Raw genomic sequence first — 288,358 nt, forward strand, 5'->3', positions numbered from 1 at the left:
ATAATAACACCTAATGTCCCGGGTTTCCGGGTTTTTTTGTTTAAAAATTTGAAGGCCCGGGACCGGCCCGGACATAACAAAGCCCGGCCCGTTTATCACATGACAACATATGAGCCCGGCAAAAAACCCGGCCCGCCCGGACGGGCCCGGCGGTCCGGTCCGGGTTTTTTTTCTTTTTCGGGCTTTTTGCCCAGCCCTACTTGTTTTGGTAAACAGAGTAGTTGTCATTCTCAAAAACAAAATAAAAATAAATAAATAAATAAATAAAAAGTTGTTTCAAGTTTCAACTATAAAAAAGGGACCTATATAATTCAAAGAGGAAAGCCTCTGCAAATTTTCATATGCTTTCCCTTCTTCCCTCTCGTCTACCCAAACCGGCCAAAACCCTCCTCCTCCACTTGCCGCATTTCCCAATGGCCCAGCTCATCCGCAACGACACCACCCACTCCTCCGCCTCCGCCCACCACCACCAAAACGTCGTCGTCATGCGCCACGGCGACCGAATCGACAACTTCGAGCCCCGCTGGATCAAGAACGCCGCCCGCCCCTGGGACCCGCCTCTCGTCGAGGAGGGCAAGGTCCGCGCCTTCTGCACCGGCGCCAAGCTCCGCTCCGATCTCGGCTTCCCCGTCCACCGAGTCTTCGTCTCCCCCTTCGTTCGCTGCGTCGAGACCGCCGTCCAGGTCGTCACTGCTCTCTCCGCCCTCGAAACGCCGTCGTTGGTCAAATACGACAGCAGTCAGCCCCTCCCCGTTGATCCCTCCAAGCTCAAGGTGGGCCCCCACATATATTTCAAACTTGCATTTTGGTTCTGTTTTGTTATTTTTTTTTGTGTTGAAAAGACATTTTAGTTCTGTTTTGATTTTTGAAGTTTGTTTTGGCTTTTGTTGTTGTGAGATTGGTTCATGTTTTTGTCTGCTTAAACCCATTTTTGTCGTTTCCTTAAGTATTTGCTCAAGAATGAAAATTTGATGAAAAGAGTTGTACTTTGGACTCGTTTGTCTAAATTCCAACCTGATTTTGAGGTGCCCCAAACATGTTGCTTGTTCTGAGTAAAGATGTTACTTTTTAGAGATTGATCGGATAGTGGAGCACAATTTTGTACGATGTTTAGCTGAACCTAAAATTTGGAAAGTAATATAGGGGAGAAAGGGAGATGCTTTGTTGAGACTTGAGAAGTTATGACATGAGATGTTATGAATTGTATGTTTAAAACATTGGTGTGAATATATTTGTGAAGTGATATATGTAGGATTCAGTTTTGTCTTGCCATTTTGCAGGTCTCAATTGAATATGGCTTGTGTGAGATGTTGAATAGAGAGGCCATTCGCGGTGATATAGCTCCGAAAGATGGGAATTGGGGTTTCAACATTCCAGAACTTGAAGCCAAGTTCCCAGAAGGTACTGTGGATCGCACCGTGGAGAGAGTTTACAAACAGGTTATTGAGAAACATCTTGGTCTATATGTACAGAGTTTGATGTAATTAGTTATTAGTGTTGGCTGATGGGGTGTGTTTCTGTGATTAAATCCAGTTGCCCCAGTGGGGAGAGAGTGTGATGGATGCGAGGTCAAGGTATGCTAATGTTGTTGAGGCCCTTGCCGATAAATACCCTACAGAAAATTTGCTCCTTGTCACTCACGGTAGGTTTGATACTTGTATTGAAATTTTTCTCTGTTTTATAGTTATGTGATCATGTTGGTTTTTTGATTAAAAAGAAATCATATTGGTTCCAAGTTCAGCTGATGTTTTCCTCCTCCAATTTCAACTCCCAAAAAAAAAACAAATTGCAAGTTGAAGAACATCAGCTTTTTATTGATAGTGTTAATTCCTGTGCAGGTGAAGGAGTTGGTTCCTCAATTACTGCGTTCCTGGAGGGCGCCACAGTATACGAAGCAGAGTACTGTGCATATTCAAAACTACGAAGGCCCATCTTCTGCAATGATCAATCAACGACTGCTGGAAAGTTTGAGGTATTAACAAATATTGGTCAGACTGGTGTCAGTTATTCTCTTTCATTATAAAAGCAGTGTACAGTTGCTTTCTCTATTGGAGTGTTTACTGCAAATTAGCTATCTATATTGATGGCCGGATTTATCAATGTATCAAACAGTAGCTTTGTTGTCCTTTTTAATTGTAATTTTATGTATTGCTCTAGACTCTACAGGGTCAAATTACAAGAAAATGGAACAAAAGCTTTGTTTCTATGTTGGAGCCGTTTATATTTCCTTTTCATTTATCAAATGATCATGTTCTGCTATAGCGTAAGAATTGAAAAGAATAAAACACTCTCCGATAGATGTCCTTGACTCCTTGCATTCATGTGAAGTATCGATATATCCACATAATTGGACAATAAACATGTGATTTTACTATTCAGTGTGTTAAACCCTAGTGCCCTTGTTGAAATATAACAGAAAATTAGAGAGGAAGGCATTTATATATGTTGGGCTGTGCAAACTAGAAGTTGGTTTCTTATTTTGGAGCATAAGTGACTTAATTGCTTACAACTGTTCCTATCTAGTCTTCTTTAAATTTGCTTTTGAAGTATTCTTATTTCTAGAAAAGATGTGACAGATGATTTAAACACGATGGAAGCTTAATCTTTGTTACTAAATCATAAACTGAAGTTAAGGTATTTCAAGCAAAATTCTGCCGGGCAGACTTCTTTAGCTTAGAACAAACTTTGATCTCTTCTAGTGCTGTTATCATATTCAAATGTTCTCTCATGAAGACGTATTGGATATTAGTGCATCGAACCAGAGGCAGCTATGTTAATTACCAGAGAAAGTTCAGCTGTTTATTACAGGATTACAGAAACTAGGAGTAACAAGAAATTACACTGCCAATAGAAGCTTGTAGATATACCAAGCTGAAGAAACCAGTACTATCAGTGCAACAAACCAGAGGCAGCTAGGTTAGCAATAATTGATACGAGATAGTCAGTTGTCTATTACAGAAAATGGCAGAAGCAAAAAGTACAACGCTAGTAGAAGCATGTAAATAGATCAAGGTAAAGAAACCAGTACTAAGTATCCGATTTCCACATGCACAGTAGATGTTAGACTTATTGTGAATCAACTTTGAGATGAATTCGGGCCATTTGGCAGTGGCTCGATTTGATCAAACATGTCAACTGGAAAGTCATCGAAGACACAATCGGGGGTTATTGGGTTGTCAATCTTTTCCCCTTCAACATTTCCGCAGCCTCCAACTGGCTCAAGAAATGGAGGCACGATGTCAAGTTGTTTGCCAAGTTCAGCATCTAAAGTTGTGAACATGTCGAAGTCAAGTTTCAGGAGTTCATGGGTGTCTGATGAGTATTCAAGCTCTGTTTGGAGTTGTGGGTTCCCTAGGAAAGGAATTAGAGGTTGGGACTCGATCCATAGATTCTTCTCAGGTATAGCGAGCTCCTGCTGAACAGGGTTTGCATCAAAACCAAGCAACTTTGAGTCAAGATGTTCTGGGATTGGCACTCCAAATGAGATCCCAATGCAAGGTGATGAGCATGATGCAGCCTGTGATGATGATTCACCATCTGATGAACAACTGAACTTGGGAATCTAAAAACGGAAGAATAGAGATCATCACTAGAACATAACAAAAGGTTGCATTAAAGTATCTAAATCGGTTACAGTGACTACATTCAATTCCTGATGACCTAGTATTGAGGTTACAAACTGACCTCTTTAAAAAAAAAGTGCTTCGGACTCTCCATGTTCTGACTCCTACATGTCAAGAAAAAAAAAACATCAAATAAAAATCTGATTCAAATCAGGCAGGAAAGACCAATAAAAGTACAGAATTGCCAAACACAGAGAGGTTAAGATGATATAAGATACACTTATCAAATTCGTAAACAATGAACGGCCCCTGCCCTGAAACTATATAGTATCTGTTGTAGTAGCCTAGTACTACCTATACATATGGTAGCAAGAAATAGAAGCAATTAAATTAATTTAATTAACCTCCACGGTGGGAACCTCGTCATGGTAAACTGGAATTTCCCTTCTGTTCTTGTGTGATTTGGAGGGTGTAACTGCTACTGTTGATGTGTGCAGAATTCTAGCCAGCCTTTTCTGCCTGCTACTCCAGAAGTTCTTGACATCATTATCGGTTCTCCCAGGCAAATGGGTTGCTATTTTTGCCCATTTGTTCCCGAATTGTGCTTGCAACTCTATCACCACCCTCTCCTCCTCTAGTGAAAATTTGCACCCACTAGTCGAAAATAAAGAGAAGCAGAGATCAATTCCAACTACAATTATCAACAAACCCCGAAAAACCTAATTATTAATCTCAATAAATTTTCACATGACAGATGCATTATTTATATCAAAACAAATTGAAGGAGCAACCGAAAAAAGAGTAACAAATAATAAAACATGGGGCTGCTCTTCAATTAGAGCATTAGCTTCTTGAAGAGAGAACAATAATTACAACTGAAAGTTAGCATTAGCAAGAAGAACCAGAAACAAATAGATTACAACTAAAATTAGCAACAAAACCGAAAAACCCGACAGATAATCCTTATCAAAACTCATATAGTGGAACATTCATAAGCATCTTGACCCTAATGCAAAAACAGCAACATATCACTGCAGCAGATACGATACGAATTGTCGAAAACTACAAGCACAAGAACAGAGTGAAATTATAGAAATTAGGGGGTTAACGTACTTCTTCAAGTTGGGACGAAGCTTATTAACCCAACGGAGACGGCACGACTTTCCGGTACGCTGCAAGAGGCCTTTGGATCGAATGGAGCTCCAGTCTCTAGGGCCACATTTCTTGACATGGTTGATAAGCACTTCGTCTTCCTCTGCTTTCCATGGTCCTTTTCTGATTCCTTCTTCTCTTTTGCCTTCCATTTCAAGCTTTCTCTGTTCTCTGTCTCTTAGTCATGACACCACATTTGATATCAATCTTGTCCGAGTTTGTGTGACTGTGTCTGGCTTAGTGCAAGTGTCTGCATTTCAAGTAACCGCCTTAACCGTCACCTTTGCGCTCTCCTCTCCCACGATATAGCCCACATTCTCCTTCTTTTTCTCTGCTTGAAAATTTCTATTACCATATCGCCCATGATTTCGACAAAATTTAAACTGGATTCGGGAGATTATGAGGGAAGCATCGTAAAATACAATGATAGTACATGAGGAAAATATAAATCTGGAAAATAATTGGACGTGGGACGGAAAATAAAAAAGACTTCAGGGAAAGAACCATTGCCAGCTCTGAAAATGAAACAAATGTACGTGAAATGTAGCACTGATGGGTTTTAAGACCATAGAAATGAACAGATAGCTAGTCCATGCGGGCTGCAGCAGGAGACTGCATTCATGAGGAAAACTTCCATGTGCTAGCAAAATGGCCGAGTGGTGTGTGGAAGTGTAACAAGTATGAAGTACCAAAAACTTGAGAAAAAATTAATAGATAGAGAAACAAAAATTTATGTAGTTCACCCCAAAATCAAAGGGTTACATTCACGGGCAGAAATAATGAGGAGATTTCACTAATGACAAAAAGAGATTACAAGGTATTTATCACTCAAACCTAATATCCCAAGAGCACCCAAATACACTCACCAAAGAGAAAACACTAAATAGAAGAACAACTTCTATAGAACCTTAAACTGCGGTTACTTCTCTATAACCCCAAAGATGCGGCTCTATTTATTTTCTCTCTACAATACTGCTAGTAAAACATGTATTTATATTATTAGACAACAATCTAAACCTATTTATGTATTCATAATATAGGCTTAATACAAAAGATAATTGATGAGCTTATTAATTTAAACCACAAACCAACACCGAGATCAGACTCGGTCTACCGACGACCCATTCGACATTATGGATTGAAATGAGAGACCCAGGAAGGCTTAATCTCTCTGGATTTAACGAATTAACGTGATTGAAAGCATGAACAAGAGAGACTCTATTTATGTTAGTTAGATGAGAGGGTGAAACTAGCTAATACATTAAATTTTTTTTTAGCGTCACTACTCTGCGCACCAAAAGTGCTATTATTTGCTCTTTTTAATTTCTTTTTCATGAAAGTTTTTAACTCACTTCACTGAGTTCATTCTTACATGTGTTAGTCTGTTAATTTAATTAACCAAGTGAGACCGTAGCTAGATACGAGACATGATGCTTAAAAATTTATGTAAGATTTCAAGGAATCTTCTTTATGATTTTTATGATGATGTTGCTAAAAAGTATTATTCTCATGAAAGAGACCAATCCCTATTAGTATGAGTTAGTCCTATCAAGTTTCGGGGCTCTCTAAGAATATAAGTTGAAACTACAGTTCATTGACCCTGTGTGTGGGAATATAGTTCTTCAATAGAAAATAAAGAAGAGTTCGTCAGTAAATGATATCGATTCGAGAAGAAGATAAGTAAGTTATCATCATTTTGAGTGGAAATCTCGTTATGGCAAATTACCTCGCGGTACAATTGGGGCGAGAGAATGTCCTCACAGATGAATTGGGCTACGAAATTTACCTCATGTGTGGGGAATATTTTTTGGATAGGAATAAGAGAAGACTTTTAACAAAGGATGTCACATCGGGGATGAGATAACTTGACTAGTGACACCAACACATCGCGGTATGCCATGTTTTCTGATCAGGTTACAAATCGGGCAACAGTTAAATCACCTCATGGCACAATGGGCCACAATGAATCACATCGCAGTCCAGCTGAAATATAATAAATCTCTTCACGATCAAACTGGGCCTCGAGCAAATCTAGTGACGGTGACTCTGGGTTACGACTGAATTATACCACGAAGGAATTGGTCTGTAAATGGATTGTGTTTTGGTCAAGTAAGATTACGAGACTCAAATGTTCAGGGACAACAAGAATGAGAAGCACTAGCCACATGAATTTACTCTCAAACACGGTGAAACACCACATACAAAAGTCCCCAATCCCTAAGCGTTCAGTTTGGTCTCCGAAGAAAGAAACCATTGTTTGATCCCCGACCTAAATCTTTCATTCCTGTTCCAAGGAAAAAACTTGCGTACATACTAGTATGTACGCGTGCGTCCAAACTCTCGTTTATTTGCACACTTTGGGAATATAAATATATGATTTTAACCGTTCAAAAGTTTAGTTTATTACTAAAGATCATTTATGTAAAAGATCAACATAAACAAAAATCATCTTCATAGTCGATTGCATCAAACAAATTAACGGTTATGGTGAAAGTTAGTAGTCTCATGATCAACCGTCAATTTGTTTGATGCAATCGACTATGAAGACGATTTTTGTTTATGTTGATCTTTTACATAAATGATCTTTAGTAATAAACTAAACTTTTGAACGGTTAAAATCATGTATTTATATTCCCAAAGTGTCCAAATAAACGAGAGTTTGGACGCACGTGTACATACTAGTTTGTACGCAAGTTTTTCTCCTGTTCCAATTACCAGAGGTTGGTGGTGAGGAAATATCTCTACGATTTTTTTCGCACCAACGCTGCAGCCAAACAGGAAACATAAATGGAGACACACAACCCTGCTCAGCCCTTTTCTTCAATATATATATACCAAGTATCATAGAAAGTTAAACAAATGAAACCGGAGTCAGAGCCCGAGAACGGGAAAACTTTCATACAAAGTCCAAATATATCACACGGCCACTACTTCAATCCCTGTGAACACTAAACTAAGTTCATTCTCATTTTTTATATAAAATTATTTCTATGGACATGCCATGTCCTACAAATCATTGCACAGACCATATCACCTGTCTTTGAAATAAATTGCAAAGTATAAACACTCAAACAGTCAAAACCTGAGTGCTAAGATGATGAAATGTTTTGATGGGGTAAGAGTGAAGGGAGGAAGAATAAAACCAAGAAAAAAGAACCAAACCGGAAGTCCAGCCAGTTCGTCTGATAAAATAGAATCCGAATCCTAAAGATTTTACACCCAAATATAAAGTAATCAATGCTTTGCCCTCCGTTGTACCCCCAGGCCGGTTCTTATGTTTGCACGCAACTGAATTAAGTCATCCACCTGTTAAGAAGAATGGACAGCCGGTAAGTGGTGATGAGGTAATTTTTTTGTAGTCCTACTCAAATAGTCGATAAAATAAGATGAACTCATCAACGAACTGAATGTGGAACAATATCTCAGTCCGAGTTTTTAATTTTAGCCCAATTACAAAACGAAGCTGTTTCTTACGTAGTCTATTGATGTAATAACCCGAATTTTCAATATCAATTTCTTTTAATTTCTCATAAATTAAGAGAATAGTAATTTGATTAAATTCATATTTTACGCCTTTTATTTTGTCATTGTTCGAAGTATAAATTGGTGTCAAGAGCCAAATGTGTGTTATTTGATTAAGTTCATTTGACCAAAGAGTTGACTTTTAATCCGTCACTTTTTTCAGAAAACTTCCTTCACGAAAGTCGTAGAATTCGTCAATACGAGTTCGTAGACGCACAACACGCTTTAATCGGATGTCGTATGTAGAAGATATTAGCAACAGAAGTTTGGTTTCCGATTTTAGAAAGTGTATAAAAGGAAGAAGAGGAGATTAGAAATTAAGAAAATCAATTTTTTCTCAAACCCAGCTCGGGTACTATTCAACCGAGCTTAAGTACTGTTCACGCGATTTTTTCCCTTTTAGTTGTCGGATCTTTCTAAGGCCATATCTCGGTCGTCCGGCGATGGAATTAAGTGAGTGCGGTGGCATTGGAACCGTCTCTTTGTCCCCTACTGATCTGGGTTAGTGTTTGTGAGAGATTCGAACTGTTTGAAGCCCAAAAATGGAAACAATGTTGTTGTCTCGTTTTGAAGAACTGAGGAGAACTCCCTCTCCGGCAACCAATCAAGGTGATTTTTCTTGTGTTTTAAAGCTTGTAAGATGTTTATCAATCATCTAAAACAATTTTATCTATTTCGAAACACACAAGGAGAATCGACGGTTTTTTTTAGGGACTGTGAATAGTAGCGATTTTATGTTCTTCTTAATCGATTAGACTATTTAGGCTTGGATTTAAACTTTGTTGTCAACTAGAAAGTTGTTGAAAATGTTATCTAGATTGTGGTAGTGAATTTTGGTGATCATTGGTGGTCACCATAACAATGGCAGTGCCGCCACTGTCAGCGGCATGTGGCAGCGTGTAGGGTAATGTTTCAGAGTAATGGTTTACTTAATTGTGATGTGCTCGTCGATACGAGCGTTTACATAGGTTATTTGCACGTGTTAAGTTAAGTCTTGAGTAAGTTAGTTGTTGTTAAAGGTTTGGTAATTCTACGTTAAAATTGTTGTTGTTGTTTTCGGGAGTTTCACTATTTTCGGTTTGGTTGTTTACTAAGTGAGACTTGTGTCACTTAGGTACTTGAAGTTCGTTGAATCAAGTGAGTGAATCTCACTTGAGGTTGCAAGTTGCTAGTGGGTGCGAAAAGGTGAGTAAACCTCACGTTTAAACTAGTTACCCTTGGCGGTAACTAGACGTATTTCATTTTAAATGTTTGTCGTTGTTTAGTTGAAATTGTGATTATAATTTGGTGATATATATATATATATATATATCTCTAATTGGTAAAAGGATATGTATATATATTATCATTGATGATATTTATGGTTACATTATACTTATTTATCGTTTTGAGATATTGTGCATTTTGTTGGATTATATTGTGTGGCATACGGGACCGAGAGGGAATAAAATGTACCTCTCGGTAAAATGGAGGTTTGTGGAGAACTGTATAGTCGAAGTGTTTGTTTGTGTTTGTTTGACCGAGGCGTTTGTTTGCTTTTAATTATTAAACTTTACTCTGTGCTTCTTTTTATGTGGAATTCCCTTAACTAAAATTCATGCAGGGATTATACATTATATATATGTGTATTTAAGTGATTTCTGAACTACGCTTTTATGCGGGAATCACTAATATTTCTTCTGTGATTTCCTTCTTTATGTGTGAATTCTTGAACTATGTTTTCATGCAGGATCCACTATCTGTTTCCTTCCTTGAATTTCTGGTGTGAGTGAGCGTTATGGGTTGTGAGTTGTGTGTTGTGTGATGAGTTGTGGAGAGTGATGAGTTGTTGAGTATTTTTAGTTAGAGTTCACTCATACCAGCTGTGAAGCTGACCGGGTTTGTGTTTGCAATCCGGTGTACCAACCAATGGTGCAGGGGGTAGTGTTGCAGGTAGTACGTAGTTACAGTTTCAGAGTCGAGCAGCTGTTAGCAGTTTGCTGTTTTGATTTCAGTTCTTCTAGTCTTGGTGAGGCTCGAGTGAAATCTTACGAATGTATTTATTTACTTAAATGTAAACAGTGAGTTTGGATTCAAGTTGTAACTGAGTTGTTTGTTTAAACTCAAATCGATATTCAACAGTTATATTGTAATTTCAATTACATTGAGATTATTGTAGAGTGTTCGCATTCTAAATTTTGAAATTTTATTGTTCAGAATTTAGACTCACTACAATTGATGCTTCACTCAATATATGACCAGACCTCATTTTTAATATATATATATATATATGTGGAATTTATGTTAAATGTAATCTGATTAAAAATTGAGAGGATAGATTAAAACTACAGGCATTTGTACAGAAAAAATCTATGTAAAGGGTTATGAATCACAGCCGAAAAGGGTCCCAACTGCATAAACAGAAGGATCCCAACAACACATTCAATATTTAAATTGACAAATTCGACATGCACTCTAATTTCCTTTCTTCCTTCTCTTATGAATATCAACCACAAGATCAAAAATTCTATTGTCTAGCTAGTCGGTAAGCATTTGGCCAAGCAAAAAGTAAAGGAAAGACAGTAAGCATGGACTTATTATTAAGATTCTGGAAATGTCTTATCTAATTTTTCCTTGCCAACACTATTAGACTATCATACAAAAATGATTAATTAATTGTTCAATAGTTTGCAAATTTAAAGAAGGATTACAACAAGACGTAGGTAGAAATCAAGAATTAAATAGTCAAAGTGTCAAACCTGACAAGTAATCCCACTCCGAGTAGCCAAAAACAAGTATCCTAAAATTCGACAGTCTAGGTATGAGTCAGAAGAGTTACGATATCAAGGACTACTAGTTTTAACTTCTACGGTCTAAAGTTAGTCGATGAGCTGAATGAAGAACAGATTGAAGAAAACTCCATATATTCTACCAACAAAAGCTACAGCATAACAAATTCAGCCGACTGTAGGAATTTATAATAGAGGTCGATGGCTCAGTTGATACACTGTAGCAATCCTTGTCTTCTCTTAAGAACTTAATTCATGATAAGAGGTCCATGATCTCATACAGCAGTGGAGAGCATGAGGAAAATTAAAAAGATCCAGAATCCTAGAAGTATAAGCCAACTCAGGGAGGAAATATACGAAATTGAACCTCTCCCTGACCTCCCTACTAACATTGAAAGAGAAAAGATAACAAGTAAGCTGTGTAAAAACCATGGAAATCAATCCAAACTAAAGAGCATCTATAAATCAAGCACATTATATAGACAATACAGTAACCCACAACACCTGTATACATTAAAAGTTTGAAGTAGTTGTTTGGTGAACGGCAAGAATAGACGAAACAGACAATGGACACATTACAAAGAAAACACAAGCTGTAACACCTGCTAGTTTTTTATCTGTTTCTTTCAAACAAAGCAACAAAATTTCACCTTGTGGATACCAGAAGCACGGATGCCAGCGAAGGCGGCGGTGGCGCCGGCGCCGACGATGAGGGAAGCGATAGCGCAAGCCCTGAAAGGCATGGAAGTGGAGCGGGGACCGGATCCTTTCCGGTAGAGGACTACGGCGGAGGCGAACTGGGCCGCGCCGGCTCCGGCCCATAAGAAGTGGGTGTCGGGCATGAGGGTCCGGCAGTGGTTGCCGCCATTTCCCTTGTGCTGCTCCGCCTCCTGCATCTCTGCCTGACTGACCATGTAGAGGTTTAAGGTTTCGTTTGATTTTGTTTAATCAGAGTCGGGTTGACCCGTTTTGAAGAGGGCTTTTCAAACTGATTTTTAAGGCACCTGTCGCTTCTTTACTTCTAGGGCTGGTGGCCATTAGCCCAAAATCTAGGACTTTTGTGCCTAATAGCAAAACAACGGTTAAGAAATTCTCAATTAAATAAACATACATTAAACATATATTAAGAAAAGACTTGACATTGACTCCGGCACCGGTGACCGTATTACGGTGATACTTGGCCGGATTCCGGCGACGTTGATTATTGACTCTTGTCCACTTGACGTTGACTTTTCACCATTTTATGTTGACCTAGTAACACCCTTTATCACCCCACAAATGGATTGTCCCTTAATAGATCGGCTTCTACTGCCCCTAAGAGCATCTGCACCGGCGAGCAGATCAGTTTGTGGTGCTCGAGCAGGAGGTAGGACCGCTAGGTTTGCTTGAGCAGGAGGTAGGACTGCTAGGTTTGCTCGAGCAAACCCAGATTCAAACTTGCACCAGCGACAATGGTGCTCGCCCAGTCAACCCAGGTGGATTGCTCACGCAACCGATCGAGCAAATTTTACTCCGGCATTTGCTCGACCGCCTGGCGGTGCCCACGGAACGTGGGTGACGTCAAGCACGTTCCTTTTTTTTCTGTTAAGCGCGTACAATGCACACATGAATAAAAACGTTTTTAAAAAGAAAAATGACCAATGAATGGGTGACACGTGGCTTAACGGTTGGGCAATCAAACTCCAACGGTTTAATAGATTTGGGTCTTCCATTTGAATTAGACATTTCGATCGAACGGTGATAGGAGCACAAAGTGTGACGTTCTTAATGTATATATGTCATATTCTTATGCTTTGTTATTTCTTATTTAGTTGTTTTCGGTTCGTATTTGTTATTTGTATGTTTAAGTAGAGCTATGCCGCATTTTTTTATTTTGATGATGAAATTGTGCTAAGTGTTAGAAATCCTTATTGAGCTAGGATTTCTTACTCGACTAGGACTCTACTTTCATATTTCATTCTTTCTTATTCCTTAATCGTCGAATTCTTTTCAGGAAAGACAAATCATATTTGGACAAGGAGTAGTGATGCCGTGATGCATTCCTAGTGAGACAAGAAAGTCATGTCGGAGTTGGAGGAAGGAGAGAAGAGGCTGGCCTAGCTATTTCCTAGTTGAAGAAGGAGAGATGTCGTGCAACCTATGTGTTTCCCAATTGGATTTGGTTTCCTATATCAAGTTGGATTTGGAGTACACGAATCAAAGTCCATATCAAAGAAGATTTCAGCCTCCCAATCTGATTCTATCTCATATTTGGGACGGCCAGGCTATGTTTTGATTCCTATATATAGAGGCACGACCTCATTGTTTGAGCATCATCAACCTTGTGCAATTACTAGCTAAAGCTCTACCCGAATTCTATACTCACCATCTAAGAAATCCTAAATCTGATTTCATCCTTCACCATCCCTAGCTTCGAAGCACGCTTGTGAATAAGTCCATCCTCTTAGAAAGCCACGGCTACACCTTGTAAAATCGCTTGATTGATAAAGTGTAACCATGATTCTCTCTATGTTTATTTCGGTTTTTCTTGTTCTTGGTTGTGTATGTGTTTTGGTCATTGTAAACTTGTTTCGATTTTGTCTATGAAATAGTTACTTGTTTCAAATTTTATAAAGTTGCGAATATTAGGTTTTGGTTCTATGATTTTAGTTATGTTGTGATCTATTCTTGTGTGATTTCAAAAGTATCTATGCGTCATGTATGCGCTTCTAGCATGATATTTAGGTTGTTGGATTAAAGACTTGTGCTATGAACATGTTTATCTTTTCTATGTAAGTTTCGAATTGCATGATTGTTGGTTAAGTAGGTGACATACTTAATGAATTCGATATGCGTGGTTTTAGAGTTGCATGGTAGGATGAGTATGTTAGATTTCAATGAAGGCTGCTTGGCAAGAGTTGAATGTGTTAAGTGTCTATGTGTTTAGATTATTACTTAAGACCCTAATTGCATGATCCAACCTTAGTTATTCATGATAGTATCTCAGCATGACTCTTAAAGGAGGACTAGAATATGATTTTCGTTGCCTTATATGATTTTGTTTTGGTGATGGTTTGTATGTTGGTTAGTTGATCACATGTATATATTAGCTTATGTTTATTTTCTGTTTAGTAACCGAACCGAACTTATCTATCAAAACCTTTAAAATCTTTATGAATTCGTTGTTAAATGTTTGTGATTCTTTGCCCTGGTTGGATCTCCGGTTTGTGAACGATACCCTCTTGCTTTATACTACTAACGATGCTACATGGTTAATATTGATGTCGAGTAATCGAACTGATCAAACGGTCAGAATTCATAGACAACGGCTACTATTTGATCAGAACGGAAACAAACCCAAAAAATAGTTAAAAAATCCCAATAAATTTCAACACTCTCCCAAAAATTTACGTATAAATACTACTTCAATTTTAGATTAACTAACACCAATTTTTGCACAGCAAATTTCACATCTTCCTCCATCTCCTCTCTCATTTTGTTAAGCATTTTATTTCCAAAACAATGGGCTCTTATTGGCTTCCTTCCGAAGATTTACAAATGTGCATCTCTTTTGTTCGTCATAGCATTGATGAATACGACGGTAACAAACAAAAGAGAGACAAATTGTGGCATACAATTCATGCCGATTATATGCAAAATTGGGTGCTATCACCGGGTGAGAAACCTCTGAAGGAGCCAAGGACCCAAATCGCATTTGCTTCTCACTACAACAAGTTCAAGCTACTCTTGCAAAAATGAGGCGAATGTTTGGCAGCGGCATGACAACGTGTAGCTCGCGGCACTTCGTTAGTAGATGAAGTAAGTTTACATTTTTTTATCATATATTATAATTTTTATTCAATTATATATCTACTTAAATTATCTAATTTATATATCTAATTTATTTAAATATGTAGTATTGTTTACATTATTTATTTTAATATATCTAATTTGCTTACATTATTTGTTTTATTTAATTTGTTTAAATTATGTAATAAAAGATGTATCTAATATAAGTTTTTCATTAGGAAAGACAAGATCAATCATGTTACTATAATGCCAAGAAGAAAAAGTTTACACACTTTGAATGTTGGAAAGTGGTTAAGGATCATCCATCTTTTGTTGCGGTGCTACCTACTCCTCCATCTCCATATGCAAATAGTTACGATGCTACTCCTTCCACAACTGAATGATCTTCAACCATCATTTTGGATGACGACCAAGTGAATGAGACACCTCAAATCAACACGGCAGCTTCCTCGAGTCCGCTTAGACCAATGGGAACCAATGCGGCAAAGGAAGCTAGGTGCCAAAAGAAACAGGGTAAGACTCTTATTGAGCAACGAGTTGAGGTTTTGCATACCATTGCAAGTGACCAAGCATCATGGCACGCCAAGAGGCTAGGGCATAAACAAAGTGAGTTTAATTACTACACATAGTACATAGACATTCAAAAACATAAGGAAGCAAGGGCGGAAGAAGAGTTACAATTGAAGAAACAAGAGAATGACACAAGGATCATGACAATGGATTTGGAGGCTATGACTCCAATCTCGAAAATGTATTTTACCAAGAGGAAACTAGAAATCCTTAATGAAAGAGGAGTTAGTTAAGATCAACCTAGCGATGAAACATATTCGGATTGTTATCACCCAAGCCGCGTCCTATTTCCATGATAGTTATAATATTGTACTAAATTTAAATTACATAAATGTAATTTATATTTTATGCAATTTAAATTTTATGTAATTTTAATTTTTCGGGAAATAAAAATGCAATTTATTTATTAAGATGAAATTGAAATACACATTAAATTTAAACACACACTTAAATTTAAACACATACTTAAATTAAATACATACGAGCTTAATAATTAAATACAAATAGAATGAAAACACATAATAAAACATATTTAGAGTATTTATCCATTTTCCACCTTCCAAATGTGTTTGACCAAGTCTCTCTGGAGATCTCTATGTATGTAAACGGATTCGAGATCGGCAACACGGTCGTGATACCGTTTTATATTGGCTCCATCTCTACTGATTGGCTCAAAACGAATTTGATTCCCTCGTACATCCACCGGCCCATCATAAACCCAGAAAGTCCTCAATGGGTTTTGCAAGTCTTCTTCTTCCTCATATTCTTCCTCCTCATCATCCACGTACTCTTCCTCAACGATCATATTATGCAATATAATGCAAGCTAACATGATGGCAGTCATTACTGATTTGTGGTGCATTGTACAACTATGACGTATAATTGCCCATCAAGATTGCAAGATGACAACGGTCCTCTCCACATCTTTTCGGTATGCCTCATATTTCTTTACAAAGAGCTTATCTTGTGGCGTCTGGGGATTGAGAATTTTTTTGACAAATGTAGAGTACCTTGGATATATTCCGTCAGCCATAATAAGCTGTCGAGTACCTCTGTCCGTGGACTTTGTAAATGGCAGTTGGGCCTCTTCCGGCATGGATCTCTGAGAACACATTCGATAGGTGAAGCCCGTTAATGTCATTTTTATCTCCAGGACACTTAAAGAAACAGTGCCATATCCACGTATCATAGGAGGCCACGACCTTCAGGATAACCGTTGGGCGACCCTTTCAACCCGAGTATGCCCCTTAATAGGCGGTTTGGCAGTTTTTCCACTCCCAGTGCATGCAGTCGATGCTTCCAATCATACCTAGAAAGCCTAGGTGTTCGCCTTTAGCCAGTAGTCGTGTGAGGTCTGCCGGTGTTGGACTACAGAGGTATCTTGGACCATAGAGGTGAACCACTTGCCTGAAAAACTCCTTCATACAATGGAGGGTAGTCGATTCCCCCATCCTTGTAATTTCAGTACATTGATATGCAGATGACCCGTATGCCAGCATTCGTAGAGCCCCGGTTATCTTTTGTTGGGGAAGTAGCCCTAGCAAACCAATGGCGTCTTCTCTTTGGTGCCAAGATTGGTCGTGGTTGCAGAGGTCCGTCATGATAATGTTGAATCGGTCTCTACTCATCCTGTACCTCTGACGAAAGTCTTGTGAGTCGAAGATTGGACGTTCGATGAAGTAATATTCCATGAGATTGTGTCCCCTAGATAGCCTCTGACGTGGCTATCTTCATACAATGGAGGGTAGTCGATTCCCCCATCCTTGTAATTTCAGTACATTGATATGCAGATGACCCGTATGCCAGCATTCGTAGAGCCCCGGTTATCTTTTGTTGGGGAAGTAGCCCTAGCAAACCAATGGCGTCTTCTCTTTGGTGCCAAGATTGGTCGTGGTTGCAGAGGTCCGTCATGATAATGTTGAATCGGTCTCTACTCATCCTGTACCTCTGACGAAAGTCTTGTGAGTCGAAGATTGGACGTTCGATGAAGTAATATTCCATGAGATTGTGTCCCCTAGATAGCCTCTGACGTGGCTTATTCGGTTTTTTTACCGCGACGTGAACCGCTTGGTCGTGCTGGTTTATCGTCGTGTTGTGCTTCCGCCATGACCACCTGATTGACGAATGATTGCTCCATATGGTCATTATCTTCTTGTTGATATTGTCTCCGCCTGAAAAAAATGTGGAAACTAAAAGGATTCATTGGTGCATGAACAAGGAAATATTGCTAAGTGTTTAGATATAATGATCATAAATTTGCTCTGACTCTTCAAAATCGTGTGAGTATAGAATGAGTGATATTAGACAATTTATATCCAATTAGTCAAAAATCTCACCGGGAATCTGGTCTAATTATATTGCCGACAATGACACGTGGCAGTGACAGGTGTCAATTATCTATTAGTCGGAAATCTATAGGAAATCTTATATAATATCGAGTCGATAACGACACGTGGCACATTATTATTAGTTGTAAATATATCCGGTAATTTTTTTAATCATTTCACAATAAGAAAAAATTGAATTGCTCAAGTAAATTATGAATGAGTGTATGGAAAAATCGATTTGTTTGAGCAAATTTTGAAATCGATTTGCTTGAAGCAAAATTTGCTTCCGGACCCACTATTTACTTGAGTAAACCCATTTTATAGGTGCAGATGCTCTAATAGACTTGTACTGTCCCACAACAGACCTTGATTGCCCTCCATAAATTGACTTCTACTACCCCCAATACACCCCTATTGCGCCCCAATAGGCCTACATTGTCCCCCAAATATATGACCCAAATTCAAAGTTACCCTCGGTCCACCTCAACCTTCTCATCAAAGGACACAACCTCAGCCTTGTTTTCATCAAAGGACACAACCTTCCTTCTCTTTTCTAAATACACATCATACATTTTTCATTCTAAAATACACAACTGACGTCCATTTCAAAAAAAAATTTGAAAAACCTCGTTAAGTACAAGTTGTTGCTTCGTCGATATTGAAGATTAACAATACATCTCCTACAACATATATAAACATCGATATGCATCTTTGTATTGATAACAACCTGCATAATTCAGGATCAGAATATTCTAATTAGACCATCTTTGTTTTTCTTTGTTAAAATTAAGCTTCCCCATTTCTAGATTGTCTCGATCTAGACTAATGAGTTCATTATGAATTGTTACAAAAGAAAAGGAGAACCAGTTGATTTTGAGACCGTGTCTTGTATTTTTAATTACAACATGTGGAATTTGTGTATGACTGGTTTTATGATTACATAAATCAACTTTTACATAATTTTAAGAAATGACAATTTTAACAACCCTAGTGTCGTATACATTGGATTCGACCCTTATCATTTCAAGTTTCTGCAAGGATTCGGGTTTGGCTTCTCAACCCAGATGCGGGGTTCCTTGGCTTCAGGTTTGTGGAGGTGGATTGTTGGGTTTACAACAATATGGTTTTGGGATGTCAGAGGCAGAGAAGGATCCATATGAAGGGCCAATTGGGTTGCAGCGCATACAATCTTTTGACAAATATATATATACACACAACAGCCTGCAACCATAAAAAAAAAAGACTAAGCAGTCTAAGTTCTCAGTCTCTTACGACAAGAGCTCTCTGCTGCAAGCCTCCAGGCTCCAACCTAATTTCCTTCCCTAGATCCGCGTCATCCGCCTCTGTAGACTACCAGGCATTTCACTCTCTCTAACCTTAATTGATTGTAAGTTTGTAACTCTCTCTCTCTCTCTCTCTCTCTCTCTCTCTCTCTCTCTCACCTTAATTGTGTATAACAACAAGTTGGGAACAACAAGAGTAAAACCCAGATTGATGGTAGATGATCCATAGATTGGTAGTGTTAGTGAGCAAAACCCAAAACCAAATTATCAACAAGAGTAGTTGTTGCTGCTCAGGAAGTCAGGAACAACATCGTTGAGGGTTCGAAGTCGTCATCGGCGTTTGTGTAGAACGTTATCACTCTAATAAGATTGCTATGTTATCTTCTCCAAATCTCATATATTGCCTGTACGTAAGGTACATTCACGGTTCATCTCTCTCGCATCTTCAATTTTAGGTTGTGAACTTGTGATGAAATTAGTCTATGTAGGGTTTTCAATTGAAATGAGATATGGAATTTAAGAATTATGAGTTGATTAATTTCGATTGTTGCCTAATCTAATGTTTTAGTAGAGAAATCAGATATATGTGGAGTTTTGAATAAGAAAACCATTATACCCAATTTTGATATAGTTGCCTTGACTACCTATACATAATCATGCTAATCTTAATATCTTATAGTGGACGTACTTAGTTTATTAATTTAGGAAAGAGCATAATTTAAGTCTTGTAGATTGAGTTGTCTGTTTTTTTTTTCTTACATTTGATGCATGATATAATGAAGATTACTGATTTTTTTTTTGCCAAGCACTTCAAAAAAAGGCCATAGACATACTGAATGCTCTTCGTTTTCTTTCACTCACAAAATCAGAACTTCAAGATATGAGAGAAAATGGTTGGGATGCTTTGATTACAAAGGTTATATCATTTTGTTGCAAGTATGATATAGTTGTGCCAGATATGTCTGCTCCTTACAAAAAAGGGATAAGGTCTTGTGAACAAAATATCACAAATGAGCATTACTACCAAGTCAATATACTTAATGTTGTGATAGATTTTCAGTTGGCAGAGTTGGATTGTAGATTTCCAGATGATTCCTTGGAACTTCTTATTGTTAGTGCTACATTGGATCCACGTGTTAACTTTTCTTCATTTAAATGTGAAGATGTTTGCAATCTTGCTTCAAGGTTTTATCCTGAGGATTTTACATCATATGAGTTGCAAGCTCTAGATATGGAGTGTGAGTATTGTATAGCAGATATTCGGATGGATCCAAGATTTGCCAATCTAACATCAGTGCATGATTTATGTTGGCAATTAGTTGAATCAAGAAAAGCAGCATTCTTTCCTATGATCTATAGATTGATTTGTCTTCTGCTTACTTTGTCAATCTCTACAACAACAACAACAACAACAGAGAGAACATTTTCATTTATGAACTTCATAAAAAACAGACTTCGAAATAAGATGGAAGATGAGTTTCTTGATGATCTAATGGTTATGAACATTGAAAAGGATCTTGCCGATAACATTGACAATGATTATGTAATTGCAGAGTTCGAATTGAGTGGGACTCATAAGGTATAATTTAGATAGTTTAGTGTGGCTTACATCATATCTATGCTTGTTGTTTTCAAATCACGGAGTTCGGATTTATGTCCCTCATGTTGTATGTTTTCATTGAAAATAAAAAAGATGTGAGGATGAGCCTCCCACTGAGTTCCAAATCTAAAAAAAAAAAATTTTATTGCATCCTTAGCAACTAGCCTAGACAACTTTCGGATCCTAGATCCGCCTCTGGTTAGAAGCAAGGGTTGGGGTTCGGATCTGGGATCCGGGTCTTTCCTATATTAACCTCTCTAGTTTTCCTATATTGCCCATATTCTAATTTGGTATAGGAAAAAACTTGCGTACAAACTAGTATGTACGCGTGCGTCCAAACTCCTATTTATTTGCACATTTTGGGAAAATAAATACATGATTTTAACCGTTCAAAAGTTTAGATTATTACTAAAGATTATTTATGTAAAAGATCAACATAAACAAAAATCGTCTTCATAGTCGATTGCATCAAACAAATTGACGGTTGATCATGAGACTACTAACTTTCACCATAACCGTTCATTTGTTTGATGCAATCGATTATGAAGACGATTTTTGTTTATGTTGATCTTTTACATAAATGATCTTTAGTAATAAACTAAACTTTTGAACGGTTAAAATCATGTATTTATATTCCGAAAGTGTGAAAATAAATGAGAGTTTGGACGCACACGTACATACTAGTTTGTACGCAAGTTTTTTCCTTTGGTATATTCAATTAAACTATTATTTATTAATGTTTTTCCTACAATTTGTTTTTTCAAATTCATTTATTATACAATACAAAAAATCCTTGGTACGTAATTACACTTATTATCTCCCCAAATTAATTTTATCTTTCATTAATTCCGTTAATTCATAATAATAATTGAATTTCTTTGGATTCATTGATATGCAACACTAGAATCAACATGAAAGTTTCTACCATTTCATGAACAAGTTTTGTATGTTTTCTCACAGTCAAATTGAAATTCATGAAAAATTATACATAGATTTTAATTGATACATTAGGTATGACATATTTTTTTAAAAAAGAAAGAATTTATTAAAATCATCGTATTCAATTTACTATTCCAAATTGTGATTTTCCTGGAATGAATATTAAAAAGAATAATCTACATTCATACTTTAAAATAGGTAAGTTGAGAATTATTATTCCTTTTTTTATGGTTTACTCTTATACATTTTTTGGTAATTCAGTATGCTTTGATAAAGCTTGAAGAAAGGAAGATGTCTAAGTGTCGTTTTAAGAGGTATGAATAGAAGCTCCGTTAATATATGACCTTGCATCAATTTAAAAAAAAACAATTTTAGATTAATTTGATGGTTTGACCTCTTCATTTTTTCCTTTTCTTTTGTGAAATGGGGGGCAGGTCTGGCTTCTTTGCCCAGTTGACCAGTTGTAGTTGTATACTGCCTAATTAAACACAAGCAAGGTCGGACCTAAGATTTGAAAACGTAAGGTGGATTTAAAAAATGGCGCCCTCTAGTGTTTTAGTACTATACAAAAACTCGAAAAACAAACATCATACAAAATATCGATATATATCCTTCTCAAACTAAGAAATTCTATAGATGGTTCATGTATTTTGATACAAAGTTTATTAAAAAAAGGTAACACAGTCGATCTAGTGTGGCCTATAGAATTACTGGAATCGTGATTATTATCGATCTTTTCCAAAGTCTCAACCACACAAGTGATGAAGAAATCTTAGGGGTGGGCACGGGACGGGATGGAACGGGATGGGACGGGACGGGGCTCATCCCACGTCTCATCCCACTCTTTTGAATCGGGATGCGATCGGGACGGGACGAGGGTTTTTAAGAATGCATTCTACTCGAGATTAATCCCGGTTGAGACGGGACGGGACAAATCCCACATTCATATAAAGTTAAATAAAAACCTATATTTTTACTTTTTCATTAACAAAGTACTATTCAATAATGAATTTTTTAAAAAAAAATGCATATTATGTTCAAAATATTATAATTTACGATTACTATTTAAATTGATATAATTTTAGAGTTATTAAGAACATAAATTAGTTTCATTTTGATACAAATATATAAGAATTTTTAAGTTTTCATTAAAGGTGGGACGGGACGGGACGAAGTGAGATAAAAATTATTCGTCCCACGTCCCGTCCCACTATTATGAAACGGGACGGGATCAGGACGGGACGAACGTTTTTAGACCTCCGTCCCGTCCTTATGAATTTCGGAACGAGATCAGGACGGGATCGAGATTTCCGTTTTTTGTGCACACCCCTAAGAAATCTTAATGACAGCCATATTAAATTAAGGATTTGATGTTGGGATGTAGAATACGGCTACTGTGCATTTTAAATTGGGGTCTAATCATTATTTTTTCGTTTTACAAAATATGTATTAAAAAATTCTTATGCCTTTTTGGGGTTTGGTGCCGACAACCTGTTTGGCCTACCCGGCTACCCGTTAGGTCCCAGCCTGAACACAAGTTAACCACTAACGACACTTATTGCCTAAATTTTTTTATGTTTTAACAAAAATATAATAAATCATGAGTGTTTTTCCCCAGCTATTAGTCACATAAATCAAAAGAGAAAGTGGAAGTTTCGTTCATTGGTCACGGGACACCGAATGTTAGCCACTAGCGTCTAATCGCCTGTCTCCGATCACCATAACACGACTGCGCGAGTTTATAATTGCATTCAGAATCTTACTTAATTTTTCTAGACACCATCATCTCACATTCTCACTTACCATTGTCGGAACTATATCTTAAACCCTTGCCGGAGATTTTATTAGGGACGATAACTCTATATATGATCCAGACGCAATCGCTAGCGTCATCTAAGTACTGCGTTTTGGGTCTTAAAACCGTACCGTATTATGGCATACATTGTATCATGATGCACTTGCCCATACCCTCCCCGCCTGCTAGTTACATGAATCACATCATTTACATGTAAGGCATACACATCTTTTAAGAGATTCAACTGACCTCTAAATTCAACAAAAGAAATAATACGAACCAAGTAGCTTTTTTTTTTGTCAACCAAACCAAGTACAAATGGTTTTTGGTCAACTAAACCAAGTAGCTTTATTCTGCACATGCAAGTAGCAATTATATATTTAATTATTTATTATCCAACTAGTTGTAACCTCAACTATTTCTATTTCTATTTCTATTTCTTTTTCTATTTCGTATCTATCTACCTACTATTGTGCCTCCTTGCTTCTAGATTGTCTACGAGACAAATGTTTGTTGTACCAACTTAAGTTAATTATGAGTGATTAGTTGTTACACTCAAAAAAGAAAAAAAAGTTAATTTTGAGACTGAGTCTTGGATAGTATATATAGAACCTTAAAGGGGGAAATAGTAGAACCTTACAACATTGGAGAAGTGCGGGGTCAAGAATCATACACTACTAATACGGTAATGGCCTGCTGGTGTTTCAGTTCCAGTAAGTGGATCTTATAAGTTTTTCATTTCCCAAGTTACCCAGTTTGTATGTTATACCCTGATTGATCATTTTGCTATATTTCACTTGTTTCTATTAATTACATTTTTTCCTTTTTATTTTTTTCACTTAGTTCGGTTCTATTCAATCGCCCTTTAAATTTATTCATAGTAGTCTTCGGGTTGCGAGTGTGCGTTATCATTATAGAATCCTAAGGATGTACATTGAATCATACATTTGTCACACTTAAATTACATTTTCTTCTTTTGAAATCACAGTGATATTGTCATTTATAAAACTCAAGAAAGAGATAAGGATACAAACAACCTAGTTCACCGCCTAGAGGCTACGATCATAATGGAACTAAACAAAGAACCCAAGTTACCCATGAACTGATGATAAATTAGTCCCTGGAGAGGAACAAACTTTTTTCCAAAACCCTAGAGATAATGATTTTGACGGAGCTTATGAGTCTTATCCACAAAGTAAAATTAAACAAAAATAGCTTGGTTTCTTTGTCAGTTTTCCTCATCCTAGCTACAGGTAGTGTATAGCAATATATATCAATTCTTCTAAGCTTTCTTATAATACTAATATTTTATTAATTAATTACATTTTCTTCCACTTAATTAATACAAGCAAAATAGATAGGTAGCGGCGTAGCGCGCAGTTAAGTTTCCATCTTGATTTAAACCCAAGTAGTGCCCAACCTCTATGTTTTTTTTTGGCAATAGCTTCCAAAAACCAAAACTTAGGCTTGGCTTGATTTTGAGCTTGAGGTATTGGACCCCAAAAAAGTCGGGCTAAACCGAAAATTAGATGCATTGAAGGAATAAATGACAGGTTTATTATTTAAAACTGGCAAAAAAAATAGAGAGATGAACTCGTGGTCTCATTGCGAGGATAGTTCGCATTGCTGGGAAAGAAAGGGAAAAGTGGCTCTTCTCCTTTCACTGGATTTGTGTGTGTATATTCTTTTCTTTATGCATGTTCGTACTTCGTACAAGCAGCAGTGATTCACATTATTGACATATGTGGAGCCAGGAGATCGATGGTACCTAGCAGTAAACTTTTTCTTTTTAGGGATAGAAGCTGTAAGTTAATTGATAATTACTTCTACTAATTAATTATCTGTAAAGTAATATGTGACCTCATTAATTTCAGAGATGACTTCACCGTCTTCACAAATGAATGGAGCAAGTGTTCGGGTTGAGTGCACTGAACCAGAACCTGTCTTGGACGAGTGGTGCATCTACAGGGTTCCTAGCAAACTCCGGAATGTAAATAAAGCCTCATACACTCCTCAATTACTTTCGATCGGCCCTTTCCACTATGGCAGTCCAAATCTGAAGGATATGCAAAGCCATAAACAGAAATATTATGAGAAATTTCTCCTACGCTGTTCAAAGAATGAGGCTGAGCTGAAAGCGTTGGTCAACCAGCATCAGGACAGAATTCTTAGCTTTTATGCAGGTTACATCGAGTGTAGAGGCAACTTTATGGACATGATTCTAGTTGATGCTTGCTTCATCATTGAACTGTTTATTACAGACTCTGAAACAGAAAATCATCACATACTGAGGTCACCTTGGATGAGGAAAGCTGTAGTGACGGACTTGATACTGTTTGAAAATCAGATTCCTTATTATTTTCTTGAAAAGCTTTATGACTTTGCTGAGCCTCAGATTCACGTCCAGCTTGAACCTGCTCAGCTGCCTCAGCACCAGCCTGAACCTGCTCAGCATCAATTTCTTAAATATTCCTGCAACTTCTTTAAAGAATACTACAAGAAGGATAAAGCCCCTGGAGTAAACCCGAAACATTTCACTGATTTGGTAAGAGATTTTGTGTGTACAAAAGAGGTGAAAGTTAACTGTTTTAGTGATAATCAAAAAAGATGTAAATATGATGTGAGAAAGCTCAAGGCGGCAGGGGTAAAGTTTACACATCTTGCAGAACCCTTTGTCATAAAGGAATTGTCATCAACAAGGGTTAAGTTACCATCTCTTACAACCAAGGAGTTAAAGCTTACACGATTCTGGGCAACGTATGATGCAGAAAGCGTCATAAGAAACATTATGGCCTTAGAACAACTCATCTACCCAGAACAGGCTTACGTCTGCAGCTATTTTTTGTTACTTAGTCAACTTGTCAACACTGTGCAAGACATAGATTTGCTGATCAAAGATGGAGTGGTCGAGAACTTGCTAGGCAGCAACAAATCGGTGGAAAAGCTTATTAACTCACTCTGTGTGCATATTGTCGAGCACATTTCCTGCTATTTTAAAATATGTGACGATCTTAATGAGCACTATGAGACCAGTGTGTGCAATCGCCGAATGGCAAAGCTGAAACAAGTTTACTTCAAGGATCTTTGGACAGGCAGTGCAACTATACTTGGATTCGTTGTCCTAATTTTCTCAATTGTTGGTACCATCAATTCACTCACCTCTCATAGATCACCAAAAAGGTAAGTATAACTCAAGTGAGTGACGAACTGTAGACTCGAAAATGTAGCTCTAATTGTTGATTATTACGAACACCCGGTGGTTGGTAGTAATTTGAACTTGGTCTTCCTCCCCACAAGTTGAAACCAATTACCACTAGGCTATTATTGCAATTACAACAACTCATGCAAAAAATAATATATATATATGTTGGACGAGGAACGAAACAAGAATAATAACAACATAATGAAACAGAACGTAATCCTTTATTAATTGATAATAAGGACTATATATAGGCATTACATACGGAGTATCCCGATGAATCAGGAATATATATTACATAAAACATAATATACTTTAATAAGTAAACCTAAATAGGCTAATACACACAAAATAGTATAATAGTAATTCTCCCAAAACACTCCCCATTGTGTTGCATGGTGCACATAACGTTGTCTCGGTAAAAACCTTGTCAAACAAAATCAAAACCTCTTGGGTGAAAAAAAAGCTTGAACGAAGGGAAAAAAGAGCACAACACACCGTTTACATTTGATAACATCATATGAGGTAGACTCCCCATGATTAGTGCCATAATCATGGAGTACAAAGAACAACGTATACAACGTTCATTACATGCTTCTCAAAAGTAGTCTTGGGCTAATAATTAATCATTAATCATTAATCTCACCACATATCCTTAGATCATATATGTTATACATAGACAAATTTTGATCTTAGGAAACAAGATTGCATAACAACTCAGAACAAGAGTTTGCAATGAAAATCAGATTCTCGGGTAGAATGACCTTCACTCACTTAAACGCCATAACTTCATCGTCATAATAGGTATCAGTGAATTGTAAAATGTTCTGGAAAGTAGACACCCGTGGCTTTGTAATGACATAACGCTCACAACCTAATTCGACCGGAGCAGTTCACAGTGCTCTGTCGAAGTTGACTGACTTGAAAATTTCTGGACATAACTGTTATACTTTGCTAAAACGGCCATAACTCACTCAATACGATATCTATGAATAAATGGTTGGTGTCTCTAGAAAGTAGACACATAGACTTTTCCAACGGTACCAATTTCACCATATTTCATTGAGTGAGCTATCATGTATGTCTCGTTGAAGTTGACCTATGAAACTGGACAGATTCTGGTTTGTCACATTCAATGTGTCTTTCACAAATGAATGTGGGAATTGACCAATGAATGACTGATTTTGGTCCGAGACAGAACCGTACGCATCCTCTACACTGCCAGTGTCGACTGCTACACCAAGGCTTACGTTGATGTTGCTGGAGCTGCTGGCGGCGTTGGTGTGGATATGATTTGTGTTGGTTCACTAAGTGTAGAACTAAACCCATGTCAAATGAGCAATGCAAATCCAATGATGAAGCATAGGCGCATAGTTAATCACATCATAATAAAAGCAAAAGTGTCCCAACAATAATTACATATATGTATCTATAGCTCATAAAAACTCTTCAGCATCTTAACTTAGACGGAATAGAGAGTCTATAATTGGTTTCATATGAACACATATGGATATAAATTCTTGCAACTGATTGTACTATGTTCTTTCGAACGTCTCAATCTGACTGCATAAGCTCTACGTGGTCTGGTGGCATTTAATCAAGCAATTAAGATCATTCAGGCACTCTCATATCTATGTTAAGATTCCTTTACAGATATGCTATAACCACTATCATATGCTGTAAATCAGTTTTCATGGATACTACTATTGATCAAGTAGCGGAAAACAATTATGTCTATTACGAGAAAATATAACTCATCGTAGCCAATACTAGGATAATGAGACAATCTTTGCGCCATACGTCCTGCAAATATCGCATGACTTTATCTTTCTCATTACACTTATGAACAATGACTAACATAACATGTCTAGTTCATCTTGTATTGATTCTTTCCACTTCGGTGAAGTTGCTCAACGTTGATACTTTACAACGAAATAAGAGCATAAGCGAATACATCATCAATCATGGGAGATCAATCCATTAAACACGCGCGCACGCTTATACGATCAATTTGAGATATTTCTTTTGTTCTCGAACATCAACAAAAGGAGTCTGTAGCATCCCACAAAAACTTAGTTGATACACATATTTAGAGAATATCTCTTGATGATGGGCGGAATACTTGTGCCTACGCACCTCGTTTCTTTCTGGTTTGAATCTAGAGAATTTGATGGTCTCCCCCTCATCTAGGTAGGAGCCAAGACCGAAGCTATGACCCTTACTAGTTCATCTTTGTGTTTTCCGCCCTTGTTTTTTGATGCAATACCACGGGCGCCTACAACACCACAACGTATGATGGTGCCATCGCCGGCTTCCTTCCGATTGTTAAGGATGGTGCCAACGGTGCTAGGACCAAGTCATGTGAAATTCTCCCATATTCTAAGAGTTTCAACCTTACCGGCACATCACAACATTTATGTGCGATCTCGTCACTTTCGCAATATCGGTAAAGTCATTGAGCATCGAATCTTTGACTTTCTGGAGGTCAATAATATGTTACACTTTTGCTCACTTTGAGTAGTGCAGGATCTTAATGAGACATAGTGTCATACCATGTCAATTCCTAGCATGAAAACCGGAATGGAACATTCCATATCTCCCCCTAATGACGAGAAGTATGTCTCATCAAAGTGACCGTCTGCTAATATCGCAGGACAGAGATCCACAGTTGTAGATTGGAAATAGCGGACAAGTGTTGGTGATTCATAAATCATAACCAACCAAAATACTTAAGCATTTCATGTAGACCCATTGATATTACTACAAAATAGGCACATAAACAACTTAACCAAATAGACGTTAGTGAAAAGAATATTGGGATCGTATCCAGTAACCATCTGATACGCACTAAACGCTTGATAAGTTGTGGTAATGAAATAAATAAGTGTCGCTGCATGCAACATCATTACATATCCCCATGAAAAGATTGGCAGGTTAGTGCCCATAACCAAGGTTGAGCCTCTGCTGGATCGTACTGTGAATGAACATAACGAATTATATGTTCAACCACGATCCCAGTATACATACAAAGTGAGATCATCAAAGGTCTTGGAGGTGAACTCTCTAATGGTATCCAATCGCAAAAAATTAAAGAGGATGGAAGGGTGATGAACCCTTAGTATGATGATCATAGCTAAAAACTTAGCAAATGCAACATTCGATGTGGATAGTAAAGCGATGTGTGACAAACGCGTCGATGCTCTTAACCTATACCATAAAAATACTAAAAAATGTCTACATTTGGTTGGATAGGGTCTACTAATGTTACCTTAAATACTTTGTAAGAATGAAATATGCTCAATTAGAATCTTCACGTGAGAAGATTGACAATAAGGAGTCATTAATTAAGCAGGTTTGTCAAGAGGTAGTGCATGGGGGCCTACGGGGCAGATGTAGGGGATGCAGGGGATGCATGGCAGCCGCAGGGTTGCAGAGCCGTGCAAGGTAGATGCATGGTAGTTGTAGGGGCTGTTGCGGGCCAGGCAGCAGGATTGCATACAACCAATTTTTAGAATTTATGACAAAGATATTTCTTTCCATTCTCATCATAAGTGTTCAAATGAAAATTATTGGCATGTATGACCTTTAAAATTTAACAAAGCACGAAGATATAAACACAATCTCCGCACGAGATCCGTAAAACAACTACATGTGTCTAACTCAAAACAGAATGAAACTTTGGCGGGAAAATGCTTCAACAAAGAATGTTGGAAATATGCCGGAAAAACAACGAGAAAACTGTGTAACATCACCGGAAAACTCAGTAGAAAACCGGTGCCGCCGGAGACCGAAAATCAGCCGCTGCCGGCCAGAATCTGGCCGGTTAGGAGGACGGACTTCATATATGACAGGAATTGCCGGCAGGAACTGGGCAGTGCTGCAAGAAACGACAAAAATAGGCCAAAAGGCGGCCAAAACGGCCAGAAACGTCGAAAAAAAGTTTCGGAAACGTGCCGAAACGCATAGATCATAACAATGTCAAATTTTGACATTCTGAGGTTCGTTTTCCAAATGTTAAGTGTCAAATTCACAATGTAGTACTATTAGAGTCCTATGTAATCCAAAAACGGTCAATTTTTTTAAGAATCATAACGAGTTGTAAAGGTTGACCATTCATGCTAAGTGTAAGGTAAATAAAATTCTCAAAAAGATCGACTAGTAAACAAGAAATTGAGAAATTTTATTGAATGTCAATCTTTAATACGACATAAACAAGCTTCCAATAAGCTAAAGTCGAGTAAGAAACATGGCAATGCCAATGTTATACTTGAAAAATATTAAGTAGAAAACATAATCAAAATGGAGTGACTAATCAAAAATTCATAACAAGCAAATCTTGCGTATGAGATGGGGCGGAGCCTTAGCCTGTGGCTCAAAATTTGCTAACTTGAGAATGGAAGAATGTTACGTTTCCATCTCAAATGTTCCCTAAATAGATAGAGATACAGGTGCCAAAAAAAGGCATGTGTTTCTTAGATGTGAAGCATGCATCAAGGTCAACGTTGGTAAAACAACATCATAGACGTTTATTTAATCATGTTAAGTGTGTCCCAAAGAATTTTGGGATCTTTTGTCAGTAAATAGTGTTGCTTCAGAGTAGTGAATTTCAACTCAGATAAATGAGTACGTAGATATTTAGATAATCGTGTATAGACATGAGTTTAAGAGAACTCAAACATTCAAATAACAATCACGATGGCGGCGCATCCACAAGAAATGAAGGTTGTATAGGTTTCGAATAATTCCAACTATTCAAGTTTGTAATCGAAATTAGAAGGGTTGTGATGTATATGGTTACAAAATAATTGATGCATATCGGCTATTCTCATGATCGCACCCAAAACAGCGGTGCACTCAGGCGACCACAAAAAATCAATTTCTTCCTTTTTAATAATAACGTAACTCCTCCAAGACCGTCACACGAAAAACGTCAACCAAGACGGAAATCATATCCCTCTTTGGTCTCATCAGCGTTATAAGAAAGTCCAGAATAGAGACATGAAGAAGGCTAATAACGCCGATAATTTATATATATATATATATATATATTATCCCTCTTTTGAGGATACGATCGAAATCGCATGTAGATGACAAAAGTATTGTCCATCTCGACTTGAATGTCATCACCATAGTACGCCGAGGGATCACTTTTCCTATGCAAGCACGTGAAATGATGAATCGTTTTTAAGGCCATCAATAAAACCTTGTATAAGATAGTATAGTGGTTACTGGTTAGTAAAGGTTATCGTTATAGGCCAGGGATTGAGGGTACTCTGCAAAATTGAGCGTTAGTGAAAACGATTATCTACAATATTCACATATATGCAAGAGGGTGTTCGGAGTTGATTTGATTGGTGAACAAAAATAAATAAAACTTAAGTACTGCTGAAAACAGAATATAAAAAAGTGAACATGGATGTAAATATGAGAGAAACAATATATATGAATTTCTCTCCACCACTAGATACGCTTCAATCACCCCAAAACAATGTCAATAATTATAGATGAATGCACTCACAGTTAAACCAAGGGTCGTTAGGTCATTAATGTTGGATCATAATATCCTAAAACATGAAATTTAGTTGTTCTATGTGCTTAATTTAATTTAGACTAATTCATTTCCATATTTTGTAGAAAATCTTGACAAGAAGAGAAAAATGTGAAATTCCGGCAATTTTCCGAGCACCTCCATTAGGGCTTGATTAACCTTAATTATTTGAAGCATGATAGCATATCATATGTGTATGTTAGAGTTGTGAACTATAATCACTTAGAGATAACCATAGTTGGTTTGCATGATTTCTTTTATCTCCAAACTTTATGCACTTAGGGTAATGCATTTGATACTTAACCAGATTCACATGCATGACTTGAGTAGTTAAGTACCACACCCGAGAGGGGTTGCTTGTTACTAATAAAGGAGATTGTCTCTTGTCATGCCCAAGATGGATACAAAGAGAGAAATCGGCTAGTTAGAGTAGCATCATTCAATTTAGTAGCATCATTGTTCACAAGAGAAACTAGAGGTGGAAACCTTAAGTCCTAACTCTCATCAATTTCATTGCATCTAGTTTAGCATAGTATAATTTACATTTTAAGTAGTCAATTTAGTTTTTAGAAGTAACTTCACATCCGAAACAAATTTGAATCACTACACCATCTTGCATATATCCACTATGAATTTGGGTTCACTTGTGAGGCTTGATTTGTGACTTGTACATTTGCATATTCTTCTAGCATCCCTTAGGTTCTCTTAGCTAGAGAGGGTTTTCCAATCCCTTGGGTATGATATCCCCTACTCATAATCCCACTACACTATAACTTCACCCTTATACTTGAGGATGACCTTTGGTTCAACAAGTTTTTGGCGCCGTTACCGGGTTTTGGAGTAAAATCCAATTCCTAAATCGGTTTGCCTTCGGGGAAGCTAGAATTTTACTTGTCTTTATACATTTTTCTATTTTTCAAGTCTTTTCCTTGAAACGATCGATCGCTTGTGTTTGACGATTGATCTTCCCTACGTACAGAAATAAGTCCAAGTTAACGATTGATCGTTTATGTTTGACGATCGATCGTTTGCCCAGTTTCAATTTTATTTTCTAATTTTATGTTTCAACTTGTGTTCTTACCTTTACTTTGAATAGTTATAGGTGTTTATGGATCTCATTAGTCAATCAAGTAAATGACATCTATCTCCTCCAAGCACCCCAAGTGACGATCAAAATCTTATCGTTCCGGATAGTGAAGAGGAATATGCTAATCCCGATAAGACCATTACTCTTATTTATAGAAGGAGACCAAGGGTTGAGGTTTTTTTAGAAAATATGGTTGATGCACCAAGGCCATTGAAGGACTATACAGTTCCCACTTTCACAAATCATCCAAGTTGCATTGTCTTACCACCATGTGCTCATGTCTTCCATATCATGCCAATCACTTTGCAACTTATACCGACTTTTAATGGTGGTTTTGCCGGTGATCCATTCAAGTACATTAAGCTATTCAATGAAGTTTTCTCTACAGTCCAACTCAATGGTATGATGAAAACAATCTTAGGCTAAGACTTTTTCCTTTCTCATTAAAGGATAAGGCTAAGGATTGGTTGTACAAGATTCGGGTGGCGAGTATCACCTCATGGGATGAGATGAATGCCGCATTTCTCAAGAAGTACATTCCACCATCCAAGAGAAATGCATTAAGGAACTCCTTCATGATTTTCCAAGAGTTTCCATCGGAATTGTTTCATGAGTCTTGGGAGAGATTCAATTACATGGAACAAAATTGTCTTAATCATGATGTGAAGAAGTGGCTTTTGTTGAGCACCTTCTATAATGGATCAAGCCATAAGACTAAAAGAAGAATTGACAATGCTTATCAAAGGAGCTTCATGGAGAAGATTGATATTGAAGCGGAAATGATTCTTGACTCACTAGCCGAGACATCAAAACTCTATGATAATCAAAGTGATATGAGGCCGGTGAAGGAAGCCATTGTGATTTTGAATGATCAATAAAGAAGAGCTTATGAGATAGAGCAACCCAACACTCAAATGCAAATTGAGTTGAAGAGGATTGAAACCAACATGAACAAGAAGCTAGATTTGATTCTCAATGCTCAATGAAATAAAGAGCATCTTCAACCTATGGCAAGCAAGATGGTTGAGCAAGTTTGCTTAATTTGTGAAAGCGACCAACATGAGACAATGCTTTGTCCAAATGGAGGTGCATATCAAGTTAACATGGAGCAATGCAACCAAGTTGGTTTCCAACCCAAACCAAGAAATGATCCTTATAGCAACACTTACAATCCCGAATGGAGAAACCACCCTAATTTTGAGTGGAGAGGCAATCAAAACCGAGACTAAGGGTTTGTGAATCGTGAGCAAGGCCAAAGTTTCCAAAGGCCTAGTGGTGGCTATCACGGTGCAAGCTCCTCCAACTAGAACAACCAGTACCAAAGGGCTCCTTATCAACCTGAACCTCAAGCACAACCTATAGTTCCGCCTCAAGAGCCATTGTAATAATAATAAATTAATATTAATTTTAAGCTAAAATTATCTATCACTAGCAATGTGCCCCGCGCGATACAGCGGATTTCCTTCTCCCTGCGAATTTACACGCTAAATCAGGATCCCACGTTTTTAATTAAAGTGATATTATATCTCTAATATATTACCATATTACCCCTTCACATATTTTCTTTGCATCAAGGCAATATAAGAAGTTTAAATTTTTAGTGAAGTTGTTGATGCCAAAGTTTCACTTTCAGTTATAATAGTAGAAGGTTAAAAATTAATATGATATAATGGTTCTTTTATTTAACTATTACATGACATGATTTTAAGTGATTGAGATGTCTAGATAGCTTGACATGACAACTAAGATTAAGGTCACTAGGCCTAAGATTTTCTCAAACTGTTAAGTCCAACAATCATTGTCCAATAAGAAAACTTATGGAGATTAGTGTCAAGAAGTGCTAAATGATTTCCAAATATCATTTTATTATTATGTTTATTATATAATTTGCTCATCCAACTTCATCCAACATGTAACTGAATCCTGATAACAATCCCTATCTACATCTGCAGCTACTCAGAATAGCTAAAGATGATACAACCTCCCACAATTTGTTGAGATCTTTATTAAACGCCAAAGATATATGAAAGGTTCAGTGTTTCCCTTGAATCTGCCCAGATCCAAAACGTACACTGTTATACCTTCTTCTGTGTTCTTTATTGCAGTGAAGTCTTCAACGTCACCGCTAGATTGATATTCAATTTAATCCTGCATGCAACATAATCAAATTCTTAATCAGCTCCAAATCCCAGTTAAACAGCAAGCAGCTCATCGACAATTCAACACTTATATATGTGTCATGTGTGTGTCCTTAATTAATTGATATACAGATCCAAATGCAAGCAAACCTAACAATTATACAAGAAGATGTTGAAAATGTTCATATGATTGAACCTTTAATCGGCCTTGTAGGTTTCTGCTGATAGTCCATCTAGCGACGTCCCAGGAGTTGCAATCTGCAAAACAATCAAGACCACATCAAATACGAAAAATAAAATTATTAAAAAAAACCCTAATTATGACCCAAGGTACCGTATAGTACTCTCTTTTTTTCAAAGGTACGTACCTACGTACATACTTTACCAAAAAAATAAAAAAATAAAAATGAACAACGAAATGACAATTACATCCAGCTGCTTCTGCAGACTCCTTGGCCTCCTCTTGGGGCGGCGCAGCGGCTTTCTCCCGGTCATGATAAGAAGGTCCTTCTCAATCTCCTCTTTCGTCAATGTAAGCGATATTCCCATCATCGGCTGCTTTGGTGTTTTATTCTGACAACCTCTAGCCAATTTGACCCGACTCCGCTCCGGAAGTTTGTTTGGCTGCACCACTGGTGCACTGATCCTTTGAGCACCTGCATCCCCATTGGGATCACGTACTGCTTTGCGGGCCCTAAAGTTATAACTCTTGACATCCCCCTCTGCTTGTTTAGCCGCTAAAGCAGCAGCAACAACCGCATCAGAAGCATGAGAGTTAGGGTTTCCAGTCCCAACTTTGTCTACCACCATAGGAGGATCGTTTCTCTTCAAGTTGGGGAGCCGGAAGTAAACCTTTAAATCTTTCATCTTGACGGGCGGGTGTTCAATCAAGACATCATTCGGGTTGGTGAGCTTTTCCTCCATGGAGGTTTTCTCGGCAGGAAGCTTAGCTGCTGAGTCATGGTTGGGAAGTTGACTTTCGTTGCCTGACTGGTGAGAGTAACGTGAGCATTTTGCTTTCCATTTCACGTCCAATATGTCAGGGTTGCGGATTTGAGAATTCCATTTTTTGGGTGACACAACCGAGGAGGAGGCCATGGAAATGGAATTGTATCTGGAATTTAAGTTTAGGACAAGGGATGGATTAAAGGACCAGATACATCAGACAATTTGTTGTTGGTGGTTTTGGACTCTCTCTCTCTCTCTCTCTCTCTCTCTCTCTCTCTCTCTCTCTCTCTCTCTCAAACACACACAGAGAAAGAGAGTGATAAGCAGTGAATGCTATACTAGTGGATGACTCTGACATAAGCTACCGGAATTTTTTATAGTGTGAGAAAGGAGGATATGGGGACAGCATGGTGACAAAGAAGAAGAGGGGAGTTATGGTTCTTCTTTATCTGGAAAATGCAAAACCGCCATAGTTTCTGGTTTGAATTTTTTTTCGTTATGCCCAAATGCCCTTCCTATAGTTCCTACTGTTTGCCATGTTTGCCTGATTTTTTTAAATAAGAATATGCAAAGGTTTATCCAGTTTTTATCCCCCTCTCATTTTTTTACCTAGCGTTGGGTTTTATTATTGAATTTGCTTGGATATTTGTACTACCAACAAGTTAAAGAAATACTGAGATGACATTCGAAGCTAGCTAGCAAAAATACTTCAAATCACAATTGGTTTATAAGTAAAAATTTGCATCCTCTAGTGTTGTTTAAACCCTAAAATATACTACATATATGCGTGCACGTGTTTATTCGTTTATTTTTACGTACAGACATAACTTAATGTAGTGAACCGTTATTTTGAAAACAAATTCAGTGATAATTTATTAGCATGCATGCATGTCCACTTGTAGTTGTAATGTTCGTTAATATGTTCGTTATTAAGTCGTTGAGATCTAATTAGCTATACATTCGGTAATTTGATGATTAAGATTAATGTACTGATATACTGGACTAATTATGTGATGATTAAGATTAACATCAGTAAAGATAAATCCAGATTGATATTTTATACACCCAATTTAAACCCTAAAACAGCTTCATAATTTTTTTTAGTTGCAAGAGATCTCTCTTTTTTACTGACCTAGAGTAAAATTGCAATAGTATTTTTTTTTTCATTTTCAAATACATTTATTATAATTGAAAAATAATATTTTGATGAATTCAATCAAAAGTACAGTTGCCTTTGGATTCACTATACAGTGAATTTCACATCTTTCAAGATTAGGCATGTCAGTTAATTCATAATCTAGATAGTTTTGCATCAAAATATGCATGCAAAGCGAATTTGAAAATTCCATCTCCCAGCGATATTTGGGGTAGTTTTTTTAATGCATATTTCGTCATTTAATTTAATTTATTGCATAATACCAATTTCTTTTCTGTACATAAATTATAAATCAAACAAACAAAGGAAATGGATCTTCGTTTTCGTGTAATTTGGAAAGCTGTATTAAAGATGAAAACTTAGGGATACGAATGTTCGCTTCACTTCGAGAATTTATGTACTTTCCTTATATGGTGTATAGAAGTAGAAAACTCATGATGTGGTTGTTGGCCGGCTTGTTGCTTACTATTGTACCTTGTCAAATTATGTTGCTTTCCTTTTCATGGCTTTCCTAATCTGCCTCATGCATATATTGCATCAAATATCTAAAATGCCAATTTGAAAAAGGAAAATTAATATATTTAAATTTAGGACTATAATGTAAATAAAAAAAGAGTTAGGATTGGTAAGTTCAGTTCACCACAGGAATGTGAATCTTAAATATTTTGTAACACAACCAGTGATGAGTAATATTTCAAATGACAGTATATTCTCTCATTTCTAATACTGATGAAATTCATCCTAACCAAATTTGTGACTTGTGAGGGAGATGTTCCACCCGGGCCTCCCTATCAAATTTTATTTGCATTTCATATTCTATATCCTTGGTTTGATTGAAGCACACAGAGCCAACAATGCACATACTGGATCATTAATCGAATTGCAAACATAGAGACGAATTGCATTCAAATGCACTATTTATGTGAAAGATCAGTGTCATTTTTATTTTTGGACGACCTGGCAACGGGTTCATCCGTAATTTGTAGGGAGCATCTTGGGTGACTTTCTCAACTTGGCATGGACCATTCAATCTCTTGTTACAGATACAAGAATCCTACTAAAACTTGGCCAAATCGAAAAGCAGTCAATCATTTAACTAACACAGTGGTCGTTTAATTTCTATCAAACATACGACTACACTTGTTAAATGCATACTTCCGACTTCCGATGGTCAAATGCTTATCGATTTACATACTTACGGCTACCAATGGCTTATCGATTTTGGTGATTTTATGTCTCCTATTCTTGCATGAGAATTCAAAGAATCAGTAATCATATTTATAAATACATTAATGAAGCAAAAATTCAGAAGTTAAAAGGATCTGAATTTACTTTGTTGCCGAATGCCGAATGCCAAAATGGTGGTACAACATCTGAATATTCCGCTTAACCTTTCCTGTTACCTGGTGTTAGAGCATCTAATTAGCGTTGAACTGGGATGAATATATTGCACAAAAAATAATAATATTTAGGAGAAAGGAGATCCCATGCTAAATACACTTTTCATGATCATACGGCATAAACTTGCTTGCTTGATCACTTAAGTAAATCCAATCATTATTAATGAATAGCCAATCAAAAGGTCAAAAGATTTACTTGGTGAGATGGGTGTAACACCTATCCTGGGAAAATCCTTTCCAATTTTGTATCATCCAGTTATATTTTTAATAGCATCTGTGATACACTCAAAGCTTCTACCAGTTTGTACTTTGTACTTAAATGGTCCCACTCATGTTTATTCTATAAGTAAACATGTTGAAAGATTTTGCTTTGAAAATCAACTTGTGAGGATAAAAAAATGAGCCTACTCTTCCTAAATCATATTACTTGTTGCTAGTCCAAAAGCATCAATGAAGGAAAATTACGCTGTCTGTTGATCACCAGTTTGCTGTATCAGCTGAGAGTAAATGTATTCATCAACCCGCCGCTTGGCCAATGCCACCTGGTAAGCAACAAAATCTCATGAGAACCTTAATGTGCAGAAGATTCATATATTATAAAAAGAAGGCAAGCACAATATGCTTGTTTTGAGAAATGCGATTTGAAATTTTGAAGATGCTAATTTATGTCAACTTCAGAAATAGCTGTGCTTCGTAATGTAGTTCTAATAATTTTCAAATGATATGTTCAAAGTTCTATTAATATGTTCAAAGTTAAAGGATTAAATAACATACATTAGTACATAACCATCTATTCTGAATATATATTCCAGAACACCAATCAACTACAAAACCAAACTACAATGCAAGGACTCTAATCTGAACAACTTAGAGTAGCTCCAACAAACTACCTATTCATGTTCCTGAACAATTTATGGAAGATTTCGAGAAAACAGTGCTTCATTGAACTTACACATGACTACTTCAAGACTAAACTTTGTCCCCTATATTTTATGGGAAGAGTGGCTCCTTATTTTATTATATAAATTTAAAGTTCTGTTTGGAGTTTTCTATAATTGTTTTAGAGTATATGCGATCTATTCAACAATTCCCTACTTGCTAGTATTGAGAGCAATGGTCTAAATCACGGTTATCGGCATCGTATCGGTTTTGTAAAATAAGGATATAACGGAAATATATCGAGATATATCGGATTATATCAGATTTATCGTTTTTGTTAATTTTTAATTAAATTTAATATATTTATAAACATATACATCAAAATATACCAAATAAACTTGAGAAATTAAAACTTATAGAAGTAAATGTACTAAATAAACTTCATAAAATAAATATTTGATTGTTTTGACAATTAAAATATATAAATAGTATTAATTAAAAAAAATAGAGTTGATCATTCATCATAAACTCTCTCGTCATCGAATGTTATCAACGAAATTTTCATTTTCTTTAAATTATATTTTCAAACAGACGTGGTTTTAAAAAAAATAAAATAAAAAAACACCGATATATCGGGTCAAACTCGGTTTGATTCGATATATAGTCATTTGACTTGATTTTTCGGGTTAACCGATATAATAGACCGATAAGCAACTTATCGTATCGTTTTCTTAATATCGGGGATATATCGAGGATATATCGGGATATTTAGAACATTGATTGAGAGTATTACTTGTGTGGTCACTTAATAACTGGGCCAGCTACAGTAGTTTTTAGTCAAGTTCCACAAACATCTTTTGGTGCATCAATTGAGATGTCCATGGAACAGTTGCACTTAAAAAGTAACTATGTTCATCATCTTAAATCTAGCCTTAAATGTTTATACTACCAATTGTGCGTGCAGGCGTGCTATTTTTTTTTTTGCTGCAATTGACAGTCAGATCACTTGAATGAACAAAGATAATTATAGATATATTTTTCTCAAAAAAAAAAAGAATAAGATAAAGATAGATATACCTGCTGGGCATTACCACAAAATTGAATTTGCCTATGCTTTTGTTCACCTTTCCCACCATAAACCTACAAAATATGTACACCCACCCTATTTGAAATAAACAGTGATACATTCACAGGGAAACCGGAGGAGCGAGAGGTACAGTGCGAATTATGTCATATACTTGTTGCAAGATGTGATTACCTTAAACCATATTATAATTAGTGGATTTTAAAGGATAAGGTACCTTGATCATTGCGCCAGACTCACTTCTAATCCTTGAAATGTTGGAGCCACTTCTACCGATCAACCCACCAACCATTGTTTCCGATATTGTCATCTCAAAAGTAATATATTCAGCTGCAAGATTGGTTGTCCTAAATATAAGAAACAAATTAAAACTTGATAGAGCTGCATAATGTGGCCTTTGTAATGTTAAGTTTTTCTTATATGGATAAGACTGAATAACCTGAAGCTGGGTCCATGTATGCTTGAACTTGAGGTAGCCGGATAGCTATATAGTTATAGCCCGGGCTGATAGAAATCACTTGCTGACGCGGGTTTTCTCTAAGGAGAGAAGATATTAAGTATGTTGCCAAAATGACTTGAGATGTAAACATCAACAATAGCATGGACACTATGTAAAGCCAAAAGAGTGTAACCTTAGCTGACAACCAATCTCTTCCAAACCTTTCTGAACAGCAGGTATGTCACCTGATATCTGAATTTCACAAGAACGCCCATCATCAGCAATTTTGATAGCTAACATTATATTAGAAACAGAGCCAACTACAGGTTGAGCTAGAAATAATATGGCAGTCAATAATGGTACTAGGAAAGAGGAGACGGAGCTATCGTCCTTGTAGTTTCAAAAAACAAACTGACCTGTACCACTCGATCAGACTCACAGGCAGACGCACACAAAGGCAACTGACTCGGAGCAAGGATTGCGATTGCGGCCCCAGAGGAGTTCCTCAATTTCTCAATATTCTGACCAGACATCCCAATCAAAGAACCTGCTTGAGAACCAGCAATCAAAAGTCTTATCGTATTTGCCACCACATGTCCTGCACCAATTATCCCCGCCTCACTGCCATTCCCATCATCCTATCAACAACATACATTCAAGAATCAATCATCTCATCAGTATATTACCATATAACACAAACTCAAAGAAGCACTAGATTCATTTAGACAACTCCCTAAACAAAATGCACCATAGTTCTAGCATTTAGAACTTGTCACGAAACACGACAACCTCTAACTAACTAACCTTCCTTATTTCTTATTCCAATAAGTTGTTTGCAGCTTCTCTACCGCATAATCATTCATCTTTCAATACAAAAACTGCGAAAACCGTATTGGAGTTCAAAAATACTAACAGGCAACACTAAAATCGAAGCAGAAGATAGCTCATCACCTTCAGAATCAAGTTAGTTATTAGTTTTAGCGCATTCTCGGCATCAGTAGTTTCGTCATCACTATCCTTTGAGCTTATTATAATCACTCTCTCCTCATTTCTCTACAACAACAACAACAGAAAATCACCATTTTTTCTGCATTGAAATAAGAAAGGTGTGAATATAACAGAGGGCGATACTCACGGCGATGGCGTCGGCGATCTTGATGGTGGCTTTGGAGTCTTCACGAATCTTCTGAATGCGGCAGCCTTCCTTGCCGATGACCTTGCCGATCCGTCTGGACGGGACGACGACTCGGAAGGTGACGTCTTGGGCATTGGCCCGGCGCTTTGGGGCGGAGTCCGGGGGTTCCGGCTCGTCGCGGCGGCGCTTCATGGCGGGGAGGTGGGCGGGTAGTTCTGGCATTTGGATTTGTTGAGTATATGGGAATTTGGTTGTTAAATTGCGCCATTTAGCTTCGATAAGTCGTAAAAAGGAAATAAGGTAAGAATTGATTTCCATTGATTTCTACTTTCTAGAGGTAAAAACTCTTTAGAAACTCTTTGGGGTGTTAGAAGCTGAATTATTTATATAATTATATTTATGAGCTTGTTATGAGGATAAAATTTATAGAAGTCATCAAGAGTTTCATGCTTGTATATTTTTATTGAATTACAGTGAGAAAGTTCCATTTTGAGTTTTGAAATTTCAAAAAGTTGAAATCAAATTGAGTCTATTGATCCGATAAACACATGGTAAAATGATTATTCAGTCGTTGAAATATTATAGTAGTCATAGTAGTGATAGTACTAATGATTACAAATTTTACAATAATGTGAATGTTATGAATAACAAATTTACCATCTTCAATCTTTCTTAGTTGAGGTTGGATAACAAACACCAAAACCAGGTGGACGCCTCTAATCCACTACTGCCATACCAAATTTTGAAACTTTTCTAAATTGTTGGCCAGACTTAACCAAAAAACTTAAGAGAAAATGACATTTTGTGGCGAGTTAAAAAGAAAATTGAATTTTTTTTTATCAATCCAAGTCTGACCTGAATTAGATAAAGTTATGTTTGATTAAATTTTACACCAAGTAAATGATTGAACATCAAATATCCAGCTCACGTTCGCTCAACTTAGTGTCCAGTTAGGTTTCCGCTTAATCAAATTACCGGAGTGGTATGACACATTTGACGTATTTTATTGTCTTTTCATATTTGTTGAGTTTCATTTTCGGGTTTATCTACTAAATTGACTGTGTTTGATTTTGATACTTTCTACGTGTATATATTTTGTAGTAATTTGTTTTTTTCTCACTGAGTTTCTTTTTCAATTTTACCTTATGTTTGACCATTTATGCGCACTATGTTTACTGAATTACTGCCGTGAAAACCCAATCTTTAGGGGGAACCATGACCCTCCCAAAACCACCCTCCTCTCCCACCACTTCTCCACTGCCGCCAAAACCACCGCAACCACCGCCCTCCCAAGACTCCCCAACGTCCCCTCCAAGTACAAATCTGAAGCCCTCAGCCAAGCCCAGCTAGTCCTCACCGACTACCTCCACACCACTCGGTCCCTCCCCTACACTTTGGCCAAGCACATCAGCAAACACTCCCTCTTCACCCTCCCCAATCTCGTCAAGCACATCCCTTACTCCCGCCCCAACTTCTCCCGAAGCTTCCAGCACTTCCTCAGGTACCACCCCATCAACGAATTCGAGTTTTTCTTTGAAAGCATAGGGATACACCACACTCTACTTCCACATTTCTTGCCCACCAATAAGTTCTTCCTTTCGGAAGACGAGGCTGTTATGAATGCTGCTTGTGTGCTTACTGGCTTCGGGTTTCCGTGGAATTTGTTGGGGAAGTTGTACAGGGAGGAGCATTGTGTTTTTGAGCAGAGTTGTGGGGAGTTGAAATGTAGGCTTAGTGAGTTTAAGGAGTTTGGTTGGGGGAATCTTTCGGTTGTGGGGATTTCTTGGCTTTTTCGATGCTGTTGCGTGTCGACGGGGAGTTGAGTGGTGAGGTTGTGGCGTTGTTGGGTGATTTGAAGAGGGTTTTTGTGGAGTTTGATATTGCGAGTTGTGTGGAGGGAAATGTGGATACTTGGTATGAGGTTTGTAGGATGGTGAGGGTGTTTTATGATTTGGGTGTCGAAAATTGGAAGTTGGGAGAGATGTTGTGTAGGAAGAAAGATGCATTTCTTTGTTACTCGGAAGAGGTGTTAGTTGAGAAAGTTGTTTACTTCTGTAGATTAGGTGTTAGGAAGGAGGATGTTGGTTGATTTCTTCTTGAAAGAATAGAAGTTTTGAGTCTTGATTTGGAAATCCCGGTGGTATCGACTTTGGGACGGTTGAGACGTTTAGGATTGGATGAGAATGAGTTGAAGGAAGTGAGTGGGAAGTATCCAAATGTGATGGGGAGAAATAGAATGGTTAATGCTACCTCATTTGATGAGGGCTATGGATCTTCATGAGTGGTTCTTTACTAGGATTAAGAATGAATATGAATTGGTAGTTATGTACTCAATGATACTGATGAAGATCACATGAAGAAAGAATTTAGTTGCGGATTGGAGCAGTTCCTATCTTGTAAAGCTCATGTTCATGAAATGAAGAAATTGAATTTTATGCATAGCATTGGGTTTGGGGAGAATCCTTTGACTCTGAAGGTCTTGTCATGCATACGTGGCAGGAGTGATGAGTTACAAAAGCGATTCGGTATCCTTCTTATTACGGGGCTTAAATTCTCACAGGTTTGTTTGATTATAACCAAAGGGCCACATATCCTGAATCAGAACCCAGAGTATCTTGAGGAGAAAGTAAAATTTCTTTGTGGTGAGATGAATTCGTCGAAGGAGTACCTTAATATTTTTCCAGCATTTTTGTGTTTTGATTTGGATAATCTGATTAAGCCTAGATACAGATTTTAGCCATGAAAATCCATAGTAAACAAACCCAAGGAGTGCGTCGAAGGAGTACACTTATTCAAAGTAAGTTCTGATTTGAGCTTTGTATACAAGTTATAATAGCAAAATGATTCTTCATACTGGCCTTTTCTATCTAGAAATGCTCTCTCTTTTGTGTACGTGTGTATTGCATGGTTTGTTTATCAAAAACAATGTTCTGCATGCTCAATTTAATTCTTGCTTCATGTTAATGAGAGGTAGGTTCATTTGGTGTGACATTTAAAACTTTAAAAGTGATGTTGTATATTATCGTAGTGAAATATCATTTGTTGATTTTGTTCGACAGGCAGAGTTCTTTATGCAGTGCAAATATTACAAAAGGGTTTTCTTATTATGTTTACATTACTTCTTTGTTTTGATACTCATGTTTTCAATCTGGCAATGTATTCTCTGTACCAGCCAATAGTTGAAGAGTGATCGGCTGGAGCTTTTCTTGAACATTTTTCTGTCACTATCAGTGGAACAGAGTTACTTTGCCTGAGATCAGCCTCAATGTTAGTGTTTCAAGCTAGCGCCAGATGTACCGAGAAGCACGCTCTTGTAGCTGTGTAACCTTATGGCTGTCACGACCAAGGTCCTTGCTCAACTTTTTCTTTATATTAGACTGCTCTTCTTGTTCATTACTTATGCTTGCACAGCTTGGTTATTTGGAAGTGTAGTTCCTTGTTATTTTTTCTGGCACATAACTGAGTATATTAAACCAAAGAGGGGAGGGCAATGACCAGTACAACCAAGGCCAGTCTTTGGTCACTATCAGTCATGCAGTATTGGAAATTTGGAGTGCCTTACTTTTGGGAATTACTAGACATTCTGCTTGAACACAAGGAACAAGAACTAGAACTAGAACTGTTGTTATTTCTTTGTGGGGTTTTTTTGAAAGAAATCAAAATTGATAATATATAGTGTGGAACATCAATAAATTATACTCTCAGCAGTGACAAATAATTGTACTCAATGGAATTGAACCAGGCGGAAATTCAGCCTACTTTGCTCCCCAGAAGATTCTGTCTCAGAGAACACTGAGCCCTTTCATGACCGGCACGTCTCTGGAGAAATTCATGAGTGTCCTATTGTATCGTGAATTCATGATAGGTCTGCTGTAAACAAGTTGCAGATGGCTAACATCACTGAAGAAGGTATAACAGTCTCGAAGCCCTACTCCTACTGGAGGTGCTCAAGGATCATGCATGGTAACTGGATAACTTCCTTTTCTTTAACATCAGAACAAGAACCAGATAATCGTGTTATGAACCCTAATTTGAATATGTTTTATATTCCTGCCCCAACTCCTGCAAGTTGCAACTCAGAAATATTTACTTTTGATTTTCTGAGATCAAATCACTGTGTGCTAATAAATAATAATATATATCTTGAAAACAATTTGAACAGTCATGCATGCCTTGTTACCTCTCTTGCAGTTGATTTCTGTGCTTTGAGGCATCGGTCGTGAAACATTTCGTGAAGGTACAACAATGAAAATGGTAGTTTGCGGTTCAAAACATTCAAACATGGAATGAAGAAGCAAAATGGAACTGGATCTAAAGCTTTTGCATGGTGATGCCACTTGGAGTAGGTAATGCGTGTAGATAAGATGAGTCTTTTTTATCGTCAAGCTCTAATGAAAGACGAGAAACTATTTATTTTTGTTACACTATCCAATCTAAACCCGTCATGGTCATGTCCTGAATCATGATTTAAACCGATTTAGAAAACCCTATTAGTGTACGTTTTTGAGTTATATAGTTCATGAAGTTCAACCAACATCAAACTGGAACTGATCTGATTACAAGATTAACAACAAAAATAAACTGATCTGATTACAAGAGTAACAACAAAAATACTCAATTGAAATCCAATCATAGAAGACAAGCCAATACTGTCTCATATTCGAGGAAACTCAATTACAAAAACCCTCATTCTTCTTTGCTCATAGTCCTAGAGATTGTTTCACATCCCTAAACGCAGTGCTAGCCCTTTCTGGGCTAAAAGAGTTCACTTGTCTCCAATCTAGCGAATTCGATACACATTTTTTTTCTTTATTAGTTGTGCTATGTGGAATAAGAGACGAAGTTTTTTGGCGCTAAGAAGCGGGAAATACCTAAGTAACATTAATATAGGCAAAAAAGCCGATTTGCACCTCAAATTTGGTCATAATTGTCAATTTGCATACTGAACTTGTATTTGAATCAATTTATCTCCTAAACTTGGTAAAAATTGCCGATTTGCACCATATCCGTTGAATTTAATGTTCTCCATCCAATTTTAAATCACATGTTATGCATTTGAGGGGCAATTTTACCATTAATATATTATGCGAAAGACACTAAAACGACGTCGTTGTGTTAAATTTAGGTCACAAATAGAATTGGAGACGAGTTGGGCCCCCAGAGTCGTCTCTTGCTCCCCAAAGCACACAAATCTTGTTTTCTCTCCGTTGCTTTCTTTCTCCCGGAGAAGCCATCTCCGATCTCTCTCCGATTCAATTTCCGTCGCCTATATTTCGTCTCCTATTCCCTGCAACACCTCTGACCTCATCCCACCAGCCTCAGTCATCGTGCTTCTCTTTCTCAGTAGGTAAAGCTTTAAAGTTTCAATCTTTCTTTGTTTCCTCTGAGAAATTTTTGAACTTTATTGTTAATTTTAGTTGGGTTTTCAGTTTTTGTGTTTTCTAACTGTTTAATTTTTACTTGGGTTTGCTGCCATGTCAATTCTTCTGGTCCTGTTCTGAATGTAACTCTTTGTGTTTTACTTCTGGTGATAATGCTTCCTTTTCTTAGAGCAGATTGCTTATGTTTCATAAAATGAAGAATTGTTAGTAATTTCTCAAAGATTAACCAAGTCTGATTCATTTTGAAGATTTTGGTCAGTGAAGCATTTGGCATTTCTGATTTGTTATATTTAGTGTGACACAAATATAAAAAATATGAGTTGGTTTGATTCTTTGAGTGAAGTTTGTGTGATATCAACCTGGGTGTAGTGGTAATCGAGATAGGGAGAAAAAGAGTTCAGTCAATGTCACTGTATCCATAGTGTTATTATATATAGCTTTGATTTTCCAGTTCTGAATAACTCCTTGTATACATTTCTGTCATAATATAGTTTTTTTTTTCGATGCAACTGTCATAACATAGTTGCACTTCACAGTTTACTTGGTTTATATCCCTTTATCATCCTATGTAAGTTATGAGCACCCCTGAACCTATTGTGAATGAGCACCCCTGAACCTATTTGTGAAGTGCTAAAGCTCATGATGTTGCAATCAACAACAGTGGGCAAAAGAAAGTCAATAGAGGCAAGCCAGCCTCGCCCACAAACACGGCAACAATCACAAGCACAGTCGGAACATGCATTTGCCACCCCAACTAGGATGCAAATAGAAGTTTTTGGTATGTTGCTTATTTTTGTTCATTTTATATCTTGGAATATAGTTTTTAAATCTTAATGCTCATAATTGTCTCTTCAACTTTAGTAGTTACAGTGTCAATTGTTTTTGACTACTAATTTTTGTTCTCTTGGCAAAGAAGAAGAAAAAAAAATGGTCTTCTCTCTGGTTACATAGCTTGTTGCCTTTCCTCTATATACATGATAAATTTTAGACACTCAACTGCTTCATGAACCCTTGCTATGAATAAAATTGTTTATTTAGTGGCCTGGTGGTTGCAATTCATTGTATGAAGTTCCTTATTTCTAGTAGTTATAATAGACTAATTTTTTAGTGGTTAATTCAATTTGTTAATATGAGACCTACAAACTAGCCCCCCCACAACACAAAAAAATGTCTTATCTTCATAATTCCGCTATAGGGACGTTTAATGGCTCTTAGATATATAAACTGGCTTCCTTTACTTTGTTTCTTGTAGGTGAAGCAGCTCAAAATGTTTCTTACGAACAGGCAAGGAAAACCCGTGGCATTACACAGGGGTTGGGAACTCAAGCTCTGATAAATGCTTGCAAGCAGAAGATTCCAATCCGGCCGAATAGTGAGCACAAGCTCCCTCAGACTGTTCGAGCCAATGTTAAGTTTCGATCAGAGATTGGGATACAAACGCGCCAGAATGCTCCACTTATGGTCAAGCGCTGGAAAGAAGCCACTGCTGTGGATAAGGAAAAAATCACCAAGGCGTTGGCGGTGAGTTAAATAAATCACTGCTACATTATTTTATTTGTCTAATAATCTGAGTCACTACTTCTTTTGATGCTAGATCAAGTTTGATTTTGATTATACGGACCCGGTTGTAAAGAAATTTGTTGACGCTCATATGTCCAAGTCCTACACACAATGGAGGAGCAGGCTGAACACCCATTACAAGAAACATGCTTATGACCCTGAATATGCACGGGCTCACCCTCCCATAAAGCTGTTTCATAATAGACAAATGGCTGAATGGGAATGGCTGTGTGATGAATTATTTACTGATGAGGACTATCAGGTATATTAGTTAAATACATTACTCCTCTGAACAGTTTCTCATTGATTATTAATGCAATCTAATTACACATGTGGTGTTTTTTTTTTTCCAAACAGAAACGTTGCAAAATAAACTCTGCTAACCGGAATAAGCAAGAATATGATCATCTTGGGAGTTCACCATTGTACCCGAAACATAAAGCGGCGGCTAAAGAGGTGATATAAGTAATCTTGTTTGTTGTCGGTGTGTTGTGCAGTATTTCTTTCCCTATTTGGTCAACAGTTTGAGAACTTAGTAGCTTCACTTAAACATCTACCTTGTTTTCTCATGTGGGATGCAATTGTGAATGATATTGTCATTATGTTCTGACTAAGATAGCATAATATTATGGCATAGGTAATATAAGAGAACGCAATAAGTTAGTGTATGGTTTAAAGTTCTCTCTCATGTTTTAGAAAAAACTGGTAGCAGAGCAATGATGTTTCTACTCTCTACATTATGGATTTATGGACGAATGCATTTGTACTTAGTCAACAGGTGCTGGTGGTCAAGTAGCTTGGATGCATTCTGATTTCTGCATATGATGTCATGATCAGTTGCTGCACAAGTAAAACATACAAATAATATGAGGCTAAAATATCATTTTGAAAGCTATCTGCATCATTGTAGATTGTTTGTTAATAGGTGAATTCATTTGCACCGATGTGATGGTAATCAATTTATTTTCCGTTATCAGTTGATATGATTTGCACATTGCAAAGCCATGTAGATGCTGCATTGTTTTTCAGTTGACCATTCACAACCAAAAAAAATGGAAACCTAAAAGATGTAGGATTCTGCTGATTGAAATGTATTTCGTGTATGTGGGGATGAAGGCATTAAAACAGATTATGGGACTCTGTACGTATATAAATATACATAAATGCGATCACCCACACTAATATTAAAGCTTCCATTGATCAAAACTACTCATATGTTAGGCATAAGGACAGACACCTATATAGCACAAAGCTTAGAAATTTAGTGGTCCATATTCTGTAAACAGTGGTTCCGTTATTCACTTATTCATGGTATGATTATTCACGATTTTAAGATTTTTCTTGTGTTGATGTGTAGACGCCAGCAGAATCAGCAAAAAGGGATTTTGAGTATGTTGATGCTGAGGATGATATTGATGAAAATGAAATTGATGATGATGGTGATGATGAGAATGATGTGGATTATAATGTTGATGATGATTATGTTGATTATAATGATCATGTTGATGTTAATGATGAGGATGATCTTGATAATATTGTTGGAAAAATCCTAGAAGTTGAGGTTGATAATGTTGCAGAGCATGGAAATCAAAGTGCATCCACCAATACTGAGAAAAGTAGTGGAAAGAGGAAAGTCTCCTCATCCTTTACCCGTGTCCATGGGGACAGTTCAAAGAAGAGACATAAAACAGCACATGAGCAAAGATTTGCTGATTCTGTACCTCTGCGTGCGAATGATGAGGTTCAGTCGGTTTCAAAGGAGGTTAGCGATGAAGAATACTTGATGCAGTGTTTTGGAATTTTGAACAAGATGGACGAAATTGATGATGACAGTTACTCAAAAGCCTTGAAGCTCTTCCGAGGTGATCCTACTTGGAGAAAGCTGTTTGTGGGAATGCCCGAGAAGAGAAGAAAAAACTTCATCCTCAATCTGTACTGTACATGATCCCAATTCCCAAGTTTAATTGTTGCATTGAAAAAGGTCTAACTATGGTTCATATCATGTAACTATAGTCTTAGAATTAATATGGGAGTATCTTCTTTGCAAAAAATATGGGAGTATCTTAGTTCCATCACTTCCATGCATCAAAACTCTAAATCGTCTATTTGTTTCTTGGAAGTATATTGAGTAATTACTGAAGTGGGAATGATAACCCTAATTCAGTAATTCTTAACCTCAAGTCATCTTCTCCATTTGAAGAATTTGACATGAGTCTATATCAGTTTTTGTTGACCCGAATTCTCAAGAACAAAAAGGCATCCCTAAGTGAGTGGTTGGGCTTAGAGATATCAACGATGCTGCCATTTATAGTATTTATATTTTATAGGCATCTCCCTTGTGGGAAAGGCATTGCCAAAATTTGCGGCCAGCTTGGCAGCTTCTACTATTTCGTACTTATTCCAATTCCATGTCAACGACAACCAACGGCAATTACGGCATTACTCATGCAAGCTAATCAAAAGGGACACTGCAAGTGCCCAACAACTAGTGTTCTGTCTTTTTTCTGAAGTGTCAAAATTCAAAACTACTTTGCTAACTTGTCTTGTATGGATTTGTCTATTGTGCAGCGCTGCATACCATACATACCGAATCGGACGGTAAATAGAGGATGTCTTAAAATACACGTGGAGTCCGTGAGGTGTATGAATGGTGGATTAAAAGTATGTATGGTATGCAGCGCTGCACCATAGAATTTCTCGTCGTCTTGTATGGTTATAGTGATCACTTATAGGATTCATGTGGTAGCTAAAAGAACTATTATTTTCACATTAGAAATTTAGTTTCATGTCTCAGTCCTTATGATTGTGTAACCATCCATCCTTAGTTGTTTTGTCTTCCGTCTTTAATAGAGAGTGATATGAATTATGTCTGAATGCGTTGAAGAAATTGGTGTCGTAGTCTTTATTTGGAGAAAAAGGGTGTGTTAGGTAGACTGCTGGAAAATGGAGTCCATTTGAAGGGGAAATTGGTAAGGACAATACAACTGAAGTCTCATTAATTATTTACAGTATAAATTCATAACCAAACCTCTCTTTAGTATAATCTGGTGATGTAGTGAAATGTAGTGTTATATGTTGCATTTCAACTGAACTTAATAGGTTTTGATTTAGTGAAGTGAACTGTGGTATCTCATTGTATGTGCAAGTATGGATAGCCGCTTGGGAGAAACAACGTAATTTGTGTTGTAACTTTGTAGGAAAGTTTAGAATGAAGAGAAATGTGGCTTTCAATTTCATGCTAATGTTGTATTTGGAACAGGTTGTTATGGCAGCGAGGACCAGAGGTGGGGATGCAGCTGTTGTTCAGTCCTTGCAACGTGCTCGTGAGCTATACAGATGTAGGTTGCAAGAAACCACTGATGTCGATCAGTTATCCTCTTTGTTTGCCGAGTGTGCAATCGCTGAAGGTCATATTATATTATGTGAGGGAAATGAAATATATATTTTGTTATTTGGTTTTGTAATTTAGTTGAATGTGTTAAGTGATGCAGGATGAAATAATTGTGTATTATTGAATGATATGGTGGCCTATATATAGGCATTTACAAAACCACAATCCCGTAGGATTCGGAGTCCTAATCTATTACGGAGATGCTAATCTATCTCCTAACAGGAAACCTATTAGGCTAAGACACACATAAGGGTAGAATAGTAATTCTCCCGGAACACTCCCCCTTGTGTCGCATGCCTAGGTTGCATGGTGCACATATCGTTGCCTCGGTAAAAACCTTGTCAAGCAAAACAAAAACCTCTTGGGTAAAACAAAAGCTTGATCGAAGGGAAAAAGAGCACAACGCACCAACTACTTAAGGATCTTAACATGTGATGTAGACTCCCCCTGAAGTCTACCAAACTCTAGTGTTCCGATAAACGACGCATGCCAATGCTCTTCACATGTTTCACAAAAGTAGATTTAGGCAAAGACTTGTTGAACAAATCCGCAACATTGGATTCTGAACTCACTTGATTGATCTGAACATTCAAAAACTTATGTTGTTGAACGTTGAAGAAGAACTTAGGCGAAATATGCTTGGTGTTGTCTTCCTTGATGAAACCTAACTTTGTCTGCTCTATGCAAGCAGCATTATCTTCATAAATGCACGTAGGTTGATCAGTTGTAGAGACTAATCCACAAGAATCACGAATATGGCGAACAAGTGATCGTAGCCAAACACATTCTTTAACTGCTTCATGGAGAGCGATGATCTCCGCGTGATTCGAAGAAGTATCAACAAGAGTTTGCTTTGTGGATCTCCAAGATATCGCCGTATTCCCAATGGTAAACACATAACCAGTTTGAGAACGAGCCTTGTGAGGGTCAGAGAGGTACCCTGCGTCGGCATAACCAACTAACAAGTTGTTTGGAGTCTTTGCATCGGGGGAAAGAGCTGCACGGGACCGGTTGCTGCTCTCGGCACCGCGCATGGTCTCCACGCCATGGCGGCCGGAGGCGTCGCTGCGGCGTACAGCGGCAAGGCCGGGGTCGGCGACGGCGGTGGTGTGGGGAGATACCGTGGCGGTGTTCTCTCTGCAATAGGGGTAGAACAATCCCATGTCAAGGGAACATTTCAAGTATCGAAACAAATGCTTGATTCCATTCCAATGACGTAGCGTAGGCGCGGAGCTAAATCTAGCTAATAAGTTCACTGCGAAAGATATGTCCGGTCTAGTGCATTGAGCAAGACACAATAGTGCCCCAATCGCACTAAGGTATGGAACTTCAAGACCAAGAACTTCTTCATCATCCTCTTTAGGACGGAAGGGATCCTTCTTGATATCTAGACTTCGGACGACCATGGGAGTAGACAATGGACTGCATAGATCCATATTGAAACGTCGAAGCATCTTCTGCGTGTAATTTGACTGATGCACTAAGATGCCGTCGGCCCTATGCACAAGCTCAAGGCCGAGACATAATTTCGTCCTCCCTAGGTCTTTCATCTCAAATTCCGACTTCAAATAAGACACGGTCTCTTCAATCTCATCAAGAGTACCGATTATGTTCATGTCATCAACGTAGACCGCAACGATGACGAATCCGGAATTTGTCTTTCGTATGAACACACATGGGCATAGTTCATCATTCTTGTAACCCCTCCTCACCAAGTATTGATGCAACCGATTGTACCACATTCTTCTGGATTGCTTTAACCCGTACAATGAACGACGTAATCTGACTGCATGAGCACTCCGTGGTCTGGAGGCACTTGATGGAGGTAAAGGTAGTCCCTCTGGAGCTTTCATGTATATCTCTGCGTCAAGATCCCCATAGAGATAAGCTGTGACCACATCCATAAGCTGCATGTTTAGTCTTTCGGACACTACCAGACTAATAAGGTAGCGGAAGGTAATGATGTCCATAACAGGAGAATAAGTCTCTTCATAGTCAATACCAGGTCGTTGTGAGAATCCTTGCGCCACGAGTCTTGCCTTATATCGCACGATCTCGTTCATCTCATTACGCTTACGAACGAAGACCCATTTATGTCCAACAGGTTTGACATCTCTTGGAGTCAATTCAACCTTTCCGAAGACTTCTCGCTTCGCTAATGAGTCAAGTTCTGCCTGGATTGCTTCCTTCCACTTCGGCCAATCTGCTCTGCGTTCACATTCAGCTACAGAGCGAGGTTCAACGTCGTCTTCAGATATGATCTCATGTGCGACGGAATAAGCGAAAACGTCATCAATGCATGTAGTGGCTCGGTTTCGGACCGACTGCTCACTTGTGTAGTTCACTGAGATTTCGTTGTTCTCTGGCATCAAACAAGGTTCCATAGCGTCCCACGGTAACACTTGAGTTGATTCATGGACATAGCTGTAATCAGAGACAACTTCATACGATGGTGATTCATCGTTGATGACGCGCTGTGCCTTAGGCATTCGCTTCTTTCTAGGTTTTGAATCCCTAGAGTTTATCGGTCTCCCCCTTTTTCTTTGAGGAGCCGAGGCCGAAGCTGCTCCATGCCGGGCCATCTCGGCATCGTCGCCACAAGGGGCGCCGGCAACACCACGGCGTACGGTGGTGCCGCCGCCGGCCTCCGTCCCACTGTCAGGGGCGGTGCCAACGTTGCTAGGTCCAGGAGCTTGTCTTCCACGCCCGTATTTCGGGACATCCAACCGTGCCGGTACGTTCGTAGCGGGTATGTTTGATCTCGTCACTTTAGCAATATCTACAAAGCCGTCGGGCATCGAATCCGCGACTTTCTGGAGGTCGATAATGCGTTGCACTTCTAACTCGCTTTGAGCAGTGTGGGGATCATAATGAGACATAGTGGGGACACACCACGTCAATTCCTGACGTTCATTTGGAATGATAACATTCCCATCTCCCCCTAACGACGGGAAGCATGTCTCATCAAAGTGACAATCTGCAAATCTTGCAGTAAAGAGATCTCCGGTGGTTGGTTCTAAGTAGCGGACAATCGTTGGGGAATTATAGCCAACATAGATACCTAATCGTCTCTGAGGACCCATCTTAGTACGCAGCGGAGGCGTAATAGGCACATAAACGGCGCAACCAAAGATGCGTAAGTGTGAAATATTGGGTTCGTAACCAGTTACCATCTGGTACGCACTAAACGCTTGGTTAGCCGCGGGTCGGAAACGAATAAGTGTCGCTGCATGCAACACTGCATATCCCCACGCAGAGACCGGCAGGTTAGTACCCATAACCATTGCCCGAGCAACAAGCTGAATACGCTTGATGGTAGCCTCTGCTAGACCGTTCTGTGAATGAACATGAGGAACGGGATGTTCAACTTCGATCCCAATAGACATGCAGTAATCATCAAAAGTTTTGGAGGTGAATTCTCCAGCATTATCCAAACGAATGGATTTGATAGGATAATCGGGGTGGTGAGCCCGAAGTTTGATGATCTCAGCTAATAACTTAGCAAATGCAGCATTCCTTGTGGATAGCAAAGCGACGTGTGACCAACGCGTCGATGCATCAACCAATACCATAAAATATCGAAAAGGTCCGCATTCTGGTTGAATAGGTCCACAAATGTCACCTTGGATACGTTGTAAGAATGAAATGTTCTCGGTTGAAGCCTTAGCAAAAGAAGGACTTCCTTGAAATTTAGCAAGAGAACAAGCTTTGCAAAACGAGCGATGGGCATCAGAAATTGCCATGGAGGCATTTGAAAGCACGGGAGGCATCACAAGCTCCTGTGAAGGAGGGGATGCCGCCACCGACGGCATGAAAGCCGTGGAGCTGCCGAGTGGGGCATGCTCGGCCACACCATGCGGTGCATGGGTAGGCACGGCCTCACCGTGCGGAGCACGGGTGAGGTGATCCTCCAATCGCTTCCGGGACTTGAAAAATGGATGACCATGTGAATTCTTAAGAATTCTAATCATCATATCACGTCCAGGGTGCCCGAGACGGGCATGCCAAAGCATATAAGAGTCCGAATCACAAAAGTTGCGTTCAACCGCATATGATTCAAAGATCCGAATGGAAGTAAGATACAAACCATTTCCAAGACTCTTCATCTTCTCTAAGATGCGGCGATGGCCTGCTTTCTCAGAGGTAACACAAAGATATTCCTCTCCATTCTCAACATAAGTATCGAGGTGAAAACCATTGTCACGTATGTCCTTAAAACTTAGCAAGGTGCGGGGAGACTTCGGCGCATAAAGAGCGTCTACGACGTTAAGAGTCGTACCATTAGGCAACATGAAAGAAGCAGTGCCTCTTCCTTGAATGATGGATTTCGAGCCAATCATTGTAGTCATCGAAGAAGTCGAAAACACTAGATCCGTGAACAACTGCCTGTGCCGTAGGACAGTGTGGGTGGTTCCGCAATCAGCTAGACATTCGATTTCACCGCGGGACATCTACAAAATGACAATTAAGAGAGTCAGCGACACGGGAACAATTCTATACAATACGCCGTAGGATATTGTAAGAATGGGAATCGAAACAAAGGTCGATCCCATCGAATGTATCACATGGCAATAGTACTACATTCTTCAACTAAAGTGTTGGAAATCATGGTATTGAAGCAGTGAAATACCAAACAGTAAACTAGGGTGGTATAAACCATCCAAAAATGGTGTGGAAAACGCACACAAAGAGTACCAGTGAGTGCATATAACGAACTTGGAGAAAACCGGAAAACAAACCGGAAAACCATGTCAAAAGAACTCAAAACCGGGTGAATTTTGGACGGGGGAAACGTGGCAGCAGGGACTACTGCAATATGCCGGAAAAATGACGAGAAAAGACGGAACAAATCGTCGAAAAACTCGTTGGAAAACCGGCGACACCGATTGCCGGAAAACCGGCCGGCGGCGGTCGGAACTGGCCGGTATGGAGGCCGAAACTTCAGGTCCGACAGGGGACGCCGGCAGGAACCGGGTGGCGGTGCCGGAAACGCCGGGAAATAGCCGCAAGACGGCGAATACGCCGGCAAAACGTGCCGGAAACGCCTGAATAGTAACCGGGTCCGGCCAAGGCAAAACGACGTCGTTTTCGACGTTCCGAGGTTCGTTTTCCGAATTTTAAGTTCCAAATTCACAATGTAGTGCTATTGGGGTCCCATGTGACCCAAAAAGCATCCAATTTAAAAACCACGTGAGTTGCACACGTTGATCATCATGCTAAGTGTCGGATAAATAAAATTCTCAAAGAGATCGTCTTGTAAGCAAAAAATGAGAAATTTTATTGAATGCCAATCTTTAATACATCACACATAAACTTCTAATTCCAAAATCAAAAGACTATTACAAAGTCAATGAAAATAACAATGGTGGTCGGCCATAACAATACTTGAATTATAAAGCTAAAGAAGCTAAAACGACTAATCAAAGTCGGGAGTATCCATGGTAGCAACCGGAGGCCTAGTCTTAGAAGCAAGGGGCTCGGGTTTCATGGAGATATGGTGAGTCTCGATCTCATGGTCCTCATCCACATGATTCGATTCGGGTTGTAGAAACTTCTTGTAGGCGGAGTAAGCCTTGATCATCTCTTTGCTAGCGCGACAATCGCGATTAAAGTGCTTGAATGAGCCACATTTGAAGCATGGAGACTTGCCATTACCGGAAGTGGAGGCATTAGGAGGCGCACGGCCTCCTTGGAGTTTGGGACGGGGACGGCCTCCCCCAGAGGGTGCGGCGCCGCCACCATCACGGGTCCAAGTATTGGACCGAGGCCGAGATCGGCCTTGTTGCCTCCCACCACGAGAGTTGTTATTTTGGTGCTGATATGGAGCGTTCCTTGATTGATTCTTTTGCTTAGGAGCTTTCCCATAGTTAGACTGTGGCGTAGAAATTCTTTTAGTGCCAACAGGTCTATTGTTGTTGTTGAGGAGAATCTCAGAATGTCTCTCCTTCTTAGCCAAGAGTGCCATTAAGTCGGCAAAAGACCGGATCTTCCATTCCTCTACATGAGTGCGGTACGTATGAGCTTGAACCTCATAGTTGATTGGAAACGTGTCCAATGTCTTATTGAGAAGATCTAGGTCGGTCTTGATGACACCAACGGTGCCAAGATCGGATTGCAAGCATAACATATCCTGATTGAAATCATCCACTCTCTTATAGTCCAATAGACGGATGTTATCCCATCTAACGGTCAATTCAGGAAGAAGCTTATCATGAACGTTGTTGTACCGCAAGCGTAGTTTGTCCCATAATTATTTAGGATCTTTTACGTTCAAGTATTGCCTCTTGAGAGTTGCATGGATGTGACGTCTCATGAAGATGAGAGTCTGAGTCTTAGCCATGGGTGGGAAATCAGCAGGAGGGTCGGCAAACATGCCTTCAATCCCTCGGCTCTCGAAAGCGAGTTCCATGTCGGAAACCCAGCGGTGGTATTCCTTTCCTTCTAGATCAAGAAGGCCAAATTCCGGTCGAGATGGCGATGACATCTACAAAACGAATACAGAATCGATTAGATTCAAGTATAATAGGAATTAGAATGGGTGACGTATATTGTCACAAGAAAAATCGATGCAAGCGGCAATACTCATGATCGCACCCAAAACAGCGGTGCACTCAGGCGACCACATGAAAATCGATTAACTTCCCTTTCAAAAAAATCGTGACTCCCCCAGGACCGTCACACAGAAAACATCGACCAAGAGGGGAAACCCATCCCTCTATAGTCTCATCGGCGTTATAAGAAAGGCCGGAATTAAGACAAGAAGAAGGCTAATAGCGCCCGATATAATATATCTATACGTTCAAAAGCGGGAACGTTTATGAAAAATTTACCTTTGAAGGTTTGTAGTATACGGGAGTAGCTTCTCTTGAGCGAAGTCCTTGCTTGTGAATTTCACGTCTCTTGCGTGAATATGCGGGAGGAGCAATTTTGAATGCTTTGATGCGGGGACTTGCGGGGCAAAAAGATGTTTTTGCGGAGCGAATGCGGAGGAGACCCTGCGGTGCTGCGGGGCTGCGTGCAGGGGCTGCGGGGCTGCGTGCAGGGGCTGCGGGGCTGCGTGCAGGGGCTGCGGGGCTGCGTGCAGGACCTGCGGGGCTGCGTGCAGGACCTGCGGGGCTGCGTGCAGGACCTGCGGGGCTGCGTGCAGGGGCTGAAGGGGGGGCTGCGGCGATACGGCGGCAGCGATGCGGCGGCGAGCAGGAGGTGCGCCGGCGAGGAGATGCCGGAACTTGGAATCGACGGTGGCCGGCGGAGAAAAAAATTTAGGGCTCTAAAAGTTCAGGGTTTTAGGGCAAAGTGCGTGATAACGTGATGCATGATGAAATAATTGTGTATTATTGAATGATATGGTGGCCTATATATAGGCATTTACAAAACCACAATCCCGTAGGATTCGGAGTCCTAATCTATTACGGAGATGCTAATCTATCTCATAACAGGAAACCTATTAGGCTAAGACACACATAAGGGTAGAATAGTAATTCTCCCGGAACATTAAGATATTTTTAATATTATTTGTGTCAATGACAAATGTGTTTTGTTATTAAGTATAAGAAAACAATAATAATTTTACTTGAAGTCAATGAGAAAGTAAAAATTAAAATACTAATGAAAAAGGGTAGTGATAGATAAAAAAAAAATCAAAAAATCATATTGTATTTGCAAAGAATCAAGAAAGAAAATATACTCTTGGAAAATAAAAAAATATTTAAATTATTTGGTGTCCAAAATTGTCATTATACAAACACAAAGTATAAGTCAGTTTAAGTTTACCAAACACTCTGCACAACTTATGCCACTAAAAGTCACTTAAAAAAGCCAGTTTACCAAACAGTCATCTACTTAACTTATCAGAAACTTATTCTCAGAAATAAGTATAAGTCAACTTATCTTATAAGTCATAGCTGCGCCAAACACACCTTTAGGATTTTGATTAGGTAAGAAGATGTTTAATAAAAATACTGAGCAGTTCAGGGAATTGCAAGCAGTGAACTGTATTTGCTTAATTAACTATGCTTGATGCGTTTGATTAATAATAATTCTTGGGCATCGTCGTAAGACCCCAGACCACATGCCCCTTTTTGTGCCATCACTCAATCTCTTCAGAACGTTTACAAAGAGAACCCGCTATGCACGTAGCTATCCAAAAATTCCACATAACGTACTATTTGTATATTTTCTTAGTTTCTTAGAAAAATGATGTCACAAAGTCGACTCAAAAGTCCAAAATTTTCACCGGCCGACATGGCCACTATATATCCATTTCCTAGTCTAGCTATGTATCAAAACTTTCATTTGGTCATTGATCGTTCCTGAATTCATCGAACCATGGCTGAAGAAAGCTCCTCTTCCAATAGTGGTGCTTCTCATTGCAGGTATCATGTGTTCTTGAGTTTCAGGGGTGAAGACACCCGCAAGACTTTCACCGACCACCTCTACACGGCCTTCAAGGATCAAGGCTTTCGCACATTCCGGGATGACGATGAACTTGAGAGAGGAGAAGATATCAATCCGGGTATTAAGAGAGCCATTCAGCAGTCGAGAAGTTCTGTTATTGTGTTCTCAAGTGATTACGCTTCTTCGAGCTGGTGCCTTAACGAGCTGCTGATGATACTGAAACGCAAGAAGACCTCAGATCATGTAGTTTTGCCTGTCTTCTACGACGTTGATCCATCCCAAGTGAGGAAGCAGACGGGTAGTTTTGGGGAGGCATTTTCCAGACACCAAGAGACTCACCCGTCGGAGAAGATTAAAAAATGGAAGCACGCACTTAAGAAAGTTGCAAATCTTGGAGGGATGGTCTTAAGAAACCAAGATGACGGGTACGTAACTAATCATCATTTTTCATTTTCAGATATCACCCTCCTTTGAATTCATCTTGTTAAAATCGTTTGTTTTTAGATCTGTCTAGCTATATTTTATTGTCTACTTAATCTATGTATTTATCTATGCTATGCTATAATAGTATAGTTTAATTACTATTAGTGCAACATGTGGATTTGATCTTTGAAGCTAAAAATTCATAAGAGATACCCATTGTTCGAACTAATTAGCTAAATTGAGTAGTTTGACTAATTTAGTTTCATTTGTAATGTATAACCTTTCTAGGTACGAGTCAAAATTTATTAAAACAATCGTTAAAGAGATAGGTGACAAGCTTAGTCGTACAGTACCACTGAGCGTTGGCTCTAATCTGATTGGAATCCATGCTCGAGCCAACAAAATTAATCGGTGGATACAAGATGAACCAGATGGTGTCGGCATTCATGTAATTTTTGGGATGTCTGGAATAGGGAAAACGACAGTTGCAAAACATGTGTATAATTCAAACTTCAATAGTTTCGAAGGAAGCAGCTTCATTGAAAATATAAGAAACCTCAGAACAAATTAATGGCATAGTTAAATTACAAAAACAGCTCCTTCATGATATCTTGAATGGAAGAGAAGTAAAGATACGAAATGCTAGCGAAGGAAAAAGTGCCATAGAAGATGCCATTAGCTGCAAAAGAATTCTTCTTGTTCTCGATGATGTGGATCATATGGATCAATTCGAACCATTACTTACGATGAAAGATCGATTTTATAAAGGAAGTAAGATCATAATAACAACAAGGCGTGCATGGGTATTAAAGGCTGAAGGAATTACTAAGGTGCATTATGTTCGAGCTTTGAAAGATAATGAATCATTGACGCTCTTCAGTTTGCATGCTTTTCGACAAGAACATCCTATCGAAGGCTACATGGAACAGACTGAAAAGTTTGTACGCCACTGTGCGGGGCTTCCATTAGCTCTTCGAGTTTTGGGTTCTTCCCTATTCGGGGAAAATGTTGTTGTATGGGAGAGTGCATTAAGAAAACTAGAATCTATTCCGAATGGTGAAATCGTGCATAAACTCAGAATGAGCTATGATGCACTGGATAAGCACGACCAGGAAGTGTTTCTCCACATTGCTTGTTTCTTCATTGGAAATGAGAAAGATTACACAGTTGATGTACTAGATGGATGTGAGTTCTACACAACTATTGGCATCATAAATCTCATTGATAGATGCTTGGTAGCAATTGGAGCCAATAACAAGCTGGTGATGCATGACATGGTTCGTGATATGGGAAGAGGAATTGTTCGCCTAGCAGCAGAGGAGCCTCGGAAGCGTAGTAGATTATGGCATCACAAGGAATCTTTCAAAGTACTGAAAGAAAAGAATGTAAGCAACATTGATCCCCTCTTTCAAAGGAATCTTTCATTATTATTGTGTAAAGTAAAAGATAATCTCGCTTTCTAATTAGGGTACAAAAAAGATTGAAGGCCTTGAATTGGACATGAAAGGGCACCTTGGAGTAACTACTCCTTCAAAAAATGAGCTCATTTTGCAATGCATTTACAAGGATGAACAAACTAAGACTACTCCGGCTTAGTCATGTCCAACTCACTGGATGCTACGATGATATCCCCACAGGATTGAGAATGTTGTGTTGGACTGCATTTCCTTTGGATTCTATACCAAATGATTTTCATTTGGAGAACCTAGTTGGAAATGCATTACAGCAGCTTGAGACAAATCTTGAACGGAACAAAGGTATGTTGTTCTACTATCTAGAAATATTCTCCTTATAGTTTAGGTTTGTATATAGTATGTGAACTAATTAGGGTGGCTAATAGCTAGCTTTAACAATTAATTAACCTTACTCGTTTACTTTATTATTCCTGTCTCCATTGCAGTGTTTCCCATCCTTGAAGATCCTTGATCTCTGTCATTCACATGGCCTCAGCGGTTGACTTCTCTCGTTGCCCCAATTTAGAGAAACTGACTCTCCTGGATTGTGAGAGCTTAATTGATCTTCATGAATCCATTGGAAACCTAGACAGACTAGTTTACTTGAATATGAAAGATTGCAAAAGTCTTAGGAGGCTCCCAAGGACCATTGGTATGCTAAAGCTACTTGACACGCTTATCGTATCTGGTTGCTCGAATCTTAACAACTCTTCAATAGAGATAGTTAGGAGCATGGAGTCTCTGAAAGTGCTTGAATTGGATAGAATTCCAATGAATCAATTATTCACTCTCTGTGGGGAGGTCAAATCAGGGACTTATTTACCATGCTCTTTACTATCTTTAAGTCTTAGTGGGTGCAATCTCACTGATGAAGCTTTTCCTGTGGATTTTGCTGAGCAGTTTAAATCTAAGTGGGAATCCAATTTCTTGCCTTCCAAATTGCGTCAAGGGTCTCACAACATTACAATTACTCTCTCTAGAGAACTGTTTGAGCGTCAAATCTCTTCTAGAGCTACCAGAAGTAGGTTTCTACTTAACTGTGTCAGGTTGCGAATCCTTGGAAAGAATAACGTATCAATCAAGTAGGCCCGCGCCTAACATGAGTGGTAGAAACTACAGCCTAGTTGACTGGGAATACAAATACAAGTTAGCACCCATTCGAAGTGTTGATGGAGAGATTCTCAAATTTTTAGGCTTGAGCAACCTGGACTTCGACTTGATGCCAAACGTTCGGATGTGCAAACCATATCAAGGTTACGACATAATTCATCAGGGTGGAATCCAGGTGCCTCTCGCTCTTTTGCCTTCTCATTTCTCATGATAATATTAGAGTCTACTAATGTTATATATGATCAATTTACATGCCATGTATATATGTGCAGGGACTGCATGATTATGAAGGTACGAGATCGCGATCCTTTAGAGGAAATGCAAGAAAGATAAGTATGTTCAGCACATTTCTTCCTTGGAATGAAGTGCCAGGCCAATTTAGTCATAGAACTAAAGGTTCCTCCCCAATATCATTTACCGTGCCTTTGCCTTCACTTCATGATCTCAGAATCCGAGGGTTTAACATCTTCATTGTCTATGCAATTTCTAACAATGAAGATAAAAGATATTCTTCTAGTAGTGACCAAGGTTCAATAACTATTGTAACGACCCCAAAATTTCAAGATTTAAAAACTCAAAATTTCAAAGTCGTTAAACACTAAACAATCTCGATGAAATCGAAATCATTTAAAATGCCACAGCGGATCATCTCTGAGTTCAAAATACAACTCAGTCAAACCGATTATTACAAACCAAATTATAATTCAACATTATAACAAATGGAAATGTATAATCCTCACAACAACCTCACAAGATAGTCACACAAAATCCTCACACAAGCTGGAGATAAATAACTTCAAGTCCTCTGAGCGGTCCGTCAATTTCCGCTAATCCACACCTGCGGAGTTATCCACTACACCATCGAATTGGTGCACCGGGATTGTAAACACAACCCCGGTAAGCTTTACAGCTCGTATGAGTAAAATGAAAATATAACTCGCATATTAATATATATACGAAAATCCACAAATCAAACAAATATAAATGCACTCATGAATCAATGGACGGCCCATCTGGTTATCCCAAAGAAATATGAAAAGAAGATCTCATGAGAAATTAAGTAACCCTTCTGGTTACCCAAATGCATTTATAATACGGGTACCAAGAACGCTGGTACATATCTGTTACCCCTCTCGTAATACACCGTCGATATTGGATAGCCACCCGCTACCCAACATCCAAAACAATCTGAGTACCCATGAGCAGATAACCACCAGTTACCTCACATGCAGTACTAAGGCAGACAGACTAGAGCTCTAACTGTATCGTAACTTTCGCCCGGCCAAAGGCTAGGTTCCGACTTGCCAAACACGTACAATAATCTCACATCATATTGTACCAAATCACGTCCGAAGACAAATCAACATTTTAACAATCTCAATGTTAAAGTCACGTACAATAATCTCACATCATATTGTACCAAAAATCATGTCCGAGGACAAATCAACATTTTAACAATCTCAATGTTAAAATCACGTACAATAATCTCACATCATATTGTACAAAAAATCATGTCCGAAGACGAATCAACATTTTAACAATCTCAATGTTAAAATCACGTACAATAATCTCACATCATATTGTACAAATCAAAATCACATGCTCGATATTTAAATCTCGTCATCGAAATGACATAAATCACGATAAAATCATAACAGTATATTATATAGAAAACTATATATATTTGTACATATTTACCATTTATACAATATATATATAATCTATTATATCATATACATGTCATATTTCATAAACACGTCCGAAGACAAAAACTCGTCCGAAGACAAAACTCATCCGAAGACAAAACATTTTAACAAACTCATGTTAAAACCACGTACAATAATCACACCTCATATTGTACAAAAATCAAATCACATGCTCAATATTTAATTCTCGTCATTCGAAATGACCAATTCCAATGAATTCATAACAGTATATAATATAGCAAACTATATATATATGTGTACTTATTACCATTTATACGATATATATGTAATCCACTATATTGTATACGTGTCGTAATTCAATCTTAAAAACTCTTGCAAAATCTTGAATCACCGCAAGGGTAGATTCGTAAATAAGTGAGATTTTACTCACCTTATCGACTCGAGCATGGTTTCCACAATTTCTGAAGATAATTCATTTCCTTGATTTATCGATCACCTTGAAAAGATAAGAAAAGAATTTAGAAACATTTCGTAAACCTTTAAATGCCGAATAAGTAATAAACTGTTACTGTTCAGCAATGTTTGGTTCTTACGAAGTTACTGTTCACGGGGTACTATTCACGGGTACTGTTCATGTATTAATGTACATATACACAAAATATACGTATTTCTGTACGTATACATACTGTTTACGTATTTCTGTACGTATACATACTGTTTACGTATTTCTGTACGTATACATACTGTTTACGTATTTCTGTACGTATACATACTATTCAAAATCTAAATACAAACTTAGTAAATAAAATTTATTAAATTACCTTTTACAAATTACTTTTTACAATTACTGAAAGTAATTTATATTTACATTTACCGTACGTAATATTTAATTTACATTTACCGTACGTAAATAAAATTTACATTTACATTTACCGTACGTAAATAAATTACCAAAATACCCTTCTGGAATATTGTTCACGCCGCCGCACGTGGCGGCGCGTGCGGTACACGCGCCACCTCCGGCAGGCCGCGCGTGGGGCCCACGCGCCGACACCCCCAACGGCGCGTATCAGGCCACCGCCGCCCCATTTCTCTTCCTTTCTCCCCCCTCTCCTCCTCCACGGCCTCACACCGCCTCCTACTCCCTCCTAGCAACCACACGCGCCGCCTAAAGCGGCGGCATCCCAAAACTCATCCTCCTCAGATTCTCTCTCAAAACAACTCCGATTCAACCATCAAACACACCAATCGATATATCTAACAAACCCTTACCTCGTGCTGGTGCAGCGATGCCGTGAAGACCACCGGAGAGACTCGCGAATACAGCGGAGTTGGATCGAGTTGAGGCGAGCAACAAACGTCTGTCTGAGCTTCGATCGCTCTGCAAGGGGGGTGCTAGGGTGGCGCACGATGATGACAAACAGGTCACTGAACCCTAGCCATGCCGGCGATGTCGCGTGGAACGACGGAGCTCCCCTCCAAGCCTCGGGTTGTCTCGAGGAAGCTATCGGCGGCGAGGCGCGATGCGGCGAGCTCGAGGGTAGCTGGGAACGTCCACGCGAAGCTCCTTGGACCGGCGGTGAGAGACACGAAGGCCAGAGTTCGTCGGATCGAATCGGAGAAATTTCTGAAGGGAGGGGAGAAGTTTCGGGGAGAGAGAGAGAGAGAGAACGGCGGGGTGAAGGGTTTCCGAAAATGGAAACCCTAATCCCTCAATTTTTCCTTTTATACTATTTTCCAAATCGGAAACTAACTTCCGTCGTTAATAACTTTTACCTCCGACGTCCGATTCGAACGTGTCACATACTCACGAACTCGTATCGACGAGCTCTACAACTGTCGTGAAGAAAGTTTTTGCAACCGAGCGACGGAATAAAAGTCGATATATACGTCACGGAAACATAACGTTTTTCTAATTAAACGTTCCGAGAACGTTTCCGCGTTTCGTTTCGTAACATCGCAACAATCACATTCGTTTTAATTTGAACTTCACAACTTAATAGGATTCAAATTAAACAAAATATTGTTTTGAAAATTAGGGTTATTACAACTATCGACCTCATAAACAAGAGCAATGATGACAACTGGCAGTATGAACCTGTATTTCATGGTGTTCCGGGTAAGGGAGAAGACATGATATGGCTAACCCATTGGGATATGGAGAACCAAGTAAAAGGAGGGCATCAAGTTGCTGTTTCTCTCTCGGTAAAACATGCCAGGTTTCGGTATCATGTAAAGTAGTGGGGGATCGAGGTTGTTCAGAAGAAGCATGAATGTACGGAGCACAACACCACTGGTGGAGATTCGTTAACATCAGATGAGCCATTGAGGGAACCACACTTGCTCTCTTATGAACCTGACTCAACGGAAGATAAAGGTTTGTTGTTTACTAACATGCACATTTGACCTACTCCAAATACTTTTAAGACAACAAATTTAACTGTCAGTAACTTGCATCACAAGTTTAGTTTTTTTCTGTTCATAATTTGATGAAAGCTGTTTCATATGTATAAATACATCTACATGGATTATGGATTCAGTTCCACAAATCCATAATAATATGCTACCTCTAAATTAACGGTTAATTGGGTGTCATTAATTCTCTCTTGTTTTTGTGTTCTTTAACTAGGTGATGCTGTTCCTGCAGCAGCAATGAGGGCTAGCACCAGCAGCAACAACGATCAGGGTCTCAGAAAGTAGAAGGTGCTCATCGTTGCCGCTATTGTCCTCACTGCTGCGATCAGTGTTGCTAATCGTTTTGAGGACTCTAATTTCGACACAAATGTAGCCAAGACTGTTACCAATGCAGGTGTGTTTGACAACTATTTAATTACTCCAACTAATGCTTGACGTCATTAATTTAGTCCAACTACCCTTGTTTCATATAGAAAATAAAACGGCACAAGAATTCCAACAGATTAGATCATGAGTCGAACTCTAGAATACAAAGTCACTCATTCACGTACTCATGCCACTAGCTAGACCAAATGGCACCAGTAGGCACAAGTTATTTGTTCATCTAAACAAATGTATTATTGCTCTATATATGCCATGAACATATGCATCCATGTGATTCAATTCCACTCATTTGTACGTTTTCCAGACAATGTAGAAGAACACGGGAATGAAGATGACAAGTTTGCAGTTGCTACTGATGGCGGTAACAATCATGCGCGGGGTCCTAGAAAGTGGAAGGTGCCCATCATCGCTGCTATCCTGTTAATTATGTACCTATCTGTTCGCTGGGTCTTCTTTTTCTCCACGAGAGAGACATACATGGAGTCCATCTTGGTTCCTACATAAAAATTCACTATTGTATTCTTGTTTCCTTCTGTCTAACCTGAAATATGTACATTAAATAGCCCGACTAAACTTCTCGTTGTAGAATAAACTCTTTTCTTTGTTTTTTGAAACTTACCCAAGAACAAACTTTGCATACTAGTGAGCATCTCTTTAGCTACTTCATGCTGGAAAAAGAGGTATCATTTGCCTCATAGTATACATCTCACTGTCTCAGTCCAAACTTAGATAATTCCTACACATGGTCAATAAATCACAGTAAAGTACATCATCTTCAATTTTCAATTGATAGGCTAGGTTTCGGCACAAATAGCAAACTTTAGGCCATGCATTATACATGAGAGTGCCTTGACAGCGCTAGTGGTAGCAATCTGTTGGGATCAGCCCACTTACTTAAGGCCCAGATCTTATCTAGCCCAGTAATCACCTTCACATGTGACCTGCACCAGTACAATCTTCTAAGGGCACCTCTCCAACTGCTTTTGTTCTCATTCCAAGCTGTTGCACTTTGTCTTATTTACTAGTTACTGTTGTACTGTCTTCTTAATTCTTATGAGGGCGGTCCCAACTCCCAAGTATGAGTTAGCTATGTTGTGGCAGCAGCCATATATATTGTAACCACCTCCCTCAGTTAGCAATGTCTTCAATTTCTCTAGTTTAGTTTTCCATTAATAGTTGTTCCTACTACAATCGTTCTATATTTTGAATCACCACTTGTGGCTGATAAGCCAACATTTTGGTTCCTGTATCTGATCCATTGGCCGATGTGAGTGAGGAGGGCCTCGATCATGGAAAACACGTAAGGTAGCGCTGGGAAAATGGTCAGCATTGCGCGCAGGTGCGTTAAACAACATAACCTTAACTATTTTAATTTCATATAGAAAATTAAAAAACAACAACAATTCCAGTAGTGTTTGGTACGTCTATCACGAGTCGAACTCGATCAATTATACGATTTGTACAAGTCATTTAATTTGGTTTCTCTGGGGATTATTAGACTAATTTTCTGATGTTCACTGCGACCATGCCACTAGACCAGTACAACAAATGGATCGGAGTTATTTCTGAGGCGAAAACATAAACTGATTCTTGTAGAATTAATGGCAGATGAAATAACACATTGAAATTTATAACTCATCTACTTAGTATTATTTGCAAAACAAACACAGAATTTATTAACTCTGTTTGTTACTTATACACTTCACTCTGATCGACAAACCTGACTCTACAAATTATGGTGCAGCAGCATACTATTGGCCGGGGCTTGTTAATTAATTCAATGGCTAATTAGAAGCTTCATGCGTTTTGTTATTCAAACGAAACTTAAAGGTGTTGATCGATGAACTTAAAAAACAATATGGCATATATATAGGGCACACTATCCAGATATTGAACGTATTTAGTTACTGAAGTTCTCTGTCATGAGTAAACCTTGGTCACAGAGATCATGAGGTTTTCAACTTCAACAATTAATGTATCATCCTTAATGAATCCGTTGGACTCTTGATGGAGTTTGTCCAACGTCAGAAAGTTTGGATAGCCCCAAGTCGCTGATGAGGATGAGAAGTTATGAGTACCTACAAGAGAACATTAAAATTCAGGAGAAGAAAATTATGACATAAAAAAATCACGTACTTTTTGGGTGATTTTAGTTATATTAGAACTAAAGACTCTACCTATGACATTTTTATCTGTTTTATGAACAACTCATTGTCGATATGCGTGGTAGCTTGATTTTCACAAGTTTTATGAACAAGAGATAGCAAAGTTGATGCATAACGTACATGCATTAAATCATACTTAAAATTTATCTATATTGTATAAATATGTACTACTAAGTTGTCAATGTGAATCAGTTATTTGTAAAAATGAGTGATATACATTCAAACACTATAGACAACCCCTGAAATTTAATTAGAGAACCACATTAAAGATGACCGTAAATTCTTATAGAAATTTGATATCTAATTAGAATATGAACCTCTTAAACTTTATATTTCTATTATTTCCAAGTGATCGAAGCTAGCAGTTTGACAAGTAATAAAGAATATGCAGAAAATGAGGTGAAGTACTTGATGACATTTCTTCATGTTTACTGCCAACTTGATCCAATATCCGGAACCTGTATTTTGCATATATTTTTCTCTTAGGTGGAAGGCTCATCCTGGGGAACGTCTGCAGCACTAGGAGTGTTAATCGGTTTGAATGGTTCGGTTTATAGGTGATACCGAACACCAAACCGTTCTATTTATTCGGTTTGGTTCGGTTTGGTTTTTCACTTTTTTTTTCAAAAACCAATTGTGTTCGGTTTGGTTCGGTTTGGTTTTTTTCTGGTTTATATCGGTTTTTCTTTCGGTTATTTTGTAAAGAAAATCGGAGTTTCTTTACTTGTCTATCTACTTGATTCTTAACGAAATAAAAAGAACATGCGGACAGATTTGCAAAATTCTATTTACAAGATATAGTTGCTTCACAAATGCATACAATTGCAAAAAGCCACTAAACAAGTTATACCACATTAGTAGCCATGTTGTCGTTCCAATATCTAAAATTCAAAATATTAAATTTTGACCGTCAGATGTGATCAGCATATTTAAATAAGGATATGGTAAAAAATTCATCTAATGTTGATAATATTTGGGTCTCGATCGATGTGGTCAACATTAACTTAATTTCATCTAATTAAGTGAATTTGTTCTTACCCCCTCCTTCTTAACTAGTTTTGGTGGATTTTTTCATGCACACACTCTCACATATATGTGATGTAGCAGCTCGTGTAAAATTTTCAAAAATTTTACGTTCCAGGGATAAGGCTACCCATAGGTGATAATAAGCGTAAAAAGGGTTGACCGCCTCGATCGGGACACAAACGTTATCGAAAATATGTGATTTTTTTACCATAACCATATTTCACTATACGTAACGCATCATGCGGACAAATTTGCAAAATTCTATTTATAAGATATAGTTGTTTCACAACTGCATACATTTGCAATAAGACCACTAAACAAGTTATACCACATTAGTAGACTTGTTGTGGTTCCAATATCTAAAATTCAAATTATGAAATTTCGACCGTCGGATGTGATCAGCATATATAAATACATATATGGTAAAAAATTCACCGAATTTTGATAAAGTTTGGGTCTCGATCGATGTGGTCAACATTAACTTAATTTCATCTAATTAAGTGAATTTGTTCTTACCCCCTCCTTCTTGACTAGTTTTGGTGGATTTTTTCATGCACACACTATCACATATATGTGATGTAGCAGCTCGTGTAAAATTTTCAAAAATTTTACGTTCCAGGGATAAGGCTACCCATAGGGGATAATAAGCGTAAAAAGGGTTGACCGCCTCGATCGGGACACAAACGTTATCGAAAATATGTGATTTTTTTACTATAACCATATTTCACTATACGTAACACATCATGCGGACAAATTTGCAAAATTCTATTTATAAGATATAGTTGCTTCACAACTGCATACATTTGCAAAAAGACCACTAAACAAGTTATATCACATTAGTAGACATGTTGTGGTTCCAATATCTAAAATTCAAATTATGAAATTTCGACCGTCGGATGTGATCAGCATATATAAATACAGATATGGTAAAAAATTCACCGAATTTTGATAAAGTTTGGGTCTCGATCGATAACATATTTAATTATGTATATTAAAAATATCTATAAATAATATAATTTCTTTATAATATATATATATATTCGGTTTTTCGGTTCGGTTTCGGTTTTCAAACGTCCCAAACCAAAACCACACCAAATTTTTCGGTTTGGTGCGGTTTTTTTTGCGGTTTGGTGCGGTTTTTTTTTTCTTCGGTTTTTTTCGGTTATGGTTCAGTTATGGTTCGGTTTTTTTTCGGTTTTCGGTTTTCAATTAACACCCCTATGCAGCACACAGGTTTAAGGCTGCACCAGCTTTTTCTCAAAAAGATGACGTCATTTTACGTATAGATGACATCATGTATCTGTTAAGTCAACCGTTTGAGAAGAGAAAAAAATGAAACCGGTCTTACGCGTGAAACGGTCAAATGTTAGCTGAAAAGTTTAACCCACTCACCAACGCCCTCGAGATTCATGGCAAATCAATACGCATAACCCATTTAGACTTCGAGCGAATCTTTGGAGTGGAGGATGGAGGTAAGGAACTTGCTTTTGATGGATCTGTAGATGAACCGGGTCTTATCGATTTGGTCAAGTACTTTACTGGAAACGATGGGAATAAAAGTCTTGATCGATTGGAGTCAATAATCAGGGATTGAGACCAGGATGATGATATTTTCCAGATTGCGTTCTCGTTCTACACTTCTATGTTCTAGTAGTACTCTTTTGCCCAGGTACTTCAGACATAGTTGATAAAAGATTGTTGCTTCCATTAAGGACTGTGCGCTCACTCCCTCTCAACAATTGGGCTTCGTTTAGCTTCAACTTCTTGCTGGATTGTTTGAGGTCATTTAAGAACAATGTTTCAGAATACTTAAGTGGTTGCATTCTATTTCTGCAACTTCGAATCTTACGGGATTGTGCTTTTGTAATGCCTATATATAGGCCCTTATATCATTCAATAATACACAATTATTTCATCCTGAAACACGTTATCACGCACTTTGCCCTAAAACCCTGAACATTTAGAGCCCTAGAATTTTTTTATTTTCTGTACCGCCGGCCGCCGTCGTCTCCGGCCTCCGGCATCTCCTCGTCGGCGCTCCTCATCGGTGCAGCCCCTGCTTGCCGTTGTTGCAGTTCCCCCGTTGCTACCCTCGCAGCCACGCATCGCAGCCCCTGCAGCCTTGCACGCTACCCCTGCAACACCCCTGCACGCAGCCTTGCACGCTGCCCCTGCAACAGCCCTGCACGCTGCCTGCAACACCCCTGCACGCTGCCCCTGCAACAGCCCTGCACGCTGCCCCAGCATCACCCATGCACGCATCCCTGCAGCCCCGCACGCAGATTCTGCCATGCAGCCCCTGCGACCCCCTGCTGCCCCTGCATGAAGCCCCTGCACGCAGCCTCCGCAGCCCCGCAGTGTCTCTTCCGGATTCGCTCCGCAAAAACATCTTTTTGCCCCGCAAGACCCCGCATCAGAGGATTCAAAATTGCTCCTCCCGCATATATACGCAAGAAACGCGAACTGCACAAGCAAACTCTTCGCTCAAGAGAAGCTACTCCCGTCTTCTCTACCATTTTAGACCTATGGCCTACCGAGCACAATAGCCCTTTGGGTTTCATACTATATTTTCTTTTCCTTTTCCTTTTTCCTATTTCATTATTTAAATGTTCATTGGCACGTTTTTATTTCTAACGATATTTCACATGCTCATATAGGTAAAATCATTGCTTGTCGTACTATGGTGATGACATTCATTCCGGGATGGACGATACTTTTGTCATCTACATACGATTTTGATCGTATCCTCCCAAGATTTTTATGTCATCGGACGAAGATCGAAAATGACTTCATCAAGCAACTCCATGCATGACGATCGATTTGCAGAGCAATTTACTTATATGCGGTCTATTTGGCAGACCAATAAGTATGTTTTTCTTAAAGTTGCTGCTTTTGAACATATATATATAAATTATCGGGCGCTATTAGCCTTTTTCATGTCTTCGTTTTCGGCCTTCTTATTACGCCGATGAGACCAAAGAGGGATATGATTCCCCTCTTGGTCGACGTTTTTCGTGTGACGGTCCTGGGGGAGTCACATTATTATTTAAAGGGAAGAAATCGATTTCGTGTGGTTGTCTGAGTACACCGTTGTTTTGGGTGCGATCATGAGAATCGCCGATATGCATCGATTATTTTGTGACCATATACATCACAACCCTCCTAATTCCGGTTACATACTTGAATATTTCGATTATTCGAAACCTATACAACCCTCGTTTCTTATGGATGCGTCGCCATCGTGACTGTTATTTGAATGTTTGAGTTTTCTTAAACTCATGTCTATAAACGATAATTTAAGGTCTACGTACTCATTTATTTGAGTTGAAATTCATTACTCTGAAGCAGCACTATTTGCTGACAAAAGATCTCAAAAATAACACATTCTATGGGACACACTTAAAGTGATTCAATAAACGTCTATGACGTTGTATTACCAGAGTTGACCTTGAAACATGCTCCACATCCTAGAAACACATGTCATTTTTGGCACCTGTATCTATTTCTTGAGGGCATTTTGGAGATGGAAACGTAACATTCTTCCATTCTCAAGTAAGCACATTTTTTAGCCTCAGGCTAAGGCTCCGCCCAATCCGATATGCAAGATTTTGTTGCTACAGACTTTTGATTAGTAACTCTATTTTGACTATGTCTTCTGCTTACTATTTTTCAAGTATGACGTTGGCATTGCCATGATTATTGCTCGACTTTAGCTTAAGTCGTCTATTGGAATTGGAAGCTTGCTTGTGTTGTATTAAATATTGGCATATTCAATAAAATTTCTCGTATTTCTTGTTTACAAGATGGACTCGTGAGAATTTTATTTGCCTTGGCTTAGCATGCATGGTCAACGTTTGCAACTCACGTAGTTTTTAAATTGACCGCTTTTGGGTTACATGGGACCCCAATAACACTACATTGTGATTTTGAACCTTCAAATTTGGAAAACGGACCCCGGAACGTCAAAATTGACATCGTTTTTCCCGGTTACTGTTTCGGCGTTTCCGGAACGTTTTCAGGCGTTTTACCGGCGTATTCGCCGCCTTCTAGCCATATTCCGGCGTTTCCGGCACCGTCACTCGGTTCCTATTAGCGTTCCCTGTCGGACCTGAAGTTCCGGCCTCCATACCAGCCAGTTCCGGCCGCCGCCGGTTTCCGGCGAGTTTTTCGTCGTTTCTCGTCATTTTTCCGACATATTTCAGCCGTTCTTGCTATCACGTTTTCTTAGTCCAAATTTCACCCGGTTTTGAGTTTTTTTGACATGGTTTTCCGGTTAATTTTCCAGTTTTCTCCAAGTCGTTTCATAGCTCAAACGATTTAATTATTAATGATGACCACCCGCACCAAATGGATGGTTTTCCACCCACATTGTTTGGTATTCAACTACTCCAATACCATATTTTTCCAACTCTTAAGTTGAAGAATGTAGTTCTATTGCCATGTGATACATTCAATGGGATTGCATATTTGTTTCAATTCCCCCTCTTACAATATCCTACGGCGTATTGTCTAGAGAAGTTCACCGTGTTGTTGACTCTCTTAATTTTATTTTGAGAATGTCCCACCGTGAAATCGAGTGTGTTGCTAATTGCGTAACCACCCACACTGTCCTACGGCGCAGGTAGTTGTTTTACGGATCTCGTGCGGAGATTGTATTTTATATCTTCGTGCCTTGCTAAGTTTTCAAAGGCCCTATATGCCAATGATGAATTTTCATCTTGATATTTGTGTTAAGAATGGAGAAGAATAAATTTGTCAGATTCCATTGACAGTAGCTTTTTCAAGCTTAGACAGTAGCTTTAATAGCCTGCAGACATAGCTTTGCTTGCCTGCAGCAGTAGCTTTATGTAACTCAAGATTCTTTGAATCATGGGTTCGATTTGACTGTCTTCTCGGTTTTAACATGATCATTTTTTGGTCATTTTGAACAAGATATGATGATTCAAGTTCTTTGAAATTCACATGATCATCTATTTTTCATGTTCACGAAGCGATTGGAGAACCACCTCACCCGTACTCCACACGGTGAGGTCGTGCCTATCCGTGCCATGCACAATGAGGCCGAGCTTGGCCCTCTCGGCTGCTCCATGGCATTTAGGTCATCGGTGGTGGCATCCCCTCCTTAACCGGAGCTTGAGATGCCTCTCGTCTTTTCTAATGCCTTCATGGTAATCTCTGATGCCCATCGCTCATTTTGCAAACCTTGTTCTTTTGCTAGATTTCAAGGAAGTCCTTATTTGCTAAGGCTCCAACCGAGAACATTCCATTCTTACGAATGCAGACATTTTTCAGTATTTTTATGGTATAGGTTAAGAGCATCGACGTGTTGGTCACACGTCGCTTTGCTTTCCACAAGAAACGCTGCATTCGTTAAAGTTTTTAGCTATGATCATCATCCTAAGGGCTCACCACCCTTCCTATCCTCTCAAATCTATTTGATTGGATACCGTTGGAGAGTTCACCTCTACGACTTTGATGATTTCGTTTTGCATGTCTACTGGGATCATCGTTGAACATATTATTCCTCATGTTCATTCACTGTACGATCTAGCAGAGCTCGGACTTGGTTATGGGTACTAACCTGTTGATTTTTGCATGGGGATATGTAATGATGTTGCATGCAGCGACACTTATTCGTTTCAGACCCACAACTTGCCAAGCGTTTAATGCGTACCAAATGGTTGCTGGATACGATCCCAATATTCTTTTCATTAAACGCTTATTTGGTTAAAGTTGTTTATGTGCCTCTATTGTAGTTATCTCAATGGGTCTACTTGAAACGATTAAGTATTCTGGTTGGTTATGATTTATGAATCACCAACACTTGTGCGCTATTTTCAATCTACAACCGTTGATCTCTATCCTGCGATATTAGCAGACGGTCACTTTGAGGAGACATACTTCCCGTCGTTAGGGGGAGATATGGAATGCTCCCATTATGGTTTTAAGGCCAGGAATTGACGTGGTGTGGCACTATGTCTCATTAAGATCCCGCACTACTCAAACTGAGCAAATGTGCAACGCATTATCTACCTCCAGAAAGTCAAAGATTCGATGCTCAATGAGTTTACCGATATTGCGAAAGTGACGAGATCACACATAAATGCTGTGATGTGCCGGTAAGGTTGGAACTCTGAGAATATGGGAGAATTTCATATGACCTGGTCCTAGCACCGTAGGCACCATCCCTGACAGTGGGAAGGAAGCCGGCGATGCACCATCGTATGCTGTGGTGTTGTCGGCGCCCTTTGTATTGCACCACAAAACAAGAGCGGCAAACGTAAAGATGGAATAGTAAGGGTCATAGCTTCGGTCTTGGCTCCTACCTAGATGAGGGGGAGACCATTATTCTCTTGAATCAAAACCAGAAAGAAGCGAAGTGCGTAGGCACAAGTATTTCGCCCATCATCAAGAGATATTCTCTAAACATGTGTATCAACTAAGTTCTGTAGGACGCTACAGACTCATTTTGTTGATGTTAGAGAAGAATATAAATCTCACGAATTGATCGTATACAACACGCGCATGTGTTTAATGGATTGATCTCCCATACTTGATGATGTATTCGCTTATGCTCTTATTTCGTTGTAAAACACCAACGATGAGCAACTTGACCGAAGTGGAAAGAATCAATACAAGCTGAACTAGACTTGTTATGTTGATCGTTGTTCGTAAGTGTAATGAGAAAGATGAAGTCATGCGATATATGCAGGACTTATGGCGCAAACATTGTCTCATTATCCTAGTATTGACTACGATGAGTTATATTCTCTCGTTATGGACATAATTGCTTTCCGCTACTTGATCAGTAGTAGTGTCCATGAAAACTGATTTGCAGCATATGATAATGGTCATAGAATATCTGTAAGGGATCTTGACGCACATATAAGAGTGCCTGAGGGACTTTAAATGCCTCCAAACCACGGAGAGCTTATGTAATCAGATTGTGACGTTCAAGAGAACGTAGTACAATCGATTGCAAGAACTCATACCTATATGTGTTCATATGAAAGCTAATTCTTGATTCTCTATTCCGTCTAAGTATAGATGATGAAGAGATCCAATGAGCTATACATTCATATATGTAAGTGTTGTTGGGACACTATTGCTTTCATTATGACGTGATTAACTTTGCGCCTATGCATTGTCGTTGGACTTGCATTGCTCCTTTCACATGGGTTTAGTTCTACACTTGGTGAACCAACACAAATCCTATCCACACCAACGCCGCTAGCAGCTCCAGCAACATCAATGTACGCCTTGGTGTAGCATTCGACACTGGTAGCGTAGAGGATGCGTGCGGTCCGCTTCGGACCAAAATCAGTCCTTCATTGGTCCATTCCCCCATTCTTTTTGTGAAAGACACATTGAATGTGACAAATCACAATCTGTCCAGTTTCGTAGGTCAACTTCAACGAGACCTACAAGACAGCTCGCTCGATGAAATATGGTGCAATTGGTACCGTTGGAAAGGTCTATGTGTCTATTTTCAAGGGACACCAACCATTCATTCATAGCTATCATATGGATTTATTTATGGCCGTTTAATCAAAATAGGACAGTTCTATCTGAAAATTTGCAAGTCAGTCAACTTCGACAGAGCATTGTGAACTGCTCCGATAGGATTAGGTTGTGAGCCTTATGTCACTGGAAATCCACGAGTGTCTACTTTCCAGAAAATTTTACGGTTCGCTGATACCTATTTTGACGAAGAAGTTATGGCCGTTTAAGTGAGTGAATGGCATTGTACCCGAGAATCTGATTTTCATTGTAAACCCATGTTTTAAGTTGTTATGCAATCTTGTTCCTAAGATCTCAGTTTGGCTAAGTATTGCATGAATGATCTAAGGATGTGTGGCTAGATTAATGATTAATCATTAGCCCAAGACTACATTTGAGAAGCATGTAATGAACGTTGTGTACGTTGTTCTTTGTACTCCATGATTACGGCACTAATCAGGGGGAGATGTTTCGTAGACTTCAGGGGAGTCTACCTCACATGATGCTATCAAATATAGACGGTGCATTGTGCTCTTTTTCCCTTCGATCAAGCTTTTGTTTTTAGCCAAGAGGTTTTTATTTTTCTTGACAAGGTTTTTACCGAGGCAACGATGTGTGCACCATGCAAGGGGGAGTGTTCCGGGAGAATTATTATTCTACCCTTGTGTGTGTCTTAGCCTAATAGGTTTCCTGTTAGGAGATAGATTAGTGTCTCCGTAATAGATTAAAACTCCGAATCTTACGGGATTGTGGTTTTGTAATGCCTATATATAGGCCCTCATATCATTCAATAATACACAATTATTTCATCCTGAAACAGGTGTTTAGTTTTTTTACCGACTTAAATGGTTTATAGAATGCCATTGGCAAGGGCAGGAGATATTACTGTATCTCATGCGTATCTTTCATGCTTCGGGCCCGGTCGACTTATTGAGGATAATGTAATTTTTTTTTCTTCTCTTGATTGACATTGCTCTATTCATAGTTAATCTCTAGTTCTCTATTAAGCATGTGTCGATTGTATGAACCGTCTGAATTGGACTGATTAGTTTGTTGAATCGTAGGTGATAAATAATTGGCCGAGTACTTGAGTGCAATGGGTGATGGAAGCTGGTATCTCCGAACATACTTTGGGGTATGCATTTTCATTTTTAAATTTGTCTAGTTTATCAACAAGTTCACTATATTGAGCACATATACTAATATAAATATATAATTGCAACTACTAACTCTTGAAATAATATGTAAGAAATTTTTCGGAGTGATTAAGAGCGGCATATAGTTAAATTGTTATTCTAAATATTAGCTAAGCTCGCAAAAACAGGAGATCTTAGGGTTTTCTTTTGAGATTTCATGCTCGTCCGGCGGCGTGTCCCTTGATGTCGTCGTCGGGACGGGGGTTGTAGCGGGTCCATGAGGGCCTAGCATAGGGTCTGGTGGTGGTGTTGAGGGTGGCAGTTCTGGTGTAGCTAGAGATCTACTCTATTTTCAGTTGCAGTGGTGAATCTTGATGGTGACGCTGGTGAGGCGATGAGCAGGGGTTTTGTCGGAAGGTGGTGTGGGGTTTGGGTGGAGATCTGAGAAGGAATAGCGACGACGGTGGTGAGGTCTTGGCTGATTTGATCGGGGGTGGATCTTGGTGCTTGCCATTGTGTTGGATCCAGACGAGTAGGGTGCCACTACAGTACCGCAAACATGGTCAGACCTTTTCTGGTGGTGGCCGGCAAACATGTATCGTAACATTTCGTAGTATTTTGTGATATTTCGTAGTGTTTCGTACAGGTTCGTACCATTGTGTAGTGTTTCGCAAGGTTACACAAAAATTGTTGTATTTTGTTAACTAAGACGAACTTTGGACTTTTATACAATTTCACACATATATTAGTTTTTTTGTGGGTAATATCACATTATCTTGTAGAAATTTGTAATATTTTGATAAATGTTTTTGATATTTCTTAGTGTATAGTAAAATTTCGTAGTATTTTGTAAAATTTTGAAAAATTATGTAGCGTTCGTAAGGTTACACAAAAATAATTGAATTTTGTTATCTTAGACTAACTTTGGACTTTTATATTATTTCTCACTGAGATTAGTTTTTGTGGGTGCTATCACAATATTTTGTACAAATTCGTAATATTTTGTCGAATTTTGTGATGTTACTAGTGTATCGTAACATTTCGTAACATTTCGTAGGGTTTCGTGCTATTTCGTAAGATTTTGTAAGGTTGCGAAAAAATGGTTGTATTTTCTTAAAACTAATGGATGTTTTAGCTATCATGTAGAGTTGACGATAATTATTTAATCATAATGACAATAATGATAATTAAGGAGGGAGTCCAACAACAATCACTAATGTTCTAGTGTACGTATTAGAGTGATGGACTTGTAAGTTGTCTCACACACACACACTCAATTTAATAGAGATGAGACTAATATTGTATAACGAGAATTCTGTTGTCTCGAGAATGTTAATTGTGGATGAGAAGTTCAGATAAAAGACGAACAATACCAGCTTATATTATCTATTAAGGTATAAATTTCACCTTAAACTTTTTATCTTGCAGTAAAGTTACTAAGACAACATACTTGTCAAGAAATTTAATTGCACTTCTATACCATGGAGGGGTGCCAAAGAAGTACTTCATCGAGTTACTTATTAAAGTTTTAAAAGAGACTAATGATGTATTTAGAACTACACGTCCAACATTAAGAGGTAAAAAAAACTTCTCTAATTTATTTTTTATTTGCTTGGGGTTAGAATGTCAGATTGACTTCCAATATTATTCTGTTTCTTTTAATTGGTTTAGTATCTATTATCAGCACATCTAGTTATTTGATTGGTTCCATCATTGTTTGTATGTCCAGTTGCCATTCGATATGGTGAGATGGATAACAATAGTACTGTTGCAAAAATGATCTCCTCTGGTATTCCTCTTGAAGAACCATATGTGCAGTATTGTCTCTCAGTCCTAGTGAGAGAGGAAAAGACAAATCTTAATTATATGGTACTATTGTATTATTATGTTGAAATTTGTAGTGTTTCGTAATATTATGTAGCATTTCGTGGAATTTCGTAATATTTTAGTGTTTCGTAACATTTCGTAGCATTTTGTAGGGTTTTGTAAGGCTACTAAAAAATTTAGGTATTTTGTAAAGTAAGACTAATTTTAGACTTTGATACATTTTCTCACTTAGAATTGGTTCTTTAAGGGTACTTTCGTATTATTTTGTAAAATTTTGTTTATTTTTTATTTTTAGAATTTTTTTGAAACTCAGTCTACAATGACCGAGTCTCTAGCCCATTGTGATTATTATCATCTAAGTGAAACCTTGAGGGGGACATAAGACTTACACCTTGGCGATTACAATCATCCCTATACAAAACATCAAAAATAAAATACAGCATAGTATTTCATAACGTTACCCCCTCCCCAATAGTATATCTATATAAGATATGATAGTGCATCTCATACTACTATATAAGATGATCTTTCTTACGACACTTATCTATCGTCTGATCTACATTCAAACGACTTTTTATCTGTCGTCTAATGTATAGTCAGACGACTCTTATGTGTCGTGTGATGTGTAATCAAACGACATGTATACATTTATACACTTTATCACGTATATTAGATTCAATATGGGTACTATTATATTATTTTGTAGAAATTCGTAATATTTTGTAGTGTTTCGTAATATTTCGTAGCATTTTGTAGAATTTTGAATGTTTCGTAGTGTTTCGTAACATTTCTTAGTAGTTTGTAGTGTTTCGTAAGGTTACGTAAAAATTGTTGTATTTTGTAAACTAAGACTAACTTTAGACTTTTATCCACTTTCTCACTTAGATTAGGTTCTTTATAGGTATCATAATATTATTTTGTAGAAATTCGTAATATTTCTCACTATTTCTTAACATTTTGTAGAATTTCGTAATATTCGTATTGTTTTATAAAATTTCATAGCATTTTGTAGTGTTTCCTAAAGTTATTAACAAATTGAGGTATTTTGTAAAGTAAGACTAACTTTAGACTTGTATACACTTTCTCACTTAAATTAGATTATTTATGGGTATTATCGTATTATTTTATAGAATTTCATAATACTTTGTAGTGTTTTGTAGCATTTCGTAGTGTTTCGTAACGTTAAATGTGTCTATCTATTAGAAAATTGCATTGACCGGTGCAATCCTAAATAAGGCTTCGAGATCAGAATGCACAAGGTAATTCTCCATAATTATGTGGTATGGGAGATGTAAATGAGGTTCAACTTTTGTGTCCCGAAGATAGGTCTAACCATGGAGCGTATAGTGGTATTTTCGGTTCTAATGATGATTGAATGGACAAACGAGGTCCAAATTGAATGAAATTTTACATGATGTCTAAATATATGTACATAAATAATCCTACGGTCCGATTGATATTAAGAAGTTATCTTCATATAGCAAGTTCATAATGTGACACCTTGATATACAACATGATATAAATGTAATGACACATTAGTGGAAAATTTGGTGATGGACAACCTAAATTCATGGTATTATCAATCGAACAGTTAGATGTGATCAGTACATATTTTTAGGCACCTTATAAGAATTTTGTTAAATTTGGATAGTTTTTGACAATCCAATCTTCTAATCAACCTAAATAAATGTGTTTATCTATTAGAAAACTACATTAACCGGTGCAGTCCTAAATAGGGCTCTGAGATCAAACCACACAAGGTGATTCTCCATAATTACGTGATCTACTAGATGTAAACGAGGTTCAGCCTTCGCATCCTGGAGATGGGTCCACTCATAGGGCGTATAAGTGGTATTTTCAGTTCTTACATTGATCGGATGGTCAAACGAAGTCCAAATTGAACAATGTTTTTACAAGATGTCTAAATATATGTACGCAAAACATTGTACGGTCCGATTGATGTTCAGAAGTTGCCTTCATACAGCTGGTTCATACAGTAAGACTAATTTTGGACTCTTATACACTTTCTCACTTAGATTAGGTTCTTTGTGCGTATCATCATATTATTTTGTAGAAATTCGTAATACTTCTTACTGTTTCGTAACATTTCATAGAATTTTGTAATATTCGTAGTGTTTCGTAAAATTTCATAGCATTTTGTAGTGTTTCGTAAAGTTACTAACAAATTGAGGAATTTTGTAAAGTAAGACTAACTTTGGACTTTTATACACTTTCTCACATAGATTAGGTTCTTTATGGGTATCATCATATTATTTTATGAAAATTCGTAGTATTTCTTACTTATTCGTAACATTTCGTAATATTCGTAGTGTTTCGTAACATTTCATAACATTTCGTAGTATTTTGTGATATTTCGTAGTGTTTCGTAATCTTTCATAGCATTTGTAGTGTTTAATAAGGTTACGTAAAAATGGTTATATTTTGTTAACTAAGACTAACTTTAGACTTTTATATAATTTCTCACTTAGATTAGTTTTTGTGGGTACTATCACATTATTCAGTAGAAATTCAAAATATTTCGTAAATGTTTTTGATATTTCGTAGTGTATCGTAGTGTTTCGTAATACTTTGTAACGTTTTGTAATATTTCGTAAGATTACGCAACAATGGTTGTATTTTGTTAAATAAAACTAACTTTGGACTTTTATACAATTTCTCACTTAGAATACTTTTTATGGGTCCTATTACAATATTTTGTATACATTCGTAATATTTCGTCGAACTTTGTGATGTTCGTAGTGTATCGTAACATTTCGTAGTAGTTTGTGATATTTCCTAGTGTTTTGTAATGTTTCATAGCATTTGTAGTGTTTCATAAGGTTACGTAAAAATGGTTATATTTTGTTAACTAAGAATAACTTTAGACTTTTATATAATTTCTCACTTAGATTAGTTTTTGTGGGTACTATCACATTATTCAGTAGAAATTCAAAATATTTCGTAAATGTTTTTGATATTTCGTAGTGTTTTGTAATACTTTGTAACGTTTTGTAATGTTTTGTAAGATTACGCAACAATGGTTGTATTTTGTTAACTAAAACTAACTTTGGACTTTTATACAATTTCTTACTTAGAATAGTTTGTATGGGTCCTATCACAATATTTTGTAAACATTCGTAATATTTCGTCGAACTTTGTAATGTTCGTAGTGTATCGTAACATTTCGTAGTATTTTGTGATACTTCGTAGTGTTTCGTAGCCGTTTGTAGTGTTTCGCAAGGTTACACAAAAATGGTTGTATTTTGTTAACTAAGACTAACTTTGGACTTTTATACAATTTCTCACTTAGATTAGTTTTTTACGGGGTACTATCACATTATCTTGTAGAAAGTTTTAATATTTTGTAAATTATTTTGATATTTATTAGTGTATAGTAACATTTCGTAGCATTTCTTGGAATTATGTAGCGTTTCGTAAGCTTACGCAAAAATAATTGAATTTTGTTATCTTAGACTAACTTTGGAATTTTATATTATTTCTCACTAAGATTAGTTTTTGTGGGTGTTATCACAATATTTTGTAGAAATTCATAATATTTCGTCGAATTTTGTGATGTTACTAGTGTATCATAACAGTTCATAGCATTTTGTAGGATTTCGTGATTTTGCGTAATATTTTGTAAGGTTACGCAAAAATGGTTGTGTGTTCTTAACTAAGACTAACTTTGGACTTTTATACAATTTCTCACTTAGTTTTTTATGCGTACTATCACATTAACTTGTAGAAAATTATAATTTTTAATTTTTTTTTGATATTTCGTAGTTTATCGTAGCATTTCGTAGTATTTCGTAAGGTTACGTAAAAATAGTTGAATTCTGTTAACTAAGACTAACTTTAGACTTTTATACACTTTCTCACTTAGATTAGTTTTTATGGGTACTATCACATTATTTTGTAGAAATTCGTAATATTTCTTAGAATTTTGTGATATTTCATAGTATAACGTAACGTTTTGTAGTGTTTTGTGATATTTCGTAGTGTTTGGTAATGTTTCATAGCATTTTGTAGTGTTTCGTAAGGTTACGCAAAAATGTTGTATTTTGTTAACTAAGACTAAATTTGGACTTTTATACAATTTCTCACTTACATTAGTTTTTGTGGCTACTATCATATATGTAAAAAAAATTGATATTTCGTAGTGTATCGTAACATTTTGTAGTATTTCGTAGTGTTTCGTAAGGTTACGCAAAAGTTGTTGTATTTTGTAAATTAAGACTAACGTTAAACTTTTATCCACTTTCTGACTTGAATCCTAATCTTTAGTGATATTATCGTATTATTTTGTAGTTTTCATAGTACTTCGCAGTGTTTCATAGCATTTCACCGTATCAAGTTCTAAATATGACAATTGACAGAAAACGTTAGTAGATATTTCGGTGATCGACAACTCTGGTTCGGAATACGGACGATCGCGACCAGCCGATGTGATCAGTATATTTATCTAGGGGCCCCGTAAAATTTCATCCAATTCGGACCTCGTTTCACCATCCGTACTTCCGGTCAACGGACAAATAGGCGCTTTTCACATATTCAAACCCCTTTGACAGTGGCTTTGCCAAATGGATTTCCGCGATTCGACTACGCTCGATCGATGATGTAAATTAGGTGGTTTGATATATGTAAAGCGCTTCAGGGTTCGCTTCCAGGACACGGGTCCTCCCTTAAGGCATATTAGATGCGTTTTCAGTTTACAAGAAATTCCAATAGTTATACGGGGTCTGAATGGGATGAAATTTCAACATGGTAACTAAATATATATACTGATGACATCGACTGGTGTCGATTGAACGCGATAAATTTGAATCATATCGATTCATAATGCGATAGTTTCTTTTAAACCTAATATAAAGTTATGATACCTTAATAGACATTTTGGCGATCGACAACCCTATTCTGGAATACGGACGATCGACACCAGCCGATGTAATCAGTATATTTATCTATGGACCCCGTAAAAATTTCATCAAATTTGGAGTTTGTTTGACCGTCCGTACTTCCAGTCAACGGAAAAATAAGTGTTTTTCACATATTCAAACCCCTTTTGACCGTGGCTTTGCCAAATATGTGTCTACTATTCGACCGCGCTCGATCGGTGACTTAAATTAGGTAGTTTGATACATGCAAAGCGCTTTGAGGGTTTGCTTCTAGGACATAGGTCATCTCTTAGGGCATATTAGGGGCGTTTTCGGTTTACATGAAATTCTAACGGTCATATGGGGTCCGAATTGAATGAAATTTCAACATGGTACCTAAATATATATTCCGATGACATCGGTAGGTGTCGATTGAACGCGAGAAGTTTGATTCATTTTATTTTGTAGAAATTTGTAATATTTCGTAGTATTTCTGGCCATTTTGTAGAAATTCTTAATATTTCGTAGCATTTGTAGTGTTTCGTAAGATTACGCAAAAATTGTTCTATTTTATAAACTAAAACTAAGTTTAGACTTTCATTCACTTTATCACTTAGATTAGGTTCTTTATTGGTACTATCATATTATTTTATAAAAAAAATTCGTCATATTTCGTAGTGTTTCGTAGAATCTCGTAGCATTTTGTAGTGTTTTAATAAGATTATGCAAAAATTGTTTGTATTTTGTTAATAAAGACTAACTTTAGACTTTTATACACTAGAGTACTATTGTATTATTTTGTAGAAATTCCTAGTGTTATTTTGTACTGTTGTATTATTTTCTACATGCAAAAATGTAGTTTACTTGGCAATCACGGAGACAGGGGCTGTGAGGGAACATTGTTGGGGCATTTGTCCAGTTTGCTGCAAGTCTTTGTTCTGATTTTATATATACCGACACAAGTATTTTGAGCTTGTACAAGAGAAATCAGAAATGAATCTGCAGTGATTCCACCTAAGCAAACAAAAGCAGCAAACAGCCTTTAAGTGGTTTGCAGCAGGTCTAGGACAACCTAATATCCTTCTAACTTGCACTACATTTTGTACGTGTGCTATTTTGTTAAGATCTACGTTAATCAACCCTATGCAATCTCTGAATATTATGGATGCTTCATGGAGCTCTAATGATGACGTCTTCCCGTCTATCTTTGAACTATGGTGAGCAAAAGAGGAAACTCCTAGACTAGCTGGGGCGTGAATGTCCGGATACCAGGCTCTCTTCCCCACTACAGAGTAGTCCTCATGTAATGTGGTTTGCTGGGGGTATTGAGGGAATTTGTCCCAACAAGTTGGGTCGGTGCTGATGCCTCCGCAGCAGCTCCTCCTAGCCTTAGAATCTATGCAAAAAGTATTAAGTAGAAATAAGACAGTAAAAATATATTCAAATCCTAACCTCAGCCAATTTGCTTCACAAACAATTATACATATGACAGTAATTCTGTAGTATTACTCAATGCAATAATTGTCCATAACTTCAAATGATTCTTGTAATTCTAGTTTAATTGTGCCTAGTACCCACGACAACTTTAATACATGGAATATTAGGATGTTATTTTGAATGGACCTTCCCGGAGCAAAAGCTCCTTGGTTCTTGGAGATACATTTTCCCAATAAAGGTCGTAGTCTCCTAATAATGATTTTGTAATGATTTTGTAAGAAACATTGCAAAGACTAATTGTTCTAAATTCAGAAACCTTTTACAGATTCTCCACTTTCAGAATTACGGCAATGTTTGTGTAATTTAAAAGATTTATGGGTTTGTTACCTTGAAAAATATCCTTGATCATAGGGATCACAGTGTCATTAACTTCCTCCCAGCAATCATGGAAGAAGGATGCATGTAAACCATCCGGTCCAGGGGCCTTAAGCCCACCAATACTTTTCACTGCTTCCCAAATTTCCAGGTCTTCAACAGGTTTTAGAAGCATAGTATTATCCTGCGCAGAAATACAAGGTTCAATTATAGCAGCAAACTCATTTGTTACAGAGTTATTTAGAGATGTAGTAGCACTAAATCTCTTCTTAAAATCCTAGGTCAGGGAAGTCGTTTAAGAGAGCTGCATTAGCCAAAGCTCTATCTAGTCGTTCAAAAATAGTATCATCATCATCTTGATAATTTTTCCAAGTATAAGGCACACCAACAGCATTAATGGAAAATAAATTCGCTCTATTCATCATGTCAATAAAATTTCTCATGTAAGTTGTAATAACTTGACTACCTCCTAGCTTCTCATCTAGAGAGGTAATAGTATTAAAGTCTCCAATTAGGAGCCATTTTTCATTATGTGTGGGTTTGAGGTTAATGATGTCCTCCCACAAATTTGCTTGTTTATGTTTCTGAGCATAAGCATAAACAAAAGTTGCAAAAAGAAAGTCATTTGTAGTCAAATCAGTTATTTCACAATGTATGAACCTGTCATGAGGGACAATGACATCCACTTTTACCATTCTAGTTTTCCAAAATAAGGCAATTCCGCTAGATTGTCCTACCGCATGCATAAAAAAGGCATCATCATAAGGAAAATGATTCATTCTATTTAACATAGTAGTAGTTCTGGTATCCTGAAAACAGAATACATCAGGGTCAATAGATGACGCATAAAAAGAGGATTGTGCCTTACACCCTGACCAAACACTACCTCTACAATTCCAGCTTCAGATTTTCATGGGATGGGGTTCATTTTTGTTACAGAGGTGCTGCCATCCTCCAAAATAGTTCCAATAGCAACATTTTGTTAACCATGTATTGATTAGCCTTAATTCTGTCTTAGTTCTGTTAATTCTGTTAGTCATAGATAGGGTCAGCAGCTCCACGTGTTGGTTGTTGTGTGATCAGCTGCCAGCTATAAAAGCTATTGTACTACTGCTCCTCTGTAACTTTTAACAGAATCAATATATCAAAACTTCTTTTTCTCTCAAGCTGTTAAGCTTTCATGGTATCAAGAGCCCAGGCTGTGATCCGGTGAGATTTTTCGGCGACGGCTACGATCACACTTCACAAGCTCAGCGAAGCTTTGGTTTCCATATCTCATCACTCGACTTAGTTCAATTTGTCATAATACTCAGATATGTTCATCTTCTCAAACCCTAGCTTCTTCCTTTTCTGCTAAATCGCACTGTAGATCTCTCTAAATTTGAAGATCTTGTTGCATAATTGATCTGTTCTTGAAATACTTGATTCAATTTCATAAGTTGATTGAGACTTGCCTGTTGCTTCTTGCTTAATGATCAGTAATTTGCATCTATGTTAGTGTTGTAGTGTGTGATAATCATAATCCCTAGCTTCGATTTCGTTACTCTTCCATCGAATCCTTTATTTCGTTGCTCTTTCTTCGAAACCTTTCCATATCTAAAACCCTAGCGTAGTCTCAGCTTCAATCATGAATACTTCACACACTCCCGTGTTCCTTCCTAACATTTTGCCTTGATGAAACGAACTATCCTTCATGGCTCTTTAGACTTGAATCATTTCTAAAAAGCTTACATCTATATGGATTTATGGATGGATCCATTCCATGTCCTGAACAGTTCATTCGTGGTCCTGATGACACTCTAATCATCAATCCGGATTATGATGCTTGGAAAGCACAAGATCAGAATCTTGTTAATATGATAGGCCAAACCCTAGGACCTAAGGCAGTGAGATGTGTTGTTGGATCACGTTCAGTTGCAGAAATGTGGTCTAATCTGAAGAACAAATTTGCAGCCTCTAATAGGCAGAATGTCATTCAGCTTAAGGCTAATATGATGAGTATTAAGAAAGGAAATGATTCAATTGAAACCTTTCTTGATAGAATTAAGGATGCTAGAGTTGCCTTGGAGACAGTATGAGTTATTGTTGATGATGATGACATTGTGGTGTTGGTTCTAGCTGGTTTACCAAATGAGTATGCTGCTATAAAGACTGTGATTAGGTCTAAAGAAACCTATGACATGGCTCAACTTAAGTCTTTGCTTAAGGCTGCTGAAATGGATGTTCTAGGAGAAATGTCTCCACTTCTGTCATCTCCTTTGACTGCAATGATTGCTCAATCTCCAATACCATCTACTCCAACTTTCTCTCCTCAACAAAGCAGTCCAACTACTACAGCTGTCCCACCTGGTTTCTCCCCATTACAACTTCAACAATCTCCTCATACCCCACAAAGTGCTTCCTCTAGCTCGAATACCCCCACTTACATGTCTCACCCTACAATGAGCTATGGATATGGCATTAATCCATTTATTGTTCTTGATCAAATGATGAGTTTCTACGCTGGAAGAGGCAGAGGTCAGATGAACAATGGTGGGAGAGGTAACTTTGGAGGAGGAAGAGGTAACTTTGGTGGAGGCAGAGGTAATGGTAATGGTGGATATGGTAATGGAGGAAATGGTACTTTTCAGGGAAATGGTAATTTTGGAGGAGGCAGAGGTAATGGTAATCGTGTATATGGTAATGGAGGAAATGGTAATTTTGGTAATTTTGGAGCAGGCAGAGGTAATGGTAATGGAGGAAGTGGACATGTTGTATGTCAGTTTTGTGGCACTGTTGGTCACACTGCTAAGACTTGCAAGAACATTACCAACAATGCAGGTGCTTCTTCAAGCACACAAGTGGAGTGTCAGTACTGTGGAAGAACTAATCATACTGCAGATAGGTGTTACTGGATTATTGGTTTTCCAAATCAACAGCAACAACAATCTCCAAGTGACAACATCTCTGCTATGCTTGCAGCAGCTGTTCCTGCATCTCAACAATTCTGGTTAGCCGATTCTGGTGCAACCAACCATATGACTTCTGAAATTCAATTGCTCAACAATGTGGCTCCATACACTGATGGTGATTCTGTGCAAGTTGGTAATGGTAATTTTTTAAATATAACTCATACTGGTAATGCTTCTCTTGGGGATATGAAACTGGAAAATGTTCTTCTTATACCTGAAATTGCTGCACACCTATTGTCTATATATCAGCTATGCAAACAAAATAACTGTTGTGTTTGGTTTGATGAGTTCATGTGTGTGATTCAGGACAAGGTGTTGGGCATAATTATGTACAAAGGACTGAGTAACAATGGTGTATACCCCATTCCATTCAATCTTCCAGTTGCCAGACTTCATTCACTAACTTCATCATCCAATTCTTCATCACCATTGATTCAGCAGAGGAATAAGGTTCAGAAAATTCAAGAAAAGCAGTTCAAGTCTCCACTTTCTTCAGCTTTTGTTGGAAAGTCTGTTCAGCAATCTCTTTGGCACAAGAGATTAGGCCATCCTGCAAATGAAGTAGTTAATTACATGTTGAAAATGAACAATATTAGTAATGTTTCTGATAATACTTCAGCCATATGTGAGGCTTGTGTGTTAGGAAAATTTCACAAACTTCCTTTTCCGAAGTTTGAGACAAGGTCTATTAATCCATTTGAACTTGTTCACAGTGATGTTTGGGGTCCCTCTCCATATTTGTCTCTTGATGGATTCAAATACTTTGATCTTTTTATAGATGACTGTTCTAGATACACTTGGATTTTTCCCATGAAAAATAAAAATGAGGTTCTTCCATTTTTCCAAGCATTTCATGCCTTTGTTAAAACTCAGTTCTCCTGTTCTATAAAGACTCTACGGTCTGATGGAGGTGGGGAATACACAAGTAATGCATCGAAGGATTTTCTAAGTAAAAACGGAATTCTGCAGCAGATTTCATGTCCTTATACCCCACAACAGAATGGTATCTCAGAAAGGAAGAATAGGCATATTCGAGAGACAACAGTTACTATGCTTCAGACAGCTTCATTACCTCCATCCTTCTGGTATCATGCTTGTGCCTTAGCAACATTCCTTATAAACCGAATGCCAACTCCAGTACTTAAGATGAAGTCACCATTTATTGCTCTCTACAACAAGCCTCCTGCCTTGGATATACTCAGAGTGTTTGGTTGTGCATGCTACCCTTTGATTTCTCCTGTTAAACACAACAAACTTCAACCTAAGGCAGTGAAATGCATTTTTCTGGGATTTGCTTCAGGATATAAGGGTTATATATGCTATCACATGGACAGTAAGAAGTACATCATTTCAAGACATGTATTCTTTAATGAAGATTCTTTTCCATATTCAGTGATTCAAAAATTGATTGAAACAAATATGAAGAGGCATAAAGAGCAACAAGAGGCCCAACCATTTGTTACTCAACACCAGTCTTTTGTACATTGCCCAACATCAGTCCTCTCCACCGCAGTGAACAATCAAACACCACAGTCAGGTACTCCTCATCCTTATCATTTGCAGTTATCTATGTCTCTGCCTACAAATGTTGAATTACATAGCATTGGTGATATTGCTTCTTCTGCTAATGCTCATAATTCTGAAAATCTTGCTTTTAGTCCTCAAGTCCATACCTCTATACAGTTTGAGCAAAATAATGGAGATATTGCGGTTAATATAGAGCCTGGAATTGGAGTTGACTTAATAGTTCATAATTCTGCAGCAGCTAATTCTGGTACTATTAGTAATGTTTCAGACTCCAATATTCTACATCCAGTTGATAGTTTAACAAATGCAACAGTCAATGATCACATCATGCTAACCAGGGGCAAACGGGAAATTTTTCCTAAAAAAGTTTCTTGTCTATTTTGACAGAACCAAGCTTAGACCCTGCAGATTTTGAACCATCCAATTGGAAATCAGCTATTAAAATTCCTCGGTGGAAAGCAGCTATGCAAGAAGAGTATGATGCTTTGATGAATCAAAATACTTGGATTCTCACTCCTTTGCCTCCAGATAAAAACTTAGTTTCATGCAAGTGGATTTTCAAGATTAAAAGAAATGCTGATGGTTCTGTTGCTAGGCATAAAGCACGATTAGTGGCTAGAGGTTTCAGTCAAGAATATGGGGTTGATTATGAAGAAACTTTCTCTCCAATAGTGAGACATTCCACAGTGAGACTCATTCTTGGCTTGGCTTCAAATTCTGGTTGGAAACTTCATCAAATGGATGTTAAAAATGCATTTTTACATGGTATTCTTCATGAAGAAGTTTATATGGCTCAGCCTCAGGGTTTTGAAGATCCAACTACCAATTCAACTTATGTGTGCAAGCTTAATAAATCTTTGTATGGCTTGAAACAAGCTCCTAGAGCCTGAAATGACAGGTTTACTCAGTTTCTGCCTTCTATTGGTTTTAAATTTTCCTATGCTGATCCCTCATTATTTGTTAAGCAGTCAGGTTCTGCACGAGTGTATCTGCTTTTATATGTTGATGACATTATAATTACTGGAGATAGTGAAGACATGATAGCTGAGGTCAAAGAAGCTTTGCAGACTGAGTTTGACATGAAAGATTTGGGAGATTTAAATTTCTTTCTTGGTCTTGAAGTTAAATATCTTCCAGATGGAATTTTTGTTTCTCAACACAGATGTGCTAGAGAGCTAGTCCACAAAGCTGGAATGGATCAATGCCATTCTCATTTAACTCCTTGTCAGTCTGGAGTAAAATTGTTTAGAGATTCTGGTGATTTGCTAGATTCTCTTGATACAGCTCATTTCAAGAGTTTGGTTGGTTTCTTACAGTATCTTACTTTCACCAGACCAGATATAGCTTATAGTGTGAATTCTATATGTCAGTTTCTTCATTCCCCAACTTCTGATCATCTTCTTGCTGCTAAAAGGGTTATCAGATATATTAAAGGGACTATATCTCATGGTATTCTATTTAGAAAGAATTCAGTACAATCAAATACAGGAAAATGTTCTATTTCTGCCTCTCTACAAGCATATTGTGATGCAGATTGGGCAGGTGATCCAAATGAAAGAAAATCTACTACAAGCTTTGTGATTTTTCTCAATGGCTCTCCTATTTCTTGGTGCAGCAAAAAGCACAATGCTGTCTCTCGTTCTTCTACTGAGGCAGAGTATAGGAGTATGGCAGATACATCTGCTGAACTTATGTGGCTTACTAATCTTCTCAAGGATCTGCACATAAAGCTTGAACATATCCCAGTGTTGCATTGTGACAATATTTCTGCTCTTGCCCTTGCTACAAATCATGTACAGCATTCTAAGCTCAAGCATGTAGAAGTTGATGTGCATTTCACAAGAGAACAGGTTAAGGCAGGTTCAATCAAGCTTCAATTTATATCTTCTCATGAACAAATTGCAGATGTCTTCACCAAAGGCTTGTGTTCTCCTCAACACACATATCTTTGCAGCAACTTGATGATTGGTTCCCCACATCAAGCTGAGGGAGGGTGTTAACCATGTATTAATTAGCCTTAATTCTGTCTTAGTTCTGTTAATTCTGTTAGTCATAGATAAGGTCAGCAGCTCTATGTGTTGGTTGTTGTGTGATCAGCTGCTAGCTATAAAAGCTATTGTACTACTGCTCCTCTGTAACTTTTAACAGAATCAATATATCAAAACTTCTTTTTCTCTCAAGCTGTTAAGCTTTCACATTTATAACATTTAACTTTTCTATAGACATTGTCATACATAAAATACACATCATGTTTGCAAGAGAACAATTGAAATAATTAATATTCACTTCTTCAAAACGAGAGATCATCTAAGTGAAGTGAAGGCACACAAGCTCAATTTCACCAGTTTGAGTTAAAAAGTACTCTTTAAAACTAAAAGGAGTACCACGAACTCTTTCATCATAGTTAAGGAACCATGACAGAAGAATGGCATCATACGATAAATTGGTCGAACAATTTATAGAGAATTTAGGCCAAATGCCAACATGATACAGATTTCCAGAAGTAGGGTGATCATATCCAAATCTTCTAGTGGTAATAAAATGCTCAGAATCCCAACTCCAAGCAAACATCAAATAAACTCCAATAAAAAGTAAAGTCGAACACCAATCAAACAAAAAACTAGAGAAGAGACAGAGACATACCTGGATTGGATAAAAAAAAAACCCAAACATGAAGTGGGTAGTCTAGAGTTCCGTGAACCAAGCCTTGCTTACTCGCATGCGACCAGTCCCCAACTGGTAGATGATTCTGTGAGTTCAGCGTAATCGCCGCAAAGCTTCCGTTGGAGGTACAATCAGGCAACCATCGATTGGGAAGTTAAGGGAAAATATACCAGCTTTGGGTACTATCGGTGTGGAAGAATCGAAGCAAATTGGGTCTACAAATGACTGGGTCAATGTAGGTTTTGGTTAGACAAGAACTAATCGTAATGAGGGTTTCCTTTGGACTGTTTTGATTAATTGGTAGAGCCAGCTTGCTAGGAAAGATGGGAATGTCGGTGGCGAGGTCTATGTTTGGCAACGGTGGCCACCATCGGGTATCTGCGGCGGCTTTGGAATTGAATTGGACAAACCCTAACTCCCTAAGGGAGCGTTAGGGCGAGGGGCGCGTGTCATAGCTGTTAGCATAAGTGAGCTGTGTGTGAGTTGTGTAAAGCAACAAACATGTTACTCATGGTGCTAGAACAGCTAGGATTCATCATTAGTGATAGTGCTAATGTTCAAATCAATTCCTATAAATAGCTAGCCTTGTATCAGATCAGATATCAATCAATATAAAGCAGTATAATCACCTCATTCAAGTTGGTATCAGAGCCTTCGTGCTCTTTTTTTTTCGCAGTTTTTTTTTTCTGGCCGGCTACGACGCTCCGGTGCTCTTCCAGTCCTCCGGTGCTCTTCCAGCCGCTGCATACCTCCGGTGCTCGCCTCTCGACATCGCCTCCGGTGCTCGCCTCCATAGCTGCTGCCTCCCTTCACCTTTCGTTGCCCACTGTCTCGCCGCTGCTCCTCATCGCCACCGCCGCATTCCAGCATCTCTCGCCGTGGCCGCCTGTCTTTCCGCTGCTCCTCATTCGTCGCTGCCCGTCGCTGCCCTCCTCGTTAGTCACTGCCCTCCCCGGAGCCCGGAGTCGTCACCACAGGAAGTCGCTGCCCCCCGCACTCCGTCACTCCTAGATCCGCAGTCAACCCGAGGTCGGCGCCGCTGCAGCCCCCGACGTCGCCGTTCCACCAATGCTACTGCCCCCGCAGTCGTCATTCGGCCGGGCCGCCCCCCTTTTTTTCCACAAATTTTTCGGGTTCTTTGTTCTTCTTCGGAGCTTTGGGGATTTTCAACCCCAAAAAACCATCCGGATCAAATCTTAATCCGACCCGGCCCATACAAATTCCGACCCGACCCATACAGAGTTGACCCGGATCCGACCCGTCAACTCGACCCGACCCGAAAATATCTAACCCGGATCAGACCCGTCAACTCGACCCGACCCGGACAGATTTGAACCGGATCCGACAGTACAAGTGCACCGGCCAGTGTATGCTCACCGACAGTACAAGTGCACCGGCGACAGATTGTTCTCCATTTCTTGTATCTTTTCTTGCGGTCTAATCCGTGAATTTTACATTGTTTCCTTTTCAATGGGTTCTAGACACGAAGCGGAGGGTTCACAGCTTCCTGATATTCCGACCTTTGAAGTATCTGTCAAAGGTTCTGACAGTGGTTCATTTGGAGGCGCCAAACTCAACGGAACCAATTTTCGTAAATGGAAACGACTTATGACTGCTCACCTTCGAGGCATGCATAAAATGGGACATGTCACCGGCGTCACTAAGGCTCCTAGTCCTGAAGATGTTGTTGCCTACAATAAATGGGACGACGATGATGGTCTTGTTATGTCTGTCATGTGGAAAGCTATGAATGATGAGATCGTTGATTTGGTGGAGGCATGTAACACTGCGCAGGAAATATGGGAGACACTAGCCGGCTTATATACTAATGATTCTGATTTCATACAGGTTCATGAGTTAATGTACACAGCTTTGACAGTACATCAGGATGGGCAACCCGTGGCGCACTATTTCACCAAACTAAAGAATATTTGGGCTGAGATTGATGTGAAACGTCCTTGCTTGATAAAAAATCAAGAGGATATTATTTGGTACCAAAAGGAGAAGGAGCTTGAACGAGTTCACCATTTCCTAAAGGGTCTTGATGCAAAGCATACCAGTGCGAAAGGCGAATTACTCCGAATGACCGAACCACCTAGTCTACTCATCGCTTTCAACTATATCCGAAAGGATGAGTCTCAGCAGGAGAGTATTCTTCAGGCACCGGCTGTCGTTTCTAGTCTCACTGTTCGTGCTTGATCTCCGGCACCACCTCTTCCACAAGCACCTTCTGCTCCCCTTCACCAACGTGGACCACCACCAGGCTTCGGGAATCAGCCTCGTCCTCCTTGTTCTTATTGCCATGATACTAACCATGCTCGTGCAACCTGCTGGAAATTATATCCACACCTTAGGCCTAAAAGGCCTAATTATCTTCACCGAGCTAAAGCAGCCCTTGAATTAGTTCCGAAACCGGATATCTATGGTGTGGTTGGGCATGATCATCATACTGCTGGAGGAACACCTATAGCCTCCATCGTTGGCCGTGGTCAAATTGGTATGGCTTTCAATATTTCTCACTCTGTTAGTCTTGATACATGGATTATTGATTCTGGTGCATCTGATCATATGAGTTATGAAAAATCTTATTTTACCGTATTGTCACCTCCACCCGTACCATATGTGACTAATTCTAATGGTGAGGCATTTCCCGTGTTAGGGACAGGGTCTGTTCGTATTACTCCCACCATAGAGCTTCACAATGTACTCTATGTACCTGCTTTATCTCATCATTTGATATCTGTTCCCCAAATGAACGCTGACGCTCAGTGCTCTGTGACCTTTTTTCCTATGTATGTGATATTTCAGGATCTTCTCACCGGACGGGTAATTGGTCGGGGGTATCTGAGGGGCCGGTTGTTTCATCTGGATCTGACATATGCAGGGGACAAACCAGGGGGACAGCCTCGGACCGCTTTACTCTCCACTTCTGACAAGCTAAGTGAAGTTTGGTTATGGCATCGTCGCTTAGGGCATTCATCTTTTAGCGTTATGAAAAAATCCATGCCTACTTTGTTTATTAGTGTGGACAAGTCTTCTTTATGTTGTGAGACATGTGTTCTAGGCAAGAGTCATCGATCTACTTATTCTCCTAGTACTTCTCCTAAAAATTTTCTTCCTTTTGAATTAATCCATTCTGATGTTTGGGGACCCTCTAAAGAATCTACTATATCATGAATGCGATACTTTGTGTCATTTATTGATGATTGCACACGTCTTTCATGGATTGTTCTTCTTAAAAATAAAGATGAAGTCTTTTCAGCTTTTCGTGCCTTTAATACCTCTGTCCAAACACAATACAATGCCACCATTCGAGTTCTTCATTCTGATAATGGGGGGGGGGGAATATGTGAATCATGTCTTTCAGGAGTACTTTAACACACACGGGATTGTTCATCAAACAACCTGCCCTTACACACCTGAACAAAATGGGGTTTCTAAAAGAAAAAATCGTCATTTACTTGATATGGCTCGATGCATTCTCTTTAGTGCCCACATGCCTAAATACCTTTGGGGTGATGCTGTCCTTACTTCCGCCCATGTTATTAATCGTCTTCCATCTCGTGTCCTTCAAGGGAAAGTTCCATATGAGGTGCTTGCATCTCATGTCTCCTTACCCTCTTTTCATAATCTTCCTGCCCGTGTTTTCGGTTGTGTTGCTTTTGTTCATCTTCCACCACATCAGCGTTCTAAGTTGGATGCCCGGGCAGTTAAATGTGTGTTTGTTGGGTACGGAGGACATCAGAAAGGGTACCGGTGCTATCATCCCCCTACTCGGAAGTACTATGTCACTATGGATGTTACCTTTTTTGAAGATATGAGTTATTTTTCCTCTTCTGATACTGCTCTTCAGGGGGAGAATTCATATTTTGAAGAGCTGTATCATGGAGAGGTGGAGACAAGTGAGCCAGTCGATATGGTAACAAGTTCTGTTGAAATTACTAATGTGTCAGCTACACAGGCACCACCGGAGGTTGTCACTCAAGAGATCGAGACACCAGAAGCTGACAACACAACTGCCCCTCATGTCTCCCCTACCACTGTTTATACCCCTGACCAATGCTCTCCTGGTACAAAAGATCACTCATCTGAGGTTAGTCATTCTATTAGGTCTAATAGCAGACAATATGTTTTGCCAAATAGGTCTACTCGGGGACAACCAACAAAAAAATATGAACCTACCCTTCAGACTAAAGCCAAGTATCCAGTGGCCAATTTTATATCTACCAAAAGATTATCTAAGTCATATGAGTCATTTGTGAATCAAATATCTACTGTATCAGTACCTAACAAAGTGCAGGATGCATTGGGAGATCCAAAATGGAGGAAAGCAATGGAGGAAGAGATGGAAGCATTACAAAAGAACAATACTTGGGAGATTGTACCTTCACCATATGGCAAGAAGACTGTAGGATGTCGTTGGGTGTTTACAGTGAAACATAATCCAGATGGGTCAGTAAGCCGGTATAAAGCACGTCTAGTAGCAAAGGGGTTCACCCAGACATATGGCATAGACTATGATGAGACATTTGCACCTGTTGCAAACATGAACACTATCCGGGTATTGCTCTCTGTCGCTGCTAACTTGAACTGACCACTTAGGCAGTTTGATGTCAAGAATGCATTCCTTCATGGAGAACTAACAGAGGAAGTATACATGGATCTTCCGCCTGGATATGTGGCCGCTTTCCCAAGCAACTCTGTATGCAGATTGAGAAAGTCTTTGTATGGTCTTAAACAGTCACCTCATGCTTGGTTTGGAAGATTCTCACAATTCATGAGGAAACTTGGCTACAGACAAAGTAATTCAGACCACACGTTATTTCTCAAACATCAACAAAGGAAGGTAACAGCCCTAATTATATATGTTGATGATATGGTAGTTACTGTGAATGATACTGTTGAGGTGGATAGATTACAGAAACAGCTTGCCACAGAGTTTGAGATGAAGGACCTAGGTACACTCAAGTACTTCTTAGGCATTGAAGTAGCCCGAGGAAGCAATGATATCTATCTGTGTCAAAGGAAGTACATCCTTGATCTACTAACAGAGACAGGTATGTTGGACTGCACTCCCATTGATACTCCTATTGAGCAGAACCATCGGTTAGCAGAGTATCCAGATCAAGTCCCTACTGACAAACCTCGTTATCAGAGGCTAGTCGGGCGCCTGATTTATCTATCACACACCAGACCAGATGTTGCGTATGCAGTAAGTGTAGTGAGTCAGTTCATGCATAATCCCAGTGAGGACCACATGGATGCTGTTGTAAGAATCTTGAGGTACTTGAAGTCAGCTCCGGGGAGAGGAGTAATGTTTTCTAATCACAACAATATCTTTGATGTTTGTGGCTTCACAGATGCAGACTGGGCTGGAAATATTACAGATCGAAGGTCCACATCAGGGTATTTTACCTTTGTTGGAGGTAACCTTGTTACGTGGAGGAGTAAGAAACAAAATGTGGTAGCTCGATCCAGTGCTGAAGCAGAATACAGAGGTATGGCTCAGGGAGTGTGCGAGTTGTTGTGGATTATGAATTTGCTACAAGATTTGGGTGTTAAACCTATGTGTGCTATACAACTGTACTGTGACAACAAGGCAGCTATTAATATTTCACAGAATCCTGTGTAGCTTGATCGTACAAAACATGTAGAGGTTGATCGTCACTTTATAAAAGAGAAGCTAGACGCTAAGATCATTTGCTTTCCGTTCGTTCCTACAGAAGAGCAACTTGCAGATATACTCACCAAAGGCGTGTCCAAGAATGTTTTTTATGACTCACTTTGCAAGTTGGGCATGGTTGATGTGTATGCGCCAACTTGAGGGGGAGTGTTAGCATAAGTGAGCTGTGTGTGAGTTGTGTAAAGCAACAAACATGTTACTCATGGTGCTAGAACAGCTAGGATTCATCATTAGTGATAGTGCTAATGTTCAAATCAATTCCTATAAATAGCTAGCCTTGTATCAGATCAGATATCAATCAATATAAAGAAGTATAATCACCTCATTCAAGTATAGCTCCCGGACAATCTAGGCGCTTTAGGTAGACAATTGAGGATGTCGAACTTTTTGGTGAAGTCGGATTCGAAAGAAATGAAGGCCGGTGGTGAGTTGCTCGATGATGAAGAGGGGTGGGTTGCAGATCCTCTGCATTGCACTAAAAGATTAAGATTATAAAGCATAACCGTAGATGAAATCGAATGGCTGAGATATTGCCACATCACGATGATGTCAGCATTTTCAAACCTGGTGTATGAAAAAACAGGTTTATAGCAGAATTTCCGCTCATCCTGTCATCCATAGTTAAGTACAGCGATATGGCTTTTCCCAAAGACTCATCATCATCAGGGTCCCCATTTGGATAAACCTTTATTTTCCTATTCCGAGTAATAAACGAAAGAAACTCATAATATATCAGATCAAGAACATTTACATGCACAAGAATGCAAGCAAAACAAAAGTAGAAAAGATGGAAGATGTGCATACCAATTTCGCTCACCAACTGTGAACACATTCGAGTAATAAGAAGTTTCATTTTTTGTTGAGAAATTTCTATCTCATAACGAACAGTACCATTACTTGGTTCCTTAAGGGAGCCTATTCCGCGCACTGCTAGAATACCAACACTTTCACATATTAACAGTGCGTCGCACGCGCCGTTTGAAAAACAATTAATTGAGCAACCACACGACGTCTCTTTCTCTCATGCAGTCCTCCCTCTGTGTTCTTCATCAATCCCCTTCTCAATTCTGCCAATTTTTCTAGAAAATCACAGCTAATGCATGATAGATGAAAACCCATAACCAAATTCACAAACCCAACACAAAATAAAATCGACATGAGGTTTCTCAACATCAATCACACCATATTCAGATTCGAACCAAATTTGAAACAATTTAATCCAAGAACCAAATTTGAATTTCAATTCAAAGATAAGAATATGAAGCAATTGATGTTGTCTATATAGGGAAGTTGATGTTGCCACGTGAATCGCGGTCGCTGGTGTACAAAAAAAATAAAGCTTATAAGTGGGTGGATAATAACCAATTGTACCGATGCCTTTTGTGATTAAAACCCAACACCTGTGAGGTGGCTAAGTTGGGACAATATCGGTACAGTTGGTCCACGGGCCACGCTTGTCGCTGTTTAACATGGTATCAGAGCGGGTCCCTCTCCAGTCGCGCCTCCAATCTTTCGTGGGCTCGAGTTGGGTGCCACTTTGTCATGTCATCGGAGGGTTTCCAATTGGATGACCACTAAGTGTCGTTGGTTACTGGACCTTAGTTTCTTTCGTCCCAGTATGTGGGATGTTAATCTGTGACGTGTCAACCTAAAAAAATTAGGTTGCACGTGAGGGGGCGTGTTAGAGAGGAAAGATCCAACATCTAAGAAGTGACAAAGAAAATAAAGCTTATAAGTGGGTGGATAATAACCAATTGTACCGAGGCCTTTTGTGATTAAAACCCAACACCTGTGAGGTGGCTAAGTTGAGACAATATCGGTATAGTTGGTCCACGGGCCATGCTTGTCGCTGTTTAACATATCTAACATTCGGCCTCTCCCCCCCCACCCCAGCCCTCTCCAACAGTTGATCGATGGACACACCAAGATCATATGAATGTCGCCGATGGAGATCGATCGATGGTACTCATGGTAGCTACCACAAAGTCGGCGGAGGAGCAAAGAACTGAAGAAAATGACTATCGCGGCTGTTTCTTCTTTACTTGCGTAAGTCAAAAACTTTAATGAGACGTTTGTTGACATGTACAAACGTACGGTTGAGATTTGATGGTGTACAAATGTACGATTGAGATTTGATGGTACATGTACTCCGTGGTGCATACAATCCGTTTTCGTTCCTTAATCATGTCAAGGGATTCCCATTCGCTATTGTGACTATGAACAAAAACCTCTGTGGCTCTGTCCCAAACTCGCAGCAGGTATCAACAAGATATCCGTTACAAGAATTTTTGAAAGCTTCAAGGGTGACGAACTTTGCAAATTCCCACTCAGTCTTTCCCATATGAAACATTTTGATATCTCCATCAGCATATGCAATTAGGAAGTTGAGTACGCACATATATTTGGAGCACTATGCATTGAACTCATAGACTCACAACCATGTAAACATAAGCATGATCGAGTTGTTCACCTTGGACTGTGTGACTCAACAAAATTTATTATCTAAGGTTCTTCTTAATGTCGGCCATCCAATAATTGGAATAAAGAAAGAAAAAGGTATATAAAAGCTATCTAGGTAGCTTAGTGTCACGAGCTTACTCATTTTCTATGCTATTCGGTCTTAGCAACTCCTTTATGCTAAGTCAGCCTTACTCCTGCAACACCTGGCTAGAACAATTAAAAAACAAAGAGAATATCTCTAAAGAGAACTTATATTGAACAAAGAAAGCTTACAAGAGTGTTTATAAGTATGCTTGAAGACAACTTACTTGATGGCTCAAATGTGAGGGGCGCCTTGCTATTTATAAGCCTCCCCATCTTACCTCAACAGTTCTAGAGAATTCTAGGACTATGTACAAGTGTAGATGACTGTAGAGAAATCTATACAAGTCTACACAAAGCTAAGAGCTACCTTGAGTATTCTAGAGACTTTCGGAGTGGTCTTGTTCCCTTAGCATCTCCATAGTTCTAGAGAAATCCGGAGATGTCCCAAGGCTTTCCCATTCTTCCGGGGACTTCCAACGTCTTCTAGAGCCTTCTATGAACTTCCAAAGAGTTCTAAAGAGTTCCACCATTTTCCGAATCCGCCTAGAATGCTCAAGTGTCTTTCATAACCTTCCTTGAGCCATGCTTGCTTCAAAAATGCTCAAGGTAAAAATGACCAAGTTTGGTGGGATGTGACATTCTCCCCCACCAAACCCCGCGATGCCCTCATCGTGCTTCATTGTATTGCTGGATTTTGTCCTTGAACTGCCCAAGCGTATCCTCAGACTCCCAATTTACTTTCGTATTGGGCATACCTCTCCACTTGATGAGGTACTCTTTATAACTTGGCACGCCTTGACGTCGAATGACCCGATCTACAAGTACTTTATCTACTTCCTTATCAGAGTTGGTGACAACCGATGTATGTGCCCGATGCGATATTCCCCTTGATGGGTCTTCCTCATCCTCGTTGTAGGGCTTTAACATACTCACATGGAAGACCAGATGTATCTTTAACTTGGGCGGGAGGTTGAACTTGTATGAAACTTTGCCTACGCGTTTGATTACCTCAAACGACCCTTCATACCTGCGGATCAAGCCCTTGTGAACCTTCCTAAAGGCCTTGAACTGTTGCGGCAAGAGTTTCACAAGTACAAGGTCGCCTTCCTTGAACTCAACATGCCTCCTCTTCTTGTTCGCCCACTTCTTCATCCTCTTGGCAGCCTTGTGCAACGCCGCTCGAGCTAACTCTATTTGCTCATGCCATGACTTGGCGAACTTGAACGTGGTTGAGCTATTCCATTCATAGCGAGTGACAAGGGATATAGGTGTTGTAGGTTGTTGTCCCAACACGATTTTAAAATGACTTTTGTTGGTGGCCTCGCTTTGCTACAGGTTGTAAGAAAACTGCGCCACATCTAGAAGCTTGGCCCAATCTTTTGGTTGGCACTCACGTAGTGTCGCAAATATAGCTCCAAGAGTGCATTGGCGCACTCCATTTGACCGTCACTTTGTGGATGGAAACTTGTTGAAACGTTCAAGTCCGTCCCTAGCATATTGAACAGCTCCGTCCAAAATCTTCCCGTGAAGCGCGGGTCTCTATTGCTGACAATGTTTCTTGGAACTCCCCAAAGTTTGACTACATTGTGTAGGAATAGCCTTGCTATCACCTCTACTGTGTAGTCGGCTGATGCAGCCATGAAGGTTGCATACTTGCTAAATCTGTCCACCACAACGATGATGCTCCCAAACTCCTCGGACTTCGGCAGACAATTGATAAAGTCCATAGAGACACTCTCCCATGGTCTCTCGGGAATGGGCAAGGGGTCAAGCAAGCCCCCCGACTACTGCTGGACTACCTTCTCTTCTTGGCAAACTAGACACGTCGACACATATTCTTCGACCCCGTCCCGCATCCTAGGCCAATAATACATGGACTTTAACAAAGCAAGTGTGCGTTTAATACCTGGGTGGCCGGCCATTTGGAATCATGGCATTCCTTGGTTAGCTCCCTTCATAAGCTGCCCCACTTCGGTACATAGATGTGGCGGCCTCTCGTGTAGAGAAGGTCGTCGTCTAGCCAAAACCTCCGGGTTTTGCCTTCCTTTACTAAGGTAATGAGGCTCTGTGCTTGAGGGTCTACCCTTAGTCCCTCCTTGATCTTGCTTAGCAATGGGCTAGTGAATTGAGAAATGCTTGCAAACTCCGCCTTGCGACTTAAGGCATCGGCTACCACGTTCGCCTTCTCAGGCTTGTACTCGATGGTATAGTCAAACTCTGCCAAGAAGTCTTGCCACCTTGCTTGCTTTGGACTTAGCTTCTTTTGGGTTTGGAAGTAGCTTGTTGCTATGTTGTCGGTCATGATCACGAACTTTGTCCTAAGCAAGTAATGTCGCCATACTCGAAGGCAATGAGTGTCGAAGGCAATGGATGATGACACTCATTTCCTTCTCTTGCACGGTGTGCCGCTTCGTATCATTAAGCTTCTGACTTTCATAGTGTTAGGGGCCGCACTTGTAAGGCCGCAAGCAACCTTGTCCAAGGTCATGAGTCATGCCTATGGCCGGTTGCTTGCGTGCTAGTGGCAGTATTGTAATTTATATTTTCTGTAATTTCATTTTTTTAGTTGGCTCATGGTGGGAAGGTTCCATGTTTCCCCCTGCCAAGTCTAGTTTTGCAAAATATGCTATTATAGGGAGGGGTTCCTAGGCGGCGACGGTTGGCCTACGGAACTAGTATAGGTAAGCACATGTACTTGCGCCTCCCTTAACGTCTTACCATCAATAAAGAGAGGAATTATTCAATTATCTGCGCCCCGTGAGATCATTCTTGTTGCCTATTCGATTGTTCATGAGATTGCCCAACAACTATATAAACTGTGTTCTTGCTTGCCTCTAACACTATACTAATATCGTGTGCTTTCCATTGTCCCTTGCAAGGTACTCACTTGGCTTACTTGCTACTCGTTCGTCGATTAGCAAGTGCCGCACGGTCCGCTTGTGCTCTACAAAAGTCGGCCCGTGACAGCTGGTATCAGAGCCGGCTTGCCGGCTGTGCTTAAGACTCATACGATGGTGGGAAACATGACGAACGCGCAACGGTTCGATTTCTATGATCAACAACTCGGTGAACTTGCGGGGGTCCCTGATAGATTGATTGATATTACCTCCTTGTTGGATCGTGTCGATCTAGAGAAGTTGGCGACACGAGTGGAGGATCTGGAGGAGTTAAGGGACCGAGTGGTGGCCCTAGAGAAGGCAGAAGCTCCCAGGGGAGGAGCAGGGCCTAAGAAGGAACTGGAAAAGCTGAAGGACCGAGTTGCGGCCCTAGAAAAAACAAGAGCTCCCGAGGGGGGAGGACATGATGATGAAGATAGAGGAGGTGCCTCGTTAGAGCAGTTGGGGGCCATGAGTGATGCCCTTGACACATTACATGTGACTATGGACACCCTCGCCGAGGATGTCCGAGCCACCATTGATGCGTTCAAAACCGAGCTGTTGGAGATGAACACCAAGCTCAATCTTGTTGTTCGAGCGATGTCAAACCAACCTGTGACGGACTACAGGAAGGTCAAAATACCGGAACCTCAAGCTTACGGAGGGGCACGGGATGCCAGGGAGCTTGAGAACTTTCTGTTTGATATGGAACAATACTTTCGGGCAGTAAAGCCTGATTCGGAAGGAGCGAAGGTAAACATGGCGACTATGTACTTGTCAGGAGATGCCAAGTTATGGTGGAGGACTAAATACAATGATATTCAAAGAAATGTTTGCTGCATTGAGACGTGGGAGGATCTCAAGAAGGAACTCAAAACCCAATTCCTTCCTGAGAATGTCGATTATATTGCAAGAAGGCAATTGAGGGAGTTGAAACACACCAACAACATCAGAGAGTTTGTGAGCAAATTCTCTATGATCATGCTCGACCTCCCCGACATGTCAGAGAAAGATCGGCTATTCTACTTCCTTGAAGGATTGAAGCCATGGGCTAGAACTGAGCTCCAAAGACAAAGGGTCCAAGATTTAGCCTCGGCCCAAGCAGCGGCAGAAAGGTTGACTGATTACACATTCGAAGAGAACTCTGCGAGGAAAACCTCATCCTTTTCGAATGTGAATATCAATAGAAATGCCAGACCGGGTCCGAGTAGAAGTGGGGGAGGAGAGTCAAGGTCCTCAAATTTTGGAGGGGGGGATAGAAGGGTTATTGGTGTCAGGGACACTGCCTCCTCCAAACCAGCAGCCTCCACTGGGGTGTTTACTCCACGCCCGTTCAGTTATACAGGCTTCACCCCAAGACCCATATCGTGCTTTCTATGCAAGGGACCTCATAGGGTGAATGAGTGCCCTCACAAGACTGCTTTGTCAGCGTTACAAGCCCAAATCTCGGCCAAAGAAAATGAGGAACACCAAGAGGAAGTGGAAGAACCTAGCCACATGGGGGCATTAAAATTCCTTAATGCGGTAGAGAAACAGACCCTCATGTCAAAGAAGCCATTGCTAAAAGGCTTAATGTTTGTTGAAGGTAGCTTGAATGGGAAGGGAGCCAAGAGCGTGATGGTCGATACTGGTGCCACCCACAACTTTGTGTCAGAAGTAGAGGCACGAAGGTTGGGGTTAAAAATCGAAAAAGATACGGGTCACCTGAAAGCAGTTAATTCCTCACCCTCACCCACAATTGGGGTATCTAAAGGCGTGCAACTGAAGTTGAGCAATTGGGAAGGAAAGACGGATTTGGTTGTCGTGCAGATAGATGACTTTGATGTAATCTTGGGGATGGAATTCATGTTGGAGAACAGAGCCATTCCCATACCCAATGCTCAAAACTTGTTGGTTATGGGGGAAAGGCCTTGTGTAGTGCCGGCAAAGCTTAGGCCACCGAGTGGACCTCGCCTCTTGTTGGCCATTCAATTCAAGAAGGGTGTGAAGCGCCAATAGCCAACATATGTCGTTGTCCCCTTGATCAAAGACAAAGTTGAGGAGGAGACGATTCCAAGGGAGATTATGGGAGTGTTGGAAACTTACAAAGACACGATGCCATCAGAACTTCCCAAGGAATTGCCACCAAGGAGGAATGTTGATCACGAGATCGAGTTGCTCCCTGGGGCCAAACCTCCTGCGAGGGCACCCTATCGAATGGCCCCTCCAGAACTAGTAGAGTTGAGGAAACAACTTGGGGAGCTACTAGAGGCAGGGTTCATCCAGCCCTCCAAGTCTCCATTTGGTGCGCCGGTGCTATTTCAGAAAAAACAAGATGGGACTTTGAGGTTGTGTGTGGACTACCGAGCTCTCAACAAGGTTACCGTGAGGAACAAGTACCCTATTCCATTGATACAAGACTTGTTCGACCAACTCAGTGGTGCCCAATATTTCACAAAGCTTGACCTTCGCTCGGGGTACCATCAAGTCCGCATCGCAGAGGGAGATGAGTACAAGACTGCATGTGTCACTCGATATGGTGCCTTTGAATTCCTAGTGATGCCGTTCGGGTTGACTAACGCCCCTGCTACTTTCTGCACATTGATGAACCAAGTCCTTAGCGACTTATTAGACAAATTTGTGGTGGTGTATCTGGATGATATTGTGATCTATAGTCCCACGTTAGAAGAGCACGTGGAACATTTGAAGCTGGTGTTTCAACGATTGCGGGAGAACAAATTATATGTCAAGCGAGAAAAGTGCGCATTCGCACAAAGTTCCATCAAATTCTTGGGACATGTCATAGAAAGGGGAAGAATCAGGATGGACATGGGAAAAGTAAGAGCTATTGAGGAGTGGCAGAGCCCCAAAAACGTCAAAGAACTGCGCTCCTTTCTTGGACTAGCCAATTACTATCGGCGGTTCATTGAAAATTATTCGGAGAAGACGACTCCCTTAACAGAGCTTTTGAAGAAAGGAGTGGTGTGGAGTTGGAATGAAGGCTGTGAGGAAGCCTTCTTAAAGTTGAAGCAGGCAGTTATGGAGGACCCTGTCCTTGCCTTACCAGACTTGAGCAAGCCATTTGAAGTGCAAACTGATGCATCCGATTTTGCTCTAGGAGGTGTCTTACTGCAACAAGGACACCCGGTAGCCTATGAGAGCCACAAGCTCTCGCCCCCAGAAAGAAGATATACTGCCCATGAGAAAGAGATGTTAGCCGTGATTCACTGCTTGAGGACTTGGCGACACTACCTGTTGGGGTCGAAGTTCCTAGTCAAGACTGACAACTCTGCAGTGAGATACTTCCTGACACACCCAAAGTTAACTCCAAAACAAGCTCGATGGCAAGAGTTCCTTGCGGAGTTCGATTTTGAGTTTGAGTACAAGGCAGGTCGCACCAATCAAGTTGCAGATGCCTTAAGTCGTAAAGCCGACCTGGCGGCCCTTCGTGTCTTGGCTACTATGTCTGGCAGTGTAGTAGCTACAAATATTAAGGCAAGGATCAAGGAGAATCTAGAGAAGGATCCAGTAGCTCAAGCCCTTGTCAAGCTAGTGAAGGAAGGGAAAAGCCGCAGATTCTGGTTAGAAAATGACTTGTTGATGACAAAGGGGGGAAGAGTGTATGTTCCCCGGGCCGATGGGCTGCGAAGGATGCTCATGAGGGAGTGTCACGACACCTTGTGGGCAGGTCACCCAGGATGGCAAAGAACCCATGCCCTCCTCAAGCAGGGTTACTATTGGCCTCAAATGCGGGATGATGTGATGGAGTACACCAAGACTTGCTTGACTTGCCAACAAGACAAAGTGGAGCGGCAAAAGACTCCAGGGTTGCTAGAACCACTATCAGTACCTAGCCGACCATGGGAAAGTGTCTCTTTAGATTTCATCACCAACTTACCCAAGGTTGGAGAGTTATCCGGTATCCTTGTAGTGGTTGACAGGTTCTCAAAGTATGCAACTTTTGTGCCAACCGTAAAGCATTGCTCGGCCGAAGACACCGCGGCCCTCTTCTTCAAACATGTGGTGAAGTATTGGGGAGTACCGCAAAACGTTGTCAGTGACAGGGATACCAGATTTACAGGGTCATTCTGGACGGAGCTGTTCAAGCTGCTGGGGTCAGAACTCAACATCTCTTCCAGTTATCACCCCCAGACAGATGGACAAACTGAACGCTTCAACTCAATGCTGGAAGAGTACCTGAGGCACTTTGTTCAAGCAAACCAGAAGAACTGGGTGGAGTTGCTAGATGTAGCACAATTTTGTTTCAACTCGAAGAAGAGTTCAGCCACCAACAAGAGTGCCTTCGAGATAGTTAACGGCCAACAACCACTCCTACCGCACACCGTGCAGGAGGTGTACAGGGGCAACAATCCCCGTGCTTTCAACTTCACCAAAGAGTGGAAGGCCAACGCTGAGATTGCTCAAGCTTACTTAGAGAAGGCAGCGGGGAGGATGAAGAAATGGGCAGATCAAGGGCGGCAACCTAGAGCCTTCCAGGAAGGGGACATGGTGCTTGTCAAGCTTCTACCTGAACAGCTCAGATTCCTTCGTTCCAAAGATAAACGATTGTTCAGGAAATATGAAGGCCCACTTCCGGTCATCTCAAAAGTAGGTAAGTGTTCATACAAGATCGCCATACCACCGTGGATGAAAGTTCACCCAGTGTTCCATGTCAGCAACCTCAAGCCGCACCATCTCGACAAGGAAGACCAAGCCCGCAACAAGCCTGCTAGAGAGCCTGTGGAGATCAGATCAAGCAAGCTAAAGGAGGTCGAGGAGATTTTAGCTGAAAGAGTTGTTAGCACATTCAAGAGTCAGGGGCGAAACCAAGCAGTTCAAGAGCGACCACGCCAGCAGTACTTGGTGAAGTGGAAGGGGTTTGGAGATGAAGAAGTAAGCTGGGAGAATGTGGAGACACTGAAGAAGTTCAAGCAGAAGATTGAAGACTTCAACTCCAAGGCAGTCGTCGAGAGCGCCGACAGCTTTAGTGGGGGAGGATGTTAGGGGCCGCACTTGTAAGGCCGCAAGCAACCTTGTCCAAGGTCATGAGTCATGCCTATGGCCGGTTGCTTGCGTGCTAGTGGCAGTATTGTAATTTATATTTTCTGTAATTTCCTTTTTTTAGTTGGCTCATGGTGGGAAGGTTCCATGTTTCCCACTGCCAAGTCTAGTTTTGCAAAATATGCTATTATAGGGAGGGGTTCCTAGGCGGCGACGGTTGGCCTACGGAACTAGTATAGGTAAGCACATGTACTTGCGCCTCCCTTAACGTCTTACCATCAATAAAGAGAGGAATTATTCAATTATCTACGCCCCGTGAGATCATTCTTGTTGCCTATTCGATTGTTCATGAGATTGCCCAACAACTATATAAACTGTGTTCTTGCTTGCCGCTAACACTATACTAATATCGTGTGCTTTCCATTGTCCCTTGCAAGGTACTCACTTGGCTTACTTGCTACTCGTTTGTCGATTAGCAAGTGCCGCACGGTCCGCTTGTGCTCTACAAAAGTCGGCCCGTGACACATAGGCAATTGGATGCCCCTCTTGCATGAGAACTCCACCGATGGTAAAGTCGGAAGCATCGGTGTGCACTTCATATGTCTTGGAGTGATCCGGTAGGCTAAGCATGGGCTCCTCACATATTGCCTTCTTCAAGTCTTCAAAGGCTTCTTGCCACTCCGATGTCCACTCTCATTCCTTGTTTTTCTTGAGAATGTCGGTTAATGGTGCAGCCCTTGCCGAGTATCTTTTGATAAAGCGGCGGTAGTAATTTACTAGCCCAAGAAAAGATCTTAACTCATGTACCTTGGTGGGTAGCTCCCATTCTTGGATGGAATGCACCTTGGCGGGTGGTTTGGTCCCTAGTTCTAACTCGATCTATGGTCGATCTCTCTCCTTGGGGATAGTCTCTTGAGCAGCTCCGCGGGTGATACATCCTTGAACTCCTCAAGAACTGCAGCTACCTCCTTGGGCATGTCATCTTGTGGCCTTGGCTCCTTGTCATCGAACACACTAAGGATGGCCAAGTAGCTTTCTTCTTCCCTCTTGATGCCTTTCTTAAATTGCAATGCCGACAACACCTTGATGTCTTGCTGTGCTCTTCGAGTTGTTGGCACCACACACGACCTCTCACTACCCATGATGCATAAGTTATTGGCAAATGGCACCGGGAATGCCTTGACTTGATCATGGAACTCTAACCCCAAGACTACCTTGTAGTCATCCATCTGTACTATCGAGAAGTCTAGGCTCCCACACTTGTCTTGACTCCTCGAGCTACTCCTTGTATGGGGTGGGCAGGTGAGTTAACCGCCTTGATGGAGCCCCCTCCATTGCTCGCCTTTAGTCCTAGCCTGCGTGCCTCAATGGAAATGAAATTTTTGGTTGCCCCCATGTCAAGCATTGACGTTGTTGGCTTTCCACCTATGCTGATATTTGTGAAAAGCAAACCTTTGGCTTGGACCTTGGGTGTAGAGTGGATTGCATTGAGCACCTGCATAGACCCCAAGTGTTCACCTTGATTGCCACCCTCGGCTTCACTCTCACCTTGATGACTTCCCAAGAGTGCGCTTAGAGCTCTCCTTTGTGGGAAATTCCTAGCCTAATGTGAACCATCGCAAAGGAAGCACTTGTTGTCATTAGGCTTATCTGAGCTCTGTGTGTCCCTTGGCTTCCCTTTATCCTTGAATCTTGCCGAATAACTCTCACGGCGGGGCTCCTCCTTGCGTTGGCCTTTGTCTCCCCAACCTTTGGTATAGTTGCTCTTCTTCTCCTTGGTCTTAGACTCCCTTGAACTTGAGAAATTAACTAAGCCCTCGGCCACGGCTATGGCAGTGGCAAGGTCTTACACTCCACGTCGCCTAAGCTTCGTCTTGGCCCATGATTGGAGACCATCCATGAAGTTAAAGAGAGCATCCTTGTCTGACAAGTCGGGGATCTCAAGCACCAAGTTAGTGAAATCTCTAATATAATCACGAATAGGCCCCGTGTGCTTGAGCCTTCGCAAGCGAGCTCTTGCCTCATCCTCGGCATTCTCGAGATAAAATTGCTTCGTAAGCTCTTTAACAAAGTCATCAAAGGTAGAGATGGTGCACGTACCTCTTTCAACATCTTCTCGCATTCTCCTCCACCATAGCATGGCGGTGTCGGTGAGATATACAGCCGCGGTTTTTATCTTGGCATCCTCCTCCATGATGCCTACGGCCATATAGCCTCCATAAGAAGTTGTCTACTTCTCGAGCATTGTGCAACCCTCCGAAGCTCTTCGGCTTTGGCACCTCGATCCTCTTGGTATCTACGGTGTTGTTGGTGCTAGCCCCCGTGGCTAGTGCAAGCTTGCATAGGGCAAGGTCTGCCCGCAATTCCTGTATGCATGCATAATCAACCTGCATCTCCTCCATGCGTGCAAGCATACTATTGTGCTCCCTTTCATGAACTTCACGAATCCGGGTAAGTTCCCCCATGAACTCCTCGCGAATCTTGTCCATCTCGCCCTGCAAGGACTCCTCTAGCTTGAGCATCATGCCCTTGATCGCAGTGTGGATTGCGGCGTCCTCCGCCTCCAAGTCTTCCACCTGGGCCCCCATGCCACTCACGCTCTCCTCCACTTGAGTTAGTCTTGAGCCGATTGAAGCTAACACGTCCTTGAGCCGGTCCTTCTTTGGAACCATAGGGTTGACAAGTTCTTTGCAACCCCTCTATTGCGTGTCGTTGGAAACATTACCTGCAGGATTGCCGTTCTTTGCCATTATGTCGAGCTAGCCTATTGATCGAACTTCATCTTTGATACCACCTGTCACGAGCTTACTCTTTTGTTATACGACTCGTGAGGCCTTAGCAACTCTATTATGCTAAGTCAGCCTTACTCCTGCAACACCTGATAAAACCCCATTGACCGGGGCATTGCCAAATAGGTTTCTTCGTTGCGACCACACACGATCGGTGACAAAAATTAGGTGATTTGAAATATGCAAACAGTTTGCCGCATTCGTATCTTCGTAATGGGTCCCCCCCTTATGGCATATTAGTGTTGTTTTTGGTTTACCGAAAATTCTGACGGTTAAACGAGGTCCGAATTGGATGAAATTTTAAAATGGTCACTAAATATATATACCGATCACATCAGATGGTGTCGATCGATTCCGAGAAGTTTCCTTCATATAGTCGCTTCATAATGCGATAGTTTTATTATAAACCTAATATAAAGGTTATGATATATTAGTGGACACTTCAGCGATCGACAACTCCAGTTTGAAATATGGTCGATCGACACCAGCAGATGTGATCAGTATATATATTTAGGGAACCCGTAAAAATTTCGTCCGTTTTGGACATGGTTTGACCGTTCGTACCAACGGTCAACTAAAAAATAGATGTTTTGACATACTAAAACCCCATTGACCGGGGCTTTGCCAAATGAATTTCTTCAGTGCGGCCGCACACAATAGATAACAAAAATTATGTGATTTCAAATATGCAAATGCCTTTTGGCGTTCGCATCTTTGTAATGGGTCCTCCCTTAGGGCATATTAGTGGTGTTTTCGGTTTACTGGAGTTGGTGATCGCTTAAGTGTCCACTAATGTATCATAACCTTTATATTAGGTTTAGAATAAAATTATCGCATTATGAAGCGACTATATGAAGGAAACTTCTCGGGATTGATCGACACTAGCAGATGTGATCGGTATATATATTTAGGGACCTCGTAAAAATTTCGTCTGTTTTGGACATGGTTTGACCGTTCGTACTAACGGTCAACCAAAAAGATGCGTTTTGACATATTGAAACCCCATTGACCGGGGCTTTGCTAAATGTGTTTTCTCAGTGCGACCGTGCATGATGAGCAACAAAGATTAGATGATTTCAGAAATGCAAACGGCTTTCGGCGTTCGCATCTTTGTAATTAGTCCTCACTTAGGGAACATTAGTGGTGTTTTCGGTTTACCAGAAATTCCGACGGTCAAATGAGGTCCGAATTGGATGAAATTTTTACGGGTCACTAAATATATATACTGATCGTATCGGCTGTTGTCGATCGATCTCGAGAAGTTTCATTCATATAGTCGCTTCATAATGTGATAGTTTTATTATAAACCTAATATAAAGGTTATGATACATTAGTGGACACTTCAGCGATCAATAACTCTAGTTCGAAATATGGTCGATCAACACCAGTAAATGTGATCAGTATATATATTTAGGGAACCCGTAAAAATTTCTTCCGTTTTGGACATTGTTTGACTGTCCGTACCGACGGTGAACAAAAAAAAGAGGCGTTTTGACATATTAAAATGTCCATTGACCGGGGATTTGCCAAATGAGTGTCCATTGTATGGCCACACACAATCGGTGACAAAAATTAGGTGATTTCAGATATGCAAAGGGCTTTCGGTGTTCAAATTTTGGTAATGAGTCTTCCTGTATGGCATATTAGTATTGTTTTCGGTTTACCGGAAATTCCGACGGTCAAACGAGGTTCGAATTTGATGAAATTTTTATAGGGTCACTAAATATATATACCGATCATATTGGCTAGTATCGATCGATCCCAAGACGTTTCATTCATATACTTGCTTCATAATACGATAGTTTTATAAAGCAACTTAATAAAATATGTATGTATAATATTTTATTATTTGATAGGCTTTTACGGACCGGGTATGTGGGCTTTTGGCGGGCTGGGCCGGGTTTCACACCTCGAATCTTAGCCCGGCCATCTACTCACTAAAGTGGGTTTTGACGGAATTTCTCACGGGCCGGGCCGGGCCGGGTAATAGCCCATCGGGCTTGCCGGCCTCTGTAGGCTTTTCGGATCTGCAGGTTAAATGATGAGGCCTAATTTAGTTGGTAGCTGATTAATTATATTCAACATACTAAATTGCTAATAAGGTTTAGCTACAACTACTTTAGTCTATGTTCGTTGTTGTCTCATATGAGTCATCTCTGGGCCCTTGTTCTTAATCATGATGTCTCGGTTAGATTTCTTGATTGAAATCTTTGGTGTGTAAACTAATTTAGAATTGAATTTATCTGGAATAGAATTCTAGAGACGGAATGGATTTAAATGTAGAAATTTTAATTTCAATAAATTGTTTACTTACAACATAAAATTAGAACATAAACAATATTAATTATGATTGATGTTGTTTTTACTTACTATCAAAATCAAAATCAAAGTTAATTTGATTACTAAAATACTCATATATATATGAAGTCACTTATTTCTTCTACTTACCAATAGTGATATTGTGTTACACCATTTTTACCAGTAGAGCGACATACATATGTCACTATACTAATTTGTTTCCTTTAACACTCAATAAGGCAAATCTAATTGTAACTAGATTTCACCTATCGATTATATGGTATGTAAATAAAAGAATAAAATTTGGAGAATATTGTTAGAAAAAGAGAAGAATTGACCTTAAATCCCGTGGAATATATGTGGGTGTTTATTTTTGGATTTGAACAATACTATATGTGTGTTTGTGTGTGTGTGTATATATATATATATATATATATATTCTCAATTTAGGCTGGACAATTTGAAAATATTCTCAATTATATTATGGTAGTTTTTGTAAAAAAACAATTGGTTGATTATGATACCCACCTCTCCCCTTGGGTATCAAGTTAAGGGACTTGTCATGAGGAGCTGAGACCCATATTAAATCCAATTCTTTAATGTGTTAGTAAATAATGGAATTCTTTACGTCCGGAATCAATTCATACATTCTTAATTTCATTCTAAGTTAGTAAACATGCCACAAAAATCCACAACGGTCCGAACTAGTTGTATGTAGGTTTACTTAAATGAAGTTTTTTTTCTAATAAAAAATACATACTAATAAGGTTTGATCTAGATGACTTTTTCTTTTGAATCGAATTGTAAGAACAAGGGAACTTAAGAATTACGTACATAATTCAGCTGTTACAGCAGCATACAAAAAAGATGGAGTAGAAAAATTAAAAAACATCCTAAGATAAAGTAGAACCAACTGCTTACTGATTTCCTCTACTTAATGATTTTCCACTATGCATGTGGATCTACAAGAGAGGAAAAGGAGGCAACGAGTTTATCTAGCTTATCTCAGAAGCTGGTGGGAGGTAAATGTAGAGTGACCAATAGTTTGAAATATATACAAGATTGAAGATCAATGATTGGAACCACAAATTTAAACATGGCATTAACTTTAGATAAAAATAGACTGTGATTTGGATGGACCTTACCGGAAGTATGCCGGAGGCTTTGAATATTGCATTGGATGCCATGCATGGGATCATCCGATCATACAAAGGTATCCTATGTCCATGAGAGTGATGATGTCACAACCCTGAAATTCGAATGATAAAAATTTGAACTCGAAACCATGAAAATTGTAAAACAATTTCAAATATATTGAAATCATCTTATCATAACAGTGTATCGAAACTAAGTCCACACCATGACTCAGTCGACTTGAATAATATATAACCAGTTTATACCTCAATATTATAACCAATGGAAATATCAAATTCACTCAATCCTCACCACAAACAGAAGAAAGAAATCTTCAGAGTAAACCCTCTGAATCTGCTAATCCCCACCTGCAGAACTATCCCCTACACCATCGAATTGGTGCACCGGGACTGTAAACACAAACCCGGTTATCTTTTCAGCCTGTATGAGTAAATCAATAATAAACATACATCGCATACAAAGGAAATATGTCAAATAACATTTAAAAACTAACGTACTCATGTGAGACTAGGCAACCCATCTGTTACCCAAAAACAAGACTCAATGTTAAAACCACATACAATAACATTACACACATGTTATTGTACTACAACAAAACGACTCTTGCTCAAATAAAATAAATATAGTTGCCATAGTATAATTCATTTTAAAATAAGAACGTGACAGTATATAATATAACAACCCATATATATGTATCGTATTTACTATTTTATATACATACACAACCTACTAAATCATATACATGTCCTAGTTCGAGCTTTTAACAAAAAACGTAACTATGAGTCACCGCCAAGGGTAGACTCGTCATAGTGAGATTTACTCACATTCACCATAGTTCATAATCACTAAAAGCTTTCCAAAATCATTTATTAAATTAGTATTTCACTTACCCATGAATAGTAGACGATCAAGTTCACGAATTTAAACCAAAACATGATGATGCAACGACTATGTTAACAAATCACACTAAATTCAATAATTATAACACTACTTTGATCATGATGATCATTTTGAGGTTTACTCACCTTATTTCCTGGGTGCAACTTCCACGACACTAAAAGCAATTCCCTCACTCGTTTCGTCGGTCACCTAATAAAATGATAAAATGCTTAGAAAACGATACGTAAAATATCTGGTGACGATTTCAGTACAGCTAAACGATGTTCATAAAACATTGTTCTATGAACAATGTTCATGTTTTACTGTTTACTAAACATGGTTCGGGTTACTATTTTACTGAACACTGTTCACAATTACTGTTCATGAACAATGTCCATAGTTAATGTTGATGAACACTGTTCATGCGGCGCCACTGTTTCTCGACCACCACTAATGACCACCAAATTTCACCACCACAATCTAAATGTCATTCCTAACAACTTTCTAGTTCACCAAAAAGTCTAATTCTGAGCGTAAACACTTCAATTTAACAAAAACTGAAAAGCCTCAATTTAAAACCTATGATTTTTTTTCTTAGATTCTCTTAGCACACAACGATTTGAATTAAATCTTTTGGAGGGTTTGTAGAATGGAATGAGACCTTCAAAATGGGACAAGAATTTCACCGATTGGTTGCAGGAGGAGGGAGATCCGACGAGTTGAAGTTCAGCGAAATATGCATTTTTTGGGAACTTCCGGGCTTCACCGCTCCCAAACGGCGGCCAGACAATCAACAGGGACGCAATAACCTTTCAAACATGATCAGTATGTCACTCTATGGTGACCCGACGGAGGAGATCCGGCGGCCCAAAGTCGGCCGCTCAGAGGGAGAATTTCTGGATTTTTTTCAGTGTGAACAGTAAACATGAACATTACCGATCCGAATTTTGATTTTTCTCGCCCTTTATCTCTGTAATTCCCATATTTATACTATTTTCCAAAAATGTCCAAATACATTTTGATTCGTAATTTGTTCATACGAACTCCGATTTAGCCGTGCCGCGTGTCCACGAATTCGTATTGTCGAACTCTACGACTTCCATGAATGAAGTTTTCTGAGATTCCTAACGTGTAATGACCCGATTTTTCGGAATCAAATTATTTGAATTCTTAGAAATTGATAAAGTTTGTAAAATTAATAAACCGCATTTTTTTCACTTCATGACTATGTCAAATCGAAACGGAATCGCCTTCGGAAATTTAAATCGAAAAAACGTTATGTTTTCGCGATGCGAGAGTCGACTTTTACTCCGTCATTCGTTTTTGAAAACTTCCTACATGAAATTTGTAGAGCTCGTTGATACGATTTTTTAGACACGTGACGTATTCTAATCGGACGTCGTACGTGAAAGTTATTAATGACGGAAGTTAGTTTCTGATTTTGGAAAAGGGTATAAAAAGGAATAAGTTGGAATTAGGGTTTCCAATTTCGGAAACCCTCATTCTCTCTCTGTCTCTCTCCTCTCCCCCATAGCCACACTCTCTCTCTCAAAAACTGATCGTCGGCGATCTTACCAACCGGACGTCCGTGTCTCTCACCGCCGGCCTCAAAGGCTTCGCACGGTCCACCACAGTAACCCACGAGCTTGACACGTGTCCCCTAGCCGCCGTGAGCTCTCGCGTGACAACCCGAGGCCCTGCGATTTATTCCACCGTCTGAGCTGCTCCTCCGGTGATGCCAGTGCACGAGGCTAGCACGTCTGCACCACACCTTACCCCCGGTGCCTCCTACGACGAGATTGGAGCTCGATTCGCGCCTCGCTACTCGCCGCTGCTCGATTTCGCCGCCAAGATTCAAGCGCTTCCGGCGATTTCCCGGTGTTTCTGAAGCCCTATCTAGGTAAGGGTTTGCTTGATTGATTGTTTGGTGTGATTGTTGTTGAAATTGTGGCGATTTGGTGGAGAATCCGAGGAGGTGGAGGTGAAGGGAGTACCGCCGCCTTAGGTGGCGCGTGAGGGAGGGTGAGGGGTGCAGGAGGAGGTCATAGGTCATGGAAGGGAATAAGGGAAGGAAATGAGCTCCACACGCTGCCACTGTGGGGAGGCGCGTGAGCACCACGCGCGGTCGCTGGAGGTATAGTAATTTTCAAACAGTAATTTTTGTAAAAAGTGATTTTTGTACGGTGAATGTCAAAAGTAATTTACGTATAGTAAATGTAAAATTATTTTACGTACAGTAATTGTGAAAATAATTTCTGAAAGGTAAATTAGTAAATTGTATTTACTAGTTAAGTAATACGTAAACAGTATGTATATGAAGAGTAATACTTAAACAATACATATACATAAAAGAATACGTATACAATACATATGTGAACAATAATTTCGTAAAAACCGAAAATTGCTGAACACTAAAACATTAATAATGATTCGGCATTTAAGGTTTTACGCAACGTTTCTAATCACTTCTTTTCGATTTTAGGTGACCAATTAATCGAGTGAAGGAATTGCTTTCAGTATTGTGGGAAATACGCTCAGGAAACTAAGGTGAGTAAAATCTCATAGTGACGAATCTACCCTTAGCAGAGATTCATAATTACACTTATTTAAAAAGATTGAACTATGATATGTATATGATATAGTGGGTTGTGTATGTGTATAATTGGTAAAATCGATACATATATATGGGTTGCTATATTATATACTGTCATATTTCCGTTTGCAAAATAAGTTCATTTATAGCATTGATATTTATTTATTTGAGCATGTCACTTGATTTTGTACAATATCATGTGATGATTGTTTTGTACGTGGTTTTAACTTGAGTTATGTTAAAACGTTTTTGTTGTTTTCGGACGTGTTGGTATGTCGGAACCTAGCCTTGGCCGGGCGACAGTTACGATACAGTTAGAGCTCTAGTCTGTCTGCCGATGTACTGACATGAGAGGTAACAGATGGGTTACCGGCTTATGAGTATCCATATTCTTGGGATTATTGGGTGACAGATGGGTTGCCCAATGCCCGGTGGTGTACTGCATGAGGGGTAACAGATGAGTACCCGTATTATAAATGTAATTGGGTAAACATATGGGTTGCCTGATTTCTCATGAGCAGTTATATTTTCAGATATTATTGGACAACCAGATGGGCCGTCCTTTGACTCATGAGTACATTTATAATTGGATGTTTCAATATTTATTCTCGTATTACTATGCATGTTATTTCGTTGTTTTACTCATACGAGCTGCAAAGCTTACCAGGTTTGTGTTTTGCAATCCCGGTGCACCTATTCGATGGTGTAGGGAATAGTTCAGCATGTGTGGATTAGCAGAATTGACGGACAACTATGAAGACTCCGAAGTTGCCTTATTTTATTTTGTGGTGAGGATTGAGAGGATTTTTACATTTCCATTTGATATAATGCTTGAATTATAAATTTGGTTTGTAATAATCAATTCGACTGAGTTGTACCATGAACTCAGAAATGATCAGTTGTGACGATAAGATGATTTCGATTTATTGAGATTGTTTTAGAGTTTTTCATGGCTTCGAATTCGAGTTTCATACTTGAAATTTCGGGGTCGTGACATAACGAATAAAAAGTCAACTCTTAACCCGTCACGGTAACATTTATGTGTATAAATTAATTGAAAACTTTTTTTTTCTCCCTCGTACTATATAATCGGATCACCACCAGTTTAAATATCTCCGAACAATAATTATAAAATTTCCGAGATATTACGTATGAGGCCATAAATCTCAACCAGATTTTGATCCACCATTGAAACTGGACGGCGGAAGACAATTAGTCTTCACCGGATAAGAATATAAGTGTAACGACCCCAAAATTTCGAGCTTAAAAACTCAAATTTTTAAAGTCGTTGAACACAAATAATCTCAATGGAATCGGAATCATTTAAAATGTCACAGTAGATCAATTCTGAGTTCTCAATACAACTCAGACAAACCAATTATTACAAACCAAATTTATAATCCATACATAAAATGGAAATGTAATAATCCTCACATTCACTCATAAATAAAACCACACCAATTCTCACACACAAATCCACGCTAGAAACCTCACCACAAGTAGGATACAAACGACTTCGAGCCTCCGGAGTCGTCACTCAATCTCCACTAATCAACACCTGCAGAATTATCCCCTACACCATCGGATTGGTGCACCGGGATTGTAAACACAAACCCGGTAAGCTTATAGCTCGTATGAGTAAAATGAAAATATAATCGCATATCAATATATACGAAAAATCACAAATCATCAAATATAAATGCACTCATGAGTCAATGGACAGCCCATCTGATCGTCCCAAAGAAATATGAAATAAAGCGCTCATGAGAAATTAAGTAACCCTTATGGTTACCCAAATGCATTTATATTACGGGTACCAAGAACGCTAGTACACATCTGTTACCCCTCTCGTAATACACCGCCGATATTGGATAGCCACCCGCTACCCAACATCCAAAACAATCTGAGTACCCATGAGCAGATAACCACCCGTTACCTCACATGCAGTTCTAAGGCAGACAGACTAGAGCTCTAACTGTATCGTAACTTTCGCCCGGCCAAAGGCTAGGTTTCGACTTGCCAAACACGTACAATAATCTCACATCATATTGTACCAAACATCAGGTCCGAAGACAATTCACATTTTAACAATCTCAATGTTAAAAATCACGTACAATAATCTCACATCATATTGTACAAATCAAAATCACAATAAAATCATAACAGTATATTATATAGCAAACTATATATATATACGTATTTATTTACCATTTGTACGATATATATATATATATATATAATCCATTATATCTTATACATGTCATAATTTATAAACACGTCCGAAGACAAAACGTTTAACAATCTCAATATTAAACTCACATGCTTGTCATCGAATTGACCTAATCCAAATGAATTCATAACAGTATATAATATAGCAAATTATATATATATGTACTTATTACCATTTATACAATATATATAGAATCCGTTATATTGTATACATGTCGTATTTCAATATTAAAAACTCTTGCAAATATCTTAGAATCACCGCAAGGGTAGATTCGTAAATATGTGAGATTTTACTCACCTTATCGTCTTGAGCGAAACTCCAAAATTCCGCAGCTAATTCCTTCTCTTAATTTATTGATCACCTTGAAAAGACAAGAAAAGAATTTAGAAACGTTTCGTAAACCTTTAAATGCCGAAACAGTAATAACTGTTACTGTTCAACAATTTTTGGTTTTACGAAGTTACTGTTCACGGTTACTGTACAAAGACACAAATAATACTTATTTCTGTACGTATACATACTGTTTACGTATTTCTGTACATATACATACTATTTTCGTATTTCTGTACGTATACATACTGTTTTCGTATTTCTGTACGTATACATACTGTTTTCGTATTTCTGTACGTATACATACTGTTTCGTATTTCTGTACGTATACATACTATTCAAATGTAAATACACTCTCAGTAAATAAAATTTACTAAATTACCTTTTACAAATTGCTTTTACAATTACTGAAAGTAATTTATATTTACATTTACCGTACGTAAAATTTAATTTACATTTACTGTACGTAAATAAAATTTACATTTACATTTAATTTACAAAATACCCTTCTGGAATACTGTTCACACTGCCACACGTGGCGGCACGTGCGGTACACGCGCCACCTCCGGCAGGCCGCGCGTGGGGCCCACGCGCCGACACCCCCAACGGCGCGTATCACGCAACCGTCACCTCATTTCTCTCCTTTTTTTTCCTCCTCTTCCTCCCCACGGCCTCACGCCGCCCCTAGACCCTCCCACGCCCTCACACGCGCCGCCCAAGGCGGCGGTACCTCTCCATCACCTCCAACCTCCGATCTCCACAAAAACATCACAACTCCACGCAAAAATTCAACAACAACATCACAACAACAAACCTAAGCTATCCTCACCTCGATTGGAACTCGAAAACCACCGGAGGCGAGCTTAGATGCGGCGGTGAGAAAAACAGGAACTTGGAGACGTCCGAGCGGCTTCGCGACGACGGGGCACGGCTTGAGGGGTGATGGAGGCGCGCCCGTGTTGCACCCTAGCCTGGTCGAAGGAGAGATTGAACGGTGGCGGTGTGGTTTGCAGGAGATGCAGGAGCTTGGTGTGGCTTCTCGGCGATGGTGGCGGTCGCGTCCTGGCCAGGAGGGAGAGAAGTCGAGCTTGCGGTGGTGTTGGTGCCAGCGGTGAGGGACACGTCGCCCGGGAGGCGGCGGATCGAAGGGGGCGTTTTCTGAGGAGGGGAGGGTGAGTCGGGGAGAGAGAGAGAGAGAGAGAGAGAGAGAGAGAGAGAGAGAGAGAGGGTTTTCCAATTATGGAAACCCTAATCTCATAAATACTCTATTTATACTAGTTTCCAAATCGGAAACTAACTTGCGACGTTAATAACTTTTACATAAATCGTCCGATCAGAAAGCATCACATATCCACGAACTCGTATCGACGAGCTCTACAACTTTCGTGAAGGAAGTTTTTACAAACGAGCGACGGAATAAAAGTCGACATATTCGTTCGGAAACGTAACGTTTTTCGAATTAAACGTTCCGAGAACGTTCCCGTTTCTCGTTTTATAACGTCGCAACCACTCACACTCATTCTAATTAAATTTCACAATTTTAAAGAATTCAAATCAATTAATATCGTTTGAAAATTGAGGGTTATTACAATCTACCCCCTTAAAGGAATTTCGTCCCGAAATTCAAACTCACTCAACAAACAACTGTGGATATCTAGTCATCATGTCCGACTCTAGCTCCCAAGATGTATCACCCTCATCATGATGACTCCACAATACCTTGACTAGCTCAACTTCTTTCCTCCGAAGCTTCTTTGTGGATCTATCCAGAATACGAACTGGCTCGACAACAAATGTGGCATTTTCCTTCACTTCAATGGTGTTATGATCGATCACATGTGACTCATCTGGTATATACTTCCTCAGCATGGAAATGTGGAAGACGTTGTGAACGCCCGACATGCTAGTAGGCAAGGCTAGTCGATATGCTAGTTCGCCCACCTTCTCAAGTATCTCAAATGGCCCGACGTACCTCGGTGCCAACTTTCCCTTCTTGCCGAATCTCACTACACCCTTCATAGGTAAAACTTTCAAGAACACGTGATCGCCGATCTCAAATTCTACATGTCTCGTCTTCAAGTCTGCATAGCTCTTCTGTCTGCTCTGAGCGGTCCGGATTCTATCCCGAATGATCGAGATCTTCTCCGTGGTTTCCTGAACCACCTCTGGACCCATCAGTGCCTCATCACCAACTTCGGCCCAACAGACCGGTGAACGACATGGTCTACCATAAAGTGCCTCATAAGGTGCCATGCCGATGCTAGAATGGTAGCTGTTGTTGTAGGCAAACTCAATCAATCTCAAATGATCTTCCCAGCTACCCTTGAAATCCAGCACACATGCTCTCAACATGTCTTCCATCACCTGATTCACCCTCTCTGTCTGTCCATCCGTCTGAGGGTGAAAAGTTGTACTCATATCCAAGGTAGTGCCCATTGCCTTCTGCAAACCACCCCAGAACTTCGAAGTGAAACGTGCATCTCGATCAGAAACAATTGAAACTGGGGCACCATGAAGTCTCACTACCTCATCCACATATAGTTTTCCAAGCACGTCCACTGAGTACTTCATCGACACTGGAAGAAAATGAGCCGACTTCGTCAACCGATCGACAATCACCCATATGGCATCGTGACCCTTCTTCGATCTAGGCAATCCAGTCACAAAATCCATAGATATCTGCTCCCACTTCCAAAGAGGAATAGTCAGTGGTTTCAACATGCCAGCTGGTCGTTGATGTTCTGCTTTCACTTGCTGACATGTAAGGCACTTTGATACAAACTCCGCTACATTTTTCTTCATACCGTTCCACCAGAATTGTCTGCATAAGTCCTTGTACATCTTGTTGTTCCCTGGATGAACGGTATAACGTGATTGATGTGCCGTACGAAGGACCTCCTCCCGAAGATCATCACAATATGGGACACACAATCTTGCCCCAAACCTCAACCCTCCATCGGGTCCAACTCTCCACTCATAAGGGCACTCATCAAGCGTATCAACTACGAGATCTGCCAACTTAGCTTGTGAGAGTCCATCCCGCGCCTGACCCTGTATGATCCTTGTGATCAATGTGGGTTGCACCGTGACGCTACCAAGAAAGACTCTTGGTTCTCCTCCCGATGGTACCAAATCAAACTCTGATGCAGCTTCCAGCATGAACCATTCCTGGACCATAAGTGAAGCCAACACACCTCTCGGTTTCCTGCTCAAGGCATCGGCCACCACATTTGCCTTCCCCGGGTGGTACTCTAATGTGAAGTCATAGTCCTTGAGGAGTTCCATCCATCTCCTCTGCCTCATATTCAGCTCCTTCTGTGAGAACAAGTACTTCAAACTCTTATGATCTGAAAAGAGTTGAAATTCCTCGCCATACAAGTAATGTCTCCAAATCTTCAGGGCGAACACCACTGCCGAAATTTCCTGCCTACCCTAAAGTGGTCGGGTACAATCTCGAGCTATGTGTCCCACTTGCCCGCACCGGTGGCAGCCTGCTCTCTTCGGTTTCGGACATGCTGAGGCGTAATGTCCCATCTCGTTACAGCCATAACACCTCACCGCTGCCAATGGTCTGAATGGTGCAGCCCTGTTAGCTAGGGGTGTAGCCCTTGCCGGAACCTGATAGTGGGGTCTTGGCCTCTTCCATGACCTACTCGTCGGTCCTGAGTGCTCGCTACCTGTACAGATTGCCTTAACTTTTCCCTTTGCATCCCTACTTCCCACATCTCCTGCTCGAGTCTTATCAGCCTGCTCCAAGCTCATAGCACTCTCAAATATCAACTCCTTAGTAGTCAGGCAAAGGACTGATATCATGGTCTTGTACTCCTGTTTCAGCCCTCGTAAATACTTCTGAGCCAAAGCGGTCGTACCCATAGGCCTGACATACCGGTACAGCTGCGAAAATCGTGCATCATACTCTCTAACGGTCATGTCTCCCTGTACCAGTGCCAGAAACTCCAGCTCCAAGTCCTCCTGTACTGAGGCTGGAAAATACTTCTCTCGGAAAATGGTAGTGAAACCTCCCCATGTGAATGTTGTCACATCCACCGTCTGTCTCATGCTCTTCCACCAGTCAAGAGCATCACCTTTGAGAAAGAATGTAGCTATCTTTCTCTTCTCAATCTCTGTGCACTCTATCATCTCAAAATAAGTCTCCATACCCTCGATCCAATGGTCAGCTACCATATGATCTAGTCCTCCATGAAAGGTCGGCGCTGACAGTGCACTGATATCCTTGATCAGCTTCAACACTCGACCATCATCTCTAACTGCAGCAGCAGGCTCAACCTGTTCTTCCTGTGGAGCGGCCTCCTCATACAGGTTCTCCACGTTGCGGACTCGGCCTGCGGCCCTACCTCGACCTCGGCCTCTCGCCCGTCCTCAGCCCTGTCCTCAGCCCTTATCAGCGTTCATCACCTTCAAACAATGGAACACTTAGTCAATACTTGTGAAATCTCGAATTCGATCAAACCAGATTCAATAGATATCAACATGGAATTTCAGAATGAGATGAATCATCGAAGTATCATCACAATACTCCCTAGAGGACCAAACCGTAAGGTATGGCTCCTAAAACACTCTCGCGTACCCGACGACATATCAATACCGAGGAGCATGTAATGGGTGCCCGCCTGCAGTCGGATCATCACTCCCGGATGGTATAGATAATCGCCAAATACGCAACTAGGCTCTGATACCAACTTTAACGACCCCAAAATTTCAAGCTTAAAAACTCAAATTTTTAAAGTCGTTGAACACAAATAATCTCAATGGAATCGGAATCATTTAAAATGTCACAGCGGATCAATTCTGAGTTCTCAATACAACTCAGACAAACCAATTATTACAAACCAAATTTATAGTCCATACATAAAATGGAAATGTAATAATCCTCACATTCACTCACAAATCTCACAAATAAAACCACACCAATTCTCACACACAAATCCACGCTAGAAACCTCACCACAAGTAGGATACAAACGACTTCGAGCCTCCGGAGTCGTCACTCAATCTCCACTAATCAACACCTGCGGAATTATCCCCTACACCATCGGATTGGTGCACCGGGATTGTAAACACAAACCCGGTAAGCTTATAGCTCGTATGAGTAAAATGAAAATATAATCGCATATCAATATATACGAAAAATCACAAATCATCAAATATAAATGCACTCATGAGTCAATGGACGGCCCATCTGGTCGTCCCAAAGAAATATGAAATAAAACGCTCATGAGAAATTAAGTAACCCTTATGGTTACCCAAATGCATTTATATTACGGGTACCAAGAACGCTGGTACACATCTGTTACCCCTCTCGTAATACACCGCCGATATTGGATAGCCACCCGCTACCCAACATCCAAAACAATCTGAGTACCCATGAGCAGATAACCACCCGTTACCTCACATGCAGTACTAAGGCAGACAGACTAGAGCTCTAACTGTATCGTAACTTTCGCCCGGCCAAAGGCTAGGTTTCGACTTGCCAAACACGTACAATAATCTCACATCATATTGTACCAAACATCAGGTCCGAAGACATTTCACATTTTAACAATCTCAATGTTAAAAATCACGTACAATAATCTCACATCATATTATACAAATCAAAATCACAATAAAATCATAACAGTATATTATATAGCAAACTATATATATATACGTATTTATTTACCATTTGTACGATATATATATATATAATCCATTATATCTTATACATGTCATAATTTATAAACACGTCCGAAGACAAAACGTTTAACAATCTCAATATTAAACTCACATGCTTGTCATCGAATTGACCTAATCCAAATGAATTCATAACAGTATATAATATAGTAAATTATATATATATGTACTTATTACCATTTATACAATATATATAGAATCTGTTATATTGTATACATGTCGTATTTCAATATTAAAAACTCTTGCAAATATCTTAGAATCACCGCAAGGGTAGATTCGTAAATATGTGAGATTTTACTCACCTTATCGTCTTGAGCGAAACTCCAAAATTCCGCAGCTAATTCATTTTCTTGATTTATTGATCACCTTGAAAAGACAAGAAAAGAATTTAGAAACGTTTCGTAAACTTTTAAATGCCGAAACAGTAATAACTGTTACTGTTCAGCAATTTTTAGTTTTACGAAGTTACTGTTCACGGTTACTGTACAAAGACACAAATAATACTTATTTCTGTACGTATACATACTGTTTACGTATTCCCGTACGTATACAAACTGTTTTCGTATTTCTGTACATATACATACTGTTTTCGTATTTCTGTACGTATACATACTGTTTTCATATTTCTGTACGTATACATACTGTTTTCGTATTTCTGTACGTATACATACTGTTTTCGTATTTCTGTACGTATACATACTGTTTTCGTATTTCTGTACGTATACATACTATTCAAATGTAAATACACTCTCAGTAAATAAAATTTACTAAATTACCTTTTACAAATTACTTTTACAATTACTGAAAGTAATTTATATTTACATTTACCGTACGTAAAATTTAATTTACATTTACCGTACGTAAATAAAATTTACATTTACATTTACTGTACGTAAGTAAATTACCAAAATACCCTTCTGGAATACTGTTCACACTGCCGCACGTGGCGGCGCGTGCGGTACACGCGCCACCTCAGGCAGGCCGCGTGTGGGGCCCACGCGCCGACACCCCCAACGGCGCGTATCACGCCACCGCCACCCCATTTCTCTCCTTTTCTTCCTCCTCTTCCTCCCCACGGCCTCACGCCGCCCCTAGACCCTCCCACGCCCTCACACGCGCCGCCCAAGGCGGCGGTACCTCTCCATCACAACAACAAACCTAAGCTATCCTCACCTCAATTGGAACTCGAAAACCACCGGAGGCGAGCTTAGATGCGGCGGTGAGAAAAACAGGAACTTGGAAACGTCCGAGCGGCTTCGCGATGGCGGGGCACGGCTTGAGGGGTGATGGAGGCGCGCCCGTGTTGCACCCTAGCCTCGTCGAAGGAGAGATTGAACGGTGGCGGTGTGGTTTGCAGGAGCTCGGTGTGGCTTCTCGGCGACGGTGGCGGTCGCGTCCTGGCCAGAAGGGAGAGAAGTCGAGCTTGCGGTGGTGTTGGTGCCGGCGGTGAGGGACACGTCGCCCGGGAGGCGGCGGATCGAAGGGGGCGTTTTCTGAGGAGGGGAGGGTGAGTCAGGGAAAGAGAGAGAACCGAGAGAGAGAGAGAGAGAGAGAAAGAGGGAGGCGGCTGTTCTGAGAGAGAGAGGGTTTTCCAATTATGGAAACCCTAATCTCATAAATACTCTATTTATACTAGTTTCCAAATCGGAAACTAACTTCTGACGTTAATAACTTTTACATAAATCGTCCGATCAGAAAGCGTCACATACCCACGAACTCGTATCGACGAGCTCTACAACTTTCGTGAAGGAAGTTTTTACAAACGAGCGACGGAATAAAAGTCGACATATTCGTTCGGAAACGTAACGTTTTTCGAATTAAACGTTCCGATAACGTTCCCGTTTCTCGTTTTATAACGTCACAACCACTCACACTCATTCTAATTAAATTTCACAATTTTAAAGAATTCAAATCAACTAATATCGTTTGAAAATTGAGGGTTATTACAATAAGATCATACAAAACTGGCCATGAATCTTGATCGAGAGGCAATGAATCTTGCTTAAAAAACAATTAAATCATGGAAAGGAGATCGAGGGCCTCGATCGATCTCGTAAGGTAGCGCTGGGAAACATGTATGAGAGCCTGGATCTTGCATGTACGTACTGGATGTTAAGCATATATTTGGTAATTAGGAATTAAGTTAGTTAAGACCATGTTCTGATTCATTTCTCTTCCTCTCTGTAACAACAATATAATCAGTTATTCTTTTCTCTCAAGCTTTAAGCTCTCTTTCACTGGAAACGCTAAACTATCACGCAAGGGAGGCCATGATATCTCGAACAGTCGGAACGGGAAGCTGTGAGATGATGCATGACTGCATGAGAAGCGTCAAAAGACCTAGATCTCAGACTGGAGCCCTGACCGAGCATCAGTGCATCAAGTACTAGCTAGAGGCCATCTGGCCATGTATGATGTATCATGCAAGGGAAGGACGCATGAATCTTTCACGGTAGCGCTGGGAAACATGTATCATGCATCAACTAAGAAATTATATATTGCCTAAACAGTATATGAAATTTCTGATAAGCTAATATCATGAGCACGGTTCACCGTGCCCTACGAATCATTGCGTGATTGAGACAGGGGCTGGGTTTTACACATACACGCAACAGCTTATTCCAATTTTAGTCGTTTTTACTTCATCTTTCGTGCTGTTATTTGCATTTGGGAAAATTATAAATTAGTACCAAATGAAAACTTTTAGGTTTCATGCGCATCTCCATGCATGCATATTATACTTCTTTTAAAGCTTGAGTTCGATAATTCACCTTTGATTGTTGCAATACTGCTGATTAGCTTTTGAATACCATTACAACTGAAGTTTTAACAAACAAACCAGTTTTGTTTTTAAGGTATTGGATCTCAACTTAAAAGTGGCAGAGGCTGCAGAGCATAATTTTATTTCTTAGATTGAACGGTTGCAAATTGTTGGATCTAATTAGCTCTCTAAAGCCGATTTGACCTCATTTTTTGCAGTCAGTTTTATAAAAGAAGTTTCACAAGTCTTCACTAGCATCTTGGTCTGGCTAACATTTTATTACAACTCTAAAATTTTGAATTGTAAAAATTCGAATTTGAAGCCATGAAAACTCTAAAATAATCTCAAATATATTGAAATCATTTTACAGCAACAGTATATCGAAACTGAGTTCAAAATACGACTCAGTCGACTTGAATAATACATCACCAATTTATACACAAATATTTAAACAATTGGAAATGTAATATTCACTCGATCCTCACCAAAAACGGAAGAGGGGAACCCTCAGTAATCCTCTGAGTAACCTCTCCGAGCCTGCTAATCCCTACTTGTAAAACTATCCTCTACACCATCAATTTGGTGCGCCGGGATTGTAAACACAGACCTAGTAAGCTTTTGCAGCCTTTATGAGTAAACCAACATTTAAACATACATCAGATACAAAAGAACATAATAAATAACATTTTTTAAAACATGTGTACTCATGAGACCCGAGCAGCACACCTGGTTACCCCTCATGCAGTACAACGACAGCCATACTAGAGCTCTAATTGATCGTAACCAACACCTGTTAAAGGCATGGTTCCGATTTAAATGCCATTACCAAGTCCGAAGACCAGAAAATATTTTAACAAGACTCAATATTAAAATCACATACAATATAACAATCCACACATGTTCATGTACTAAAACCAAGCGATTCTTACACAACAACATATAACAAGTCACACCGATAATCCGTTATACCGGAAGGTACATTATCTGCCCTTCCGGTCTCATCCGTCACAGTTAATCGAAAACAATAAAATTTCATAATTTAAATAAAACCATAACGTTATATAATATAACAAACCATATATATGTTTTGTATTTACCATTTTTGTACACATACACAACTCACTATATTATATTGAGGTCATAGTTCATTCATTTAAAGAAATTATAAATACAAGTCACCGCCAATGGTAGACTTGTCATAGTGAGACTTACTCACCTTAAATCATGCGTGCAACTTCTACAACCCTAATGAGATTCTCTCACTCATTTCGTCGGTCACCTAGTGGCATAATAACGTGCTTAGAAAACGACCCGCAAAATAACAGATGAATATTAATTACAGTTAAAAACAATGTACACACGCCGCCACAGAACCCAACAGACAGCCGCGCGTGGGGCTCACGCACCGCCTAAGGCAGCCGCACGTGACCTCACTCGCAGCCCTCAAATCCACCCATCTTTACACCTGCATCAAACCCACAGCCTAATACAAAATACAAAACACAAAACACAAAACTTCCAACAGTAAAAACATAGATCACGTGGAGTAGGACATTTTTCATACCTGCAGCTAGCACAAATCGGCCAGAAATTGCAGGAAACGTTGCCGCAAAAACCCAGATCGGAGGTCGTGCTCGACGGCTTTGTGGCTCGATTTGATCCTCTTCACTAAAGGAAACGTTACTGGAGGAAGGGAGGAAGACTAGCGACGGCGGCCTCGTGACTCGATGATGCCGAATCTGAGCAATCTCGGGCGCGGCTAAAACGTTGTGCGGGGTAGTGTGCCACCACCACAGATCGAAGCGGCTCGGCCGTGCGGTTCCATTGACATCGGCGGTGTCGAACACGGCGGCCGAAGGGCGGAGATCACCGAAGTGGACAAAATCGGCTGAGATGGAGTCGGGCCGGCTCGGTTTCCTTTTTGTTTTTTATTTATTTTAAGTTTCCAAAAATTGTCCTTTTATAACCTTCCAAAATCAGAAACCAAACTTCCGTTGCTAACAAATTTCAAACACGATATCTGATTAAGGCGTACCACGTGTCTACGAACTCGTATCGATGACCTCTACTGTAATAACCCTAAATTTTAAACAATGTTAGTTTGATTTGGAATTCTATAAAATTTCGAATTTTATTAGAATGAACGTATTTGGTTGCGACGTTAGTAAACGAGAAACGGAAACGTTCTCGGAAAGTTTAAATTGAAAAACGTTACATTTCCGTAACGTTTATATCGACTTTTATTTCGTCGCTCGGTTGTGAAAACTTCCTTCACGAAAGTTGTAGAGCTCGTCGATACGAGTTCGAGAGTATGTGACGCGTTCTAATCGGACGACGTACGTAAAAGTTATTAACGACGGAAGTTAGTTTCCGATTTTGGGAGGGGGTATAAAAGGAAATTGTTTTAGTTAGGGTTCCCATAATTGGAAACCCTTTCACCCTCAACCCGCCGCTCTCTCATCTCTCTCGCTCTCTCGGGTTTCTCTCTCTCTCCCTCACTCGGATCTCTCTCGCCTTCACCGATCGCTCTTCCATCTCCCTCTCACTGATCACTCTTCCATCTCCCTCTCACTGTCACCTTCATCCTCTCCCTCTCACCGAAACCTCGCGATTCACCGTCGCCCAAAACGCTCCACCGGTGAGACCAAGACTTGAGCTGCATCACCATCATCTCTCCTCACCCCTAGTGCCTCCGGTGACACGATCGGCTATTGGAAACCGCGACAGGCACCGCCGCTTCTCAACTGCAAGGCCGCCGGCACCTCAAGCTCATCAACGTCGATTTGACAATCCAAAGGTTCGAATCAAGGTGAGGTTTAGCTAGGATTGGTCATTGTGATGTTGTTGTTGTAGTTGTGGATCGATTTGTGGTATTTTGGTGGGGGATTGGAGGAGGAAGAGGAGAGGAGATACCGCCGCCTAGAGGCGGCGCGTGGGGAGGTCTGAGGTGGCGGAGGGGCTGCCTAGGACCGTAGGAGGATAGAGGGAAGGAAGAGGGTAGTTTTGGAGGAGGCGGTGGCGTGATACGCGCCGTGGTTAGCCTCGGCGCGTGGGCCCCACGCGCGGCCCGCCGGAGGTGGCGCGTGTGCCACACGCGCCGCCACGTGCGGCGGTGGGACAGTTTTGACAGAAGGGTATTTTGGTAATTTACTGTGTACGGTAAAAGTAAATGTAATTTTTATTTACTGCGGTAAATGTAATTAAATTTTACCTTCGGTAAATGTAATTATAAATTACTTTCGGTAAATGTAAAAAGTAATTTGTAAAAGGGTAATTTAGTAAATTTTATTTACTGAGTTGTATTTACATTTAAATCGTACGTATACGTACAGAAATACGTATTAATATTTATACGTACAGAAATACGTATTAATATTTATACGTACAGAAATACGTATTAATATTTATACGTACGGAAATACGTATTAACATTTATACGTACAGAAATACGTATTATTATTTATACGTACAGAAATACGTATTAATATTTATACGTACGGAAATACGTATTAACATTTATACGTACAGAAATACGTATTATTATTTATACGTACAGAAATACGTATTTAATATTTATACGTACAGAAATACGTATATAATATTTATACGTACAGAAATACGTATTTAATATTTATACGTACAGAAATACGTATATAATATTTATACGTACAGAAATACGTATTAATTGAGTATTGCACAGTAACCGTGAATAGTGAACCGTGAACAGTAATTTCGTAAAACCGAAAATTGCTGAACAGTAACCAATTAATACTGTTACGGCATTTAAAGGTTTACGAAACGATTCTAAATTCTTTTCTTATTCTTTTAAGGTGATCATTAATCGAGGAAAGGAATTATCATCGGGAATTGAGGATTTACGCTCGAGTCGATAAGGTGAGTAAAATCTCACTGATTTACGAATCTACCCTCGCGGTGATTCAACATTTTTGCAAGTGTGTTTATTAAATGAATTACAACATGTATATAATTTAGTGAGCTACATATATACAGTATAAATGGTAATAAGTACATATATATATAGTTCATTAAATTACTTACTGTTATTAATTCATTGAAAATAGTCATTTCGGTGACAGAAAAATTGTGCATGTGTATGTGATTTCAATGGTACGATATGATGTGAGATTATCGTACGTAATTTTTCAGGTGTTTATGAAATATGACATGTATAGGATATAGTGGACTATGTATATGCGGTATAAATGGTAAATAAATACGAATATATATAGTTTGCTATATAATATACTGTTATGATTTTTATTATGGATATATTGTGAAAGTTTTAAAACGTACAATATGATGAGTGATTATTGTACATGATTTTATCACGGAAAATGTGAAATATTGTGATTTGTCTTCGGACGTGATGTGTGGTACAATATGATGTGAGATTATTGTACATGTGATTTTATCACGGAAAATGTGAAATATTGTGATTTGTCTTCGGACGTGAATTGTGGTACAATATGATGTGAGATTATTGTACATGTGAGGCAAGTCGGAACCTAGCCTTTGGCCGGGCGAAAGTTACGATACAGTTAGAGCTCTAGTCTGTCTGCCATAGTACTGCATGAGGTAACGGGTGGTTATCTGATCATGGGTACTCAGCTTGTTTTGGATGTTGGGTGGCGGGTGGTTACCCAACATCAGCGGTATACTAAGTGAGGGGTAACGGATGTGTACCAGCGCTCATTAGATACCATTTTGTGAAAGTATTAGAGTAACCAGATGGGTTGCTCGTTTTCTCATGATTTTTCATTATACTGTGTTGATGTGGAGTTGTGTCTTTTATGAGACTTGAGTTATTATAATATTTTACTCATACGAGCTGTAAAGCTTACCGGGTTTGTGTTGCAATCCCGGTGCACCAATTTCAATGGTGTAGGGAATACTTCCGCAGGTGCTAAGTAGTGGTGATTGAGTGACGACTCCGAAAACTCGAAGTCGATCGCATCCAGTCGTGGTGAGGTTCCAGCGTGGATTGTGTGTGAGATTTGGTGTGATTTTATTTGTGAGGTTGTTGTGAGGATTATACAATTCCATTTGTTATATGTTGAATTATCATTTGGGTTTGTAATAATCGGCTTGACTGAGTTATATTTTAAACTCAGATGTGATCCGCTGCGACATTAAAATGATTTCGATTTCATTGAGATTATTTTTGTGTTTAACGATTCTAAGATTTTGAGTTTTGAAGCTCGAAATTTTAGGGTCGTTACATCTACAACTTCCATGAAGGGAGTTTTCAGCGATGAGTGACGGATTAAAGTCCAACTCTTGAGCCACCTAAAACGTAATGTTTTTCAACCTTAATTTTCCGAAATCACTTTCATTTCGTAGAGACATCGACGAGAATGTGTAGAATGTGATTTTACTCGAATTACCAAACATAATAATTTGCAAGAAATTAAAAGAATTTACACTCGAAAGTTCGGGTTACTACATTTGAAGTTTTAACAAACAAACCAGTTTTTTTTAAGGTATTGGATCTCAACTTAAAAGTGGCAGAGGCTGCAGAGCATAATTTTCTTTCTTCGATTGAACGGTTGCAAATTGTTGGATCTAATTAGCTCTCTAAAGCCGATTTGACCTCATTTTTTGCACGCAGTCAGTTTTATAAAAGAAGTTTCACAAGTCTTCACTAGCTGTTAGTGCGACTCACTTTAGCTTTAGCATGATTAACTCCGGAAATCACGGGAGTGATTCACGGAAGAAATCAAGGAAGCATTTGTCACCAAAGGTACTTTAGTTAGCTTATATAGGCCAATTTAATGTTGTATACATTCATTAAGTGATCAAGTAATATAATCAAATTCTTCAACTTAGTATCATAGCTGAGTCTCTGTTTTTTCTGGGTTTTTTTGGCCGTGCATTTCTGTCTTGCCGAGGACAACTCGACGCTGCTTGCCTGCTTGGTATCCCGCTCCAACGAAGCGCTCCCCGAGGAAAACTCGAGGCTGCTCCGGCTCCGCATTTCCCTCGCCCGCGAAAATCCCGCTCCCCGTCATCTCCTTCATTTTGTAACTCGAGGCTGCTTGGTATCTCTGCTCTCCATGCAGCGACGACGAAGACGCAGACGCAGTCGACGCAGACGACACTCCTTGGACGACGCCATTCCTCCCCGTGACCAAGTCCTCACCGGCGCCGACGACGAACTCGTTTCTTCCGGATCCCCGATAGCCGCACCTCCGGAGGCGCAGGAAGCCGAAAAAATCGACGATGACCCGGCCCGAATTTGCGAGATCCGAATTCGCGCGATAATTCGGCGAATTCCCGACTCGATTTCAACCAACCCGGCCCGGCCCACTTCCGACCCGGCCCATCCCGCTTCCGACCCGACCCGGTCCGCTTCCGACCCGACCCAGTCCGCTTCCAACCCAATCCGGTTCACCGACAGTGCAAGTGCACCCAAGACAGATTCAAAACCTTTTTTTTTGTGTTTCCGCTGCATCAAACCGGAAATTGGTATGGCTTTACACATTTCTAACTTTGTTGGTTCTACTACATGGATTATTGATTCTGGTGCGTCTGATCATATGACTTATGATAAATCTTTTTTTTCCATATTGTCTCCTCCACCAGTACCCTATGTTACTAATGCTAATGGTGAGGCATTTCCCGTATTAGGGAAAGGGTCAGTTCGTATTACTCCCACAATAGAGCTTCACAATGTACTATATGTACCTGATTTATCTCATCATTTGATATCTGTTCCCCAATTGAACACTGATGCTAAGTGTTCTGTGACATTTTTTCCTATGTATGCGATATTTCAGGATCTTCTAACCGGGGAGCTAATTGGTCGGGGGTATTTGAGGGGTCGGTTGTTTCATCTGGATCAAACATATGCGGGGGAGAAACCAGGGACACCGTCTCGGACCGCTTTAATCTCCACTTCTGACAAGCTAAGTGAAATTTGGTTATGGCATCGTCGCTTAGGGCATCCATCTTTTAGTGTTATGAAAAAATCTATGCCTACCTTGTTTATTTGTGTGGATGAGTCTTCTTTACGTTGTGAGACATGTGTTTTAGGCAAGAGTCATCGGTCTACTTATTCCCCTAGTACTTCTAATAAAAGTATTATTCCTTTTGAATTAATTCATTCTGATGTTTGGGGACCATCCAAAGAGTCTACTGTGTCAGGGATGCGGTATTATGTGTCTTTTATTGATGATTGCACCCGTCTTTCGTGGGTTGTTCTCCTCAAAACTAAAGATGAGGTTTTTCCAGCTTTTCAAGCCTTCTATACCACTGTCCAAACCCAATATAATGCCACAATTAGAGTTCTTCGGTCTGATAATGGGGGGGAATATGTGAATCATGTCTTTCAGGAGTTCTTTAACACACACGGAATTGTTCATCAAACAACGTGTCCTTACACACCTGAGCAAAATGGGGTTTCTGAAAGAAAAAATCGTCATTTACTTGAAATGGCTCGATGTATTCTTTTTAGTGCCCACATGCCTAAATACCTTTGGGGTGATGTTGTCATTACTTCCGCCCACCTCATTAATCGCCTTCCATCTCGTGTCCTTCAAGGGAGAATTCCCTACGAGGTGCTTGCATCTCATGTCTCATTACCATCTTTTCATAATCATCCTGCCCGTGTTTTCGGTTGTGTTGCTTTTGTTCATCTTCCACAACATCAGCGTTCTAAGTTGGATGCCCGGGCAGTTAAATGTGTGTTTGTTGGATACGGAGGACATCAAAAAGGGTACCGCTGCTATCATCCTCCTACTCGGAAGTACTATGTCACTATGGATGTTACCTTTTTTTAGGACATGAGTTATTTTTCCTCTTCTGATACTGCTCTTCAGGGGGAGAATTCCTATTTTGAAGAGTTGTATCATGGAGAGGGGAAGACAAATGAGCCAGTCGATATGGTAACATGTTCCGTTGAGATTACCAAGGTGTCAGCCACACAGGCACCACCAGAGGTCGTCATTCAAGAAATTCAGGTACCAGAAGCTGACAACACAACTGCCCCTCATGTATCTCGTACTACTGTTTATATCCCTGACCAAAGCTCTCCTGGTACAGAAGATCACTCATCTGAGGTTAGTCATTCTATTCAGGCTAATAGTAGACAATATGTTTTGCCAAATAGGTCTACTCGAGGTCAACCCACAAAAAAATATGAACCTACCCTTCAGACTAAAGCCAAGTATCCGGTGGCCAATTTTATATCTACCAAAAGATTATCTAAATCATATGAGTCATTCGTGAATCAAATATCTACTGTATCAGTACCTAACAAAGTGCAGGATGCATTGGGAGATCCAAAGTGGAGGAAAGCAATGGAGGAAGAGATGGAAGCATTACAAAAGAACAATACTTGGGAGCTTGTACCTCCACCATATGGCAAGAAGACTGTAGGATGTCGATGGGTGTTTACAGTGAAGCACAATCCAGATGGGTCAGTAAGCCGGTATAAAGCACGCCTAGTAGCAAAGGGGTTCACCCAGACATATGGCATAGACTATGATGAGACATTTGCACCTGTTGCAAAGATAAACACTATCGGGGTATTGCTCTCTATCGCTGCTAACTTGAACTGGCCACTTAGGCAGTTTGATGTTAAGAATGCATTCCTTCATGGAGAACTAACAGAGGAAGTATACATAGATCTTCCGCCTGGATATGTGGCCACTTCTCCAAGTAACTCTGTATGCAGATTAAGAAAGTCTTTGTATGGTCTTAAACAGTCACCTCGTGCTTGGTTTGGAAGATTCTCACAATTTATGAGGAAAATTGGCTACACGCAGAGTAATTCATACCACACATTATTTCTCAAACACCAACAAGGGAAGGTAACAGCCCTAATCATATATGTTGACGATATGGTAGTTACTGGTAATGATACTATTGAGGTGGACAGATTACAAAAGCAGCTAGCAACAGAGTTTGAGATGAAGGACCTAGGTACACTCAAGTACTTCTTGGGTATTGAGGTAGCCCGGGGAAGTGATGGTATCTATTTGTGTCAGAGGAAATACATACTTGATCTACTAACAGATACAGGTATGTTAGATTGCACTCCAATTGATACTCCTATTGAGCAGAACCATCGGTTAGCAGAGTACCCAGATCAAGTGCCCACTGATAAAACTCGTTATCAGAGGCTAGTTGGACGTCTGATTTATTTGTCACATACCAGGCCAGATGTTGCGTATGCAGTAAGTGTAGTGAGTCAGTTCATGCATAATCCCAGTGTGGATCATATGGATGCTGTTGTGAGGATTTTGAGGTACTTGAAGTCAGCTCCAGGGAGAGGAGTAATGTTTTCTAATCGCAACAATATCCTTGATATTTGTGGTTTCACAGATGCAGACTGGGCTGGAAATATTACCGATCGGAGATCCACATCAGGGTACTTTACCTTTGTTGGAGGCAATCTTGTTACGTGGAGGAGTAAGAAACAAAATGTGGTAGCTCGATCTAGTGCTGAAGCAGAATACAGAGGTATGGCTCAGGGAGTGTGTGAATTGTTATGGCTTAGAAATTTGCTACAAGATTTGGGTATTAAGCCTAAAAGTGTTATGCAGCTGTACTGTGACAACATGGCAGCTATTGATATTTCACATAATCATGTTCAACATGATCGTACAAAACATGTGGAAGTTGATCGTCACTTTATAAAAGAGAAGCTAGACGCGAAGATCATTAGTTTTCCTTTTGTTCCTACAGAAGAGTAACTTGCCGATATGCTCACAAAAGGAGTGTCTAAACAGGTTTTTTATGACGCACTTAGCAAGTTGGGCATGGTTGATGTATATGCGCCAACTTGAGGGGGAGTGTTAGTGCGACTCACTTTAGCTTTAGCATGATTAACTCCGGAAATCACGGGAGTAATTCACGGAAGAAATCAAGGAAGCATTTGTCACCAAAGGTACTTTAGTTAGCTTATATAGGCCAATTTAATGTTGTATACATTCATTAAGTGATCAAGTAATATAATCAAATTCTTCAACTCTTGCATCGTGGTCTGGCTAACATTTACACAGGCTTATAATTTGGATCTGATTAGAAATAGAAGTGTTTGATATACATACTAAAGTTGACTGCACCAGATTACTAAGCACTAACCACACGTTTTCTCATTTTCAAGAGCATCTTAATTAAAAATGCTTTTCTTTTTTCCTCTATCTTGAAGCTAGCTGCATGAACGACTATTTTTAATTCTCAGATTGGCTGTCACAAATTCAACTTCTATGAACTATTCAAGAGTATAGGGTTTAGGATAGATCGAGTACTAGTTAGCTATAGAAAATACTGAATTGATTGCTTACGTACCAACATGGATTACCATCCGTTTTCTGATATATTCCTTTTACAGGCTTCTTATAGTTTCTTTCCAGCTGCCAAAAATTATACTAGCTGATACTGCAATAAGGATATTGTCTGAACCATTCTGCATGATAATGATATATACCATGCCCACGGTCGACTAGATCGGTCGAGGAGTGAACTCCACGTACCTACAGAACGCAAGGTGCGTTTATGAACCTTATTTTGCACAGATATTAGGTATCATGTAAAAACTAGAATTATGACATTGTTATTTAGTGCAAGTAGGGATATATTTAACAATTATACTGAACTATTATTAGTATTCTTATTCCCAGAAACGCGGTGATGAAGTTGAAGATGGACATCGTTAAACCTCTGACTTTGTTTCATATTTCTCCCTAGTCAATGTGCCAGCCACCCTGTGCTGGTTTTAAGAAGTCGTACCTCTTGTCCAGTACGTAATCCAGTTTTTATATTACTCTCTGTGTGTGTGAGTGGGTGTGTTTATATAGCAGCATTACTGTGAATTCGAAGCTTGATGTATTTGAGGCTGCTGTGATAATCTTTCTCGATCAGTTTCTCATCATATTGCTCGCAATATGAACAGAGGTGTTTCTTCTTCTTCTTTTACTCCGATTAGGTGGAGTTATGATGTGTTCTTGAGTTTCAGAGGTGATGATACACGTAATAATTTTACTGGCCATTTGTATACTGCTTTGTGCCAGAAGGGTCTTCACACCTTCATAGATGATCATGATCTTAGAAAAGGAGACGAGATTGGGCCAACACTAGTCAAAGCAATTCAGGAGTCGAGGGTTTTTGTCATTGTGTTCTCCAAACACTACGCATCCTCCAAATGGTGCTTGGATGAACTCCTCACCATCCTTGATTGTTCTAAAGAATCAAAGGGACAACTTGTTTGGCCCATTTTTTACAAGGTGGATCCGTCGGATGTACGAAAGCAGAGAGGTAGCTTTGCTGAGGCGATGCTTCAACATGAACTGCAGTTCAACATCAACATGGACCGGGTGCAGAGGTGGAGGACAGCTCTTATTCACGCAGCTAATCTGTCTGGTTGGCATTTTCCAGACGGGTAAGTATATATGATCATTTCCATTTCTATCACCTATTTACATACAAGGCATTAAGATCCAGTTGCTTCTGATAATTAATTAAGAATCAAATCGGACTATCGGAGTTGTATTATATATCATGATTTTCTTTTCAATCAGGCAATGTTGGACCTCTTAATTACTCCAATTGCTTCTTTCATAACTAAAAACGTACTGGTGGTAATATGTTCTTAATTGAATTAAATTGATGGCTTCTTAATTACCAAGAAAAGTAAATGGAAGGGTTCAAATCAAAATTAAGTTCTCTTAAAAGCCATGCAATTATCTTTTGGCGGCCTCATTTGACAGTATAACAGGAGAATTGGCTGAATTGTATATACTTTTCTAATGATTAAGAAAATATATATACATAATATTCAATATATTATAAGCTTGCATCTAAAATTAACTGGCTCCATATATAGCTGAATTTAACACACATAGACGTGCATTTAGAAAGAGAAGTCGACTTATAGGCCAATCACTTTCAGCAAATAGCAATACACCTGCAGGATCTTTCGAATATTATTAATGATTTAATTTTATCTCTATGATCATTACTTCGGCTTTCAGATTCCATAATCAATATGTTCAAGCAATTTAAACTTTTGAGTATCAAAAGCGTCTTCTTGATTAAGCAAAAGGAGATTGAGCTTCACTTTAATATATAGTTAGCCTACGATGGATTGATTAACTGCAAGTAAACCTGCAAATAATAGTACGTAGTTATGTACTCAACTATGGGGGCTCTAGCTAGCTGGTCGTAGCTAGTGGTTATTGAGATGATTATAACTATGTACGCAAATTTAAGTGCGAATATTTCCTCCTTTTGAACCAAGAACAGAAGTATTCAATCTAGTTCTAGTAATTCCAACATTATTTGTCTTCAAGTTTACTTGGTGATCAATACTTGATTCAACGCCCATTAATTCATTAAATGATTGATCTTAATATTGAATTGGCAGGCATGAATCCAAGTTTATCCAGAATATTGTTGAAAAGATCTCAATTCAAGTATCAAATCGGACATACTTGAATGTTGCTAAGCATACTGTAGGACTGGAATCTCGCGTCCGGGATATGCATGAGCTATTAAGTGTTGAGGATAATGATGTTCGCATGGTGGGAATATGGGGAATTGGAGGAATTGGTAAGACAACTGTTGCCAAAGCTGTTTATGGGTCAATTGCTCATCGATTTGAAGGTAGCTGTTTTTTGGCTAATGTGAGAGAAAGGTCATCAGTGCCACATGAAGGCTTGGTTCAACTGCAAGAAATCCTTCTTTCCAAGATATTAGGGGGTGTAAAAGTGAAGCTGAATAATGCTGATGATCTTGCTGTTGAGATAGAGAGAAGACTTTGGAATAAGAGGGTTCTTATAGTTCTAGATGATGTGGATCATCTAAAGCAATTAGAAAACTTAGCAGGAAAACCTAGTTGGTTTGGTCGGGGTAGTAGAGTTATCATAACAACGAGAGATAAGCATCTATTACTTTCGCATGGAGTTAATTCAACATACAATGTCAAGAAATTAGATTTTCATGAAGCTTTTGAGCTCTTCAGTTGGAATTCCTTTAAAAGCGACAAACCTGAAGTTGATTATCTGCAACTTGTTGAGCGTGCTGTGCATTATACCAATGGCCTTCCATTAGCTCTGACGGTTTTGGGTTCTCATCTTTTTGGAAGAAGCATAGACGTGTGGCAAGATGCATTAGATAAATGTGAAAGAATTCCTAACAAAGAAGTCCAAGACATACTAAAAATAAGTTTCAATGGATTAGAAGATCATCAGAAGGAAGTTTTCCTTGACATTGCATGTTTCTTCAAAGGACAAGATAAAAATTTTACAGTCGATATCCTAAGAAGTTGTGATTTGTACCCAATTTATAGCATTGCAGTGCTCATAGATAAGTCCCTCTTAGCGATTGGTGACGACAGTAATGCGCTGTGTATGCATGACTTAATCGAAGACATGGGCAAGGAAATAGTGCGTCAGGAATCTCCTACAGTAGGTGAACGCAGTAGATTGTGGTTTCATGAGGATGTGTTGCAGGTGTTAACAGAAGAAACAGTAAGTAAACTATACTTTGTTAGTTTGTTTGCATTGTTTTCACTTTTCACAAGTCCTTGCGTAAATTACTAAATTTTATCATTGTTAATTCACAGACAAACTTTGTTATGCAAGCAGCTGGTTTTTTTTTTTTGATACAATACATTCTTATTTTCTAGTCATTATTCCAATTACTGTGTGCTTGTTAGTTGTTACGCACAATAGCAGAATGACTTACTCGATCAGTTACTTGTTGCTAATAGGGAACAAATAAAGTTCGAGGCATAATGATAGAAATGCCCAAAAAAGACGAGATCCATGTAGCTCCCGAAGCCTTGTTAAGAATGAGGAATCTCCGATACTTGATAAATCGAAATGCAAGCCTTGTTGGAAACATTGGTTATCTGCCCAACTCATTAAGGTTCCTTGACTGGTACAAATATCCTCTTGAATCCCTACCATCTGATTTTAATCCAAAGAAACTTGTTGCACTTAAGATGCCAGCAAGCAACATATCACGTTTTGGACAGTCAATCACGGTATTTACTATGTAGTATTTCTTCTTGATTAATTAGTTTGCTATTATAACTATTATTCCTCTTGAATCTCAAGTGTCATCTGATTAACTTTTTTTTTTCCCTGTGTAGCAACTTGATTGGTTGAAATCTATGGACTTCAGTAGATGTGAAAGGCTAAAAGAAATCCCGGACTTCTCAGGATTTCCAAATTTGGAGAAACTATTTCTTAGAGAATGCAAGAGTTTAGTAGGGATTCATGATTCTGTTGGATTCCTTGATAAGCTTGTGAGTATGAATGTGCAAGATTGTTGTAACCTTACAAGGTTTCCGACAAAACTTGGCCTGAAATCCCTGAAAGTTCTTAATATGAAAGGCTGCAAATTACTGGAGAGCTTCCCTGAAATTGAGGCTGGAACCATGGAACAGTTGCATGAGATTAATCTAGAGTGTTGCGAAAATCTCAAAACTCTTCCAAGCAGCATCTATAAGTTGAAACATCTGAAGCAACTTGTCGTCAGAGGTTCTCCAAAACTTCTAACCTTTCCAATGTCGACGACAACATCCACCATGAAGCAGTATTTGTCAAATGACAATGATGATGAAGAATACTCCACAACAGTGTTTCCTGATCTAACTTTTTTGCGAGTCGGAGACTGCAACATATCGCAGTGTGATTTTTTGAAGTCATTTCGTTGCTTGTCCACCCTGACCTTTCTTGATCTGTCAGGAAGCAGCTTTCATACCCTTCCAACATGGATCATCAAGTTTGTTAACTTGCAGTGGCTCATATTACGAGACTGCGACATGCTTGAAGAAATTCCCCAGCTTTCTCAAAGTATTAAAGGAATAACTGCAGGTGGATGCAAATTATTGGAAAAAATTTATATATTTTCTGATATTTTGGACCACCAAAATGCATTGGGTTGGCTTCAATGGAGCGACTTGTCTGAGTGCCATAAACTACTAGATAATATGGACTTAAATGTGGAAAAGATGGCATCTATCTTACTTAATCAACACGATGATCAGGTTAATTTCTCCTCCTTCTGATATCTATATCTTTGCTCCTTTTCTACGTACTCCACTTGTTAAGATTTAATTGATGAATAGCATATCATGATGAAGATACTTATTTTATTTTACAGAACTTTACATAAGCTCTTAATTAGGACCATTATCTTTTTATAATTAAGAGAGCCTTACGTACTGTGGAAGTTTAATACTTTTCATTTTACGGCAATTTGGAAATGGAGGGAGGTGGTGATAAGCTTATAAGCATGCATGCAACTGATGCAAGAGCATCATGACTAATTAATTTAATTAATACTACGCAATATCAATGAATCATGATTTTTATTGAAATGTTTCGTTAGTTAACACGCATTAGGCAATGTTCATTTACATATGCAGGGTAAGGATTCATACTTTGAGTTCAGTGTTGTACTTCCTGGAAGTAATATTCCACAGTGGTTCAACTTTTGTAAACATCCCACTGATCCCGAGTATTGTGAGTTTGTTATCAAATTTCCTCCAAATTTCAATGGAAAGAATTCGAGATTGGCTTTATCGGCTGTGTTTGAAAGCACAGAAGGAACATTGACCTATGATTATGATGATTATGATAAACACGCGTTTCATCTCCGGGTGTACATCAATGGTGATGAAATATTTTTTGTTCATGAGCATTTTCTTATTTGCCCGGGGTCAAATCATGTCTGGTTGCAGTATGTTTCGTTATCTGATATGAGACATTGGGGCAGGCAGTGGAATGAAGAGCAAATTCTGAGCAAGTGTGTAGTGAGATTTCTTCCTTCTAAACCACTTTCTTTAAAAACTTGTGGTGTCCAACTGGTATGCCACCAGAGCGAGAATGATAACAATGATCAGAACTCAGCAGATCTTCAATTTTACAAGAGCAATTACGATGACTTGGATCATGAAATTGTTCAAGTTCAGAGATCACGTTTTAATTGGTACTCTCAACAAAGATTGGGCCATGGAGCCTTGGGCATTACTCTAGTGGGGAGCAATCAAGAAGAAGACGATGAACTCATTGGTGAGCATTTCCTTAATTGGCTGTTTAATTAAGAAAACACAGTAGTATATATGTAGACTATGTACCAACTAGATGGTTCAGTACTCATGTCCAAGATGGTAAGTTTGTTTTATGTTACAGGATTTACAGCATGTCTTATCTTGATTGTATTTTTCTTTACCATGAAGTAGCTTCCAGCTCAGCCTTCCGCCGCAGTGATGGCGGAACCCTTGAGGATGTCATGCAATTCCTAAGCGCCGCTGGTATCACGAATCCGCACGCCCAACGCATGGCGTTTGATCTTCATCACTGTGCGCCGGACAACTATGTTCTTGATCACGACGATCCCGTCACCTCCCTTCGTGCTGCCTTGGAAAACTTGACCAGGGTAACCATTGCATGCCTTTCATTTCATTTCCGTCTTTCCCCCTCTAATTGTTTGTAACGAGAGTTGTTATATTATTTAGGGCAACATGTTGGTTTATGCTGCTACTGAAAGGATGGTGGCGTGCTCCGAGGAGCAGGAGAGAAAATGTAACGACCCTAAAATTTCGAGCTTCAAAACTCAAAATCTTAGAATCGTTAAACACAAAAATAATCTCAATGAAATCGAAATCATTTTAATGTCGCAGCGGATCACATCTGAGTTTAAAATATAACTCAGTCAAGCCGATTATTACAAACCCAAATGATAATTCAACATATAACAAATGGAATTGTATAATCCTCACAACAACCTCACAAATAAAATCACACCAAATCTCACACACAATCCACGCTGGAACCTCACCACGACTGGATGCGATCGACTTCGAGTTTTCGGAGTCGTCACTCAATCACCACTACTCAGCACCTGCGGAAGTATTCCCTACACCATTGAAATTGGTGCACCGGGATTGCAACACAAACCCGGTAAGCTTTACAGCTCGTATGAGTAAAATATTAAAATAACTCAAGTCTCATAAAAGACACAACTCCACATCAACACAGTATAATGAAAAATCATGAGAAAACGAGCAACCCATCTGGTTACTCTAATACTTTCACAAAATGGTATCTAATGAGCGCTGGTACACATCCGTTACCCCTCACTTAGTATACCGTTGATGTTGGGCAACCACCCGCCACCCAACATCCAAAACAAGCTGAGTACCCATGATCAGATAACCACCTGTTACCTCATGCAGTACTATGGCAGACAGACTAGAGCTCTAACTGTATCGTAACTTTCGCCCGGCCAAAGGCTAGGTTCCGACTTGCCTCACATGTACAATAATCTCACATCATATTGTACCACACATCACGTCCGAAGACAAATCACAATATTTCACATTTTCCGTGATAAAATCGTGTACAATAATCTCACATCATATTGTACGTTTTAAAACTTTCACAATATATCCATAATAAAAATCATAACAGTATATTATATAACAAACTATATATATTCGTATTTATTTACCATTTATACAACATATACATAGTCCACTATATCCTATACATGTCATATTTCATAAACACCTGAAAAATTACGTACGATAATCTCACATCATATCGTACCATTGAAATCACATACACATGCACAATTTTTCTGTCACCGAAATGACTATTTTCAATGAATTAATAACAGTATGTAATTTAATGAACTATATATATATATGTACATATTACCATTATACTATATATATGTAGTCCACTAAATTATATACGTGTTATAATTCATTTGATAAACACACTTGCAAAATGTTGAATCCCCACGAGGGTAGATTCGTAAATTCAGTGAGATTTTACTCACCTTATTGACTTGAGCGTAATTCCACAATTCGCGATGCTAATTCCTTTCCTCGATTTAACGATCACCTTAAAAGAATAAGAAAAGAATTTAGAATCGTTTCGTAAACCTTTAAATGCCAAAACAGTAATATACGGTTACTGTTCAGCAATTTTGGTTTATACGAAGTTACTGTTCACTGTTCACTATTCACGGTTACTGTACAATACTCAATTAATACGTATTTCTGTACGTATAAATATTATATACGTATTTCTGTACGTATAAATATTATATACGTATTTTTGTACGTATAAATATTAAATATGTACTTCTGTACGTATAAACGTTAATACGTATTTCTGTACGTATAATATTAATACGTATTTCTGTACGTATAAATATTAATACGTATTTCTGTACGTATAAATATTATATACGTATTTCTGTACGTATACGTACGATTTAAATGTAAATACAACTCAGTAAATACAATTTACTAAATTACCTTTTTACAATTTACTTTTTACATTTACTGAAAGTAAATTATAATTACATTTACCGAAGGTAAAAATTAATTACATTTACCGTAGTAATTAAAATTTACATTTTACATTTACCATTACACAGTAAATTACCAAAATACCCTTTCAGTCAAAACTATTTACACCGCCTCACACGGCGGCGCGTGTGGCACACGCGCCACCTCCGGCCGGCCGCGCGTGGGGCCCACGCGCCGAGGCTAACCACGGAGCGTGTGACGCCACCGCCGTGCCTAAACTCTCCCCCTCCTCCACCTCTATCCTCCTACGGCCTCCGCCGACCCCTAGGCTATCCCTAGCCTTCTCACGCGCCGCCTCTAGGCGGCGGTATCTCCTCCTTCTTCTCCTCCGCTCCCCCTCTCCGATCTACTTCAAACTTCCCCAAATCATTCACAAATACAACAACAACAATCCAACAATCGATCTAACCAAAACCCTTACCTAAATCACGAATTGAAATCGTTGAAGTTCCTTGGTAGATTCGGACCGCCTACGTTTTGCGTCCGAGAGTCACGCCGAGCTTCGTGGCGTCGCCGGTGGTGCGTCGTGCTCGAGGGGTGGTCACGTCGTGGTGGTGAGGTCGTAGCTGCCGGCGGTGAAGTCCTCAAGCTTCAATATGTCGCGTGGGATCGGGGACGAGGCGAGAGGGAGGAACTCGGGTTCGAGAGAAAGAGAGAGGACCTCGAGAGAGAGTGAGAGAAGAGGAGAGGAACGGAAGGAACTCGAGGTCGAGAGGGAGAGGTGAGATTGAGAGAAAGAGAGAGTGAGGTTTCGGGGTGGAAGGGAGAGAGAAGCCGAGAGAGAAGAGAGGGGTGTGCGGCGGGTGAGTGAGGGAAGGGGTTTCCAATTATGGGAACCCTAACTAAAACAATTTCCTTTTATACCCCCTCCCAAAATCGGAAACTAACTTCCGTCGTTAATAACTTTTACGTACGTCGTCCGATTAGAACGCGTCACATACTCTCGAACTCGTATCGACGAGCTCTACCACTTTCGTGAAGGAAGTTTTCACAACCGAGCAACGGAATAAAAGTCGATAAATTCGTTCGGAAACGTAACGTTTTCTTATTAAACGTTCTCGGAACGTTTCCGTTTCCGTTTTCGTACACATGCAAACAATCAAATTCAATTTAAATGAATTTCAAAACTTTATAGAATTTACTTCAAATCAAATATCGTTTGAAAAATTGGGGTTATTACAGAAAAACCCGAGAGCAACTTGAGGATAGCAAGAAGATGGTAGAAGAATTGGAGAAGAAGCTGGCTGAGGCTAAGGCTGCCCTTATCGATATGGAAACACTGCGTCTGCGGGTAGCGGAGGCCGAGACCTCTATGACCAAGCTGAAAGAGGTTGTGACCTCCCAGGACGAACAACTTGAGTCCCAGGATGAGAAGGTGTCCTTATTGTTAGAGCAGAACCAAAAATTAAACGCCCAGGTGACAGCCATGGGTCTCAAGCATCAGGACGACCTTGCTGCTGCCGAGGAAGCTGCAGTGATTGCCTACCAAAAGAGTCCCCATTTTAAGGAGGAGATGGATAACGCATACCACCGTGGGGCATCAATATTTTCAAGGGAAGGTAAGGCTGTTGGGTCAGTTCATGATCGTCCTGCTATGGAGACGCATTCGGCTACCAAAGAACAACGGAAGAAAGATAAGGCATCACAGGCCAAAGCAAACCATCAACAAGAGTTAAAGAAGAAGAGGAAAAGTGAACAAGAAATTCGAGATGTCACAAGCGCAGGCTCTTCACATACTGCAACCTCTGTGTCGGTCTTGTCTCCTCCCTTGAACACCAAGAAAACGACCAGCGTGGTCACCGCACATCCTATGTCAAGGTCATCTCGAGCGGCTCTCAGTCCTACGGTTTCTACAGTTGTCACTCGGACAATGGTACCGAGGAAGCCGGTGTCTCGCTCTCCATCCTCTACTGTTCAGTCTTTCCCTTAAGCAAAGCTCTAATAGCAGTGGTGCAAAGGAGGTGCATAGCCCATCTCACATTGGTCGTGTTGGCGGACACCACTCACAGCAGCAAGAGAAGCAACGAGGAAGAGTCGACATACCACCCCATGGCCAAGGCCGCGGTAATCCCCAAGCTGTTTCCAACACCCCTGCCCGTGGTCGGAGCACTCTTGCTGCCGGTGGTAGTATCCCGATAGGTTGCAGTGCTCAAGGAAATAGCAACAACAGTGGATAAGGAATAAAGATGACAATTTCCAGCTATCAAACTGTATGTTTATTACTACAAACTTCCCCAATAGCACCTCTTAAATAGCCGCCATACAAAAGATTTAAGAGTAATGATCGGAAGAAAACAAATAATTGATATGTTTATGCTTAAACTGTTTGTTTCAAAGTCATCATCATTTAGCTTTAGAACACCAACTTAACAAGTTCGTCAGATGAACTAGAAACCTGATGGAAGACAATCCTACTGGACAGAGGATGAACACGTGATTTAATTGCTATATAAACTTAAGTACTTCTAATCCTGATTCCTTTCAGAAATGAAGGTTGGCACCCAGAAGTAAAAGACCACCAAATCCCCTTTACTTGTAATGTATGTTTCCCAAAATAAATTACTGACATTGAACCATTTGTGTAGGCTCAGATATTATGTTAAATCAGTTAAATAACAAAATTTTAAGCTTTTGATATAACTAAGAACTATAAAGCTTGCTCGGCCGTGCATGAATTACCACTATTGCACTACCAAAGCTGGTTTGAGTTCTTCAATCCGAACAAACAAGTGAGGTCAGGGAACAAAGGAGGAAGAACCCTAGGCTCTGGAGCCATGAATTAACTATCTTCTCATGAACATTATATCTGCCAAAGCAAAATGCGATTCTCAATAATCTAGGCTAATATGGTCAATGAATTACACATGATTCAAAAGGAAATGACAGCAAACTCAGGTCAAAAACGCAAAAATAAGTACATTTACCTGATCTTACGACTCTTTGAGGCTCGTCTGTCTACAATCTTTCTCTTCTTAGACTGCATCTTTTCCAGAGAATAAAAGGATGTCTTTGCGGAATACAAAATAGTAAAGACTTATATCAATTATGCTGAAAATAACTATTGTTGATTGAATATTTGGAGCTGCTAAGCTATCAAGTTCCAATTTGAAAAGTTTTAATAAATTGAAATCAAGGGGCAGTAACCAAATAACAGTAGAACCAATTCAAAACATCAGAACAACATTGACATTACACTACTACACATGCAGAAAATGGTGTCTCTGATTTCAAAGTTGGTTAGAGGATTGCAAAATCGACCTCTCACATTTTAAAGCAGCTATATAGTAACCAGCATTAATATAATTCAAGAGTTTTACCAGATGATGTTGGGTCAATCGTCTCAAAGAATTCTTTTAGTAATTGCTGGTAAAACTCCAAGTCATCCAACAGTTCAGCATCACTATCAGCTTGTACAGCAGCATCAGGCAATTCCTGTCATATAAAAGGAATAAAATTACCCAACTTGTGTAAGAGGCATACAACTCCGCATAATATTTTAAAAAATATTGGTAATTAAATAAATGAGATTGACACAGGAATTTGTCTCCTAGGAGATGGTATATTACCATTATTACCGGTTATATCTTACTCCCCCTTTCACCATATTGTGGATAAAACAAATCAAACGAACTTGACAACTGACCAAAAGAGAGATACATGTACTGCCAACCTTTATGTAATCACTTGTTTTAATTTACACAGTCATGAGAAAAAGGCTCCACACAAAATTGAATCCTATGAGATTGACTCATGCAAAGAGGGTACCACTAAGACTGTCTAGGGTGAAAGGACGAAGTCAATATTGGGTCCATCCCGAAATAAACACTATCACTAACCTCAATTAGTTACATGTGATATTATTTTTATAAGACTTCAAGCAAGAATATATCAATGTTAATCTGGTTCTATCAACCCCCAGGAATTTATGGATGATTATAATGTGATGCAATTCACATATAGAATGGTTCACTGAAAGTAGTACATAGTTGATTAAGTGAATTATATGCAGTAGAGGAAATTACCTCTTCCTTTGGAGTATCGTCCCCCTTAGAAACCTGTCAATATGTCAGTTATCAGTAGATGTACTTGTACATGAACTGAGAGAAGTTATCTTATTAAATGAGGCATGAAGTGCAAGCCTCGCTTGAAATTAAATCTTTACTATAAAAAGGGAGATTCAACATCTTACAGTCCCAAATACACCGACTTCTGATTGCTTCATCTGCATCTGCTTAACCATTCTGATTGGATCTCTCATGTAGGCAGCTACTTGTTGACTAATAGTCTACAATTGGAAAAGAAAATTGAACATTTGGCACAGCTAGTCACAAGTTCACTTAAACGGATGGGATGAATCAAATCCTAGGGTCAAACCTGATTAAAAGCATGCAGTCTTGCTTTAATAGAAGCGGCACCTGTGTTGACCTGTGCCCTCGTTTGCCACTTGTCAATTTCTTTGTTTCTGAAAGTAGCCATTCTACAAGATGCAACAGAAAGGTCTTAGTCGGCTCAAATTAGAAGCAGATTTGTCCTCATGAAAACGATAAAAATAAAGTTTTTAGCATGAACAGATTCTCTTATTGATATAAGACTGCCATGAGTAGCATCTTGATTCTAAATCTCCTACAACAATTATGAAAATATGGAAATACATTTGATCTTCCACTACTGGCTAGTTCCGAAGGCATAATTCTACTTTATTACTGTAATTGGAATTGTTGAGATCAACCAACTTTGATTGGTAGACGATTATCCTCATAGAATATTAAGATGGAATATTATGTATTGATCATAATCAATAGTGGATTACAGGGAAACTGAAAAGTAATCAATTTTGAATAGTAGAAAATTTTTGAATCTACTACTCGAGAAAATTCTAAACAAAACTGACAACAAAAGTTCATGTCAGATTAGGAGAATTTGACAAAGGGTAAAACTCAAAATAACAACTGTAGTTAAAGTTCAAGAGAGCAAAATATACAAAATGATTTGGGTACCTTGAAAGCAAGTTACTTATCCTTGACCAATCGTCATCACCGTCAACACCAATGCTTTTAGCCGAGTTACCTTCATTTCATAAAACATCCTTGGGTGAGCGATACATATGCAGTATGAACTTAATGAAAACATTGATACAGTATGGTAGAGGTATCAATTAAACTGAGCTATCCCAACACCAGATAATTCTTCGCTTCAAGCTAGCTTTGATATTTCTGGGTTGAAATTTGTAGGCCAACTTAATATTTAAGATGATTTTGGCCACAGGCACAGAACAATGCAAAGAAGGCGCAGCCACATTTAGTTATGCATTAATTTTCACTTAACCTCATGAATAGGGGTTAAATTGATGATTACTAGCTTACAGATTGTAGTTTATGTCAAAGAGTGTCAAAGATAACCAATCTCCCAGATCTCAACCAATCTCACAGAACCAGCATTGATATTACTATATGGCAGACCCAGGGTATGCCTAGCCTAAGTGGCCAACTTTTAGGTTTCAAAACTCATATTTATGTGATCCTTAAGCGAAGCCTGAAAACTCCACCCAAATCCATTCCTCACACCCTTCATTGCAAGCACTCAGATTCAATCATAGTCCACGTTATGGTAAACAATTGCAGATAATGCTCACTAATTCTAGGAACTCTCAAGTAAAGGCTAAAAATATAACCATCAATTTCAATTAAAAGTTCATATAATAGTTACTCGTCTATACACACCATTCGTTGAATCTTGTGAGATAGATGGGTTCTTTTCAACAAAAGCCTGCAACAACCATAATGTTAAAAGTGTGGTAAAGACATATGAACAAATTAAACATGTTCTAGCAGAGATTAAGAGGTTATAAGGGCTAAAGATACCTCTTGCAGTTCTAGAAGAGAATTCAAAGTCTTCTTTGATGATGCCACTAAATCGGAGTATGCTGCCTTCACATCCTCATGTGATCCACAAAAATTGAGACCTAACTGGTTCCTGCAGACAACATTTCAGGTATGACCATAATGCAAAGAGCTAAAAGAGAATGAAAATAAAAAACTTAGCCAGCTGCAACAAACCTGTGGTAATCTATTTGAACTTGAGAATGGTTTCTGAAGCAAGAACCTAAACTCAAGAGTTTTGTCCCATATGACCTTCAGACAAAAGGCAAGATTTTATTACAATCAAATTGAATAGCACACAGGCAATAATTTGCTCCAATGAGAACAAAAATGGCAGTCAACAATCTAAAAGCCATTTGCCAAACAGAATCTGGTCACATTAAAGAACATTTGGGTCATAAATATTATGAACCATATTCTAAAAGCAACAAACCTTTTGGTTCTTCAGTGCTTGGCCTTTAAGAATATCTTCATCCTTATGATGCTTTAAATTCTTGAGAATATCTCTGAAACACAGAATCCAAACAAAAATGAACGAACACGAAGAAGATCAACTCCATAAATCTACATGTACTTTTCAATATGTTAAATGATAAAGGCCAAATCAGCACATTTTTTCCTTACAATTTGAACATTTGAGATAATATACCAGTGATACACCAGTACCATATCAACTCATTGCAACAACATCTTAATCGTAATCGTAATCGTAATTGTAAATTCAAAACAAAAACAGGTAAAGGATATATCTTACTGCTCTTGGTGCTGAATAACCATGTATTCTTTCTCAAGTTCTTGAATCTCACCATCTTTATCACCATTTTCTTCTTCCCCATCTTCCCCATCTCCCGTGTTGTGGTCCTTGAACATGTCCCCATCTTTATCACCGTGATGTTCGGCGACGACAAGCCGTTTTTGTCCTCGGAATCCCCCAACGATGTCGCATTTCGACCTGCAAATACCCAAAAAAAAAAACCCATGAGAAACAGATCTGATTATGAGAAAAAAAAAACAAAAGACAAAAAAAAAAAACCGAAACCTCGGTGTTGTGCTGAAGGATTCAAGTGCAATGGGGAGGAAGAGGAAGACTGGTTGGGTCCGCAACCCAAACCCAAGCCATCATTTTTGTCAACCATTTTGTTCTTTCTTGCCAAGAACAGAGAGAATGGTGAGGAGGGTTGAAAGTGTCTGAGCCTCTTGAGGTCTTGTGGGTTTTGCTTTTTGCAGCAAGGGTTTTATGTTAGTATTCGTTTACTCCCTTATTTCTCCTCTCCTCTTTAATCATTCGCAGCCCTAGTTCTCCTCTCTTGAGCGCCTCCATCCCCAAAAATTCCCTAAATCTCAGTTCTCACTCATCTCACCCCATAATCCAATTTTCCATACCCTAGTTCCTCAAGAGTAGCCCATTTTCAATTGAGCCACAGGCAAGTTCTTTTTACTCTCTTCTGATCTTGTGTTGGATGAACTGGAATGGCTGTTAATATTTTTGTGTGCGTTTCAATCAAGGAACAAACAGCAAGATGCCCATTACTTTTTTTCCCTGTGATTCTAAGAAGAATGGGATTTGCCGATTTCAATTTCGAATGGATTTTTCCTTTTGTTTGTGCTGTAATGAATGCTTTATGTGAATCACATGAGCTTAAGAACTTGAATCAAGGAAGACCAAGACCTCTGTATTTCACTTTCTTATGTCTCTTCCTATTTTTCTTCGACTTCTTTAGATCTGCAGGTCTATACCTTGAATCGCATCGTTTCGGTTACGGTTTGAAACTTGGGTAGTACTGATTGTTTGGTCAAAATTCGTCGGTAGAGGCAAAACTGGATCGGTAGTTTCAATTTGTTCATCACTGGTCATACACGATTCTTTTACTTTCTGGTCAGTTTTTTGTTCTATTATTACAAGTACCTCAGAATTTCCAAGGGTGAAGTTGTAAGTCAATATCTAGTTGATGACTCACTAGCAGATATATTCTTCTTTCATTCTTATTTCATATTCTGGAATTTGTACATACCAAGTTTACTTCATCTCCCATTCTTTCTCATTCTTCTGTTTCCTGTTCTTCTGCTCTCAATTATCTAACTTTCTCAAATGTTTACTCATATTTTATCCTTTCAATTCTGGGTGTGTGTTAAATTCTTAGTCTGCTACTTCTTTTTTTTTTTTTGCAGGTATTTCGTATTCGGTACTAGAACCTGAGTTTATTAGTTCTTCTGGGTTTCTTACTTCAGGTAGTTGTCCTCTGAAGTTTGTGTTTTTTTTTTAATACTGCATCCTATTCTGTATTACTCACAAATCCTTGCACTGGGTCTCTTAAGTTTAGCTATACTCTTTCCTAGAAGAATATATGAAATAAAAATGGTTTCTATTTGGAACATAAGTTTAGCTATGCCTCTAGAATCGCTAATGAAGCATAAGATAAGGAACTACATAGCTCTAGCAGTGAACGTGAGTGAATCACCTGTATTCAGAATCATAGCAAAAACAAAAGCGAGATTATAGATTTTTGAAAAGGAACTGAAAACATATCTAAAATCAGTAGAAAAGTCTATTCATCCTGAAGCAGTTAAATATGGGTACAACATAGCATGATGAATTGCACTTGAATCAATACCAAATGCACCTTCATTTTTGTTATGCAAACTGTATCATTAGATTGCATACTTTAATAGACTCCAAAACAACAATCAAGCTAAGCCTCAAAGTTCTCACCTGTGGATCAAATAGCCCCATCTGTATTTCGCCAGGTCAATATCCAGTAAGGATTCTGTAAGCAAATTGAGACCTGAGCAGCAGTGAGGAATTAAAATAACATAATCTGTTACTTTCTTTTATTGTAAGGAAAAACGTAATATGTTTCTTGACTACTCCTGGTCGTTCATACCAATTCAAATTTGTATCACTTACTTTAGAATACCCAAACAGAGTTAAGTCAATAAAATAAAGGGAAAAAAAAAAGCAAATAAGGGGAGCAATATTTAAAAGATGCTTGTTACCATGAGTATACCTCACCTTTTAAGCAAGCTTCCCCACTCCATTCTTAGACAGCCGCATGCAGAGCAGCTCAATCGTTGGAGAGTTTTACTGAAGTTAGGAGATTGATAACTTTTACCACAGGCAAAACTAAATATCCAATAAAAGTGAAAGAACCAATTGAATTAGCATGAAGTGATGAAATCCTAAAAGCTAGCAAAGACACATAGACCACTATAAAATGTTTACTACTTCTTTGCATTGTAAGCCCTTGCCAAAATAGCAACGAAGTCATACACACATACATGTACAAATTGAAAGTTGAACTATGAGTTTCCTTCCTAGCTCTTTATTGTAATTGTATTGTCTTGTTCACTTATTGTTGCAACAGAGCAGTTGAACTATGATTACCAAGATTGAAAAAAAAATAAACAGAAGAAATCATAGAAACACCATTAAAAATTAGATGTCCAACTTAAAGAGGATGAGCATCTGATGCAAAAATTGCTTCTTCAATTCCCTGCAAAAACAATTGCCTGAAAAAAGTAAATCACCTTTAAACCCCTTATGTGACATTTACAATCAATAAAATCTCAGCCAGATTGAAAATTAATTGCCTACTTTATAGCCCAACTATGTTTAACCAACGAAACCATTGATCTTTGCCTAATAAATTGCAAACGAAAAACTATTGACAAAATGAGGTTGGTGGTGGGTAGCAGATCGTAATATTCAGTTGTAAAAATCAAAGCGATCATATATAACACTAACAGAACCCATACCTCAATCATGTACCCGTCATCTCCTTATTTTGAAATCCAATTGACCAGAGTAGTATTGAGATGGACCCTAGATTGAGATCGAGAATAACCTTCATATTCTTCTTCTTTTTCTTCCAGCGAATCCATTGATTCTGTGCTTTTAATAGGAAAGGGAAGGGTATTAGAAAGAACAAAAAGAATTCTCAGCTTGTAGCTGTTCCTTGAAAGATGTGGTGATGTTCTTGCCAAAAATCAATCATTGCAAATTGTGAGCACACACGTACGTACTTCAAATCAATTACGTACCAACAATGACTATATCAAACATTCAAACCTCATGCCAGATTCCTTCTGCAATTCGCTTTGCCACTTCTCCTCCGTTTCAGAGATACCTTTTGTTATCTTTCTGAATTAGAAGAGGGAATGTGAACCCGATCATCCCTCATGCCATCTCCGGTCATGCCCACGACGGTTGTCGATCAGTATCAATATACGCGCATCGGTTATTTTGACTTCAGTTTTTAGCCAATTAACAAAAGTATTTTCATTTTATGTTTTTACCGTAATGTCCATGCATTATGATTTCTCTATAGTTAAGAGTTATTTAATTAAAGAATGGCAATTGAGGAAAGAGATGTTTGGCAGTTCTATATGGAAAATTGCCTTAATTAATAGAGATATGTTGATTATGTTGTAGTTTAATTTGCTGTAAGGAAAAGCCAGAGAAAATGCCACTGGGGCTAATAATGGGGATAGGAAGGGCATTTCGTCGAAAGCGAACAGCGTCCCTCGACATTCTTTCCCCCAAACGTGCCCCGAGAAACTTTTACAAGGGGAAGAACTGCAAGCCCACTGGTTTCCACACCAGAAAAGGTTTTTCTTCCACTTTGATAATACTCCCATTCACTTTTGCAGAGATGATACCACTAGAAAGGTTTCCTTATTGCTCGAAATTTTGCAGGTGGATATGTTGTGGTGCAAGACAAACTACCCAACTATGTAGTCCCTGATTTAACTGACTTCAAGGTGGGTGCAATTATTTCCTTTCTCTTTGTGTAAGTTGGTATCTGCATTCTGTTATCTATGAATTAGACCTTGATGAAATCCTTACCCCTGCCTCCAACTATTCTTTAAAAGAAACATTTGACTCTCAAAGCATTTAACTACTCCTGAATGGTACGAGTACATACATGTAGTTGTTAATCACTTTTTTCTGTTGGATGCAGCTCAAACCATATATATCGCAGTGTCCCCAAGGGGTCGACACTGCAGAGTCAGCCAAAGGAACTAAATAAGCACACGGGGGGCAAGTATCTTTCCTTTATTGTTGTAATAGAGAATTAAGCTAGTCATATTCATAGATTCTGTTTTAGTTTTGTTTTTGTGATCGTATTCATCGTAAGGGTACATGACTAGTGAGTCTTAACACTTCTAAAGTAATAAGCTTTGTTTTGTTCAATTAGAATATAAGTGGACTCATCACTTATGTGTATGAGTAAAATGCTTGATTTTTTTTTACTGAGTCCCTATATTCTACATATTAACAAAATGTGTCTTCTGGATATTCAAAAAATAAAAATAAAAAGAAACTCAAGGTTGCTATAGTTTGCTATTCCCTTCTGGTCCTGCTTGAAGCCATAGTTTTGGGTTTGTATTGAGAAAGTATGAATTTGAGGGGAGGAATATTCAGAAAGAATTTCCTATGGAATATGAGATTGTTGCTTTGCTATGTTTCGCAACTGGTGGTTTTTTCACGTCTTATAAATCCTTGAACTGACAATTTTGAAATCAGTATATTGGCTGAAGATGTAGATTCACTAATTTTGTAAATTGGATATACATGTACACAAATCTCCCGACTATGAGTCGTAACTCGTTTACTCTAGCATCTTCCTTTCTAATCAGTCTTTCTACAGTTTCTAGTGGCTCTTGGAAGGAACGATGTTTGGATTGTGGCATTCTCCTAGTGGCGATGTCTTATGATATATAATAAAAACATCTTTAGCAAGACTAGTCAATTTTGAAGAAGCACCGAAATTAGCAAGAGTATCAGCAGTTTGATTGCCCTCACGAAAAATATAACTTGATCTAAAATGCATTTGGGAGATTCGATGGAAGCAATTGGATCATTTCACACGAAGACTCCAAAGAACTAGATGAAGACTCTAAGATGCATATACTTAGATTCAGCAGATATCTTTTGCAAATGATAATTTGGACGCAGCAGCGTCAAAGACTCAAAGAGGAACCTATAGTTTGTCTGCTGCAGCTCGCACAAAATGTTGGGACCCTCCTTACTTCCAAGTGGTAGTATTGTCATGCAGAACTGATTTGCTTGGTCGAACACCTTAAAGATATGCTATGTTCATCAAGCTCAAGATTGGCTGTGCCTTCAAAATGAATGGTGAGGTTGGAGAAAGCTCATAGTGGTCAAGTACGTCTGACAGTTTTGTTCAGAGTAAGCCAGCCGTAATAGTCTTGAAAGTAGTCTACGATACCTTGTTGCAAAACGTCGTAAACATCTCCAGCAAGAAGGCTGTTATGCACACAATAAGGTATCGAGCAAAACGTCGTAAACATCTCCAAAACTTAAACGCTCAGGTGACAGCCATGGGTTTCAAGCAACAGGACGACCTTGCTGCTGCCGAGGAAGCTGCAGTGATTGCCTACCAAAAGAGTCCCCATTTCAAGGAGGAGATGGATAAGGTACCACCGTGGGGCATCAATATTTCAAGGGAAGGTAAGGCTGTTGGGTCAATTCATGATCGTCCTGCTATGGAGACGCATTCGGCTACCAAAGAACAACAGAAGAAAGATAAGGCATCACAGGCCAAAGCAAACCATCAACAAGAGTTAGAGAAGAAGAGGAAAAGTGAACAAGAAATTCGAGATGTCACAAGCGCAGGCTCTTCACATACTGCGACCTCTGTGTCGGTTGTCTCCTCCCTTGAACACCAAGAAAACGACCAGGGTACTGCACATCCTATGTCAAGGTCTTCTGGAGCGACTCCCAATCCTATGGCTTGATTGGCTTCTACGGTTGTCACTCGGACTACGGTGTCTCGCCCTCCATCCTCTATTGTTCAGTCTTTCCCTTAAGCAAAGCTCTAATAGCAGTGGTGCAAAGGAGGTGCATAGGCCATCTCGCATTGGTCGTGTTGGCGGACACCACTCACAGCAGCAAGAGGTGCAACAAGGAAGAGTCGACATACCAGCCCGTGGCCTTAGTCGTGGTAATCCCCAAGCTGTTTCCACCACCCCTGCCCCCTGTGGTAGTATCCCAAAAGGTCGCAGTACTCAAGAAAATAGCAACAACAGTGGTAAGGAATAAAGATGACAATTTCAAGCTATCAGTGTATGTATGTTTATCACTACAAACTTCCTTAATAGCACCTCTTAAATAGCCACCATACAAAAGATTCAAGAACAATGATGGGAAGAACAAATAATCGATATGTTTATGCTTAAACTGTTTGTTTCAAAGTCATAATCATTTAGCTTTATAACACCAAGTTAACAAGTTCATCCGATGACAGACTGATATATATCTAACCTGATGGAAGACAATCCTACTGGACAGAGGATGAACACGTGATTTAAGTGCTATATAAACTTCAGTACTTCTAATCCTGATTGAAGGCCATTCATAAATGAATGTTGGCACCCAGAATAAAAAGGACTACCAAAGCAACAGCAAAATCCCCTTTACTTGTAATGTATGTTTCCCAACAGACACTGAACCATTAGTGTAGGCTACTGAGCTCAGATATTATGTTATACATCAGTTAAATAACAAATATTTAAGCTTTGGATACAAGTAAGAACTATAAAGCTTGCTCGGCCGTGAATGAATTACTACTATTGCACTACAGAAGCTGGTTTTGAGTTCTTCAACCCGAACAAACAAGTGAGGTCAGGGAACAAAGGAGGAAGAACCCTAGGCTCTGGAGACATGAAATTTACAATCCTCTCATGAACATTATACCTGCCAAAGCACAATGCATTCAATACTCTAGGCTAATACGCTCAATGAATAACACATGATTCAAAAGGAAATTACAGCAAACTCAGGTCAAAAACGCAAAAAGAAGTACATTTACCTGATCTTACGACTCTTTGAGGCTCGTCTGTCTACAATCTTTCTCGTCTTAGACTGCATCTTTTTCAGAGACTAAAAGGCTGTCTCTGTGGGATACAAAATAGTCAAGATTTATATCAATTATGCTGAAAATAATTATTGTTGATTGAATAATTGGAGCTGCTAAGCTATCAAGTTCCAATTCGAAAAGTTTTAATAAATTGAAATCAAGAGGCAACAACCAAATAACAGTAGAACCAATTCAGTAAAACATCAGGACAACCTTGACATTTACACTACACATACAGAAAATTTAGATGTTGCCACTTGTCTATGATTCAAAATTGGTTAGAGGATTGCAAAATTGACCTCACATCTAAAGCAGCTATATAGTAATCAGCATAGTTATATATTACAAGAGTTTTACCAGATGATGTTGGGTCAATCGTCTCAAAGAATTCTTTTAGTAATTGCTGGTAAAACTCCAAGTCATCCAATAACAGTCAGCAACTCAGCATCACCATCAGCTTGTACAGCAGCATCAGGCAATTCCTGTCATATAACAGGAATAAAATTACCCAATTTGTGTAAGAGGCATACAACTCCGCATAATATTTATAAAAAATATATTCGTAAATAATAAATGAGATTAACACAGGAATTTGGCTCCTAGGAGAATTTATATTGCCAGTTATATCTTACTCCCCCTGTCACCATATTGCAGATAAAACTAATTAAGATAACATGTGACGAACTTGATTTACAATTTCGTAACACAACTGACCAAAAGAAAGTTACATGTAATGTCAACCTTTATGTAATCACTTGTTTTAATTTACACTGTTATGAGAAAAAGGCTCCACATAGAATTGAATCCTGTGATATTGACTCATGCAAAGAGGACACCACTAAGACTGTCTAGGGTGAAAGGACGAAGTCAACATTTGGTCCATCAAGAAACAAACACTATTACTAACCTCAATTAGTTACAAGTGATATAATTTTTATAAGACTTCAAGCAAGGATATATCAATGTTAATCTGGTTCTATCAACCCCCAGGAATTTATGGAAGATTATATGCAGTGTAATTCACATATAGAATGGTTCACTTAAAGTAGCACATAGTTGATTAAGTGAATTATATGCAGTAGAGTAAATTACCTCTTCCTTTGGAGTATCATCCCCTTTAGAAACCTGTCAATATGTCAGGTATCAGTAGATGTACTTTCCTGATTAAACATTTTGCACAGCTAATCACAAGTTCACTTAAACAGATGGATTAATCAAATCCTAGGGTCAAACCTGATTAAAAGCATGCAGTCTTCCTTCAATGGAAGAGGCACCTGTGTTGACCTGTGGCCTCGTTTGCCATTTGTCAATTTCTTTGTTTCTGAAAGTAGCCATTCTACAAGACGCAACAGAAAGTTCTTAGCCAGCTCAAATTAGAAACAGATTAGTCCTCATGAAAACGATAAAAATGAAATTTTTAGCATGAATAGATTCTCTTATTGATATAAGACTGCCATGAGTAGCAGTAATTATGAAGATATAGAAATACATTTGATCTTCCACCACTGGCTTGTTTTTATTGGGAGAGGATCTCAGTCCAAATACTCATTTACCCCTATGTTGTTGCATAGCAAGGGTCTAGAGACCTCATAGGAGAAAGAGTTGTTTCGAGTGACAAGTTTTCAGGTTAGGTGGAGCCTCGGTTTGATTAGAACTATATTATTTTCAATTGTTACTAAGTTGCGAATTGTTGTTTATTTAGAAAGTAAATACATGTGAATTCGATGTTGAATTCACTAGGGTCTTGGTAGTTTAGAGACTTTAATTAGTCTTAAATGAGTTGCGGCTCGAGTGGCTTTGTTGCGGGCTATAATTTAAATGGGGAAAGTTGAATTGTTGTTGTTGTGTCTCAAGTGTAAATGATTTGCAACCTTGATATGAATTAGGTACTTGTTGCTTCGTAATAGAGTGATTGTGGATTTGTGGTGGCTAATACTTTCCATATCGTGTATTGAAGACACAACGGGAGTAAGAGGTGGGTAAGCCTCACAATGATCATCGTGATTCAAGTAGTATTATAATTATTGAATTTAGTTTGAGTTGTTAACATATAGTCCTTGCATCACTAGCTTATAAAATTTGTCCTAAAAATATGTTTTGGTTTAAACTACGTGAACTTGATCATCTAGAGTTCATGGATAAGTAAAACGGTATTTTAATAAAATGATTTTAAAAGGTTTCAGTGATTATGGACTATGGTGAATGTGAGAATGAAATTGGTTTATGCATGTGGATATTAGTATGATATAGTCAATTTATATATGGATATTAAATGGCAATAATAATATACATATATATGTTGCTATATTATATTTTATATCCTTAAATGTGATTATATCTTAATGTGGAGGAAGGGATCCATTGTACCTTCCAGTAAATTAGTTTATTGAATGACTTGTTCATATTGTGATGTTGTGAGAGTCGCTTGGTTTTGTACAATATTATTATTAGTGGATTGATTATATTGTACATGTTGTTTTAACATTTGAGTCTTGTTAAAACGTTTTTTTGTCTTCAGACCTGGGTCACAGTTGTGACATGAGGCAAATAAATCAAGAACCAAGTCTTTGGCAGGGTGATTGGTTACGGTCAGTTAGAACTCTAGTATTGTTTGTCATTGTATGGCATGAGGGGTATCACTTGTGGTATCTGGGGCCTCATGAGTACACGTATGTCATGGGGGTGATCATATCAGGTCACCTGGGTTCCATTTACATATTTGTAAAAGAGAATTATTTTGATGATATTCCTAATGGTTGTTGGTTTTTTTTCTTGGTTTTAAATGGTGGTTCTTGATTGCATGTTGAGTTGTTGGTTTTCTTATTCATTGCATCTTGTGGCATATATGTGTGAATTCCTTAACTATGTTTATGCGGGAATTACGGATCTTTTCTTATTTTATGTAAGTGTGTTATGAGGAGTTAAATGTTGTTTTTTATGTAATATAAGTATGTGTATTTTAAGTCAAGTTTACTCATACGAGCTTAAAAAGCTTACTGGATTCGTTGTTTACAACCCGGTGCACCAATCCATGATGTAAGGTTATATGTGCAGATGGAGTTTTTAGGTTCGCAACAGATGAGATTATAGAAGTTGAGTTAGCGGTAGGAGTTATGTAATTCCAGGACTATTTTCGTAGTAAGCCTCTTAGGAGTGTTTTTATTTAGCTGCTGCTCAAATTGTGTACCACAACGTAAGTGTAATTATTAAATTTGTTTTGAGTAGTCATGTTTCTGAATTTGAATTTTTATTATTTAAAATTCGGGGCGTTACAAATTATGTGAGATAGAAATATAATGTTGGAAAGTTGATCAATATGGCTAATATTTTGTATATGAACTTCGTCTCTCTTCGTGAGAATTAACTTGATCAAATATATATTTTTGTTCATGTTTCGACTTTGATCCCCTTAATAAACTCAAACTTATCCTTATAATTGTAACTTCATCAATTAGTTTATTCACATAACAATCCCATGAAGATTTATGAGGCCGTAAAATTAGAAAACCAACTGTTGGATGGTAAGATTGGCATGTATTATGATATTTGTAAATATTTCAGATGAAATTAATTTTATATATATTTTGACTTTGGTTTTGCATGTCAAATTCTCATAAAACACTCAAATGAGACATAAAACACAAAATGTGATCGTTGAATTATGATATTGTCCTAATTTATATTTATATTTAAAATTCAAGTAAAATTTTTCATCCTTTTAACTTTTAACCTTAACTAGAAATTAATAATTTGAAGAGCTAATTAACCATATGTAATAATAAGTGGTCATGTCCATTTTGTAGAGCAACACACTTAAGTTAATACATGAGATCCTAAATAACAAATGACGAAATTGTACGGGTTTCCAAATTGATTTTGTATAAAAAGTACGATCGTTAATCTTACTACAAGTAAAAGTTGTGTCGTTAAAATTACGTTTAATTTTTTCTTCATCATACACTTCAATCCATGAAGTTAAGTTTAATTGTCCTAGAACCCAAAATTCATTATCCAAAAGGAGTTCAATGATATATTATGGTTTTATAAGAACATCAAAGCTAAGATCTTCATAGTTAGTAGAACTAATAAATTAGGATAAAAATATTAAATAAGTTAACGGCGCTTTAAAATTTTAATTCAACTCATTTCAATTTTTAAATCTTTAAAGTTTTTGTGTTTAAATTAACAAATAAATATACAAATGTCATTAAAAAGAATAAAGAAAAACATATTAAAATCGGTAGCTTTTACGAAATATAGTACATTATTATTTAATTTATTTTGGTGTAGCCAAGACGAGGAGAGGGAGAAAATTTTACAATTTTGTTTTCCTTTCTATTTGTCTTTTGCACAAGTTAGGCCCATTTGTATTTCACGTTAGTCCGTTTGAATTAATGAGTCACGTGAGATGTATGCGCCAATGTGCACACTCTTAGGTGCACCGAAGACACTCTCACATATGGCTCGTCAACAGACCGGGTTGGACTGAACCTTAATAAATTTAAATAAGTGACGGGTTTGGTATTTTCACAAATATGAAGATCTAAACCCGCCAACCTAAAATGGGTCTTGCGGGCTTTTACGAGCCGGGCCTTGCGGGATTGTATTAGAAAAAAAAAACATAATACTCTAATTTAAGGGTTTGAAATAAAAAAATTTATTAGAAAACATTCTAAAAAACAGTCAAAAATAAATTCTAGTTTCGAAATATTGTCGATCGACACCATTAGATGTGATCGATATATATATTTAGGGACCCTGTAAAAATTTCATCAGTTTTGAACATGGTTTGACCGTCTGTACCTACGGTTAACAAACAAAAAAGACGTTTTGACATAATAAAACTCCATTGACCGGAGTTTTGCTAAATGAGTTTTGTCGTTGCGATCACGCACGATCGGTAACAAAAATTAGGTGATTTCAAATATGTAAACAACTTTCTGCATTCGCATCTTGGTAATGGATCCCCTGATAGAGCGTTAATTAAAACGTCTATAATAAACCCTGTAAAACATCATCGTTAGTATAGAATAAGTAAGGATCGTTCAGTCCGGGGAATTAAAAGGAACTCTAAACTTTTAGTGTTAACAAATAATTATGGGTTTTAGATTGATTATTAACTACTAATGAAAATAAATCTTAAATTGATATTTACATGATTGACTTCTCTTTAACAAACTTAAACTAAATTTACCATTACACCACATAATTACAAGTTCGAACCTATCATGCATTCTAATTCGACCAATTAAATACTTTTTAAACACCAATACAATTAGGCCTTAGGGGATCATCTAATCATGCAAGATCTCAATTAACATTTAGATTGACTTAGGGCCTAATCTAAATTTGCATGCAATTGAATTCAATAACACTTAGAGTAGAAATCAAACAAGATTACATTTAAACACCAAATATTTGTTAGAGACATGTTTTATGTATGGCGTCACCCACCATGGTTTCACATGAAAATTTCCAGAATTTTTAACACTTTTAATTAACATAAACCGAACCTACTTAGGACATGATTCGATTTGTGTCAATATAGTTGATCAATTTAGCACTCAAACACAATCTTAGGGACTGCATCCAAGCACTAAATTCATATGCACATATCTGAAAATTATCTAAAAGTATGAGAAAGATGATTAGAACACAACAATAAAAATACAAACTCAATAATTATAGGAAACCATCAATTCAGCAAAGAACCAAAAATCAAATAAAACAATCTGAAAATTTTAATTCTTAATACAAAACAATAATCTCACACAAACATCTTACTACAATCTTCATAGACAAAGTATTGTAGAAAATCAAAAACTAACAAAGCCATGAAGATAAGTTGCGAGAATCACACGTTATATGAACCTTAAAGGTGTGTCTTCAATCGTGATTTTTCGGTGGAGATGGAATTTGTATAGAGGGGGAACGACGTGCTGTTTTTGGTGAAGAATGTTTAAGGTAGTATTTTGCTAGAGTTTTGGCTCTTAAATGCAAATGAGAAGTGATATTATTTGAGAGGTGAAACCATGTATATATAGAGGGAAAATGGAGGGTAGTTGCCTCTTTCTTCATATTATAATGTCATGTTTTAATCCCTTAAATCATGTCATGTTTTATTTCCTAAATCATGTCATGTTTTATGCCTTTAATGATCATCTTTATTTAATTGTTGCATGACTTGGCTCCATCTTTTTTTCTTTAATTATCTCTTCAATCCAATCTGAAAATAAGAAAATAAAATCATGAGTAAGAGATAAGTAGTTTTGAAACCTAACAAGAATTTCTACTCAAACTAGGACTCTAAACCAATTATGCGTTTTTAACTCATGTAAGCACAAAAATGCATCCAATACCTCCAAAGACTCTTACTACGACTCAATGACTCAATAGTACAACAATAAGGGCTAAGCAAAGTACAAATTGAGGTAAACACATGTTAAGAATGTCGCACAAAGTGCTCATATCATTCCCTCTCGGGGCATATTAGTGTTGTTTTTTGTTTATCAAAAATTTCAACGGTCAAACGAGATCCGAATTGGATGAAATTTTAAAATGGTCACTAAATATATATACCGATCACATCGGATGGTGTTGATCGATTCCGAGAAGTTTCCTTCATAGAGTCGTTTCATAATGCGATAGTTTTATTATAAACCTAATATAAAGGTTATGATACATTAGTGGACACTTAGACGATCGCCAACTTCAGTTCGACATATGGTCGATCGACACTAGCAGATGTGATCGGTATATATATAGGGAACCCGTAAAAATTTCGTCAATTTTGGACATTGTTTGACCGTCTGTACATATGTTCAACTAAAAAAGAGGCGTTTTGACATATTAAAATCCATATTGACCGAGGCTTTGCCATATGGGTTTCTTTGGTGTGACCGCACACAATTAGTGACAAAAAATAGGTGATTTCAGATATTCAAACGGTTTTCGGTGTTTGCATTTTGGTAATCGGTCTTCCTTTATGGCATATTAGTGTTGTTTTCGGTTTATCGGAAATTTCGACAGTCAGATGAGGTAAGAATTGGATGAAATTTTTACAGGGTCACTAAATATATATACCGATCACATCGGCTGTGTCGATCGATCCCGAGAAGTTTCTTTCATATAGTCGCTTCATAATGCGATAATTTTATTATCAATCTAATATAAAGGTTATGATACATTAGTAGACACTTCGGCGATTGATAACTCCAGTTCAAAATATGGTCAGTGGACATCAATATATGTGATAAGTATATATATTTAGGGAACTCTTAAAAATTTCGTCCGTTTGAACATTGTTTGACTGTCTGTACCTACGGTCAACTAAAAAGATGCATTTTGACATATTAAAGTCCCTATTGACCGAGGTTTTGCCAGATAGGTTTTCTTGGTGTGACCGCACACAATCAGTGACAAAAATTAGGTGATTTCAAATATGCAAACGTTTTCGGTATTCGCATTTTGGTAATAAGTTTTCATTTATGACTATTAGAGTTGTTTTCGGTTTATCGAAAATTTCGACAGTCAGACGAGGTCCGAATTAGATGAAATTTTTACAGGGTCACTAAATATATATACCGATCATATCGGCTGGTGTTGATTGATCGCGGGAAGTTTCGTTTCATATATTTGCTTCATAATGCGATAGTTTTATTCTAAATCTAATAAAATATATATGTATAATATTTTATTATTTGACGAGTTTTTACGGGCCGTTGCGGGATTTTAGCACATTGGGCCCACGTACCAGGTCAGATTTCACCTCTCTAATCTAAACTCGACCCTCTACTAATGGAAACAGACTTTCTCATGGACCAGATAAAAGCCTATCGAATTTGCAGGACTCCGTGGATTTTTCAGATCCGCGGGTTAAACTAGTCGCAGAGCACAAGTGAAGGCTGTGAAGGCAAAAGTTTCCCTTTAACCGCGGTTGGGTTCCAATCATGGTTAAAATCATTGGTAAATGAATCTGGCAGCAAAAAGCTAAAGCCTATACTGTCACAGAGAGCCATCAGCACCTTTATCATAATAGCTCTATAGACCCATGGCCTTCCCCTAGTCACCCTCCCTCCCTCTGCTTCTTCACAAGGTCATCATTCTCTCTCTCACTCTCTCTCTCTCTCTCTCTCTCTCTCTCTCTCTCTCTCTCTAAAATTCTCTTTATAATAATAACCCCATCATCATCTCCCTTACTGCAAAAAGCAAAACCCACAAGACCTCAGAGGCTCAGACACTCCCTGCTCCAAAATCCCAGTCATTTTCAACCTTCATCACCATTCTCTGTGTTCCTTGGCAAGAAAGAACAAAATGGTTGACAAAAATGATGGCTTGGGTTTGAGTCTGGGTCTCGGTTTGGGTTCCAGACCCAACCACTTTTCCTCTTCCTCCCCTTTGCACTTGAATCTCGTGCAGATTCCCTCAGAACATCACCGAGGTTTTGGAGTCATTGGATTTACTGGTATGTTCTTACGTTACGGTTTTATTAGTCTTTTGTTTTTTTTCTTATCATCAGATCTGTTTCTCATGGTTTTTTGGGTATTTGCAGGTCGAAATGCGACGGCGTTGCGTCGAGGAATCGACGTGAACCTTGCGCCGGCGGCGGTGGGGGATTCCGAGGAGGAAAACGGCTTGTCGTCGCCGAACAGCACGGTGTCGAGCCAGAGCGGGAAGAGGAGCGAGAGAGGCGACGAGAACGAGGCGGAGAGGACGTCGTGGTCGGCCGGAGGCAGCGACGACGAGGACGGCAATGGCGGCGGCGACACGTCGAGGAAGAAGCTCCGGCTCACCAAGGAGCAGTCTGTGCTGCTTGAGGACATGTTCAAGGACCACAACACTCTCAACACGGTTAGTGTCAGTTCGGTAATTTCCCCCTTAGCTTCAGTGGCATTTCTGTTATTTTAACCACACAGGAGGGCGTTTGGGTAGCCTACTTATTCTGTCTGCTCTTTTTTCCAGAGGCAAAAGCAGGAACTGGCACAGAGGTTGAACCTGAGCGCAAGACAAGTTGAGGTTTGGTTCCAGAACAGGAGGGCAAGGTGAGAAATTTCTTCATTGCCTCAAGGGTGGAATTGTCATTTGCCCCCACTGTTACATTCCAAACAGCTTTCACAGTTCTCAAGTGCGTGCATTCAATGATACGAGTTACTTCTTGTTACACCCAGTAAATGTCACTCTCATTGTAACTGTCCACCAAAAACTCTTCAGTAAATTTAGAAAGAGTTGCACATAGTTTCAACTTGGGTTAAAATTACGTATTGGTATTTGGTAAAATGCTTGATGGGGATTCACTTTTATTATGCATTTATGTTAATGCAGGACTAAGTTGAAGCAAACAGAGGTGGACTGTGAGCAACTCAGGAAGTGCTGTGAGAATCTAACAGAAGAGAACAGGAGGTTGCAGAAAGAAGTGCAAGAGCTTAGGGCACTCAAGCTTTCTCCACAGCTCTATATGCAAATGACCCCTCCCACCACTCTCACCATGTGCCCTTCATGTCAATGTGTGGGCGTCTCATCCTCATCGGCCTCATCTGCTAGTGCTACTGCAGCTTCCTCCACAGTTCTGGAAACCGGTCCAACTGGCCAGCCAGGGCTAGCAGTCCAGCGGCCTGTTCCAATCAGCCCGTGGGCGACATTGCCAATCCCGCAACATCGACCAGTTGATTCGCCGGCGCCCACCTCTAGGTCGTGATTCCTTGTTGGAAGAAGGGGAATTAGTCATTAGAGAAGCTGATGGTTGTAGTCTGACATCTTGGTCATTGGGAGGAAATGAGTGACAAATGTATATATGGTGGTTAGGGAATTAATTTGGTTGATGAAAATCCCCACCCTTTTATTTCTGTCATCTTCTTGTTTCCTTTTGCTTTGTTCTTCTCAGTTTTGGGGCTTTTATGAATATTGGTATATAGCCAAATTATGAGAGAGATGAAAATAGGGTTGGTGGAGAAGCAAGCACACAGTCATGTTCATACATTGCAACCTTTAGGGAATGTAGAAGTTACGTGGGCACAATAGTCTGAATTTGTTTACACGTGACTGACAAGCAGGTAAACATCGAAATTGACCATATTCCTGCAGAGCTTCACCTTTGAACATTGTTAACTGGCTTTCCTTTTAGAGAATAATCCAAAATACAAATGCAATTGAGTGAAATAAACATTGAAATTGACCACATTGCTTCACCGCTTCACCCTTAAACATTGTGATCTGGTTTTTCCTTTTAGAGCATAATCCAAAGCAAATCATACAAGTGCAATCGAGTGAACGGCTGAATTGCGGAACGTAGACCATTTTGACCTATTTCGTACATTTATGTTGCATACAGACATGCCAAAAGTTAAACAGTTTTTCTCTTGTAGCGCTTGTAGAATTTTCTCGTATTAACGGTTTACAACTACAATGGAAACCAACACAATCAAAAACATGGGAAGCACCACAAAGGATTTGATATTGAGACTTTGCTCAGGCAGAAAAATCAGCACCATGATACAAAACTTTCTGTATGAGCATTTGCAGTAAGTTACAGTGAAGCCCCAAATGTTCTAGTTTAATGTACATTTAAGCAAGAATATCAACCTTACTAATGTTTATCGAAGGAACTGATAGAAATCATACTGTATTAACAGTGTCTGAAAGGGAACGTAGTATGCATCCCAGACCAGCTATCTCGGTCAGTTTTTCATGAATTCGAAGGCACTGGTCGCATGTGGGACGATCTCCAGTTGACAAGCCTCTGTATAAGTACCTTCAACAATAGAAATTACAACACTGTAAGATCTCTCAAAAAATAATATACACCAAAGACGGGGAATGAAAAGCAGCATATAAGGTACTGTAAAGACATCATGAATCTGAAAACATATGTAGAAGTTAGCCAAAAACAGATAATAACAGGTGTAATGTCCATATCTGACATTCTGAAAGACAGGGGACAAGCTTAAGAGTGCTCCATATATAATGACAAATATGTATGAAGTTAGCACACTAGTTCCACATGTTTACTTCCATCCCTTTTCACATTTGTTTTCCTGAAGATCAACTATGGTGCAGACCTTGATAAGCTATGATAACCCGCATCTCATGATAATGTCAGTCTCACTATAAAATCGGAGCCATAGGTAGGTAGATAAGAAACTGCAGGCTAAACTCTATGAAAGCGCACACAGATGCAGACATCCAATGTTGTTACAAAATCACTGGGGAACCCGTCATAATTTCCCCTGGTTCTCATTCATCAATGATACAAGCTATTGAACCCTTCCCACCTAAAATGGTGGATAGTGAAAATTCTGCCAAATGAGCACAAATCAAAGTCTTCAAGAGATAAGCAAATCAAGCAGCTACGACCTCTGAAAGAACTTTCCGGTAACCAACACCATCAAAAATAAAAATGCATACAATAATCAACTCCTTGATCAAAAAATATCCTAGCTGGTAGCTACCACTCAACCAAAGCAAACTCATTTCTACAGCTCAAGATGGATACACTAATCTGCACACTGATCTAGCATTAACTAAACCCTCACTGATTCCTACACTAGCAAAACAAATTGTAAGTCCTAAATTACAAACAAACACTCCATAAACACCATTTTAATCAAACGCAATTCAGTACTATCAACAAAATCATAATGTTATCGACATTAGATTACCTCAATAAAAGTTCATAACAAATAATTAAACTAATTAAAACCAGAAAAAAAATAGTGGAAGACTTACTTCATGAGAATGTCATAGTACTCAGGATCCAAAGAAGAAAACATTCCTTCAACATCTTTAATCGCCATAATAGCTCTATGCACCATTATCCAATTCGCAGACTGTAAACCAAACACAGTAAAAAAAATCACTCAAGTTTCTATACGACACTCGTCAATTAAGAAATTTACAGCCGATCGGACCTTGCATCGTTCGTCTTTGGTGTTGGGAGGCGAGCCTTCGAGGGCGGTTTTGAGAGCTTCGACGGGTCTGTACCTGAAACGAGAGAGTGAATCAGCGAAGAGTTGAAGACCCGGGTTTGGTTAGAGATGGAAGAAATGAGGAGAGAAAAAGAGAAGGGGGGTGTTTACTGTTTGAGTAGGCTTTCGATCTTTCGAGATTTGTGCTCGATTCGGGCGATAATGGCCTCTGCGTTATCGGCTTCGACATGTTCGTCTGCCATTCTATGCTCGCTGTTTGGGTTTTTCAGATTCTGGGCGAGGGGATTGAACGCGGTCGTTTTGTCTGGGAGGGACTTCTGTCTTCTCTTCTCTTATCAATCACCAAACTAAAGCTTTTTAACAGGTCGCATTTCACTACTTCAAACAGAACAAAAAGGGTCGTTACTTTCCCTTTCTGATGAGTTATGACCTCGTATTGATTTAAATAACGAGAAACTCGTTTGATTAAAATAGAACGCTGGAACGTGAATATAAAGAGTAATTTTACTAGACTAAGGGAGTAGAATGAGAATGAGCGGAATGTGATGGAGGTGAAACTTTCCCTTTCTCATGAGTTATGACCTAGTATTGATTTAAATCACGACAAATTCGGTTGATTTAAATGGAACGCTGGAACGTGAATATAAAGAGTAATTTTACTAGACTAAGGGAGTAGAATGAGGATGAGCGGAATGTGATGGAGGTGAATTACGAAATTAGTTTCACGATATGTTTGTCTGAAAATAATAGTGTCGAGTTGTGAAAAAAAGCGAGCAAATATCTTGCATGTAACATATGGTTCCCGTAATAGAGATACACTGCCGACTAAAGACGAGCCAAAATATGAAGATGCTCACTGCCTTACCTTATGCTAGGCAGTAAGGAAGGAACAAAATTCATAACCTTATGAATGAATGCAAGTAAAGGTAACAATCTAGCTAGCAACTAGATAGTAGATACGGCTAGGTTTTGGTAAGGGCACGTGAACTAGTGCTGGAAGCTTGGATACCATTCAGTTTAATCCACTTTGCTAGCAGGCCCGTGAGAAATTGTATACATGAGACAAGTGTGATATAAATATCGTTTACCTTAAGTTTTTAACAATTAAAATTGTAAGCTTGTCCTAATAATGGTAGTGCAGTGTAACTAAACTCTAACATGATCTTCTATAACTAAAAAGGAAAACAGAATTTAACATTCTACCGTAGAGAACAAATGTAACAAGTCTAGCATAGGGGTGGCAATGGTATAGAAAACCATTCCAACCAATTCGTATATCAACTGTACCAAATATGTTGGTATACCAAATACTTGGTACATGGTATATGGTACAGTATACCGTACTAATATTAAAATTACGGTAGGTAGGTGGTATAGATTTTTCATATACCATGGTATATCGTACCTACCAACTTATATTATATTAAATTATTTAATTAAAAATATATATATCTTTAAATTTCAATTGTAGATTTATTGAAAAATAAATCCAAACCATATATATCTACTAACCTTAATCTAATCTCTCTGAGTTTCTTTCTCAAGTACACTATTTTTCTCGTCTTCAATTTCTTTATTTAATTATGAATGAATCGATTCAATCGAATTTCCAAGTACAAATGCTTAGACCTATCAGTAGCACCATCACTGCTTACAACATGTCAACATATATCGCATTTAAACCTATCATTTATTTTTTCAATTGTTTTGAGAATTCATAAATACTTTAACAGTTTGACTATTTAGACTTTGACTTTCTATTTATGATTTTGTATTTGGTAATTTGGTTGAAGTTATATAAGACTTTGGAATTCTATTTTTATTTCACTTATTTATTATTATTTATTTGGGTTGGGCCTTAAAATTTTTGGGCCTTAAATATGTTGGTACAAGCACATTACCAACCGTACCACCGTACCACTTAATTTGTATACCAACGTTATTGGTTGGTATAAATTGTGGATTTTTCATACCAAATATATATTGGTTGGTATATGGTATTGGAAAATTAAGACTGGTATACCAACCAATCTAGCCCTAGTCTAGCATGTACACTTGATTAATTAGACAATTTATTTATCCAAAATAATATTCTTGGCATTTAACTCGTATTTCTTAAATTTGTTATTGAATACTAAACGCTGTCGTTTCGTTGCCCTCGCCGGAATGACGCCAATGACCCCAAAAAAGCGCTGTAATATCTAACAAACTACAGGGGCACTCACGTCATTGAGTCCAAAGGGACAAACGGTCATAATGATTATGTTTCACTTTTTGAATTCTTCTCCACTCTCTCTGTGTCTCTCTCTTTCTTCTCTTCCTTGTCCTCAAAGTCTTCCTTTCTTCTCCATCTCCTCCATTTCACACAGAATCCAAAGCTCATTCCTCTCTCTGAGACCATTTGATCACAACTCAAATGGAGGATCCAATCCCTTACAAAAAACTCCATTCCCCAAATCCAGGGCTGAATGCCTCTGCAACTCAAACAAACCCCATTTCACAAGGTACGTCTTACCTTCAGTTTCTGTTTAAAGCTCTCTTCTTTGTGATCTTGGTCGTGGTTCTGCCTATGTTTCCTTCACAACCTCCTGAGTTTGTCAGCGATACGATATTCGACAAGTTCTGGGAGCTCATTCATCTTCTTTTCATTGGAATTGCTGTGTCTTATGGATTGTTTAGTAGAAGGAATGTAGAAATGGGGGTTGAGAATTACTCTAATGTTGAGAATTTAGAGTCTTATATGCCCAGGATGTTTGATGGGTGTGAGAATCCATGTGGGTCTGGTGAGAAGAGAGTTGTTGAGAGTTGGAAGTCTCAGAATTTTGTGGGTGATAATAAAAGTAGTGTTTATTTTGATGCACAATGCAAACCCAGATTGTTGAATTATGATAATGGTATTGAAAATCCATATGGGTTTAAGAATAAGAATGTTGCTCAAGCTTGGAATTCTCAGTACTTTCAGGGTGAGTCTATGGTTTTTGTAGCTCAACCAGATTATGTTGTTGATGAGTTTGTGAAACCCAAATCAGTGTTTGATGATAAGCCATTAGGGTTGCCTATTCGGAGTTTGAAATCGAAGGTTAGAAACCAGGATAAGAGTGACTTTGTTAAAGAGAGTGAGTCTAGTTTTGGTTCAAATGTTGCTGCATCTGGTAGATCTGATTGGAATAGGAATAGGAACTATGGTGATTTGGCTCCTATAAATCTACTAGAGAAATTCAATCAAGCTATGGCATCGCCTTCGCCAATTCTACAGCGTTCGAGTTCTCGAAAGATGGAAAGGGGAAAGAGAGTGGGTAGTGCTACTCGTCCTTCACATTTTAGGCCACTGTCAGTTGATGAAGCTCAGTTTGAGTCTCTGAAAGCTCGGTCCTTCCGGTCCACATTGTCTTTCTCATCTGATACTGCTAGCTCCAAATCTTCTTCACCAGAAAAGGAGTACTCTTCTCTTAATTCTTCAACTTCTGAGGTACTGAACTCAGAAACGGTTCATTTGGGGAAAAGGAAGAAGAGCTCCCGAGCGTCTTCTCCTTCAGGTTTACCATTAGAACCAACTCCAATGAATGACAAGGTTTCAATTACTGGATGGCATTCGAGGGGCCATAGTATTGGTGCTGTCTATGGGGAGGTTTTGAAGAAAAGCTCAGATAACTACTTGAAGAAAGAACTGAGTGGGAGTCCAAGTGCTCGGGATCAATGTGATTCAGGTAAGAAAGAGGGGATGGGGTCTTTCAACTCGGAAAAGAAGCCTGCAAGCCTCAGCAAATCTTCATCAAGAGGAAAATCAGTCAGAACGATCAGAGGTAGTAGACTGACCACTCATGACAAGGTGGAAAACAATCTAAAGATGTTTGATAGTGATGAAGCTATGAGAAAAGAGAAAATGCAAAATGGAGGAGTGAATAAGCAGTGTAACATGCCAAAGCCAGCTTCTCCCAAGTACCAGAAGGAACAAATGCAAGACTTCTTTGACTATGTCGATGTCCGGTCTGAAGAAGAATCGGAAAGTGAGTCTGAAAACTTTGAAGTGAGCTTGGAAGAAAGAGTGGAGGCTGCTGCTGCTGCCGCCTTTTGCAACTCTGTCAATGTTGTAGCAGGGGCAGATTCTGAGGTTGATAAGAAGGCTGGTGAGTTTATAGCAAAATTTCGACAGCAGATTAGGCTTCAGAAAGTTGCATCGATTGACAGATCAAGAGGGCTCAGCCTTACTGAAAATCGCTTCAGGTGAAATGATCATACACATCTAATGATCGATGCTGGACAATTACCATTTCTTTCATCTTGTTTTCCCTTAAATTAACTGCTCTATTTATCTACACTTGTATACCATTAGGTTTAAATGTTTAATGCCTTTATACCAGGCTGAGAATTGGGAGGACTTGTCATGGAACTATTATTTCAGTCCCATCAATCATGGTGCTGCAGTAGCATCCATTTTTCTTAAGAGAAAAATTGGAGATAGCGTTATCCTTCAGAATAAAAATGTGGACGATAAATCAATGATCATGCCCCTAAGTTCTAGTTTCTACGTAGAAGCCAATTTATGAGACTCAGCAACCTTTTTAAATGGGAATTTGAATCCGAAAACTTATGTTAACTGAGAAATTAAATGTGAGATTTTTTCTCCATAGAAATCAACTAGTTCATGCAAAATTGCAAATAACTATATACAGTCGCTAAGTAGCACGGACACGAGTGTCCGTATTGGACACGATTCGATACGTAGACACGGCATATATAAATTTTTTGGACACGGACACGTGGTAGACACGTTAATTAAAATTATTTTAATATATATATATATATATATATATTTATTAAAAAAATTAATTTAAAATTTTGAAAGTATTTAGATGTATATATATTAAAGTGTGCATAAACATAACAAAAACTGAATCTGTTGGAATGGTTGAGGAGTTGTTGGGTGCCTTGGATGACAAAGGTTCGAATCTCACCACAAGCATTTTTATTTTTATCATGAGTTTCCCTCCTTATATATATTAAAGTGTGCACAAATATAACAAAAACTGAATCTGTTGGAATAGTTGAGGAGTTGTTGGGTGCCTTGGATGACCAAGGTTCGACTCTCACCATAAACACTTTCACTTTTATCATGAATTGGTGCGTGTCCAGGCCGTGTCCAAAGTGAGTTCGCGTGTCTGAGCGTATCCAAACGTGTCCGACACGCAATACGGACCCTAAAAGCCGTGTCCATGCTTGATTGTAACAGTCGTATGGATTTTAACACAAAATCTTATGTTATATCTTATGCTAACTGAGAAATTACATGTGAGTTTTTTTTCCCGTAAGTCATATAGTTCACACAAATAACTTATACGTAATCGTACAGACTATGAGTTATAGAACTTACTGTACGAAGTTCAAGTGTTCAACTAATCAATTGTTCCTTTGTTTTTTTTTTTTTTTTTGAAGAGATCAATTGTTCCTTTATTCATTTGTATTCGTTTTCTTATAGATTGAAAATAAAATAAAGAAAGAGAAAAATGAAAACAAGATAATGCCCATTGGCCCCACATGAAGGTAGGAAATGATATTGCAAGAACTTATAGGGTGTTGGATGAAATTTTGCCAATTTGGCTCCCTACCACCGAACTTAAAAGATAACATGAGCGCATAACAGAAACCGTTTCTTTCTCGCTCACTCACTGGGTCGTTAGCCAACTCATATATGCCGGAACAAGCTTGAAACCCGAGAGACACCATGCTGGTGGTTCCCTCGTATCTCTCTTATAAATCAAGTAACGTTTCTCCTTTTGTTATATCTGCATGTATGGTTGTAGTTAGAACGGTATACTGTTTGTGTGATTGTGTCTTGAAATTTGGCTTGGAGGATTCTTTGCATTTCTGGGTACAATCCATAAAGCAAACTTCTTTGTTACTCGTTGAAACATTGTTTTTGGAAGTGTAGCTTGTGTTGAAGATAAGACCCAGAAATTGGTTATGATAAGTTTGTTTGCAGCATGGGCAAAGCTTGTGTCTTTGAATCTTTGTTAGTTTTTGTTGTCGAAAGTTCAGGAGAAAGATATCTAAAGGAGTTCTTTCTGTAAAATGTGCTTGTACCATATAGCAAATTGGTTGAGTTTTTGTGTTTTCAGGATAAACATGCAGAAGTAGAACTGTAGAACTAAGCTCAATTCAAATTTCTAATTATAGCTACCTTCTTGTTTATCAAAAGTCACCTTTCTTGATGTCTAAGAACACCATTATACTAGTTCTTGAACGTCATGGTCTGGCTGGGAGGCTAGGCACCACCCTGGGTCCAATCTGATATTCTAGATCATGGAAGTTTTGTATGCCATAAGAAGTGAGCTTACATTATAAGGCAACGATTGAACTATGCATTTCTAGCTTAATAATTCCCACACAAAGTTACTGACAGGGATGGAGATGTTTTAAACATTGTAGACACTATTCTTCCTCTTTACCTAATGAAACAAGCCAATGTTGCATATCAAGTAGCATCCCTTCACATTCAGCCCTAGAAACTAAGAGATAACTAGAAAATATAATGAGTGATGTCGAACTCATAAGCTACTACAACAAAATGTCAATGCCCAAAAAATATAAATGATTATTGAATGGAGAAAAGAATATAACTTGAGCCTGAAAATAAATCTACGAGCCGCTTATGGCCAGACCATACTCTTCTTTTTCTACAGTAATGAGAGACTCAGCTTGAAATTCCATGCTTCTCTGTGTATAGATTGATCCTTCGGGTTTGGTTCTTGCAATTATGCTTTAAGGAGGGCTCTATCACAATAACGATGTATCTGGTGGTGTTGTAGGTTGTTGCATATCCACAACAACCTGCAGAAGATGCATGCTTTCTCATGTGTCTGAGAGACCTTCTACAAATGCTCCCTCTGCCGTTCTCGATTTCTGTAATCAATTGTAACTATTGTTTGAGACTTGTTTGCTAAACAAATAAAAGGATAATATGAAACTCACTGGGTTCTTAACCTCGTACAACATCTCTGCTAACATGACTCTCTCCTATTACAAAGTATATATTGCTCATCAGTAGCTAAGCCATGAGCATAATTTTATTTACTTACGCATGTTGACAATAATTTTTCTACACCAACTGACAAAAAGAACTCTTCCAGCAGCTCCCTCACCAAGCATTCCTTCCAGTCACAATAACCAAATAATCCAATGCTGTTCAAGTCAAAACTCAAGATATCACAGGTACATTTGGTTGATTGATTAAATTAGTTATCTGTGCGTAACTGTGTTGAAAAATGAGAAAATTTCTCTCAGTTATACCAATATGTTTGATTTGCATGCCCAGGGCAGAGAGTGGTGGTATATCACATTATGAAGAGAATTTGAGTCGGAGACTTGTTCTATTCCTTTCAGTCACAACTAGCTTGTTCCCAAATTTATCTTCGTCTGCAAAAACAAAGAGTAAAAGTCCATTTGATCAAAGACGGTTGCTGGAGCAAAACAAGCGCATACAGAAAGAAAATAATGCCCCTGAAGATTTTCCAAGTTTCATTAGAGAAGGTTTGCATCATTTGTTGCATGTACAGAAGTCTTGATATTCTGCTCCCCTTTATTTTTCTGAACCTGGTCATCTGTGCTTTATGATTCCAAGCCCTGGATATCTTCCAGCTATGTTAAACTCTGTTTTTTTTTTCTTTAACAACATATAAGGAACGATTTTTACATGTTTAACCATGTTCAATCAGGTTTTCAGGTTAAGGTAGTAACGCCAGAAAACTACACAACACGTGAGTCAGGACTTATATACAAAGATTTTGCAGTTGGTGAGGGTGATTGCCCACAGGCTGGTCAGCAGGTTTTCCTTTAATTCTCTTTGAAGTTTGAATCCATGGTTGTCTTTTTAGAAACTACGTGGTAATATGAGATACTTTGGTTGAAGTAGCATCCCAACTTTGGTTCCTCAGTATTTCTGCCTGTTCACTTTGAGTTTTCAAATTAGTGACATTATGATTTGAATTATTTCATCTGAAGACAAATAATGAATTTGAATGCATACTGAATACTCATTATGATATAACATATTAATAAATCTTTCCCCAATCATGACCTACTCAGAATCTCAGATTCGATGTACATTGTAGGTGATGTTCCACTATGTTGGCTACAATGAGTCAGGCCGTCGCATTGATAGCAGCTACAATCAAGGTTCTCCTGCCAGAATACGCATGGGAACAAATGCATTGGTCCCAGGTTGTTACAACTTAATTCAATTCTAGGGTTTTTTTAATCTGTCTGCATTCTTTGAAATAATCATGCTGTCTGCATTACCTGTAAATATGATAGCAGACATCTCCTTTGTCCTGACCCTTCCGTAATGAAAATGAGGGAAGGGAGAGGAGGAATCATAAAGCATAATAAGCTGAAGGTTCTAAACTAGAAGGATGTGCTACAGGATTTGAAGAAGGAATTCGTGATATGAAGCCTGGAGGGAAAAGAAGAATAATCATTCCACCCGAACTTGGACCACCGGTCAGTTTTCTGAATCATGAATTACCCATCAATTATTGTAACTTAGCACTATTCTGTAGCATATAATTTTGTTATAATATTTTCCTAATTTGCTTATAGTATATTGTCATCGATGCTGAATAAGAGAGATACAAAGCATGTTGGACCATTTAAACAAAATTATATACGGCGAAAATAGTAAAGACGCTGATAATTCTAACATTTAGCCAGTAAGACAGTAACACTTTTCCCTTTTTGATAGTCTTCAGTAGTTCCTATAAAAATTTTGGCAACAAGTAGCCCCATACTAGTTCTGAGTTTTTTTGTCACTCGTTGAGAAACTGTGATGTAAATTGGGAATAAGGAACTAAGGCTACAAACTGACCTTATATAACTGTACAAAAGAACAATCAGAATCTACATCATAAAACACTGCTGTAATGCTAAGGAAACTCATGCATGATGATATGCATAGATTAGACATGTGACTTTAAATGAATTACATGATTGATTACATGAGAAAATTCATCTGAACTCCAATTTGTCGAGCCTCGGCCAATATTAGTTTTCTACATGAAGAATTAGTTCGTAGTTTCTTACAATGTCACCGTTAAAGCTGATGGTTTAATGGAGTAACTTTGAACAACTGGAAGAGCCGTATGTGAAATTGGGTTGGACTTGACATGTGTATATGTTATTGTATCAATCCTGATTGATGAAAAAACGATCACTTCCGCAGGTTGGCCCTTCCACCTTTTTCAGCTCAAAACAGTTTGAAGTTTTTGATGTGGAACTTCTAAGCATTCAAAACTGTGTAAGAAGGACTATAGCTGCTTTTTACTCTGATTTTGTCTGCGAATAAACGATTGAGCTAGCCTCTGCCCATCTGGGTATCCAGAAACATTTCCTCTTCGGGGAATGTATTAGTCGGAAGAGTTCTCTGCTGGCTCTTGGGTTCTTCAAGTGATTGAATTTTAGCTGGAGAATCTGATTGCTATCTAGCCGGAAAAGAAATATTTGCTTTTCATATCAATTCAGGATAGTCCTTGTATTTATCAAGTGTACAAATATTGTACCCCCTAAATGGTTTACCAAAGATGTAAAGTCATTGACTGGAGTTCAGCATTTCATTTTGCCCGTTTTGCCTGTCTATACTCACTTAAGGGATCCCAATTGCATGAGACATTTCTTGCGCCCACAGAATGACAATAATATTGGAACCTTTACCATGTGAAACTTTTCCTTCATAGCATATTCTGTGATTCTATTTACACTTAAGTAACAAAGGTTAAAAACAACCTTGATAAGATGGCAGTCACTTGGTCACTATATGGCATTTGAGAATACTACACAGCAGTAGTAAATTTGGGACTTTCCCGTTGAGGCTACTTCAGTTATTGAGAGCATTTCCACTGCCGCAGCCTTCAACCTGGAAGAGAGGATATCACAGACCAACCATTGTTAACATAGAAAACTGGAACGGGCATCAGGTCTACACGAGAAGGTACAGATCAGTTTTCTTTTGGCCTAAACACCATAAACAAACAAAAAAGGTTAGAGGTCAGGAAGTTTGGTATCTTAGACACAGAAGTGGCTTCTATTTGTTTCCGAGAGCAAGCTTAGCTTGCCGGCTACCTTGCAGCATTCAGACTGAAGCTTAAGGACTACTCAATGATAACATCTATGTTACAATTTAGTGATTTACTTATTATCTACCAATATTTGGAACTCATAGACACAGAAGCCCCAGGATTCCAGCAGTGATGACTTCAGAGTTCTACTACATAATAAGGATCAGAATCAGCAGATAATGAGGAAACCCCCATTATAAGGCGGATTGGCAATTTATCCAGGAATAAACCAACCTACAGCAATCAAAATTGTTTTCCAGAACTAATGCACACAGAAGTCAGCTGATCTGCTGATACAAGCTACAGCAATAATGGAAGTAAAAAACAATCACAAATGCACAAGATTTGAATAAACATCAACTATTTGCATTAATATTATACTAGTGTTACAGCCTCAAGCAAGATAATCATCGTGGTTGCTCAAGGATTACAATGAATAACATGTATCTATTTTTTCAGGAGCACTAAATGAATATTGTAACCTTTTCTTTTCCAACAAAGTGGTTTCGAAAAGGTACAAACAACACTGCAACAGATAACAAATCCACCAATATACAGGGGTCATTACAAACGAAATAATTTACCGAGAGTCTTCTTCTGGTGCCCTATGATAAATGATAGTCTCCTCTGCAGTTGGATCAGCATGGTATTGTCCATAAAATGCATAAATACCAACTGTAATGATGCTGAGGATGACAAATCTCACCCATGCTTCATGGTGTAACTGCAATACAAATGAATATATTATTATCACTTATCTGCTTTGTTATCTGAACTCTGTGTTTTTATTAGCAGTTTGTCCAAGCTGATATACGAAGAATACCTGAGCAAATAGAAACATGTTGAAGAAGATGCATACAGCTGGCACTATTGGAACCCCAGGACACGAAAACCCTGGCATGTCTGCATAAGTCTGTAGCAGAAGATGATAAAACCGAGTTAAAGGAAGAGAAAAAGAAACGTATATACAACCCATGCTTTGATTTTAAATTTGTATGGTCGAATGCTGAACATATTGATTATTGCTCTTCCAATATGACATAATGTCTATCAGAATCAGAATTGTCCCGCTTTTTTTATATGATTTTATTTTTCTACTAACAAGTACTATAAGCCTGCAACCAATAAGATCTTGAACATGTATGTTTACTCACTTGGCGAAAATAAAGAGCACCCCCAGCGAGTATTGCCATAAACAGAGCTATGACCATAAAAATAAATGAAATGTTGAATCTGTAGAAGACTCCAGCACCAAAACCGCTGCATGCAACTATGAATAAGCAGGCGACACCTTCCCGCCAGGACGTAGATGGCACTTGACTTGATGCCTTATCCTTCAAACGAAGAGCAACCACAGATGCAGCAACAACAGAGTAGCCTGTCTGCAAGAAGCCATGGTATAAAGTGAGGTGAAGGTACTCAAACTTATTAAAAGAAAAGATAAAATGGGATTCCTATAAGTTTGCAATTATCCACAGCATCATGGCTTGCATTGTGTGACTAACAGTTCCACGTTTGGAGCTGAAGTTTGACACTGGTGAATTAATCAGCCAGCTTCAACCCCGTCCTATACCATGGTATAAAGTGAGGTGGAGATGCCCAGACTTATTAGAAGAAAAAACGCAAAGGGAATCCTATCAGTTTGCAACTATCCAGAGCATCATGGCATGCATTGTGTGAGTAACTAGTCCATGTTTGATGGATTTGACACTGGTGAATTAAACAGCCAGCTGCCACGTCATTATGCATATAAATGTTAACAAGCTAAACAACCTTACTGTGACTTACCAATGCGCCAACTGAAAGGATGTGTGAGAGAATATGCACATTAAACAAGCCTGCCAGAATGCCAGCAACAATACCAACCCACACCTGAGAATGAATGGGAGTTCGGCGTTTTGCGTGTACTCTAGCAAACACCGAAGGTACTAAACCATCTCTTCCAAGCCCAAGATATAACCGAGACTGATCATGAGAAACATATCATCGGTTAAATTGGCACAAGCTACATAACGGAGGTACGTCAACCAAATCATAAGGATCAAATGGTTCACCTGAACATACAGACCAACTAAAAGGGTTGTTGTAAGTCCAGCCACAGCACCCACACTGATTAAGATGGCAACAAACTTCAACCCCTTGGATGTAAAAGCATCTGCCAAAGGAGCATCTTCCCCAAGGAATTTATACGGTACCATTCCAGTGATCACCAAACAGACACCAATATACAATATCACACATATCAGAAGGCTTCCTATGATGCCTATTGGCAAGTCCCGCTGAAATAGCCAATCAAAAGGGAATGATGAGAAAACCTTATCGAAAAATGATGGAATTCTATGAATGTATACAGCCATCAGGCTAAAACAGATAGCTGGTTCCAAAAGAAACTATATTATTCCCAATGTGGCTTACCTGTGGTCTCTTTGATTCTTCAGCTGAATTAGCAACTGCATCAAATCCAACATATGCAAAGAATACCACTGTTGCCCCAGTCAATACTGTTTTAAAACCATTTGGGGCAAAAGGAGTCCAATTTGAAACATCAACCTCAAAAGCACCGGCAAAGATAACGATAAGAACAATGATCACCTACAAGAAACTGGCTTAATGTAAATATAACCTGATTTAATCGTATACATTTGAAGTACCAGAATGCTTGATCTAAAAGAAAGGCAGAATAGCAAGTAAAGAAAGCTGTCAAAAATGAAAAAAGGATGGAAAGGTAACCTTTGTAGCAGTCATGAATGAGTTTACGACAGAGGATTCTCCAACACCCCGACAAAGAATTACAGTAAGAAGTGCAAGGAGAACTGGAGCTAAGAGATTGAGTGATATAGCTCCCCCAAGGTACTGTTGGCCACCATGTCCAATCCAGTCCGGAATGTTCTCCTTAAAAATAGGGAAAAGCTCAAGAATCGTCACTACATAGCTCGCCAAGCTTCGCGCTATGCTCGCCGCCCCAATATGATAGTCAAGCATAAGTTGCCCGAAAACAAGGAAGGCAGTCAGCTCATTGAATGCCGTGTACGTGTAAAGGTACGCTCCTCCAACAACGGCAGGAAAACGAGAAGCCAGCTCCGCATAACAGAGTGCATTTAGCACACAAGACGCTCCGGCGAGAATAAAACTAACAGTAACTCCTGCATCATGATCACAATACTTCACATCAATCGAAAACGCTCATATAACAAAATCAGTACCACCAAAAAGTGCAAAACTATTATCAAATCCAACTCTACTTATCTCAAAATTTTCAAGCATAAACAACTCATAAGCAGCTCATTTTCTTCTTATTTAATTTTTATTTCCTTTTCTGAACAATTGAGATTATCATAGATTAAAATTTCTCTAATTACTTGGATGATTTGGATTAGAGTAATCAATTTACAGTATGAAGCATCACAATCTAACATTCCGGCGGAGCTGAGCTAAAATCACACACAGAAAACGAAAACGAAAACGAAAACGAAAGCTGTGAAAGTACCGGGACCGGCGTCGCGGGCGACGGTGCCAGTGACGACGAATATTCCGGCGCCGATGGAGGCGCCGACGCCGAGGAGTATGAGGTCAAACATGCCGAGGTTACGGACGAGGCCATCGCCGGAGCTGGTACGGATGCCGGAGTCGGATACGGGCTTGGTTCTGGTGGCGGAGGACCAGAAATGTGACCAGGCCGAAGACGGCGCCGTTTGGCTCTCGGCAGCGGAAGTCCGCCTGTGTCCTCCTCCCATTGGTTTTGGGCTTTTCTGACGACTGAGCAAGGCGGTCTGTATTTTTTTTTTTTTTTTTGGGTTTTTGTAGAGATTCGCCTGGGTTTTGTTGAGAACCGTCATTGATTACGTTGAAAGTTAGTGAATGTAAATTAGAAATTAGGCACCAATTCACACCCTTAGCGCCAGAAATTTTTATGTGCATCACAATATTACGTGACAATACTTAGTGGTATTTCTTACTTATTATATTTCGACATGTAGATTTATTATACTAAAATTATAATTTAATATATTTTTATTATTTGTGAAATAACATTCATTAATATTGATGATTTAGAGTTTAGGATTTAGGGTTTTAGAAATAAACCTAAAATAGTTTTTAACAAAATAGTTAAAATATAATTTTTCTAATTAAATCTTGCATGTTAATTTGTGATTGAAAAGGTAGACCACTGAGTATTGCCACGTGGTGCTACGATAGCACGAAAAAATTTCTCCCTTAGCACACAGATTGTTTAACAAACGGTAGTTCTTAACAAATATAAAACACACACACAAAATACCTAATGGCCTAAAACATCTTTCATGCTTTTGTCGAGTGTGTGTTTAAGAACTAATAAAATTGTATTGTCTCGTCCAAATTACATGCCCGTTGTAAGGATTACATTCACAACGCATAACAACACATTAATTATTGATAGCTAAAATGATTTTTGATTTACATGCATGGTTAAAAGCTTCCTGTTTTGCTTTTGAAAAATCATCTACTCATTTTCTTCTTAAACACTTTCTAATTTTAATCAAGCCTCGTGTTATTATGGACTCGAGTAAAATCATTATGATGTCAATGTTTCCTTCTAAGAGGTAGCATACAATTCTCGAATTATTTCCCGCAAAATTCAATTGTTGTTATCCCCCAACCTCTTGTACTTTTAATATGTATCTTTGATCCAAATATAACTTGCATATTGATCAACCACTAGCTGTTAGAAGTTGGAACAGTTAATTGTGACTTTTTTTAGATGAAACGATAATTTTATTAAAGCAAACTAAACTTAAATACAATCCCTAGAGAGAATCTCATGTAACAGGGAGGGAGTAGAAGTATAAAACACATTGCAAGGCCTATTACATAAAGCTCAATGATTAAGGGTGTGAGCAGCAACATTGCCCTCATGGTACAGATGAGTAAAGAGACTTCCCGGCAGCTGAGAGAACATAGCCATAATCTTCATAAATAGGTCTAAGATGGATAGAAGAGCCTTCAATAGAATGAACAGCTTGCACCAATAATAAGGAATCTGATTCCAAGTGAGCTGGGGCAACACCTTGATCAAGAGCCAAATTACAAGATGCTCTGCTGGCTAGAGCCTCAACTTGAGCAGGAGAGAAAACATTTTCAAAACTAATAGCCAACCCACAAGTGAATGAACCTACTACATCCCGAACCACAATTCCAACACTCCCGATTGAGAGTGAGCAGCAAAAGCATCATCCATGCATACACTAAACCAGCCAAAAGGGGCATTTTTCCAACTGTTGCGAGGACATGGACCTTTGGAGCAGAAAAGTTGGCTTACAGGTAGTTGCCATACCAAACTTGAGCATTGGGCAAGGTGGAAGGAGGATCTCAATTTTTATTATTCAACACCTTAACATTCCTCATTTTCCATAGAACCATAATTTAACCAAAAGACGGTAGAAACCAGATTGAGGTAATTTTGACATGCAATATTGCAACCATCCTTGTAACAAAAGAAGGAAAGGTAATCCAACGTACCCATTAGGTGAAGAGTCATCTGAGGAAATATGGCATTCACATAACAAGTGAAGCCAAGTCTCCTCCGCATTTTCACACAAAAGCAAACTATCACAATATCCACTTCCTTTCTTACCAGATTTGATCTAGTACGAAGAAACTCATGACAAGCTTTCCATAAATAGAACTTCACTTTTCCTGGAACTTTGCACTTCAAAAATTTCTTCCAAAAAGGGTCAACAGGTTGAGAAGAAGAGAAGGTAGAAGTAGTAGAGTCCGAAATGATCAAAATGTTTCTAGTCACCACATAAGCACTGCTCACTGAAAATACTCCCTTACTCAAATTAGTAGGGCTACGAAGAGAGAATAAGGGCTGAAAAGAGTGAGGTCTAGGCAACCATCTGTCAACCCATATAGCAATGAAATTTCCATTCCCAACCTGCAATCTAGAACCCAATTCAACCACAATTCTCGCTTTCAAAATACTCCGCCAAAAATAGGAAGGAGCTGCTCCCAAAGAAGCTTCCCAAAAGGTCTTACTATAGAAGTAGCGTGCCTGATAAATTTCCCCCACAAGAGAGTTTGGATTTTTAATAATCCTCTAAGCTTGTTTGGCCAACATGGCTAGATTGAAAGCATAGAGATTCTGAAAACCCAAGCCCCCTCCCCCCCCCCCCCAACGGTCTTATGGAGCACACATTATTCCACAAACACCAATAGATGTTTCTAGTATTTTTCGTATTACCCCACCAAAAGTTTGCACACATCTGATGTAGCTCATTGCAAAAGGATTGGGGGTAAAAGAAAGCAATTCATGGAAAATTCAAAAGCGATTGAGCCACAACCTTCATTAATAACTCCTTTCCTGCACCACTAAGCAAATTTTCTTTCCACCCTGCTAATCTTTTCCTCAACCGATCTTTCAAGCAGGCAAAAGTTGTCTACTTGGACCTCCCGACATGGGTGGGCAATCCAAGGTATTTGTCATGGTAAGGCACTACTTCAACTCCCAAAGAGATAACCAAATCATGTTGTCTTTCCACAAAAATATTGCGGCTAAAACACATACTACTTTTCCCATAATTTATTAACTACTCGAAGCTAAAGCATACACATCAAGAAGCTTTTTTAATCTGAACGCAACTAGCAGTTGTTGCATGAGCAAACAAGAAGTTGTCATCTGCAAACATGATATGGTTGAGTACTGGAGCCCTTCTACGTACCTTAATTCCCACCAGAGCACCATTATTGTGCAACTTCCGAATGAGAGAAGAAAAGCCTTTAGGGCACAAGAGGAACAAAAAAGTGGAAAAATGATCTCCTTGTCTAAGTTCTCTAGTAGTTGACATAAAACCCATAGGGTTACCATTAATAAGGAAGGAGTATTCCATTAATGTCACACATTTCATGACCACCACAACCCACTGATCTTGCAAAGCCCAAACGTAGCAGCATGACTTTCAAAAAAGACAACTTCATTTTGTCACAGGCCTTACTAATGTCAAGCTTGAGTGCAAGTTGACCCTTTTCACCTGTTTTTTGTGTGCCAAAGATAATGAACTACTTCATTAGCAACGAGGGTGTTATTTGTCACTAATCTACGAGAGACAAAAGCACTTTGAAATGGAGAGATAATCTGATCAAGAAAGGGCTTCAGCTTGTTGGCCTCCACTGTTGCACAAATTTTGTAGATAACATTGTACAATGCTATTGGTCAAAAATGAGACATTTCAGTTGGATTTTTCACTTTTGAAATTAAACAAACATGTGTATAATTGACCTCTCTTAAAAGAGTTTCAGAAGACATAAACTAGTGGAAAACAGTCACAATATCATCACCAACAATGTGCCAATATTTTTGATAAAATAAGGGCGGCATATCGTCCGGTCCTGGTGATTTGGTAGGGTACATCTAAATTAATGCTTGTTTGATTTTCTCCTCGGAGTACTCTGCTACCAAAGAAGAACTCATCTCTGACAATACCACTGGCACTACAAAAGACAACATTGGCTCCATCTACTCATTGGAAATATTTGAAGACTTGAAAAGCTCTGAGTAACAATTCAACACCACGGTCTCAACGCCAGCCGGAGTGTCCTGCTAAACACAAGTAGGGTCAAAACATTCCCTTTAAATAATTACATTGCTTATAATTTAAGGCCCGTTGGTTGAAAGAACCTAGTACTCCTGTCACCCTCGTTCGACCACAAATTCTTTAATCTATGTTTTCAAAAGGCATCTTCCATATCTAACAATGAATCCATTCTTGCTTGAAGCAGCTTTCTCTGAGGAACGTCTGAAGCATTAAAAGGTAGGGAAAGAAACTGCTCAAGTTGGTGACGGATACAAACCAGCTCCTCATGTAGAGCCCCAAAGACATGGCATTTTCAATTAAGTAAACCCAACCTAGTACTACAGAGTTTTCCTTGGAGACTGTATTGCTCGAAACCCACCCTATTAGTATGCCATTTCTCCTTGATCACTTCCTCATAAGAATAATATTTTGTCCACATTTTCTCAAATCTAAACTTGGTTTTACGGGAAGAGAACTGAATTAGGGCCTGAATTTTTGCCTCCACCAAATTAGAATATGATCAGAACAAGATGGAGGGAGGTGCAACACTCTAGACAACCCATAAATATCCTTCCAACCTTACGTAGCCACAGCCATGTCAAGTCTACATTGAGTTTAGAGTTGTGCCAGGTAAACGTGCAACCTTCGAACCCTAAGTCAGAGAGAGCGCAATCGTCAAGGACTGATTGGAACGCGCCCATCTGACTAAAAGGACGTAGGCCACCTCCTGACTTTTCACCACTGTTGAGGATTTCATTCAAGTCTCCCACAATCAACTAATTGGAAGAACCTAGAAACAAAAAGAAAAGTCATAGCAAATCCCAAGTTGCTGATTGGAATTGGGCATCAGGGTGCCTGTAGAAACCTGTAAGTCGCCAACGACCCCCCTATGAGTTTGGAAATACAACATCTGCATCAATATGGTGTGGAGAATTATAACATAGATGGAGATCAATTCCATCCATCTAAAACAGCATCAGTCTACCACCGCTTGTGTTTGAACACTCTTGCATAAACCCATGATGAAAACCCAAACCATCACGAAGACGCTCGAAGTCATGTGACCATAGATAGGAACTATTTCGATAAATCTATGACTAAAGGCCCATAGAGAGAGAGAGAGAGAGAGAGAGAGAGAGAAGGCACGCAAACTCTTCCAATACAAGGCTGCTAATGAGGACGTGCCAAACTGGGAACTTGGAAGCACCGATCTCATTTCAGAAAAAGAAAAGGTGAATTCTTAGGTGAGAAAGGAGGGAGGATATTAGCAGATCGATCAAAATTGGGAAAGGAGAGGAGATATGGGCCTTGGGTTTGCACCAACAAAGATCAATTGTGAGAGCTTCATTTTGAGAGAGAAAGAAGAAGCTGATGAATGACTAGAAAGAGGAAGAAGGTGGAAAAACGAAAACACGGTGAATCTAAGGGAGCATTTTGGGTTTAGAGAAGGGGATTCGAGGGGATGTGATGATCTGATGGAGAATGAGATTAAGTACAAGAAAGGGGATCTAGAGAGGAGAGATAGAGACAGAGATGAAACAAGAAAAATATGAAGTTAAGAGGGATTTGAACTGAAGATTGAGTTGAATGGGAGATTAAGGAGTTGTTCATTGTAAAGAGGAAGTTTGAACTGAAGATTGAACTTAAGTGACAGATTACAGAATCCAGGAAGCCACTGGGAAGTGGTGGAAGCTCTCACGTGTGAAGCTAGGTTTTTGAATCTAGGGTTTTTGAATTGTAGTTGATTGTGTCTTGAGTACCGATAAATATTGTGCTTTTGACATCTCTAAGTTTACCGGTAGAGCTAGTTGCTCCCTTAGCACTTTTTTCTCTCCATGTGTTTCCCCCCAATTATTTGGGAGTGACATCTTGTTGTCTTGCTCTACCCCTTAATGAAAATTGTGTTTATTTTTAAAACCCTTGCAATCAATTATACAAAGTTCAAACTACATCAATAGGATCCTATGTGAGAGATATGGGAGAATATCATTAGTATGCAGGTTGTTCAACATCTTAGTTAAATCTTTCAAGTAATCAACTTTCAAAGAGTATTGCCAATGACGCGAGCTATATGGTTCCTCCTGCCAGCAGTCCAGGAAGCATTAAGTAGTACATCAAATGAAAAAAAAATTAATAGATATGTAACACGAAGACATATCTTAATATTCAATAATACAACTTTCATATTATGTTGCCGCCAAAAATGACTTTGACGACACTTAGTTTCATCCTGCCATTAGGAGGTTACCACAATTTGACAAAACAAATGACATGCCTCCTACCTAGAGCACATATGACACACGAGGTGCATAAACTGGGACTAAGCCCATCATGTCCTATCAACTTTGCATACCATCTTATATTTGATGGCATTGACAATCTCAACCTACCTATTTATGCTAAAACCGATTGTAGAAAAATTGGCTAATTACGTGACCATCATAGTCTTCATAGATCGATTGAAGTAAGCTTCAAGCAGACTCTTCTTGTTCTACTTAACATGTCACTACGAACTATATATCCCTCAACCCAAATTTTGTAGATAAATTGAAGTAGCAATTTCTTACATATTACTGATATTAGTTTATCTCATTCCTATGAAAATAGAGCTCCCGATTCAACATTGACTCCCTTTAGTGCCTACCTATTTGACGAGGAAGATCTATAATAAAAGATACGTACCCAAGATTTCATTCTATAACTATTTTCACATGGCATCAAATGTTAGATGCTTATTGGAGAGACAATATATTATACGTGGAGAGGATGGGGCATTGGGTAGTGATCGTTTATGAATATTTACAAGTCAAAGAAAAAAAATTAGGAATATGAATAGTTAGCTAGACTTTGTTCGATTCATTCTATTGTATCAAGGAATGACCTAATTTTTTTGAGAAAATATGATCTAAAAATTGGAAAAAATATGTTTAAAATACGAGTATTTAGATGTGTTGAGAATATATTAACTGTTATTAGTCATTAATTTTTAGAATTTAATGGTATTGAGATTGTTGCAAACACAACACTAAACATATATTGAGCATGTAAGAAATTATAAATATGAAACTCTTATTACAAACTTACATTGAGCAACAAAGAGTACAAAAACATCATAGCAAACTAAAAACACATGGAAATCCAAATGCAAAGAGGAAAACATGTGATTTTCCTCAATGGTCCAACAATTTCCTCAAGCCCAAAACCAAAAACGACTTTGTTGCTTGTCAAAAATACTTGGTGCGCTTAGCATATAAAGGAATCCTAGAAGAAGAGAAGGCTAATGTTTGATGAGTTGTAGTTTCACTTGTTCTCTCAACACCTTCCTTACACCTCAATGCTGTAATTCTTTTCTCCTCCTCTTCTTTATATCTTAAAAAAAAAAAAAAACTAGAAGAAAAAGAAGCAGAAGCAGAAGCCTTGATAGGGGAGAGAGGGGCAGACACAAGCTTTGAGGGTTTGGCTTTGCTTCTGCCTTTTGTTTTTGTCTTTCCCATCAAAACCACACCTGAATTCTCCTCCACCTTCCCTCAGCTTTGTCTCCTCTCTCCCTCTTTATCAATCAAAGCTTCAATTTTGAGCTCCCAATTCTGCACAAGGCGTCTGATTTAGTCTTCCTCCCAATAAAAAGCTTGAAGATTTAAGGCTATCCTCTCTCTGTGTGTAAACCCAGCTCCTCAGGTTTGGCAAAACCCTATTGCAATTGCACCCTCCCCTATTGCATTTGCAATCATTACTTTGCAATTTGAAATCGCTGGACTTGGAATCGTGTAATTGCGCTTAACCCATCATCAAATTTTGTAGCTTTTTGGTCTGTGCATTAGGGTTTTTGGGGGTGGATAAATATTGCTGGGTTTTCAGGACTAGGGTGTTTGAGTTCATAGGCTGTGTGTTTCTGGGTCATTGTGTTTTGCTTCATTGGTTATTAGGATTGTGTGTATTTTGCAGTTGGATGCTTTAGGAGTATTGAATTTGTGGGTTTGTGTATATTGATTAAATATGAGTCGTAGGGTGAGGAGAAAGGTGGGTAGGAAAGGGAAGGAGAAGGTGGTATTGCCGAGTTATCCTGAGATTGAGGAAGAGGTTTCGGGTTCAGTGTATAATGGGTTTGTTGATTGGACTGGTTTGCCTGATGACACTGTAATTCAGTTGTTTTCGTGTTTGAATGATCGGGACCGGGCGAGTTTGGCATCCACTTGCAAGACATGGAGGGTGCTTGGGATTTCCCCTTGTTTGTGGACCTCTTTGGATCTTCGTGCGCACAAATGCAATGATGTAATGGCAACTTCACTTGCTTCTAGGTGTGTGAATCTTAAGAAGCTTAGGTTTCGTGGGGCAGAATCCGCTGATGCTATACTGCATCTTCAGGCAAGGAATTTATGTGAGATAAGTGGTGATTACTGCAGGAAAATTACTGATGCAACTCTTTCTGTGATTGTGGCTCGGCACGAGGCGCTTGAAAGCCTGCAGCTTGGGCCAGATTTCTGTGAAAGGATCAGCAGTGATGCTATAAAAGCCATAGCTTTTTGCTGTCCTAAATTGAAGAAGCTTCGACTATCTGGAATTAGGGATGTCCACGCTGATGCTATTAATGCTCTAACTAAGCACTGCCCAAATTTGACTGATATTGGGTTCATAGACTGTCTGAACGTTGACGAGATGGCATTGGGAAATGTTGTGTCAGTTCGTTTTCTCTCTGTCGCAGGGACATCAAATATGAAATGGGCTGTGGTTTCACATCTTTGGCATAAGCTGCCAAACTTGACTGGTCTCGATGTTTCAAGAACTGATATTAGTTCTGCTGCTGTTTCACGATTGTTGTCATCATCACAGAGCCTGAAGGTTTTATGTGCCTTGAATTGTCCTGAGCTCGAAGGAGACACCAACTTCGCTCCACGTAAATATAAAAATAAATTGTTACTCGCCCTTTTTACTGATATTTTGAAAGAACTAGCTCTAGTATTTGTCGATATTACAAATAAAGGGAAGAATGTGTTTTTGGATTGGAGGAATTCAGTGAACAAGGATAAAAACTTGGATGACATTATGACTTGGCTAGAGTGGATTCTGTCTCATACTCTATTGCGCATTGCCGAGAGTAATCAACAAGGTTTGGATGCTTTTTGGCTCAAGCAAGGTGCAACATTGTTGCTCAATTTAATGCAGAGCTCACAAGAAGACGTCCAGGAAAGGGCAGCTACTGGACTTGCAACTTTTGTTGTTATTGATGATGAGAATGCTAGCATAGACTGTGGCAGGGCCGAAGCTGTTATGCGAGATGGTGGTATACGTCTTCTCCTAAACCTAGCAAGATCTTGGCGGGAAGGTCTTCAGTCAGAGGCTGCAAAGGTAAAACTTTTCTGATGGAGTTATGAATATCCATTTTCTTTAATATAGAGTTAAGGGACTGGTTCTTTGATGATATACATGTAAGAATGGAACACGCACATAGCTGGTGAATCTAACTACCTTCTATTTCATTTCATATGGTAGGCTATAGCAAATTTGTCTGTGAATGCACATGTTGCAAAAGCTGTTGCTGAAGAAGGAGGAATCAATATTCTTGCTGGTTTGGCAAGGTCTATGAATAGGCTGGTGGCTGAAGAGGCTGCTGGAGGACTATGGAATCTTTCTGTTGGAGAAGAACACAAGGTTTGATATCTTACCATATAATTGTTTTTTTTTAATGTATATTTAGATAGATCCTATATATTCCAATTCAGCTCTAACAAATTAGGTTATCTAATCAGGGTGCCATAGCGGAAGCTGGTGGTGTAAAAGCTTTAGTAGATCTTATATTTAAGTGGTCATCTGGTGGTGATGGAGTTCTGGTACTAGCCTTATTATTATCATCTCTATTTATGTTCACTGCCATATATGATATGCCATACACCTGATGCTGCATGGCGATTTTAGTATGACTTGAGTTCCATGTGTTACATGTTCAGGAACGTGCAGCTGGTGCACTGGCAAATTTGGCTGCTGATGACAAGTGTAGCACAGAGGTTGCAGTGGCAGGTGGTGTGCATGCTTTAGTGATGCTTGCTCGTAATTGCAAATTTGAGGGAGTGCAAGAGCAGGTAATAAAATTTCCCATCCTCAATCTGCTTTATATAGGAAACCTTCAAAGTTAGTATCATTCCTTGACATTTACCACTTTAGGTTGTGGTGACTGAGTTGTCCTTTTTAAAAATCTCGTTTTACTTTCCATGTCTCAGAAAAACATGTTGGGTCTAAGGCTTTTATGGTATTCCACTGTATCCAAGTGCTAATCAGGGTATGGATGTCTGGAAGGCAGTATGACATTAATTCAACAAAAAGTTAGCTTATTCCTTATGTTTTATGGCTCTGTAGAGGACTTTATTTTCAATGTCCTAAAGCATTTTTACTATTTAATTAACAATAAAGGAATGTGGAATATGGCCAAGTTGTTGCTTATATCTCTCTTTAAATTTTAGATTACCTAGTTGTTTATGCATTTACTACGGGTCCTCTCTGTTGCTTATTTATTCCCCTCTCTTTGGGTTCGCACTGTACATTTGCACTTGCACTTGTTAAATGCTTTGATGCACATGATATGTTGCTTCCTGCGAGTTATTTAATGCTCTTTGGGTATACCAGGCTGCCCGCGCGTTGGCTAATTTAGCTGCACATGGAGATAGTAATAGTAACAATGCTGCAGTGGGACAAGAGGCTGGTGCTCTTGAAGCACTTGTTCAACTTACACAATCTCCACATGAAGGAGTCAGGTACTTTATGTGGTTTTTTAGGAAATTTTATTGTGTATTTATCTGATAAAATTGTGTCATATACGCAGATATTTCATTTTAATAATAAACATCATTGAAAGTTTATATCCCCCCCCCCCCCCCCCCCCGCCCCAAAAAAGAAAAAAAAGGCCTCAACACCACCACCACACAAAGTCAACAACACAAGGAGAGGAGAAAAATGCTGCTAAGGAAGGAAATTATAGGATACAACAAGTGTCTTAAAATGCTCATCTATGAAAGTAGTGCTATTGCTTCAAAATGATAAGATAGTTTTATGTTTAAAGGCAACAATGGTTTGCCCACTAGACTACATTCTACTTGAAATGTGCTTTTAATTTTTTGAGTAGCTTTCTCAATTCCATTTTTGTGACCATAGTGTACTTAACATCTTATTTTACTGTCAAACACTCGAACAGGCAAGAGGCAGCTGGCGCATTGTGGAATCTGTCATTTGATGACAGAAATCGAGAAGCGATTGCTGCAGCAGGTGGTGTCGAGGCCTTGGTATGATATTGCTCTCAATTATCTCAACTTTATAAGTACATTACTCAACATGCTTCAGAGTGGTAATGATTTTACAAAAAAAAAAGCTTGTTATCTCTTAGTTCTTTCAAATGTCATAGGAGCTTTTAATTTTGATAGATTTCTTTGTGTGGAGCTAAAGTTGACTAAATGTCTTGAAATCAAGTCTTCTTTATCTGTTTTCCTTACTGTTGACATTTTAATACTTTGCTGCAATAAAAGTTACAATGTTTTTATGAAAGAGTCTTCATTAATTGCATTGGCACATTTGTGATCATCTCCTTCTAATTTGACTCCCTTCTCTCCTGTTCTTGATCATCAACAATATTAATGAGAAGTGATTGCAATAGATGGTCTTAAGAGTTTTCTTGCTGTGAAACACTTTGGAGAATAAAGGAAGCATTTGAGAGAATTAGAATGACCTTAATTAGAAATCAGAGGATGGATAAACGTTTTGTGGAATATATGCTTTGTTTTAAGATTCTTTTTGTTTTGATACACACACACAGAACTGACAAATTAACACTAGAAGTATAAAGCATAGGTCAGTTTGACAGATATGTGTAAATGTTGGTAATGAATGAACAATGATCCCTTTTATCTTTGCTGTACTTGAGATACATGTAGATGTGCAAAGGAGTTGGTATATTTGTATCAGCCAGCTTAGATGGAAAACTGTTGATAGATTATTGTTTCTTACAAATGTATCTTTGAAACAATCAAGAGTTTACCTTCCCCGATATCCTTCATTAGAGCTAAATAGTGAGACTCTGAGAACAAGAAAATTCGAAGTTACAAATATTTAAAGAAAAAAAAAATCACTAAAAAAAAACAAAAACATAAGATACTAGTCCTTTGGCAATTATTTTCTTTTATATTATATGAATTTTTTTTTAAGAAATGTAGTCTTGATTATAAATATACTAAAGTGTCACTATATGTTTACTCTACCCTATGTTGGGTATTCAGGTTGCTCTTGCTCAAGGCTGCTCAAATGCCTCCCCAGGTCTTCAAGAAAGGGCTGCTGGTGCTCTTTGGGGATTATCCGTCTCTGAAGCCAATAGGTATGTGCTTTCTCTGTTATGTAACTAGGATTACGCTACCACACGGGCATTTTGGCTTGTCTAATTATTATATACTCTTATTAGAGAAGCCATATAACTTGCTACAAAAAGAAAAAAAAACAAATAGCGGAGTTATAGCCATAATACATGAGGTGTATAATACTGCTAGGTAATGAGGCTTAGAGGCTCTAAATTCGGGAAAACATGTAAACAATGGGAAATAAGGAAGACAAGAAAGAAGGAAAAACTATTTTGACAGTAGTTAGTTTTATTGTGCTTCCATCTGATTAAGGCCATGGGTTCTTCCAAGAGTTAAATTGACGTAGAGACGTAAGTTGCCTTACCTGTCTGTATTTTAAATTCATGCTCACGATATGGTATATTCCTAATAGACTAATATAACAGATATTCGTACACTACTTTAGATGATTGACATTGTGTTTAAAAGTGATGTCTTGGAAATATTGATATTATTTGATACACAGTCAAACACGGACGTTCGATTTCAGAACCTCAGTAACCACTCCCAAAGTGAAAATGCAACTATGGTCCTGGTCTGCATGTCTTCTCCTCGCTATATTTTAAGATATGCAACTCGAGTTCCTATTTTGATCCTTGATCAGTGCAAACTATACCTCCACTCAACTCTGCCCTCAGTCACTAAAACCACATTGCCCCTCCTCGTCTCAATCAACTCCGATATGATCCTACCAGCACACAGAAGTTTCCTCAAAGAACATTCTGGTGCATTGTTTTTTGTTTGGTGTCTTCATCTTACTTTTCTAGTTTGCCTCATGCACCATTATAGGTGAGTTGTCTGAAGTCAGGAACTTCTGCTTCTTTATATCACAGCCTCAACTACATCAGAATTTGCGTGGGAGATTCGGCCAAAGCCAATGTCTTTACCAAATGGATTGAGTCCAGATGGAATGCTATATATCAAACAAGGACTGGATGAAGGCCCTCCATCTTGCTCTTGTCCAAAATCTGATCTCTCAAGGTTCTCTTGCCAATAACAGCGTCCCTACATGTAGAGATCTAACTTTACAGCAGAAAGTATGCTTTGCAAAAGACCAGCATGGAGTGTTGTTACCTATGGTAATATGCAGTGAGCCAGACCATATTGCCTTTGCCAGCAATACCTTTGATTGTGTTTGTTCCGATTTGCCTACTCCGCAAGTTGGTTTATGACAGAAACTCAATCCCAAGGGTTGCAAAAAATACGTACTGCTGGAGTTCTTTTTGTGATTTGTTCATTGGCTGCACGTGGTCTTGAGGGATCAACTCCAGGCTACATCCAAAATATTGTTTCAGGGAGTATAACATTGAAATTCTTAACCGTGAGGACCCTGGCAATTCAAGTGACAAGTGCCTGGTTTTTCAGCATAAGCTAGAGTTGGTCTGGAATGTTGAACTATCGATTTAAACAGAAATATTGGAGCGACATATTACTTTATAGATAGGACACAGCTTTCGTCACTAGTGGATGTAAACTGTAAAGATGTATGCTTGCATTGAATAATGGCTTTGGAATATGCAGCTTGATGTAGATATATTAGCTAATAGAACAAAGTTCGTTGGAGTTTGGTATCCAGAACCGACAATTTGTGACCACTACAAATCAGACATTGTGTTACTTTGCTACACTATTGGGGGAGAGAGACCAAAGGGGGAGGGGGTAGATGAGGAATGGAACCTTGTCCTGTGGATTCAAATGAGACCCGAATGAGATAGTTAAGGGAAAAGATAGAGAAGGTTAAAGTTCCAGCCGCTGACAGTTAAACTTTTAGTGTGCCTATATATACTCTATCGTGATTTATATTGTTTTCTGGTGTGTAATTGTCATGATCTAATTTTGTTATGTGTCAAGAAAACTGGATTACTGCTTTTAATCAGTTGGGAGGCATTCTTGAAAGTACTCGCCTGTTATGCTTTAGAAGCTATAAAGTACTTGTTATTTGTAAGATAACCAATTACAAGTGATGTACTAAATATCTTTGATCCAGTCAAATGTTGTGTCTGCAGATCTCTAGTACTAAGAATTTTTATAATACTTGCACATTTTATAATTTTGACTATTTGTTTTGCTGTTGTTCACTTTGTGCTTGGTGTCAGCATTGCAATTGGACGAGAAGGCGGTGTTGTGCCTTTGATTGCTTTGGCACGCTCTGAAGCTGCAGTAAGTACTATTATTTTTTTCATTGCTGTTCGGCTTTGATGCATTTTCAATTTAGCTAGGTTTGTTGATAAATGCAATAAAACTATTCTAAACTTTGTAGAAAAAAAAAAGAATATTCATAAAACCAGACAAATATAACCAAAATTATCCAAATCAATGGATAGTTCTTTCTTTCACTCTCTACTTTTACATTCTTTTATTGTGAGAGGAATAATACAAATAAAATCACTGCTATTTGACCAACACACGGTCCATTCTTGTGTCCTTGTTGGACATTAAATGTTACTACATTTGTCCAATATTTGTTGGTACCGTCCATCTGCTTAAGATGGTCCATGTGATTACCAATATCTGATGATGTTTCATATAATCTCTTGTTCTTTATCATTTATTGGAACCAAGTATGATACTTCTAAACTTTACTTCCAGGATGTCCATGAAACAGCTGCGGGCGCTCTTTGGAATCTTGCTTTTAACCCGGGTAATGCTCTCCGTATAGTAGAGGAAGGAGGTGTTCCTGCACTTGTTCATCTTTGTTCTTCATCAGTGTCAAAAATGGCTCGCTTCATGGCTGCATTGGCTTTGGCATACATGTTTGATGGCAGGTACTTACTGTGGCTTGATTAGCTGCAAATTTGTTTGTATTGGATAATACTTGTTCGTATGTTTCAAGTTTGTTTGAAACACATAGACGTTGGGTCCTATATGCTTTGGTGGGCCTAAATATGTTCATGGTGCCATGATGGTGTATACTTCTTCAAGTGGCCTGTTACTTGGCTCAACTCCACTGAATTTGGAGTAGTTAACTGCATTCCTATGTTACTAAGTTTTGGTAAAATCTAGTTGGTTCAAACATTTCTTGTTTTCTTGATTCTCTGGTTGGGAATCTCTTGGCCTGTATGAGATTCAATTTGCTGGTCATGCTCATTTTTTGAGACATACTTGAGAAGTACCTGTCTCATAGGGGAAATGCTGACATGTTAATAATTAGTTACATCATCATACATGGGCAGTAAGTTTGTCTTTTATTTTATACGGTTCATCTTTACATGCTAAAGAGTGTCGATACTTTGTGCAGAATGGATGAATACGCCTTGGTAGGTATTTTTTCGGAAAGCATATCAAAGGGTGTGAGCTTAGACGGGGCTAGAAGGATGGCCCTGAAGCACATTGAGATCTTTGTTCACACATTTTCTGATCCATCAACATTTTCTTCTGCTGCTGCATCATCAGCCCCTGCAGCATGGACACAAGTGACAGATGGAGCTCGAATTCATGAAGCAGGACATCTCAGATGCAGGTTTCTCTCTTGATCCCTCTCTGTCTCTCTGTCTCTGTCTCTGTCTCTCTCTCTCTCTCTCTATATATATATATATATATAAGTCTTAGGTGTCTTACGTATTGTTTGTAGTGGGGCTGAAATTGGAAGATTTGTTGCTATGCTACGGAATCCGTCATCTGTTCTCAAGTCGTGTGCTGCGTTTGCTCTTCTCCAGGTAATTTTGCATAGATACTCTTCCTCATTGAGAGATACAGATGTTGCATGCTGTTTCTTGTGTATTATATTATGTATGTCTTTCACTGGCAATGATCTGATTTGTATAATCTATTCAACTGCAGTTTACTATTCCTGGTGGCCGGCATGCTATGCACCATGCAAGCCTTATGCAAAATGGAGGAGCCGCACGGGTTCTGCGGGCAGCAGCAGCTGCAGCAACTGCTCCTCTTGAAGCCAAAATCTTTGCAAAAGTCGTGCTTCGCAATCTCGAGCATCACCACATGGAACCATCACTATGAATCACCGTCTGGGAACAATATCTCTGTTCAGTGTGGACCAATATGGAGGCTAAATTCATGCCGTGGTCAACGGCTCCTTGGAAGAAGTATAAAGTAGCATGAGGACACATACGGCTCCCTGTAATTTTCATGTAAAAGAACTAAACCTTGCCCCGTAGCAAATCCGCTCGGTTTCATTTTCTATTTTGTCCACAATTTGTTAGACATAAAGATGGTTGATTTAGGTTCAAGTAACTTGCCCCTTTTGTATTATCATGAAAGAAATTAGGTTCTCTAGATGGGGGCTTAGTCTAAGAGCTTGTACCTTAACCAATTTGTCTTTTGTTTGTATTCTTTGTATGTCACCTACTCTTCGATATAATGATATAGAAAAGCTGTTTGAAACAGAGCCAACATTTTGGTGAAAATCAATATACATTTATTATGAATGAATTTTATTATCAACTTTTACTTGAGCACTTCATCAGATGCAATGCAATCACTCGGTCACTCTAGTTTCCATCCTCATCTGAGAATGCAACGAAGAATATGAGAGAAGTCTCATTTAGGTTGCCCATAGGTCCATTGATGGCTTCTGTTTCAGAGCTGCGGATTGCGGTGGTGGGAGATCCAAAGGGCTTAATCTGTGGCTTCGATAGCTAAGCAATTTGCAGATTATGAGTGTCTCGTGTTTGCTACCTGGCTTCTATAGCCTAAAGTGAATATAAATTATTAGATTAAAAACCCACGAGGAGAGGAATTGATTGGTACCATTTTATGTCCCCAGGTGGCCTGAATCGGCACCGGAAACGGAAGTTTGTGGCGGCACTGAAGGGGTCGCAATCTTCCTCTCAAGTGAAAAAAAAAATTTGTTGGGAGAGGAGACTAATCTAATTGAGCTCGGATAAGGAGAAATGACAAATGAAAATAGTCGTAATTTTCTTGTATAACTCTGCGCCTACATTTTGTTATTGGCGTGTTAGTTGAAACTCCTGTTAAGGAGAGACTAATTTTAAGGCCGAATGGATAGTATTCCAGCTGCCAGTGATTTTAATGGAGATAAGCCTCTATTACAAGTCAGGTATTAAATTATCTAAATGTGAATATGTGATGCAATTAAATTAAAGGAAATGATTTTCAAGTTGTAAGTTGTAACATGACCAAGTGGTAAGTGAATGTGCTATCGTTTTGACGATTATTTCGCCTCTCTTTCTACCGACTAGGCACTTGAGAATGTGAGACATGCGACTTTCTTGTGTTCCAGACAGCAAATGTTGCGCATATGTTCTTTATCTATTGCTAATGTTTTGAACCTTTTGAACGTTATGATCAATCACATGAAATGGCCACTCCAGATGGGTGTGGCGTTGGAGTGATTCATTCTAACCCGTAGTATGCTATTATTAAGGAAATTTCTTATTACATATGTTTGGTACTTGAATCAAAGTAGAGATCTGAATGATACCTACAGAAGTAGGATGAAGGTAGTCGTATCAAACTGTTACTGACACCAGTTTTTCACTTAGGCTCACATAAGACATCAACCTCATTGGCATTGCAACATTGTTATTAGTAGGGAAATGGAACAGGTCAGAAGTTAAGAGTACGTAGTTCGTGCTAACATCACATCGAAGCGAGAAACACATAACTGTAAGATTTTGGGTGCCTGGACTCCCTGGAGTAACCAATGCTTAATAATTTATCTAGATATATCATGTGTTGGTATTGCAAGGTATCGACCAATTTATGTAAGACAAGTTTCATTGTTCTTCATAAACTAGTTGAGCCAATAAGCCATGTGTTCCTGCTCTCAGTTCTCACTTCTCAGTAATGCATATAAACAGACATGATGAGTCCTATTGAACTCTATTATACAACATTTCAAAAAGAGTAGCGTGTAAATGTGTTATCAATCCCTCAACACCTCTGCATTGTGAAAATTTGTAATTACTCTTCATCACTAAACCACGGTCAGCACCAATTGTCGATCCTCTTTGAGCCCAGCAAACCTCACGAGGAAGTTCCAGGTTGATAAAAGTAAGTTTTGTGATGAAGACTCTGCCATCATCGTTTGCATTGATGTTCCATCTTCCAAGTATGGCACGACGTACTTTTTCATGTCACTTTTCGAGATGGCCAGATGATTACCTGACACATTAATGAACTTGACTTTTCCAGCTTCGTCCAAGGTTTTCAAACCAATCCAGTCTTCAGTGTACAGCTCAGTCTGCAGGAGCATACCAACATCAATCGTCATTTGGTACAATGATGCACAAGCATTCATTATAGGAACAACAAATATTGCGGTTGCACTCTAGCCTGATTGTACCAGTACTTGAGCAAGAAGTTTGGAATAGATAAGTTACCTCCTGTGCAGGCAATATTGGATCAAAGGCTCCATCAGGGTAGTATCCAAACCAGGAGGTCTCCTTGGGTATCAATATAGTGTCCTGCTCAAACTAATCACGAACAAAAAGGAAAAGAAAAATCATATTTCAGACCCAAAGAAGGAGCTTCAAGTGGCCATAGAAAAATATAATTTTAAAGCTCACCATGATAAGCACCAAATTCTCTAAGCTGGCAAATCGTTCCTTATAAGTGGAATTTCTTGTACTATTGATTTCATTGTTCAGCTTTGGAAGAAATGTACACCCTTTTAGATAGGCAGCAATATCCTGTTGAATGGAAAATTTGATAAATGTTAGCTTTTGACAGTGGGTAAACATAACCAAAAATTTAAGCAATCAGCTGAAATGTGATGGTTGTAGTGGAAAATTAAAAATAAAATTCAGGTTCATATTGTACTAGAAAAAGTAGCAACTAAGTAGACTTCAGATCCTGTGTAAGAGTATATCATAAAGTCCTGCTTCCTAATATCCCTTTCTCTGGGATTGCAGTATCGTGAAAATCTTACAGCAAACTATTGAATGAAAGATTCTTACACAGTAAATTACAAATAATCTTTCTAGAAGAACTGAAGTATTATACTTACAGTAGGGATTTTAACATAACCACTTGGAGCCAAATGTTCCTGCAAAAATTATCAAAAGTAGAAACCTTAATTGTAAGAATTGGTAGCAGAGATAAATTGAATGAAGAACAAGGACAATTATTTCTACTAAAGAACCATTTTGCTGGGGGGCGCTGACATTGTGTTTAACCACTGAATTTGATTTTATCCATAAAATTTGCATTTCACACTCAAGCAACTTACATACATAAAATATAATTATTTAAAGACTCAGTAAATGACCTGGATATAGCTGCTGTAGATCTCTGACTTGATTAAGTCGTCCAGGAGAACACAAATCCACTCAGACTGCAAAAAGTAAGCAAGTTAAACCATGCTGCAGTGACTCAACTATAACTGTGTTCTATGTCAAATTAGTCTAATGAATACATTAAATTACACAGACTAGCTGAACTAAATCCTAAAGTCCAAACTGCCAGATTATATCCCTCCAAAAGTCTGAACCTTTTTCTTCAATAAAAATGACTAGACGTATGGAAGAACATACTGAAAAATGTACTTATGTTAACCATGTGCATCTCACGTATGAGGAAACAATTAAGCCAATTTTTTTCCCAGTCTTAAGTCTAGCATGGTTTATATTCAATCTAGTCATCAAGTATGTTTCCTAGATACAAGAAAACCTTACTCATATCTGAATTTTTACTTTTCAAGTCAAAACTAGATTTTGTAGAAACCATAAGAAAAGGGACGAAGGACATACTCCACAAAATGGAATAGAAGCTGTACCAGCGTGAGGACCTGCTAGTGATATAAAATTTCTGACCTGTTTCATATATATCATGATAAGTTAGTGAATTTCAAGAGTGATTACCAGACAAAATAAGTGAGCACAACATTATAACAAAGTGGAAATTAATATTTATAATCATGCCAATGGGGATTACGTAGGGTATTAGGCAGTGGGGAGAAAGAAATATACAAGAAAGACATGGTACTAGTCAGAAGTAAAATTATATTGTATTAAAATTCAGAGAAAATATCTCTCTAACATCAACACACTACCCTTTTGAATTATGAATTATTGTTGATACAGTATATTAGCAGCACTCATGAAACAAGGTTGAATTTTCAGAAAGTACTTGGCAGCATCGATATAAAATGTACAACAAGGAAAGTGAACGGTGAAAGAAGAACCAACATAATAGAGCAACAGTCAGTATGTCTGGGAACCATCTTTAGGTTCGGCTCCCGGTAACAGTATTATCAAATTATTTTAACATATAGGATAACCTACTGACTTTCATACTTGAGCATCAGTTGAGCTCTTTCCTGATCAAAGAATAGTATGTTCTAAGAAAAGAATAGACAATGCAATATCAATTTCATTGTCAAATTTATTCTTACAGGAGGTCCACTGTCACAAAGTTCAATTACTCCTCTACCAACCATGTTACCCTGCAAAACAGGAGGAATGTATCATGTGTTATCACCAGAGATATCTATCCAAATAGATAAAAATTTGAAATAGTAGAGACTAATTAAATAACCAAAACAAGTTAACCGAATCCAATCATAAAGATTCAGACAAGGCTACTAGACTAATAATTTTATAAGCCGGCTCCATCATTTACAAAGAAAATCAAACAGTCATTAAACCGCCCTAAAAAGCAGACATTAACAATAAATGTGTGGGAACGTTCATCAATTTTGTGACCTCGCAGTGTATGTGCAATAAAATAGAATGCCAAGAGACATGCGATATACAACAAAGTCTAGTCAGGAAAGAAATAATTTATCATATCCTTTCTAATTTCCTTTTCATTTTCTTTTTACAGAATGTGAAATCATTTAAAAACTGCATATTCAACATTTTGGAACTGATTGGAGAACAATTAAGACATCACTGCAGCCTGCAGATGAAGAAGGAAAGAGGAGCATGCCAAAAAAATAAGTCTTAGTGTTTTACAGTCCCTATCAAATCACCTGAGAAAGTCCAACTATGTTGTAACCGTCACTTAGTTCACTCATACTTTTTACCTGTAATTAACATCAAAACTGTCAGTAGATATAACATAATTCAATAATGGTAAGTTAAATTGTATTACCACACTATTTTACCACCTTCTCACAAGCAACAGCCGTCTGCAAGAACATGTGTATTTAATTATTTTGAGAAACAATAGATGGAACATAATCTAAAAATAATAATATTAACAATAACAACTATTAACTTAATAATCACCTGTTCCAGTAGAGGCATTGTCCAGGAATCCCATGATCCATCACCAATTTCTCTACAGAGAAAAAGGAAACAAGTAAATTCAGAAACAGGGCTCATTTTATTCATGAACCAGATGCTAACCCAATAAAATGAGAAGAAACAATAATGTATAAAGGGAAGTTCTACAGAATACAGTACATTAATGTAAATTTCAAACTTAGAAAACTAGCAAATAAAAGTTTCAAATCAGTACAGACTTTGCAAAACATAGATACATCTCAAAACTTCTGACAGTATTCCAGTTGTAAACTGTATAGTTCAGCAAATAAATGTTCAAAAGCTTTCGAAAAAGAATCCAAGTTTTGATCCCGTTGGTGCCAAAAGCATAGAGGTTGGAAGCTTAGAAGCTAAGAGAGAGACAAATATCATGACCTAGAATACATTTCGAACAAAAGAAAAGGAGATTCACAAATGCTCCCCTGACCTCTTCAAGTTGGTTAAGTAGTACAGAAAAAGATGTTTATCTTCATAATATATATGCTGAAACAAATATTGCTTACATGCAATATCCTTGAGAACCAGACCAGTTGCTTAAGAGTTCCGTAAAGTGTGTGACTCCTCGATTTGTGCATTTATCTCCAATGCCTGTACAAAATATGAACAAAAAAACCAGCTTTATAATAATCAAATTACCTCCTCCTGTTCCTGAATCCTATATAGGTCTCTTAAAAAATAGCTCAAATAACTGACAGACAAGTACATCATAAGATCTTAAGATATATTTGTCAGTCATTTATCTATATACCTTGACCGAAAAAAAGTCATTTATCATTTATCTATATACTAACAAGGACTATGTTTTAAAGCGACAAACATATCTGTAAAAAATATATATATATATATATATATATATATATAATACTTGTTTGTTTCAGAGTCATGAACAAGCAAACTCTTAACGTAGTGATAGTCATGGTTCCCAAGTGAGAGGGACAAGAAAACAACCAAATCACTGACCGAGTTATAGGACGAGTGGTTATTCCATAGTCTTTTCATCTATACTAAAATCTAAGACATGTTTTCAGTCAGGCTAAGCAGTGATTGCTTTTATATACTGAAGCATACAGAAATCTTACTCCTCACAAATACCAGCACATTCCATCTAAATGCAATATTTTTTCCTATAACAAGAGAAATTTGTACATGATAGCTATGAAACTTGATGCAGTTCCACCTCCTTTGTTAAACAAGTTGACAGCTTTAGAGTTACATTGGACCAAGCAAGGCCTAAAATGTGTACCCTCTTGCTTGTCCATTGTTTCTTCGCCAGTAAAGACATTGAAACCGAAAATCCAATCTTTCACAAATATGATTCGCAACACTTCACAACATTACGTTTACCAATGTTTCTGAGAAAATGCAAGGAGCAAACGAAATACTGACAAAGAAGCATTGCGTAGTCAAAACCTAGTACTGCCACAGAAACAGAAGTATGCTAAAAGCTGCAAATTAATCATTTTTCTCAAAAGATCACAACTTCAACATTGCTTTGTTTGTTCTTATCCACACCACAGTTGACATTCTATTTCAGAACATCCCTATAAACAGTTAACTACAACTTTGGGACAACACCAACAGAATTCACCGAAACACAAGGAAAAGCTTCAGAACCCATGAAATTAAAACAAAGAACAATATGACCAGAGAAATTACCATGGAAAACGATAAAAGGAACAGAGAGTGTAAGTGGGATGAGACTGAAGATGAAAATAATTGGTAGCAGTGAAAAAGCCATTGGGGTATCAATGGGTTTTAGTTAAAGTTGCCAAGGAAAGCTTTCTGGGAGTTCAGAAGGGGTCAAAGGTTGGGACTCTGGGTAGTGAGAGACTCCAGAAGAAATGGTAGATGACATGCTCACAGAGAGAAAGAAGTGGGTTTAGTTTTGGCTCGAGGGACGCATCAACTACCCTTCTTAGTAGTTACAGGCTTACAGCTGACTCTTTGATCTTTATAAAAGTCGCACTTGGTTCTGTCTTCTTCCTCTCAAACTTTAAGTGTCATCTGAACTTGGATCATTGATTTAAACCACGTTTAATTTCAGATTAACGGAAAATAAAAGAATAAATTATTGAAAATGGTCATTCCAAGATCAAAATATTAAAGAGAGACCATAGTTTATCACTTAATATAAAAAGTCTGTTATTAAAGGGTGTTAATGATAAAAATGTCTTTAATAGTTAACTGGTCATGCATTCAAGTAACTATCCATATATAAATGATCATGCATTCAAGTAACAACTACGTAACTGTGCAAATAACTATTAGTGTAACTGGTCATGCATTCAAGTAATTATCCATGTAATTGGTCATGCACTCAAGTAACTATCCATGTAACTGGTCATGCATTCAAGTAACAACTACGTATCTATGCAAGTAGTTGATTATTTGTAGAGTGATGATGCACCGTGACAATGAAGCATTTTGATTATGTTCACAGGTCACGTGATTGGTCATATAACTGATTATCAGTTACATGACTAGTTACCATGAAGTTACATGTCTAATTGCAAAGCTCTACTTAGAGGCCTGAATTTGGTGTCATGCTTATCTATGTGATTCAATTTAGTGAAATTTCAATAATCAATGTAGCATTTGTGGTTATGAATGAGATCCTGTGTTTTATAAGTGTGTATTAGAACCACTAGAATATGGAGATGATTTAGTGCCGGAAGCACTAGGACGAAATTCAAGATTCTGTTGGTCAAACCGCCTTTGCACAGGGCTGTAGGACTTTTTAAATAACGCTCCAATTCCAGCACAATCTGATAGGCTCGCTCCAACGAATATAACTCATGAGGAATCAACTCCCTTTGAAGTTCTGGATGAAGGCCGGTTCTGAAACGGGCAAGGGTTACGGATGGATCTTCAGTTATGTTACATCTCACCATAAATTCTTCGAACTTATCAATATACTCCACAGCTGGCTTGCCTCCTTGACGAAGAGATTGCCACTGGTCCAACAAACGTTGTTGGTAAGCCAACGGAACACACTTCTCCTTCAGTCTTTCTTTCATCTCATCCCATTATGTAACAGGTTCTTCACCTGCCTTTGCAAGTCGCCTTTCCAAACCAGTCCACCATTCCCTCGCTTTGCCCACCAACTTCATCTTTACAAAGCGCATCTTTCGAGCTTCTGACAATTCATACCAATCAAAATAATGGTCCATGTCTGAAATCCAATCCAAACATACCTTTGCATTCAGTTGGCCATCAAAGTTTGAAGCTTCAACTTTAATAGACCTCAAATCTTTCTCTTCAGGATCATATCCATCTTGCCCATTAATATTCCGGAGGGGCTGCTGCTTGCGAGCAATCCTTCTAGGTTGCAGTCTCCGTCCTCCACCTACACTCTCTTCTTCATTGAGAATGGAGGCTTCAAGTTCTGCCAAACGCCGGTCAGAGGCTGCTGCATGGTCTTGCATTCTTGTCTCAATCTGTCCAAGTTGAGCGAGTACGGCTTCCAAGGTTTTAGCCACAATTTCAGCATCCATGGCTGAATGGGATTTCTATGGGCTGGAGCTAGCAATACTAGAGCTTGTCCAGCTCTGATACCAAGCTGACGCAACACAATAGCTGCTTAGGAACCTGGATCACAAGCTCTAAGAATTGTAAGTTAAGCACACACTGATTTTAGGATTCACTCCCAGGTTTCACACCCTAGTTTAGGCTTCACACCCAAAACACTATAATTTGAGAATCTCTCCCAGGTTTCTCACCTTAATCCTATCACAGGAAAATTCAGAAAATCTGATAATCTTATTCAACATAGCATATCTCAACCTATGGGCACTTACATTATTTATACTAATGTTTATAACTGACACCAGCTAGCCTTAATTACTCATTAAGACTCTTAAATTTCAGAAACTGAAACATAAAAGGCCTAATAAAGTAACAGTTAAAAGACACAAGAAGACTCTTGAAATATAAGCCTGGAGACTTTTAGATCAGACCCTTCTTAAGCTGGAAATTAATAACCTGAGCAATCAATCAAACCATAAAGAGATATAATTATTAGCTGCTCTCTTCTTCTATCTCTTCCGTTCATAAAACTTAAAAGGCTTGGGTGTGATGTCCTCATCACTTATGGGCTTGATTTCTGATTGAAGAAAAACAACTTCTAGTATTTAATGATTGTCACTTATATTAAAGAAGATATATTACACTGGGATGCTTCCTTTTGCCTTTGTTAACTCCTTAGAGTTAAGATCATAGTTCTTTCATTTCGCTTTTGTTTAAAGAACTAATTCCTCTTCAATTCTGTTTATATGCTTGCGTGCTTTATTGGTCACTGACATACAGATTTGAGCCATACGTGGATTATGCTCTTGATGTTCCATTGCACTGTGTTTATTGGAAAAAGAAATGTATCGACTGTACCGGAATAACCGAAAGGTAACCATATATCTGTAACTTCTATCTTTCTTTGTCTCAAGTTACTGTCTACTTACTCTGTTATTGTAGATATATTCAATATGATGGTGTTATATATTCATTTGGCACTTCATGGAAGGAAAGCTTCGTAGCCTTCCAAGTGAATAACCAAAAGTAAATAATTGGGAGAATCATTTGGGAACTACATATCCTGAGGTACCAATAATACATTGATAATCAATCATCAATCTATAACATGAATATTTTTCTGATTCTACATATATGCTGATTAAAAAGTATAGTTTTCAAAACATGTTAGTCCTTTTCCATAAATTCAGTCAAGTTAAAGAGATATTTAGTGTTGATTTCAATATGATGCTAAGATGATGAAAATACAAGATAGAACAATAACAAGTAATAGCAGCGGAATATGTAGAAGAATTTTACTTTTGTGTTGAATAAACGATATTACAATGATTACACCTTAATCAATAATAATGTTATTCTCAAAAGTAAAAATACTTTTTACTTGATAGTCACAATCAAACATGAAACAACCTCACTAAGATCGTTGCTTCAAGTGTCGATACAACCTCACTAAGATCGTTGTAGTCACACGGATGATCAACCTCACTAAGAACGTTGATGTTGCCACTAAGGTCTTCAATGAAGTCACAAAGATCTCCTAGCACTAAGTTTCCCTTTTTGTGAATTTTTTTCTCTTTGGTTTCACCTTCTTTCTCCTTTTTTTTCTTGTTCGTGTATCTCCTAGAGGCCACCCAACCTACTTCCTATATACATCATATATATAGCAGCCACATGTATTCCCTAACCCTAGGAATGAAACCTAACTTCCCTTCCTAATACATCTCACATAGAAAAGGAAAAAATCCATATGAATATGGAATACACCTTTTATTTTGAATCCTTTTCTATAACAATTCCCAAACACCATTTAACTAAATATATATTCCCAAATATATATCTATCTACCCATAATCAAATCGGTGGAGACTTCTTTGGTAGGAAAAACAAACTATAATCTTTTCCTAGTCCAATTAGGAAACAACTTGAATTCTCCTTTTGCATATCAAATCTTCATGACTTGTCCTCCATACCTTTGGATCTTCATCAACTATATGGAGCAATATATGAACCTTGAATCTCCCCCTTTGGCCTTCCATGCAACTTTCACCATCAAGTACCTACAAGACCACCATGAACAATGTAAGTATAAATTTTTTTTCGATGAATAAACTTCATACATAAACACTAATGTCGTAGGGACTTGATTCTCCCCCTAAGTTGATGAAGCCAAAGGATGAGAAAGTAATCTGAACATCATCCTCTTCTATCTCATGACGAGTGCTCCTTCTCCACTCATGATAAAGGACTGCACACTATAAGGAGAACAAAAGAGATAGCAATATAAGCTTCAGATTTTATTTCCTTGACTAAAAGATATACACGCAAGAGAGTCAAAAAAAAAGGGTAGGAAATATAACGCATAAGGGAAGAAAACATGAAGATCTCAAGCTGTAAGGAATTGTGCAATGAATGAATATATATATATATATATATATATATATATATATATTACCGAGAGGAAATGAGGTGCACCATATGGTTATCTCGAAATAAACATGACATATGGGATGATATCCTTCCATATAGATAAGCATGCATATGATGAATATGATGAGAATATTTCCCGGAAAATCCTTCTAACAAATAGCACTGCATGCAAAACTCATATAAACTATTGCATGGCTACAAATAATCTAGAGAAAATATATAATGATAATCATAATTACCACAAACTCATGCATGCAGCCAATTAATACTCACGCAAAAAGTATGGCACACAATACATGATTTTTCAAATAGACCTGTGTATGCAAAACAAGGATAAGCTAGAACCCAACACATATTACTACACTCGAATAGATCAAGAAATTTTGCACATGAAGAATTTGAAACTACACAGTACCAATAAGCAGACCACTCTAAGGATAGAAACCATTTTAAGACCTTACATGCACTTAGCTCTCAACATTACTTGTAGGGGCAGGACAGAGACCACAATGACACAATGACACAGTAACACAAACATGTCCAAGCATATCATACAACCATAGTAAGAGTTAATACAATGACCTGAACATTCTTGTTGAGCAAGACAATACACTTTATCAACCACACAAACAAGCATCCTCGAGTAATATGCATGATCATTAGCCAATAGTAAGTGTGATATGCATTTGAATATACTTCATAATGGGAATGAAATAGATGAGTGATTAAATGCGCAAGCCAACTTAAACGACACTCCCCCTATCTCTCCATAAAATCACCTTATAACACCATAATTTGTATTATATATTTTTTTTTCTGATAATGATAATATATGCTCAGTACATTGCTGAGACAATTTTGCAACCACCGTGGAGACCAAGCCAGCCCATTCCAACAGGTATCAAGTAGTTAGTCAATCCCTGGAGAGGAGAGCTAGCCTGGCCTAAGAGTATCATATCCTCCGGGGAGACCAAACCAGTCCATTCCTCTAGGAGTCGAGTAGTTAGTCAACTCCTGGAGATGTAGAGCTAGCCTGGCCTAAGACTGCATGCACAAATTCCTTACAATTTTTTTCATGCAATCATAATCTATAACATGTATTCAACTACACCGGCTCCTGATTAGGTGACTCAACTCAGATTTGTCCACCACTATGAAGTATGTGTACGTGAGAATCAAACATAAAGGCTAATGATCATAAATAATATCCGAGAACACTGGATGAGAGATCCAAAGTAACAATATCAAGAGCCCTAAAGAACTAACAGGTAAAATGCAGTAACTCATCTATAGTAAGATAAGATCAAGGACAAGGAACGATTACCTTGACATATGTACCCACCAAATCTGTTATTTGTCAATATTGAGAGCAAATGCCAATGACATTACGTAAGGTCAGAAAGCGTTCTGTATCCAGTGGTTTGGTAAACAAGTCTGCCCATTGATAATTTGTAGAAACAAATTCTAATGGTAGAATATTCTTATCAACAAGTTCACAAATGAAATGATAACATATATCAATATGGTTAGTTCAAGTATGTTGAACAAGATTCTTGGAAATACTAATAGCACTTGTATTATCACAGAATACAACAAGTTTTCCTTGCGGAATACCATAATCTTTAAGCATATTTTTCAACCAAAGCATTTGTGTACAACAACTACATGGATCAACATATTCAGCTTCTATTATAGACAATGAGTGCAAATTTGTTTCTACCTATGTCATGTAACTAAATTCTTACCAACAAAGAAACAACCACCACTAGTACTTTTCCGATCTTGCAGATTACCTCTCCAATCGGCATCAGAATAACCTGCAATTTCAGCGTTAGTTCATTTACCTTTCTCTTTAATAAAACTTACTAGAGCTTTGTTAATTTCCATATTTTCAGTGTCGGAGCTTTCTGCGTTTTTTCCTTTGTGTGACGCAATTTCCATTGTCCTTCCTATGGTACAAATGCCTTCTCCAATGACATCTCTAGTTGAATGATCTTTTTGAACCTGTTTAAAAACTGTACGAAATTTTGTTGCAGGTTGTAAACTTTTATCAACTTCTCTTGATTCTCCTTGTGACTGCACATTTGTATTATTAGTTCTTGGTAACCCATCATCAGATAATTCAGACAAATCCACATAATGATCAGCAGTTACATTTATAGAGTCAATTGCAGTTCTAGTTTCTTTATCATCAGATTCATAATCTATATCAATACAACATAGATTACAATAAGCTTCTATGTGACTTTGGTCTTTTTTTTTCTCCAAACTTTCTTATCTGGATATCTTTGAGTCTTTTTCACATTCTGCTTAGTTTCTTTATAAGATTTAGATAAACTGACAAAGTGAGAAATATCAAGTAAAAACTGACCATGTTGTTTCAACTTACTTCGAATATCTTTAATATCTTTCTCATATCTGTCATTCAAGTTTATCACTTTTGAATTGAAGGAAGTCTGAATATTCTCAGTTTTTTCATGTTCTCCAACATATGTTTCACTTGTCTTTGAACCTATTTGTTCACGAACAAAGTTAGTAGAGAAATTATAATTTCTATTTGAGTTAGACTTACCAGTATATCCAAGTCCGGTTCTATCATTGTAGCTCTTTCCTGAACTTAAAATATCAGATAACGATTTCGAACTATTTTGAAATTTTCCAACCTTGTTATCTGTTCCATCAAGCAAAACCTGCAACTTGCCAAGTTTAGAGTTTAATAAATCAATTAGATTTGTCTTTTTCGATTACCTTATCCTGGAGCATTTGAATCTTTGTTAGAAGCCGTTTTCTTTCAAGCACATGATCACCATTGTCATTTTTTTTCTCAGGTTTAGTTTCTCCACTTCCCATTCCATTTTTTCACCTTCTAGCTTCTCCACTTGTTGCTTTAATAGAACATTCTTTTCTGAAATTTTCTCAGCAGCCTTGATAACTTTTGCTTGATATTCAAACATCTCATTATCCTCATAGCTGTTTTCTCCATCTTCTTCTTGATCCTCTTCATCCTCAGTTTTTGAACTTGCATAATCTAAAGAGAAAGAAGACACAAGAGCAAATGTTTTGTCCTTTTTCGGAGAACTATCATCATCATCACTCCAAGAGGACTTGTAAGCATTATTACCTGAATCAATTTTTTTTATTTCCACAGTTAGTAGCAACGTGGCCAATGCCACCACAAGTATAACACTTCTTATATTATTACTACTACTTCCATACTCATACTTCTTTTGTGAGTAATTATCATTACGTTTCTCAAAACGCCTATTATTTCCATTAAAATTCCTCCTAGAATTCTGATTATTTTGTTCATTTGAATTTGACTTTCTCTGACTCAAAAATTTCTCGAATTCCAAAATCAACTGTTCATTATTTTCAGCTTCCTCAGAGCTTGATTTAGGATTTTTTGTAACACGAAAAGCAATATTTTTAGAATTCATACCTTTCGGTCTTTCATCCTCTTCAAGCTCTATCTCCCAAGCCTTCAGGTTTCCAATCAACAAGTCCACAAAATATGTGTTGTGATTATATTGTTCCTAAATCGTTGTCTTTTTCATCCTGCAAGACTTTGGAAGAGACCATAATATTTTTCTTACAATATCAGATTCTTGTAACGGTCTTCCAAGGCTTTCACATAAACTAGAGAGATCAGTAAAACGACTATAAAAATCATCAATAGTTTCATCATCTCTCATTTTTAAAGCATCGATTTCAGAATAATATTGTTGTAATCTTTGTTCTTTTATAGTATCATTACCTTCATTTAAAACACAAAGTTTATCCCAAACCTGTTTGGCTGTAACGCAATTCTGAACTCTTTTCCTTTCTTCTCTGCTCATTGACGCATATAGAGCATTAAGAGCCTTGTGATTTCCTTCACTAGCCTTAATCTCTTTTTCAGTCCACTCATCTTCATCTTTTAATTCACTAGTGGATGTCCCCTCAGTATCTTTTGAATTAACATCTTTCATTGGAGGTTTCCATCCACGTTCAACGCTTCTCCATGCATGAAAATCAATACCATATATAAATGATCTCATTTGAAGCTTCCATTGAGCGAAATCCATACTGTAGAGCATGGGTGGTTGATTCAACCCTTGACGTTCCATCTTTAATCCCACAGATCTCACTAAGTACGTCTAGTGACCTGCTCTGGTACCAATTGAAAATACAAGATAGAACAATAACGAGTAATAGCAGCGGAATATGTAGAAGAATTTTACTTTTCTATTGAATAAACGATATTACAATGATTACACCTTAATCAATAATAATGTTATTCTCAAAAGTAAAAATACTTCTTACTTGATAGTCACAATCAAGCATGAAACAACCTCACTAAGATCGCTGCTTTAAGTATCGATACAACCTCACTAAGATCGTTGTAGTCACACGAATGATCAACCTCACTAAGAACGTTGATGTTGCCACTAAGGTCTTCAATGGAGTCACAAAGATCTCCTAGCACTAAGCTTCCCTTTTTGTGAATTTTCTTCTCTTTGGTTTCACCTTCTTTCTCCTCTTTTTTTTCTTGTTCGTGTATCTCCTAGAGGCCACCCAACCTACTGCCTATATACATCATATATATAGCAGCCACATGTATTCCCTAACCCTAGGAATTAAACCTAACTTCCCTTCCTAATACATCTCACATAAAAAAGGAAAAAAATCCATATGAATATGGAATACACCTTTTATTTTGAATCCTTTTCTATAACAATTCCCAAACACCATTTAACTAAATATATATTCCCAAATATATATCAATCTACCCATAATCAAATCGGTGGAGACTTCTTTGGTAGGAAAAACAAACCATAATCCTTTCCTAGTCCAATTAGGAAACAACTTGAATTCTCCTTTTGCATATCAAATCTTCATGACTTGTCCTCCACACCTTTGGATCTTCATCAACTATATGGAGGCCAATATATGTACCTTCAGATGGATTTCCCGGATGTACATATATGCTCCCAAAGGATATTAATAGTTAACAAGACGGTGGTTAACTGAAATCCTGATTCTAGAGTACCCTTTCTTTGGGAATGACCTGCACATAAATGTATGTTTCTATTGGTGTTAATCTGTTAGGGGATATAATATATTATAGAATAGGGAACCACAGGCTTGCTTGTGACGTGACCATTCTGTTCCACTATCGAGTTATATAATCATCCTCAATTGACCCAAATAATCTGTCTAATTTATATTTCTTAAGTACTTATGGAGCTGTTAATGTAGTAGAAACTTGTTCTCCTGATCTTTTTGTGGTCATACAAATTTTTTTTACCTTAGTTTTGTTCTTTCTAGCATCATTTTGTAGCGTTACATGACTTATGTCTACTACTCTGAATATATGGTTGCTAGAGCAGATTGCTTCTATGGAATGTAAGAGTATGCTTTACCTATATGTTGCTAAATTGTACAAATACCATCTTATAGCAACAAATGTTTCTGAGAGTGACTAGAATTTTGAGGCAACTAGTCAGAATTTCTGTTTTGGAGGCACTTAATTAGTATGAATTCTGGATTGGAAAAGAAAAATGTAAGGGTATAGTTTCGTTGAATTACATGGCCCTAGAGGTACTTACTAATTTTCACTCATGTATTAAAATAAATGTGTGTGTTTGAGTACCTCAACAATATCTTTTCTTGCAGAACATAAGATAAATTATGTTCTATTAACATGTTTTGGTACTTTGCAGGGTTTGGGAAATGATGGAGTTATTTTAGATAATGGAATGACACCAAGTGTAGCTGGGAATGCTGAAATCCTACCGCAATTATTTTAGAGATTTCGTAGTGAAGTTTTTATACAATGTTGAACTCCTAGCTAGAGATAATGGATTTGGTTGTGATAATATATATCATTAAGATTTGTTCTGATGGGTTTTATGTCTTTTTAATTATGTTTTTGCTCGATTGATGAAATTGGTTTTGATGGATATTACGTATTGATGAAGGATAGACAATAGTTTATTACAAAACAGATAGTTAAAACACATTGTCTAATAAACCCAAAAACAATAGTCAAAATAAAAGAGACAATTGACTAGGTTGATTAAAAATCATTGTCTGAGATGAACTATACAATAGGCAAATTAGAAAAGTACAAGTTTAGGAATCTATTTATACAATGCTTAGAAAGTAAAAAACATTGTCTCTTCCAGTGTTCAGACAATGGCTATTTTCATTATGTTCATTGTCCAAGTTGATTTTAGACAATATTTTCTGTGCATTGTCTTAATCATGTAAGAGATAATCGTTCAATAGACAATGACACAACTCTTTATTAGACAATGGTAAAAAATCATTGTCCTTCTCAATTTTTGGCGTAGTGAGCCTTTCATTTCTTGCGTTGGTCCATTTGCTCTTCAATTATTCGTGTCATCTGTTCTACATTAGTCTCTTCCACTTTAAAATAACTCGGCCCTGAGTTATTATCACCATTAAAAGACTCATCCTTATGATACTCATGCAAATCAACAACATTAAAAGAAGTGGAAATTCCCACAAAAGCAGGCAGATCAATAACATAAGCATTATCATTAATCTTCTTAAGTACCTTGAATGGACCATACTTCTTTGGCTTTAGCTTGTTGTAAGTACCAACTGGAAACCTCTCTTTCCTCAGAAAAACCATGACTGAATCGCCCTCTTGAAACACTTTCACCCGCCTGTGTTTGTCAGCTGCAAATTTATACTTGTCATTTGTCTTTTCTAATTTTTCTTTTATCTTCTCACGAATAGTCTGAACCTCTTCAGCCATCTTAACAGCAGCCTCACTAACACCATATTGTCTTGGTAATTTGGCTAAATCGATCACATGTTTTGGAAAAGAAGTATAAACCACATCAAAAGGCGACTTACCAAGATCAGTATGCACAGAACTGTTGTAAGCAAACTCAATCTGGGATAAAGCAAGATCCCACTGCTTAGGTTTATCTCCACGCACACTTCTAATCATGTTTCCCAAACTCTTGTTGATAAATTCAGTCTGCCCATCTGTTTGTGGGTGAGCAGTAGTACTTCTCTTCATTCTTGTTCCAAACTGTTTCCACAAAGTAATCCAGAAGTGGTTCAAAATTTTTATATCACGGTCAGAAGTAATAGATTTAGGCACTCCATGCAAACGAACAACCTCCTTGAAAAACAGTTTGACTATGTTTGCAGCATTTGCAGTCTTCTTGCAAGCGATAAAGTGAGTCATCTTTGAAAACTTATGCACCACAACAAAAACATAATCCACACCTCTATGGGTTCGTGGCAGTCCCAACACAAAATCCATAAAAACATCTTGCTAAATATCATCAGAAATAGGTAAAGGCATATACATATCAGTATTTTGGGACTGCCCCTTAGATACCTAACAAATATAGCACTTCCTCACAATATTACTGACATCCCGCTTCAAATGAGGCCAATAATAGCACTCATCCAAGCTTGTAATTGTCTTATCTCTGACCAGGTGGCCACTTAAACCTCCTCCATGCAAGTCTCAGATCAGCTTCTCTCTAAGAGATTTCCTCGAAACAGATATCATTCACTAATAAAGAAACCAACAAATTATCCTTCACTAATAAATTAAATCTGATTCACAAATTAAAATTTGCAATTTCGTACGAGCAACCCGAAAAGTCTAAAAGATCATCTTCTTAAATATTTCAGCTAGCTAATTGCCATAGAACGTGAGATTTAGTATTTTACGCTAGTTATATTTTCCTTTTAGAACTCTTTTATTTAGCTTTATTTATTTCATTTTAATTTGGATTCTTTAGGTTTCAATGTAGATTATGATTATGATTATGATTTTGTTTAGGTTATTGATGCATATATAAACATCATCTTTCTTTGTATTTAGACATCTCTTATATCAATAAACTTTTGAGTTTTCTCAATTTTCCTGGTGGATTCCAGAACTTCTCGTGAATTCAAAAAACTCTAGTTTTGTAGATTCAAGATTGTCGTTAGTAGATTCTAACATATTAGTTCCGCCACATTAGAGCAGGACTCGTCTTCCCCTCGTAGGTCATCTATCCGTTTAAATGTTAGTGATATTATCTCAAAGATCCCTACCCCAGATCTTGTCATTGTCAAGTTGTTGCTTAATTTGGAGAATTTAATGATATATTGATGATCGTCAAGTTATGGTAAATAAGGTAACCATGACGATGCCAACAAAAATATTTTATATATTAAGTGCAACACACAAAGAAAAGCAGTTGACATATGTTACTCAGTTAAACAAGATGGTCATTGTTAGCCTTGACAAAAAAGCTACCGTTAAGTAATTGGTTTGTTCCTGACACGAATTAAATCAGTTTATCTATGTGAGACTAGAGTAACACTCTAAAATAAAAATACGATGGGAAAATTGGGAAGCAATATATACGTTCCGGAGCTCTACTAAACCTTGTGTTTTGAGTTTTAACATGCAAACAAAATTATACAACCGCATCGACTATTTCAAATACTCTCAATTGCATCATATTTTTAAGAACAGAACCCCAACGTTCCCAGTCCAACAAATCTAGACGCCATTTTCCTCAAATCGTAAGTACTTGTGTATAATTTAAGAAAAAATTATAAATAAACCCGATTTCGAAGACCTTTTTAAAACTAAACCCATTACATATTTTTCTATAGATTTACACCCAATTCAAATATATAATAGCATTTCTCATTATTATTTTTATTCATTTTAATTTGGTTTCACCTTTTTGCCCTTCATATTGTATAAAGCTAAATTTGATATTTTTTCAATCTCAACGTAAATTTCAATTTCAAATGATGAACTACATTTTAGCTAGAACTAAATGCATCAATCATAATCAATTTCATTCTTACTTTCTTAATTTTGTACCTTGATTGTATATATATACGCTAGTTCTTTATATAAGCAATTTTCTAGTTGTATAGTTTTTTATTCCCTATTGTATAGGTATTTATGACAAATACAATTTCAGATTTTATATATAGTGCAAAGTCTCATTTCATTTTTGAATCATGAGAAGGAAATTTTTACTTGCTTCAAAGAAAGTGAAGCATACAATATATTTTTTTTCTTACAATGGCTCAACGGACTAATTGATAAAGAAATACTCTGAAGAAAAAGAAAGGGTTAAAGAAGGGGAAGAAATGAGACAAAGAGCTTTGTTTTTGCGAATTGGATTGCATTTTTACTCTTAAACTCACATTTGATGTGTCTCTACTCTCTACATACACGAATGATATCTATCTATAAGGTACATGGTGATCTTGTTTTTTTGACTAACTTTTCTCTTAGTTTTAGGTATATTTTTATGATCGAAAGAACTTTTTACTCATAGCTATTTACATTTATAATTTACCTATTAAGTAGGGCTTGAGTAATATGACATTGAACGTTCAAACTAAAACATAGGTATAATATAGAAAGACGTACACCTAACGAAAAGGTATAATCTAAATTGGAGTCTAATATAGAGGTATTAATGGAAACAAACATAAAATAAATTTCCTATATACCAGATGAGTTTCAAAAACTCAAGTACTAAAAACGTACCTTAATAGTTACATATCATATTCATATAGGAAAAAGTTACCCATATATCCTATTTATGATTTTAATTACCTTATCTATATATGGAGCTAGAATTAATTCATTTTCGCCTAACATTTTCATAAATTTATACAGAAATTCCATGATTTTCTCAATAATTATAAAATTGCTTGAAATAGCATATTAGTTAGTATTAAAGATTTAAAATATAATTAAGGTATTTAAGACTTAGAGTCAATTAAGCTCATTCATTATGTTGATGTTATATTTGAATGACGGCAATATGTGTAAATTATACAAAAAATAGGATTTAATATATAGTAAAATTAATTTATTTAAGTGTCTATCATATAGAAATAAAGTGGTGGGTTTAATTTCAAATGGGTGTAGATTTTTGGGTATATAATGGGTGTAGAAAATACCCAAAAATCGTAAGTACTTGTGTATAATTTAATAAGGAACCCGACAGTCGTGTGATCAGTTTCTTGATCAAGATGATAGTTAATGAAAAGTTTGCAAAAGCAAATCATGAGAACGATCGAGTTGTGTGATTTAGTTGGGAAACAAAAAATTACCACATTTTATTATATTTGGAAATATAGAGAAATTACATCCATAAAGAAAAGATGTGAACTGATTTACATCATCACATAATAATAATCAAGAATTGCATAACCGAACTTATTCGTCCATATGCATTATACGAATTATGTTGCCAAAACCTTATTATACGTACATCTCTAACTGATACGCACATATTCTTCTGGAAGTTACACAATGATCAAAAACCCAACATCTACAGCTAATGCTAAAAGAAAGATTATACAACCTAGAAAAAGATTGTCGACGTCCAGATTTTTAGAAGCAGTAGCTGATGAACCCAGCAGGAAGAGAAGAAAAAAGTAATAGACTTTTAAAGGTGTAGGGAAAAAAAATCGGCGATGAAAATTGACCTTGCATGCTTCAGGAGTCGTCTTAAAACTCTGTCTATCGATCGAAGGAACTACCTTCAAGTCACATTGGAACTCCGACATGGCTTCCCAACCCAAGAACTTAGTCTTGTACTTGTTTTCAAGGTTGAACTTGACAACTAGGTTGCCCATGAACTTAGTCCCGATATCAATCACACCTTTGAAAGATGGTGTGAGAACAGCGTTTGACTTAGGCTTTTGAGAAATGGAGTTCAAGTTCACCACGCTACCTCCTATCAACGCATTATTGGCCGGGTTCTTGTAGAAGGTCATAGCTTCCATTCTGTGGTAATGGACGTGGTAATATTTGTTAGGGTTCCAAAGGGAAACGGAAAAGTCGAGATTGTAGTTGAGGGTGTCGTTGGTTGTAGTTGTGGAGGTGGAGGTGGTGGTGAAGTTGGACTGAACTCCGTCGACGTCGAGATTGACGAAATAGGGGGGTTGGTGGATGGCGCAAATGACGCCGAGAAAAACAGTAATGGCTATGTAGACAACTATGCAAAAACAAGCAGGCCAGGGATTAGACGAGGCCATGGCGCTGCAAGCAAATCGAGTAGGTGAAACTTGATGAATGATTCGATAAGGATTAGTGTGTAGTGCGGACAGTTAGGGAGGCCCGGGTATATATAGAATGCAGCCACCTCGCCTTATTAACCTTTTCCTCATAGGATTAGGGGATCGATGAGTTATCCTCATAGGATTAGGGATATTAGGATTCTATAATCCCGAAATTATTAGGATTCCTATCTAACTGATCGAGCTCCCTCTATTTTGCACCCGCCGCTACCTTCTCGGGAAAGAACATGCAAAGCATCACATAATTCAGCAAGGAAAAACAAATCATGAGGTTACCGGCCTTCTTGGGTGGTGGAAATGTCAGCATCATTTTTCTTAGCAGAAGCTTCTCCCTCTTCAATAGCCATACTTGAATTCTGACAAAGGCCCCTGTTTCAGGTTCTGCATATAACACTAAATCCCTCAAGAGGTGATCGAAGTTAATATCAGCTGAAGAAACAAGCAGAGGGACAAGTGGCAGGTGCAGAAAGCAGCTCAGAGAGAGAGAGAGAGAGAGAGAGTCGGGTTTAGGGTTTAGACACATCACAAATATATGCAAAATCTGTATGCAGAGTCTGCAAGCAATGTAGTTTGCCACGTAGATTGGCCGGATTGGGTGTCCTGGAATGAATTGATTACGGGATTTTCTAGTTATATGTTACTTGATTTTAATTAATTATATTAAAGACATATTGATTACAGTTTCAGTCTGTTAAATGTAAACATAACTTCAACACCATTCTCTTGCCCCATTCTCTCCCTAAACAAGCACTACAAAAAAAGTGAGCAGCAGGCACTTCGTGGACACGATTGTTTGCAAATCGTGGGATATTTTACTGTTTTACACTGTGGAGGTGACGCCTCAACCTTCGATATAAAACACTGTGTCACATTTTGATACAAAACGTGGTATGTAGAATACAAAACCAGTAAATCCAGGTGGAAATCCAGCTGCAAGTGCTGCTGCTGCTATGGACCGCTATTCAGAGGGTCACTTTCGGAGGATTGGATCAAATGTGTCCTCTTATGTGGGAATGGTGTCTGAGACACTGAGGAATACGATTCCCAAGGCTGTTGTTCACTGCCAAGTCAAGGAGGCAAAAACGTCATTGCTAAATCACTTCTATATTCAAATAGCAAAGAGAGAGGTATGATCTCTCCCTCTCTCTGTCCATCTCAAACAAAGAAGCACAGTCTCACATCCCATTTACTTTCACAGGTCATGCAGTATATAAATGTTCAAGGCTTATTAAATACCAAACAAGATTACAGCCTCTTAAATTTTTCCTTGGATGTTTATATTGGGTTTACAACGTGGATTATGAGAAATGGTACTAAACATTCATTTGGGATTTGACTTCAGGAGGTTAGTGGGATATGATTCTAGGTTCCTGTTAAGTTCTGAGCATATGTAAATCTTATTGGGTTTTAGTAGTTCTGTTGTATTAACACCTTGTCAATGTGAACCACAATCTAATTTCATGAAGAGCATATGAATTTTATATTGTGGAAATCCTGCTGATTTTTGAATACGCATTGGTATTAACATTTACGAACGTGTATATGCATATTTTACTATTCTGACCATTAGCTTTAGAGTTCATAAGTTGTGACAGCTTGGTCAAACTACTCTTCAAATTCTTTGAATTGGAAGTTGATTAAAGTAAATTGTTGAATGTGCAGGCCAATATTAAAGATGTTCATGTTACTAACAACAAAATGAAGGGTTGCAAAACTAGCAAGGTAACTTTAATAAAGTGAAGCTTATATAGAAAAAGAGCTGAAAGAGGTTGATTGATAAGCATGTTGTTGTACCTTGTGTTGTTTAATCATTATTTTATGAGACTCATATTATTCACAATGTCCAATTCGATTGCTATGTATGTACCATAATATGAATTCACAAACTAATTTACAATATGCAGACATAAATTTAGTTAGTGCAGAGTTTACTTACTTTCTTATTGGAGCATGAGTTTAATAATATACATGAGATTAGTCTTTTTATAGTAAATCAATTGGAGTTGGTAAATATGGAAAGGCATGGCTTGAATCTTATGAAAAATAAGTGGGTATGGGTTACTTGTTTGTCGCAAGATCTCAACTTTTGTTGTCTATACTATGTGATTCTACATATGTACTGTTATTGTCTGAATATAAGATAGACAGGCTATATATCCAACTAATTGACGAGAACATAGAGTCTACTAGGCAGTTTTTTTTCTAAAATTATACATTCAATTTGAGATAGGTTATTGTTTTGCTTTGCTTTTGAGTATTATGTTTCACTTATAAATTTCCTTAACCTTGTTAGGTTTGGGCAGCAGATTTCCTCTGCAAATTTGAAGAAATGCAACTCTGGAGTAAGCCAAGAACTAGATGGAGTTGGTAGCAGAGTTGTTCTCAGTTAATCTGAATTTGCCTATGATGCAACTCAAGTTATTACAACTAATTTGCACTTGTAATGTGACTTTCTCTCAAGTGTTCCATGGTTGTAATTACAGTATTAAACTTGGTGTTGGTACTGAGTGATTTAATCCAATGGATTGTTTGGTTTTATCATGTTTTCTTCCGATAATTGATATTTGGAATTTTTTTTAAATTAATATTGATGCAGCCACGAAACCAGAAACAATAGTGAGTAAAATAAAATAATGTAAATGATGGCACATTGTAATACAAATGTGAGATCATTTGATAGTTTTCTCAAGGTGACGGTGTAGGCTTAAAGCGGAACCCATTTAAAACTCTCACAAAAGCCCTACATTCGTGCTAATTTGGACAATAGCCACGGCGGTAACACCGACGTTCCCCAAAAGTGTCGCTGCAGCGTGGGTAAAGAGGATGGCCATTATTAACTGTGGGCATTGACCCGAAAGCCCACAATAAAAAATGTGGGTGCGCTGATATTTGTTTTTTGTAGGGTTGAGACCGGTACGAGTAGTTTCGGAAATCGGCCGATATCAATATTGATAATTGATTTAGTTTTGGTTCGGAATTATAAATTTGAAGCTTAATACCGACTCAAATTCGAACATATCGATTCAGGATGTGTTCGGTTTGGTAAAAATGTGCACGTTTGTATGTATTTCTATTTATTTATAATTATTAGTTAATGTAAATTAATATTCTTTACAAGTACAATTTAGACCTAAACAACTAAAGAAAACATAAAAAATGCATAGATTTAACATATTTTATACATTCAGTACGAATTATACATATACTGAACCGAATTGTTTATAAAATTTTGGTTTTAAATTCGGTACGAGACGAAGAATTTTACTGATTAGTCCCGATTCGTCAGTATTCAGTACGAGACAATTGGTTTTGGTACCAATTCCCACCCCTATTTTCTTGTAGTGAAGTGAAATTTCAAACTCACAATAAAGAACCTCCTGAGCTCAAAATCTCATGATTTAATGAATCTAACATATTACACTCGATGCGGTCACTTGTTCTTTCCTCACAATCTTCAGGATCAACACGTTAAATTCATTAGTGTATGACTGTACTTACACACAAGTGATGTGATAAGTACAAAATGTACGAGACTACACTGGTTTAGTTTTTAATTAGAGCTTGTATTAATTAGTGTATAATTAAATAAATAATAAAACGACATGCTCACTCAAATGAATCTGATTGAGTGAAATTTGTGTCATATACTTTGATTCACCCTACCTAAATTATCTGATTTTGATTTTGTTTCCATAAACCTCGAGGTGAAGAAAAGGTACATCCTCTAACCAGATCCTTCCTTGCCTCGCAAGTAAACTTGGGAAGAGAATAAAATTAAATTCTTTCCCATTTACAGCAAACCGCGAAATCTTTATATTAAAATAGGAACATAGTACAGCCAAACACGCCCTTCAACCACCACACAGACTCGCGCACCACGCTGGACTCTCCAAAACCAAAAAACAAAAAAACAAAGAAAAAGGAAAAACAATTACAAATATATATTACCGGGTCCCACATGCGGGTTGGACCGGACCGGATTAGACCGGCCTAAAATAGCCGAGATATAAAAAAATAGGAGAGAAAGCGAAAGAGAGAGTGAGAGAGTCCAACTCAAATAGAGAGAGAGAGAGAGAGAGAGAGAGAGAGACAAGAAGAAGACGAGTCCCACCCAGAATAAAGCTTTTTCTCTCCTCTTCAAAATTTGGTCAGAGCCTGACACGTCACGCTTTATCAGTCACTGACCGGCGCCGACGTGGACATGTGCCTTCTTCTCGCTCTCAACCGCGGACGAAGGTCATCGCGATTACGGGTTGGTTGAAACCGATTCTCTAATCCTCCTTGTCTGAGTTTTGGGTTTCTGATTTCATGGGGATTAGCCTTCTTTCTTTCCTTGATTTTCTTTCAGGCGGTTTTGTGATCGATTGCCAAAACATTGATGGATTTTTGGGGATTTTGACTGTGGATAATTCATGATCGTTTGAGACTTTGAACCTTTAGTGTTGATTTCCTTTTTTTTTTCTAGGGTTTTTTTAAATGTTTTGGGATTCTATGTTTGATTTTAGAGTCGTGTAGTTTGAGTACTGTTTGAATTTTCAGTTCAAACGAACTCTGGATTTTGAGTATGTGGATTTTGTTTAATTTATTTGGTTCAAAGATTGTGGATTCTGGATGATTGTACATTTTTCTTTTTATTTTTTTTGGTCGAAGATTTGGTTTTGATTTTTTTTTAATTGTAAAACAAAATTTTGATTTTATCGGGGCTATTAATTGACTAAATACAGCAGTTAGTATGATTTGATATGTGATGTGTTTGTTATGGGAATTGTTATGGCTGCAATTGTTGTTGGATTGAATGAGGCATTGATTTTGATAGTTTTCTGGTTGCCAGATAGACGGATTCTAGTTGGTTTGAGTTAGTGGGATGGGCCCTGAACTGGAGCTGAAACCGAATTCAGAAGCTGCAATGGGAGTTTCGGCGGTGAAGGAGACTGGTGTGATCCATATAGATCAAGATGAGAAGTTTATGCCCTGTGTGAGCAACTACAAGGATAGTATTTTCAACATGGAAGCCTCGTTTGCGGAACACACTAGCACATCAAATAGACAGGAAAATCAGGAGATAAATATTACCGGATGTGGCGGTTCGAATGATGACGTTCAGATGGTTGAGGATGAATGCCAGGATTTGACAGAGAGCTCGAGTTCTTTTGGTGATACAGTATCTGGGACACAGAATGGCATGAGTGTGGATGGTGATGAAGTTGAATCGCGGTATTGTGCAAATCCGTCGGTGTCACTATATGATGGATATTCTGATGCATTTCATACAAGGTACATCTGTTTGATTTTGTTTTTAAAGATGAATATCTTAAATTTAATTTAGTTATTTGTTTATTTTCTTTTCTGCCCTGCTTAATTTTTGGGTGGTTGGAGTATTTTTGGACAATCTACTTTGATGTTGAAGCATGGCAGTGGTTGTTCAGGAATATTTGTTTATATTCTAGGATGATTACATATAGTGGATGTGTTTTCCCATGACCATTCTCAAGAAATAGTAATTTGTATGCTGGACTTATAATTTTGTAGTTATTTCTAATGCTAATTTGCTAGTTGAACTATAAATTTTATCGATTACCTGTTTAAACATAATATATATAATCTCTCTATACGTTTTTGCATAGTTTATAATAGAAAATTTTAGCAATCAACATGGTTGGAGGGTTAGGGATGGGGATTCATTTCCAAATTGATGAAAAGTGACTTTTTTGGGGGTGGGGGCATTATTTTAGCCTCTAGGAGGATATGCAATGGAAATTGGATCTTAATTTTGCCTTTTACTAAGGCCCTAATGAATTTCACATGCCTCAAGTTCTTGGGTATACTAATGAAATGACTTGGTCCCAAGCTTTCATTGTCAACTTTGCTTGCATGTTTCTATACTCCAAAATTTTGCTCTCATTCCTGAACTTGAATGAGTTGGATTTGACTGGAATGCTAGTTCTAGTATTTCCTGATATACGTTTTTTGTAGTTACGTTAGTGTGAATGTCTTAAATTATCCACAGTTATTAAAGGCTACTCATCCTTAGATATTGCTATTAAAACATGGGTAACTATCAAACGGTTCATTTCTAAATTTGATGTTCTTATCTGCTCAGTCACATCAACAACCTGTGTTTGATTGATCATTAGTTCTGTTGTGCATCATTCAAAGGTATAGTTAAAAGTATTGTGAATTTGTGATCCATAGTACTTGGTCTTTTTTTTAGTGAACCCTTATTGTTATCATGAGTCATAAGTGTATGTATGGCTGTCTTGCTTTCCTGTGTTATATATGTCACATACCCTTCCCTTTATTCGTGTGTCTAATTTATAGGAAGAAAAAGTTGACTGGTCACTGGAGGAAATTTATTCGGCCCCTTATGTGGCGCTGTAAATGGCTAGAACTGCAGATTAATCATTAGTTCTGTTTGATTGATCATTAGTTCTGTTGTGCATCATTCAAAGGTATAGTTAAAAGTATTGTGAATTTGTGATCCATAGTACTTGGTCTTTTTTTTAGTGAACCCTTATTGTTGTCATGACTCATAAGTGTATGTATGGCTGTCTTGCTTTCCTGTGTTATATATGTCACATACCCTTCCCTTTATTCGTGTGTCTAATTTATAGGAAGAAAAAGTTGACTGGTCACTGGAGGAAATTTATTCGGCCCCTTATGTGGCGCTGTAAATGGCTAGAACTGCAGATTAAGGAACTTCAGTCTCAGGCCCTGAAATATGATGAAGAAGTTGAAAAATACAATAAACTAAAGCATTTTGAATATGGAGGTTACACAGCAGAAGGTTTTGATGGAAAGTCCATACCGTTTTCAAGTCAAATTCAAAGAAGCACAGTCATGAAAAGGAAGAAAAGAAAGAGAGTTGAAGATACAACTGATATACCATCATTTATATCAAACCATAAACTGTTTTCCTATTATGGTAAGATGTTCAGAAATTGTGCTTTATGAATATTTGCCAGGTAAACTCTGATTTATGTGTTCATTTGCTTTCTGCTTCTTCAGAAAATATAAAGTCCGGTGCTAATGGTGGTTCCATAGAAGATGACTGTGGTAATTTGGGTAAGTATGGATATCAATTTAACTAAAAACCTTGCTTTTGTACATATGGTTCTTCTTTGTTATATGCACAACATAAGCATACATGTATATCTCTATCCTTTTCTGTAACTTGCTATTTTTCAATCATTGTATAAGAGTCATATTAATTTTATTGTGGCTTGGATCAAGGCAGATGATCCACGTGTTTTTATGTGATTTTATTTGTTAAAGGCCTTGCATTGCCTAGCCACTTTGAGTTTTGTCGGCTAACCGTCACCTGGTTCTGAAATTGAAGGCTAGAACAAAGTATACATTATTTTTTTAGCTGGTAAAAATAATTATGTCATCAATAAGTTTGAGATTAAATTCAGAGATTGAATTTAGGCTCAATAATATGTACACATCATTTTCTGTAGAAAATGCTGTCGTCTTTGTTTTTTCTTTTTTACTTCAACTGATTTATTTAGATAGTATAAAGTTTGAGGTTTTCAAGGGATGAATATGGTAATCTAAGACATTTTGGGTTTACCTATTATATGATGCTGCTTTCTTTTTTATCTTCTAAAACTTTTTATTAATGTGCAGCTGGTAAAAGTATTCATGGCATCAATGAGTTTGAGATTGAATTCAGAGATGGTGATAGTACATTGGAAGATACTCTTCGGAAGATTGAATTAGTACATTCACAAGTCTGCCAGTTGAAGACCCGAATCGACAAGGTGGTGAAGGAAAATCCTGCACTGTTCTGCTCTGCTCGAAGTCCTGCACTTGAAATTGGGAATGATTTACTTGCAGAAACTCTACCAGATGCAGCTCAGCATATTTTTGAGTGTAATATGGGATCTTTTCTTTTGCCTGGGAGTGCAGTTTCAACTCTTGAGGGGCAAAACCCTCTTCCTGGTATAACTGAGGACACAGATCAGCCTTGGGTTGGCATTGAACAAGAAAATGTAAGTTTTTCTTTAATGAATTGATTTAACTTTCCTCTTTCCTTTTTTTTTTTTGGTTTTAAGAAATTGTAATAAATTAAATTGACCATGCTTATCATTTAGATTCTACCGAAGAGTCTTTCCTTATTTTGTTGGTTTTAAAGCAATCAATTGTAATAAATTAAATTGACCATGCTTTCTTCTTTAAGCTTGAATAATCTGTGGAAAAGATTTTGGCACCATTGAAAGTTTATATGTCATCTCCTGCTGTGTATGAGTTGACATAAATCGGTCTTTTTTTTGGTTTTGGTTCAATCATACTGGTTTTGGTTCTGCAAATTTCAAATTACTGCAATCATCCGCCCCCTTTTTTTCCAGTGTGATACCAATCCGTGTCTGTTCTTTTTGCTTGTTCAAGTGAAATTGGGTCTTGAAAATGTTTAGTGGGGTTCCGACTTCCATGGTTCAATCATGAAGAGGGACTGACTTTGCCTTCATGTATTCAGGGGGAGGATGGAGACGTTGAACCCAATGCATTTGTCAAGAAAGAGCCACACTGTTCTGAAAACAATAAAGATCAGGTCATACAGAAGCCTCTCCTATCAAGCGCACAGCAGAAAAGTACTTTCTCTGTTCCAGCTTCAAAAACTGTCCCAAAAAAATCCAGCAAACCTAATGCCACTCAACAACCTGATTCCACTACAAGGACTGAACACCCTTGGAACACAAGAAATCGTGGGAAGCGTAAACCTGGTAGGTGGAGCAAGAAATCGTAGAGTTAGCTGGACTAGAAGTGACTGAATATCATTTGTTATGATATTACTGTATATGGTGCTTATTCTGCTGTACATGCTCAACTCTCTCACATGCACATATGATTTCATCTGTACATGCTTCTTAATTAGGCAGACACTTTAGTCTCATGGGAGGTTTTGTTGTTTAATTGATTTCGGCAATATACATCAATCATCCTTGTGTTATACTGTAGAGAAATATTTAGTTTTCATTTTGGCTTTTCAACTTTATAGTTTTATGGAGCAAAGGCGGATTGCATTGAACCTTTGGCCCCGTCTTCTCACCTCTTGCTTGAACACCAATATTCTTAGATACCCTTCTTGAGCAGATATCATTTACATTGATAAAGACTTTGCACAATTTTGTCTCTGTTACAACAATCCTATACATAATATACTGGAGTTTTCTTTTGGGGTTAAAGGAAAGGTTTGGGAAGAGCAACCAGGCGTTGTCTCTATCAACGAGAGGATATTTATGGTCTCGTTTCATTTCCGCCTAGGTTATTCTTATGTTGCTAATTTCTTCATGAACATTCTTCTGGAAATCTTTACAGAAATGAGTGCTAATACTGTTGCGGTTGGCACAAATAGGACATCGGGGACGTTCTTGATCATTTTCAGCTGGGGAAGATCCTCCCCAGCACTTTTTGCAGCCAAGGCCGCTGGAGGCGTCACCATTCCAGCGAACACAGTAGCGTGATCAGCCCGGCTAGGTTTAACGTTCTCGTTCATAAATGTGACAAATTCCTTCTCTTTTTCTCCAGGCGTAGCCAACTGTTTCCACTTATCGAAGAAATCCTGTTGAAAGTTGAACGTGTTATAGAGAACCGAACCTAAAACAAGAAGTCTATAGAGCAAGTTTGGCAAGTGAAGTTTGAATCGACTTTTACTTCCTTCAGTCGGGGCGCATCGTAGTGTCTACCGGGCATAGCGGCATTGAACGTGCTGGATAAGATTGTGTTAAAGGCAAAATTAGATGCATCGATATGGTAATCGTGAAAATGGAGTACGTATAACTTGCATTAGAAAACAATTGTGATCACAAACTTACGTGAAAAGGTCAACGCATGGCAGCGTGAAACTGTTCAAATGTTGTGTCACTATCCTGGCTTATAAACTGCTGGTGCACTGCTCCCATTGCAACACTGAACATCTTCGCCGACGCTGTTGTGCATGTCAATGAACTCAACGTTGTTAGAGGTTATATGAAGTCATTCTGAGTTCTGTAACTAAAGAAGTAGGACTCCATCTGAATGCCGACTACCATAAGATGAGAAAAGAACGAAGATGAAACAGAGAAGAAACCTTGGGTCATGGTACTCATTAATAATCCCATTCTTTAGCAGTTTTGTCGCACAGACCAATAACAATTTGTAATGTTCTTACACTATGAGTTTAGGTTGGAAGGTTATAGATATGTAATGTCTTGTTGACTCGTTGCAGAGCAAGGTATTGATTCCTTGAAATCTCTGGTTCTTCCTTTTGAAGAAAGTAGTCAAGAAACTTGAGCTTGGGAAGGTATCAACTATCAAACATGCCTCATAGGGTAATGAACTGATGCGTCCCCGGTTGTTGCCTACATATATTCCTTTCTTCTTTTCTCATGAAATACTTACACTATATTCCTTCCTTTCGAAGAGCTTGCTAAGATTTGTGAAAGCAGAAGGAGACTGAATCTGCCTCTGTTTACGAAGTGGATCCCTTTCACGTTCGGCGGCAGACCAGACCTTCTGTGGAGCACTTCACACATGAGCAGGAGTTCGATAGCGCCATGGTCTGTGGATGGAGAACATGTGATACCAGCCGAGCTCGCACAAAAAAAAAAACTGTAAAAAACAAAATCCAGAAAAACAGAGCACTGCTCAGATACCAAATAGAATAGTATATTACACTCTTAATTCATCTATACACACTAATGTCATATATATAATCTAGTAAACGTACACTTTAACAACAATTCGTTCCTTAATTCCCTCAGTGAATCACGGAGTCATTCACGCTAACACTACACGCCGGCCTACGGCGGCCGAAATCTCGAAATATCCGCATGGTGCCTAAAAATTTGAAATTTTGAGGTTCCGGGGGGCCCACGCCGGCGATGCAGCTCCGGCCGGCACATACATGAGCGTCGGGAGGAGGAGAGTGCGGCTATGCTAGTCGGCGTTGTCATTGCGCATTGCCGGTGGCCTGAATCGTCGAATCCACACTGTGCGGACAATGCAGACGTCCGCAACCGAGAAGCTCTATATAATATAACTCAAATCGGTTAGATTAAGTATAGCATATGACTAAGTTCATTTCCGAAATCGATCTTTCGTTGCCAAAAAAAGATTAGTTGGCTTGTAGTTCAAAGCGAAAATTGTTTCATAAATTAGTCCATATAATTTGTTGTCTAAACTACGCCACAGAAAATTTTATCACTAGTTAACCACCTTGTATTAGAGCAAAGAAGCGCAAAGTTTGAAAGCAGAATTACATATTATGTAGATGCATGGCATTTGTTCAGGCGGATAAGAACAAAGCAAAATTTCTTATTCTATTTAAAAAAATCGTTTAAATGGATTTTTTAATCAAGTTATTTTAAAAGGACTATTTAGTCTTCTCTTGTCAGGTGGGAGGTTGTGAGTTTGTAATGAGTCGAATTGGTTGGGATTCTAAGTCAATTTGTTGGGATATTGAGGTGTTGACAAGAGCAAGCTAGGTTTTGTGTTCTTTTACTAAATTTGTTACATTGATTTTTGTTTTGTTCAGTATTTCATATCTATGTAGATTGTAGGATACATTTATCGATTTTTTTTTTGCGGAGTTGATCATATCTAAATTGCTTATGTTATTTATCTGTAACGTAATGTGTTACAGTAACTATATAATGTAATTTATAATGTAAGACTTGATCAGGTCCCATTTCTGACTATTGCAAATGTTTCTGGTCCATCCCGTATGACCCCGTCAGTACGTATTAAGCATAAGTTACCTTGGTTCATCATTCGTCTGAAGATCGAGGTCTGTGACATCTTCTATAGCTTCTTTTTGCTTGCTCTTAATTTGTCTTTGAACCACTCCATATGATGCTCCACTATCACCTCGAAGCATCCATCATCATGATCATTTAGGTACCCAGAAATCCCTGAATGATGCTGTTATGTGGCAAACGAATGGTTGAATGCCTCAGCAATAAGCCAATAACCACATAGCCAAAAGAGTATCTTAACTGAATTCACCTTATTATTTTACTGATTAACAAATCTGCTCATGGTTATATAATAAAAATAAGTATTTGTATAGAGAAAAAGAAAAATCCCCTTACTGCAATGACAATTGAATTTTTGGTATATATGATATTATTCGCTGAAGTGTTCATCAAGACAAGAATGGTTCACATGAAATGTGATTACACTAGGATTCTAGGAAATGACGTTTAGATATTGATAACTTCTAGAATTGTCTTCGGTTACAGTTGAATCTTTTTAGGTTCTTGTCCACTATAATCGTTGGTTTAGTAGGGAGGGGTGTTTGTGACATATTGTGTTCACCATTGTAATCTCTCTCATGTTGTAACTCTGGATTTATATTTATATACATTTACTTTTCTCAAAAAAAAAAAACACCCCATATGTTGAATTGGATTACACACACACTCTCTCTCTTTCTCTCAAGTCGTAACATAACAAACTGCTAGCAACCAGTCAACCACTAAATTATTGGGGAAGTTTTTCATATAACTACCACATTTTATTTATTTATAAAATAAAATATTTTTGAATTTACATTGTAATCCATGTTGGTTATTTGTAACACAAGGCTTTTAAATATATACATGTTAAATTTGTTTAAAAAAATTGTTTTGGCTAGCAAGCCATGTTTTGGTTATAATAGTATATATAACCCAATTCTTAATTCTTAATTGTACTGAAACCCAAACAAGAGTTGAATGAGAGTACCGCAATCGAAATTTCCCCTTTTGTTTCATTTTCGGATGAGAGTAATGGAAAATTGCTCTAACCATACAAATAAAAATCATCAACAATTCCATCACACTTCGAAAATGTATACACGAACAACCACACATGCTTGAACATGGACACTAGACCTATCAAAAGAGATTGTTGATCGGCTTGTAAACTGGGTCGGCTCCAAAAAGGTAGTTATGAAAGATCTTAAAGATTTGTGAACTAGGTTCGGTTTGAGAAATTGGATTTTGAGGAAAGGGGTTTAGAAGAAGGAGCGGGAAGAGGTTTCTTCGAATTCGAACTATTAGCGGTGATCTCATCATGTTTTCGCTTTGCTTTCGCTACATTTTCCGTATAAACTTGAGAAGGTGAACATTGTTGGCTCATGCTATGGACTGATATGTTTGGAGGAGAAATTAGATATAATTTTGTGTAACCATTTGATAAGAGAAACCCGATTTATTAGTAAACCAATTTTTTTAGATCCCGTGTGCTGTTTTACGGGTTTGGGTTCGATGAAAGTATAATTATAAGATTGTTCTTGGCTATAGATCTGTGGGTCTAAATGGTGTACTGAATACTGAAGTTGCAATATTCAGGATCATTGTTGGGGAATGGAGTATGAGCAAGTGTGTGGAAATGGAATCTTGTATGGTGGCTCACTACATTGGATTGAAACCAATCCATTTGGTGTTCTAGAATCATCTTATTTGGTCTTGTGTACGAGGAATTTACATACTCAATCCCAATGAGAATAAAAATGCAGATACACATGAGATGTTGACAAGACCAAGCTAGGTTTTGTGGAACTATTATTTTCCTTAAAAAAAAGTTACATTCATAATTCTAAAAAAAAACCATGAATGTACATTCAGTCCATATCAAAAAAATAAGTTGATACGCAACTTTACACCAAACAATCTGTTGATATGTAACTTTTGCGTACGGGGTTAATAACATGAATTGTATTCAAAGTTACATTCATAATTCATAGGAAATACACAATCATTAATAAAGATATATAAGTTTCTTAATTTTAGACTTTATTTTGTTTTTTTTCTTCAATTTACGATCTTTAAGTTCTTTTCATTCACCTCTTGGCTTCATGTAAAGACCATCAAAAACATCAACAAATGCTTACCTGACAATAAAAACAACAAATCTCGATTGCACTCCATTAACATAATAATGATAATACTCATCATTGTATATCATAAGTAAACTGAGCTTAAAAGTTGTTTCCGTAAAACTTGTAAAAGGTAACATAAGGTTTTTTTATCTAGCTTGTTATACAATTCTTGTTCTTTTTTTTGCTTCTACGTACTACCATATCTTTTTTTTCCTCAAGTTTATAGGTTAACCAGGTGGTTACGACAATTTCTCTCTCTTTAATCAGCTCATCCATGTCATTTTTTTGTTTAAATTGGGGCACAAAAACCAGACAACATAGATTCTAAATTAAACAAACTAAGTTTAGGGTCAATGAAACTATTTGTTTTTCTAAAAAAAACCATCACACTCACATATAAAAAAATTACACCATTTTATACCCTTTATGGTGAGAAACTTTCCATTGAGTTGAGCAGCAAGCCAACTATGCCAATTCAAATTATATGTATTAGAAAATATAGTAAAATGAGATGCACCACTCTAAACACGCTTAGCACTTGGGACACCCCCTAAAGAGATGAATGAGAGTTTCGTCTGCTTAATTATATAGCTTGAATTCATAAAACCACGCCTAGAACGTTTGTCACTACAAACCAATAACAATGTACGAAACATACTTAAACTATGAGACAAGGTTCGAAGGTGAACATTGTTGGCTCATGCAATGGACTGATATGTTTGGAATAGAAATCAGATATTTTTTTGTGGAACCCTTCGACAAGAGAGACCTGATTATTAGTAAACCAACTTTTCAAGTCTCGTGTGTTGTCTTACTGGTTTGGGTTCGATGAAAGTATACTTGACTATAAGATTGTTCTTGGTTGTAGATCTGTTGGTCCAAATGGTGTACTAAAAACTTAGGTTGTGGTACTCAGGGTCATTGTTGAGGAATGGAGTTATAAGGAAAACCTGGAGTATGTGCAAGTGTGTGGAAAGAGAATCTTGTATGGTGGCTTACTACATTTTATTGAAACCAATCCATTTAGTGTTTTAGAATCATCTCATTTGGTCTTGTATGAACTTACAGACTCAATTCCAATGAGAATAAAAATGATGTATCTGTGTTGACAAGAGCAAGCTAGGTTTTGTGGAAATATTCTTTTCCTTAAAAAAAAAACTTACATTCATAATCCTAAAAAAACATGAATTTACATTCAGTCCATACTAAAAAAATCAATTGATACGCAACATTTACACCAAACAATCTGTTCATATGCAACTTTTGTGTCCGGGGTTAATAACAAGAATTGTGTTAAAGTTACATTCATAATCCATAGGAAATACATGATAATTAATAAAGCCATATAAGTTTCTTAATTTTAGGCTTCACTTTGTTTTTTTTAATTTACGGTCTTTAACTGCTTTTCATTCACCTCTTAGCTTCATTTAAAGACCATCAAAAACAATAATGGAGGTTGACCTGACAATAAAAGCAACAAATTTTGATTGCACTCCCTTAACTCATTACTGAATAATACTCATCATTGCATAGCATAAGTAAAACTGAGCTTAAAAGTTGTTTCTGCATAACTTGTAAAAGGTGACATAAGGTTTCTATTTAGCTTGTTACACAATTTTTGATTGTGCACTATTCACGTATTTAAAATTCCATGTATTACTGTACAAATACACATCCATTACGTATTCATGTACGAGTACATATTGTTTTGGTATTTCTGTACGTATAAATACTATTCAATGTACATACTGTCTCAGTAAATATTAATTACTGATTTACCCTTCTGAAATTACTTTTTACATTTACTGAAAGTAATTTATATTTACATTTACTGTATGTAAAATAAATTTACATTTACCGTACGTAAATCACTTTTACATTCACCGCACGTAAAAGTAAATTACAAAATTACCCTTCGAAAACACTGTTCACGCGCCGCCGCACGTGGCGGCGCGTGGGGTACACGCGCCACTCACCGGCGACCTCGCGTGGCGCTCACGCGCCACTCACTGTGGCAGTGCGTGGGCCCCACGCGCTGAGCCTAACGCCGGCGCGTAGCACGCCACCCACTGTGGCAGCGCGTGGGCCCCACGCGCCGAGCCTAACGCCGGCGCGTAGCACGCCACCGCCGCCCTAAAACTCCGCCTTTCTTCCCCCACCACACCTACACGACCCAAGGCCGCCTCCACACCTTCCACGCGCCGCCTAAGGCGGCGGTAATCTCCATCTCTCCACCTTCTCCGATCTGACTCCAAACAAGCCAAAATCCAACAACAAACACACACAATCCATCAATTACATCAAACCATATCTTGATTTAAGCTACAAACTCCGATTTAGCACCGAAGAGGCTCGGATCGCCGGCAGTGTTCTATCCTTTGGGATGAACTTGAATCGATGCGATTTGACCCCCAATTTGGTGGCAGAGGGTGCCAAGGGTGAGGATCGGCGTTGAGGTGCTCTCCTCTGAGCCCTTGGGTCGCCGGAGGTGGTGGTTCGAACGGCGGCGGTTTTGCAGAAGCTTGATGTCTTCTGAGGGTGGTCGTGCGACACCTTTGGGGTGGGTGGTGAGACTCACGGCGGCCGGTGAGGTTAGATCGCCGGTGGGCAGTGAGGAAGGGAGAGAGAGACTCGGGGAGGGTGAGAGAGAAGGAGGGAGGCGCGGGTGAAGGGTTTCCAGAAATGGAAACCCTAATCCCTAAATTTTTCTATTTATACTTGTTTCCAAAATCGGAAACGAACTCCCGACGTTAATAACTTTCACCTCCGACGTCCGATTCGAACGTGTCACATGTCCACACACTCATATCGACGAGCTCTACGACTTCCGTGAAGAAAGTTTTCACAAACAATTGACGGAGTAAAAGTCGATATATACATTGCTGAAACGTAACGTTTTTACTAAATAACGTTCCGAAACGTTTCCGTTCAGGTTTCGAAATTTTGCAAGCAATCCAAATTTCATTTTAATGAATTTCAAAACTTAATAGAAATTAAACAATCCAAACATCGTTCCGAAAAATCGGGTTATTACAAAGGGTATTAACTGGTGTAATTTTTTTTTGTTCGAGTGTAATGGTATTTTTTTAAAGAAAAGAATAGTTTCATTGACCCTAAACTTAGTTTGTCAAATTTAGAATCTCTGTTGTTTGGTTTTTTTGCCCCATTTTAAACAAAACTATGACATGGATGAGTTGATTAAAGGGAGAAAAATTGTTGGTAACCACCTGGTTAACCTATAAACTTGAGCGGAAAAAAAGATGTGGTAGTACATAGAAGCAAAAAAAGAACTCGTAAAACCAGAATTTGTTGAACAGTAACCGATTATTACTGTTACGGCATTTAAAGGTTTACGAAACGTTTCTAAATTCTTTTCTTATCTTTTCAAGGTGATCGATAAATCAAGGAAAGGAATTATCTTCGGAAATTGTGGAATTACGCTCGAGTTGATAAGGTGAGTAAAATCTCACATATTTACGAATCTACCCTTGCGTAGATTCTAAGAGTTTTAAATATTGAAATACGACATGTATATGATATAGTGGAATATATATATATTTGTATAAATGGTAAATAAGTACAATATGAGGTGTGATTATTGTACGTGGTTTTAACATGGTGTTTGTCAAACGTTTTGTCTTCAGACGTGTTTATGAAATATGACATGTATATTATATAGCGGATTATATATATATATTGTATAAATGGTAAATAGGTACATATATATATATAGTTTGCTATATAATGTACTGTTATGATTTTATCGTGATGATGTCATTTTGATGACGGAATTTATATATCGAGTATGTGATTCTGATTGTACAATATGAGGTGTGATTATTGTACGTGATTTTAACATTGAGATTGTTAAAATGTTGATTTGTCTTCGGACTTGATTTTTGTACAATATGAGGTGTGATTATTGTACGTGTTTGGCAAGTCGGAACTTAGCCTTTGGCCGGGCGAAAGTTACGATACAGTTAGAGCTCTAGTCTGTCTGCCGGAGTACTGCATGTGAGGTAACGGGTGGTTATCGGCTCATGAGTACTCATATTGTTTTGGATGTTGGGTAGCGGGTGGTTGCCCAATATCGGCAGTGTACTACGTGAGGGGTAACAGATGTGTACCAGCGTTCATTAGTACCCGTATTATAAATGTATTTGGGTAACCAGAAGGGTTCCCGATTTCTCATGAGCACTTTCTTTTCATTGTTTTTGGGACAACCAGATGGGCCGTCCATTATCTCATGAGTGCATTTATATTTGTTGATTGTGGAATTTCGTATATTTTCATATGCGAGTTATATTTTCATTTTACTCATACGAGCTATAAGCTTACCGGGTTTGTGTTTACAATCCTGGTGCACCAATTCGATGGTGTAGGGGATAATTCCGCAGGTGTCGATTAGTGGAGATTGAGAGACGACTCCGGAGACTCGAAGTTGTTTATTATCCTGCTTGTGGTGAGGTTTCTAGTGCGGATTTATGTGTGAGAACTTGTGAGGATTTATTTGTGAGTTTTGTGAGAAATTGTGAGGATTATTACATTTCCATTTTATGTAATGTTGAATTATAAATTTGGTTTGTAATAATTGGTTGTCTGAGTTGTATTGTGAACTCAGTAATGATCCGCTGTGCATTTAAAACGATTTCGATACGTTGAGATTGTTTTGGTGATTTTCGACTTTGAAATTTTGAGTTTTCGGCTCGAAATTTTAGGGTCGTTACACCCTTTATGGTGAGAGACTTTCCACTAAGTTGAGCAGCAAGCCAACTATGCCAATCCAAAGTATATGTATTATAAAATGTAGTAAACTTAGATGCACCACTCTAAACACGCTTAGAACTTGGGACTTCCCCTAAAGAGGTCAATGAGATTTTCATCTACATAATTATATATCTTAAGTTCACAAAACCACTCCTAGAACTTTTGTCGCAACATACCAATAACAATGTATGAAACATACTTAAACTATAAGACAAGGTTGGAAGGTTATATGTAATGTCTTGTGGACTCGGTGCAGAGCAAGGTATAAATTCCTTACTTTAGATCGATCTGGTTCTTCTTTCTAAAGATAGTTAAGCTTGGGAAGGCATCAAACATGCATGTGTGCTGTGTAGTTGTCTTCGATCGTAACTCGTAAGGCATCTCATATGTAATGAACTGATGAAGGTATGTTGGCCATTCATTCAGTTAATGAAGATCAATATTGCAAAAGGAGAAAAAGTAGGATCTGAATCAAGATAAACAAAGATGTTTCCTAGTGTGACTAGGAGAACATTATGTCACCGAGTTCTTGCCATAGAATGAGGTATCTCTTTCAATTTGATTGGGATTCTTTATGGATAGGTTGAGATATATTTGGAGTAATGTTTTCCCATATATTTTCAATTATAAGGTGATTAGTATTGAGTAGAGATTGTGATAGAAAAGGTATGTTGTTAAATGGATATATTCCATATGTATTTGGATTTTACCTTTTCTAGATAGAGTTTTATTAGGAAGGTTGTTAAGAAGGATTTCGATCCTTATCAATGTAATTGATGTCAAGGGCTGATATAAGAAGGCATTGACTTGACGCAAGGAAGGGGGTGAACATAGAGAGAAATATTCATCCAAAGAAGAGCTTATTGCTAGGAGATCTTAGTGACTCTATTGAAGAAGACCTAAGTGGCATAGTCGATCTGAGTGACAACAACGAAGACCTTTGTGGCAACATCGACGTTCTGAGTGAGGTCGATCATCTACGTGATTACAACGATCTTAATGAGGTTGCAATTGACACTTGAAGCAACGATCATAGTGAGGTTGTTTCAATACTCGATAATGATCATAATGAGGTTGTTTCAATACTTGATTGTGACTATCAAGTAAGAAGTATTTTACTTTTGAGAATTATATTATCATATATTAAGGTGTAATTTTTGTAATATGAATTGTTCAATAGAAAAATGAAATTCTTCTATATTTTCCGCTGCTATCACTCGTTATTATTATATCTTGTATTTTCAACTGATCCTTGAGGTTGTTGCCCACATATTTTCTTTTCTTCTTTTCTCATGAAATACGAATACCAACACTACTATATAACTCTAATCGGCTAAATTCCAATCTTCATTCATTTATAAGTATAGGCGTATAGCATACGATTGCGTTTATTTCAGAAATCGATCAGTACGTTGCAAAAACTAAAAAAGATTATTCGGTTTCTAGTTCAACAAGAGTTTCATAAATTAGTCCATAAAAGATGAAGAAAATCGGATGTCTAAATTGTATCACCTTGTATTTGGCATTTGTTCAGGAGGATAAGAACAAAGCAGATGTCACCTTAGACTAATAATGAAACAAGAATGGTCAAGTATATTATTGCATAACAAGATTAACTTCCAATCCTCGCATAACAATAATATTCAATAGATGGCGACATTTTACAGTATTGCTTTCAATTCTTTAGTTCGCTTCCATCAATAAAATTAACCTCTCAACTAAAAGGGAATAAAACAAGGTTACTGTAATTGCTAGATATAAATAAAACCAAGTCTGTAATGGATATGATCTATCGGTGGAACTAGACAAGATGCTGATGAGGTATAGTAAACGATGACATGGATGTTCCTGGAGTAAGTTTTTACCTCAATAAAAAATTCAGCCCAACAATCTATGCCGTTGCGTTGATGGAGTGTAATAAGCAACTGCGTAGAAGGTATATGTTGAACACTTGGTTGGTATTTTCTGCTGTTTTGATTGCTATATATGCTAACCGTGAAATGCTATAATGCATCATACATCTCACACAATCGATCACAAGCAGAACATTAAGCAAGGAGTAACAAGAAGAAAATGATGAGCTTCGTCTCAAAAGGGTCTGTTGGAGCCATTCTCCTTTTGGCAATCTTCTTGGTTAGTGAAGCTCAGCAATGTCGTCCAAGCGGAAGAATCAGAGGAAGGAAGCCTCCTCCTGGACAATGTAACACGGAGGATGACTCTGACTGCTGCAAAGCCGGGAAAATGTATCCAACATACACATGCTCGCCACCTATGTCTGGCAACACGCAGGCTTACCTCACTCTTAACAGTTTTGAAGCAGGCGGTGATGGAGGAGGCCCATCGGAATGTGACGGCCAGTACCACGATGACAACACTCCGGTTGTGGCATTATCCACCGGATGGTACAACGGTGGATCAAGGTGCCTTAAGAACATCAGAATTAACGGTAATGGGCAGAGTGTGGTGGCCATGGTGGTTGATGAGTGTGACTCTACTGAAGGGTGTGATGCAGACCACGATTACCAGCCTCCTTGTCCTAACAACATTGTTGATGCCTCTAAGGCTGTCTGGAAAGCCTTGGGTGTGTCTGAAGACAATTGGGGTGGCTTAGATATCACTTGGTCCGACGCTTAGTTACTGTCTACACAGCTTGTTGCATGCATTTGTTGCTTTTTGTTATGTATCTGTTGCATATATAATGTGTTCTAGCAGTTGTATAACTTAAGACTATATCATATATACATACTCGTGTTATCTAGATACAATTTCCGATTGGTATCTATTTACAGATGTTTCTGATCCCATCTCGTATGATCCCTTGATTCCCTTCAGTACATATTAAGCATAAGCACTTTGGTTTAACAACTGTGATGGTGAAAAGTCTGCGACACTTTAGGTAGCTTTTCTTTTCCTGTTCTTTGTCTCTGAACCAACCCATATGAAAAACCATCCACTATCACCTGGGATCATCCATCATCTAATTTCAGCTCAAGATGTTGAAGAAAATAAGTTTTGATATCATTTAGGTACCACAATGATGCTGTTGTGTAAATCTTTTTGTGGCAAACGTAATGGAATACTGGTTAAAACCATCAGCAATAACTAAATAGCCAAACGCATCTTGAGATACAAGAAGATATATTAACAAATTTGCAATTAAATTCTTTATACAGATCGATATGGTACCATTCTCCAAGATGTGCAGTAAGAAAGGAAGGGAAGATCACAGAAAATGTGAATATGTGATCACAGAGTTCAGTTTTCCCATGTGTTGAACAATTAGTAGTAATCCTAATCTTCCAATGGCATTGCTAAGTATCTATATGCAGGTTAAGAAGAACCCTCTAACCTAAGTAAAAGCAGTTCCTCAAAACATAAACTAATGACTGAATTTGTACACTGGCTGTTTAAGAATCTCTTTCCCCAGACTAGTGCAAGTCACACCTTAGCTACAGAAAATGGCACTAGTCTCGTCAAAGTTGGATGCATAAACGCAAGGTCAAACTTTATAGCCTCTGAAGATGTGTGCATCCTGTCTCCAGCCACAAAATGCTTTATTCTACCATCAACCTCAATAAAAATACTACCAACCTCTTTATTTGCTTGATTCTTCCACATCAAACTCTTAATATTGTCTGCATCACTCCACCTTCTCTTTCTGGCAAACAAGTTTCTCAACATGACATAATTTCCATCATTCCATGGCTCCAGGTTGATGGCCTGCTCCAGAATTTTGTTGGCTCTTGTGACATCCTCATAATACCCACCTGCAAAAAGAAAGGAACTAAAAATTATTCCATTGACATCGTAAGGCATGCTCTTGATCAACTTCTCAGCTTCCTTCAAGCACCCTGCCCTTCCTAAAAGATCTACCAGACAACCATGATGCTCAATCTGTGGAATGAGCCCAAAGTTTACCATTTTCCTAAACCAAAATTTCCCTTCCTCTACTAGACCACAATGATTACAAGCAGATAGAAGACCCAAAAAGGTTATATTGTTCGGCTTAAGCTTTTCTCGTTGCATCTCTAAAAAAACCTCTACTGCCTCCTTTCCATGTCCATTGACTGCAAACCCATTTATTAAAGCATTTCATGTAACGACCCCAAAATTTCGAGCTTAAAAACTCAAAATTTTAAAGTCGTTAAACACAAAATAATCTCAATGAAATTGAAATCATTTAAAATGTCACAGCGGATCAATTATGAGTTCTCAATACAACTCAGACAAACCAATTATTACAATCCAAATTTATAATCCATACATAAAATGGAAATGTAATAATCCTCACAATCACTCACAAGTCTCACAAATAAAACCACACCAATTCTCGCACACAAATCCATGCTAAAAACCTCACCATAAGTTGAATACGAACGACTTCGAGCCTCCGGAGTTATCGCTCAATCTCCACTAATCAACACCTGCAGAGTTATCCCCTACACCATCGTATTGGTGCACCGGGATTGTAAACACAAACCCGGTAAGCTTTACAGCTCGTATGAGTAAAATGAAAATATAACTCGCATATTAATATATACGAAAAATCACAAATCATCAAATATAAATGCACTCATGAGTCAATGGATGGCCCATCTGGTCGTCCCAAAGAAATAAGAAATAAAACACTCATGAGAAATTAAGTAACCCTTATGGTTACCCAAATGCATTTACATTACGGGTACCAAGAACGCTGGTACACATCTGTTACCCCTCTCGTAATACACCGCCGATATTGGATAGCCACCCGCTACCCAACATCCAAAACAATCTGAGTACCCATGAGCAGATAACCACCCGTTACCTCACATGCAGTACTAAGGCAGACAGACTAGAGCTCTAACTGTATCGTAACTTTCGCTCGGCCAAAGGCTAGGTTCCGACTTGCCAAACACGTACAATAATCTCACATCATATTGTACCAAATCACGTCCGAAGACAAATCAACATTTTAACAATCTCAATGTTAAAATCACGTACAATAATCTCACATCATATTGTACAAATCTAAATTACATGCTCGATATATCTTGTCATCAAAATGACATCATCACAAAAATCATAACAGTATATTATATAGCAAACTATATATATATATGTATTTATTTACTATTTATACGATATATATATATATATAATCCATTATATCTTATACATGTCATAATTTATAAACACGTCCGAAGACAAAACGTTAAACAATCTCCATATTAAGCTCACATGCTTGTCATCGAATTAACCTAATCCAGATGAATTCATAACAGTATATAATATAGAAAATTATATATATATGTACTTATTACCATTTATACAATATATATAGAATCTATTATATTGTATACATGTCGTATTTCAATAATAAAAACTCTTGCAAATATCTTAGAATCACCGCAAGGGTAGATTCATAAATATGTGAGATTTTACTCACCTGATCGAGTCGAGCGTAATCCCACAATTTCCGAAGATAATTCATTTCCTCGCTTTATAGATCACCTTGAAAAGATAAGAAAAGAATTTAGAAACGTTTCGTAAACCTTTAAATGCCGAAACAGTAATAATCGGTTACTGTTCAGCAATTTTCGGTTTTAAGAATTTACTGTTCACAGTTACTATTCACGGTCACTATTCACAGTACTATTCATGTATTACTGTACAAATTCACAAAATAATACGTATTTCTGTACGTATACATACTATTTACGTATTTCTGTACGTATACATACTATTTAAATATAAATACAAACTCAGTAAATAAAATTTACTAAATTACCTTTTACAAATTACTTTTTACAATTACTGAAAGTAATTTATATTTACATTTACCGTACGTAAAATTTAATTACATTTACCGTACGTAAAATTAAATTTACATTTATCGTACGTAAATAAAATTTACATTTACATTTACCGTACGTAAGTAAATTACCTAAATACCATTCTGGAAACACTGTTCACACCACCGCACGTGGCGGCGCGTGGGGTGCACGCGCCACCTCCGGCAGGCCGTGCGTGGCGCTCACGCGCCACTCACTGTGGCAGCGCGTGGGGCCCACGCGCCGACACCCCCAACGGCGCGTATCACGCCACCGCCACCCCATTTCTCTCCTTTTCTTCCTCCTCTTCCTCCCCACGGCCTCACGCCGCCCCTAGACTCTCCCACGCCCTCACACGCGCCGCCCAAGGCGGCGGTACCTCTCCATCACCTCCAACCTCCGATCTCCACCCAAAACATCACAACTCCACGCAAAAATTTATCAACAACATCACAACAACAAACCTAAGCTATCCTCACCTCGATTGGAACTCGAAAACCACCGGAGGCGAGCTTAGATGCGGCGGTGAGAAAAACAGAAACTTGGAGACGTCCGAGCGGCTTCGCGACGGCGGGGCACGGCTCGAGGGGTGATGGAGGCGCCCCTGTGTTGCACCCTAGCCTCGTCGAAGGAGAGATTGAACGGTGGCGGTGTGGTTTGCAGGAGATGCAGGAGCTCAGTGTGGCTTCTTGGCGACGGTGGCGGTCGCGTCCTGGGCAGGAGGGAGAGAAGTCGAGCTTGCGGTGGTGTTGGTGCCGGCGGTGAGGGACACGTCGCCCGGGAGGCGGCGGATCGAAGGGGCGTTTTCTGAGGAGGGGAAGGTGAGTCGGGGAAAGAGAGAGAACCGAGAGAGAGAGAGAGAGAGAGAGAGAGAGAGAGAAAGAGGGAGGCGGTTGTTTGGAGAGAGAGAGTTTTCCAATTATGGAAACCCTAAACACAATTATCCTATTTATACTAGTTTCCAAATCGGAAACTAACTTCCGACGTTAATAACTTTTACGTACCTCGTCCGATTAGAACGCGTCATATGCTCACGAACTCGTATCGACGAGCTCTACAACTTTCGTGAAGAAAGTTTTCGCAACCGAGTGACAGAATAAAAGTCGATAATTTCGTTCGGAAACGTAACGTTTTTTTTTTCTTATTAAACGTTCCGAGAACGTTTCCGTTTCCGTTCCGTAAAGTTGTAAACAATCATATTCATTTAAACTGAATTTCATAACTTTGTAGAATTCAAATTAAATCAGATATTGTTTGAAAAATTTAGAGTTATTACATTCCAAGAAGCCATTTCTCTTTTGGCCTTTCTAGCTTCCACATTTTGCATACATATCCACAAGCGCAGTGCATACATTGGTTAGCATATCAAGCTTCTTCCTCTTTGCAGATCCGTGAACCCAATGTCCTAAATCTAAAGCACCCAAATCAGCTATAGCCGGAAGAATGCTCACAATCGTTACAGCATCTGGTTCAAGTGACAATAGGTTGAACGGTTCAAAAGATATTTGGCTTAGTGATAATAGGTTGAACGGTTCAATTCCTCCATTCTTATTTAGTCTCATGAATCTTCAATCCCTTCATCTATCTAGTAATAATTTGAGCGGGACAGTAGAGTTCCACAAGCTTCTTAATCTACAAAAACTCACCGTTTTAAGTCTGTCTTATAATAAACTGGAAGTGCTCACGGAATCTACATCAATGAATAATGCAACTATTGCAGTGCCCAAGCTTGAGTTTCTAGGATTGAGAGGGTGCAACATAAGAGAGTTTTTAACTTTCCTAAGATCTCAAGATTCATTGGTCAGGTTGGATCTTTATGGAAACAAACTGCAAGGCAGAGCGCCAAAGTGGATGTGGAACATGAGTACGCAAACTCTTGAATACCTGAACATTTCTGATAACTTCATTCGTTATATCATGCATCCAACAATCTACATGGGGAAATTGTATCATTATTTTGCAATATGAGTTCTTTGTTCCACCTTGATTTGTCGAATAATAAGTTGAGAGGGGTGCTTCCTCAATGTTTTGGCAGGTTTAAGAAGCCGGCCGACTCTGTCCTTTAGTATTATAAGACACAATTAACGTAAAAAAAATTATGTAATTAGAATATTTATTTTATATAACTATTTAGAATATTAAAATAAATAAAATACTACAACACATTTGATAATCTTATTTCTAAAACGTTACATATGTCAAACTATTTTTTTATCACTAATTTGATGATATTTGTGACATAATGTATTAAAATAATAATATAATCAAGAGGTTTACGTAAAAAGTCTAATATTCAATTCTCATTATTATAAAAAATTGTATAAATAATATAAAATTACATGTTTAACGAACCGACCCATTCATTTATCATGCACAGGACATACCGGGCCCAAAACAGTCTCGGGCCAGGTCGAGCCCATGGGCTAAAATATCTAAGCCTAGCCCGGCCTATTACAATAACGGGATCGTGTCGGGCCGCTAACGAGCTTAGGTTGTGCTAGACCAATTTTTAACGAGCCAGGCTTGTGCCGGGCACGGATCGTACTGCATACAAAAGCTAAAAAAGAAGAAAATAAAATCTAAACTCCTAAACTCATTCACCGAGGCCTAGGCTGTCACCTCTAAGCACAATCTTAGAGTGAAAATGAAAACTAAGCAAGAACTACAAACAAAAGAGCCCACACACTAACAACCAGCTTAGTAACAAAGCTCAAGAGAGAAGGCCAAAAGAAGCATAGTCAACCTTCGCAGGAATTCGAGTTGAGCTACTGCCTCCTATCACCGCTGGTGACGTCGACCAACTAAGTGGATATAGTAGAGGTTGACCAGATCCATCTCCCCAACATCATCACCGCCATGAAACTCAACAAAGCTAGATCAAAGCAGCATCATACCCATAAGAGCTAAACAACACTGCCGAAGATGATGAGAAAACGTTAATTAAAACGTATATAATAAACTCTGTAAAACATCATCGTTAGTATAGAATAAGCAGGGATCGTTCAGTCTAGGGAATTGAAGGAAACTCTAAACTTTTAGTGTTAACAAATAATTGGGGTTTGAGATTGATTATTAACTACTAAAATAAAATATAAATTACTATTTACATGATCGACTTCTCTTTAACAAACTTAAACCAAATTTACCATTACACCACATAATTTTAAGTTCGAACCTATCATGCATTCTAATTCGACCAATTACATACTTTTTAGACACCAATACAATTAGAGCCTAAGGGGATCATCTAATCATGCAAGATTTCAATTAACATTTAGATTGACTTAGGGCCTAATCTAAATTTTCATGCAATCGAATTTAATAACACTTAGAGTAGAAATCAAACAAGATTACATTTAAGCACGAAATCTTTGTTGGAGACATGTTTCATGTGTGGTGTCACCCACCAAGGTTTCACATGCAAATTTCAAGAATTTTTACCACTTTTAATCAACACAAACCGAACCTACTTAGGGCATGATTTGATTTGTGTCAATATGGTTGATGAATCTAGCACTCAAACACAATCTTAAGGACTACATCCAAGTACTAAATTCATATGCACATATCTGAAAATTATCTAAAAGTATGAGAAAGATGATTAGAACACAACAATAGAAATACAAACTTAAATAATTATAAGAACATAGATTCAGCATAGTCTAAAAAACATATCAAATACAATCTGAAAATTCTAAAACAAATACAAAACCAATATTTCAACATAAACAACAACTTACAATCTTCATAGACAAAAAATTGTAGATTAACACAAATAGACGAAGCCATGGAGATGAGTTGCGAGAATCACACGTTGTAGGAACCTTAGAGGTACGGCTGCAATATATGAAACTCGGTGGAGATGATGATGATTTTGGGGTGGACGGCTTGGCTAATTTGTGAGAGAAGTTTATGGTGGTGTTTTGGTAGAGTTTTGGCTCTTGAATGCTAATGAGAAGTGATGATTTTTCTTTGTGAATGATGTGTTATTTATAGAAGAGTTTTGGCTCTTTAAATATTATAGCTTGAACTTTTTTTTCTCAATTTCTTTCACTTGGTTTTGTCATTGGTAGATGCAATCTCCTTTGATAAATTCATTCTTTTTCTTCTTTTTTGGTGTCTCCTTCTTTCTCTTTTGCATTATCTATTTTTATTCTCTTCATTTTTTTTCTCCTCAAATTCTTTTACTTATTTTTGTCATTGGTGAGTGCAATCTCTTTTGATAAATTCTTTCATTTTCTCCTTTGTAGGTGTCCCCTTCTTTCTCTTTTGCATTATCTCTTTTTATTCTCTTCATTTTTCTTTCTCTCTTTTTCTTTCACTTATTTTTGTCATTGGTGGGTGCAATCTCGTTTGATAAATTCATTCTTTTTCTCCTTTGTAGGTGTCTCATTCTTTCTTTATTTTCCTCTTTTACTTGACTTTTCCTTTATTTTTTTCCTTCATTGTACCATCTGAAAATAATAAAAGATAAGATAATTCATATAAAAAGATCAAGTGAGTTACTATAATATGAGAGTAAGATTAGGAAAATTACGGAATAGAAAACCAGATTCAGAATTGAACACCGGCAAGACTTAACCCAGCCAATCCTGAATAAGAGCATTGGCAGATCCGAAGCAATGAGTCTAACTAGAGAAGACCCAAATCCTATGTTGCATGCATACGGCAATGAGAGGCGTGTCGCCGTGTCCAACACGTTTCGACACGCCGATACTACACGATACACATTTTTTACGTATCGGACACGCCACTTGGCGTATGGTAAAATCTTGACTTTACGATACGTTGACCGACATGCCACATCAGCATTATATACGCCACATCATCATTTTGACAATTAAAAAAAACATAAAAACGTAATTACCTAAATCTCTGTTTCAAAAAGAACTTTTCTTTCTTGCCGTTTTATGCCTCAGTCGCAAGCTCTCCTTTGAATCTCAGGCACCTAAGAGTTAGACGCAACACCTACCACTTACCCTAGCTCCTAGATATCTCAATCAGTCGATGATGACAAAGGATAGAAATTAGAAAGTGATAACGAGGCAAATATATTTCATGACTGTCTCGGTAGCGCAACTCGGCGACTCCTCTTCTGGTCAGCGAATCCTCTTCTAGTCGGCGACTCCTTCTCTAAGTTCTGTTTCTCCCTCTGCTGATGGCTCTAGATTAGGATCTTCATAAGGTAATTCAATTTGTTTTACTTCTGTAAGTTATATTTATCAGGATCTCCGCATGGGTGTTGAATGGGTGATCTGGTTGATAGTTAAATGGGTGTTGATCTGGTTTTTAATGGGTAGTTAGGTAGTGGTTGATCCTTAGCTTTTACTTCTGTAAGTTGACTAAGTTCTGTTCATTGCATATTAGTGATATTACTAAAAATTTGTAGTAGTTCAATTATTTTTGATGTTGGTATTTGAACCCCTACTACTGGACAACTACACTGAATCATTGCATTGAAAAGATTTATGTCAATAGTATTGGTGTCTTAAGGGATGATAGCAACCGAAATGTGTAAGCAACATGGTATAGCAGTATATGATTACTTGATATATATGATAGGAACTTAGGACATAACTCCACATTGATTTTCTGCATCAAATTATGTGTCAGGCCTTATGCTTTCATATCTTTGGGCAGTGTGTTGAAGAAGTATCCATTTAAAATGGTATTGGCTATTACAGATTGTTGATGTTGACTATTGATTAATGATTATTGAAGTAGAAGTAATTAGATGTGATGATTTCCTAAGTTATTGATGCCTTTTTGAGAAGTTTAATTTAACTAGGGAATGAGAACTTTGTAGTATGATGTTAAACTATGTACTTTGTCACTTGCATTTTGACTATTTGATGTTATTTCTTAAACATTGTTATGCAATTGATGGATTTTATAACTTTATAGAGTTATTGTTAATTTATTTTATGTACTAAAAATATATATAAATATTTTTTATTTATCGTGTCGGAGCCGTGCCGAAAGAGGAGTTTTTGAGATTTTACTTTTTAGTTTTTAAATGAACTAATTTCAGTTTATCACCCTAAATTTTACACCCAAAATCAGCTTATCCTTTAAATTTTTATCTTAATCAGTTAACCCCATATACTTTCAAATGTCATCAAAGAATGACAAAATCCAGATTTTCTTGGTTAAAATCTAATGAAAACTTATCAAAAGAAGACTTCAAATCATATATGCAAGACCAAAAAAAATTTCAATAATTATTGATATAATCCATATAAAAATTTGAATTTTGATTTTTGTTGATGTCATTTGAAAGTATATGAGGCGAACTGATTAAAATAAAAGTTTAAGGGATGAACTAAATTTGAGTGTAAAATTTAGGAGAGTAAACTAAACTTTATTCCTTTTAAATTGCGGTTATTTCTATTAACACTTGTGACAAAACAGTGGGGGGGGGGGGGAGTTTTGAGAGTGAGAGTGAGACCATGGCTAGTACCTAGTAAAAATAGCAAAAGTTACTACTAAAGCTGAATAAAAGCTATTGTTAATATGAGTTTTTTAATATGTATTATAGTATTTTTGAAAAAAATAAAAACTACGATCAAACATATTAAAAACTACTGAATTGAACAAAAGCTATTGTCACCAGGAATAACATGTATACTTACAGGAGGAAATACATGCAGTTAAGTCTACATATATAGAAGATTAAGCGTATCACAATGAAAAAGTTACTCAATGAATAGAGTATCCGAAAAATATTCTCCTCATATAAGGTAATTCATTGTAGCCCAATTCGACCGCAATGAGATTCTCTCACCCCAATTTAGGCACGAGGTGATTCCCACAACCCAATTTGACCACGAGGTGACCCACTTATTCTCAAAACGATATCATTTACTCAGTGGTCTTCATTATTTTCTATCCAAGAATCAAGGAGCTTTGAACTAGGGCCTCCTTGGCTCACTGGTACTATAGATGCATCTAATCAATAACAGTTCTAGGGGTATCTTTGAGATCATTCTAGAAAGAAAGAAAAAAGTGGTCTCTTTGAGATATTACCCAAGGTAATTTAAGTTGATTGAATTAAAAAAAAAAGTATGCAGAGAGATAAGGGTTCAATTATTCAAGTTGATTGATGCTCCACCGACCAAAAAAAGAAAAGAAGCGAAAGACAAGAGAGTGCTCTTATTTTTTAGTTCTTACATTTAAAAACTAAAATATTCATAATTCTTCGATAGTTTCTATTACATACAAACTCGATATAAAGTTTCAAGATTTCTAGATATTTCCTGATATATCCGGAAACTTTCGAAATTTCTCTATATTTTCATAATATCGTCACGTGTCAAACCAATTTCAAATAAAATAAAAAATCACTGGTTAGAAGAATCGAACCTCCGATCCATCAATTTGAAAACACAAAGTTATAGTCAACTCTACTACACCAACTTATTGTCATATATGGCTCTTTTTATTATATATTGTATTCCATGTCTCAACATTCACCTAAAATTAAAATAAAACCGAACTAGTTGTGAGGGGAATCTAACATCTTTGGTCTAGGAGGAAGCAATGATGGACCTTACCCTTATGGGAGAAATTCAACATGCCTTATCCACCATATTTATTCTCTAATGAGATGTAATCAAGTGAAAACATATAGACACAATCTGATGCACAATCTTCACAAAGCTATGGTTATGGTCAAAGTCGAAAAATACTTGATCCGAACGAGAACTATCAGTACCACAACATACAGTCAATCACTCACGACCCCTATGGTTGATATATAAGTCAGTATATGCAAAACTATATATATATACTCGAGCAAGCCAAGAATCACCCAACTTTAAATGATATAATCAATTATGATAAAATTAAAACAAATTGATAGTTTAGCTTCATATTTTAAGTTCAACTGGATGATAAGAAGAAAGATAATAAACTTCAATTATAGTCGACAACTATAATCAAGAAAGCATTTTGTCTGATGTTAGAAAGGGTAATATAGTCAATCAAAAGATCACATTGGGTGTAGATTAAAGAAAATTATAGGTGCAAGTTTAGTTTAAAGGAGGGCCTATAATATTGGGCTTATATCTAATTTTCTCTTAAATTATTGATAAGTTTATATACTCACATTATTTTTATTTTTAAAATTGGTCATTATGGAGGGTCTCTAATATTGGGCTTATATCTAATTTTCTCTTCAATTATGGACAACCATTTCTATTTTTACCATCAAGGTAAATAAATGTGGAAGTATGTAAGAACCATATCAACCGTGAATCAAATGGTGTCGCTAGTAGATTGACACATCTTGTTAATTTTAGAAGTATTGATGAGGTGTTATTAATCGGAACCCTCTCTTCGAAGATAGTTGTAATGTTGATAGAGGTATAGACAATAAGTCCCCTCCCCTAACAATGTTTAGCTATCTTGATAATAATATGATGAGTTCTCAACTACTTTTCAATAATAATAATAATAATGATGAACAAATATGAGATATGTCTCTGTCATTAGCTACCAGATGATTGATACCAAGTTGGACTAAATCAGACTAAATTAATGGAATCCGATGAGTCCCTTTATAAGTCCCTGTATGAGTCCCATTGCTTCCCACCTCCCACCTTTGCATCCCAAAATTCTTTTCCTTTCTCCTCAGCATTATGCACACGTGGTTGACGTGAACACCGCTTTGTAATACGATTTCCAACTTCACCATAACCAAAAACGAACTGGCGCCACAACCTTAACTCCTGAAGCTACACCTTTCACCGAACGGCATGTCGTTCTTCCGGCAACGACAACTCCCTCCGGTTCTTCTTCTCCTTCTCATCCTCTCCTGTTTATTCTCTCCCTCCACATCAAACGAGCTCGACCAACTCTTGAAGCTCAAAGCCTCACTTGAAACTTCAAACCCGACTCTGTTCAGTTCTTGGAAGCAAAAACTTCCCACATGCAACTTCACTGGGATTGTCTGCAACTCAAATGGTCTGGTCTCAGAAATCAATCTTTCTCAGCAAAACCTATCTGGCTCTCTTCCTTTCGACGCGATATGCTCGCTTCCTGAACTAGAAAAGCTTTCTTTCGGTTCAAATTTCCTACATGGAAGCCTAACAGAGGATTTGAGGAAGTGTACTCATTTGCATGAACTTGATTTGGCCAAGAATTCTTTCACCGGAAAAGTTCCTGACTTGGGGTCTTTGAGTCAGCTGAGGCTGTTGAGTTTAAATGGAAGTGAGGTTTCTGGGCTTTTTCCATGGAAGTCACTGGAGAATCTGACGGAGTTGGCTTTTCTGAGCCTTGGTGATAACAGATTCGATGAGAGTCCGATTACAATGGAGTTGTCAAAGCTTGACAAGCTTTACTGGCTTTACCTTTCAAACTGTAGCATCACAGGTGAAATCCCAGAGGGTATTGGAAACCTGACTCTGCTTGAGAATCTGGAGCTTTCTGATAACAATTTGGTTGGCGCAATTCCTCAGGGTATTACAAATCTCAACAAGCTCTGGCAACTTGAGCTTTATGGTAATTCTCTGATTGGGAAAATCCCAGTTGGGTTTGGCAACCTCACAAGCCTCAGGAACTTTGATGCTTCGAGTAATAAGCTTGAGGGTGATCTCTCTGAGCTCAAGTCCATTACAGGGCTTGTGTCTCTGCAACTGTTCGAGAATCAATTAGTGGGCAAAGTTCCGGAGGAGTTCGGAGAGTTCAAGAACCTTGTTCAGCTCTCGCTTTACATGAACAAGCTCACTGGCTCTCTTCCTCAGAAGCTTGGTTCTTGGTCTGGCATGGAGTTCATTGATGTTTCAGAGAACTATTTGACTGGTCCAATACCCCCTGGGATGTGCAAGAATGAGAAAATGATTAGTTTTCTTCTGCTGCAGAACAATTTCACAGGTGGGATTCCTGAATCCTATGCAGATTGCAAGTCTTTGGTTCGGTTACGTGTGAATAACAATTCGCTTTCTGGTACTGTCCCTGTTGGAATTTGGAGCTTGCCAAATGTTGCTATCATTGATCTCTCTATGAATCAGTTTGAAGGTCCTCTGGCTTCAGATATTGGTAAGGCAAATTCTCTAGCATTATTACTATTAGCTAATAATCGATTTTCGGGTGAATTGCCTGCTGCTTTGTCTGAAGCTACTTCATTAGTTAAAATTCAGCTGAGTGTGAACCAATTTGAGGGTCAACTCCCTGAAACAATTGGGAACTTGAAGAAACTAGGCAGTCTTCATTTAGAGCAAAATAAGTTGTCTGGTGCTATACCGTACTCATTAGGCTCATGTGTTAGGCTTTCTAAAATCAACCTTTCCCATAACAATCTTTCTGGCCAAATTCCACCAATTCTTGGATCATTGCCTAACTTAAACTCCTTGAACTGAAGAAATTGTAAGCAAGAACTAAAAGAACCGGATATAAATTTCTCTTTTGATTAATATTCTTGATGATTTACAATTGAGAGAGTATGTGTATATATAACACAATGTACAAGCTAGTACACAACAGCTAAAACCTAGAAAGGCACCACGCAGGAGTGCCAAGATTAAGGCAGAGTAGAGGTGGCAACGGGCCGGCCCGACCCATTTATTTATCGTATCGGGTTCGGGCCGGTCTATTTTTTTTAAACATTAAGCTCGACAAATGGCCTATACCTATATCGGGCCAGGTTAAGAAACGGGTCAGTCCGGCCCATTAGCAATATAAGACACAATAACAATAAAAAATATTATGTATTAGAATATTTGTCTTATATAGGTATTTAAAATAGTAAAATAAATAAAATACTACATCATATTATATAATTTTATTCTTAAAACGTTATGTGAAATATTATAGTTAAAATAATAAAATAATCAAAACAATTACGTTTTCTTCACTATTTTAATAATATTTGTGAAATATTATAGTTAAAATAATAAAATAATCAAAACATTTTAATTGAAAAGTTCTAATATTCAAGTCTAATAATGATAATTGTTTAAATTTTATATAAATAATTTAAAATTATGTGTTTAACGGACCGACCCATGAATTTATCGTATCTGGACCGTGCCGGGCTCAAAATGAGATCGGACCAGACCAGACTCATGGGCTAAAATATCTTGACCCGGCCCGGCCCATTACGCTAACAAGCTCGGGACGGACCGAACCGCTAACGGACGCGGGCCGTGCCGTGCCGATTTTTAACAGGCCCGTGCCGGGCTCAAGCTTTTCAGCCCATTTGCCACCTCTAACTAAGGTAGAGGCAGTATGGTGGCTTGCATTATAAAAATCAGAAAGCTGATTGGATGAAACCATCACATCCAACAGCTAAAACCCAACGGCTACATTCACATCCGAACTAAGCCAACTGAACCAAACTAAACCATAACCTTAATTTCTTCAACATGAACTTATCTAGGAACCAGATTTCTAGTGAAGTTCCTGCTACTTTGTCATCCCTCAAACTCAGCCTTCTTGATCTTACAAACAACCAGTTAATAGGCCGTGTGCCCGAGTTGTTTAGAATATACATCCCAATTTGGAATTGAGACTCATATGAGTATATAAGGGTTTGGGCAACTCTATTTATTACTAATTGGTTTTAGATGTAAACCTCGTATTACTTTATCACATCATTACTCACATCTATGTGTGAAGCTAAATGATTACACGGGTTTCACGTCACCCAAAATGTTATCAACGTGTATGGCTTGAAAATAGTAGGAAATATGAAATCGGTAACAATAATTGCAATTAAAAAAACCGATTATGAAAACTAAAAGACATGAACTACTGTAGTTGCATTGACCAACAGAATTGGGGACAACAAATAATGAACATAATGTTTTTGAATATTACTGAACAACTACTCGTCCTTGAGTTGAAAAGTGATAACTCCTCATTTGCATAGAAAAGAACTCAACCACTACTTAAGAGATAATTCTTTCCTAGACTATCAAAGAAAAATAATTGCACAATGTGGAAAAATCAAAAGATGTAAGCATATAGTGATAGTCTGACGGAGGCTCTCTAAAATTAAGTTGCAAGAAGATAAGAGAATTAGAGGTTGCAATTTGTTCTAGATTCCATCATATAAATCATAATCAATGTGTTTTCCTTTTTCTTAACCTCAAACGTAAAGAGTCGTGGACTAACTCAAACCACATTAGTTCTTTGGTAAGTCTTGTGAATCTTGATTGCTTGATTTAGCTCCAACCACTGATCTTGATTACTTAGTCTTCTTGAAAGCCAGTGTTTTAAATCGCCGATTGGTCTGGAATACCCGAGTGCAGACATGGTTCTCTTACTATGGAAATGCGTTCATATTATAACTAGGTTCGTGTACCCCATTTCATAAGTCGGACTGTCGGAGGACGTAGACTTCCAACTTAACTCATACTGAGGAATCTTGCGATTTATGGCTTGACTAAAGAATCGTAGTCAACTTACACTACAAAAAAAAAATACCAGAGGCTATTTCGTACCACATGATTACATAATTTATCTTGGTTGCATAGTCTATAAATACCATCTTCCGTTTTATCTTGATTTCACCAATCAAGGATAAATTATGGGGCTATTATATCTATATAGCCTCGCTGATTATGTCCATCTATATGAGACATAATTTCATTTCAATTAATTCATATATTAACCGTATTAAATATATTAGTATATCACTAGATTGGTACATGGTACACGTTACAGTATATCGTATTATAATTCAAGGACAAATTATAAAAAGATATCATCTCCTAACTTATATTAGAAAAAAATCACTACTTATGAATTAATTATAAAAAATCATCACATTTAAGTGGAAATTAGAAAAAGGTCAACAAAATTAGAAACAAATCAATTTAAAAATATTTTCTGGACTGTTTTGCCCTTCTTTCACTCTTTTTTTTTTTCTAATTTCAGCCATAACTTTCCTGTCCGGCAATAGATTTTGACGCGATTGGTACTGTTAGAAAGATCTCGCTCCCCTCTTTCATTTGATATACTACGCACTCCAAATCAACCAACCGTACAAGGCGCAACAACCATCACAAAGGGTTGCCGCCATCGATGAAGGTGCTCCAAGCAATTCCGGCGAAAACCGAAGCTCAAGGTTCCCTAATTCTAGCTATTCTCTTCATTCTGAGCATACTTATACAAATTTCATTTGAATTTTAACAAAATTTCGCATATTTCCACATTTCCTCTAGGCATGTCACATCTCCTATCACAACTACTGTCACAGACACTGTCACACTATCTCTTAACTGTCACACTTCCTGTCTCAACTCCTGTTACAATCACTGTCATACACATTCCCCTGTCACAATAACTGTCACACACATTCCCCTGTCACAATCACTGTCACACACATTCCCCTATCACAACCCCTGTCACAACTGCTCTCACACTCACTGTCACACTACCTATCACACCCACTATCACACATGTCGTCACACTACCAATCACACCCGCTATCACACTATCTGTCACAGATCCGATCACATATGCCGTCACACTACCTATCACAAATCCTGTCACAGATGCTGTCACACCCGCTGTCACACTACCTATCACAAATGCTGTCACAGATCCTGTCACAGATGCTGTCACACCCGCTGTCACATTACATATCATAGATGTTGTCGCAGATCTTGTCACAGATGCTGTCACAGCTGTTGTCACACCCGCTGTCACACTACCTATCACAGCTGATGTCACACCTACTGTCATACTACATGTCACACGACCTGTCACACCCGCTGTCACACTACCTGTCACACTACCTGTCACACTACCTGTCACACCCGTTGTCACATTGTTTTATATAACTGTTGTGAGGAGGAGGAGGACGAGAAGAAGAAGAAGAAGAAGAAACTAATGTGGGCACCTAGGAACTGCTATGGGCACCCCTTAATCATCTTCTCCCTTAAACCCATATGTGGGTTTCTTTTTCCGGCTAGCCGCATCTGCAATAACACCAACCTTCTTGTCGTGGCCACCGCCTCCAAATCTTCACCCAAGTCCAGTACATCAAGTCAGACATGGTCCTTGTCATCGGCACCGCCGACATCGTCGGTGTCCTGGCCTCAAAGCAAACCTAGGACCAAGCCTGCAACCTCAGGATCTCTCTCTCTCTATCCTCGACGAGCACCCTAGAATCGACCTTGCCATCAATGACGCCGACGAGGTCAACCCCAATCTCGATTTAGTCAAAGGCTGCAGGTCGGAGACGAAGGTGGTGTTACGACTTCTGTGAACAAAAATGGCAGTGGCATTGTTTGTAATTTTGGCGAAAAATAGGGGCAACACTATAAGTAATTTAAGAAACTGATTTTTTTCTTCTAATTTTTAAATCTTACTTGACTTTTTTTTCTAATTTCAAGTGTCAAAAGTGACTTTTTATAAGAAGCCCATAATTTAAAAGATGGTTGGTAGGTGGTACATATTTTTCTGTATCATGGTATGCCGTACCAACTGAAATATAAGTTTTATGAAAAAAAACCCTAATATATGCATCTATGGTGAGTCGAATTTGGTCTTCTTTCATGCAAGTTGAAGCCAACTACCACTAGACTATCATTACAATTACAACAACTCATGCAAAATAATATATATATTCTTAAAAACTATATATATCCATAAATATTTCAGCCGTAGATTTAGTGAAAAATAAATCTCAACCGTAGATTTTTGTTAAATTTATAATTTTTGGACTTTGACATGTTTAATTTATAACTTTGTACTTGGTAATTTAGTTGAAGTTGTATAAAACTTTGTATTTATGTTGTTATTTGCTATTACTTATTTGGATTAGGCCTTAAACTTTTTGGGCCATAAACATATTGGTAGAAGCCCATTACTAACCGTACTAACCGAGTACCAACCGTACCAATTAGTTGGTATACCAACGTTATTGGTTAGTTTAAATGGTGGATTTTTCATACAAATTATATGTTGGTTGGTACATGGTATTGGAAAAATGAGGTTGGTATACCTACCAATCCACCCCTAATTTCAAAAAAGAACGTTATTCCATCTTGTCGTGGCCAACTCTTTACGTTATTACATCTTGTCGTGACAAAAATGCTTAATCATTTTTTGTAAGTGCTTATCCAAAGTTTTTTTCATGGAAATTTTTAATGCAGTATACTACGGCGGTGTAGTTCACTCCACTACGCTAATCTATATTGGGCTGTGCTCTTTGCTCTTCTTCCTGTCACAAATAACACAGCTCGTTAGAGTAAAGACCACAGCGGCGTGGTCTTCAACTCTATGATGTTTAAGTCATGTGAATGGTAATTTAACAGAATAACAATGAGTAGTCTAGTTTGCTTACTTGAAATGGTAAAGGGTTTGACCTTTAATAGCTTAGTAGAGATGAGTCAATTATTCATTTCCTGAAGTGGGACTTGCTCAATTTAAAGGTATTTTCTGGAGCCGTCTTCGGTGCGCGCGTGAGGTCGCGTCCGTAGTCGGATTGGACCTTACTACGGCCCAGCTGGCGTGGTTGTCTCCACGCCGGTGTTGGGGGTTTGAGCTCCACTTGGACTTAGTTGTGCTGATTATGGCCAGACATAAGCCTATGCCAACCGAAATCAAACAACAATTGTTGCTCATGGGACGTGATCGAGTGTGATTACGAGACTGGTCTAGTGATCGGCGTTGATCTTAGAAGCAGTTGTCTCCATGGCTCTATCAACTCCGGCAGCTCCCTCTTCTGCCTTATTCATCTTGAGCGGCTCAACCTCGCTGACAATCAATTCAATTCCTGTCATATTCCTACTACTATTAGAAACTTGCCAAAGCTCAGGTATATCGTTTTCTTCACTTACGCTTTTCTTGTCATGTGTTGTCTGAAGTTTCACAACTGTCCTAGTTATCTCATCTCGATCTATCTTTCAATGAAGATATGTTTGCCAATGGAGAAACGTTAAGAAGCCTATCTCAAAATTTAACTGCCCTAGAAACTCTGTCTTTCTGACATTAATATATCTTCCATAGTGCCTGACACTTCTGCAAATTTGTCACATTTGACATCCCTCCGCGTTTGTAATTGCAGCATATTTGAAAATACAAGATAGAACAACAACGAGTAATAACAGCGGAATATATAGAAGAATTTTACTTTTCTATTGAATAATTCATATTACAATGATTACACCTTAATCAATAATAATATTATTCTTAAAAGTAAAAATACTTCTTACTTGATAGTCACAATCAAGCATGAAACAACCTCACTAAGATCGTTGCTTCAAATGTCGATACAACCTCACTAAGATCGTTGTAGACACACGGATGATCAACCTCACTAAGAACGTTGATGTTGCCACTAAGGTCTTCAATGGAGTCACAAAGATCTCCTAGCACTAAGCTTCCATTTTTGTGAATTTTCTTCTCTTTGGTTTCACCTTCTTTCTCCTGTCTTTTTTTCTTGTTCGTGTATCTCCTAGAGGCCACTCAACCTACTGCCTATATACATCATATATATAGCAGCCACATATATTCCCTAACCCTAGGAATTAAACCTAACTTCCCTTCCTAATACATCTCACATAGAAAAGGAAAAAATCCATATGAATATGGAATACACCTTTTATTTTGAATCCTTTTCTATAACAATTCCCAAACACCATTTAACTAAATATATATTCCCAAATATATATCAATCTACCCATAATCAAATCATTTAACTAAATATATATTCCCAAATATATATCAATCTACCCATAATCAAATCGGTGGAGACTTATTTGGTAGGAAAAACAAACCATAATCTTTTCCTAGTCCAATTAGGAAACAACTTCAATTCTCCTTTTGCATATCAAATCTTCATGACTTGTCCTCCACACCTTTGGATCTTCATCAACTATATGGAGGCCAATATATGTACCTTCAATCTCCCCCTTTGGCCTTCCATGCAACTTTCACCATCAAGTACCTACAAAACTACCATGAACAATGTAAGTACAATTTTTTTTCGATAAACAAACCTCAAACATAAACACTAATGTCGTAGGGACTTGATTCTCCCCCTAAGTTGATGAAGCCAAAGGAGGAGAAAGTAATCTGAACATCATCCTCTTCTATCTCATGACGAGTGCTCCTTGCTCCACTCATGATAAAAGACTGCACACTTAACACACTATAAGGAGAACAAGAGAGATAGCAATATAAGCTTCAGGTTTTATTTCCTTAACTAGAAGATATACATGCAAGAGAGTCCAAAAAGGGGTAGGAAATGTAACGCATAAGGGAAGAAAACATGAAGATCTCAAGCTGTAAGGAACTGTGCAATGAATGAATATATATATATATATATATATATATATATATATATTACCGAAAGGAAATAAGGTGCACCATATGGTTATCTCGAAATAAACATGACATATGGGATGATATCCTTCCATATAGATAAGTATGCACATGATGAATATGATGAGAATATTTCCCGGAGAATCCTTCTAACAAATAGCACTGCATGCAAAACTCATATAAACTACTGCACGGCTACAAATAATCTAGAGAAAATATATAATGATAATCATAATTACCACAAACTCATGCATGCAGCCAATTAATACTCACGCAAAAAGTATGGCACACAATACATGATTTTTCAAATAGACCTGTGTATGCAAAACAAGGATAAGCTAGAACCCAACACCTATTACTACACTCGAATAGATCAAGAATTTTTGCACATGAAGAATTTGAAACTACACAATACCAATAAGCAGACAACTCTAAGGATAGAAACCACTTTAGGACCTTACATGCACTTAGCTCTCAACACTACTTGTAGGGGCAGGACAGAGACCACAATGACACAGTAACACAAACATGTCCAAGCATATCATACAACCATAGTAAGAGTTAATACAATGACCTGAACATTCTTGTTGAGCAAGAAAATACACTTTATCAACCACACAAACAAGCATCATCGAGTAATATCCATGATCATTAGCCAATAGTAAGTGATGTGCATTTGAATATACTTCATAATGGGAATGAAATAGAGGAGTGATTAAATGCGCAAGCCAACTTAAACGACACTCCCCCCTATCTCTCCATATAATCACCTTATAACAACATAATTCATATTTTTCTTATTTTGATAATATAAGCTCAGTACATTACTGAGACATTTTTTTTTTGCCACCGTGGAGACCAAGCCAGCCCATTCCAACAGGTATCGAGTAGTTAGTCAATCCCTGGAGAGGAGAGCTAGCCTGGCCTAAGAGTATCATATCCTCCGGGGAGACCAAACCAGTCCATTCCTCTAGGAGTCGAGTAGTTAGTCAACTCCTTGAGATGTAGAACTAGCCTGGCCTAAGACTGCATGCACAAATTCCTTACACATTTTTTTTTCATGCAGTCATAATCTATAACATGTATTCAACTACACCGGCTCCTGATTAGGTGACTCAACTCAGATATGTCCACCACTATGAAGTATGTGTACGTGAGAATCAAACATAAAGGCTAATGATCATAAATAATATCAGAGAACACTGGATGAGAGATCCAAAGTAACAATGTCAAGAGCCCTAAAGAACTAACAGGTAAAATGCAGTAACTCATCTATAGTAAGATAAGATCAAGGACAAAGAAAGGTTACCTTGACATATGTACCCACCAAATATGTTATTTGTCAATATTGAGAGCAAATGTCAATGACATTACGTAAGGTCAAAAAACATTCTGTATCCAATGGTTTGGTAAACAAGTCTGCCTATTGATAATTTGTAGAAACAAATTCTAATGATAGAACATTCTTATCAACAAGTTCACAAATGAAATGATAACATATATCAATATGGTTAGTTCAAGTATGTTGAACAAGATTCTTGGAAATACTAATAGCACTTGTATTATCACATAATATAACACGTTTTTCTTGCGGAATACCATAATCCTTATCATATTTTTCATCCAAAATATTTGTGTACAATAACTACATGCATCAACATATTCAGCTTCTGCTATAGACAATGAGTGTAAATTTGTTTCTAATTATGCCATGCAACTAAATTCTTACCAACGAAGAAATAACCACCACTAGTACTTTTCTGACCTTGCAGATTACCTCTCCAATCAGCATCAGAATAACCTATAATTTCAACATTAGTTCCTTTAACTTTCTCTTTAATAAAACTTACTAGAGCTTTGTTAATTTCCACATTTTCAGTGTCGGAGCTTTCTGTGTTTTCTCCTTTGTGTGACGCAATTTCCATTGTCCTTCCTTTGGTCCGAACGCCTTCTCCAATGACATCTCTAGTTGAATTATCTTTTTGAACCTGTTTAAAAACTGTACAAAATTTTGTTGCAGGTTGTAAACTTTTATCAACTTCTCTTGATCCTCCATGTGACTGCACATTTGTATTATTAGTTCTTGGTAACCCATCATCAGATAATTCAGACAAATCCACATAATGATCAGCAGTTACATTTATAGAGTCAATTACAGTTCTAGTTTCTTTATCATCAGATTCATAATCTATATCAATACAACATAGATTACAATAAGCTTTTATGTGACTTTGGTCTTCTTTTTTCCTCCAGACTTTCTTACCTGGATATCTTTGAGTCTTTTTCACATCCTGCTTAGTTTCTTTATAATATTTAGATAAACCAACAAAGTGAGAAATATCACGTAAAACCTGACCATGTTGTTCCAACTTACTTCGAATATCTTTAATATCTTTCTCATATATGTCATTCGACTTGATCACTTTTGAATTGAAAGAAGTCTGAATATTCTCAGTTTTTTCATGTTCTCCAATATATGTGTCACTTGCCTTTGAGCCTGTTTGTTCACGAACAAAGTTAGTAGAGAAATTAAAATTTCTATTTGAGCTAGACTTACCAGTATATCCAAGTCCGGTTCTATCATTGTAGCTCTTCCCTGAACTCAAAATGTCAGATAACGATTTCGAACTATTTTGAAATTTTCCAACCTTGTTATCTGTTCCATCAAGCAAAATCTGCAACTTGCTAAGTTTAGAGTTTAATAAATCAATTAGATTGTCTTTTTCGATTACCTCATCCTGGAGCATTTGAATTTTTGCTAGAAGCCGTTTTCTTTCAAACACATGATCACCATTGTCACTTTTCTTTCTCAGGTTCAGTTTCTCTACTTCCCATTCCATTTTTTCACCTTCCAGCTTCTCCACTTGTTGCTTTAATAGAATATTCTTTTCTGATATTTTCTCAGCAGCCTTGATAACTTTTGCTTGATATTCAAACATCTCATTATCCTCATAGCTGTTTTCTTCATCTTCTTCTTGATCCTCTTCATCCTCAGTTTTTGAACCTGCATAATCTAAAGAGAAAGAAGACACAAGAGCAAAAATTTTGTCCCTTTTTGGGGAACTATCATCATCATCACTCCAAGAGGACTTGTAAGCCTTATTACCTGAATCAAATTTCTTATTTCCACAGTTAGTAGCAACGTGGCCAATGCCACCACAAGTATAACACTTCTTATTATTATTACTACTACTTCCATACTCATACTTCTTTTGTGAGTAATTATCTTTACGTTTCTCAAAACGCCTATTATTTCCATTAAAATTCCTCCTAGAATTCTGATTATTTTGTTCATTTGAATTTGACTTTCTCTGACTCAAAAATTTTTCAAATTCCAAAATCAACTGTTCATTATTTTCAGCTTCCTCAGAGCTTGATTTAGGATTTTTTGTAACACTTAAAGCAATATTTTTAGAATTCATACCTTTCGGTCTTTCATCCTCTTCAAGCTCCATCTCCCAAGCCTTCAGGTTTCCAATCAACAAGTCCACAGAATATGTGTTGAGATTATATTGTTCCTGAATCGTTGTCTTTTTCATCCTGTAAGACTTTGGAAGAGACCGTAATATTTTTCTTACAATATCAGATTCTTGTAACGGTCTTCCAAGGCTTTCACATAAACTAGAGAGATCAGTAAAACGACTATAAAAATCATCAATAGTTTCATCATCTCTCATTTTTAAGGCATCGATTTCAGAATAATATTGTTGTAATCTTTGTTCTTTTACAATATCATTACCTTCATTTAAAACACAAAGTTTATCCCAAACCTGTTTGGCTGTAACGCAATTCTGAACTCTTTTCCTTTCTTCTCTGCTCATTGACGCATATAGAGCATTAAGAGCCTTGTGATTTCCTTCACTAGCCTTAATCTCTTTTTCAGTCCACTCGTCTTCATCTTTTAATTCACCAGTGGATGTCCCCTCAGTACCTTTTGAATTAACATCTTTCATTGGAGGTTTCCATCCACGTTCAACGCTTCTCCATGCATGAAAATCAATACCATATATAAAGGATCTCATTTGAAGCTTCCATTGAGCGAAATCCATACTGTAGAGCATGGGTGGTTGATTCAATCCTTGACATTCCATCTTTAATCCCACAGATCTCACTAAGTACATCTAGTGACCTGCTCTGGTACCAATTGAAAATACAAGATAGAACAACAACGAGTAATAGCAGCGGAATATATAGAAGAATTTTACTTTTCTATTGAACAATTCATATTACAATGATTACACCTTAATCAATAATAATATTATTCTCAAAAGTAAAAATACTTCTTACTTGATAGTCACAATCAAGCATGAAACAACCTCACTAAGATCGTTGCTTCAAATGTCGATACAACCTCACTAAGATCGTTGTAGACACACGGATGATCAACCTCACTAAGAACGTTGATGTTGCCACTAAGGTCTTCAATGGAGTCACAAAGATCTCCTAGCACTAAGCTTCCATTTTTGTGAATTTTCTTCTCTTTGGTTTCACCTTCTTTCTCCTGTCTTTTTTTCTTGTTCGTGTATCTCCTAGAGGCCACTCAACCTACTGCCTATATACATCATATATATAGCAGCCACATATATTCCCTAACCCTAGGAATTAAACCTAACTTCCCTTCCTAATACATCTCACATAGAAAAGGAAAAAATCCATATGAATATGGAATACACCTTTTATTTTGAATCCTTTTCTATAACAATTCCCAAACACCATTTAACTAAATATATATTCCCAAATATATATCAATCTACCCATAATCAAATCGGTGGAGACTTATTTGGTAGGAAAAACAAACCATAATCTTTTCCTAGTCCAATTAGGAAACAACTTCAATTCTCCTTTTGCATATCAAATCTTCATGACTTGTCCTCCACACCTTTGGATCTTCATCAACTATATGGAGGCCAATATATGTACCTTCAATATTGGGCACATTACCATCTCTTTTCGGTAATCTTAAGACATCTCATCTATTTGGACCTTTCATATAATGAATTTCATGGACAAATCCCTGCTTCACTAGAAATCGATCAAGGCTTAACAACTCTGTCGTTGTATGCAAATAACTTATCAGGCCTATCCCCACTTCCTTCGGAAACCCTACTCGACTAACACGTCTTTGGTTTAGTGATAATAAGTTAAACGGTCCAATTCCTCCGTCCTTATTCAGTCTCATGAATCTTCAATTTCTTGATCTAGAGTATAATAATTTTAGCGGGACAGTAGAGTTCGACAGGTTTTTTAATCTATAAAAACCCACCTTTTTAAACTATCATGTAATACACTGGCAGTGCTCACTAGGGCTGTTAATCGGTTCCGGTTCCTGAAGGAACCGTTGGAACCGAACCGTTTAACAGCAGTTCGGTTCGGTTCCTAGAAAAAAATTAAAGTTATACAGTAGAACCGAACCGTTTTTAAAACAATTCGGTTCGGTTCGGTTCCTAGAAAAAAAAATTATAGGAACCGTTTGGAACCGTTTTGGTGGAGGAATTGCTTTAAACTAAAGTACTAGTCATACTCCATTTGGTGGAGGACGGAGACTATCCCCTGGTTTGGAATTATCTTGTCTCGAATTATCAATCTTCACTCATTTCTTGTCACCAAATATAAGTATGATATGCTCAAACTAACATCATTTTTGAATTTAAGACAATTTTTTTGGAACCGTTAGGAACCGTTTTGGAACCGGAACCGCCATGGAACCGTTAGGAACCGAACCGTTCGGTTCCTATTCTGAGAAATACAAGAATCGAACCGTTTAAATAACACGGTTCGGTTTACGGTTCCACCTATTTTTGGCTGTTTTGGAACCGTTTACAGCCCTAGTGCTCACAATATCTACATCACCGAATAATCCAAATACTTCAGTGCCCAAGATTGAGTTTCCACGAACTATTGATAGGGTGCAACATATACACTGGTCTGGTTGGATCTTTCTAGAAACAAATGGCAAGGCCGAGTGCCAAAGTGGATGTGGAACATGAGCACGCACACTACAAAAAAGTTGAGCAAAGACATCTATGACCATATTTGATGTCAGAATATATTGTCTTAATTATTAGATTTGAGTTTTGATTTGATCTAGAATAGTATTATTTTGATTTTAGGATTCTTCTATCTAGAGTTATTTGGATCATTTTTAATTTGGATTCTTAGGATTTTGTATGCAATTAGGTTTTTTATTTTGATTAGGTTTTCATATCAATAAAAACCCTATTACTAGAGAAGTTTTTCTATATTTCTTACAACTTTGCTGTAATTTACTAGTGAATTGTAGATTATCCCACATGGCTCTCGACGCTTAACGGAGCCCCCAACTATCGTGTCCACGCTTCCCGCATCATTTGGCTTTGTGAGCAATTTGTGGCAATTAAAATGCCACATTTATTTGAGTTTCGTGGGATTTTAAGCAATACCACCCCACCAAAGACCACAAATTGCCCATAAAAGATTTGTGGCCTTTACTCAACTTTTTTGTAGTGGCAAACTCTTGAAACCCTAGATATTAGTTTCTCATAACTTCCTTTATGGCTTTGACCAACCTCCAACAGTGCTTCCTTGGGTTAACAAGCAATCGTTAGAGGATCTCTAACATTTTTGGTAAAATTTCTCTAAAATGGAGAAGTAAATGCCAAAATTTCTAAAAAATTTATGCTCAAATTCCAATAGTTTCTCCATTTTGCATATTTCTACATTTATTACAAGTGAATAAAATATTATATAATCATATTTTCATAACCATAAATTATTTTATCTATTTAATTTAGGGTTTAGATCTTTAGATCTTTTATCCAACAATCTACACAGGCCGTTACAGATACCTCATATGACCATCCATGATTATAGCATTATAGATAACAAATTAGTTGGGGAAATTTCATCACTATTTTGCAATATGAGTTCTTTGCACAACCTTGATTTGTCGAATAATACGTTGACAGGTGTGCTTTTGGGAATTTGAATCATGATTTTGATTCTCTAAATCTTCAAAACAACTATTCGACTGGAAAAGTTTCATCACTATTTTGCAATATGAGTTCTTTGTTCAACCTTAATTTGTCGAATAATAATTGCCGGTCTTCTTTCGCAATGCCTAGGGAATTCGAGTATTCAATATCTAATTCTCAGAAACAACAAATTGACTGGACAAGTTTCACTAGGGATTTGCAATCAGAGTCATCTTCGTTATCTCGACTTGTCAAGCAACAAGTTCAGTGGCATGTTACCTCATTGTTTCGGAAACTTTAGTGATGCTCTGGAACATCTAAATCTTGGAAACAACTCATTTCATGGCATTCTTCCGGAAACATTCACGAACAGAGGCAGCAGTCTGAGCATGTTTGATGTTAGTCATAACCACTTGGAGGGGCAATTACCAAGGTCTCTGGCGAATTGTGCAACACTCGAGTTTCTTGTTCTGTCAAACAACCAATTCGTTGATGTTTTCCCCTTCTGGTTGGGAAGTCTTCAGAAGTTGAAAATATTGGCAATGAGTCATAATGGGTTCTATGGTGCGATTGAGCCGACAAAGAAGAATATTCAGTTTCCCCAGTTGCAGATTCTTGATATGTCTTACAATAGATTTAGAGGCAAGTTTCCAGCTGAATACATATTCTTTGAATATGCCAGAAGTGGTATCTCTCTCACACGTAAGAGGAGTTATTATGATAGTTATAGCTATTACTTATTGTGTTCTATCACAATAACAAACAAGGGCAGTGAGATGCACTATCCATTGATTCAAGAGGATTTCGTAGCCATCCATATCTCGAGCAACAGATTTGAAGGGAACATTCCTGAATTCATTGGGAAACTCAAAGAGCTTCGCTTGCTGAATATTTCCAATAACTCTTTCACAGGCCGCATCCCATTATCGTTTGGCAATTTGACACTACTTGAATCATTGGATCTTTCGCAGAACCAACTCTCAGGACAGATTCCTCAGCAATTCTCACAGCTTTCGTTCTTGGAAAAGTTCAATGTCACCCGCAATAATCTCACTGGTCATATACCTGGTGGAAATCAATTCTCAACATTTGACATCACTTCATACGAACGAGGGAAATTCCGGATTATGTGGAGATCCATTGCCAAAGAAATGTGAAAATCCTGAGGGGATTCAGCTTCCACCTTCAATATCAGATCCTGAGGGCTTTGAAATTGAAGTGGACTGGAAATTTGCATTGGCAGGTTTAGGGAGTGGGTTGGTGGTGGGAGTAGTTCTAGCAGATGTTGCAATCGCAAGGTGGGACGAGCAGTTCATCGAGACTGTTGGAATGCTGACCAAGCTTGTGAGAAGGATGAGAAGGTGCAGAAGATGAGTGATCAGTCGTACTATCTTGCATTTTAATTATCATTGCCTTGTATACTTGTGTTATTTAAATTTATGTAAGGTAAGAATTTTTATTAGTGTAATACAATATCAATAAGTTTGGACACTTTCTTTCAAGGGTTGCACAGTTCCTCTATTTGCAGCATTGAAGCATCATGAGATCATACGTAGGAGCAATTCAATCTGGCTTGTCATATAAAAGTAACATCATGATCGAAGTAAATGAAATAGTGAAACTCATTTAATCTTGATAAAATCCTGATAGTACATGGTACTTGTATGTTGACGAAAACAGAAGAAAGATATATGTAAGGGTATATAAGGATAATACAAAGTTAGACAGTGTAGTTTTGGTTCATGGGCTCATGGCATCAATATCTAAACCCCTCAGCGTCGCAAAAGATTCCACCTTGGCTTTGAGAGTGTCGAGCTCACTCAACCTGCACAATGTTACGTTACACAGTAATCAGAACTGTAAAACTGAAGAACATGAGGGGAAAGAAAAGTTCTACCATAAACGGTAGTCAAGGGTGTTCAAGCATCTTGTGAAGACTAACCTTGCAATCTCTGCGCGTCTTTTGGCTTCTTATGCCATCAGATTAATGTCCCTAAAAGTGCTCTTCTCCGAAAAATATTTTTCCTTGATCATCAACAGATCGCAATCCATGTAATGTTCGCTGTTCAGCTGCCCATGAAGCCTCGCGAGATTCCTTTCCGAAATCCTTTTTGCTAGTAAATGCAGTCTGGTCAACAGCATAAATGGATACAAACAAGGTCTGAATTTTAATGTAAACGGGATGACCAAGGATATTAGAACACGAAGACTAGTTTTTCTGGAGAAATTTTTCGGAGAGGACCACATGATAATGTTTAATGTTACTCCTTACCTGTTATATTTTGATATGTGGATTTATCACACTAAAATTATAATTTTACATATTTTTATTATTTACGGAATGACCTTTATGGGTATTTGATAGGAGCATATATTGCGACGTTCTTAATATGTTATCTCTCTTATTTAGTTTAGTTTTTTTTTTAATAATGTTCATTTTAACTTAATTTACTGTTTTAAGGTTTATTGAAGCAAAACAAGAGAAATATGTGTTGAAAGAACCAAAAGGAGCAATAAAACCCGCAATCAGTATTCTGCCTCAGCATAACAGTCAACTTCGACAGATCATAGCAGAAAATCTACTTGGAGAAAAATTATGAATAATATATTGATGAAAAGCCCTATGAGTCTAGTTTCTTGAAACGTTGGAATCACACCAATTTTCTGGAGGAAGTTATGCTCGATTTACTAAGTAGAGGTCAAACGAACTGGGTTTCTACTGGGGTTTTTCTAAGCATCAATTATGGACAGAAAAATAAGTTATTTCAAGCCCTTGGATCACTTTAGCATCTGCTCAAAGAAGGGCAAAGATTAGTTCAAATTTATAGGGTTTCTTCCTTATATATAGGAGACTTAATTAAGGAGTTTGGGACCTCCTTTATGCCCCACCAACTCTCTTATTCTCTGTTCCTTCTGTCGTCCTCTCTCCTCTCCATAAAACTCTTGCTTTTGTTTAGGTTTTTAATTTCTCTTTAGCCATAGACATAGTTTGTGATAGTTCAAGTTTTCCTTAGCGTGATTCAAGCGTGAAAAGTGTAAACTACGACTTTCTTTTATTAGTCTATTCTAATTTCAATATATTTCATTGGTCTTTCTTCTCATTCTTTGTGATATGATTGTTACCTAGTTACGTAAAGCATGTTGTTTCGATTCTAAGTACTTATGATTATATGTTCTTCATTTAGAATGTACCAATGACTTAGGTTGTCAGCGGCGTGTGCGGATTTAAGTAAAGTTGGTAGTGATTAATCATATGTTGCATACAAACGTGTAGATTGTCAGAGGTGTGCTCGGATTTATGTGTTAGTATGTCCAAATTGTGCTTGTACTTAATGATTCATGTAATATGGAGCGTGTTTTGTATTACATGAAATTTCTCTAGTATTGTCAGAGGCGTTCTCGGGTACTTTAGATAGTTATTATTCTCACAGCCCCGAAATTTCAAATGATAAAAATTCGATTTCGAAGTCATGATAACTCTAAAACAATCTCAAATATACGAAATCATCTTACAACAACAGTGTATCGAAACTGAGTTCACAGTACGTCGCAGTTAATTTGGATAATACATTACCAGTTTATACACTCAAGTATTAAAGCAATTGGAAATGTAATATTCACTCAATCCTCACCACAAACCGAAGAAGGAAACCCTCAGTAATCCTCTGACCCTGCTAATCCCCACTTGCAGGACTATCCCTTACACCATCGATTTGGTGTATCGGGATTAAACACAAACCCAGTTACCTTTGCAGCATGTATGAGTAAACCAACATTATAAAATACATCACATACAAATGAAATATAACAAATAACATTTAGACGCGTGTGCTCATGAGACACTGGGCAACCCATCTGTTTCCCAATATCATTTTAAAAATATGTGTACTCATGAGACACTGGGCAACCTATCTGTTACCCAATATCACTTTAAAACATAGGTACTCATGAGACCCAGTAAACCCATCTGTTACCCAGAGATGAGCGATGGAATAAAAGTCAACTCTCAAGCCGCTGAAAATGTAACATTTTCCAACCTTAATTTTTGAAATCAGTTTCATTTCGCAAAGACATCGACGAGAAGGCGTAAAAATGCGATTTTACTCGAATTACCAAGCTTAATAATTTACAAGAAATTAAACGAATTTAAACTCGAAAATTCAGGGTATTACATTCTACCCCCCTAAAGGAATTTCGGGACCTCCTTAAAGGAATTTCATCCCGAAATTCAAGCACTCTACTCGATAAACAAATGCGGATATCTTGTCCTCATATCCAACTCTAGCTCCCAAGAGGCATCACCCTCATCATGGTGACTCCACAAAACCTTAACCAGTTTTACCTCTTTCCTACGAAGCTTCTTTGTCGACCTATCCAAAATTCGAACCGGCTCGATAACAAAGGTGGCATTCTCCCTTACCTGAATGGAGCTGTGATCAATCACATATGACTCATCTGGTACATACTTCCTCAACATGGAAATGTGGAAGACGTTGTGAATACCAGACATGCTCGTAGGTAAAGCTAGCCGATAGGCCAAATCTCCTACCTTCTCAAGAATCTCGAAAGGCCCAACATACCTGGGAGCTAAATTTTCCTTCTTGCCAAATCTCACCACACCCTTCATAGAGGATACTTTTAAGAACACATGGTCACCAATCTCAAACTTGACATGTCTCCTCTTTGAGTCTACATAGCTTTTTTATCTACTCTGGGTTGTTCGGATTCTATCTCGAATAATCGAGATCTTCTCCGAAGTTTCCTGAACCACCTCAGGACCCATTAGTTCTTCATCACCAACTTCGGACGAACAATAGGTGATCTACATGATGTACCGTAAAGTGCCTCATAAGGTGCCATGTCGATGCTAGAATGGTAACTATTGTTGTAGGCAAACTCAATCAACCTCAGGTGATCCTCCTAACTTCCCTTAAAATCAAGAACACAAGCTCTCAACATATCATCCATTACCTGATTCACCCTTTATGTCTGCCCATCAATTTCTGGGTGGAATGTTGTACTCATATCCAAAGTAGTACCCAAAGCCTCTTGGAAACTACCCCATAATTTCTAAGAGAAACGTGCATCTCGATCAGAAACAATAGAAACATGTGCACCATAAAGTCTCACTACCTCATCCACATATAACTTCCCCAACACATCCACTGAGTACTTCATCGATACCGGAAGAAAGTGAGCAAACTTCATCAATCGATCAACAATCACTCATATTGCATCATGACCCTTCTTGGACTTAAGCAGTATTGTCACAAAGTCCATAGAAATTTGGTCTCACTTCCAAAGAGGAATAGGCAATGGCTTTAACATGCCAGCAGGTCGCTAATGCTCTTCCTTCACTTGCTGACAAGTAAGGCACTTTGATACGAACTCTGCCACGTCTTTCTTCATCCCATTCCACCAGAATTGCCTACGGAGGTCTTTATACATCTTAGTGCTCCCTCGGGTCACTATATAAAGAGAGCGGTGTGCTGCATGAAGGACCTTCTCCTTGAGATCTGTACAATCTGGAACACACAATCTTGTCCCAAACCGCAAACTTCCATCAGATCCAACTCTCTACTGGGAAGGACATTCATCAATCGAATCTATCACTAGATTTGTCAACCTAGTTCGTGAGAAACTATCTTGTGCCTGACCTTGAATGATCCTTGAAATTAGTGTAAGCTGCATCAAGACACTACCAAGAAAGACCGTTGGTTCTCCTACTAATTGCACAAGATCAAACTCAGATGCGGTCTTAAGCATAAGCCACTCTTGAACCATGAGAGAAGCTATCATACCCCTAGGTTTCCTACTCAAGGCATCGGCAACCACATTTGCCTTTCAGGATGATACTCCAAAGTGAAGTTATAATCCTTAAGGAGTTTCATCCATCTCCTCTGTCTCATGTTCAACTCCTTCTGTGAGAACATATACTTCAAACTCTTATGATCATAAAAAAGTTGAAATTTCTCGCCATACAAGTAATGTCTCCAAATCTGTAAGGCAAAAACAACTGCAGCGAGCTCTAAATCGTGAGTGGGGTAGTTCTTCTCATGAACCTTTAACTTTCTAGAGCCATAAGCAACTACACCTCCATGCTGCATCAACACACACCCTAAACCTTGATTCGAAACATTGCTATAAATGACATAACCATCCCCATTAGTGGGAATTGTTAACACTGGAGCCGTAGTCAATCTAGTCTTTAGTTTGTTGAAGGCCTCCTCGCATGTTTTTGTCCACACAAACTGAACATCCTTCTCGGTCAATTTGGTCAAAGGCGATGCAATACTAGAAAACCCTTCAATGAATCTCCGGTAATAACCTGCTAACCCAAGGAAACTACGAATCTCTGTAGGAGTTCTTGGATGACTACAACTCTTCACTGCCTCCACCTTTGATGGGTCCACTAAAACGCCATCTTTTGAGACCACATGACCAAGGAACTTAACTTCTTCCTTCCAAAACTCACACTTCTCAAGTTTGGCATACAATCTTGCTTTCTTTAGAGTTTGTAGCACAATTTTCAAATGTACAACATGCTCCTCTTGGGATTTGGAGTATATCAGGATGTCATCAATGAACACTACTACGAACTCATCCAAGTATTGACTAAAGATTTAGTTAATCAAACTCATAAACACGGTAGGTGCATTTGTCAGACCAAAGGGCATGACCACAAACTCATAGTGTCCATACTTGGTAATGAAAGTCGTCTTTGAGATATCTTCCTCTTTCACCCTAAGTTAATGGTAACAAGATCTCATATCAATCTAAGAGAATACCATAGCCCCTCTAAGCTGATCGAACAAGTCATCAATCTTAGGCAAAAGATACATATTCTTGATGGTCACCTTATTCAATTCCCTATAGTCCACACACAACCGCAAGAAACCATCATTCTTTTTCACGAACAATATTGGCGCACCCTAAGGTGAGACACTAGGTCTAATGAACCTTTAGTCCAATAACCCATCTATCTGCACTTTCAATTCCTTAAGTTTGTTCTGCCCCATTCTATACGGTGTCATCGATACAGGCGATGTACCAGGTACAACATCAATGCATAAATTAACAACTCTCCGAGGAGGTAAACCCGGTATCTCCTGAAACACCACAACAATGTCTGCGATAACTACTTTCTTATCCACATACTTCACATGTGCCAAGACTCCTGCTCTCATGGCCTTATCTGACTTGAGGCAACGATAATGAAAACTGACTCCCACGGGACTATGGAAAAACACTACCATGTCAAAACAATCAATCAAAGCATGTTGTGGACTCAACCAATCAATTCCTAAGATCACATCATAGGTGTGGTCGGAAATCACTATCAACGAAGCAGCGAATTCTCCACCTCCGATTACGATAGAACAAGCCTTGCAGATTGTCTCAAGCTCGAGAGACACTCCAAAAGGTGAAGTGACACATAAAGAGCTTCCAAGACATGTAGGAATCAAACCTAACACCTCCACTACCGAACTAGCAATAAAAGAGTGTGATGCTCTCGTATCAAACAATACTCTAGCAAGGTAGTCAAAAATAGATAAGGTACATTGCACTCATGTGTCCCGCTGACTCACCGCAAACACTCTAACTTGGCCCGCAGGTACTTGCCTCTGTTGATGTTCTTGTCTACCGTGCTGAGGTCGGGTGCAGTATCTAGCCATATGTCCCACCTGCCCACACCTGAAACATCCCACCTTCACTTAGCCGCAAACGAAACACTTCACTAACGGTAACTGTCTGACAGGTGCAACCCTAACAGATGGAGATGTCACCTTAGCTGGAGTCTGGTAATAGGTCATCGGCCTCTAGCAAGATCCACTTTTTGGTCCCGCATGCCCACTGCCTGAACTGATTGCCTTCCCTTTTCCTGAAGCATCCCTAGACTCCACCTCGCCTCCTCGAGTCTTATTCGCATGTTCTAAATTCAGGGCACTCTCATACATCAGCTCTTTGGTAATCAGACAAAGTGCTGATATGATGGTCTTATACTTTTACCTAAGTCCCCGTAGAAACTTCTGAGCTAAGGAGGTCACACCCATTGGCCTAACAAACCGATAAAACTGTGCAAAACGGGCCTCATACTTCCTGACGGTCATATCTCCCCGCACCAAATCAAGGAACTCAAACTCCAGTTCCTCCTGTACCATAGCTGGAAAGTACTTTTCTCGAAAGAGTTTCACAAAACCCTCCCAAGTTAGAGTTGACACATCCATAGTCCGTCTTGTACTCTTCCACCAATTCATAGCATCATCATCTAAGAAGAATGTGGTTATCATCCTCTTCTCAATCTCCGAGCACATCACAAAATAGGTTTCCATACTCTCGATCCAATGATCTGCCACCATATGATCCAAACCCCCATTAAATGATGGCGCTCACAGACTACTGTTGTCTTTGATCAGCTTAAGCACACGACCCTCGTCTCTAACGACATCCTCGGGGTCAGCCTGCTCGACCGGTAGTGCCTCCTCCTTAGGCACGCGCACAACGATCACCTCCGCCCAAACTTCATCAAATCGTAAAACTCACAACAACAAAATTGTAGATCACAAGGAGAGAAACACGCTCGTACCTGCGTCGCACCCCGAATTGCCGGAAAATGATCGGAAAGTCACCGGAAAGTTTCGTAAGCTCCAAGCTTGTCTCTGTCGTTACAACCTCTGATTTTGAGCTCCAAGTTAGTGATAAACCAAGCTAGGAGGTCGAAATCAATAAGCTATGGTTTGGAACTCACCGGTGACAGAAGTTGCAGAAATTTCAGATCGGTGATGGTGGGGGTGCGTCACCTCCACGGGTTGGAGTAGCAGGCCGTGCGCTCCTTGTGAGTCCGACGATGAAGGCCACAGTGGCCGGAGGTGGGAGATCGGTGATGGTGAATTTGACGAAGGAGGGTCGGGGGTGAGAGAGAGAAGCTGCACGGAGGAGGGGGGTTTCTGTTTTGGGAAAGTTAGGTTTTCCCCAAAAATTCATTTTATACATTTCCGAAATCGGAAACTAACTTCCGTTGATAATAACTTTCACATACGACATCCGATTAAGGTGTGCTGCATGTCCACGAACTCATATCGACGAGCTCTACAATCTCCATGAATGAAGTATCTAGAGATGAGTGACAGAATAAAAGTCAACTCTCAAGCCGCTAAAAACGTAACGTTTTCCAACCTTAATTCCGAAATTAGTTTCATTTCGTAAAGACATCGACGAGAATGTGTAAAAATACGATTTTACTCGAATTACCAGGCTTAATAATTTATAAGAAATTATACGAATTTAAACTCGAAAATTCAGGGTTTTACAATTATAGATATAAGAGATTACTTGGCTGTGTGGGCTGCTTTCTCTTGAATTTTGCTTAGATACGAAATAAACATGTTTAGGGTTGCTAGATTCTTGTATGTGTGTTCTTGTGTTTCTCTTTATTTTGTTTGCGCTTAAGGATGGTCAATTGTATATATGTATATTATTTCTTTCTTTCTCTCGTATGAATTGAAAATCAATATCACAATCTCAACTCTTTTAAACCTCTAGTATATATGTAAATATTATAGATATTATTTACTAACGCTCTATCTTACAGGAGTAGCCTCAATCTCCGGTCTATAATGATACCCTTACTTACACTATATTATCTTCTACATGGTTTTATTGATGGTCTTAAAAAGCGTTCATCAGTATTAATGATTTTGAACTAGAATTTCGGGTTTAGAGTTTAGAGTTTAGGGTTTAGGGTATATGGTTTTAGAGTATAGGGTTTAGGATATTAGAGTGTAGGGTGTAGGGTTTTAGATATAAACTCAAAATAGTCTTTAATAAAATAACTTAAATATGATTTTTTAAATTAAATTTTAAGTGTCAATGGTAATTGAAATAGAGTACCAATGGATATTTCCACGTAATTCTCTAAGATGAATGAAAAATTCCTCGTTTTTCTATGTCAAATTTTCAAGTTTTGACTGTTACTCATTCATTGACATTATACCCTAATAAACGTATCACTAATATTTCTAATCTGGATCAAGTAGCATGTAAGTGACAATGTTGGACTTTAATATTGGACTTATAAATAATTTCTTTAAATTTAAAGGTAGCAGCGGCAGATAGTACGGTAGCAATCTGCAAAGTCGTGTAGAGCATAAGCTGAGTCTTGTCATTGAGAGTATCTAATAGTATAAAAAATTTCTTTTTCAAGCATAAAGTTCACTGAAGTTTAGTATCAGTTGAGCAATGATGAAGGCACAAGAAAATTAATGCCTGGCTGATGTGCTGATTTGGAGATACAAAGCGGAAGATAACTTTTCCTTTAGAAAGTGTTTGGGTAAAGGAATTTATACGAGACTTTAAAATCTCTTTCCCATTGTCCTTTAGAGTATCCACACCCATAAATTGGATTTGCATAAGTAAATGGTAGGGCTAGAAGCAAAATTTGCTTCAAGCAAATCGATTTCATATTTTGCTTAAGCAAATCGATTTTTTCACACACCCATTTACAATTTGCTTGAGCAATTCAATTTTGTCTTGTTGTGAAATAATTAATTTTTTTACCAGATATATTTACAATCAATAATAATGTGCCACGTGTCATTATGGACTCGATATTATCCAAAATTTCCGA

General features: G+C 38.2%; 25 protein-coding genes and 1 long non-coding RNA gene across 34 annotated transcripts; 16 read left to right on the top strand and 10 right to left on the bottom strand.

Annotated features, from left to right (window-relative positions):
* Positions 1-336: 336 nt before the first annotated feature.
* Positions 337-2,259, top strand: LOC126802717 (uncharacterized). Its single transcript, XM_050530390.1, has 4 exons — positions 337-773; positions 1,281-1,439; positions 1,534-1,642; positions 1,839-2,259. Exons 1-4 carry the CDS (start codon positions 342-344, stop codon positions 2,021-2,023), a joined length of 885 nt encoding a protein of 294 aa, XP_050386347.1. The 5' UTR covers positions 337-341; the 3' UTR covers positions 2,024-2,259.
* A 687-nt stretch (positions 2,260-2,946) lies between these two features.
* LOC126803196 (transcription factor DUO1) lies at positions 2,947-4,867 on the bottom strand. Its single transcript, XM_050530960.1, has 4 exons — positions 4,677-4,867; positions 3,968-4,217; positions 3,685-3,720; positions 2,947-3,562 (listed from the first exon to the last, which is right to left on the bottom strand). The coding sequence occupies exons 1-4, from the start codon at positions 4,865-4,867 to the stop codon at positions 3,077-3,079; spliced, it is 963 nt and encodes a 320-aa protein (XP_050386917.1). The 3' UTR covers positions 2,947-3,076.
* A 2,792-nt stretch (positions 4,868-7,659) lies between these two features.
* On the bottom strand, positions 7,660-11,955 carry LOC126803046 (uncharacterized). Its single transcript, XM_050530793.1, has 2 exons — positions 11,656-11,955; positions 7,660-8,021 (listed from the first exon to the last, which is right to left on the bottom strand). Exons 1-2 carry the CDS (start codon positions 11,917-11,919, stop codon positions 7,950-7,952), a joined length of 336 nt encoding a protein of 111 aa, XP_050386750.1. The 5' UTR covers positions 11,920-11,955; the 3' UTR covers positions 7,660-7,949.
* A 7,899-nt stretch (positions 11,956-19,854) lies between these two features.
* On the top strand, positions 19,855-21,837 carry LOC126803561 (uncharacterized). Its single transcript, XM_050531345.1, has 2 exons — positions 19,855-20,553; positions 21,775-21,837. Exons 1-2 carry the CDS (start codon positions 19,855-19,857, stop codon positions 21,835-21,837), a joined length of 762 nt encoding a protein of 253 aa, XP_050387302.1.
* A 3,347-nt stretch (positions 21,838-25,184) lies between these two features.
* On the top strand, positions 25,185-34,020 carry LOC126803562 (UPF0481 protein At3g47200-like). The gene is made up of 2 exons (XM_050531347.1): positions 25,185-26,488; positions 33,531-34,020. Exons 1-2 carry the CDS (start codon positions 25,185-25,187, stop codon positions 34,018-34,020), a joined length of 1,794 nt encoding a protein of 597 aa, XP_050387304.1.
* A 4,104-nt stretch (positions 34,021-38,124) lies between these two features.
* Positions 38,125-42,526, bottom strand: LOC126802876 (RNA-binding KH domain-containing protein PEPPER-like). Its single transcript, XM_050530583.1, has 10 exons — positions 42,322-42,526; positions 42,138-42,239; positions 41,603-41,824; positions 41,380-41,438; positions 41,187-41,284; positions 40,965-41,077; positions 40,741-40,803; positions 39,250-39,326; positions 38,717-38,787; positions 38,125-38,628 (listed from the first exon to the last, which is right to left on the bottom strand). Exons 1-9 carry the CDS (start codon positions 42,511-42,513, stop codon positions 38,784-38,786), a joined length of 930 nt encoding a protein of 309 aa, XP_050386540.1. The 5' UTR covers positions 42,514-42,526; the 3' UTR covers positions 38,125-38,628; positions 38,717-38,783.
* A 940-nt stretch (positions 42,527-43,466) lies between these two features.
* On the top strand, positions 43,467-46,164 carry LOC126803563 (transcription termination factor MTEF18, mitochondrial). Its single transcript, XM_050531348.1, is given in 5 exon segments — positions 43,467-44,100; positions 44,103-44,566; positions 44,568-44,631; positions 44,634-45,668; positions 46,064-46,164. Coding segments are annotated over 4 exon segments (1,587 nt in total). The 3' UTR covers positions 45,059-45,668; positions 46,064-46,164.
* Positions 46,165-47,506: 1,342 nt separating this feature from the next.
* On the top strand, positions 47,507-51,337 carry LOC126802735 (uncharacterized). Its single transcript, XM_050530418.1, has 6 exons — positions 47,507-47,668; positions 48,331-48,480; positions 48,955-49,223; positions 49,297-49,524; positions 49,620-49,718; positions 50,620-51,337. Exons 2-6 carry the CDS (start codon positions 48,342-48,344, stop codon positions 51,205-51,207), a joined length of 1,323 nt encoding a protein of 440 aa, XP_050386375.1. The 5' UTR covers positions 47,507-47,668; positions 48,331-48,341; the 3' UTR covers positions 51,208-51,337.
* Positions 51,338-60,787: 9,450 nt separating this feature from the next.
* LOC126803564 (disease resistance protein RUN1-like) lies at positions 60,788-66,346 on the top strand. The gene is given in 7 exon segments (XM_050531349.1): positions 60,788-61,475; positions 61,762-62,022; positions 62,024-62,858; positions 62,941-63,068; positions 63,828-64,212; positions 64,310-64,579; positions 66,281-66,346. Coding segments are annotated over 7 exon segments (2,439 nt in total). The 5' UTR covers positions 60,788-60,981.
* Positions 66,347-67,759: 1,413 nt separating this feature from the next.
* Positions 67,760-69,128, top strand: LOC126801896 (uncharacterized). The gene is made up of 3 exons (XR_007672886.1): positions 67,760-68,081; positions 68,334-68,513; positions 68,808-69,128. It is a non-coding gene; the product is annotated as an uncharacterized LOC126801896 (long non-coding RNA).
* An 18,822-nt stretch (positions 69,129-87,950) lies between these two features.
* Positions 87,951-96,436, bottom strand: LOC126801889 (uncharacterized). The gene is made up of 3 exons (XM_050529373.1): positions 95,965-96,436; positions 88,856-89,027; positions 87,951-88,427 (listed from the first exon to the last, which is right to left on the bottom strand). The coding sequence occupies exons 1-3, from the start codon at positions 95,992-95,994 to the stop codon at positions 87,976-87,978; spliced, it is 654 nt and encodes a 217-aa protein (XP_050385330.1). The 5' UTR covers positions 95,995-96,436; the 3' UTR covers positions 87,951-87,975.
* An 8,442-nt stretch (positions 96,437-104,878) lies between these two features.
* LOC126803565 (uncharacterized) lies at positions 104,879-106,514 on the bottom strand. The gene is made up of 4 exons (XM_050531350.1): positions 106,183-106,514; positions 106,012-106,069; positions 105,823-105,912; positions 104,879-105,541 (listed from the first exon to the last, which is right to left on the bottom strand). Exons 1-4 carry the CDS (start codon positions 106,512-106,514, stop codon positions 104,879-104,881), a joined length of 1,143 nt encoding a protein of 380 aa, XP_050387307.1.
* A 36,642-nt stretch (positions 106,515-143,156) lies between these two features.
* On the top strand, positions 143,157-153,829 carry LOC126801874 (TMV resistance protein N-like). 2 transcript variants are annotated; one of them, XM_050529348.1, is made up of 9 exons: positions 143,157-143,306; positions 143,440-144,197; positions 145,182-146,286; positions 146,529-146,804; positions 146,913-147,812; positions 148,194-148,839; positions 149,007-149,206; positions 149,286-149,345; positions 152,332-153,829. In XM_050529348.1, exons 2-9 carry the CDS (start codon positions 143,704-143,706, stop codon positions 153,079-153,081), a joined length of 4,431 nt encoding a protein of 1,476 aa, XP_050385305.1. In that variant the 5' UTR covers positions 143,157-143,306; positions 143,440-143,703; the 3' UTR covers positions 153,082-153,829. The 2 variants fall into 2 exon arrangements, with proteins under 2 accessions (XP_050385305.1, XP_050385306.1); XM_050529349.1 differs by having other exon boundaries at positions 149,010-149,206.
* A 616-nt stretch (positions 153,830-154,445) lies between these two features.
* On the bottom strand, positions 154,446-157,875 carry LOC126803566 (uncharacterized). The gene is made up of 11 exons (XM_050531351.1): positions 157,655-157,875; positions 157,464-157,536; positions 157,396-157,400; positions 157,208-157,282; positions 157,013-157,124; positions 156,872-156,917; positions 156,149-156,218; positions 155,526-155,628; positions 155,341-155,436; positions 155,174-155,206; positions 154,446-154,583 (listed from the first exon to the last, which is right to left on the bottom strand). The coding sequence occupies exons 1-11, from the start codon at positions 157,873-157,875 to the stop codon at positions 154,446-154,448; spliced, it is 972 nt and encodes a 323-aa protein (XP_050387308.1).
* Positions 157,876-158,379: 504 nt separating this feature from the next.
* Positions 158,380-162,194, top strand: LOC126801895 (uncharacterized). 3 transcript variants are annotated; one of them, XM_050529377.1, is made up of 5 exons: positions 158,380-158,454; positions 159,200-159,259; positions 161,460-161,635; positions 161,724-161,788; positions 161,989-162,193. In XM_050529377.1, the coding sequence occupies exons 3-5, from the start codon at positions 161,491-161,493 to the stop codon at positions 162,055-162,057; spliced, it is 279 nt and encodes a 92-aa protein (XP_050385334.1). In that variant the 5' UTR covers positions 158,380-158,454; positions 159,200-159,259; positions 161,460-161,490; the 3' UTR covers positions 162,058-162,193. The 3 variants fall into 3 exon arrangements, with proteins under 3 accessions (XP_050385334.1, XP_050385336.1, XP_050385335.1); XM_050529379.1 differs by lacking the exon at positions 158,380-158,454 and adding an exon at positions 158,757-158,856 and having other exon boundaries at positions 161,989-162,194; XM_050529378.1 differs by lacking the exon at positions 158,380-158,454 and adding an exon at positions 158,771-158,906 and having other exon boundaries at positions 161,989-162,194.
* A 10,923-nt stretch (positions 162,195-173,117) lies between these two features.
* On the top strand, positions 173,118-174,706 carry LOC126801885 (homeobox-leucine zipper protein HAT3). The gene is made up of 4 exons (XM_050529365.1): positions 173,118-173,374; positions 173,462-173,760; positions 173,872-173,951; positions 174,232-174,706. Exons 1-4 carry the CDS (start codon positions 173,224-173,226, stop codon positions 174,602-174,604), a joined length of 903 nt encoding a protein of 300 aa, XP_050385322.1. The 5' UTR covers positions 173,118-173,223; the 3' UTR covers positions 174,605-174,706.
* A 635-nt stretch (positions 174,707-175,341) lies between these two features.
* Positions 175,342-177,168, bottom strand: LOC126801894 (actin-related protein 2/3 complex subunit 5A). The gene is made up of 4 exons (XM_050529376.1): positions 176,982-177,168; positions 176,814-176,886; positions 176,632-176,732; positions 175,342-175,657 (listed from the first exon to the last, which is right to left on the bottom strand). Exons 1-4 carry the CDS (start codon positions 177,071-177,073, stop codon positions 175,522-175,524), a joined length of 402 nt encoding a protein of 133 aa, XP_050385333.1. The 5' UTR covers positions 177,074-177,168; the 3' UTR covers positions 175,342-175,521.
* Positions 177,169-179,151: 1,983 nt separating this feature from the next.
* On the top strand, positions 179,152-181,300 carry LOC126801878 (uncharacterized). Its single transcript, XM_050529356.1, has one exon. It carries the CDS (start codon positions 179,248-179,250, stop codon positions 181,057-181,059), a length of 1,812 nt encoding a protein of 603 aa, XP_050385313.1. The 5' UTR covers positions 179,152-179,247; the 3' UTR covers positions 181,060-181,300.
* Positions 181,301-182,458: 1,158 nt separating this feature from the next.
* On the top strand, positions 182,459-186,464 carry LOC126801888 (peptidyl-prolyl cis-trans isomerase FKBP20-2, chloroplastic). 2 transcript variants are annotated; one of them, XM_050529372.1, is made up of 7 exons: positions 182,459-182,590; positions 183,962-184,040; positions 184,144-184,358; positions 184,544-184,653; positions 184,940-185,048; positions 185,251-185,327; positions 186,046-186,464. In XM_050529372.1, the coding sequence occupies exons 1-7, from the start codon at positions 182,554-182,556 to the stop codon at positions 186,166-186,168; spliced, it is 750 nt and encodes a 249-aa protein (XP_050385329.1). In that variant the 5' UTR covers positions 182,459-182,553; the 3' UTR covers positions 186,169-186,464. The 2 variants fall into 2 exon arrangements, with proteins under 2 accessions (XP_050385329.1, XP_050385328.1); XM_050529371.1 differs by having other exon boundaries at positions 182,472-182,590; positions 183,959-184,040.
* Positions 186,465-187,287: 823 nt separating this feature from the next.
* On the bottom strand, positions 187,288-190,714 carry LOC126801879 (cationic amino acid transporter 9, chloroplastic). The gene is made up of 8 exons (XM_050529357.1): positions 190,425-190,714; positions 189,668-190,080; positions 189,353-189,529; positions 188,992-189,216; positions 188,726-188,902; positions 188,092-188,319; positions 187,761-187,850; positions 187,288-187,661 (listed from the first exon to the last, which is right to left on the bottom strand). The coding sequence occupies exons 1-8, from the start codon at positions 190,669-190,671 to the stop codon at positions 187,518-187,520; spliced, it is 1,701 nt and encodes a 566-aa protein (XP_050385314.1). The 5' UTR covers positions 190,672-190,714; the 3' UTR covers positions 187,288-187,517.
* A 7,152-nt stretch (positions 190,715-197,866) lies between these two features.
* On the top strand, positions 197,867-207,204 carry LOC126801875 (protein ARABIDILLO 1-like). Its single transcript, XM_050529350.1, has 12 exons — positions 197,867-199,833; positions 199,978-200,136; positions 200,235-200,315; positions 200,433-200,564; positions 201,106-201,233; positions 201,671-201,758; positions 202,746-202,840; positions 204,956-205,019; positions 205,449-205,624; positions 206,098-206,319; positions 206,431-206,515; positions 206,640-207,204. The coding sequence occupies exons 1-12, from the start codon at positions 198,484-198,486 to the stop codon at positions 206,814-206,816; spliced, it is 2,757 nt and encodes a 918-aa protein (XP_050385307.1). The 5' UTR covers positions 197,867-198,483; the 3' UTR covers positions 206,817-207,204.
* A 1,265-nt stretch (positions 207,205-208,469) lies between these two features.
* LOC126801882 (uncharacterized) lies at positions 208,470-213,948 on the bottom strand. Its single transcript, XM_050529360.1, has 12 exons — positions 213,704-213,948; positions 212,551-212,635; positions 212,012-212,063; positions 211,891-211,911; positions 211,753-211,806; positions 211,174-211,224; positions 210,530-210,592; positions 210,049-210,114; positions 209,788-209,826; positions 209,348-209,470; positions 209,162-209,254; positions 208,470-209,022 (listed from the first exon to the last, which is right to left on the bottom strand). Exons 1-12 carry the CDS (start codon positions 213,783-213,785, stop codon positions 208,756-208,758), a joined length of 996 nt encoding a protein of 331 aa, XP_050385317.1. The 5' UTR covers positions 213,786-213,948; the 3' UTR covers positions 208,470-208,755.
* Positions 213,949-233,150: 19,202 nt separating this feature from the next.
* LOC126801880 (uncharacterized) lies at positions 233,151-238,058 on the top strand. The gene is made up of 6 exons (XM_050529358.1): positions 233,151-233,336; positions 233,916-234,358; positions 235,696-236,006; positions 236,090-236,146; positions 236,711-237,075; positions 237,561-238,058. The coding sequence occupies exons 2-6, from the start codon at positions 233,949-233,951 to the stop codon at positions 237,828-237,830; spliced, it is 1,413 nt and encodes a 470-aa protein (XP_050385315.1). The 5' UTR covers positions 233,151-233,336; positions 233,916-233,948; the 3' UTR covers positions 237,831-238,058.
* A 171-nt stretch (positions 238,059-238,229) lies between these two features.
* On the bottom strand, positions 238,230-239,097 carry LOC126801892 (uncharacterized). The gene is given in 3 exon segments (XM_050529375.1): positions 238,230-238,646; positions 238,733-238,793; positions 238,892-239,097. Coding segments are annotated over 3 exon segments (462 nt in total). The 5' UTR covers positions 239,002-239,097; the 3' UTR covers positions 238,230-238,355.
* A 10,641-nt stretch (positions 239,098-249,738) lies between these two features.
* On the top strand, positions 249,739-250,516 carry LOC126801891 (kiwellin-1-like). Its single transcript, XM_050529374.1, has one exon. It carries the CDS (start codon positions 249,768-249,770, stop codon positions 250,326-250,328), a length of 561 nt encoding a protein of 186 aa, XP_050385331.1. The 5' UTR covers positions 249,739-249,767; the 3' UTR covers positions 250,329-250,516.
* An 11,650-nt stretch (positions 250,517-262,166) lies between these two features.
* On the top strand, positions 262,167-279,175 carry LOC126801877 (receptor-like protein kinase 7). Of its 5 annotated transcripts, none has more exons than XM_050529351.1 (2): positions 262,167-263,542; positions 277,882-279,175. In XM_050529351.1, the coding sequence occupies exons 1-2, from the start codon at positions 262,261-262,263 to the stop codon at positions 278,886-278,888; spliced, it is 2,289 nt and encodes a 762-aa protein (XP_050385308.1). In that variant the 5' UTR covers positions 262,167-262,260; the 3' UTR covers positions 278,889-279,175. The 5 variants fall into 5 exon arrangements, with proteins under 5 accessions (XP_050385308.1, XP_050385312.1, XP_050385310.1 ...); XM_050529355.1 differs by lacking the exon at positions 277,882-279,175 and adding an exon at positions 277,726-277,785; XM_050529353.1 differs by lacking the exon at positions 277,882-279,175 and adding an exon at positions 272,661-272,794.
* The last annotated feature ends 9,183 nt before the right edge of the window (positions 279,176-288,358 follow it).

This window comes from Argentina anserina, chromosome 7 (assembly GCF_933775445.1).
Source record: "Argentina anserina chromosome 7, drPotAnse1.1, whole genome shotgun sequence".
NCBI classification, from domain to species: domain Eukaryota; kingdom Viridiplantae; phylum Streptophyta; class Magnoliopsida; order Rosales; family Rosaceae; genus Argentina; species Argentina anserina.

Bases quoted from the DNA above. Each gene is read 5' to 3' on its own strand.
- LOC126802717 (XM_050530390.1), top strand. From the start codon at position 342: ATGCTTTCCCTTCTTCCCTCTCGTCTACCCAAACCGGCCAAAACCCTC. The intron at 1,440-1,533 runs GTTATTGAGAAA...GATTAAATCCAG, and splicing joins TGGAGAGAGTTTACAAACAG to TTGCCCCAGTGGGGAGAGAG. The intron at 1,643-1,838 runs GTAGGTTTGATA...ATTCCTGTGCAG, and splicing joins TTTGCTCCTTGTCACTCACG to GTGAAGGAGTTGGTTCCTCA.
- LOC126803196 (XM_050530960.1), bottom strand. From the start codon at position 4,867: ATGGAAGGCAAAAGAGAAGAAGGAATCAGAAAAGGACCATGGAAAGCA. The intron at 4,218-4,676 runs GTACGTTAACCC...ATTTTCGACTAG, and splicing joins CTTCGTCCCAACTTGAAGAA to TGGGTGCAAATTTTCACTAG. The intron at 3,563-3,684 runs GTCAGTTTGTAA...TTCCGTTTTTAG, and splicing joins AGCACTTTTTTTTTAAAGAG to ATTCCCAAGTTCAGTTGTTC.
- LOC126803046 (XM_050530793.1), bottom strand. From the start codon at position 11,919: ATGGTCAGTCAGGCAGAGATGCAGGAGGCGGAGCAGCACAAGGGAAAT. The intron at 8,022-11,655 runs GTGAAATTTTGT...TCTTCTTAACAG, and splicing joins GTGCTTCTGGTATCCACAAG to GTGGATGACTTAATTCAGTT.
- LOC126803561 (XM_050531345.1), top strand. From the start codon at position 19,855: ATGAGAGAAAATGGTTGGGATGCTTTGATTACAAAGGTTATATCATTT. The intron at 20,554-21,774 runs GTATAATTTAGA...TTGGTAATTCAG, and splicing joins AATTGAGTGGGACTCATAAG to TATGCTTTGATAAAGCTTGA.
- LOC126803562 (XM_050531347.1), top strand. From the start codon at position 25,185: ATGACTTCACCGTCTTCACAAATGAATGGAGCAAGTGTTCGGGTTGAG. The intron at 26,489-33,530 runs GTAAGTATAACT...TTTTCTCTACAG, and splicing joins TCTCATAGATCACCAAAAAG to TCCAACTCAATGGTATGATG.
- LOC126802876 (XM_050530583.1), bottom strand. From the start codon at position 42,513: ATGAAGCGCCGCCGCGACGAGCCGGAACCCCCGGACTCCGCCCCAAAG. The intron at 41,078-41,186 runs GTTATTCAGTCT...CCAATCTTGCAG, and splicing joins ATACATGGACCCAGCTTCAG to CTGAATATATTACTTTTGAG. The intron at 40,804-40,964 runs GTACCTTATCCT...CATATTTTGTAG, and splicing joins AGTCTGGCGCAATGATCAAG to GTTTATGGTGGGAAAGGTGA.
- LOC126802735 (XM_050530418.1), top strand. From the start codon at position 48,342: ATGATGTTGCAATCAACAACAGTGGGCAAAAGAAAGTCAATAGAGGCA. The intron at 48,481-48,954 runs GTATGTTGCTTA...TGTTTCTTGTAG, and splicing joins GATGCAAATAGAAGTTTTTG to GTGAAGCAGCTCAAAATGTT. The intron at 49,525-49,619 runs GTATATTAGTTA...TTTTCCAAACAG, and splicing joins TTACTGATGAGGACTATCAG to AAACGTTGCAAAATAAACTC.
- LOC126801889 (XM_050529373.1), bottom strand. From the start codon at position 95,994: ATGTTTGGGTTTTTTTTTTATCCAATCCAG. The intron at 89,028-95,964 runs GTATGTCTCTGT...ATTTCTGCGCAG, and splicing joins TTTTTTTTTATCCAATCCAG to GATAATACTATGCTTCTAAA. The intron at 88,428-88,855 runs GTAACAAACCCA...CTTTTTGCATAG, and splicing joins GATCAAGGATATTTTTCAAG to ATTCTAAGGCTAGGAGGAGC.
- LOC126803565 (XM_050531350.1), bottom strand. From the start codon at position 106,514: ATGACCGACAACATAGCAACAAGCTACTTCCAAACCCAAAAGAAGCTA. The intron at 106,070-106,182 runs GTGGGGCAGCTT...TTATTGGCCTAG, and splicing joins CGCCACATCTATGTACCGAA to GATGCGGGACGGGGTCGAAG. The intron at 105,542-105,822 runs GTGATAGCAAGG...TACAACCTGTAG, and splicing joins CAGCCGACTACACAGTAGAG to CAAAGCGAGGCCACCAACAA.
- LOC126801874 (XM_050529348.1), top strand. From the start codon at position 143,704: ATGAACAGAGGTGTTTCTTCTTCTTCTTTTACTCCGATTAGGTGGAGT. The intron at 144,198-145,181 runs GTAAGTATATAT...TTGAATTGGCAG, and splicing joins GGTTGGCATTTTCCAGACGG to GCATGAATCCAAGTTTATCC. The intron at 148,840-149,006 runs GTGAGCATTTCC...TTTACCATGAAG, and splicing joins AGAAGACGATGAACTCATTG to TAGCTTCCAGCTCAGCCTTC.
- LOC126803566 (XM_050531351.1), bottom strand. From the start codon at position 157,875: ATGGGGAAGATGGGGAAGAAGAAAATGGTGATAAAGATGGTGAGATTC. The intron at 156,918-157,012 runs GTATCTTTAGCC...TGGTTGTTGCAG, and splicing joins CTCTTCTAGAACTGCAAGAG to GCTTTTGTTGAAAAGAACCC. The intron at 155,629-156,148 runs GTACCCAAATCA...TGCATCTTGTAG, and splicing joins ATAAGTAACTTGCTTTCAAG to AATGGCTACTTTCAGAAACA.
- LOC126801895 (XM_050529377.1), top strand. From the start codon at position 161,491: ATGCCACTGGGGCTAATAATGGGGATAGGAAGGGCATTTCGTCGAAAG. The intron at 161,636-161,723 runs GTTTTTCTTCCA...GAAATTTTGCAG, and splicing joins TGGTTTCCACACCAGAAAAG to GTGGATATGTTGTGGTGCAA. The intron at 161,789-161,988 runs GTGGGTGCAATT...TGTTGGATGCAG, and splicing joins CTGATTTAACTGACTTCAAG to CTCAAACCATATATATCGCA.
- LOC126801885 (XM_050529365.1), top strand. From the start codon at position 173,224: ATGGTTGACAAAAATGATGGCTTGGGTTTGAGTCTGGGTCTCGGTTTG. The intron at 173,761-173,871 runs GTTAGTGTCAGT...TCTTTTTTCCAG, and splicing joins ACCACAACACTCTCAACACG to AGGCAAAAGCAGGAACTGGC. The intron at 173,952-174,231 runs GTGAGAAATTTC...ATGTTAATGCAG, and splicing joins TTCCAGAACAGGAGGGCAAG to GACTAAGTTGAAGCAAACAG.
- LOC126801894 (XM_050529376.1), bottom strand. From the start codon at position 177,073: ATGGCAGACGAACATGTCGAAGCCGATAACGCAGAGGCCATTATCGCC. The intron at 176,887-176,981 runs GTAAACACCCCC...CTCTCGTTTCAG, and splicing joins ATCGAAAGCCTACTCAAACA to GTACAGACCCGTCGAAGCTC. The intron at 176,733-176,813 runs GTCCGATCGGCT...TTTGGTTTACAG, and splicing joins CCAAAGACGAACGATGCAAG to TCTGCGAATTGGATAATGGT.
- LOC126801878 (XM_050529356.1), top strand. From the start codon at position 179,248: ATGGAGGATCCAATCCCTTACAAAAAACTCCATTCCCCAAATCCAGGG.
- LOC126801888 (XM_050529371.1), top strand. From the start codon at position 182,554: ATGCTGGTGGTTCCCTCGTATCTCTCTTATAAATCAA. The intron at 184,359-184,543 runs GTTTGCATCATT...ATGTTCAATCAG, and splicing joins TCCAAGTTTCATTAGAGAAG to GTTTTCAGGTTAAGGTAGTA. The intron at 184,654-184,939 runs GTTTTCCTTTAA...TGTACATTGTAG, and splicing joins GCCCACAGGCTGGTCAGCAG to GTGATGTTCCACTATGTTGG.
- LOC126801879 (XM_050529357.1), bottom strand. From the start codon at position 190,671: ATGGGAGGAGGACACAGGCGGACTTCCGCTGCCGAGAGCCAAACGGCG. The intron at 189,530-189,667 runs GTTACCTTTCCA...AGTTTCTTGTAG, and splicing joins CATTCATGACTGCTACAAAG to GTGATCATTGTTCTTATCGT. The intron at 188,903-188,991 runs GTGAACCATTTG...TCTCATGATCAG, and splicing joins TAGTTGGTCTGTATGTTCAG to TCTCGGTTATATCTTGGGCT.
- LOC126801875 (XM_050529350.1), top strand. From the start codon at position 198,484: ATGAGTCGTAGGGTGAGGAGAAAGGTGGGTAGGAAAGGGAAGGAGAAG. The intron at 201,234-201,670 runs GTACTTTATGTG...ACACTCGAACAG, and splicing joins TCTCCACATGAAGGAGTCAG to GCAAGAGGCAGCTGGCGCAT. The intron at 206,516-206,639 runs GTAATTTTGCAT...ATTCAACTGCAG, and splicing joins CTGCGTTTGCTCTTCTCCAG to TTTACTATTCCTGGTGGCCG.
- LOC126801882 (XM_050529360.1), bottom strand. From the start codon at position 213,785: ATGGCTTTTTCACTGCTACCAATTATTTTCATCTTCAGTCTCATCCCA. The intron at 209,827-210,048 runs GTCATTTACTGA...TAATTTTTGCAG, and splicing joins TCTACAGCAGCTATATCCAG to GAACATTTGGCTCCAAGTGG. The intron at 209,255-209,347 runs GTGAGCTTTAAA...GTTCGTGATTAG, and splicing joins AGAATTTGGTGCTTATCATG to TTTGAGCAGGACACTATATT.
- LOC126801880 (XM_050529358.1), top strand. From the start codon at position 233,949: ATGGGCCCTGAACTGGAGCTGAAACCGAATTCAGAAGCTGCAATGGGA. The intron at 236,007-236,089 runs GTAAGATGTTCA...CTGCTTCTTCAG, and splicing joins TAAACTGTTTTCCTATTATG to AAAATATAAAGTCCGGTGCT. The intron at 237,076-237,560 runs GTAAGTTTTTCT...TCATGTATTCAG, and splicing joins TTGGCATTGAACAAGAAAAT to GGGGAGGATGGAGACGTTGA.
- LOC126801891 (XM_050529374.1), top strand. From the start codon at position 249,768: ATGATGAGCTTCGTCTCAAAAGGGTCTGTTGGAGCCATTCTCCTTTTG.
- LOC126801877 (XM_050529351.1), top strand. From the start codon at position 262,261: ATGTCGTTCTTCCGGCAACGACAACTCCCTCCGGTTCTTCTTCTCCTT. The intron at 263,543-277,881 runs GTAAGGCAAATT...CGCAATGCCTAG, and splicing joins TCCTCTGGCTTCAGATATTG to GGAATTCGAGTATTCAATAT.